General features: G+C 39.4%; 6 protein-coding genes across 20 annotated transcripts; 4 read left to right on the top strand and 2 right to left on the bottom strand.

The window, feature by feature from the left end:
- Window positions 1–13306: 13306 nt before the first annotated feature.
- Window positions 13307–35562, bottom strand: SH3GLB1 (SH3 domain containing GRB2 like, endophilin B1). 6 transcript variants are annotated; one of them, XM_053950577.1, is made up of 11 exons: window positions 35392–35562; window positions 32495–32636; window positions 29808–29936; window positions 28001–28134; window positions 27524–27616; window positions 25436–25522; window positions 24027–24050; window positions 20029–20118; window positions 19459–19559; window positions 14291–14522; window positions 13307–13777 (listed from the first exon to the last, which is right to left on the bottom strand). In XM_053950577.1, the coding sequence occupies exons 1-11, from the start codon at window positions 35461–35463 to the stop codon at window positions 13670–13672; spliced, it is 1212 nt and encodes a 403-aa protein (XP_053806552.1). In that variant the 5' UTR covers window positions 35464–35562; the 3' UTR covers window positions 13307–13669. The 6 variants fall into 6 exon arrangements, with proteins under 6 accessions (XP_053806552.1, XP_053806553.1, XP_053806557.1 ...); XM_053950578.1 differs by having other exon boundaries at window positions 25484–25522; XM_053950582.1 differs by lacking the exon at window positions 35392–35562 and adding an exon at window positions 34895–34973.
- Window positions 35563–43085: 7523 nt separating this feature from the next.
- ODF2L (outer dense fiber of sperm tails 2 like) lies at window positions 43086–62037 on the top strand. 10 transcript variants are annotated; one of them, XM_053951047.1, is made up of 17 exons: window positions 43086–43176; window positions 43667–43786; window positions 45055–45204; window positions 45988–46050; window positions 46282–46353; window positions 47037–47153; window positions 49933–50118; window positions 51423–51532; window positions 52951–53128; window positions 53676–53786; window positions 55927–56031; window positions 56644–56790; window positions 57313–57369; window positions 58720–58805; window positions 58890–59052; window positions 60028–60153; window positions 60811–62037. In XM_053951047.1, exons 2-17 carry the CDS (start codon window positions 43679–43681, stop codon window positions 60937–60939), a joined length of 1908 nt encoding a protein of 635 aa, XP_053807022.1. In that variant the 5' UTR covers window positions 43086–43176; window positions 43667–43678; the 3' UTR covers window positions 60940–62037. The 10 variants fall into 10 exon arrangements, with proteins under 10 accessions (XP_053807022.1, XP_053807024.1, XP_053807023.1 ...); XM_053951049.1 differs by having other exon boundaries at window positions 45055–45216; window positions 53002–53128; XM_053951048.1 differs by having other exon boundaries at window positions 45055–45216; window positions 52981–53128.
- Window positions 62038–95023: 32986 nt separating this feature from the next.
- Window positions 95024–214755, top strand: COL24A1 (collagen type XXIV alpha 1 chain). The gene is made up of 60 exons (XM_053950875.1): window positions 95024–95127; window positions 100704–100765; window positions 107069–108369; window positions 116296–116349; window positions 119634–119687; window positions 121641–121694; window positions 123733–123786; window positions 124125–124169; window positions 125364–125417; window positions 126604–126648; window positions 128850–128903; window positions 129583–129627; window positions 134405–134458; window positions 136925–136969; window positions 140798–140851; window positions 140944–140988; window positions 141381–141434; window positions 142056–142109; window positions 143723–143776; window positions 150619–150672; window positions 155056–155109; window positions 155842–155886; window positions 161373–161426; window positions 162469–162513; window positions 169415–169468; window positions 171199–171252; window positions 172698–172751; window positions 173494–173547; window positions 178972–179025; window positions 179351–179395; window positions 179511–179555; window positions 180632–180685; window positions 183546–183599; window positions 184579–184632; window positions 184850–184903; window positions 186147–186200; window positions 186771–186878; window positions 188390–188443; window positions 188903–189010; window positions 189955–190008; window positions 190784–190837; window positions 192126–192182; window positions 192605–192658; window positions 193666–193719; window positions 193826–193879; window positions 196035–196088; window positions 197734–197841; window positions 199600–199707; window positions 201190–201297; window positions 201385–201438; window positions 201734–201796; window positions 202913–202966; window positions 204517–204552; window positions 209393–209428; window positions 209524–209550; window positions 209719–209784; window positions 210525–210693; window positions 211380–211489; window positions 212596–212811; window positions 213305–214755. The coding sequence occupies exons 1-60, from the start codon at window positions 95072–95074 to the stop codon at window positions 213449–213451; spliced, it is 5073 nt and encodes a 1690-aa protein (XP_053806850.1). The 5' UTR covers window positions 95024–95071; the 3' UTR covers window positions 213452–214755.
- Window positions 214756–215687: 932 nt separating this feature from the next.
- Window positions 215688–248388, top strand: ZNHIT6 (zinc finger HIT-type containing 6). Its single transcript, XM_053950555.1, has 10 exons — window positions 215688–215757; window positions 216953–217018; window positions 217103–217209; window positions 217292–217377; window positions 218576–218679; window positions 226548–226616; window positions 227418–227498; window positions 228007–228087; window positions 242968–243092; window positions 247314–248388. The coding sequence occupies exons 1-10, from the start codon at window positions 215699–215701 to the stop codon at window positions 247397–247399; spliced, it is 864 nt and encodes a 287-aa protein (XP_053806530.1). The 5' UTR covers window positions 215688–215698; the 3' UTR covers window positions 247400–248388.
- Window positions 248389–257298: 8910 nt separating this feature from the next.
- CCN1 (cellular communication network factor 1) lies at window positions 257299–259827 on the bottom strand. Its single transcript, XM_053950349.1, has 5 exons — window positions 259700–259827; window positions 259377–259593; window positions 258691–259038; window positions 258348–258550; window positions 257299–258237 (listed from the first exon to the last, which is right to left on the bottom strand). Exons 1-5 carry the CDS (start codon window positions 259757–259759, stop codon window positions 257938–257940), a joined length of 1128 nt encoding a protein of 375 aa, XP_053806324.1. The 5' UTR covers window positions 259760–259827; the 3' UTR covers window positions 257299–257937.
- Window positions 259758–261012, top strand: LOC128792259 (translation initiation factor IF-2-like). Its single transcript, XM_053950520.1, has 3 exons — window positions 259758–259895; window positions 259937–260423; window positions 260718–261012. The coding sequence occupies exons 1-3, from the start codon at window positions 259758–259760 to the stop codon at window positions 260771–260773; spliced, it is 681 nt and encodes a 226-aa protein (XP_053806495.1). The 3' UTR covers window positions 260774–261012.
- The last annotated feature ends 9957 nt before the right edge of the window (window positions 261013–270969 follow it).

The following is a 270969-nucleotide window of genomic DNA, read 5'->3' as shown; positions in this document are numbered from 1 at the left end:
GTGTTTGCCAACAAGGGATTTCACTTTCTGTATTGATGACTTACCACATTGTTTTAACAGCATGTTTTTAATCTTGTTCTTTTCTCCAGCTTTAGGTACTCTTTACCATTCCTCAGTGAGATTGTTTGCTTCATTTGATATCTATCAAATACTTTTTTTGCTTTCCTCATTTCTTTCCGCTTCCTCCTTAACATGACAGCCAGTGGTTTTCTGACCTTCAGCCTCCCTTTTATTTCCATGTCTTCCTACTGTCCACCCAGTACTTCTACACCAGATCCTTCAGGGCTGCTCTTACTTGTCTTTCAGAGAAGCAAGGAACTCACTCTTGTACCAGGAGATGACCTTCCCAGATTGCAGAAGGATGACAGGCCAAAGAACTTCCCCTCTAGCATAACTGACTTTTACAACAGAGTCCCAGTGCTGTTTCTGACCTTTTCCAGTACTGGTTCTCGAGTATTTCTATTAAGGACACTGGAGATAAGCCTTTCTCCCAGTTTCCTCCTAGGTTCCTGATTTGCTGATTCCTATTCCACAGACTAATCTGGCCTTGGATTCATATTCTCATAGTCTAAAAGCATGCACAAGGTACATTCCTGTAATTCCTGTAATATTTAGGGACATGTTCAGAATTCTCCCTGATTCTGTTACTGGGCTGCTGAGCCCTGATCCTACTCAGTCTGCAGCTTTTAGCAAAAGCTAATTACCTACACTTCCTGACCTGTTGGCTGTGCTGCACTAACGTGTGGAATTCATACTGTCCTGCCTTTATTCTTTCTCATTCTGTCCTTTAGATGATATTCCGGTTCTTGGCTCTACAGACCTGTTAGGAACATTTAACATTCTGGCATAAATGAGCTGGGCTTTGTGCTAAAAGAGGCAATTAGAATGGGGAATAATTTCTTTTGGAAATTCTTAAGTTTCTATTTATTGGTGAGAGGTTTTTTCCTCCAGTCTGCAGCTGTGAAAATTCATAGAGCTCAAAAGGTTATTTTGGTTTGTGGCAATTAACCACACAGAATACAAGGTTGAAAGCTCCAGTTTAAAAAGGAAGTGATTCATTTTTACTTATAGCCATGATAAGCACCCAGTACTTCATGAAAGGCATTCACTCAGACTTATGTAAGAATTATTTAATCTTATATAATGCTCTTGTTGTGCCAAATCTTCAGCGTTAATGAAAGGACAAATAAAAGCAGCAAGCATGCATGACTGATTTGGAACATGAACTGTCCATCTACTACTTCTAAGAAGGAAAAAAAGCAGTCTTCTTGCAGGAGAGAATATCTGTGCTTTTAAGAAAAAAGTGTGTTGTATACTCAATTTTACCCATATATATATATATATATATGTAGAGGAGCTTGAAGCATAGTGTACAAGCCACTTGGAAGGGTTTCCTGGGTACTTGCTTAGTCATAGATTCCTGTAATGTGAACCTGAATAACATGATTGTAGCAAGCAAAAATCTGTTTCAGAGCTAAGAGAAACCTTCCAGCAGACATTAAAATCATGGGAAGAAAGCAAGTATTCCACTCTGTGCTTGTTTTATTGTTTCAGACACATGCTCAGCTGTGTCTCCAGAGTGGAGTCTTGCTAATGCTTTATTCAATTATCTGTATCAGTCACACTGTATCAAGTTTTATGACCTGTCATTTCTGAACTCCAGGGCCCCCTGTGCCACACGCCTCCCTGGGAGCCTGGCCAGGCTTTCCTCACACAGGACACTTGGCCTCCCTGTGGAGGGGCACCACACACAGCAAGACCCAAGGGCATTGACCAAGTGCCACTTTCGACCTTTGCAAAAGGTTGCTGAAGGGACTATGACGAAAAAGATCCACACCCCGATTTTCCTGGTTGCATGGAGTAGTCAGAGGTGTGTCACTGACCATGTGATAGTCCCCTCATGACCCCTCAGCTCAGCCTGGACCTCTGACCCCAGAGCAGCATTTCCCTCTGGAGCTGGCACTAGTTCCTCATTCCTGTCACATCAGAGGCGACAGCCCACCAGAACAGCAAATGCAGAGAAGCTAAACCAAAACAGAGCTTTTACTTCCTAATCCTGGTGGCAACGATTCAGGTTTCCTGAAGAAAAGCATGGCAGCTGTCACCAGCCCTCAAAACAGATTTGTCAGACCAAGAAATAGGCCTCACAGATCACTTGTGCCTCACTGTAACAAAAGGCAGATCCTGCCACAGGCAATGCACTTAGTGCTGTCAAACAAACAGGGGACATGTGACACCCACCCGAGGAGCTGTGTGTAGGTGTGAAGGGAGAGCACAGCTGTTCATGCTCTGCTGCCCAGACATCCTGGCTGCCTCCACTCCTGCCTCAGCACTGACCTCTGCAGAGGGACCAATCTCCACTGCAGAGGGTGGGCACCAGTGTCAGGATTGCACTGAACTGTTTTCCTAAAGGATCTGAGATGCAATCATGTCAGGAAGCAGGTGTAAGAGTGGGCTTTTCTTACTTTGTATCTTTTGAATAAAATAAGGTGAGTTTCCTATGTTCACACCTGTGCACAGGTCCAGCTCTATCCAGCTGTAGTCTCCCTGGCTCACCCTTTTCCTAGTTTGCTGACAGATTCTTCACCATAAAACTATTTGATTGCCATTTATCATTGTAATAGCTAGGAATTGCCATAAATTATTTTTGTGTAAGTGAAACACAGCTCTGGGCCTAACATGAGCTGCTGTTTGCCATTCATGCAGGTATAAGGCCTGGAAGGTCACAGAATTTAGTAATACCAAGAGCATTTGTTACCCTATTTCTCAGCTTTTCTGGGGCTTTGCCCCAGCCATGTCCTGCTCAGGATGGGAATGTGGTGACAAGGACCAACTCTGCTCTCAGCAGAACGTGGGCTGCCAGCTGCTGCTTGTCTCACACTGGTAGTGCCGGGGCTCTGCTCTCACAGACTCTCTGAACCTGAGTGTGTTTGGTTTTAAGTTAAGATACACGTAGTCTTATCTCCCTCTAGGTGCACAGTTTGTGGTAATTGAGAATGGGCTACAGCTGTGAGAAGCAGGTGAGCAGCACTGACAGCAATGAGCCATGGAGTGCCCAGGTGCACTGACCAACCACCAAAGGGAACAGAGGGCACACGGGTGCAGTACATGAACATGAGGGGTATAAAAGGTTGGGACAAAGAACAAGAAGGGCAGACACTTGCAGCCTTCTGAAGTGATGTGGTGTTACTCTGTATATCATGGCTGTCTCAACTGTGACATGCCCCTTTTTTAACATATTTATTCATTTAAATTGCAAGGAATTCAACAAGCAGTACCACTTACACACTGTAAATCCATATTCAGTGAGAAATTCTACCCATTTTATTTTGCATCTTTGGTTACAAAATCAGAGGGACAGCATCACTTCATCAATTCACCCCACGCTGAGCACTAAGTTGAAACCTGGACTAGAGAAAAGAGTCATGTGAACCATGATCACACGTGTGTGACAGATACCATGTCTGCCCCACAGCAGCACCATTACAGACAATTTCCATGGGTTACTGTGATGGCAGTGTTGGTGTATAAACTGCATTGAAACAGACCCTGAAAATCTCTGGATGAACTTCTGTGGCAGAGTAAAGAAATTTCATCACCCAGGTAAGAATTGCTGTCATTAGCAGATAGATTCCACATGTAGAAAGGCCCTGCAGAGAAGTGTCTGAGTGACAAGTGAATGGTAAGTGAGTGACAAGTTCCCTATTACCAATCTCCTCTTGCTCGGGCACTGAGCAACATCCAGAAGTCCCACCCTAATGGGCAAGGCTCCATGTGGCATTGGAGCACAGTGTGAAGATGCTGGCATTTTAAGTGGGTTTCCAGTGCATTAGTTATGATAATAGTCTTTGAGAAGAAGGGAGGCTCTTTGCCTATGTGCTGAAAGCCAAAGCTTGTGAGACAAGCAGAAGTTGTGATTTTTCTTAAAGCAGCATCATTACAAGAATGACTTAAAAACTCAGGTAAAAACCTTCAGCTAAGCTCAGAATGCTGTGAGACTTTCTGAAGAGTTTTCATTGCTTTGGTGTCTCTGACCTCCAGTCTACACAAGTGTGGCACAGAGGGAGAGGTGTACAGAGCAAAAGAGCTGGTGCTGAAAATCCAACATTATAGGATAGCACATTCCTGATGTTTTCTTAGGAAACATTTCCCACTTTCATGTCACAATAAAGGAATCTGGACTGCCTACTAAGAACACAGTGACACAAACCAATGCACACTGAGCAAGGACAGTGTGAGGTTCACATCAAAAGCACACAAAACACTAATGCAGGCACTCAAACTCCCAACTGCACAGCTGCTGCAAGGCAGCTAGCATTTAATTCCACCTTACAAATATACATAATCTGGAGGTACAACTATCCCACTCACAAAGGCACATTTAAAAGGTCTGCTGGCTCAGACTGGTAATGCTGTCCCTTGCAAGTGCAAAGAAGAGATATCAGTATTTTTAACTAGAGAAAATAAAGGTTAGCTTCAAAATGTACAGGATTTTGCATAAGCTGAGAGCAGTTCAGTGGAGTGCAGACACTAATGCCACTGCTCCAGTCCTCTGCAGCCAGAGAAGCAATAGGGCTAGAAAAGGGCTGTTGGGCCAGAAAGTGTCTGGCAGTGTGCAGTCTAGGGAGAGCTGCTGTCTAGGCAAGTCTCCTACACAGCGATCAAAGTCACTGTGAGAATTAAATGAAGCTTCCTGCACACCTGCTCAAAAGTCATTTGGCACCAAACCTTAAATAGCTCTCCAGCCAACTGTCCAATGTTTTAAAGACAGTGAGCTTCCAATCTAGCCCATCACACTTATCCAAGAACTCACACACAAAGCCTTCCCTCATCTCCAAACAGTCTCCTTATTTATTATGCCAAATTTAGCTGAACACTATTTATCCTTAAATATAATTTAAAAAATGAGAGAAAAAATATGTGTGATCTACACTTTTTTACAGGATTTACATAATCATTGAAAAGCTTTAGCTCCTTCCCTTGTTACCAACGATTTCTCCAAACCTCTCAGCATATTGGTGAACACATGCTACCTAATGGCCCCAGCTGGGATTGCAACTGGAACCACAGGGTTTCTGCAGCACCCTGACAGCTGGGGATTTTGGTTTTTTAATCAGTAATTTCCCACTACATATAGCCCTACAACCTCTTATTTTCTTGCTCATGAATACTGGCAGGGTTTGACAGGGTTCTTTCCAGCCTGTCAGGAAAAAAGGTGTCCTGTGGCACATGTGGGGCAGGGAAACTTCAGGCTGTGGTCATGAGCAGTGTAGCAGCTCTGGAGGCAGGACTGGCCTGAGGTCAGCCAAGGTGACCTGCAAAAGCCTTAGGGAAGCCTTGGTAACTTCACCTGATGCACTACAGTCACTGTATGCTGCTTTGGAGTGAAATACTCTTGCCTCCCTAAGTATCTTAATATTAAAATCTAAAGATCTTTAAAAAGCTAGAAAGCTTTGAATTGTCAAGGAAAAGAAAATCCTTATTGACACCAGCAGTGATTCTATTAGCACAGAGCAAAAATATGTCTGACCTGATCCTGGTTGGACTCTGTCTATTTCTATATTCCCTTGAGTAGCTGCCAGACCTTCTCACAACTGGTGCTAAATAAAACAATAGAGCAAAATGAAAGTTTGGGAAAATTATAAAGTAATATTAGGGTCTCTTTTCATTCCAACAAGTGAGAAAGAATTCTATCTAAAGTAATTTTTTCTTCTTGCTATTAATAGAAAAGGTGAGCAGAGCCCTTGAGAGTTCATGTCCAAGCCAGCCTTTACAGGAGGATATGATTAAGGCACAAGCCATCAGGAAAACAGCAGCCTCAATCACCAGATCACTAGGATGCTGTGGATGAATCATCCCCCATTTCTGTGCTGCACACTCTCCCAGGTAAAAAATGACACTCACCTTTGTGAGGGAAGTTTATGACCAGCAATATGGAGGCATTAAAGTGAAAATAATGAACAGTTTCCCTGCACAAGGAACAGGATTAAAGACCTAGAAATTCTTCTAGATGCTCAATACTCCCAATGGAGAAAAACATTGCTTTTCCCATTGGAAGGCGTATAAAAGTTGATGTGGGGAAACATGAATTTAAGCCTCAGTGACATGTGCCCTTCCCTTTTCCAAAGACAGGTAAAACATAACTACTCAATATCTCCCAAAAAGGGCATTTGAACATTTTCAAGACTTCTAACATACAAAACCTCCCTGGTTTTGTGAGACTCCCAATCTATACAAATATCACTGTTGAGCATCTAAAATTAAAAGCAATTTAATTCAGAAGTAAAACTGGAAGATTTCTTGTTTCAAATGTTTATCTGTACGAACAATTTCCTCCTTCATTACTCCACTTCCAGAACTTCTGCCTATAACTGTATAAAGACATTTTAAAGTTTTAATTAATTTTGCAGTTCCAAACAGCTTTTCTTAATTGCTCATGTCAAACATCTATTTCATGTATTTAAAAATTTATAAAACAATTCTGTGCTGTCAGGAGGACAAAGTTTAGATTATTAATTGCATGTAAGCTCCCCATGCTAATGTATTTCCTGTCGTTCACTTCTGGCAGGAAACTATTTTAAAAAGGCGTAACATTCACACAGTAGTTCAGTGTTTGCCTTCATGGTACATTTTCTTGCCATTCCCTCAGCTAAGGTACAGAATTCATCAAGTTACCCAGCTTGGAGGGGTTTCTCACCCCCAGATGCCACCCTGAATGCTCCATGTCACGGCTCAATGGTAAGGGCAGTAGCACAGAAGACAACTGAGGCTGTCTGTCAGCTTGACTGATGTTCTTTGCATCTTCACCAAACACAAATTTGCATGGCCAAACTAACAAGCTTGCAGTGTACTGCCTTGTACTTCCACTAATAGCTATGTGATTAATTGGTTACAGCCCATTATATTAGAACAAATACAGCCAGGAATTCTGCTTAAAGAAAATGAATCAGGATTGGGCTGGAGGCCAAGTTTAGCAAGGATTTTCATCAGTTCATAAATTCTTAAGGCGAATGACATGGAAGAAAAAAAAAACAGTTTCAAGGAGGTCTGAGATACAGGGATTCAACACCAGCCTCACAGGACTCAGTACTGTAGCCTAAGTAAATACATACCTTTGGCAATCCATGGAAAATAAGGCAGCCTAATCCTGCAGTCCTTGTTTAGACAGGACTTGCAGCCATAGTGCCAGAGAGGCAGTGACTAATTTCCCATCACCTCCTATAGAGTACAAACTCTCATAGGAGTTCTTGTTACACAGGATTCCAGAACTTTATTTATGGCTCATGGGGCTTCATAGCCCTATTCCCTTTCCCAGAAGTATTTCTTTCAGACCACATGACTACCTGACCCTCTGAAAGACCAGCTTTGAATTGGGATAGGGAAAGCCACAAAAATAACTACTGATAAGGCATTTAAACACTAAATCCTTTTGCTCAAAGTCTCATGTGGAGTTGCATGGTAAGGTAGAGAAACTCCACAAACTACAGAAGAGGGATTAAAAGGCAGCATGTTGCACTGCAGAATTTCACACAGCTTCACTACCTTCCATTGATCATTTCAGTCTACATTTTTGGGGAATTGAAAATGTATGCTCAAGTATTTTATACTGAATACATATGGGAATATTTATGTCTTTTCATTCTAGGAGGAAGCATAAAGATTACTTACAGGATTCCTGCCAGAAATTTGAGTCAGAGAAGTAATATGATGGTTTTTGAATAAAGAACATTTGCTTCATAAGCCTTTCATCTTTGTGGATTGTCACAAGTGCCTTTCTGACTACAACACTGAAATGGTGAATTCTTGGGCCTTCTAAAATGCAAGCAGGAAGAAGTAGCCTGTTGCTGTTCCCCTACAACTTCACAGGACGGCAGTACCTGGCTAAAGGCCAAACGAAAGATCCATTTCACAATGTCAGCTTTCAAGGTAGGATGAGGCACAGTTCAGCTATTCCAATCAATACTGATGATATTATGTGGACACCAGTACCAAAAATTTTTACAGTGAATAATACCTTTGATTCTGAAATCCCAGACAAGGTGTGTACACAGCACAGACACAGCCAGCAAAAGTCCCAACAAGTTTTACATCTGTTCTTCTGTTTTCTGAGTTGCAATATATTCTAGGTATGTTGTAACAATCAGAAAGCTCACGTCAGCTTCTTGCAAAATTTGAAGCATCCACATCTTTACCATACAAAATACAAGACAGGGCCAATCCTGCCCAGTTTGCTTTTTAAAGTCATCATGTATAAATCCCTGGCTATGATGTCACCTGCATGAGTAAAGAGAGACTATCAGTAGGCTACCAGGGCTGTTCAGCCCTCACCAAAGCTGATTGGGAGCCCTTTAACTTACAGCAAACTAAGCCTGAAATAAGTTTTTCCTCTATGTTTGACCTACAGACCTGTTTACATATAAGAGACTATATCCTGCACCAGTGGAGAATTTTGTACACACTGCAAGAAGAAATGTATCAGTCCCATATCTCTGACTGGTGTATGTGCCCTCTGTAAAAAATCTCCACCAGATTGTACTCGGGCTTTCTTCCAATGCTGGACTCTTTAGGAATCAGCAATTCCTGCCTTCTGAAGCGACTTATTTACTGCTAAATACTTGAGTTCATTTTTGGGGGGGAAGTATTCTGAAAGCCTTGATGGCCAGTTTCATAGCAAGAGTCAGCCTTGGGAATAAGCTAAAAAAGGAAAACAAAATATAAATTCAAGGCATCTCTATATTCAGTACCTCCAGATATAAAGAAAATCAGGAGATTTTTTTCAAATGAGATGGTGTGCTCAGACTAATTCCTAATAACTGAGGTGTTGGCCACCACTGATCTAAAAGCATGCCTCTCATTTAGTTCTGTTCAATATCTTGTATCTTAAATGTATCTTTCAGTGATTACTGGCATTATGCTATAAAGGTTATACACAAAGGAGAGTTCTTGTCGTATTAAACCTCAAATTTTAACATGGTATCTTAATACTGGAAAATATAATGACTCCTGAAGAAAACTAAACCCTCACAAAGCAACCCATATCCCCAGTGGGTTCTGCTGGGGTACCTTCATAGTGCTTTGTATTTGGTAGCACTGGTACTTGCTTGAGTCAGCACGAACTCTCAAATGCCTGTGCTTGAAAGGGAACATCATTATGCCTTTGTGGTATTGTCAAGCCAGACAGAGAGACTGCTGACAGCAGAAACTTGTTACAAAAACCAAGCAATAAACATCATGGTTTTCTGGCAAAATTAGCTACATATATTGTACTTCCTATGTTTATTTTGTGGCATGACTGATTGAGACAATAGCAAAAAGCATTGTCATGGAATGTTAAAATGATAATTGATCTTTAAAGTGGCTCTGTGTATGCACTGGTACAAGTATTAAGGATGAGCAAACACCATTTGTCAAACTCCCAGACTGAACTTTGATGAAGCTGCTTGGCAGAAAGCATGCTTTTAGGAGGAGACTGGAAAGCCTAGATATAATACATTAAACCCCACATTCTACACAGTTACACTCGAGTTGCCAGTAGTTCACTGAATTTTTGCATTGCTAGTTATTTTGAACCACTGTAGAAGCAAATTCATTTATTTTCTATATATTATCACACCAAGGCTCCTAGAATATACCTCAGGTAACTCTTGCACATTTTTTCAAGGACTGAGTTCACATCCAAGCACATTATTCAGTGCTGATAATCAAATATTTAATCTCATTTAATCTAACAATTTACAATTAATTCAGAGACTAAACTCTAAATGTGTTGATATCGGAACCAAACAGTTTTAATGTTACCTTTTTCCCTGGGCAGATTTAAAAGTGAAACTGTCATGTGTGTTTCTTTTACTGAGAACAACACAGCAAAATGCAAATATGAAGATGCCATTTGTGGCCAAATTTAGGACTCAATTGTACAGCTACCTGAATGAAAAGGAAAAAAAAAAAATCAAGCTACAACTACCAGATGTAAAAATTTAATCTAGATCACTCTTATCATTTACTCTGCCAATGTTTTGTTCCAGAATACACCTATACATTTTCAGCAGTTACATGCTGTAAGCCCCATGCTAAGCATATACATCAATTCCAATTATTTGCATGGTTTTGTCAAAATATCTTTAAGTTTCACATTTGGGCATTTCCCACTTTGTTTCTCTTCCAAAAACATCAGAACCATCTTTTGGTAGCTTTTGTTGGACATGAACTTGCTGGTCATTGCCTAAACAGTTTGTAAGCAATTCTCTCAAGTTCATCTTAGAAGAGCACCTATAGCTGTTAAACTTCATATTTTTCAATCTTCATATGCCTGCTTTAGTCTACTGCTACAGCATCTGCATTGTAACAAGAAAGTCACTCTCCTAAAGTGTTCCTTGAGGATATGGGATATCCTCACAACTAGAATATAAGGGCTTAATTCTATCCCTTCCTACAACTTCTGTAACATTCAGTAAACTGGTACCTGCACTGGTGACACTGTGGCAGCAGAGTAATTCCTGCACTATGAGATCCAGAGATGCCAGCTCCAATCCCAGCAACAGAACTGTACTAACACACTGCTATTTGTGGGCTAATCATGCTTGTATATCAGAAAACTAATTAGTTTGGGCACAGCTCTATGCTAAGTTCAATATCTTTGCACAGTCACACACTCACAGGTATTTCTTTCCACCTTCCCACACATATTTGTCTCAATTAGACACTACATACTGATGGGTTTACCTGTGGCCAAAATTTCCAGAGACTTTTTCTCCAAGATACACTACTACTCTAGGAAGAAACAGAAGTAACAAAAAGTTATTTGCAAGAGGTCTAAATCAGAATTTCTGTTCAGAATCAGTAACAGTTAATTTTCAAGCTTGGCCTAGCTAGGAAAGCATTGAAACCAGCAGTTATGGCAGAAACTATATAAAACTAGTATGTAGTTTTCTAAAAGTATTAATTTACTGGCACTAATGATGTTGTATATTATCCCATCTGCTATAAAAACTGATAAGTTGTGATGAAGACTCACTCAGGGTTCTTACAGAATATAAATGTGATGACTATTCTACTTGAAACTGTTCAAAATTTTAGCATTAATTAGAATGAAGTAAAATGCCAGTGGATACAGGAAAAAAATGCATATATTGAACAGCCATGGAAGTACTTATCCCCTGCCTGCACATATCCTTGGGTATCAATTCTGAATGCACTTATCTTGCCAAACCAGTTATTAAATGTAAGGTTATACATATTCTATATATTTTTCTGTGTTTGAAATCTGATTTCATAAATGTCTACAACTTTCACATTGGATTTTTCTGGTCTGGTTTACCTTTCCTCCCCTTTCTTTCAACCAATAAAGCTTGTTCTAAGAAAACAGGAAATTAACCAAAGAAATATGAGACCCAAAGCCAAAATCATTTACTTTCATATTTGTTGCAAAATCATTGAGTCAGCAAACAAAACCAAAAACTTTCAGTTGATTTCTGCTTGAAAGTTGCCAACAAAGTGACATGCAAAGGTTAGTTTTGGGACTACCTGCAGTAAAGTTATATTCAGTGCAATACAAGTGCAAACAAGCACTGTTCTGCCAGCTCCCCTTTTCAGGGGTACAACAGGGAATCTCACAATAGGTCAGTTTAAGAAAACAGTAACAAGTTTCTTTTACTTAAATTAAACAAAACCAGGGAGAACTGAAAATACAGTTTTTCAGATGGAGGGTCAACTTCAATTTCTCTCACACACAGCTTAAGCTGTTCACACATAACAAAAAATTTGACTGCTGCTAAATTTGCCTTCACATAGGTGTACTACTCAGATTTGACTAAATCTCCACCATCACTTAACATGCTGTTCTGTAACATTTTATTGCACTTAAATACAAATAGTCCAGTACAGCAGAATATTTTTTAATTATATTGAATATTCTAAAAATTAAGTCAAATGAACAATATTGATTTGAATTTAAACACATTTGATTGCAGTTCACATTAGAGAGGACTGCAGATCATCACTGTGGTGAAATGGCTCAGTCTTTTTACTTCTAAACTGTAGAGTCTTATCTTCCTATGAATTTTATTTAATACATCATGAATGATTCATGGTTATTTCTACTTCATCAGTAACTATTATTATTGTTCTCTCTAATATTTGCATTTAATAGAATAAATTTAGGATTTTCTTGGTAGTTACCCCAAGAGATGAACCAATGTGATATATTTTTTTCCTTCTGCACTCTAAAAATGAAAGAGTAGTTCTGGAAGTGAAATTCAAAATAAAAATTATCACTTTTTAATTAAATAGCCATAACACCTAAATTAATATAATTTTATCTATCCCACTCAAGTAATTTTTATTGCTGAATGTTTCATCACTACACGCTCACAATGACAATGTTAAAAATTTTTTAAGGAAATGTCCTTGCAAATAAAGTTGCTGATCAGAAGCAGTTTGCTCTGCACTGGTACCAGTGTTCCCTGAGAGCTAAAGTGGACTTCTGGTCATGTTGCATTATCTGCAAGGAGAAGAATTTCCTCCTTGATGGACGGAGTTTCCTTCTACAAGTCCAACCCAATTAACTAACTATACTGAAACTAAAAGTAAGAAAGAAAGGAAGATTCCCCTCAACTACACTCTTTAAATTTTTTTACAGCCTTAAAAATCTGCTACTTATGAAACGTTAAATGGTGCAGTGTTTAGGAAAATGTTATTTTATTTACAAATAATACTACCTTTCAGAAAGCCATTTTTAGATTCAAAACATTTTTTCCTTCCTGCATTGAAAGGAGATTCGCTTGCAAAGCAAATTGCCAAACACTAACTGAATCCAATTAGAACTTGACAAACTGTTGCATAAGAATTGGGGATGCAGAATTTCATTACAACCTATAATCTGAACAATTGTACACTCATCTCTACAACTACTTAAATGTAGGGAGACAGTGCATATTTGGTTAGCAAAATGCAGTGCTTAATTTAACATAAAGGCTGATTTGCAGTTGAAAGAATTTTTATAATTACTAATCAAACTGAATTAAGTCTCTTTTCTAGAAAGCAATTAAAGGAAAAAAATACAAGGCCAGGTTAAAAACAAGTCAGAATATATGTCCCTACTTTGTGTCAATCCACCTAGGTTCAGCTTAAAATCTCAGCATACTGGGAACTTGCCTTAAGTTTTCAGAGGTGACTAAATGCACAAGACATTCAGCAGAAGCCATGTGTGCCTCGGCACATCTGAGCTCCACAAGCGTTGGAACAGAAACACATGGTTTATGTTTCATGTTTGGTTTTGGTTATTCAAATAATGTGCATTACACATGCATCAGTTCACAGTAAGTTTATTTTATGTGAAGAAAAGCTTTGCCATTAATGAAAAATTTCAGTAGAAAACAGTACCTCTGCTTTCAATCTAGATTACTCAAAAGTAGAAGCTTGTATTAGTGAAAACTTCAGTAGAAACAAATCTGTAGGAAACGTTCTTGGCACATGAAGTAAAAGCTTTAAACACATTAAGTTTGAATAGAGTATTGACCGTGCAACCATGCTGGCAGAAAAGCCAGTTTTTAATGGCTGGTATTTGTCCCTCAGACAATAACATGGAAGACACATAAACCTGCTTACATAACGTTAATTGTATATAAATATGGTGTTGCCATAATCGACAGTCTCTATTCAGGCCAGCCATTTAGTTTAGCAGTTCTAAATATGTAATAGGCACTTTGCCTTTCTGACTTCCCCTTTCACCCATCAGCCAGTCTGAATCCATGCCAGGGATACTGTACACTGTTATCACCTACAAAAAGAGAAACACATCATTATAAACTTCATTTGCAGGGAAGAGTTACAGTCTATCTTCATCTGATTCCCAGTGTCTTGGAATTGAGATTAAACAGGTTAAACAGAGCATTTAATATGAGCATCCATGGAACATAATCTAATGCTCATAAAAATTATTTCACTGGTCCATGGAAAAGAATAGACACAGTATCATATATTAAAGTACCCTTTTTCTGTTGAAATTCTATTCATTACTGTTTACTTTCTATTATGTTTTATCTTTAACTTGTGTGTGCACCCTCAGCCTTAACAGGCAGCCTAAAAGAAACTTCTGTAGACTACATGATGGAAAGACAGATGGTGTTGATGTGCTACATCTTCACAGAAAATCCAAGCCCACAGCTTCTATCTAAGTCACTCTCTACATAAGAAAAAAGTCAAAAATATTGAAATAATGCAATCTTAACTGGCTACTCAAAAACATTGCCATTTTACTTTCAAATAAATAAGGTATATAGAAAACTCTTACCTCATCTGCAAGTAGAGACAATTCACTGCTGTTTGCAGCATCATAATCATAGAGAACTCTTGCTTTTCTGCTGCCACTTGATGACTTCAGTTCACTGAGGCCTGAAGTAACCATTGAATTGCTTACTGAAGGCAGTGAAGCAGAGGCTGAGGCCAAGACTGAGGGAGAAGAAACACTCTGCACAGGAGTTGTGGAAGACTGATTGTTGTTAGAGAGGAAAGTAGATGGAAAGCTGTGAGAGGGGAAAAAAAAAATACTTCTGAGTGAATCTGTTTTACACAGGGCATTATACATGCTCCCATGCCTAAATTAGCTTCTTATTTTTATCAGCAATAAACACCAGTAGATAGCAGTAAGAGAACAGTACTGAGAGTTGTATAACATAAATATACTTGTTCCTGATAAGTAGCATAAATCAAATCAATATAATTTAAAAGGAATACTGCCACCTTAAAAAACCCTGGATATTTGTCTCTTAAAAAAAGGCAAAACCAAGAAAGCACTGTTGGTCAAACTTAATTCAGACTGTACTTTGATAAACATTTCTTTTGACAGCTCTGCCAGGAAAAGCAGCCTCCACCTCCTCCTGCTCATTCCTCAATTATGTGGTTACACAAAAGATTGTGCTGATGAACCAGATCAGGGAAATATAATACAACTTAAAACCACAACCTCCCTCTGAAAGCAAGAAAAACCACACAACTATTTTTGTAATCTAAATCAGTTCATTGATCCAGCTAACTTCATGCTGTAAAACAAAAAAACATTTTTTACACTAAAAATGAACTTATATCAACTTAAGCTCCTCATTTCTAGGTCAGGTTGCTACTTGCTCAGTGCCAGCCATAGTGCTTGCCAGACCCTCCCATGAAGTTAATTAAATTCATTAACCTGACTGAAAAAGAGGGAAAAAAGTGTATAATATCCTACTTAGTTAATGAGCTCAGTCACAAAAAAACTGTTATGAGTGACAGAGCAGATACAAGGGAAAGCACAGAATATATGACTGAAAAATGGAAGGAGCAAAAAGGAGAGCAAAGCAGCTAGAGATTTTGGGGCAGTGGAGTAGGAAGAATGGACCAGCAATGATGAGCTCTGAGAACATCTCATGTCCCTCTGCCCTACATTCTGGGATGCAGTCCTGTGGCAGACTGAACTCAGTTATTTAGCAGCTGATGTAACAATTTCTTGTCCCTTTGCTGCCTTACTTGGTTCTAACACCCATCTGGGTCTACCTTAAGAGTAGGTCAATAGAGGTTTTAAAAAGTGACAGAGCTGATGCAGTAAAAAAGGGCCAGCAACTAGGAGTTAGACTGAGTCATGATGACCTGGAACTGTAGTTGCATTTCCTTCCATTCTTTGGACCACTGAATTCCCACACATAACTCCCCTCTTCAGTCCTTCTACGTGGATGCCTCTTCATTAACATCTGGGATATGGGCATATTACCTCCCCCCTCCTTTCGTGTGCCCACTCTTCTGACATAAGGAAGATCTATCCACACCACCAGCATATGAACCCACCAGAAAAACAGCCTCATCTCATCCTGCCCACCTCTGCTCCCCTGTCAGATGCTTCTGAAGGTGCAGTTCAGTGGCAACTGCACCCATGTAAATCCAGATCAGTATATTCCCAAAACCATATCTGCAGCATTATTGGTGCTCATATAAGAGGAGCTGGTTTAGGGAGCTGATGCAGGTAAAAACTAAACCCATCAATGCAGCAACTAATTTTTGGTTCATGTGACAATAAATAGTGGAACTAATGCAGCTCATATCTGTAACAGCTGCAGCAGTCCTGCATACAAGGTTCCAGGTTCACACTATACTTAACCTGGTAAATGCACAATGCCACCAAACAGGGTAGACCCACTCCTATGCCCCGTTTTTGCACAGATGTTCATTCTCTATCATTTGAGTCAGATCTAGCAATCTGCTGCTTTTGATTCAACAACCTGAACTAACCAAGAATCAGGAAGTTAACTAACTTTCCATGAGAATAGCTTATTAAACACATTCATCTTGCAGTCACAATTGTATCTGACTTAAAGAAAAGAGCAGCAGTATAATATGGAGGCCAGCACTACAGTCAGACCAAATTGCATGTAAAAACTGGGAAGACTTTCAGGAAACTGTTCTGAATTTAGGCAGCAGCTTACTACTGTGCAAAGGAGGAAGTCCCACATCCCCCTGAGGCTTACCTTGACCCCACTTGATCATAAAGAGCTGGTTCAACTCACCAAGAAGAGAAGATAACTCCACCAATTTTTTTTTTCATTTGCTAGATTAGTTTTTCAAACTAGTTCATCATGTTCCCTGAACAAATCCAACAAGCAGAATAAAGGGAGCCAAAACCAGACCCCACATTTCTGTAGGTATAACTCAGCTGTGCCTCATGATGTATTTATTACATGATTAGCTGGAATTCACCCAGAGGGATTTAATTGTAAATGACAATCAGCTGTTTCTCAATATTCTTAAATGACTCTTCAATATACTGCTAAACCTGTTCCCAGTTAACACAGTAATTACCTGTAAATCATTCTGCTCAGTTCAAAGGGTCACTGGTTTGTACAGTCAGTGGAACAGAAAGCCAAAACTTTATAACCATTCTGTCAATCAGTGGAGCATTAGGTCTCACTCCTTTTTGCAAAGCCATATGTAAGGCATTTTACTGGAAGGCTTCAGCTATACAGAGGTTGTCTGGTTCAGTGTTTTTATTTTGAATGTTTGAATAACCGGAGTTTCACAGCTTGTAGAGTAAGATATTAGTAATAGATAATCTGAAAAAATTATGCCACAGCTTACATTTGTTTGTAAGGGAAGCTGAGAAACTTCAGAGCAAAAGCAGTTGTCAGGAAGAAAAAAAAGCAGCCAGAGTACCAGAATATTTGAAATAGATTAGTTTAGTTCATTCTGAGGAACTGAAAATAAGAAAAAAAGGGAGATTTGATTTAAAGAATCAATCCAGCCTCACAGGAGGGGAAGGCAGTACAGAGATAAGCAGCTGGTGCTGCCTTGAAAAGAAACATCCATAAAAATATGTCTATTTATATAAAGAGAACTGGTCCAAGTTTTTCCCCCACCTTCCTTACAGTTGCCTCTGGAGAGTACATCAGGAAGATCAGTTCTCAGCTTTGGAAGCAGGAGGGGTGTATGCCCTAGGTTCTGACCCAGGGAAAATATCATCTGCATCTCCTCTGAGAACCAGATTTCTGTTTCAAGTAACAAACTGATCTCACTTAGAGGCTGAATGCCTCTGGTCCATTAGCAACCTCAAAACGAAACTCAGTGCTTCACAGTTCTTGGCTTTTATGTGAGAACATTGCACAATACCATTCTTAGATGTGTGAAAAGCTGTGTAACTCAGCACAATGTGTTAACCAACACAGCACTGGCAGACCTAACCAACATCTAGCTGAGCTGCCCAAGTTGTTTATTTGGTCTCTATGTGCCCACAACCTCAGGAGCACAGAACACAAACCCCACTCATCTACTTATTTATTGCAAGGGCTACACACCACATCCCTATAAATGGAAGCAAGGAGCACAACCTGAGACCTGTCCCAGTGCTCTGCTATACTTCAAGTGGGATTTCCTTGCACAAGGAAGGAAAGACACACCCAAGATTTAATACCATAACTATTTTAATCTACATAGGCAGAGAAACTTCATTTTACTGTTAGAGGCATTTAGAATTTTGCAAAGCTTCCATGCTTCTGGTTCTCTACCAGTCATAGTAATTTTATTAAAAATACTAATCAGATCACAGCCACATAAAGATACATCCTTCTGTTTTCCTAAAGAAACTATTTTCTTCAAATACACTTTTTTATATGTGGTATAAATTTTCAACAAAAACAGCAGTTCTGGGACAAGCTATACATCCTAAAGCAGAAATTAAGAGGAATTTATTCTTCCTTAGAATAAGGGTATTATGTTTAAGGCCTTCTGTTTGATAAATACACTAGGATACGAGTACACATTTTTAAAAATCCTCTCAAAATAGTTGTGTAAATATATTTCACTTAATTTCTAATTTAAAAGTTGCTTTTCCTTAATACTGTAAATGTTTGTTTTCAAGCTTTCAATTCCATCATTTGTATTTATGTGCTACCACATTTTATAGTTGAATATCTGGACTGTATTAGATTGGAATGTAACTTTAAAGATGTAGCTTTTTTGGATGGAAATTTTAAATACTTTAAACTACAATTTAGCAGTTTAGTGTTTTTCAAGACTAAAAAAAAAATCTTTAAGCTACACAATTTAAACAAACTGAGGAAATCAAATGCCACAGGAAGTTGCAAGTCAGGAAAAGGGTAAGACTCAAAACCACTTTTGTTTTTACTTCCTTGTCAGGGAAAACATAAACAGAGATACCTCAGAGACAGCTACCTAGAACAGACACCACAACAAACTTCTAAGTACAGACAATTCTTCAGTGCATACACTCACGTAATTAACATGATCTGTGTAACTCTAAGAAAGGGTGATTTGTGAGGAATTAGAATAGAGAAACTTTATGAAGTGTAAGTATGTAGATCTCTCTACATTCCCACCCATCACACAAAAAGGATTAAGAGCACAAATCAATGTCAGCTTCTTCTCTTACTTTAAAAATGCTAAACTCATGAAACAAGACAAACTTGTTCGTGTGCTCTGGATAATAGACAGGATGAAATAGATTTCTCCCTATACAGTATCTATGCTGGCAACTCAGTTAAAAGTGGAGAACAGCGTTTCATCAGATCAGATAATGACCTGTACTGAATTAAGGGGCAACAGGAATTTATAGGAAGTGTTTAAACTTTTCCCACATTGCACACTGGTTTAGTAGCATGAAGCATAAGACAACTGAAATACTGAGACTACAACTGAGACTAGAAATAAATCTCTAGAAATTTCTTTTTGTCACATTAAATGAGGTGACCAAGAGCTCACCTTCCTCAATTACAGAATATATAAAATCTCAGTAGATAACTCTCAAAAAGCTTTAGCGCTGTGTGTAGGCTTAGGGAAGTAGTTGCACCAGGTAATTACATATTAATTGCCTGAGTCCAGCATGCCTGTGTGTCCACCACTGTTCTATCAGTGTACATTTTCCTACCATTCAAAAGCATTTATTAAAACCTGAGCCTTTTCCTGAAGTTTATACAGTATTACTACCTTCCAAGTTGTTTCTGGAGATCCAACATATATTGGTAACATTGTGCATAATAGGTCATCTGAGCTTCCACAAAGTCATTGAGACAGCGGAGATGATGTGCCTGTAACGCAGCAAAGAATTCCAGAGTTTAGTCTACAAGGGCACCAAGCTGTATTAGAAAGAGCAGGCACCAAGTCAGGTGCTAATGCCAATACTGGCACTTAGGGATAAACACCAGACAGGCAGAGTGCCTGCATTTACCAGGCAAACAGGATAAAATGTCACAAAAATTCACATACTTGAGTAAACATTTTTGTGGTTTCAACACTCAATTGACCTGATTTAACGGGAAGCTGGATATAAAGAATGAAAATGACAGTTCCTGCATTCTGCAGGTTAATGGGAAAGTAAAGTTAAATTCAGTAGCTATTAAATTAGAATTAAAAAAAAAAAAATAACCCTTGTGGTTTGATGCTTTAATGCACTGAAGTGAAACCTCATAGACCAGAGTTCCCAAGTGGTTTACTGCAGCTATCTTTAGAAGGCACCCTGATAGTGACTTTCTTCCTCAACACCTTTTGGGTACTCACATGTGTGCTACTGATTCCTTCCAGCAGCAGTCTGGTAATCTCTGCTTGACGGTCAAATTCACTCTGAGTAATTCGCACCTCCTGTTCAGACTAAAAGCAAGAATGCACATCAGGTACAGGTACAGTGCTCTGTGCTACACCTGCCCACTGCAGCAGTCCCACTTGATGCAGAACTGCTCATACAAATGCATGAATCACAAGCTCAGCTGGTTGAAATGGGCTTTTTCTTTGCAGATCTCTACTTGGCAAAAACAGTAGTTGCATTCTGGGTTCAGAAATGTTGAGGCCCTGTGTACACAGCAAGCAGCTTCCTATCAGACACCTACTACATATGCAAAAGAAAGGCATTTCTTTGCCAGCAGTATTACCCCACCTCTCCCCATAACAAACCAAGTGTTCACTGGCACAACCACGTCTGCACCAGGGGTTTTGTCAGCATACCAATGGCAGCCAAGAATAATGTAATTTTTTTCTATACATCAACTTAACAGATCTCTGATGAAATAATTCAAGGCAAATCTCACGTTATTTTTGCCACATAACTGCACAACAATCAGCTGTACATAAATCTTTGATGTGAAGTTTTACCAGGATGTCTCATAATTTAATGTCTTATACTGGCCACCAAACTACTACAACTGTTTCTGGAGCTTGTAATCAAGGAGTCTTTGAAATAAATAAACCTGAACTATACAAAATGTTCTAAACTTGGTGCTACAATTAGAGTAAAATTTCTATTAAAATGATGTAACACAAGTTTCATATTTCAATAATTCAAATTTATTCCCTGTTAAATATAGTTCTCAATGATTTTTAAGTTTTAAATTACTTCAATCTAGGACAGCTAAAATTACTTTAGAGTACTTTTTTTCGGGGGTGAAGAAAAAAAATTACACTAAACACACATATACAGAATATGTCCTCTAAGATCCATTGCTCCAAGACAGAATGTCCCCAGCCTGGAATCTGGATTACCTCGCCTCAGTGCTTATATTAATTTAGTGCCTTGTTTCTAAAAATAAACCCAAGGGCAAAAATCTACATTAGGTCCAAGATGCAGCAATTACTATTCTCAGAAAGGAGAAATATATTTTCAGGAAAATTAATGAGGTGATACCAGTAAAACTCTGGTTTCAAAAGCATTTTATGTGTTTGCAACCATTCTGCTCTTGCATTCAGCTAATGTTAATCAGTATGAAGAGTCACATGGAACCTCAGAAAAGAGCACAGAAGAATGACACAATTACCTAAGAACCGTTTTCCATCTGAAGTCACTGCAGCTGGAAGGGCTTACACAGTAATTAAACACTGAAGAAGTACCTAAAGAGAACCGTGTGCCTTTTACTCAAAACTGAGATAGCAGTGTTTGTATCAAGTTTCAAATTAATTAGGTCTTCAAAGTTTCTTGAGGAAAGAATCTTTGCTTGGAATTTTCTGATTAAATTTGAATTAGTATCAGTGAAATTCATCTGTCAGTCTTTGAGAGAAATATAAGAACAAACAGATGAAAAAAGCTAATCTGATAGCCAAGAGGGGAAGAAAAGCAACAACTTAATTTTCTTTTAAAAATCCATCAAAGCAATAAGTAAATCATTTATCTGGAGAGAAATAGTTTTGTCTCTTGCTTCTCTGAAGTGAGCAGTTGCTAATGTGTTTCTATCTCCCTGTTAGGTAAGTAAATACAGAAGAACAGGAACTTACAAGAAGGGGACATTTCCATCAGAATAATTGTATTTGTTTCAACAACCTTCTAGCAAATCAACTACTTTCCATAAGAAAAGGAAAAGTAGGCAATGTGGTAACATATATTAACTTAGTCAGTACAGAGTGACTTAAAATATTTTTTAAAAAGCCCAATGTAGTGGTTTCATAGAGATTTCCATTAACTGAATTACGTGATGATGTCTTTAATGAGTTTTGCCCATCCCTATTTTCAGTATTGCTAAGTGAACAGTAGTAGGACAGCGTATCTATTCTACACCTTGGGGTAAAGGTGAAAACCAGCTGACTTTTAAGCTGGGAAGTTTATGGCCTGATCACCTTTATTTCTGAACAGAGTGAAGAGCTCAAAAATACAAGACTAAACTTCCCAGCTGCAGTTGTATTGTGTTTTTAGGATCATTAAAAGGCCTCACTAGGTATGTCTCATGAAGATTCCTCAAAATGGTACTTGCTCTGCAACTATAGAATATGACCCCAGGTTTTGAATCTGAGTATTCAAATGTAAATAATCTCCCCAGATTTCACACTGGAGTACAGGACCTCTTAGAAATACTGTGCAATCCTGCAGTGAAGGGACAACACATAAATGCATATGAAATAAAATCACCTTGCTAATGTTGTTTTACTAGACACACTTTTAGTAAAACACTGGTAGTGGATATACAGCTGTGCCTAGTATTTAATATTCCTTCTGAAATGCAGAGTTTGAGGAAGCTAAACTGAAGGAAGTTTGTCATATTGCCACCATGCACATCTTTTATTCTAACTCAAAAAAACCCCAAAACTGTAATTAAGCCAGTGATGACTGGATGGTCTGAATTCTTTGCTGGGAAGCTTATATTTAAATTGAAAACATTCATCAATCTCCTCCTCCAACTCTCAAACACAGGAGGACAGACTGCCTTTAGAAATGTGGATGGATTACTGCTCCCTTGGCTGTACATAATCTTGAAGTTTCTTCTCAATAGTCTCTGCTATTTATATACTAAATAAAAAGGGGACCTAAATTACATAATTTATTACAAGAGCTGAAGTTTTTTGTCTTCTTTATGCTATAGTTAAGCACTTTGTAGTATTTCTTCTTTCTGAGACTTAATCTGTTAAATTTCACTACCCTAAAAATTGCTTGTCCTTGTCTCTGAAAAGGAAATAGCTTCAAGATTCGTTTTCAATACAGCAGTATTCTTTCCCTGCTATTTTGTCCCCAATATAGGACCAGCAGACAGGTTTCCTGCTTCGAAATGTTACTTTACTTAATCCATTAAATAATTCTCAAACTTTGGGATCACAGTTGACCTCATCCTCCTTTTACAGTTAACCCTCCTTTTACTTTAAATGCCTCCTTCCCTCTGAACTCACACTCATCCTCACCTGTGGCACCATAACTCACAGAAAGCTGGAAGAGCAACTCCCACAACTCCCAAGATTTCACTTGAAGCTGCATATCCCAGCTTCTCCCTACACCTCCCAAAGCTGCCTAGCTAGTTGCCCATTAAAAACTGTACTCCAAAGCCCCTGCTCTCCTTCTATTGACATAATTTTAATTACCCCTCCTCTACAGAAATCCACGAAGAAATCCCTCCTTCCCTGTTAGCATACCCCCTCACAGCCTGTTGCCAATGCTGGTTTGTCAGAGCCAGTGAGCCTAAGAACAGCCCTTCTCAAGGCACTGCAGCAGCCACTGCCAAACAGCCCATTAGCTCCTCCGAGTTTGTCCCTGGGCAAGGGACAGCATGACAGAGCAAGCTGCAACCCATCCCAAGGCTAATGCTAAGCTTATGAACTAGCTTTCAGGGCAGGTGCAGTTTTCAGATGTGCCTACTCCCTAACTTAAGCTGCAGAAGAGCTAGTGACACTGGGGTGAAAGGTGAGGTGTCCCATGTTCTGGGTAAAACTTGAAGATTAGTGTTTTCAGGAGAGTCTAGATTACTAAACTCCAGTATTTCTGAAAATTTTCAAAAAAGCTTGTTCTTATGAGACTATCATACCAGTAAATTTTGAGAGAAGTCCTGTAGTTGTCTGTTGTATCTTGTCCCATGAGAATCAGATGGTACTGGTACTAAGTGACAGCCAGAAACAGTTTACTATAAAACAAGCCCCAGGCATTGTTTTGCTACTGAAACCTGAAAGGCCCAGGAGGGGCCCAGTGTATTCTGATGTAATGCATCAGGCTGCCAGCATCAGACTGAAATCAACAACATGTAATGTCCCTTATTACAGTAGACCAGCACAAGTTATAATTTCAGAATTCTGCAATTTTAAAAGTGTTTACTTACTTTTGTCACTTCCTCAGCCCATATCTAGTCAGCATTAAGAGTGGGGGAGGAGAAAATAAAAACATACAAACTTAGACACTGGTGGTACTCTATTACAGTATATAATCACACTTTGGCTTTTAAGTACTTTCCTGTCCTCAGAACTTCACAGGGATTTGAGGAGTGCTACAAGTCAGTTGCCCAAAACCCTTCGTACACAATTAATCTATTATGGATATGGATAGCATAACATCTATGAAGTAAGATACTGAAGAGAGTGTGACTTGTAGAACTCATGTATTACAAGAATCTACTTAAAACAAGCTATTACAACACAAGACATAACTACTTTAAAAAATGACATGAATCAGACAAACCAAATTACCTTAGGAGGAACTTAAGTTACTTTAATGTGTTATAATAATGGAAAACTATGGAAAGCTATTCTCATTTTTACACTGAAAGATAGGAATGCTTTCTCTTGCTAATTTCATTACCAGTTTTCTATTTCACAAGCACTTTGACTGAAACCTAAATTTAATTGAAACTGCTACAGATGTATCTCACATTGAGTATTAGAGTAGTAGCAAGCACAGCAAAATCACAGAACTGCAAGAGATTTAGTCTAAAAGTTAATTACTTCAGCTTGCTCTTTCAATTCCCTCTTGCAATGTGGTTATTTTCATCTTCCTCCATTGTAAGATGATGACACAATCAGGAGTAGGAAGAAATGTGTAAAAAGGTTGCAGAAGCAAACTATAACAAACAAGTTTATTTGCTCATTTTTTTATCTGGTCACAGCTGAGAAATCTGGAACAATAAATTGAGATGAAACCAAATATGCCATGCAGATCCAAACCCCAACCAGAACAGGCTGGACAGCACAGTCTATGCTGTACATAACTAATTCATCCCTTTCTCTTCCATTTTCACAACTATAGTGCTAAAACCAGCTGTGCTAGAGAGTCCTTGCAACAAGCTTAGGATACATTGTACTCTAAGTTAAGCCACTAACTTCTGTGACATTATTCAGTTGCAGTTCTTTGTAACACACTGCTTGAAGGGAGTAATTTCTGCATATTCCTGGCTGTTTCATATAATTCACTTTTACTCATATTAAAAAGATAGGAAAACTAAATCATTCCTTTCCTCTAATAGGTGAAAATAATTTCAGAAGTGAAAAATTAACCCCTTTGTATCCTAAGTTTACATTAATAAAATCACAGAATTTATAATATAATACTGTATCTTTCAAATTCTCAGAAATAATCTGCTAAAATAACATCCAATGCTGTACTGACATAAGTGTATTTAGTGCATTACACCAATCTATTTTAGAATGGAAAACATCTGAAACAAGACCAAAATGAGCTGGATAGCAAGAGGAAACATTTGACAGGAAAATGAATGAACACAGGAGGCCAACAAACCTTTAGCCATTTTACATGCAGCAAGTTGAGCATGTAAGAGACATTTACCATAATGTTATTCTCTTCAGGCTGAGAGATGTTTAGTTGCTTAAGTGTATAGATAAAAAACAAAAGCAAGTTATAAAACTGCAAATATAGCAGGTAAAGAGATTATTAGCACAAAGCACTGCAAGCTTATGCAAAACAAGACTGTGAAGTGAATATAGATAAATAAAACAGTTTGGATTTTGATTTTAAATACTGAACTAAGCTGTTTCAGTTGTACAGTAAGCAATTTTCAAATTATTTTTCCCAGGTATAAAAATATGTAATCACATGTAGATAAAATTTAGCGCTTTAACCTGTCACAGAAAATAGTAAAGCATAAAAACTTGTGTCATAGCTCAATACACTTCACTAACCTATCAGTCCAGCCCTGTTTATCAGGTTTCTTCCTTTATAAATAAGGGAGCCAGGAGACTATAACCCATTTGCATCACACCTACATCCAGGTTAGTTCTCACTTCTATATTGCAGAAGATAAGGAAGAGGTGCAATTTTGTTATTTCTGCTGGCATTCTACAACCTGATACTTCTTACACATGCACATTAATTTTAATTACATTTTGACAGCAAAGTATATGCAAAATAGTGAAGAGGTTTAGAGTTTCATGCTCTTCCAGCACTAACTTATGTGCATAAAACTGCATACTTGCTGTATGAATACTTAGGATCAAGTAGTAGCAGCAGCAATTGGCACCAAGCTCTGAATGATTGCACTGGTGATGGAATTAAAACTTCAGTATAATATATATATAATTTTAATACCAGGCTCAAGGGGAACAATTCCTTATGGTCTTTTCATTGCTTTAGAAAGTAAGGTACATACTTGCTACCACACCACAAAGGAAGATAAAAACACTCTTTTTTTAAACTTAACTCTGAACAAAGTCAAGCAAAGGAATAGTTTACTATCCAATGCTCCTCTACCCATTGCTTCAAAATTGCACTACATGCTAATCAAAACCTTCTCTGTTCTCCGTAGTTAGTCTTACAAATTAAGAAAGCTTGACAAATAGAGAAGTGACTCTTTTTGCAAAGAATTTACACATGGGAAAATGCATGCATAGACTTAAAAATAAAGCTAGTTTAAATACAGAGGGACAGTGTGCATGACATGGACTGACACAGAAGAGCAGAACTGTCAGGTAGAGTATGTCAGTTTTTAGATGGATCATGATCACGAAGATGCAACACACTTCAAAGCTCAAGATAATGTCTCTCAGATCTTTCAGGACAAACATGCATTCTGAAAAGCCAGTAAAATCTGTCAGTCCTTCTTCTGCCTCTCCATCATGTACCCTGTCCCTGTGTATTTAAATTGACTGGATTTCTTTATTTGCATGACCCTTACAGGAGAAAACATTTCACTGTCCATCATTAACAGCTGAACATTTAGGGATTAAGTCAAAAAATAGCTATGAAAATACTGTAAATATATCCTGATGAAACTACATACAGTCAACAGTCCATTCCTTCACTTAAGAGCATTTTAAGAGTTTAAAAAGCAGTAGCCTTTTTTTTTTTTCAATTTAATCTCCTTGAATAAGCATTTTTTGAGGGAATCAGAATGGTTAAGTCATGTGGGCTGAAGCACCACACCTCTGTTTGGAGGTGTAAAATAGTAAGCAATACATAAAGAGAAACCACAAATATTTTTGACATAGAGAAATATAGATAGGTTCATCAGTTGAAAGCAATTATACACACACTTCAGCATTTACAGAGATTCAAGTACTTCTATTTACACCCATATTGGCAGGTTGTATCAATTAATTTTTGACAGTATAGACTCATTGACTATAAAACAAGAAGAGAGTAAGTAAGTCTAACTTGATGGAATATTTAAAAGACTAACACCTTGATCAGTAACTCACTTCTGTTTCCTTGTGTTCCACTAAGGCATTTCTTACAAAAGTACCTAGAAAAACAACCAGGGTAAGAAGCTAGGACTGGAAACATAACCGAGCAGTCAAGTTGAAAAATATGTATCAATAAGTCTGAAAGTTATGGACCAACTTTAAAAAAAAAAAAAAACCCTCTACTTACTGCAGCTCTGGCTTCTGCAACTTTTGCCTTCTTCAGTCTGGTTTTTGCAGCATCCAAATCCAGTCTTTTATTTTGTAACAGTTTACGTTCTTTCTGAAAGTGAGTTAGGTTAGTTTGTGAGAATGGGTACACATACAAGCAAAAGACTGTCTACTTGGAAATGCTTTTAATGAAGTATCATGTAAAAAAAAGTTCTTCAGTTCAAGACAGAGGCAGAATTAGATCCCAATTATTCCCATACAGTTTATGCTCAATATGCATACTTCTCATAGAACAACAGTTACCAAACAAACGTTTTCATCATTATTTTGCTTTTACCTCAGCAAAAAACCAGAAAATACTCCAAAGGCACAAATTTCACTTGATTTTTTCTACATTACCTGGAGGAAAAAGAATGCACTATTATCTACTACTACATTTTGACGACTGACAGTTACAATTGGAGTGAAATTCTGAAAAATGTACAATTCAACTTACAGTAATAGTTTTGTAGTCTCCTTCAATGAAGTTTCTTAGTGGAGTGAGAAAGTTTATAGCAGAAGTTTGAATGAGTTCTCTGTCTGCTGCCCCAATTCGCTTTTGTGTTTCTCCACATTTAATGAGTGCATTTCCTGCAAAGGAAAAAATATGTTAATTATATTGTTCAGGCAGGAGGTTCACAAAACAGGTTGCTACTGTCAGGAAAGTTTAGGCCAGTAGTTTGAAAAACAATCAAATGCCATGAAAAGGGCCTTCAAAAGAAAGAAAATAATGTGCAAAAAAAAAAAAAAACCTCAACCCCCCCACCAAAAACCACTCCAAACCCCAACATAAAAACAAACAAAATACTCACACCAAAATAAATAATCACACAAACAAGCCAAATCATTTTTATTATGAACAATCACAGGTCAAGGCAAGATTTCAATGAGACCACATATCATGGCAACTCCATAGTGAGCACCTATTTCAGAACTGGATATCATACCTACTTATTTTCATCCAACAACTTCCTCTCCTATACAACATTCTTAACACAGGAGAAGTTGGTAGCAAGGCAAAAGCTTATTAAAATATTGGAAAATAATGTGCTTTTCCTCATCCTTATCTACTCAAACTTCTAAATATGCATTTGCACTTTAACTGAGCAATACTTTGAAATTTAGTTGCAAGCTAAGTATTAAAAGTGCAGTTAATGTATCAAAAGGAATTTCAACAGCCTGATACTGCTTAGTTAGAATGGACACTAAGTGTTCAGAGAAGACTTTATGACACCACATGAAACCCTAACAGTCTATTTATATGCTAACATTTTATGTTATTTGCCTGAATTCACAAACTTCTGCAACTTGTGGGACAGTGTGCCTGTAAGTACAATTCTGTTTGATGTTAAAAAGCAAGACTTGAGACTGATCATCAGAAGGAAAGCCACAGATACATAAAATCATGTGGAAGTAAGAGGAACAAAGCTTGCCATTATTGATTTTAGCATAAGAATTCTATAAAATATTTTCTTTTATTTAATTGGGGTTTCCTTTTTTGAAAAAGAACATCATTATTTACAGATATAAGGAACTCTTCACAGAACAAAAGTTCTCCCTCCCACAGTAATTTTGAACAAAGACTTGAAGAGAGGAAACTGTCTGAGTTTGCATACTATACTATATACAGACACCTGCATTTTTCAGTTGTTTAAATTAAATTAACAGCAGAATTTGTATCAGCAACTTAAAGAGTTTTAGAGAACATTAGAATTAGACATTTAAATTAACAGCAGTGTAAAAATATTAGAGGTAATACCCCAACCATCTTGTCATAAGTATGTAAATTTACTAGAGAAGGAATAAAATTTAGACCGTGTTCCACACTACTGTCCTTATCAAAATATTATATATTAAGAAAAGCAAAAATACTGTATACTTAAGAAAGGTTTCTTAATACAGAAGTCAATTTCAGGTAACATTTTCACTCCAAACAACAAATAAAATCAATAAGTACTGTCAAATGTGCAGATGTTGCACATTTTAACAAGGAAACTAAACTCCAAATGTAGTTGTTCTGGTAAGATAATTATCCATCCATGAAGATGGATACCATTCCAACCACAAGTTTTGTTTCTAGATTTGGAGAGAAACCTCATCACTGATCTCCAAATGCTCAGTTATACAGCAAGTCAACTCAAACTGATACAAATGTCATTAAACAGTTTTATTTAGTGGAAGACAAGTAATATAATTTTTAATATATATAAAATATAAATATAAATATTAAAAAGCCTATATCTATGGGTTTCTTTACTTCTTACCATAGGCTGTTCCTGGACCAAATTCATTCCCAGCATCAATCATATACTGGCCTAGTAACTCTGGGTTATTCATGCGACTTGGTGCTTTGCGGTCCAGCTTCTCGTAGACAAATTCTTCTATTCTGGCATCTAAAAATGTTTATTTGAAATAATTACTGTCATTTAAAGAACAACTTAGAAAAGTGAAACAAACAAACTAACAAGAAAAAGGAAAACAAAAAAAGAATTTCAAAATCCAGCCATTAAACTCAACATTAAGTGAACAATGTTAAGCTGGAGATCCCGTTCTTGAAAACAGGAAACTGACCATGTTCCATGTTTGCCATGCCACCTTCAAGTGTTTCCTAGAGCCATCTGGGAAAGTGAAAATTTATACTTTTCTTCTCCACTAGCACAGTTATACAGCTTTTCAGAACTTTGATCAGAAGCCTCCACAGTAAGAGCAATAACAGAACACTTCTCCTTAAAAAGAAAAGTCTTTTGTTCCCCCTCCAGAAAAAAGACCAAAATTGTTCACTACAATTAGCAGTAGGAATTAAGTTCAACAACTACTCTAAGTTCCCTATTAAGATATTCTGAAAGTTCAGTAGCCCCAGAAATTATATCCTCCTTCCTATGCCCCTTGCTCCCTTGAAACACTCTGAAAGAAACCATTAAAAGTTATTAGAAAATGTTTCATTTTGCATTCTCATATTTTCTTAGTCTGAGCAATAAAATTATCAGAAAACCTTGTCAAGACTATGTGAGCATTACTACCCATCTATCATAATACTAAGCCACAGGAAGCTTCTTAGGTGGAAAGACCTCACACACCTAAACAAGGACTCTGTAACTGAAAAAGCAAACTCCTCAGATACAATATCCAATTTCTCTGACCAACTGCTTTCATTTCTCACCTAGCTGGCTTTATTTATACAGTCACTAAAAACTAATTTCAGCCTACAATAGTACAGACAACCACAAAGCTTTCCAGTGAACAAACCGGCCACTTTAATACTATTTGTTAACTAGACAACTTTCAACAGCAATGGATTAAATAACTACTCTCTCATGAAGGTCACAAAAATTAATCTAAGACAGACAATTATGGGTACCAGCACATTCCCTGGCAGCAAGAGTGAACCAGAAATTATCAAAAGTGATTTGTTTTCTTTACTCAAGCCATAATATTTATTTTTTATTAAATCACAAAAGAACTGGAAAGTAATCTAAAATTATTGGACTATTACATGGGTCTGATCTATAGGTACAATTATAAATGAGACTGAAAATGATTTTTCCTCCCCCAGACAGGGTCACTCCATTAACCACCACCAAAAGCAGCTCTCTGCAGCATGTGATCCTTCTCCCCAGTAGGCCAGCAAACAGCTGAAGTTACATTCACAAAGATCACTGCTCAATGCTGAGTATTTTTAGCCATCAGAAAATGGACTGGAGAGCAGAACGGAGACACTACTATACATCATCCTTCTACTGAAACTTCTTCATGCACTTCCACTAGCCTCCAGTCAGTGCTTCAATATTTGAAGCTTACAAGTTTCTGAAAAAGGCCAAGAGATACTACAAATACTGAATTGAATGAAAAAGACAACTATTTCCTTTGGCCTAGACAAAAGTACAAATTTGAGCTAGAATATTCTGCAAGTTCTACTGCATTCTTCCCACATGATTAGTTGGTTTATTTTTAAAATACTGTTTTTCTGGAACTAAAAGATGCAAGACATTTCCAAAGTAATACTTCAAACATCTCTGTAATAAAGAATTAATCTAGTTGGCATTAGAGAAGTGTCTGATTTACCTTTACTAATAAATCCTAGCTCAGAATGTCATTACAAGGAGAATACTTGTTTTCAGCGCAGAGGTAGTAGCAGTTTTATGAAATTATCATTTGAGCAAACCCAAAGGAGGTTTAGATTTTTTCAGTAGTTCACCCACTGACTAGACACCACGTCTTGACTTAAAATCTAGATCTATACACTTAGCAAATTCCTATAGCTCTAAACTCTAGAACAACCGTAGGATGACTCTGAAACTGATGTCCTCAACGTTACTACTCATAGCAGCAATTTCAGAAACAGATAAAACACACCATAAAACTTCATTTTTTCCTACCCATGTTTTTTCTGTTACAGTAAGAGACTCAACAGAGATGAAATCACATTTGACACTTTCTTGTATTGTTTAAGTAGGGTGCTAATTCTTCAGTAATGGAATTATTAAAGACAGGTATTTTAGTTCATCTTGCCTGCTTCAAGTGGATTTGTGTTGTGCAGAGAGTTTAAATAATGAAATAGTAATGAATTTTCTTGAGCCACTGTATTTACCCCATGAAGAACTTCAGAGTTCTTACAGCTACCCAAGATATCTGGAATTAGAATGGGAAATTCAATTAAACAGTAAACAATTCTAAAAACCAATCAATCTGAGACTGAGTATAGAACCAATACAACAGTTTTAAAAGCTCTGTATAAAGTTTTCCCCATTTGAAAGGTTCAGGAAGTACCAGCAATTGGCAGTGTCTCCAATTCTTACCAGCTCTTCAAAATGTGCTTTCCATAACTGCAGCCTTCAAATTTTAAAACTGCTGTATTTAGTCATTGCTTATGCAATAGCTATTGCAGTAAATATTTACATTGGCATATCTATTAATTCAAAAGTTGAAAACAGAAATCTGAAGGGCTCCTTACTTGGATTTGGCTGCAATAATACTTCTGTTTGCTTCATTATTTTTTCTGTCCATAATTTAGTGCATTCTGCTTTGCTGAGAAGGTTCTCCAGATGAGCATCCAGTTCAGTCTTCTCTGCCTGTCCAAGCTTTTCTTCTGTGAACTGCAAGATAGTCAGATTAAAAATATTCAATTCATAAAAATAATTTTCCAGGACAAATTTAAAACAGTCACTTATATTAGTTTGAAGATGATGTTTTAAAAGATATAACCATTCCCCAGCCATCAGTAAAAATCTAAGGACAAATTTGAAAGCTATTAAATTCACCAACACATCCATACTATCAGGTAAAAAAAGGGGCAGACAAAGATGCAACAGGTAATTTATAACATTATGAAGAAATCCTCTGCTAAACTTGGTACTGAGAATTCTCACGTGAAGCAGTTTGTCACAGTGTTCTTTAAAACATTAACTGAAATGAAAGTCCAGAGGTAATAAAGAAAATTAAAAGATTGCTTCAATCTTGTATATTTTGTAATTGTTTGTCAATTATCCTCATGTAAAACCTGAAGGCAAAACAGATTCCAATCGCAGCTACCTTGAATATATTGAAAAAAAAATGTCCTATCCAGAGGAAACAGGACAAAAATAGGGAGTTTAAACTTCAGTAAGAAGATTTAAATTATAATTAGACATTAAGGAAATCTTCTAAAGACAAGGATTAAAAGCTAAAACAAACTTTCTTGGGAAGTAGTGAAATATGTATCTTTGGGGGTGGGGAGTATGTTGCTTTTTAGAATAGGACAAACCAGTGTTTGATAAACTCTTTAGATGTCCTGTTATGCCTTACAGAAACAACAGGATCACCTCTGCTGTTCTTTGTCCAAGCTGTGATTTCAGTGACCATGAAGCACAATATAACTTCATTTAGCTAAATAAATCCATCAGACAATTCATTTCGCTTGATACAAAATCCACAAGCAGTTTGTTTTTCAATCCCAGACAGGGAGAAGCTACACATTTCACATCAGGGAAGCAAGCAAAGCCAGAAGTGAGGGCTTTGCCTGCGCCCTTCAGAGCAGTAGTTCCTCAGAAGGATCATCCTATCCCTTGACAGCCCGCTGTTCAAAGTCAGGCATTCCCAGGAGAATCTGGCTTATGATTAAGTTGCTAACAAATTTACCAATTAGGAACTAAACAGGACTGGAAGCATTCTCACTGTCCAATTTCATTCTTAACAAGTTCTTTGGTGGCCAGTAGGAAACAGAATACAGTAGAAGTACATTGCATTGTCCAAGTTTGTTTTCATTTCTGTCACATGTAGATTAACCAAGTTTGATAGCACGCACATCTTGATCAACGCTTCTGGCATTTGCACTTCTACACAAAAGCAAACTGCAGTAATGGGGAAGTTCAGCTGCCATACAGGGAAAAAGGGAATTTATTTATGGATGTACTACTACTGTTTAAAGGCTTTTTAAACTATGCCAGGTGGTCTCAAAAACTTTGTACATATTCTTTACAATACAGTAAAATAGGTCTGGGATTGTTTTTTATTAATTACAGATAAGAGTATTTTTATTAAAAATTAATATTTCCTATTAATATTTCCATAAATCCTCTCAGCAGTGTGAAGATTGCTAAGTTAAGACCACAATATTAGATTTCGCATATACACTTAAATGAAATCACAAGGTCCCATCACAAGATCTTACAACAAAGGGTAAAACTGCATCTCCTTTTTTCCCCCTTTTCCGACAAGAAAAGAGAAAGTGAAGGCAGGAAAAGAAGTCGATCAGGGAAGCAGGTAGATGTGGAAGAAGCCAGGAGTAGTGGGGGAAGCATGGAAATACCTCCAACACAAAGAGAAGCAATAATGACTACTTTAACTTCATTTCAATTTGAACAATATTTTTTGACGAGTTTGCATTTTCAGAGCTCTGCTGTGCTGCTAAGTCATTGGCTCTGCTTGAATATTGAGATCTAGGGTAACACATCAGACTGACCAGACAACAACGCTTAGCACATTCCAAACCTGACTGTGACCCAGTGAGAACTCGTAAGAAAACAAAGTGGATTATTAGATACTGCTTGGATGCCCATCTCCATACAGCAAATCTGTTCAAGTTTGATTATATAAGGAAAGAGGATTACGGCTCAAGACAAGCGCTAAGGAACAAAAGACAGTCACAGTGTGAAACCTTCTACTGCGAAGAAAGGGGAAGACCAAATCGGAAACAATGGACTATCAAACAAGCTTAAAACCCATACTAAAGGTAAAACAAATCAAACAGTCTAAGCAGACACGTACTGGACTTTCATGTGTCGCATCCGAGCTCGACTTTTACCGATCAGGTAGCGATATGAACACGTTTCTAGCAGACAGTAAACCCCAGGTGTTTATTTCAGGCGAGACACACCTTTGTCCTTTGCAAGCCCAAAGTCCGGCCGTATCTCCCGGCAGTTGATGCCTGTGCATCTCGTGCTCCCAGTGCTGGCGCCTTCTCCCCTCTTTGCCCGTCTGACCTTGGCCTGTCTCACCCCCGCCAGCCCCCGAGGCTGCTGTCGTGCAGCCTGCCTGGCGAACGCCCAGCCCGCGGCCGAAGGGGCCGGCTGGAGGAGACTTCTCGCAGCAGCCCATGGCCGCCCGACCCGGCCAATGCTCCGGCCTCGTCCCCGCCAGCACAGCCGGGCCTGGCGCTCCGTCCGAGCTGGGAGCCCGCGGCGGGCCCGGCCCCTCCCGGCCCCCGGGGCGGGGCCGAGAGCGCCCCGGCCAGCGCCCCGCACCAGGCCCAGCGGCGGCGGCGGCCCAGCGGAGCCACCCGCGGCCTCGACCCCGGCTGGAGCGTCGCGGCGCGGAGCCGCCCCGGCAGACGCCCGTCCCGGCGAGGGCCCGGCAGGGGAGGGCGGTTCGTACCTGCACGGCGCGGCTCAGGAAGGTGCCCGCGTCAGCCGCCAGCTTCTTCACATTGAAATCCATGATGTTCATCTTGGGCGGGGGCGCTGACTCAGCCCGGACACCCGCGGCGGCGGCGGCGGCCGCTCCGGCCCGTCCCTGTGGGAGCCGCCGGGGGCGGTGCCGGGCCCGGCCCGGCCGCAGCGGATTGGCGGGGCCGTGGCGTCAGCCCAGGGCCCGGATCGGCCGGGTGAGCGGCGCCGGCGGCCGCCCCGCCCTGGCCCCACACTGCCCTGGCCCCGCTCCGCCTCGGCCGCCTTCCTGCACAGCTCCGCCCCGGCCCCGCTCCGCCCCGGCCACCTCCCTCCCCAGCCCCGCTCCGCCCCGCCCCAGCCCCAGCCCGCCCCATGCTGGCGTGAGGGTACGGTGGGCAGGGCTGGCCGTGGTACCCCGGCAGAATTTTCATGCCGGCTAGCCCCGAGCGTTATCGGCGACCCCAAGGCTGCTGCTGCTTCGGGGCCGGGCCAGCCTGCCCGCCAGGCCTGGGCGAAGGAGACTCTGGGAGCCGGCCGCGGCCTTTGCCGTGTCGCTGGCAAGGCGGGCGGGCGGCGCAGGCTGAGTCCCTCGGGCGGGCGGAGGTGACCCCCCGGGCCCGCCTGGCCCCAAGCGTGGGAATCCCGCCGCTCGCAGGCCTGTCCCGGGGGCTGGACCCCTCCGACCCGGCTCTGGGAGGACAAGTCTCGCCCCCGCTCCCTTTCCTTGTGTCCTGAGTTTAGTAAGTCAAACCTTGTCTTCACGAGAAACAGTTTTCGGATAAACTGTCAAAATGTAAGCTGAGAATGAATTTTTAAGTCGTTCAGAAAGAGAGTGTTTATTAAAAGATGTTTGGATAAACACCTACTGAAATGCAACTAGGCATTAGCACCAAAACATCACAAGGAGAGGTTTTGAAAACCTTGAGTACAGTAGCAAAACTCAGTAGCAGTAATCAAGCAAATCAGGAGAAAATAGTCTCTACATTTAGTAATTCCCATTATTTTAACATCTCTCATCATGATGATTGAATGTTCTAGAAGAAAAGAAAGGACCTTCGAGATGGCCAGGAGTAAGAAAACATTTACATTGCGGCATCATTGGCAGCAACTTAATATACCCAGCTTGAAAGTTATCCTGGTTGTTCGGTTAAGTAATTTATTACATAATCCAAATAGTAAGTAATGTGTGGCTGAATTTGATAAAGTCAGAGGAAATCCTATGGCATTGTGACAAGAGGTGAATTCCAGAGGAGGGAAATAACTAACAATCAAAGCAATCTTGCTTACATGCTGGTCAGATTCCAGGAATTAAAACCAAAACAAAACCCAGGCTGTGTAAAGTTCCTATTGTACCAGGAATTGTATTATTCCAGGATAAAAGTATCCTGCTAAGAACAGGGCCTGAAAGCTATTGTGTGTATGTGTTTTCTTTTATTGAATCATTTTACCTTTTTCAGCTTGTATTGCCTTGCTTATACATGGGTATAAATGTTTGCATATAAAAGCTATATGACAAGTTTGTTTCCATTTCCTAAAATTAATGTTGCTGGCATATAGAAGTTCCAGGATTCTCTCTTTCAAGGCCCAGTACTATATGACCTGATGAAAGCTGATTACAGTCATGTAAGTGCTGGTTACAATTCATTGTGATATCAATTTAGCGTATGTTAAAAGACATCAACATCAAAAATTTTAAATTTGGATCTACAGATGCAATTATTTCACTTCATAACTTCCATTGGCACTAAGTTTCAGCAGTTCACATTGATGGATTTCTACAAAAAAGAGATGCCCAAAGCAGTGGTGCCTGAGCTTGTAGCAGAAGCACCAGCTCAGCTGCAATGTACCCCAGTAATGCCCTGGCTGTTGGTATTTTCAGACTGGAATGAACAGCCATCAAGTTGGTCTAACTCTTCCCAAATCAGCACACTACTAGTTCTTCACTGAAGCTTGCAGCCTCGCCTGCCAGAGAGGAAAGTGCTGCTTTCTGTTGCGTTGTCTGATGTCCTTGGTATTGCTTTTCCTTCAGAAAATGCCTGGCTGGAAGAGGAACAAAACTCCCATCCTTTAAGCCCCCATAGGTTAGACTGATCTTGTAGGTTTTGGAAAACCTACTTTTAGTTGCTGCTTTCCTGAGGTGCCCCAAACAGAGTGGTACTACTTCTTAGGAAAATGTCTTAAGTAGCAAGTATTTCCACCACTAGCAGATGGGTTGTTTGGCACTGGATCTGGTGTTTCAGTTCTCACTTTTAACATCCTTCCCCTTTTTATGAATGTTAAGCACTCAGAATGTGAGAGGGAAAAAATAAATCTTCAGCTAGTGATTACTACACTTATTCAAGAGGAAGATCTGTTATACTGCATGATTATATATTTCATATAAAACTCTAGTTCAGATATTTTTTCCCATTTTGTATTTAATGTATAAATAAATTCATTTAATGGATCACAACCTGGAACTCCATGCTTTTGAAACTCCACAGTATTGTACTATTATTAAAACACTACTGTGTTTCTCCCTTTCTTGTAATTCTCTTTCTTTTCATGTTGTAGGCCTATTACATACTGTTCAGGACAAACTCTGGAAAAATTTTTGGCATCCTAGAAGGTGTTAACAGCCTTATTTTGGAGATTGCTGTTGTCATTTTGAGAAATTACCACATGCAGGCCATCTGCCCTGTTCTTACTGGAAGCTTCAATACCTGGTTCTAGTAGGAAATCAGGTCCCTCTCTACAGGTGCTCTTCAGACCCAAAAGCACTGTCAGGGATTTGGGTTTGGGATAAACTGATATATCTGGCTCAGGTAAGGAAAGCCATACCTTAGCACACAAGCTTAGTTACAAGCCAGATACTGACACAGGGAGTGCTGAAGGTGAATTCAAAGCGTGCACAGTGTGTAGAGATATACACCAATGCATTCTGAGAAAATCAGTTGCAAGGCCTGAGGAGCTGTGCTGGAGGAACAATATCAAACAGTAGCTCCCAAGTGTGGGGTAGACAGCAGGGAAGGTCACTTGTAAAAGTGCTGGGGCCATAAGATTGTCAGGCTGAAGAATTGTCTCAGGCTGAAAAAGAAATTAAAACCTGCCATGTGCACAATCTCTGAGAATTAAGAGGTGGGTGACCAGTGTACCAGAAGGTATGGTGAACAACGTAACTTTGCCCACTGTCTGATCTTCAGCCTTTCATGTAACATACCCCAAAAGAAGAAATAACCTTTCACAGCATTTTACTGCTGGATATAAATGGACCCTGAAACATCCCTTCCTATGAGTAGAAATAGAATTCATACAGAAAACCCAAACCAAGCAACCAACTAAGCAACCAAAATTATGTTAATATAAAGGCTTATAGTATAATTAAAATATTTTGATGTAAAGAATAATAACTTATAACTGAAATTATTCTCAGATGACTTCCAGTACTGCTGACAGTATGGGAAGGTAGTGTTTACACCAAAGACTTTGGAGTCAAAGATTTGAAAAATAAAATCCCAGAAATGCCTTTATAAGTCAGTTTATATCCTGTGAAAACACTGTAAATGAAATGAACACACTCTCATAGCACATCTAATCCCAGTAATGTAGTGGCCGTGTTGGAATTCATACCTATTTAATTCTGTAATACACTGAGGGTCATGTCTTGTGTCACTGTGTGTATATACACCACTTCTCTTCCCACTCATGATTATGTAACTGAAACATATATTTACATAATACATTTTTATTAATACTTAACATATTTATGTAATCATTGGGAAATTAAAAGGTCTGACAAAGTCACAACTGGCACCAGCCACAACCTTGCAGAACTCCAGCTAATACTTTGAAGAATAGTAGCAATCCTGGAACCAGATTTTCCAGATAAATGTGTGTAAATTTGATTTACCATTTATTGATGTATTGAAAAGACACATAAAAATAAAAGGAGCAGACTCTCTATTTAATAATCAAAACTTGTTTTACTAAAATAGGTAAGGGCATTTGTTTGTGTGTGAGTCTATAGATTCTTTGTCAACATTAACAACTGTAAACTTAGCTTGATAATAACCAGGCAAAGATTATAAAATCAGTAATGCCAGCTGCCTGGCCTGTGTACAATCAGGCTTTCATGAAAAATGTGGGGACTGGATTTGACAGAGCCAGAAAGCAGCTGTTCTCAACAGCACACTTCCGCTCAGAAGCTGCAGCGATCTGAGGCAGAATTAATGCTCCTTTTCACATTAGTGCACCCTTGCAGTGGTCCTTGTGGCAGCTGTTGCTCTGCTTCCCCTAAACACTCGAACTGGAGTTGTACTAGGATTGCATGAAGCAACTGGCAAAACATTCAGTAGCCAAAAGTCCTGATATTTCAGGGAACTGGACTAGGTATAGCATATGTTGTTTTCATAGTCTTTGTCCTTTCCTGGAGCAGGAAGGATAATAATTTAGTCCCACCCCAGCTGTCTATCTTAGAAGAAGTTGGTTATCTTATACTTGGAGGAAATGGCCCCTATGGAAATAGAAATAAAATTTTCAGGCTTCTTCCTTTTACTATGTAATGATAGTTTTATAACTGGAGGTATATTTGCAGCTTTACCACTTTCCCAATAGTGACTGTGAGAAAGTTGTTTCATCACATGGTACTACAGTTTCTCCACATGTGGCATAGGAATAATTAAACTTACCTCCTTAATGGAACATCATGAAGTCCATCTAGGAAGCTGGAAGCTGAAATTATTTTAAGAGCATTGGGAAGACCATATTAAGAACACAGTTTTATGGTTTGACATAAATTACCACATATTTTCTTGCTAGCTTGAGCTGGCATATGGCAGTTGTGTTGGCAACTGGGACTGCAGCCCAGATAGCTTTTGAACATACATATATATATATATATATATATATATATACATGTGTATACACATACATATATATATATACATATAAACATAATAATGGAATTCAAAAGCCTTACCCTGTCATTTCACTCCTGCTTGTCAGAAAGCATGACAGAGCAATTTTTTTTCTGTCTTTTGCAGAGGTGTTTGGGGAAGTGCTCGATCCTGCATTACTTGAACTGACTTCTTCAGAGCTTTTACTATGGATAGAGCTCAGTGAACATGAGCTGCTAATTAAAACAAATCTTCCTCTTGCTACTACAGTAAGTCAGCCTTAATTAATAAATTCAACCTCCAACTATTCATATTTGATTGTACTTTTAAATATGCATTAATATCAAGGTCACAGCATCTCAAAAAGAGATGCTGTGACAGATTTTTTGGAACATTTGGAAAAACTGGAAATGTAGTTGAAGCCCACTAGGTGTCAGTGCCTCCGTACAGTAGAATACTGCAGCTCTGCTTGCTAGGCAGATAGGACTGGGTGTCCCAGAGTAGCGAGTACTTTTTTCTCCAAAGGAGTCTTTCTACTCAAAAATGTGACAGCTATTCTGGCTTTGATATGAACTGAAACTACAACATTGATTATTGCTTGGGAAAGTGAAATTTTAGATCTGAACACACAGTACTCTGTCTCTGCTGGATGTCCACTTCTATGTGAGGCAGCGAGTGTCTAAGGATTGCTGGAGAAATCAAATCTGGTCAGCACTGCACCAAGCAGGGCATACAAGGATGGGGAAGGAACAGTGTATTAAAAGGGTCACAGCAAATCTGCAGCTTTTGCAATAGCAGACTATTGCCAAAATTAACCAAAGAACAAGGAAACACACTGAAGTAATGAATTTCTGTCACGGAAACGAAAGGTTCAATTATACCTTTAGAGCAGATGAAGTCATGAGCTGTGACAAACACCCAGCAGTGTTCCTGTGGTATCTAAAGAAGCTTCTCTCAAGCACATCTCTTTTAATAAGGCCTGTAATTATGTCATTGTGGAGCTGTGTGTCCTATTTCCTTTAATTATTTTCTACTCTGTGGATTGTTCCACTATCATTAAAATGTGGTTTTGAGGACTGAAAGTTGTAATTCATTGTTTGTTTAGGAGGTACAGAGTGCAATGCTAATTATCATGCTAATTAGCCCTCACTGCTGGATAATGCTTGTGGTATTCTATAAACTATGACCAGATTTTTAGAAAATTGTAAAAACTTATTGCTTTCTTCTTAAAATAAGCCAATCTTATAGCAAGTCCTGGGCAGCTAAAATTAAGGATTTTGTGTGAGGTACTGGCTATGGGGTACCAAAGCCACAGCTCATAACAGTGGTGCTGAAGCAAAGGTCTGTCAGAGATGGTGAATTCTCAGTTCTAGGCTGTGGGTCCTATAGAGAACAAAGCCTTTGGTCCTTTGCACATGCAAAGATAAAATCTCCTTTGGAATTCAGGTACAATTGGGCACTCACTCCAGAATGGATAATGAAGTGATTTCATGTCTACGTGAATTTAAAAGGTTGAAATTTAGCATTTAATTTTTATTACCAAGCACACATGGCTAGGTGATATTTTCCAAAGGAAATATGAAGTGAGTAGCTGCTTTCTGAAATTCCATTGCCAGCAATAGAAGAAAATATACATTGGCATGTTTACAAAGGATGCCAAAGGACATGTTTGATTTTTATTTTGATTATTTCTGTCAAGCTTATTTTAACATAAGTTGCTGATACTGCTATTACTTAGAATATTAAAAAGTAACATTTCTATCAGAATGATTTTTTAAACAAAATGTACAAATTATAATTATGTATGAGTATGTGTGTCTATGTTCATATCTGCCTTTGCACCTCTACAAATGATCGTGTTTGTATCACATGATCACTCAGTTTTGCACAATTTATGATTTGAAAGTGATCTTTCCATAAGTCTGTGGCAGTGTCTCTGATATTTTATGAATTGCCACCTCATCTGAATATGGTTATTTGAAAATATGTGGCTTCTCTACAGTGTTTGACAATGTATTGCCGAAACAGCATCACATAAGGTCAGGTTACTTCGTGTTTAACCTCAGTAAAAAAGAGTTAAAATTAATGGAAACACCCAGAAAGCAATCATCTGGAGGATCTAAAGCTCCCCAGAGGTCTACAGGTCCCTCGTCCATCTGGGTCTGACGGAAACCTCCTGGGTGCTCCTGGCACGTCCCGGCCGAGTAAGGGGCACAGCCGCCTCTTGAGCCGCCTTGGCATCCCCCTCGTTCTCCCGGGCCCGCGGGCGGGGGCAGTGGGTACTCGCGGGGAGCCTCGGGCAAGGCCGGCCCGGGCTCCCCCCGCCGCGAGAGGGGCCGGCACGGCACCGGCACCGGCAGCGGCAGAGACACCGGCAACTGCAACGGCACCGGCACCGGCAGCGGCAGAGACACCGGCAACTGCAACGGCACCGGCATCGGCAGCGGCAGAGACACCGGCAGAGACACCGGCAACTGCAACGGCACCGGCACCGGCAGCGGCAGAGACACCGGCAACTGCAACGGCACCGGCACCGGCAGCGGCAGAGACACCGGCAACTGCAACGGCACCGGCACCGGCAGCGGCAGAGACACCGGCAGAGACACCGGCAACTGCAACGGCACCGGCACCGGCAGCGGCAGAGACACCGGCAGAGACACCGGCAACTGCAACGGCACCGGCACCGGCAGCGGCAGAGACACCGGCAACTGCAACGGCACCGGCACCGGCAGCGGCAACCGCAACGGCGGCGGCGCCGGCAGCGCCAGCGGCGCGTTGCTTCGGCAACGGCTCCCGGCGGCGAGGAGCGGCGGGCGCAGGTGCGGCCCCGCGGGAGGAACGCGGAGCGGCACTGCCCCGCTGGAGCGGCGCTGAGGGGCCAGCGCTCCGCAGGACAGGTGCTGAGGGGACACTGCCCCGTAGGACCGGTGCTGGGGGGGCGGCTCGCGGGACACCCACGGGCGGGAGCCGCCGGCAGCGGGCGCGGGGTTCTTTGGTGAGGTGAGAGCCCGAGTGGGCCCGGGGCGAGGGCTGGCGTTGAGTGACCTGTGCCCCGAGCCTGCCCCTCTGTGCTGGGGAGCGTGGAAGTGGGAAATAGCAGTTGTGAGCTTTACTTTGTCCTTCGAGTGCATTCACTTTTCTGCTGCGGAAGGATTTGCTTTCTGCGCACCGTGTTTGTGAATTCAGTGCTGAGCAATTGCAAATTGTGAATTCTTGTGGAAGATTTCAGGTGCATTAGCTGTGTTACATCTCTGCTGTGACCGGGGTTTACTTGGTCCAGTCCAGTAGTCCCACTGTAGTGGGAACAACCTGGCCATGCCAGTAATGTTTCAGTTACTGATTCATGGAACTCCAATATATGTTAACATATATTGTCTTGTTATACAGCATTAAATCAAAATGTCATCATCATCAAAAGCATCCTTGTCTTTACCTGTACATGACTGTACTGCTCCTTCCTTGGACTTTGATCTTCAGGAAAAGTTTATTCTTCTTCTCATTGTTGAGGCAAGTTCATTCTGTTCTTGTTAGGCTTGATATTTTAAATTGTATTTGTTTTGTTAACAAGGTTAAAAGTATACTTTCTAATAATAGATGTGAAGTAGGTGATATTTCAAAAAATGGCTAAGTGACAGTGCTGGACATGGCAACAGTATACTGAAACTATGGCAAAATTCTTTGTCCTTTTCTGCTTGCATTAATTGGCTATGATAAATGAAGCATGATGTTTAATCTCCCAAGGTGCTGTTTTCACTGGAAGTAATTAAATTCAAGAACTATGTTTTGCTTATATCCAGGAAAAAGCTACAGAGAGTTGCACTGTATTACACAAGGTGAGGTCTGCCAGGAAATTTAATCCTGTAATGAAAAAAGACATACACATATACATATATAAAATAAAAAAACTTAGATGTTTGATTGTACTTATTTGCCTTAAGACAACGATTGGAAACAAAGCAGTCTGCATTCCAATTCTGTGAGGAAGTGATTATTTAAGATGAGAACTTCCCAGATTTGTTACTCATTTTCTTAATTGTATGAAGGGCAATATGGATATAAGGACTGAAACTCTTAGTCTGACATATCCTTTTGATGGAGATGCACCTTGCACAGGCTGAGCATGGGAGAAATGGGTCCTGGTGGGTGGAAAAGGCAACACAATCCATGTCTGAAAAAATAATGAGTAGTCAGTGGAGCACTGAATGGAGCAACTTTGTGCTTGGTGAAGGCATCAATCATTCTGGAGTGCTAGGGCAGAGGCAGGAGAGAGGTGTTTAGAGAAAGGGTGAGGGTGATGACAGGTTGCTGGTGCCTGATAAGGAAGTGGGGGGAATGGAAGTTTTAGGTCTGATATGGCTCTGGACTTGCTATGGCATGGGCAGCATCATTTTCATGAGCAGCCAAGCCTGGTGAGAAGCTTTTCCAAGTTGGGAAAAGAGGAAAGCTGTTGCTGCCTCCAAATTGGAAGTCTCCTGTGAAAAACAGCAACACTGGAATCTGAGCAGGTCTTGGCCTTCACCTTCACTGGAGGTAGTCTGCCTTTGCCTTGTGGATTAGGTGTGTTCTGTGAGCAAACTGTTTGAGGGTACATCCTGTGATATGACAGGCTTTTATCCTTGTTGAAAGTCCTAAATGATTCTTTGATCTTTAAACTTTCTCTTAAAGGATTCTCTGGAGGAGTTGACCTGTTTTATGTTGATATCCTTGAATTAGCAATATCAATGACCTGACTGTGAGTGAAACTAAATGTTACATAATTATGAATGCTATTTCAGGGAAAAACACATGTGCCACCCGGAGAAACAGGAAAACTGTGTTCACTGATTCAGCCAGATAAAAAGGATTGTCACAGAACTACAAAAGCCATCCAAGATGGGAAGTATTTTACTGATCTGAGCAAAGAATCTGACAGTCTAGAGCACCAAGTAAGAAAACATGTAAGGCATAAACATAGAATCAATGGAAATGTACATTTCTTACACTAGTCTGAAAGAAACATGTAGTCATATAATCTTCTTTATTAGACACATTGTGGGAAGATTTTTTTTTTTTGTTATGTCCTGTTTGTGGGTTTATCTTCTCATTAGTGAAACTAAAATGTTTTGGATTTACAGTCTGAAAGCCACACAAGTCTACTTTTTAAAAATAGGAAGTTATGCACGCACACACACAATAGGATATTTTAAAATAGATGTTTAGTTGACATTATCGTGGGCACATAAATTCTACAAAGAGTTAACCCAAATTGATTTTTGTGATCTTCCACCTTATGCTTTCCGGCTCAGTCTTCAAATTCTCCTAACTAACTAAGACTCCTGAAAGGCTTTAGCATTTAACAGTAGTCTTTGAAATATTGTGAATTCTACAAATGCTTTTATCCTTTAACTACATGCTTAAATAACACTTATCTATTTAGAGGGTAAGTGTAAGTGTAAGTAAGGGTATTAAGAGCCCTTATAGATAAAATAAAGAAATAAATAGATATATGGAATAACCCTGGTTCGTTTCTTCAGGTACAAAGTTCCATGCACAAAATAAATTGAATCTTTAGGTTTTAACCACCAAGTAGCTTGTGAATATGTGAGCTTTTCTAGTCATATTTACCAGGTTTAAAACTGTAGCAAACTATATGTAACCAATTTAAAACCATTGAAAAATACAAAATCAGTTATAATCAGAAGAAATGTTTAATATTTCCTGTGTTGCAGTTAAACAGTAAAAACATTGACACTTGGACGCAGGAGCTAAGTGAAAGTGAAATTCAGAATACTGTAAGTAAATTAAAATTTGATTCTCTCTGTTCTATGCTGAATATCTGAAACTGGCTAGCTTAGAGTCATATAAGTTCCAGTAAGAGTGGCAAAGTGGGAGTATTTGTGATTTACCATCACAAAATGGAATCTTAGTTTTACATCTGAAATGTTCATCACTGTGCATTTCTGATGATTTGTTGCATACAGACATTAAAATAATTTCTTTTTTGTTTTTTTTTTCCCATGAAGAATCTCAGGAAAAAAATACTTGAAAGGGAGAAACAGATTAAAGAACTTTCATCCATGCTCCAGTGTGAAAAAGTGAGTGACCAGTTCCATTAGAATGAATATTTTCTTCCAACATACTGGATTCCCAATTAAAAATATATAAATTTTGAGTAAAACAATATCTCTTGCAGTCTATACTGATAATATAATACTTATCTACCTTATTACTTCTTACTTAGAATGAGCCAAAGGAATCAAATTGAAAGAAATTTCATAGAATCATCTGACCTGAGTGCTGGTGACATAAGTTTCCTCTTCCCTAATGATTTACACTTCCCCCAGAATTGGAGTTTGAATTAAATGTATCCATAGTTCTAATAGGAGATGGTGGTCTTTGGAATTTAATGAAGGGCAGTTCAGGTCTCATTAGTCAGAGCACAGCTCATCAGTGTGGCTTAGTGTTAGTCATCCTGCTAGCTGCATGCCTTTCCTTAACCTGGATGTCTGACTTCATGCTTCCAGGCCTTATTCCTGCTACTAAAACTCAGATTAAATATTATATGTAAAATTATGCGTAAATTGTTTCAAGTTGGTGATTTCTGTTGAACATTAATACAGTTAGTAGCAAGTTGCTTGTGAATATACTTGTAGAGCATGTTTTATCTTTTCCAGGTTTTGAGGACATTCAAATGTCAGTTAGAAACTATGGCATAGTAGAAAAAATACAGGGAGCATCATACAACATAGTCCAATAAATTTGTGTTTATCTTTCCTAGATCAAGATACAGAAAGGGGATCACCTGTCAAGATCAGTAAAGGAAGTACAAGCTCACCTGCAGAGTCAGATTGAAAGAAAAGAAGCAGAAAATGATGAATTAAAAGTGAAAATACAGGTCAAAATATTTTTACTCATGTTTCATTTTATTGGGAAAAAAAAAAAAAAAACAACAAAGCCTTGCTGTGACCTGTTTTGAAATTAAATTATTTGTAGAAGAAAAATCCCAAACAGTTAAAATCATAAGTGTTTATGTTTTGCAAGAGCTGCCTGAACACACTATTTGAATTGCAAGGTTGTTTCTTGTTTATTTTTTCTTCTTTTCTCAACTTATGCACACTTGTACAGTTCTGGTGGAGCAAAGTGAAACATGCATAGATGTGTTTGCACTCACTTAACTGCGCTGTCTAGAAGAAAGTCTCCATATGGTCAAGAGATAAGCGAGCCCTTACAGGTGATTTCCTGTTCTAGGAGAACAGTGACAGCCACACCCCGGTTCTTCTTATTGTCTGTGAAGAATCGAGAAGTCTCTTAATACTGACTGAAAGTGAAACACTTAAGACTAATCCCTAATCTCACTTTGTTTAAAGTAGGTTAAATTACTTCCATTTTCTTTTCTAAAAAGCACAAGTTTAATTTGGGTGTTTGAATCAGTTACTGGCTTTAGAAAAAGGCAAGGAGGAGGTCATGTGTGAAAGGCTGGAGCTGTATGTGGCCTCAAAATACAGTATATGAAACTTGTCAAGAGCACAGGCATGAGTGAGAAAATATTGGCTAAAAACAATGTATTTCTAATTTCTAATTTTTACTTGCATACATCCCCTGCTACTTGAATCATTTGAGATTGTTACCCAACCTATATCAAGGCAATTTCAAATCACATGTCTATGTCTGCATAAATGCCTCATGTTTTCTTCTAAATAAAAATTGATTTCTTGTTCTACCTAGTACAATTATAGAATTATAGAACAACATTTTCATTAGATAAAATAATGATATGCAGCTGTATTGTCATTCAATCTCTATTTAAAAGTTTTGTTCACTTTCAGAAATTGCTGAAGTCGTTTGCTAGCTTAAATCCTGGAGATGATTTTGTTAATAGCTGGACAAAAGCTTGCAAAAGCTTAGCATTACCACTATGAAATTAGTTCTCAATTCGAATTTACCTCAGCCACTCATGCCCGAAGCATTTATTCTTAGTGTGATTCTGACCTCCTGTGGTTATAATGGGGCATAGCAGTGTTTACTTATACTGACAGTTAAAGAAATCCACACATAGACTGAAATTTTCTGTTTGCAGTGTTTATTGAAGGTGTTTATCCACCACCTCAAGTCACATCTTTGTTTATTAGGTGCCCTGTAAGCATTTATATAGGAAAATAACTTTTTAAATATTTGGGTCTTTTTTGTAATTTCCTTTTTTTTTTTTTTTTTGAAGTAGTACTTCTGCTTTTTGGTGAATCCCAATACCTGAGACCATCTTTCACTTGGAAAACCACATACATTTTGCTTTAATTCTGTAAAAGTTTTGGGGCCATTAGCAGGACCTGTACTGAGAGATAGCCACTCATGCATAATATGCATATTTTATAGCAATTGTCAATGAGTATCTTGAATAAGGTTGGCACATTCACAGATTCAGTAGTTAGCTAGTAGTACATAATGTAGTGTCAGACCTAGGCTAAAAGGAAAGAAACAAATGCATTAATAATTCCTACAATTAGGATGTTTATCACTGAACTGAGAAAGTTGACACTGCTGGCTTACCTGCATTGCTAGAGTTTGGTGGAAGAATAGTAAGAGATATGAACAGGATTTACACTCATCTTTATGAAATTAATTGTCTATTGGTAGCTTGGTCATTTTTGGTAAGTGGATCTGAGATTCTCCTTGAAACAGTCTGGTATTGTTCTTAATGCATATCATCATGTAGTGTTTTAATGTCTGTAGTTGTTTTCCATTCATATTTATGTGGTATATAGATGAAAAAAACAAAAGGCGTGAAGTTAGAGAGATCAGCTTCCTGCATGGAATGGGATCAGTCTTTATCAGAGTTATTCAGAAATAACAACAGCAATAGAAAAGATAATATAATGGCCATCATAGAGCCCAGTTCCCATCTTGGCTGCTTTGTACATGTTTCATATTATTAAATGCATTAAAATGCATTTTTGCTTCATTGTATATAAAAAATACTTTCTTCACTAAACAAATGTGTGCCATTAATAAAGTAGGGCCATTTTATGCACAGAAAAAAAAAATCAGAGATCTTGCAAGAAAATAGTATATTGTCATCTAATCACAGACCATATTATAATACATACACTAAAGAAAAACTTCAACCTTTCCTGGCTTCCTGACTTTAAAAAACCACAAATCCAAGATATTAACTTTCATAATAAAATTTCATATACAGTCACACAACCTATCTCCAGACCCAGTAGTGTGCGTGTCACTAAATTCAGAGCACATATTCTAATACATCAGTGCATATCACTGGTAGCATCATTAAGGTGATACTCTTTGCAGAAATAGTCTGATGAAACCATTTTATTTTCCTCCTCATAAATGGCTTTAACATCTATACCATGGCTTCTGCGTGGAAATTCTGCATTCATTTGCAAGAGCATACAGACGTGGTTAGATTGCTCTTTTCCCCTACTCCTGCCTGCTCCTGCACCTTTCAGCCTCTTTTCATCTTTGTAATGACTTTCTCTCTGTATTTTTCTTGTTGACTGTTGTACTTAGCTAGCTCCTTCTATCAACCACAAGATCTGAGATACCAAGATTATATGGAAACAGATGTTATAAATGTAACAGCTTTTCCTAATTATTTTTTAGCACAAAATTATCTGTAAGGCTTGGAATTTGAAGAGTTGATTTTAATTATGCTGCAGACTCTAGAAAATAAAATAGCAGAGTGGAAACATCAAATTGGTGAATACAAGGGCCAGAAGTTAGCCTTAAAGGAAACAAGTGAGCAAAAGAAGATAGCTCTGGAAAAAGCAATAAGGTTCCAGAAACAAAGAGCTCAATGCTTAGAAGAAGCTGTGAAAGATGTAACCTCTAAAATAAAAGAACATGTGAGTGACTATGCTGTGAGCAATGTTGTGTTGTATTGTTTGAAATTGAACAACTGAGACTTTTAGAAAATAGAAAAATTTGTTTGATTATGCTGTGCTTGTATGTCTTTTGTTTTGTTGCTCATTTGTTAAGGAAAAGGTTGCTATAGGTGTCCTGAAAGCCATTACTATTAACTGCTTTTGTTTTGTTAAAATTTAGTGGTTGTCTTAAGTCAAGAGGTTGAACATTTTAAGCTGTAGGAAGTAAGAGGAGTGTCATCAGTTTATGGTTAAACCTCTCCTGGTCTTCCTGTTAATCCTCTATGGATAAGCACTGACTAACTCAGAAATACAGTGTACTGAGAATCCGACTGAGGTTTGAAGTGTTAGTTTTCTTTATTCATTAATATGTGATGTCTCATGTGGTCACTTAGCTTTTAGTTTCTAAGCTGCTTTCTTTGAACCTTTTCAAAATTCAAGCATAAAACTTCTTTAATCCAAGTTGTTCCTTGGAATCTTGCTTTGCCTATCAATAGTTTGTAATTGTTTAAAAAGGCCAGGTGCATCAGAACTGTGCTTATTGCCCTATTTGGATTTCCTAAGAAGAGTATGTTTTCATACTCTTAGACATGTTGTAATCATTTTGGATATATCAGTATTAAAGGTATGTTTTTCCATGTAGTGTACCAGGAGATGATTAATAATAGTTTTTGTATTCTTGGATCCTCGTGAGAAGACAGTAGTGAGTCTTTAACTAAAATTAGCAGTACAGAGGGACAGCAACTACCTCCTGAACTTCTGACTTTTTGTAGTCACACTTGTTTTCTTCCTCATTGAAATCTTGGTAGATATCATGTGTTGGATAATTATCCACATTCGTTTAAGGGATTTTACCTAATGTTTCATTTCTTACCTAGCTAGCGGTTTTTGTACTTAAAATATTTTGGCACAATTTTATTCATTTATTAATTGATATAATTTATATGTAGTTGAGATGTATTGAAGACAATTTTTTGGTAAGAAAAGATCGTCATCTTAAATCTTGAAATGTTGTATTCTACAGTTGATATACAGTACCAGTATATCTGGTACTATGTCTCTGCCTTGAATATAAGTCTGTTCTTAGACTTTGATTTTTAAAAAAATGTGGGTAATTTTGTTGATTTTATTTTGAGATGAGAGAAAATTTATATTGGTTTGTACAAGGGAGATCTAATAAAACCATCTTATATTAAATATCTGTATATCTAAAAACTTGTAGAATTAAATGGCATTCTTTAGTGGCATTCTTTTGTTACACAATTTATAATTTCTGCATTTTCTAGGAAGTCAAACTGCATGAGATACTGTCAGCCTCTGATGTCTGGAAAAAACAGCATGATAGAATAGTTGAAGAAAAGACAATGTTAGAAGTTCAAATTGAAGCTCTTGAGAAGTAAGTTGGACTGTTGGTCTTTTTTGTTTATTTATTTCTGTGGTCACAGGGTGTTGATAGTTAGTAGTGCAATACTCATTGTTGACAATGTCAATGAGTTTATTAATGTTTTAAAATTCTGAGCAGAATTTGGAATTTGGAAATTAGAATAAATTTAAGATTTTTACCCTCCTCGCTGTTGCATTTCACTTCTTTTGAAGCTTTATTCCCCTTTACCAGTAAGGAACATATTCCTTTTCCTGCATACTTCTGATCAGCCTGAACTTGCTGGCTGCTCCTATGAGGCCTCCACATAACCACCTATTTAATAACTGATTCAACAGCTTGAGTGTTAACCCTTATGTTTACAGAATAGAAGAAGGTTCTTTGTCTTCTAGGTCCTACTTCAGACTAGAGATGGCCAAATTATTTCAGTTCCACTAACGTCTCAATTCAGTAGAGGATAGAGAAGGGTTCCTCTCAGATGCCATTCAAACAGTTCATTCATGTAAGGAAGAGCAGAACAAAATTATCCAACCTTTTTCAAATTACACAGTCAAATCTTAATGTACATGAAGGATAAGTTATTTTTGGGCAGACAATGACAAATATACTTTTACCATTTCTGTTGTTAGAAATATGGACGATAATTTAAACCAGCAAAAGAAACTGTTAGATGCCTTTATTCTAGGTCCAAGGCAAAGTTTATTTCACAAAGAACTTGCTTCATGCTCAAGTATCTAACAGCTCACATTAAAATTACTTAAATATTTTGGTTTTGTCCCAGAAAATCTGGCATTTCTGAAAATACTTGCAGTAGATTTTAAAATTTTACCAGAAGGCAGGTAGATGACATCAGTCCAGAAATCTGTCTAGCCCACATTGGTCCAGTGTATATAGGAAGGCAGCTAAGAAAGAACAAATACTCATTTTGCCTCCAGCTGGTTTTTGCTGTTTTCATTTCAGCTGAAAATGCAAGTCTTTGCTTGAAATGTGCCATTCTTACAAGACTTGTTCTACTAAGCAGTGTGTGGCTGACTAAACAGCAAAACAAATTTTGTGAACTTTATTAACCAAAAAAAAGGCAAAAAATGAGGCATAGCATAATTTGCTGCTTTTAATAATGGAAAGTAACATTCCTAAAGTAGCTAAGGAGTGTTCTTAGTAGGACATTATGTGATATACCCTATAAATTCAATATAATTACATTTTGTACAGTGTACATATGCATAGTTCTCAAATGATACTTGGAAGTATCATTTGGTGTTCTATAATTGTGCTAAGACATCTTACTTGGAGTAGGAACTCTCCTCTTTCAGAGAGTTTATTTCAGAATATAAGTAGACAATCTTTTCTTTGGATGCATAAATACATTCCTCCTTTTATATATATATATACTATGAAGGAGAATGCGTTAAGGTTCAATTTAATTTTCATAGTGAGAGTTTTGGAAGCATTGTGTATTATAGAGAACTTGCCTGTCTAACAAGTCAGATCAGAGGCCTGATGGAAGACATGGAAAGAAGGGAGGAGTGGAAAAGAAACTCAGAAGAGGAAATTCTTGGAAAGCTTAACTCTGAAAAGGAAAAGATTTACCTTGAAAACAAAAAATTAAAGGTGAGATTATTAAATTGTTGAATGGCTCTACATTTCTCATACATTAATGTAGTAACCACATTCATTCTCTTTGACCTTCTGTTGAGAGACTCCAGACCTGCAGAATAAGGTTTGCCATCCATTAATAATAGTAAGAGCAAATGAAATCTGAAAATTTTCCAGTGGAAATTTATGGCAAAGCTAGGAACAGGGCTGTGTGATGATATATCTGCTTAATCAGGATGCTGTTTATCTTACTGTCAATAACTGCACAATTGCTTAAAATAGAAATTCTTTTATGTTTGTTAAACTCTCTTTCAAATTAAAAATCTGAGTTTACCTCAATTATTAATCTCAATTTTGAAAGAGTTTGCAGATTTTTATCATCTGATATAAGTGTTCTGATGAGCTGACAAATGAACTATAGACTATCATTTTTGTTTGACAACAAAAATAATTACATCAGTCTTCCTGGTGCCAGCAAGTCACTTGCTGGTAATATTATATTGTAGAATGCATTATTTTAGTAACACTCTTAACATTTTTATATTTTCTATTTTTGATCAAGGCTTCCCTTGCTATGTTGGAGGAAAGTACAGTGTCTGTTGAATATGAGTTGCTACATATGCAAGAAAAAGCAAAGCTGCAGGAAAACCTTGTAGAACAGCATAAAAATGAGGTGACTTACCATGTTTGAAATCCTCAAGTATGTTTTTTTAAAATTTGTAAGCCATTTTGAGGAAATGATAAAGGTTTTGTTTGCAATAAACCCATTTTGTTGTCATGGGGACTGTAATATTTTTGTAATATTGAGTTTGAAAGAAGAAAGTGCTACTACAGACCATATGGAAGAGTAGTCTCCACACAGCTACAAGTACACATGGTCTGTATTGAATTGTGTGATGCCTACTTGAACCTCATTGAAGAGTCTCAAGACAAAAGTTTCAGACGAGCTTGCTAAAAAGTGGGTTAGTGACCCAGTAAACTAGATATTCAAAAAGTTTGAGTCTGATGTTTTCAGTGGATATACTGATGTTATTTTACCTCTACTTGGCCGTATTTTATCTTCATGTTCTTAAGAGCGTATCAGTATTTAAGTAAGTTCAAGAAATCCAAGTTCATTCAAGAAATATATGTTAGGGTTAGGGTTATGAGTATAGGGTTATATCACAGAATCACATAGAATCACAGAATAATGAGGTTGGAAGAGACCTCTAAGATCATCAAGTCCAACCTATGCCCTAACACCTCAACTAGACTATAGCACCAAGTGCCATGTCCAGTCTTTTTTTAAACACATCCAGAGATGGTGATTCTACCACATCCCTGGGAAGACAATTCCAGTACTTTATTATTCTTTCGGTGAAAATTTTTTTCCTAATATCCAACCTGTACCTTCCCTGACATAGCTTGAGACTGTGTCCCCTTGTTCTGTCAGTTGCTGCCCGGTGGAAGAGACCGACCCCGACCTGTCTACAACCTCCCTTCAGGAAGTTGTAGAGAGCAATAAGGTCACCTCTAAGCCTCCTGTTCTCCAGGCTAAACAACCCCAGCTCCTTCAAACATTGCTCATAGGGCTTGTGTTCGAAGCTCCTCACCAGCCTTGTTGCCCTCCTCTGGACGTGCTCAAGCATCTCAGTGTCCTTCCTAAACTGGGGGGCCCAGAACTGGACACAGTTCTCAAGATGTGGTCTCACCAGCGCCGAGTACAGGGGAAGAATGCTCCTGCTGGTCACACAATTCCTAATGCAGGCCAGGATGCCATTGGCTTTTTTGGCCACCAAGGCACACTGCTGGCTCATATCCAACTGGCTGTCGACCAGCACCCCCAGGTCCCTTTCCGCCTGAACACTGTTCAGCCACAGTCCCCAGCCTGTAACGCTGTAGGGGATTTTTGTGGCCAAAATGTAGAACTCGGCACTTAGACTTATTGAACTTCTTGCTGTTGTCCAACAACATGCTGTTGGACTCTGCCCATCCATCCCACCTATCTAAGTCTCTCTGCAGAGCCCTCCTTCCTTCCAACAGATCAACACAAGCTCCCAGCTTAGTGTCATCTGCAAATTTACTAATGAAGGACTCGATGCCCTCATCCATGTCGTCTATATATGAGTTGTTTTATTTCAGTGGGTAAATCCACATAGAAATACCAGTGAAACAAATAAACCAAAGTTATAATGGGCTTTTTATCAATTCATTTTTTGTGTTTGGCTATATTCACACAGAAATTTTAGAACATTGATTCAAATATGTATCTATTTATGCTATAATGTAGACACAATTTCACTGACATTCTTTACTTACTTTTTTTTAATCATGACAAGAGAAAAGAAGGACATGATAAAAAATCTAGAGTAGAGCCAGAGAGCCTTGTCTTTGGAATGCATCATCATAAATAAAGTTGCTGCCAGCTTTAAGATGGTAGGTGCAGTTCCAGGTAACAGCCAGCCTTAAGCAGTGAGTGGAGTGTAATTCCCTAGCTCAGGGCTGTAGTGACTCCAGATGGGAAGTGTCAGTGACAGTTGCTATGTGGGGACAGAGGTGCTAGTCACGCTGGCTGCTTCTACAGCACAGCTGTAGCTCATTCTCCATTGTTGATAACACACTGCTGATATGACAGTGCTCTTTACCTGGTAACCCTTTTGTACTTACTGTGACAAGTAGGATAATGAAAATAAATAACTTCAAATAATGACAAACTTTGAGATATTATTTAGAAGTCAGAGGTTTTCCTTTATGCTTCATACTAATGATTCTATCTTTTCTATATTTAAATGAAGGACCTTGCATATGTATGTGAAAAATGTATGTTGTCCTAGGTACAAAAAAACCAAATTGCAGTGGAAGAATTGAAATCCAGATATAAAACAGTCTTAAATGAAAACAAAAAAATAACAGAAAACAAATACTTAGAAGCAGATAAGGTAAGTTTTGCAGTGGTAAAGAATGTTTACAAACAATTCTGTAGGACACAGATACTTTCTACATTTTTGTGATCTTGTTAGAAGTCACAAGGTACTATCTCTTGGTTTTAAATTTCTGAGCCTTTTACTGACTGCTATCTAAAGCTGGTGTTTTTTGGATACTACACAATTGCAAACAATTGAGCAATGATTCCTAGTGCAATTACTAAGTAGTTTGGCTACTATTTTAGAATTTCAGAATTCCTTTATCACTTTCAAAAGTGTGACTTTATTGTTGGTGATTTTGAAACGATCTTCTTGACAGAACAGTTGTGAAAGCTGTACATGGAAGCAAGCCTATTATAAGTCCTTTTCTTTTTAACACTTAAGATTGAGACTCCACACAGAGATGAGTTATACATTTTTCAGCAGATGGAGCTGAACACTGGAAGACAGCACATTCTTAAACATCAGAAATGAACTTGTATCTTTGTCAATATTTTATAAAATAGGTGATATGTAACTTGTATAGAATTTTAGCTCTATTACCTCCATGAAAATCCATTAAGTATTACAATTAATTTATGGTTTTATTTTACATTTACATTTTTCTCCTGTGATGCTACTATGTAGGTGAGGCACAAAATGGAGGCTGAGTTAAAGGAGTTAGAACATGTTTGGGACTCGCTGAAAGCAGCTGAGGAAAACCAGCAAAAGCTTCTGGCCTGGGAAAGGATCCGTGCACAGAAATACAAAACCCTCAGGGAGCAGGAGCTTCAGGTGGTTAGAACATGCTGATTTCTCAAGATAAATGAGAAAATTATGTGGAAAAAAGTCACTGGGGCATTTTTTACTATTGGCATGTGTGACAGTGGTGAGGTTTCCTTTGTTATTTTCTTCATAAATCAAAAACTTCTGTGGAAATTAGACAATGAAAATAAAACTGTTGCCAACTGTATTTATGTGAATTCATTATGTGGCAAGACTTGTAACTTTTAGAATGAGTATATTTTTGACCTATTTGAATACTTATGTCCTGAGATGTGTTGCAGAACTCTTCCCTGGAAATATATGCAAGTCTAGATATTTTTTGTATCTAGTAGAATAATTTAATTATACATTAGTTTTGTTTTTAATGACAGATTTATAAACCGTACAGTATTTAATCAGATAAATTATATTCTTGATGCTGTATAACATTTTAAAATGTTTTAGCTGAGCAAGTGCTTTTAAAATATGCTTTAATAGGATAATTGCAATATTTAGCTGTATTTAACACTAATGCTTGTATTTTCTCTAAAGCCTGAAAATGAATTTTCCTGGACTCTTTTTTTCTCTGACATCAATTTCTATGGCAGGGTAGGTTTGGGGTTTTTTTTGTTATTGTTTTCTGTCTTTATTTTAATGTGCTTTTAAGTTAGAAGAGCACAAATGACAAAGTTTTTTAAGTTAGTAGGTTGGGAAAAAGGCCTAATCATCCTTCTATGTCAGTAGGAAAACTACAGCTGAAGTACTGTGAGTCTCTGTCGTCCTATAGACTTTATAAGAAACATTGCTCTTGATTTTTGATTATTTCAGGAATGTTCATAAACTCTTAAATCTTAAAGTATTTAAGCAATAATTGATTTTGAGGTGCAAAATTTATACAGCATATAAAATGATGTATGTCATTTTAATCTAACTACGTGTTTACTTGAAAAAGTGCAGAAGAACCTCTTAAGTATAGCAAAATAATTGGGAATATAATCACTAGTCTGGTGGAACAGTAGTTAAATTTCAGCATTAAGTCTTGTTGATTGATGTACTTTACCCTTGACTCTATGACCAGAATTTAGGAAAATTAATTTTGGAGCAATTGCTCCCTCTGCAGAAAACCTCTCTGAGGTTCAGCTGGACTAATTTCTGCTACTACCAGTCTGCTGCTACCTGAACAGCCTGTAATTCTGATAAACACAATCAGGCAGATGAGCTCAAATTGCTGCATGAGACTGCCTGAGGTAGTCCAAAGCATGGTGGTGGTCACCCCTGTAAATGATGGCACCCACAGGCTGTTGATGTGCCTGTTTATTGCTAACATGCTGTTGATGGGTGGAAGAAGGAGCAATAATCTCATTGCTACTGAGATTTGAAAGAAAACATGTAGAAGTTTAGCACTCTGGGTGCTGGGCAGGAGAAGACTGTCTTCTTGCTTCCTTCAGCTTTTGCTGCTGATGTATCTCTTTTCATGAATTGATTGTCTTTTTTGATCTTCTCTTCTTTCTGAAATTCTTTGCCAGTGCTGCACTGTTCTCCTGTGATAACCATATGTATATGCAGTGTTATTTTTATGCTTCCTGTGACTGTAGTGTGAGGGAGCTTTTTCTGCTGGTCAGGTAGACCTGACCATCTCCTAATACACAAGGCTGCATGAGCAGCACATGGAGTTTTTCAGGACTTTGTTACATAGCAGGTTTTCAGCCTTAAAGTGTTCACACAAAATTTTAGTCCCAAACTTTAGCTGTATTTTACCAATTTAAGATAATGTTACAAGGTACCATAATACAAGATAACATTTACTTGATTATAATATAGCATTTGTCTGAATGAACATATCATTGATCTGAAATTACAGTTAAATTTTTAATGGGTTTTAATAAACAGGCTTACTTTACTCCAGTTAGATCCTGTATACAGGTCTCTTCAACTAGAAACAAATTGTCATTTTCACAGGATAACCATAGTGTAACTTCTATGGGCAATCTTTGCTTAGAGGAAGAGATCTGTAACATTCAGAAGAAATATGAAGATCTTCAAAGGTAACTTGAAGAATCTGATTAAAATTAATTCCTACACTTTTCTGCTATAGACAATTATAATGCACTGATCTGTTTTGTGTAAAGGCAATTAGGACAGATGGAATATCAGAATAAAGAACTTGCTCACCAGCTCACAAAAGAAGATGAGAGTCTTCGGAGTAGTAAATTGCAGCTTGAAGAGAAAATTGCAGAATATAATGCATTAACCAGACAACTTGAATCTGCTTTGGAAGAAGGGAGAAAAATGGTATTGGTGTTTTAATACATCTCTCAATCTTGTTTGCTACTTTTTATTTAAAAATAGCATTAAAAATGAGCTTGATAAAAAATTATGGGACAAGGCTATTTTGCATGTAGGGAGAAATACTAAACAGTTACTGTGATTTTCTGCATGTTTTAAATCTGGATGGAACAATTCAGTTTCTTTGTCACGTTTGGATACAATGGAAATAAATACCAAGATTCAATTTACCAACATTTTATTATAATTTTTTTTAATTGACAAATCAAAATTCTTTAACCAACTTATATTAAATCCCACACATATGGCAAAAAGTTTCTGTACAAAAGCTTAATCTTACCTTTTATTTTCTTTCTTATAAAAGCCCACAAGAACGTTTGTGTTGAAATCCTTCTCTTTTTAGAGGAAGAGTTTGCATTCATTCTGTATTAAGCAGAATTTTACAATTTGTAGAAATTATGCAAACAGTTAATCAAATTCAAGAGGAAATGTAGGAATTTAGATTGTAGTGAATTAAATTAGTTTAATCGGAAAAAATGTACGAAGTTGCAATTTCAGATTAAAAATGTTGAAAAAACCATGTGATTTTTTTCACTGCTGAGGATATTTCTTTGGTTTTGAGAAAACTAAAATTTTGGCTTAACTTGCAAATAAGCTAATAAGTGTTTCCCTCCCACTGTATTACATTTTTTTCCCAAATTGAAACAGCTTTCAAATTTAGCCAGAATATTTCTCAGGTTTGTTTAAGTCCTGGGCATGGGAAATAAGTTAAGTATTCAATTAGAGAATAAGAAATAGAGCTATTAATGTTAAGAGATAAGAAAATAATTTGATTTGGGCTTTAAGAGTAAATGTATATGTAATATATATATATATTTATAAATATGTTGTATCACATATAATTAATTCTATAATGTAATTTACAAATATATTGTATATATACATAACATATATATCCTTTCTCTCTCATTACTTTTATAGGTAGATGAAGAATGGGAAAAAATGTCATACAAAGAACAAGCCTTTCAGACAAAACTGCTACTTCTTGAAGCTGAAGTGAGAAAGAGGCAAGAAGAAAAAAACCAACTCCTCTGCTTATTTCACCATGTGAGTAAATAATGCTGTTTGTGATTTAAGAAATCACTTACCACATCACCATTTACAAAAACAAGTTCCTTTTACTGAAAACACACTGCTAATACAGTGATACACACTTTTCAGAACAGTAAATTAATTCAACTTGACAATATACTTTGTACATTTGACAGTTCCCATCAACCTAACAGATGTCCAGTCTAACTAAATCACTTGAATAATATTGTGTTTACAGCTCTTACTCAGTCAAGTTTTCCCAGCAAGACAAAAAACCAAAAGTATAAAGTTGTAATTTCCTTCAGATCAATCGTGTTCAGTAAGCATATCTACATTTGATTAGATGCATAACAATCCCATAATAATGTAGTGATAGCTTCTTTTTCTTTCCTGAGTTAATGACAGTATTCTGAATTTACAATTTTTATAAATTACTGTAGGCCTTTTTTTGATTTTAAGTCTATCCAAACATGTTCAGTTTGGTCCTGACTGAACATAAATAAAAGCTTCAATCTTTTGAAGCCTTTTTTAGCACCTTTGCTTTTGTGGAGCCTCTGAAAATTTTGCAGGTAAATAAAGCTATAAAAATTAGGTACTTTGTGTCTTAGATTATTATTTTGATTGATTGATATTTTTTTTCTAAGTTTCTATGCATTCTTCTTTTTTCATTAGAATGAAAAGCACTATGAAGTACGTTTGAAAGAGCTGGAGAACAGCCTACAGAAGTCAGTGATCAAGAACCAGATCATCCAGAATTATGTGCAGTTTTTGAAAGATGCATATGTAACAATGTTTGGCTGAATTCTTTAATCAATTTTATAGTAAAGAAACTTGTCAAGGTTGGGCTCCCAGCCTTGTTGGAGGCAAAGCCATTGAGGCCTTACATTATTTTGACAGATTAAATTTTATAATGTTAATTCTTCCCTAGGAAAACATCTGTTGTGGGTGGGAGAAACAGGTCAGCCATTGCTGTTATCTATTGGCTGGTCCCACGTGGGGAATGGAGCTGATGTTCCTGGTAGAAACCATTGTGTTATCCATGGCACAGCAGTGCAAAGGCCAAGTGCATGACAGCAGCAGCAGGTGTGCACGTGGGGGGTATGCACACCAAATTGGTCTGTGAATGTGCTGGGCTGTAAAATCTTACCTGAGTCCTTTTAGTCCATGGTAAATGTAGGTGATCACAGATTATCTTTCAATTCAGTGATATATAACCCATTAAAACAGGCAAAAATTGAAATCATTAGGTTTCTTCCCTTTTTTCCCCTGCAGTTTAGCCCCTGTGTAGCCCTACACTACATGGGAGAGTTGCCACCACAAGGCTGTCCCATCCAGCCATTTTCCTCTACATCTCATCATTATGCTTAGTAGTATCATAGTATTTTATAAATATGAATAGGAAATTTTTTTAGATACAGGTATAGTTTAAGCTCTGAATGTGCTGATATACCCTGGTGACAGAGCTACAGTGAGATATTTAAATATTAGTCTGAGCTCAAGAGCTGCTGTTCAACAAGATTGACTTGTGCCTCAAGTAAAGCACATATAAATATTCAGCTGATACAGGATTAATACAAGAAACAATTCTTGATCTAATTTCAGTTCTAAATTCTAATTAGTTTTGTAGATATATGCTATGATGTGTTTTTTAAAAATAGTACGTTCAGTTAAATATATGTGATTTACAATGTGTACTTAAATAATATATATTTTTTGACCAAAACCTTAAGTTTGTTTATGCATAGACAATACCCATTCTATTTCATTGTTAGTTATTAGTAATGTGTTGAATATGGATCTCTTTTTTTGCAAATGCTTGTCCATCTTAACAAATACTGACGTGTGCTAATGATCTGCTTCTGTGCACTTTTCAAAAATAAAATTGTCATTTATTCTATACGACATGTTAGTAGCAAATATTTATTTTAAATTTGGGGGGTTTCCATTACGCACACACAAATATTTGGATTCATTTAGTTCTGATTGTGCTACTTATAAAATATCAAAACCTTTTTGAAAGTCATCATGTATGAAAGAAATAGTTCAGAAATAAATTGTTCAATCCAGTGCATGAGTGGTTTTCCAAAGCTCATACTGAAAAACTGTACACCTTTCATTAGATTTTGGTTTTTTCCTTTTTAGTTTGTTTTGTTTCTTTTTAGGGTTCTCTGTTGCCTTTTTGTTTGTGTGGGAGTTTTTTTGCATGGTAGAAATAGGGCTGATAGTCACAAGGATCATTTGGTTTTACTCAGCTCCTTTTTGAACTGGTGTTAGCTTATCCTGTCTTTTGCATTTTAAAAATTAATTTAGGACAAGTTATTGTGGATTATTTCTTTCTAATAAAGAAAATAATAAAATTTTGTCTAACTACTGAGGGATCTAGCATTTACTTGAGATTGCTGCTTGTATTTTTAGTAACTGTGTAATGTATAGCTAAAGTAGTTACTGCCGTGTTCATTTTGCACTATGGAAATCTGTATGCTGTGCCACAAAGTTCTTGAATACAGCTGTACTGATTTGACTGCATTTTGGGATTCTACTATTTTTCTTTAACGCAATTTATTTTTACCATCTGCATCACATAGCAAAGTGACATAGTTTTATAGTAAGAAATGGACTAATTATGCTTGCTTTTGGGGGTGTTGTCTTCTCTAACAATTTTAGAAGCCTTTGGTAAGATGGTGTTGCCACTGTCTTACCTCTTAGCCTTTTTTTTCCAATTTGATTTTAATTTGTCATTTCCCCCTCCCAAAAAAAAAATCTGAATATGCTGTCACCGTTTTCAAATACAGTCAGATTAAACATCTTATTGCTGTAAGTATGGACAGAAAAAGTATGAAACCCAAAGTTCCTGGTCCACACTGTGCTCGCTTTTGTGATTATATCTTTAGTCAGATACTATTCTTTCACAGACCCCTTAGCAGGAATGTTTCACTTCTGCTGTGTAGAAAGTCCTTGCCCAGAGATCCTGTATAAAAGTTTGACCATGCTTTTAGTGATGAGCTTTTCCAATAGAAAGAGATTTTAGCTGGTTAAGAACAGAGCGGAGAAAGAAAAAAGGATTCAAACACTATATTCTGTATCCCAGTTTATTTAGATTTCCTAGTAAGAAGCAATTTTTAGGCTTACTAAGGTACACAGTCAAATGTACATTGTGTGTGTTGTAGAATTTTTTGATTTTGAAAGGATTTTGTAGTAATTTTTTGCAGAAGCTGGCTCAGTATGATCCAAGATATGTAAGAGAACCCATGGCTGAACTGATGCCAAGTGTTCTTGTAAATCAAATCAAAGTCACCTGCAGTGTTACAATATCCCCCCCTATATCTGTATATTGCTTTATTTGCTACCCATATTAATTTTTTTTTTTTCCTGTGGGGTTTTCCAGGAACAACTTCAATATAATTGCTATGGATCTGCTTTTAAATCAGTTTGTTGAGACTCTGTCAGCAGAATATGCACAGTTTAAAAGGATACTTAAGTTCTTGAGTGGTCTGCACACACAGAAGGTAGCCAGGAGTTAAGGAGCTGTTAGGGTGAGGGGGAGTGTGCTCAAACCCCCTCATGAGCAGTGTGCTATTGCTGGCCAGGCAGACATCAGCTGGGCAGGAAGAAACAGGCTCTAGGAAGCAAACCTGACTGTTGCTAGTAGCTTTCAAAACCACATTTTAAAATGTGGCTCTGAGATGACACCACATTTGTATCTGTAGAGTGCCCCTTTGTCAGCATGGGATACACTGCTGCACATGTTTCATAATGGGACAGGATTTCAGAGTTACAATAAATGAAGTGATTTGAGGTTGTGACAGATTCACTTTCTAGCCAGTACATTTCCATATTCAATTATAATTTCATGGCTTTAATTAGGTTAAATTGTAAGCATGTAGAGTCCTGAAACTGGCAGATCTTAAAGAGCTGACCTGGATTCCCTACTCTCTACTGCAATCTTATGTGCTTTAGATTTGTTAGTGCATGGGAACACAGAGTTTAAACCAAAGGGCATAAGTCTTAGGGCTGCTTGGGACACTACCTCTTTAATCCTGTCTGCCAAGAGGTTATTAGTGGCTTCAGTTTGATAAAAGATATTTTTTTGTTTCCTGTCTGTTACAAAAGCTGCTATAAATTCTCCTGTCAGATGAAGTCTTTCCAGTAAGAGCAGAAATACTCAATTATTTTGTACCAGACACATGGCTTCCTAAGGGATACCTTTATAGAAGATACACAGCGATCACTGAGCTCCGTATGGATGAGCCCTCTGTGGAATGTGATAAGTTATTAGCCCAGCAATCCTTTTGAGAAATTATTTTGTCTATTTAATAGTTAATTAAATCAATATTTGGGTATCTGGGAAAGTTTAGGGAGGGACTGCAGCTCAAAGTGGTTTCTGCTAGAAATGTGTTCCATATTCTGACTCAGAACTAACAGCCAGATTAGACTTTTTGTGACAAAATCACTTTGTTGGTGATCTTCCTACAGGAGAAGTGACCTGGTTTCCTCCACTGATGAGCTGTTTAGCAGTGTAACATCTGCGTGCAGCTCTTTCTGCTCTGGGGGGCCTAGAGCTGGCCAGCACAAACAGGGATCAAAGCAGGGCCCCATAGGAAAGGGTTGTGCAGCATGTGAAGTAGACACAATGATTTCATACAGATTTTTTTTTTTTTTTCCAGTGAAAATTTCCTGTGGATCACTTTAAGGTTGACATAGCTCAAACTTGTATCTTAAGGCCAGAAAATGGAGAGCACTGTGTTGATGTCCATCAACTGAGAATTTAAGCAGTCAAAAACATGAAATTATTGCAGTCATGCAGGTCATGCATTTGGGTTCAGAATATTTTCCTGTCTGCTTCTGGATGAGCAGCAATCATACAGCAACTGTCACTCAGCAGTAAAGCTTCCAAAAGTTGAAGGTGGCATGTTTTATATTGTCATTCATATCTATCTGCACCCTTCACTCAGGATTTCTGATATAATGCTCTTGGCTTTCAACCTTTAAATAAGGCTGTTACAACTACTAAGAATCCAAAGGCAAATCATCCTAGTGATAAGTAAATAATCCCCCCTCAGAGAAATCTTGTGTCATTAAAAAGCTGGGTTTATTTGGAACATTACATAGTTTCCAGGAAGTAACTGACTTTTTTTCTTTGAGTGTTTGACAGACCATATCAAATACCTGATTAACATATGGTAATGCTTTCTTGGCACATTAATCTACTTAATTTGAAAGCAATAGGGAAAAAGTAGTGATTTTTATGCATAGAGACTGCTGCAATCCTGCCTCCCTCTTGCAGCAGAATAAACATAGCATTTTGTTGGCTATAAAACTGTACCTTCCAATTTATTGACAACACAAATATTTCGTGTGCCACTCTGCCTTTCGGTAGTGCTACTTAAAATTGAAACCAGGTCTTTCTGGTTAAGTTTGTCGTGCTTTTCATCCAGTTCAATCTTTCAAACAGATCTTTGATAACATCTAATTTCTAGAGCAGCTGTTAAAGATCCAACAGCCATCTCCCAGTCTCCCATCAACGTTTCAGGCATGCAGAGCCCTTGTTCATTATCATCGTGACCACATTCCTATTCTTAGCAAAGCTTCTCCTTTGCAGAGCAGCAGCCTACTCTGCTGTGGCAACAGTCCACTTACTAATTTACAACTCCACCCACTAAATGCCAGTGTGAATTATAAACTACTGAAGTAAACCATATATTTTTAACAGCCTCAATTTTACCATCATGGCTGTTTATAAAAGTCAAAGACGTTTTTGAAGTGCAAAAATGCTAAGTTGGCATTTCAGGTTGTTCTCAGGACATTTGCTGTTCCTCCACAGTAAGGTTTCCCCTTCTTCTCTCTCCTTGAGAAAATCAGTATATTAATATGCTGCAAAACACAAACTGGTTTATATCAACATTTCACTCTCTTTTCTAGAGGAAAAAATCTGGAGAAATCTGAAGAAAGAGCCAAACTTAGGATCTTTCAAGTATTTCTGCAAATTCTTTGCAAGAGTGGAAAAAATATCCAGTTTCTTTCCATTTCAAATAACTTTCCTTCTTTTATTAAGTCTTGTTTTATTAAGACTGTGCTTCAGGAGAGATTTCTCATGGATATTTATGAATAGACAAAAATGGAGTTCAAGTTCTGTGAGTGTTCAAATATTGTTCTGCCATTTACTGTTGTCATTCCAATCCTTTGTAACTCAATGCAGTTACAGTCAAGCACCAACATATTGTGAAGCATGTGTGATGCAGGAATAGACATTTATATATTTCTTTGCATACTTGTATTTAATGGGAGATTTCCCCAGATATGAGCATTCAGAGGTGGCAGCCCTGTGGATTTCTCTTTCAGTGTGCACTTGAAATAATGGAGGGGAAATCTTGTCTTCTAGTGACATATTTCTAATAGACACATCATTCTAAGATCTAAACCAAAAAGAAGCTCAACAGAATGAGCAGCAGAAACAAAAACTCCATGCTGCTGTGTAGTGCAAGATAATCTTTGAATCCTCCTAGGTACTGTTTGTGGATAGCATTCTTGGCATGAACTCAGTGTGTTTAAGCACTACTCCCATCTGCTAGGGATACTGGGGACAGTGGTACTGCAGTTCCTAATTTTCATAAAATACTGCTTGCTAGGTTTTAGCTCTTCTGGCTTCAGTTAACCCAAGTTAATGTCTGGAAAAGGGCAAATTTTATAAAATAAGCCTCATTTCTTTCTAGCAGCCTAATAATTTCTCAGTTCTTAGTGTTATATCTGGCTTTAAGTGGTGAATATAAAATCTTTAATTTCTCTTTGTCTTGTCAATGTATTTAATGAACTACAATTTTGTGTTAAAATAGGAACCTTTTGGCAAACTCACATTTCTTGGTCTAATTACTCTCCACAGTTTTTAAAGGACATGTTGGTGATGTGGTTGTGCTTTCTTTGAACAACGTGGAAATTCTTGAAGTAGCTTCCTTCCTTTTAAATTTTTTTCCAGGCAGAAAAAAACCAGTTTGAAATAATTCTCTAAAACCTATTTTGGAAGCCAGATCAGGGTTACATTGGAGTCACCTTTACACACATTAGAGTCTAATGCCTGAATATGCTAGTCCAAGTGAAGATGTAATGCAGCCCCAAGACTTGTTGCTCAATTCCTTTTTGTCTTTGCTTTACATCTTGCTATTTCCATCAGCTGTGGAAGTTTTAGAAACTCTAGATGATGTACTTCACAGGCGTTATATGACTCTACAGTGAAGAGTTTATTTCAAACAACCATTTCATTTTTCTCAAAAATGGCACATTTCAGTGACAGCTGTAATTTGGCCAATCAAGTATCAGAAACAAGCAAATCATGCCAAAAATTCATCAGGGTGAACTCATTCATTATTCTCTGTTGATAATTTTCCTCTTTACCTCAACACAAGTAGTCCAGATCTTACATGTAGACTACAACAGCAACTGCCCCTGCACAATGTATTCTTTACCAATTTCCTTACTTATTCAGGATCATCCTAAACTTTCAGGGTTTTCCTGATTTTTTTTCAAAACCTTATGGTTTAAAATCTTATTAGTCTCACAATATCATTTATTTAAATGAGGGAGAAGTGTACTTTAATGCAACTATTACCTCCTGGATAAATATTGGTTTACAGTAGTGAACCTCATGCTTCATTGTGCATATCAGACTTCACTTCTGCAAAATATGAAAAGATGCATCTAGGAACTGTACACTAAACATGGATAAATTATTTAGAGTTATGTCCAAGGTTACCAGGTTTGATTCCAGATTTTAATGATTTGACATCTACTTTGATCTAGAGTGATATAAATTGAGTATTTCCCACCAGAGATCAAAATGAAGACCTACATACACTTGCAAAGTCTTGTGAAAGAACATGTGGATTACAGAAGTCCTTCTGAGGTGAATATCCAAACAGAATGCTTTGAATGGATGGCTAGATGTGGATAGTTTTAGGTGCAGTGTCTGACTGTGCTGTCAAGTTGCCTCAAGAATAAGATTTTTTTTTTTTTATGATAGATGAGCTTCTGGTGGGGCATGTGAGATGTGATCAGACTTCCTGCATTATCTTACCATTTTATGTATTTAATTAGCCATGCAGAAGCTTAAGTTCTTGAATCTAAAAATCTGGAATTAATTATCCTTGCTTAACATTTATCACACTGGAACAGATCAATCATCCTTTGAACTAGATTTTTTCCATACCAGTACATTACTCAAGATTAACTTGGCCTTATCAAAATTTTATTAAATTAAAAATCATAGGCCAGTACTAGAGGTTTCTGGGTCACTACCTGTCCCAGGCATTTCCTTCAAAGCAATCCAGTGCTATCAGTAAACTGCTGTGTTTATTCTGAATCTGCAATGGCTTTTGATGGTGTTGCTCATGGAAGGTGCTCCCAGCCACTACGACTGGAGAGTGTTCCAGTGCTTAGAGGTGGAAGCACACATGGTGGTGATTTCCAGCCCCACACTTGTACAAGAATTGTGCTGCATCAGAAATGTGCAGACATGTAATGAATTCCAGGCATGGACAGAAACTTTAAATAAAAAGGAGTCTGTGAGCAAAGTGAGAGTGTGGATGTTTGTGGTTGCAGCTATTGTGCCCTCATGTCAAAATACACTCCTTTTGTCTGGCATGCCCACTATTCCTGGCTAAATGAAATAATACTCTCATACAGAAATAGCTTAGAATGTTCGGTTTCATTCCTCAACTTACCCTCCCTTCCTTCTTCAAAAATTATGTTTTTGCACTATTTCATGAGAGAAGAAACTCAATGGGGACTTCAGTATCTTTACTTGGACGTTCTACGCAATTTCTTCCACACATCCTCAGACATTATTGTTGATTAAGCAGAAACAAAGACAAAAGTAAGTTTTAATTCTCACAATGCATTATATTAAATGAGGCAACTCCTATGCTCTGTCTCTATCTAAAACATTTTTTGATATTATAATAGTTACTTTTAGAGTCAGTGGATAGGGGTTTATTAAAACTCTATAGGGATTTTACCAGTGACATCAACATGACCAGACATGTATCAGATACTTTTCTACTTGCTATTTTTGCATGCAAAATAAAAAAGCTGTTTTCTGAAGCTGAGACTCTGCTTTATTCAGAACTGTAGACAACTGTGGATTTATTCAACCCAAACATATACAGGGTGTCACACTTTTTACTCAGTGACCCTGTTCAGGGATCCTCAGCTTGCCCCTTTCAAAATGTCTGTATTAAGTTCTCACTGAGCCCATGGGACAAAAATATCCATGCATTAAGCCACTTAAATCTATCCAGCATGAGAAATACCCTGCATAACTCAATGTCGGAATTTGGCAATTTTGGTGACGTATTGCACCACAACTCATATTTCTTAAATATGTCTTGAATAATGGGAAAATAACCAGGCACCTGGTAACCATCTGACAGTGTCAAGGCATTTGATATTAATTTTAGAGCTCTTACTGTTTCACTGTGTAAAATTTAGTGTTGCCATCTTCATATTTAATTTGTATATGTGCTGGCACATATAAAATTTATATTTGGACTGCACACCTGTCTGTGGGTGACAATTGACTGTGGCTGTATTTTTAAAATTATGAACAAGAGACTGAGTGTTCATCTGAAAGCCACTCAGGAGAACATATTGCTGACAGCTGTTTTATTCTCTAGGTACTAAAACATTAAAAGAGACTATATTTGGATTCCTTTAAACAAAAAATCAGGGAGGTTGTAGTTCTTAACACAATCTTAAACTCTGTGAAACCAAATGATGAGTTGGGGTTGACTCATTGGAGCATCTGCTCAAGAAAAAGGATGTTGAATAGTCTTTCAATTATGTTGAACTCATTAGCTGAAACCCTTCTTATTGACTATATTGATCTTATAAAGGAGAGGAGGTAATGATTTGAGCTAGTAAAAGTATATGAAAATTTTACTCACATTGAACAGTAAAACTTTATATAAGGCGCACTGAAAATCCCAGACTCACAACCAATACACTGGAAGAAATTACTTCCTTATTATTCCACTTTATTTTTCTTAAATACTCACTATACATCAGACTTTATTCTTTTGCCCCTATTTGCTTTGAGACCATGTTTCATTCATCAGTCAAAGAACTCTTGTAAAGCTGTGCTTGCACTGAACAGACCCTAATTTTAGTGAAATTGCATCTAATGCAGCTTTCAGTGTTAGAAGCTCAAGCACATCTATCTCCTGTGTCTTTCTACCAGGGCACCAAATTGAACAAAAGGAATGACAGTGATGCAAAAAGACCATAAAATTGTGTCCAGGAAAAGTGCTGGAGAGACATGAACACCCATTTCCCTGATGAACACTGTTTCACCCTTGAGAAAGTGTCCAAGGACATGCTCTGTGCCCCAGGCACAGCCAGCTGTGGTAAGCAAAATACCCAAGCTTTTCTTCCTGCCTTGAGGATCAAAAAAAGTTGGAAGCGTTTGAGCAGCCTTTTGCTCTTCCTTGGCACAGGATATTCTGTTCCTTGCATCATCAGTGGTGGTTGGGAAGTTTTTCTCAAGGAAATTCAGTTTGCTTGAATCTGAAAAGCTTCTTTGCCATCCTCACAATTTCAAATAGCCTTTCAGGGCTGGAGGGCTTGTGAACCAGAGAAAACCACACAAAGTGGAAATATCTCTGTGCTCTTTTTCAGTCACAAAGAGTTCATTGCAGTCAGTAAAGTCAATAATCAGTCCTCAAAAATAAATACTGAGCACCTGGCTAAACTTAGAACCTTGGTTTCTTCCCTCCCATTCCCAAGCAAACCAAAATTTTGAGGAATTTTTGCATTTTCTAATCATAGGCATGTGTTAGGTGTTCAGTGGACATGCAGTGCACATACACAAGATTCAGTTTATACCTTGGAAAATGTTGGTATAACTTTTCTTTAAAAAAGAAGTTGTCATTCAATACAAGCTTGGGAAAAGTTTCTATGCTCTCTTCAGCTGTATGCTTGTTTCAGTAGCTCTCTCCAAAATGCACCTCTAGTCATCCAAAACCAGAAATACAACAGAGTAGGAATGAAACTAAGTGCCTATAGCTGCTTGTTTGTGAGTCTCATGCCTCTAAGTCTTGTTAGTCATGATTTGCTCATTAAAGCTACTATCCATTCTAGACAGTCCTACAGTCTGCCTTGTCCACAGTCGTCTCTCTTACAGAAATACTTGCACAAGCAGAATTATTTTAAGGGTGTTGATAGCCTGTATTCACAGCAGGGATAATGAAAGCAACCAACTTTACCATAGAAGTACAGCAGCAAAATACCTTCAAGGGGAACTCGTTTGATTCAATTTCAGGAAAGCATTTATTATGTCTTTGACTTGCATACTTCTCATTTTTCTGCACAATAAGGTTTTACATCATGATGATATGGTGGCTTAGGCAGGAATATTCTTGGAGGTATTGTTTTATCTGATTTAACTCTCAAAGGGGTTGTTTCTGTTCAAATTTCTAAGCCACCATTGCTGTCCTATGGGTATCACAATTAAACTCTCCAGACTGCTGTATCACAGCATCCAATCAAATTAATTTTTGTTCCATATTGTTAATTACTTGTGATAACAGTGGTTGCAAAAATGGCCATGACAAGTCTTGCCTTTGAAAAGTTTGGAAGCTGTTATATCCATGCAAAGGTGTCAAGAGGAATGGAAAAACCCTGGTTATTCTCCATTCTGCATTACACTATATATCAATACCTTTCCTACAGTAAGTAAAAGCTTATTCAGGCTATATGTGATTTGTGTCATATCCATTTATACCAGATGTTAATTTTTAAAAATGGCATGCTTAACATCAGTGGCTGGTTCCTATACATTTCCTTTAACCATCATATGGAGTTACACATATTTTATATATATATATATATATATATATATATATATATATATATATATATATATTCAGAGCTCAATCACATTTTTCCCTACATAAAACAAAGAAGGTATTGATGTGAAAAAAAATCCTCCCAAAAAGTCCAGAGAATACAACTATATCAATGAATTGCTGAAGAAGTAGGGTCTCCATTTAGGATTAGTATTCAAAGGAGCACTCACATAAGTGAGAGCTTTTGCAAATTTCCTGCTACAAAACTGGCAGGCATTTTCAGCAGCACCCAGTTTTTAAAGATGTATATGAGCAATGAAGAATATATTTTTACGTCAAATAAAATATAGTCCTAGCTAATTCCTTGTTATTTACTCATTTCTCTCAGGTCTCAGAGTTTGAGCAGTGGCAGCAGGACCCAGGCCATGGACAGTTTCTGCACTTGAAGCAAGGGACCCCATCCCATCAGGTTCTGTGCAGGTGCTTTGCTTTGCTCCTGAGTCCCCAGCTCCTCTCTGCAGGCAGCTGTTGCAGCCTGTTTGGCTGGAAATACAGTCAGGTTTTTTGCTACCTCCCACTAAGTAGGGGCACATCCTTGGCCTTTTGGCAATCAGCTGGGCACAGCTGTATATTAAATGAAACTTGCATCTTTTCAAATGTTCCCAACATTATATTTATTTTGTTTCTGGCATTGCACAGTAAAATGCTGAATTTTGTTTCCACTAGTAGTGATGGTGCTCCAAGGAAAGTCTAAACATTTTTGTGACTGTGCATGATTACCATATTTGCTGTTTTCATTCACTCTTGTACTCTTGTGGAATTATCATAAGTACTAACTATATTTTATTGAATAGTTGATATTTAATCCAGTAAGGACAACCAATTTCTGTGTCATGTTAGCTGTCAACTTCTATCATTTTTTGAAACATAATGAATCATTTGTGATCTCATTCTGGTGGGGAAAATCTCCAGATCAAAAGAACTCTTTTGTGTTTCTTTCATTTTACTATTGGCAGTTTTAATTCTATAGGCTGTGACCCACTGGATGAAGATGTTAATTAACAGTTAGTAATCTGCTTTGATTTCAGTGAAATCATTAAACAAGTTACTTCAAAGATGCCAGATCCATTATGTTTACAGCCAAATTAACACCCTTGATCTATTTTTAGTGAAGCCCCTCAAAAAAATATATGTAGACATTCAAGAGGGTGTTAAGAACAGGCTAAAAATTAAAATGAACAACAGTCATCAAGTTTGCTGCTGAACTGTGCTTTGAGCCAAGCACTGCTGACTCCATTTTACCAGAGGGTAAAGGAGCTCTTTATTGCATACTGATTATGGTCAGTGATACCTGAAATAAAGCAAAACCATTCCAAACAGTCTCCCACTTCTTTCTGGTGGAGAAGGGTGTGGATGAAGCAGGTTCTGCACAAAGACATGATGCATAAACAGCAATGGCAGGTTCAGCAAAAGTGTAAGCAGAAATATCAAGTGGAACACTGTAAATCTGGCCTCTGCAAGGACCACTTCTTTACTCGCTGGATGACAAAGAATCATCAGGTCCAATAGCAAGACAATAGAAGCTGTGTAGAAACTTTTGCCATTAAGCGGCATCAATCCAATGATCAACACTCCCCATGGAGGTAGTCTGAAAACCACGTTAGAAAAAATAGCAAAATATTTCCATGTTTGTTTGTTTTTTCTGAATTGTATGCCTAATTTATTCACTCTGACTTTTCAAATCTAATTGCTGCCCTGTTATGCCCCCCAGTGAACCAAAAGCTCAGCTTCTGTATTCACCTATGATTTTGAAAATACTCTACAAGATTATTATTAAAACTTATGCTGGTGTAAAAACCATCAGTTCCCCATTATTTTTCCGACATGGATATCTCTTGATAATGTATTAACTAATAGAAAGGACCAGCAGAAATATACCTCTGTCAGTACAGGAAAAGCCTTTCTTCAGACACAATAAGGATTTTTATGTACTTGCTGTATTGTGGGAGTGAAATCTCACTCAGAAATGGCAGAAAAGCAGTTCCTTGGTCAATCTGACATTATTTCATTTCACATATTTTTTCCCTGGGCCTTTGTGGCTTACTCCCTGATTTTCCACTGTATGCCAAAGCATCAACACCCAGTCCCTTCAAGAAAGCTCAGAAGAATGTAAAAGCCTTCCATGGTGACTGACAGTTTCTGCCTTTCACCTCAGAGTGATCCTGACAGGTTATGCTCATTCATGCACTACTGCTGCTGCAACTTCAGTAGAATTAATAACATAGGGCATGCTGCTTTTTACTGAAGGGCTCACTCCAGACTGTCCCAGGCTATCTGCTGGAAGCAGTTTCCAAAGGAGGTTTTCTCCCAGGATGAATACAGACTGTCATTAAAAAACCAATTATGTTCCATGTTCCATGCAAGCTCCATTCTATCAGATCAGGTTTCAGTAGTTCAGGCTCATCAGTTGCAACTTTTCTCTACTGCCAGAGACCCGATAAAAAATTCAAGGTACCGATAAAAATTCTTGGTTACAGATTGCCCTGGAAGGATGATGCTACTGTAATGAAGTGGGAAGATGTGTAAGTTCCTTGTGCTCTACATCTAATAAAAATGTTTTGCAGGAAAAACTTAAGGAAGAGAACATATGGCACTAATTGTACCAAATCTTAAACTGTAAACATCCTCTTGGCTTAGAGCTATTTAGCAAATTTCTGCTGTCTCTAGGATAAGCCAATGGCTCCAGTAAATGTTATTTTACTAAGAGTTTGTTTTGTTTAGAAGTTTTATGTAAGAAAAGTGACTCGGCTGCTGTGAGGGGTTCCTTGGCAGTGGCACTTCTTGCATGTCCTCATGTGCAGGAGGAGCAGCCTCAGTCCTGACAGGCTTCAAGCAAATGGGTGGTTGTGTGACAGCTGAAGATACCTCAGCTCCAGCTCTGCTGGAAATAGTCATCAGGAGCTCATCTTCAAGATGGAGCTGCATCTGTGAGTCAAAAATTATTTTCTGTGGACATGGATTATGTTCTCCTGTGCAGAAGAGCCTTTCTCAAATCTTCTAAGCTTTTGCCAATTAACTGCAAATCTTATTCCTAACATATGTGGAGCTCCCAGCTGGACTCTGTCAAATAAAGGCACTCTAAGAGTGTTTCTGGAGTGCTTTTGTTTGATTAAGTGTATCCTATGGTAAAGCAGAACCATTACCTGCACTGGGCATTACATTTAAATATATTCCATTTTCAGCAAAATTATCATTAAAATTTACTATGCTTAGGGAATATTTTTCTGTGGAATCTTTCCCAACCATTTGGTATTAGTAACATCTCTCTAATAAACAACATAAATGAGCTCCTGTTGATGCTCTTACTGGTTTGAAAGATTTAATTTTAAGTCTGTAGCACTTTTTTCAGTTTTTAGCTATTATATATTGTGAAAAAAATCTAGTTCCTGGCAATATATCTGTATATAATGTCCTGGAAATAAAAGACACATGTTCCCTTGACAAAAGAAAAATCTTTACAGCAGAAGGAATTCCTTAAGAATTTTGTACCCTGTGAAGAGAGAGAAAAATCTATGAAGTAGAGAAAAAGAAGAGTTTTAAAAACATTATCAAAATCTCTTCATACGATTCGTTACTAATTACTGAGAGCAGAATGGTGCATGAAATTGCCATGTGAGTCTTGTCAAGGCAAGACTGTGATGTCTTCTTCCCTTGGGCTAAAAGATTCATGTGACTTCCATCTTCGGTATTTGACTTTTTAAATTTACTGGCCCGTTAAATCCAGTAGGCTGAATCCCAAAGGGCTATGCAGTGAAATGCACCTTTGGGGTACCATATTTAGGAAGGATGCTCTCCGGTCCTTGGTGGTGAAATGTGAAGAGGGTGGTCAGCCTTTGGCCATGTCCAGACACTGAGCTGCTCCCGCAGTAGTACCACGAGTGGAGCTACCAGCTGGTACCAGCCCGTGCAAAAGCATCCTCAGAAACAGCTGCAGAGGTAAAGACAGGCTCTGATGCAGCTTTTTGCTGTCTGACTGGAGTTCATCCCCTCTCACGAACATCTGGAATGGATTTATGTGCTCTAGAATGTGGAGAAATAAAAGCTGAACGTATGGACTTAACCCATTTCACCTAAAGAGGTGAAAAGTGGGTGTTTAGATATTATCAAGTCTGTAGCTGGAAGCCATACACACGCTGTGTAAAGCTCAGAGGCAGCTGGCTGGAAAGGCATCCCCCGAGGGCAGCCAGCAGACACAGCAGATGCCAGACCCCGAGGGTGGGCAGCACAGGGAAGAGGATTTGCACAGTTATGTTTCACAACATGTCTGGTGAAGTTGGTTACATCCCAGCATGGAACAATCTCGTGTTCTTTCAGCTCACAAGTGCAAAAAGATCCAGGAAAAAATCTTGGGAACAGCTTCTTTTGTACAGTGTGTTCTAGGCTTTTCTGGGCACTACGCAGTGTCAGTTCAGAAATATTCTCAGTGAATTAAGTTTTGAGTAACAATGTCCCTTCTAGTGAGACAAACCTGGGTTATCAACCAATTGTCCTATTTTGGCCCCAGACCTGCTTTAGCTATGCAAACCCAGGACTGGAGGATGTTGCAAGACCTTTTTTCTCTGTCATTTAGCACAGTCAAGTGTACTACATTTAAGAGAGGCATTTTGATTTTTGCAGGTCACAGAACCAAACAGTGTCACATATCATTTTGGAAGATAAATGATGGTGCTCACTACTGGGTATAGTTCTGAACCTACTTTGGAAGGTGCCATTTACAATGACCCATGTTCACCATTGGTACAGGGCTTCTCTGTGGTGTGGACAGACACTGAGCTGCATCTGCTTACACCAGTGGATTTATCAATCTCTCTAAATAGCTGGTTTACTATCAGTGGTTGAGTCTACTTCAAAAGATGCTTACAGGCAAATGGTTTTACCACATAAATCACTGCAGCATAAAGGTGGATGTGCTTTACACAGAGGTAGAGCTCATGCCTTCTTTTCATGCTTACTCATATTAACAGGAATGTGCATGCAAATTTCCTATCCCCAGCATTTACAGTAAATTGCTCTTGGGCACTTGAACTCCTTCCAGCTTGATTTAGAAGTTCAAAAGAAATGTCAATATATCTATTCTCCCCGCTCCAAAAAAAAAAAAAAAAACAACAAAAAAACAACCAGCTGGGGAAAGGGAAGCTGACTGGGTAAAAGCTTTAACTCCATATTAGCAATTTTTGAAGGTGATGTGATGTGATTTTGATGACATAGAGTTGTGCTCCCTCACCCTTTTGTATGTGAGTTGCTGTTTAATAAGCCAGAAAAACATAAATGACATAGATATGGAAAACATAAAACACAGACTGATGATTAAATACATGATGATACATGTACATGATACATGATGGACTTCCATATGAGGCTCCAGCTGAGATGTATTTTCTCCAATTTCTGCAATGATCCTCCCCAAACAATCACCTGGTGTCCCTGTACATCCTCTAGGCCCAAGCAGCCCTCCTTTTTATTGAGGGTGCCTAATGAGATGTTTTCTTGCAGAACTGCAGCTCTTTGGATGGGTGAATGCTGGTTCTGGGGAGCTGTTTTGGTGTCTCTAAGGAGGGATGGGTAAGCAAGGCTGTTATGTGTTGTGGCTGGAGTGTCCTGCTTAGTATGGACAGTATGTTGGAACAAAGTTGATTCAATGTAGAATGATGTTGGGGTTGTTTCTGTCTTTTTGGGGGAAAATGGATGTGCTTCATCCTGCAGTTTTTAGTGGCTGGTTGAATGCGGCTGCTATTGCACATGAATGGGGCTTTGAACCTTATTTGGTTCCACTCTACTCTTTCCTTTCTATGATGCTTATATATAAATATGATAATATTATTCTGTGATACTTATATATGGATAGCTCAAAGCATCTTTATTCTATGCACAAGTTCTGGGCATGGGCAGCTCTACACCCGGAGCTTCCACCACTGAAATCACTTGTGCTGCATGACACACACTTGCAATTCTGTATTATAAATAAATCCTGTCAGTCTATCTTGAAACTCATCTCTGATGGGAGGAATCAAGATGTGTCTGTCTCAAGCACAGACTTAATGTTGTGAAGGGCTTTTACAGGTTCAGAGCCCAAATTCTCTCTAAAGCTCAAAATTTGGACTGCTTCCTACTGATAGCCTCAATTTTCACATCTAAAATGCTTTTGCCTCAACCTGCATCATCAAGGGAATTAGTTTAAAAGCATTAAATATTTCTTCAAATACACATCCTCAACAATATTTTTGGATGCTGAACAGTTCAGGTTGGTGGGAGTTGAGAGCATTCTGTTACATTGAGGACTTTCTTTGCCATATTAAAAGTATGGAATATGTTTGAGTGAATACAGCAATCCGTGAACTCTGCAGTAGCAGCATTGTTATTTCCACCCCTTGCTGCTGCAGGGAGCAAAACAAGGCTGGATTTACCTCATTCACCTTTAAATTCATTGCTCAGCAAGCAACACTATTATAGGAAAGTATTTCCACTGTTTTGGCATGGCTGCTAGATTACTTGTTTGTTCTGGGAGTATCATTTTGGGGACATAAGAAAGGACTGTGGTCGTTGGAGGAAGAACTCTGAGGGAAGGGGAGTGAGCCTTTCAGGAAGAGGTAAAGCATAGAAGAGAGCAGAAGGTTTGAAGTGAAATTCAACTGCGTGCTTCCATCTCTATTTTTCCACCCTGCTTTTTCACATCTAACCAGTTTAGAAATGCATTGGAAGACAAATATCCCCATGTTCCTGGTGCTGCTGGTGGATGTGGGTGGGCTCTTCCAAAAGTTTTGGTGTACTGAAATCATGGTGATGTGGAGCTGCCTGGTGTATCACTTATTGTTCACTGCTGGTTTTAGATTCACTCCTGGAACAGGGGCAAAGCCAGGTTTTGCAACAGACTGGTAAATTGCACAGAGCTCCTCTTCCATCCAAACTATTTCTGTCAAACATGGCAAACTACATGTTTGAGAGCTGCATAGTACAGGCTTTTATGTAAAAGAAGAAAACTTTCTCAACTCTGATGCTCTTACTGGCCTTGTCAGCCTACACCTGAAAAAGGAGGAAAATGATAAATATCCAGGATTTCTACTTCCTTACTGAGTCAGCCTTGCTTGGTCTGTAAGTATCAAAAGGGCTGCACACATGGTTTCTTTGTAGCTTCATTTAGCAACTGCTCTGCAATGGAGTTTCACTTAGAAGTGGTGATGTAGGGAGGGTGTTTGGAGTCTGGCAGATGCGTGGGTGCTGACAGGACTGTGCTGCAGGTCACTGCACCACTGCTGCTCCCACAACTGCACACTGAGGAGCTGCACTGGGGGGAACTGCTACTTTACAAATTCCTATTCTGCCATGAAACAGCAGGTAATTTGACAATAATTTTTATTGCAGTGAAAGTTTTCAGGCCAATGATTCCCCTTTTCCCACTCAAACTCCGGAATGAACTCAGGGAAGCCTTGTACACTTCAGCCTAGAAGCCACCTGGGATGTCCTCACTGTAAGCTGCTGGGAAGCTGTGAAAATTACATTTCTGCCATACAGAAGCCCCTGACCACACGATCTAAATTCAGAAGGTGTTTCTTCCTGTCCCTCAAGCCTTGCCAAGGGCACCTGGGTGAAGACATGCTCCAGGCAAAAAATATGGTGATGCTTGGAGGGAGAGAATGTGTCACTTGTGTAATGGGGGCATTGCAGGTGCAAGGCTGCTTCATGATCTCTGGGCACACATGTTCCTCCTTCCTTCTCTAAATGGTTTCCTCCTTGATTAGTGGTCTGTCTTACTGCTTCTGCTTCGAGGCCTAATTTAGAGCAGGGCTACAAATTTGCATCCCTACAGCCAGCTCAATGTCCTTAATTATATGTGTCTTTTTATGTCTAAGGAAAATTTCAGGTTTGAAAATGGATGGAGAGAGAAAAGGTTTCTATCTTTGTAGTGCTATGCATTCTTTCCCATGTACTATTTCCTGTAAAGACATCTGGGGCTGATTCCTGTTTATGGTAAAGCTGCTTTACATGCATGCAAAAGGGAACTTGAAGCCTGAGTGATGGTGTTTTCTACCAAAGCAATGCTGGGGAACTGGCAGAAAGGAAAACCCTTCAGAGTACTGATGTCTGAATGCAATGGCCCTGTTCTGAGGTATAGTCCCTGGAGCCATCTCCATCCTTGCCATCTGGGATGCTTCTCATGGAAGTCATGTTTTTAACAGTGAAGGACACACACAGTTTATCCTGGTTTTGAGAGGGATAAAAGGGGAAAGCCTCCTCAAAAGCACAAACCAGTAGAAATTAATTAAAGGGTTTATCCATTTTTCAATTACAATGTTTACTATTACAAACTTCCTATTGTATCTGGCCCTTTGAGCAGTCTTTTACCATCAAAGGTCACCAGCCAAAACCTGTTAATTTTCAGAATATTTGTAACACTTGCCCATTCTGATAAGCTTTCTACAAAAACGAGTTCAACCTTGCCCAGAGTTAAGAGGAAACATGACAAAGCTGACACAGCTTTCCCCTTGTTTTTAATGCATCAACCACAGTCTCTTCCATTTCCTCTTGTAAAACAAGGCTGGGAAAGTCATCAAGGAGATGCATTCATTCATTTCAAAAAGGTTGTTGAATCAGGATGGAAAATGAGATGGAAAATGAATTAATGCTGGTTTTTACTATGCAGCATCTTGGGAGATGGCTCCTTTGCTTTGTCACCAGTTCAGTTCTGTCCCTATCCCAAGCCAGACATCAGTATTTAATATGCTTTGTAGATATCAACTGTTTTTGTTGGATCATTTAATGCCATTATCTTATGGACATAATTTCCTAGAAAATTATGAGAAGTACCTGCTGTTAAATGAGAATTCCAGATGTAAAGAATTTTTCTTCATTTACAAAGGTTTGTGAAGAGCAGCAATACTTCCTTCAATTATTCTTGTTACTGTCAGTTGTTGGCTGAAGAAGTGTTACTGAATAAGTCTGTCACATGTCTTGTTATTAGATGAGCTGAAAAAAGCCAAAACCAAAATGAAGACAATTTTCAGGGAATTTAGCAGGTCTGGTTTATTCTTCTCAGTAGTGTAAGTCTAGGATAACATAATGAAAATTGGCACAGTTAGTGGAAAACAAATTTAAGTGAGGACAGAATTGATTGATTGTACATGAGAAATATAAGCAGCTGACCTGAGCAGTGAGTGCATCTTCAATTATATTTGCCTTTGACACTGCTGTCCAAAGGGAACACTGTCCACTGAACCAGCCCTGCACACCTGTCTGCAGTCTCTGAAGTGCCTCTGCCATCAGGACTGATGCTGCTGTAGAGCCTGTGTGCCAACTCCATTGCAGTGAGGTTTGAAACTAGCAGTAAAAATAGGCTTCAGCACAGTTTCTTGGTGCTTGCATTGGTCAGATCACATGAAGAATGTGTTGGGGAAGATAAAGTGGCCCTTCAGGTGGGACTTGTGCCACTGAATTTACAGAACTGCTGTCCTGGTGGTGGTGTTGGACTCCCTGCCAGTGCTGACCTGAGCATGTTACCTGTTACCCTGAGCATGACAGGATTCGACTGAGACTGGCCTTGGAAACCCCCATCAAATCTCTCTCACCCCCATTAACCCATGGCACAGCCAGGTATGACAGCTTGACACCTCAAGCTTTCTCATTCCCACTATTTTTTCAGCCTGAAACACTTCTAGATCTTTAAAGACTCAGTTATTTTGAGTTTAGTGGAGTTTTCTTTATGCTTTTTTCTTATGCAAGCAACTTTAATGTTCAGTGAAGGGTAGGTCCTGGTTCTGTGAGATGTTCCCAAAGAAGCTTTTTAAGCAGTGTCTTTGTACTATTTTCCCCCCATCGTTTCTTTGGGTTTTTTTTTTTTCCTATTCCTGTCACAGGCACACAAATATCTCACTAAAATTATCTGTGACTCTTCTTGCCAAGAAATGTGTTCTACTTTAGATGGTGTTGTGTGGTAGTGTGGATGTTGATAACATATTGGCATCTATTGCTTCAATCATGATGGCACAAAGGAAAGCAGTTGCCTACTTGATTTTATTGAGGCTGAATCCAAAACACAAGTGGAAAACACTGAACCTTCACTCTCCTCATGGGCCTTTGCTGCTTATTGTAAATATTTTACTTGAAACTGATAGAGTTGAGGTGTGTCCCTGTCAGATGTCTCTGGAAAACAAGTTAATCTGCCTCTTTGAGAAGAATATCATAGACTGCAACATCTTCCTTATATATTTGTATATTTAAAAAAACATAGGTTGCTTTTTGCAAGTAGCAATTCTATAGAAAAGAGGATGGACTTGCTCAGCTTGATCAAACTTCAAGTAAAACAGGGTAAAGAATTTCAGGCTTGGTGTTTACAAGGAACTGGAGCAATAGCTTGCAGCATTTTGCTGTCAGTCAAGGATGCTGAAATACTGTATGCAGTATGAAACAAGGACTCATGAATACATCATTTTTAGGCAAAAAATGAAGGTTTCTTAGCCACTCTTCTTGAAGATAAGATATGCAACATATAGCTCATATATATGAGTTATTCTTCTGAATATCATTGCAGAGCATGGCTTCACTTGCTCTACTGAGACACTAAAATGAATCTCCTGCAATGTATTTATTTGTAAGTACTTCTTTTACTCCTTTACATATGAACCAGTATCCAACTTGTCTGGTGGAAAATTTCTAAATGATTTGCTATTCCTCTTACTGTGAATTCCTACTGTAGCACATATAGGAATCCACAATTGCAAGGTAAATTAAGACTGAAAATTTGACAAAGGGAAGCAGACCAAAACAAAGCCCTGGTGTGAGATGTCATTACCTGCTGTTAGGCAAGCAATTCAGAACTTCCATACAGTTGTTGATAACATTTCCTGAGGTCAATTACACTGTCAGCAAACAATACAGAAGTAATTTAAGAAATGTCAGAATATCTTGGAAAAAAGATAAAGACCACAACACGCAAGTACAAGGGCAGAATAAAGCTCTTTTATCATCTGTCATGAGAATCAGCAATGGAGAGAGCTGCTTCTAACAATTTGAAAGCAGTTTGTACAGCTATAATCCAGCTTGCTGAATGGCTCTAAATATGCTCAGTGGGGGAAGGGTAAGATTTTTTTCCCCCAATAAGATGGGTGAAGAAAAAGTTTTTAAAATTATGTCATAGTTCCCTTTGAGTTAGCTGTGGCATGCTTTGACCTCTGAATGACAATGTTTAATAAATTTTCATAGAATTATATTGCCAAAAAATTATTTTTACTGTCTATTCTAAATCCCTATATGTAGTGCTATAGCCCAATATTTATTGATGAGACCTTATGACAGATGGGTATGCAACAGAGGGAGAGGGGAAAAATCAGCATGGAAAATTAGTCCATGCTTATATACAGCCAAGAGATAAAATACTGGTTTGATTTGCCAAGGAAACCTTTGCTGATTATGTGAAATATTCTGTGAGAGGTTATCAAAATGCTTCAGTAAGGCTATTGCCTAAGGAACACAAAAGTTACAAACAAAGCCACATACAAGACACAGCTCTATGGCTCACTGTTGGGAGTTGCAGCATTGTTTGGCTCCCTAATTACCTCTGTGTGTTCTTCCCCACACAGGGAGGCTCAGCTGTCAATGAAAGCAGAACACCAAACAGGGTACCAAACACTCTGACTGCAGCTTCACAGGGTACAAACAGAGAGGAAAAGAGCAGGAAAAGGGACAAGGCACATGCAGAAGTGAAATACAGAAGAATGGCGTTCTTGGGATGTGGTCAGGAGGTGCAGCTCAATAAAACAGGAAAACAAAATACCTTCCTATTAGTAGGCTGTTCCTGGTTTTGTTTTAAAATTGAGCAGGAATATCAGAATGTAGTATCCTGCTGTTTGCCAAGCTTTTGGATGTGTGAGCTCAGGTAGACAATAGCAAGCCTGTGCTGTGGGCTCTAGTGTGGTGTTGGAAATGTCAATCCAAATAACTGACAACTATAAAAGTCACTAATACAGTTGGTATTGTTTGGGAGGATAATATTTTCAGATTTTACATTCTTACAGGACAAAAAAAAAAAAATGACAGGACAATGCAATTTGAAGTGCCACCATCCATTGAGCTTCTTGAATTTACAGTACTTGGAATTATACAACAGACTGGAAAGGAAGCAGTCTAGTGTTAAGAAACTTCATGCTACTGTGCTAGAGATAGTAAAGGCTGCCAAGGGCCAGACTGCTGTGGTACATTTATCTGATATTATTACTGGGGAGAATGGTTCCTGCAGGAGAGGAAGCCACTGCATGAGATAAAACAAATCTTGCATCCCATTGAGAACACGATGTTACTGACAGTGCCTGACTGAAGTGAGCAGCGCGGGGGAGAGACTGGCAGCACAGCCTGCAGCGATCTCCAGCTGCCAGAGCTGCTTCAAGCTCTGAGTGTGCCTCTGCAAAAGGGACATTCCTCAGAGCAATAAGGGATCTTAATGGCCCAAGAAGCCATTCAGTTTGAGGTGATCACCATACATTATGGCAACCAACGGCACCTGTTATGCTTTGCATGCATTTAATACTCTGTTTAGGAATTAGCAAGTGGTGCTGGAGGATAACAGGATGATGTACTCCCCTGACCTGGGTTTGCTTCCTTCTTTATCCAGCTCCTCAGCCTGTGGCTAGAAAGTGCTGCAGGCTCCTCTTAGTATCACACATTGAGACCCTTAGTAAAACAAAATGGTTTAAATTATTCCACTGAGGGTTTGTTCTGTATTATATTAATCTGGGAAACTTGAGGTGAGAAGATTAGTTAATATTTTAGGCTATAGGAGGTAAATCAAGGAGATGTGTGTGTATGGAGTGTGTAAGTCCAGGGTTGCTGCTGTTTAATGGACTGCAGTCACATATCACACCATGAGTACATGGAATTGTCTCCCAAACTGGAAACTGAATCCTTAAAGGTTCCCTTGTTACACATTACTTCTCCAAACAAGCTACAGCAATGCAATGTGGTACTACCAAAGCAGATGATTCATTCTGATATGCTACTTAAAATATGCCAAGGACATCAGCTACAGCTCAGCCAAAAGCCCCCTGTCTGAAATAAACATTGATCTGATGGAGTCCTGCATTAATTTTTAAAACATAACAGCAGGGGGCAAGGAGGAACAGGGTTTTTCACTGAGACCTAGCTGCTTACACAATAGAAGTGAGGTATACATGTTTCAATGCTTACTATTCTTTTTTTTCTAAATAATTCTCCCCAGAAGCTGTGATTGCAACGGCAAAGTTCTGAAGAATACTAAGGCTTTTAAAGCTCTTATTTCAGAATAATTCAGTTTTCAGTAAATAGTCTGGAAAATGCATCCTGCATTGCACATTGTGGATAAGATTGCAGAAATGTATTTTTAGGGTCATGAGCTAAATTAACATCTGGCTCAATGGATATTTCAGATGTATTACATGCATTTGGTCTAAATGCAGCTCATTGCTTACTTTCTTCCCCTCAGATTATGCAGTGCCATTTATCCTATGTGCTTATAGCACACAACCTATCCCTAACATCTGAATAAACGTTGGATTTTCAATTATCTGGCATACCTGTGAATTCTCCACACTTTTTATTACTTTGCTTACAGCTAATTATTCTGGATACAGCACAGCCTATTTATATGCTTTGTAAACACTCCTTCTTCCAAATGCCTTGTGGTATCATTTTCTTCAGTGTCCTGATGGAAGACTGTTAAATGAGGGCAGCAGCTGAACTGGAGAGGCATAGGAAAAGAATGGAAAACAAATCTCCTAATAGCAACAAGGAAGCAACAAGGAAGTCAGTCCTACCAATTATTTCCCTGATAACTATTCTGTTAAATTTATTCACAGACCTGGAGTAATATGTTACCTGCTGCTATGCAAAATGATGATTAGATTTTTTTTTCCTGTCAGACTTCTAGTGAAATAATGCTTCCAGAGATGGTGACCCCCATCACCTCCTTGGGCAGTTTATTCCAACGCCTAGCAACTCTCAGTGAAACAACTTTATTCTAATATCCAATTTGAACTTCTACCAGTGCAGCTTAAGGGTATTTCCCCTTATCCTTTCACCTGGGACATGGTAGAAGACCATGAGCACCTCGTGACATCTTCCTTCCAGGCAGTTGTAGAGAGCCATGAGGCTCCCCCTGAGCTTCCTTTTATCCAGTTTAAACACCCCCAGCTTCCTCAGCTGCCTCTCATGATACCTGGGCTTCAGGCCCTTCCCCAGCTCCACTGCTCTTCTCTGAAAGACTCCAGCCCCTCGATGTCTGTCTTGAAGTGAGGGGCCCAAAACTGGACACTTTGGTGCCACTTGGATTCTTCTTGATGATGGTCTGACAGCAGGGATCAGACTTCCAGTGCTTCTGCTGGCACCAGCAATACCTCAAAAGTATCATGAGGATAATAAAATGATCTTCTTAATGCATGTTTTCATTTCTTTGGATTAACACATCATCTCCAGTTCTGTGTAGGACAAGAATGTGTTTGCCTGGCAGTAACTAGTACATGTCATTTCTTCCAGCAATCCATATGAAGCCTGAAAGTAAGTCTTACTCCTGAACTTGTTAAACCAAAGGTGTTCAGAATCTTTTCCATCCTCCAAAGAGAAGAGATGAGACAAAGAGCTGGTGCTGGCTGTCAGAGGCACTTGTGAAATGCTCTCCTTCCAAGTCACAACATAAAGCCCCTGCGTGGATTTGATAGTTACTGGCGTTTTGCTTGGACATGATATTTCTGAAAATGAAAGTCATGTTCATATAAAGAAGAGTCACTGAAATATCCAGATGGATTTAATAGAGGATTTGATTAATTTATTGTTATTTTTGTTTAAAAAATTTAACACCTTTTGATTGCCATTCTTTGTTCAGGAGTCTGGTTTAACAAACATGGTTGTTTAGGCTCTATGAACACTCCAAATGAAATGGCCTAAATATAACAGTAAATGACAAAAACCCCAAACAAAAACAAACAAGCAAAAACATTGTAAAAATATTATTGATTAGAAAATTAATTCCTTAAGCCTGGGATCACTACAAGAATGGTGTAAATATCGTAAAAACATTTAGTGATATTTGCCCAGCTTAATGTGTCTTTAAACTATACAAATAATTTCTGAGATGCAAAAATATTAGTTTTGTTGTGAATTTTTATTAAAATCCCTTTTTTCCAGCAGGTAAATAAAAATGCCGTTACGTTTGCATGCATAACATTCAATCATTGCAAGTGTGCTATTAAGAGAGAATATTTATCTTTGGAAAAGGGCAGTCAGCTTACATGTGTTGGCTGACCACTTTAAAGCTGAACATCTGATAACCACACATGCTATTTTTCATATGCACATTCTATTGCCATAAGTACTCAAGATAAAAAGGCAACCCCCAGACAATATAATAGAAAAATAATAAGCTGTAGAATTTTAATTTTTTTCCCTTACTGATTTTAGAGATGTCTGCATTTTGATATGCGTGAATGGCTGTCTAGGCTGGATAGTTCAGAACACTTTAAGCAGCCTCAGTAGTTTCTGAAGAGATGTAAAGAGTATACTGTGCCTGTGGTTGAAAATGGAGGCTCAGGTAAGGTTTGGCATCTCCAGCTTTGAAGAAAACAGCTGAAGCCTGGTGGTGCAGCAGATGGTTGTGCCAGCCCGATGTCTCTTGCTTTGCCATTACAACCCCCACAGGCTGGGAGCCTTTCAAAGAGCAGCAGCTCAACTGCATCCAGGAGAGATGCTGCAGGTTTCCCCCCTACACTTCCTGGAGGTCCTAAGGTGCAACACCCATCTGGAGCACTGGAGCACCAGAAGAAGGTTGGCAGCCTGTGAAAAGTAATCCAGGACCCTGTAAGGACTGCAGTGTGCAATGTGAAATTGCAAACAGAAATTAATGCTGTTTTTTTGACAAGCTCTGAAATTCTCAGCTTTGAAGAAGTTAATTCATTAAACTGTTGCATGTGTGTTTGGGTCAACATGGTGCAGTTACTCATCTGTTGTTCAACTTTTGACTATGTCTAAGCCAACACTGGATAACTAAGCAACCATGAGGTTTTTATGGCTCTCTGTAATAAGAATAATCCAGGCACATCTGGCTTAATGAACTTCTTTGATCCCAGCAGAAAAAATAAGTCTCATCTCTCAGATGTATTAGTATTTTTCTCTAATTTTTCATTTTTAAGTGAGTGTTTATAGGAGGATTTTATTCAGTTTCTTACATGACATGAGTGGGGAGGAGCAGGGGAAAGATTTATCTGAAATAATTCTGTACCTGGTGAAAGACTTAGTCCTTTACTTTCCTGCAACAGCAGTTCTTCCTCACATATCAATTTTAAAAGACTGAGGAACATAATCAAAATCTCATCTCTAAAAATAAAGTGATGCTATATTGGTGGTACAGCTGTAAGGGATTTACGAAAATTAATTATATAACTATGGTAAAAATATCAGCATTGAAGTTAGTGCCAATGTATTTTGGTCTTGGACTCCATATTTTCTGTCTGGTATTTTCGGAAAAAGCAATCAACCTGAAATCTTTCTCTATAGATTTTTTTTCCCTGCCATTATACATGCCTGATGTAAAATTCTTGATTTGAAAGTTAGATGTTCCTCATACAAAAATACCATGTTCTTATTGACATTTTGTATTTTTGGCTTTCTTAAATTCAGCGATTCCAAGAAACCAGACAACAATAAGTTGCATTTTTTTCCTTTATTGGGAGTTAAAGAGTACTGAAGATGTCCGGTGATGACTTACTCATGTGAGAGACAACAGAAGTGGGAAGTACTACAATCTCTGTTTTCATTGATAATCTTAATACCTGCCTGGAAATAGCCTGGGAACCCCTGTTTTGTTGAATATTATCAACAATGCTTGTCAGCCTTAAATTACTCCATTGTTCCACATGATTTAAGTAGACTGTGTCTTAAGACTCAGGATATTTAAAAACCACTGAGAGAATTGGTGGGAAGCTGGAGGAAACTTTCTGATACATCAGAGCAATAATCTATTGTTAATGGTTGAGCCAACTAGGTGAAATTGGTCAAATTATTTATGTCTTGCAATTAAATTTCTTACTTCCAAAAGATGGAGTTCAAACTGTTCATGATATGATGGTATTCTGCAGTTTCAAAGTTTGAGCAAGGGAAATGGACTTGTAGCTGTCTCAAGCAATTATATTTTGTATCATTCTGAAGGTCATAAACAGAGGTCTCATGGAATTTTCTGCTTTTATAATTGGTGAGTAAATTCTGATAAGATTTCTAATGTGAGAACAAGCCTTCTTATTCCAAGGCAGAGATTTAACATGGTGTTAGCCACCAAGCATCAGTATCTCACCTCTCATCAGGTAAGAAAAACACCCCTTGCAGTTGCCAGAAGCTAATTTTGCAGAAGCAAGCTAACACTGTACTTTCAATTATTGCAGAAGGAACACATATCACGCTGCAGAACAGCAGCGTGAGAATCCATGCAGCCACAGGTCTGGAAGCAGAGATGATCAGGAAAGACTTTTCTAGGACTGATGAACTGCAGAATGAAGCATCTCCCACAGTTGCTGACAAAAGGAAGGGAATGTCTTCAAAAAGCACTGGCCTAATGCAGGGCTCTCTGTGGCTTGGGAATGAAATAATTCTCAGATGACTGTGCTGCTTCTTCCAGATGTGTGAGCAATTTTTAGTGCTGATGAGATTTTGCTAGCCAGCTAAGAGCATATGAGTGTGGCTGGTTTCACTTCAAATGGGCTCTGTTTTTGTATTGCAGAGAATGATTTTCAGGAAATACCTGTAGATTTTAGCCTGCAGAGAGATGTCCTATAATATGTCTCAAAGGGTTTTTTGACCCACCCTTCCAGTGTGAAAGGGTGCTATAAGACCACTACCAAGGAGCTTAAGTGTCCTTGGGTGCTATAAGCTTGTGGGTTTTTTACAGATTTTATTCTCTTGCAAATGTAGTATTTACTTCCTTTTAGTGATGGATACAGCAAGATTTATACCATGACCAAGAAAACCAGGACCCTTTGGGGAAGGCTTCTGCTATGGACAGGAGGCATTAGGGAGATGCTTAGGAAACCTTGATGCAGGGGCCCCGTCATGGTTCGTGAATGCCCGTGTCAGGAGGTTACAGCCACCACAGTGGTGGGGAACGCTCCTTTAACACACCCACTGAAGCCCATCTTGCTCTGTGTGTCTCTGAGCACAACCCAGCAGTGATGGTAGGAATCAGACTCTTAGTTGTGTTTATGGACTTTGCCTACAAGGAGTTTTCCAGTTCAATGAGTATCCCAGAAAATACCTCATGTCTCGTACATCTTAGTGCCTGTAGGAGTGGGTGTCTCCACTTCCTGCCTGGATGGCAAAACACTCCATTGATGATGGGATAAAGATTAACCAAAAATGACACTCACTGGGTCTTCTCTAACTCCTCCTGGTTTTAATCTCACTGGTTGTTCTTAGGCTCCAGAGACCCTCTTTAACATAGAAATTTCCTGTGCTTCTCTCTTGGCAGTTTGGCCTATTTGGTAATTAGAGTCTTCTCATTTGGTGAGTTGTTCCCATGCTCCCCTACTTACACTCGTTCTTGCTCTTGTACTTCGTGTTCTCTTATTACTTTCCTAATAACTGCTCCTGAGGCTCCTCTCTTCCTTCAGTGTTTCTTGTGTGTTTGGCTAGGCTTCTCTGCATTCTTGGTATGGCACACTGTGTGCCATCACTGGAGCAAGACGTCACAGCTTTTCAGAGGCTGTGTGTGGGGTTATTCCTCTAGCAGGCTTTGTTTCAGTTGCCTGTTTGTGCTCTCTCCACATGAGTTTTTATTCTGCTTCATAGTGGATTTCTGCTATAGCGGTGACTTTCCAAAATGGATAATACCTGGACTTGTAAACAATTGCAAGTATCTTGGCTGAAGTGAGACACCTTTCAGTTGGAGCTGCTGGAGTCTTGTGGTCTGGAGTCTCTACCCTGTCTTGTGGTTCACTAAGACTCTCTTCTATTTCTTGCTTCTGGCTGAATATATTCCCTTGTTTGCTTTAACTAAGTATCTTAAGGAATCTCACTAGTCTATATAGTTATTTGTGGCTTGGCATTTTTTGTCAGTCCTGACTCTACTATGCATTTTTCTTGCTCTGTGAGCAAGGACCTCTGGTCCTCTGTACCCACAGTATCTCTCCTTTCCTCTCTCAGCTCCTTCCCAATCACCGGTTTTTGTGTGTTGGTCTTGTAAGGCAGGAAAATCCTCTCCACTCCAAATTCTTCAGAATGTAAATTAATGTTAATTTTCTCTTTAGTTTCTTGGTAGGAAATTAGAAGGGATAGGATTAATCCAAATAGTCATCAACTATGCTCTTTAAAGGCATTTCCAGATTTTTGGCATATTTAAAACTCTCAGAAGGCATAACTGGAGAGAGAAGACAAATGCTCGTCGTAACAATTTTTTTTCATTTTCTACAAAGAATAGGCAAGTCTAATGGTTTCAGACTTGGAGTCCTCCTTTCTTCAACTTTAGGCAATTGTCAAAGACATGCTGTAATCCTTTTCATTTCTTGTATTTCTTAATCACATTTGATAACTTAGTAACTTTCTTTAACCAGAGCAATGTGTTAAACTTTTTTTGGCTGCCACAGAGTATTCTAAACAGTTTTGCTGAACTAGGTTCCAGCAGTTTTGGTATGTAGCCTAACACCATATATTGTGGTGTGCAGAGAAAATCAGTTCTCCAAAAGGAACTCAATAGCAGCATGGACCTTTTGCCAAAAATTCCTAATTTTGGGATAGTACCAGGAAACTTGTGTGGGTCCCATTTTGCTTCTACTCAATTCAAAGTCAAAGCTCCTCCCAATTGCAGAGGGATAAAGTTCAGGCTCCAACACTCAGTCCTCACATTCCCATTTCACACATTTTCCTTCAAATTATTTTTTTTCCTTTATTTTTAGGCTCTGGCAAAACCCTTGCACTCTCCTGTACATTTTCTGGAAGGCAAATCACAGATAGGAACCCTTTCCCTCATCTCTCACACGGCTTAAGAGTAGCTCCTGTTTTGTGCCCCAAAGCACGGCTGGAACTCAGCAGCTGTAATCTGGAGTGACAGATGAGCAAGTCAGATCATGAAAGGAGGAAAAAGCTGCTGGAAAAGGAGCAAAAAGCCAGAAGGAAATCTTATAATCGTATCAGAAAGGCAAGGAGTGATATCTCGAAAGAATTAATTTTGTATTTCAGTAATCCCTGAGTTTACTTGGAAAGATGATAAATTGGGGATAGGCTGTGGACAAGCAGGAGATAGCAGATGTGGAAAGATGGGATCTTGGGACATTTGCCATAGAAATGAAACTTCCAGCATCACTGTGTTGCAATAAGTGCTAATAGGTTTGGAGCTTGACCATGTCTTAGGTGTGTGTAAGTATACAGACTGCTAAATATAGCTCTGGAAATAAACACATGTAATCTGATAGCTTTAAACATAGTTGGTTTTCTTATTAGACTGTAAGAACACTTGGAAGAAGCAAGTATAATAATAGAACTAATACTGATTTTTGCCATGAAGCTTAGAAGAGAAGCAGCTCTGCAGGGTCCTATTATGGAAGTAAAGCCACTGAGGTGCAGAATAGCATCAGCCACTTCTCAAAAAACAAGAGTGCAAGATCTTCCAGGCAGAGGGACACAGGGAAGGGGAGGAGGAGCATGCCTGCCACATTCATGACCCATTTGTGGATACATGATTCAGAGATGTGTGAGCTGTGTGCAGTGAGACAATGGAAGGGCACAGGTAGCCTTTCTCCTGGCCTGTGCCGCCCCATGGCCAAAGGACTTGTCCAAGCAGGCTGTGTTCAACTCCAGCAGGGGCTGTAACAAGGACACAAGGAGCAAAGAGCCAGCAAGAAGTCAAGAGTCCTACTTTGTGGAATTAGTTGGGTAGTTTTGAATATAGAAAACTGAAAAATGCTAGTTTTTAAACTTTATACTACCTTAAGTAACTGGCAAGAATCTCGAGTTGTGCCTTCCTCAGTGCAAATGCTGCTAGAAAGGGAGATCTCTGCACAAAATGTCCCCAGCCCATCTCACCATGTGCTGCAGGATGGCTCCTGTACTTGTCGATGTGCATTGCAACAAGGGCAGGATTTATCCAGGGTCACTTTCAGGGAAGAATTTTCTCCATAATATCCTTAGTGCTGATGCTAAAAAGTTAAGAAAACAACTATTTGTCTACTTCATACAAGACATGTTATGTAAGCGATTCATAGATTTCAGGCAAGAGCACCAAACCAAATCTGTAATGTTCGTATGGTAGTTCACTGTAATGCTGATAAACAAAACCTAATAAAACACAATACTTCTGTTGCTGAAAGCCATTAAAGTGTGATTTAAAACAGAAAAGTTGACAAATACTTTATTGCTGAAGTGTCCAATATCTGCCTGGGCAGGCACCATGTTCTCTCCAGTGAAAATACACATTTTCATATTTTGCTGTCAGTATGGCCAGCGTAAGGTACATAGACAAGAAAGTAAAATGCTGTCAGCTTCTACCTTTGGCTTTCAAAAACTGAAGTAAAGAGGAAATCCCATCGTAGTCTATGAGAGTATACGAGTTCTGAATGATTTAAGTTATTGAAAATTAATTTGAATTTGAAATCAAACACTCTGCTGTATTGCCTGAAAATAACTTTCCCACCTCTAACTTTGGGTTCTTACCCCCAGTAAAATTCAGCACTTTAGGTTTGCTCTTGGTTCCCTCAAAATTCCCTCCCCCTGCCATCTTTTTGCCAGTTGCCAGCTACCTGGATCACCTAGAGAAGTCCTTTTCAGCAAAGGTGGGGCACCCTCAGTGACAACAATATACAAATTTTATATTTTACAGCCTTTCTTTTTGTTTTACTGCTTCCTTTATGTTCTGCTGTTTGGGAATATCTTTGGTTTTATTTCATTACATCTTTCTTAAACTTATCTACAACTGGAAGGTATTTGCTGTGTGTCATGAAGGTATTTGCATGATGTGAAATCTTCACTCTTGTAGCACCCAGAAAGAAATAAGTACCATAACCCTAACTCGCATCAAATTTCTTCTGAAGTCCATGGAAGTTTTGCCTAAGTAAGGCTGCAGGACGCGACCACGTGTTTGCTGCACAGTGTGTACTGCAACGTCTGGTATTGTTTAACTCCACCGTGTTTGTTTTTAGTGACAGTTTGCATAAAGATGTCTTATGAGATAAAGTTACAAATAGGCTTTGTTGTGGGACAAGGTAAGAAAACTGGAAATTAAAGCTAAAAAGACCTTTGTCTCTCGAGGAAGACAGTGAAGGGTGTCATATTTCTTTGGCATTGTAATGCTACTAAATTACATCTGCTTCTGAAACATTTTTCAGAGGGAGGATTTCGAGACCCAACTCCATTTATACTGGAGATACAAAACGTCCGGCGCACTCAGCTTTTTGTGTTTAGATCATTTCATCAACTCTCCCCGCCCGTCCCCAGATTTTAATTTAACTTGCATCTTCCTGCCGAGTCTCCCCAGCTGGAGCCCAGCGGCGGCCGAAGGCTCTTCTCGCCCTCCGGCTGCACCGAGGGCATCACCTGTCCCGGCGCTGCCGCCGCACCTGGGCCGGGCTCGGCACTGCGCGCCGGCGGCTGCGGGCGCGGGCCGGCTCCCCCCGGCTCCCCCCGGCTCCGGGCCGGCTCCGGGTGCGGGTCGGCGCCCGGGGCAGCGGCGCGGGGCAGCGCGCACCATGCGGGGCCGCGGCCCGGCCCGCCCCGGGGGCCGCGTGTGCTGATGTAATCGCCAGGCAGCCAGCGCTGAAATTCAACACCGCGGCGGGCGGGAGCTCCGCCGGTGCCGGGGCAGGCGGTGCAGCGCCGCTCCGCCGCCGGACTCCGCGGGCAGCCGCGGGGCGCCCCCGCCGCCCGGCCCCCGGCGCCCCCCCCCACCCGCCGCGCCCGCCCCCGCGGGCTGTACGCGGGCCGGGCCGCCCTCGGGCTTGCGCGGAGCTCGGCGGAGACCTCGGGGCCGGCGGGCTTTCATGGACAGGAGCTGACCCTGCGGCGGCGCGGCGCTCGGCTTTCCCTCGGATCTCCGCTGCCAGGGCAAATGCATACAAATGCATTTGGGAGCCGAGAGGACAAGGCGAGGACGCATCTCTCCCGCGGCACAAACGTAAGCGGGAGCCGGCGAGACGGGGCGCACCGCACCGGCACCCCGCCGCGGGGCCGGGCAAGGGATGGGGCTGCGGCTCGGCTCCCACCTCGGGCAGGGGACGACGAGCCCGGCGGGCAGTGTCCCCAGCTCTACCTTCCGAACCCCAGCCGTAACCCCGCGGGGTCCCCGGTGCCCCCGGCGGACCGACGGGGTGCGGGCTGCTCGGACGGCGGCCGCCTGTATCGCTGGCTGCTCCTGTCCCTCTCCTCCGCACCCCTGGTGTCCTTCTGGAGGTGCCCTATCCCGTCCATCACCCTCGTGTCGTCCTGCCCGAGCCCGCTCCGGGCAGCCTGGCTCTGGTATCCCCGGGCAGCGGGGACAGCCCGTGCCCCCTGATGCCCGAGGGGGAACGAGGATCCCGGGGCCCAGCGTCCCGCAGTGCCCGCAGTAACCTGGGGCAGCTCCTGCGCCCCTTTGGTACCTAGCTAGTAAAACCCGGCAAACAAGCATACTCAAAAGATTGTAGAATTTACGCTAAAGAGCTAAGACTACTCTCTTAATACCAGAGATAGCCAGATGAGCTGCTCTGTATTCACATGTTTTTGCAATTGGCAGAGGTATTTCTGATGCATCCTCACCTGTGATGCAAAGGTAGAGAGCTCTGTTCTCTACAGTTTACCAAAAAGCAGCCTCGATAAAATGACTGAATTTATAGTTGTAATGATATTAGACAGGTTACTTGTATATGTCTCTCTGTAAAGGGCTGGTTTTGTTCTGGCTGTGTCTTAAGTTTACTGAGCGTTCTGAGCAGGACAGAGGAATTTGTTTAGTGTTGTAGTGAGGATTATGCTGCTAAAGTGTGCCTGATATATAATCTGGGTGTACTTGAATGCTTGTGAGTAGTTAAAAGACTTCCTGAAGGTGGCCTTCCTAGGAGATCTGTTTTTAATGGTTGTGTCTTTGGGACTCCTTCAGGAATTGTCTGAGTGCAATTTCAAAGAATGGTTTTATTTTAAATCTGTAAAGGGGTATTGCTGATGGAGAAACATAGATTGCATTACAGGAAAGAGGTACAGTAGCAGAGATGCAGTTTACTCAAGCTCAAAATATGAGATAGCTTCAGAATATATCTATATGCTTCTATAATATTTACCTCATTTACTTCTGTAGAGAGTGAGCAACCTGGTCACTTGCCTGTATTAAGAAACCAGAATTGCTTGCAAAAGGATCAGGTTTCCTTAGCATATGTCAAACCAGTAAATCCCTTGCAACTTCAACCACTTTTTCCTTGAAATACCTTTAGGTCAGGCCTGTATAGGGGTGTCTCTGCAGGTTAAATAAATAAAACAACTGCATGACTTCTAAATTTCTTGCCCCATTTATTGACAGAATATTTAAAGTATGAGCAGCCTTTTATCACCCTTGTTTCTTGCAAGCACCAAGTTGTAGTATGTTTGAAGGATGATCTACAAAATATACAGAGAAAAACTCTGTATAAGAAGAGTATTTCACATGAGTAGGAATTCAAGTTGTATACTTTTTCCTTCATACAGAAAAAAAATGGTGTATGCTATCTGGAGAAGTAGTGTAAGCAATCAGAGATTTACTTTAAAACTGTTCTAAAATCATGTCTTTTCAATTTTTTTTTTCTTTTAGAAATACTAGCAGAGTTGACTGTTCTTCTGGATGTGGTAGTTACTCATTTTAAGCCAGATACTGGCCAAAGAATGGGCCACCAGGCAGGGAGTTTCCTTTCTCTGAACCCCAGTCCTGTTGTAGAACTCTTCTTAGGGCAATGCTCCTCTACCTCATCTCCTATTTCTCCCATTTCTTCAAATTGTGAAATTTGGCAAAGGATTCAGGAGCTTCCCCCCAGCTGATTGCATGGTGCCACCTGTGACCAAAGGGGATGTGTCACACCAGAGAGGTTTTGCAGGCTGTTGTGTCCCCTCAAACTGTGTTGCAAGTAGGTCTTTTAAAATTTGGGAAGCAGCACTGGACCTGCTGGCTAATTTAATTACAGCAGCAAAGAAAGTTATATTTCTTTTCATATCTTGAAAGATAAGTTTTATAAAATCTTGGGGTCTTTGAGACTTCCAGGGCATCTCTGTCCACAAGGTGCTGTGACTTTTCTGAAGCCTTTGTCAAGCTTGATGGACCCAAACTGTGCCATTCTCCTCAGCAGTCCCCAGACAGTTCCAGTGAAGGAACGTGTGTGGGGCAGGTGCTGGTGTTTAAACCATCATCCCTGAGGAGTGCAGGACTGAATGCACCTGTGGAAGTCACACTGCAGACAGGTTTACTTGTCTTTCCTAGCAGCCAACTAGTGGTATTTCTTCCTTTAAGCTTGAGATTTATGAAACTAGGCTGGAATGAAGAGGATACTGCTGTGCACGGACCAAACCTGAGCTCTTTATGCTTCTGAGTAGTCTTCAGAGGGTGGAATTTTTCATTGTAGCTTGCCACAACTTGCTTTGAAGTTTATCAGTTTTCTCATCCATCCATCACCTCTAATACAAAAAAAAACCATGGATAGTTGCTGTCCACTCTGGAGGAAGAGGCAAATGGCCACAACATGTCAAAGATTATCAGAAAGATGAAGTTAGTTTTTAGTGGTACAACAGCTCAATCACATTTGGTAGTACCTTCCTCCAAAATGATTCAATAGTGGCCCTCAGCATATATTTGCATGTACAATAGAGCAGATGAAAAGGTAGGAGAAGAGGAGGAAGTTTGAGAGACCCCTTGGCTATGCCCTAAAGCCTAGGTATTGGAACAGCTTCAGGTGTGATGTTAAATGGGGAAAAAAATAGCCAGCATTTGGGTCAGCTGAAGTCATCCACACCACATGATTCTACATTTTTCTGTTGGTATGTCCCAACATCTCCAAGAGCTGTGTACTCAGCTGAGACAGGGAGCCAAGCTTCCTGCAGCTATGGCAGATGATGGGTCAAGCCACATACACATTATGCCTGGTGTCTTAGTGGCTGTGCTGGTGTGAGAGTGAAGACTGAGAACTGACTGTTCTGCAAATGTACAGAGTGGTGATCTCAACCAAGAGGGAGGGTTTGCATGGATTAGGTTGCACATGGTTTCATTTACAAAAAATTTTACTTGTGAAAAAAGATAGAAGGAAGTCTCACTTTTCTCACGCATTAGAGGACCCCCAGCACTATGGTTCTCTGGTCCCTGTTTTTTCTCTTAGTTGGTAACTCATCTGTTCTTGACATTACTTGGAGAGCACTGGGTAAGCCAGATGTTTGTCTTTACTTCTCACTAAATGTTTCTGTCTATTCAGTTACATCTGTGTAATTTACAGCCCTGGGAACATTTTGAAATTTCTCGCTTTCCTACAATGTTTGCTGGGAAGTGACAGAGGCAGGTACCTGACAGACACAGCTTAGTACCTGGCTGGTGTAGTAGAAGAGGCTGTTGTAGTTATTAGAGAAGTCATCTTTGAATTCTGGGCTCTGGGGTTCTTTGAGCATCCTTATTTTGTAGCTAGATAAGATGTTTTATGTGATTTTTAATGGCAAATCCATTTTGCACCTTTGAAAATAATAAGGGTTAAATAAAGGGTTGTCCTGAGTTTTAGCTGATACAGTGCAATGCATGGACTTTGTTTCTGGCACAGCTGTCTCCTGTCACTGAGTTTCTCATCTGATCAAAAGATGATGCATTGTGTGATGCAGAAACTTTGAACTTGAATTCTGGGCTTTAGAACTCTGAAAAGATGGAGCTGAGTGTCCTGTAGTGGATGAGCTGTTTGGACAACAGTTTGTGTTAGGTCTTTTTCAGGAGTTGCAGAACTGCTCCAGTAGACATTTCATGCTGTAGCAGGAGAAAGCTTGAAGGGAGGAATAGCTAGGGACTGCAGTGGTTGTTAATTAAAGAACATGCCCCTACAAGCATGTTGGGATGTGTGAGGCATAGTTTCCACTTTTCTCTCCCTCTGTGATCAGAGCTGAAGCACTGATGCATATTTTTGAATTTCCTATACGTTCTGTGCATTTTCTTCTGAAAGACATGATGTATCTACCATTTCACAGCGACAATGATGACTATCATGCTTTATTGTTCCTTAAATTATTAATTTGTTCTGTTTGCCAAAATTTAAGCTCTCACAATATACAAATCCACTTGATAAAACCAGGCTATTGCTCTGTGGTTTTCATGCACTTGGATGTTTCTGAAATGTTTGAATTCCAAACCCTTTAAAGAATTAGTAAGACTTTTCACTAATTACCATTGTATGTGTGTGTATGCACATGTACTCATCTTTTCTTTCTGTTTAAACCATATGTTCCTGTATAAAGAGTGGTAGTGTTTTCTTCCTACCTTTTTTTTTTAATGTGAAAAACTGACTAATGAGCTGGCAAAATTAGGGGACATGAAGTTGTATATGTTTAGTTGCAACTATGTTACTTTCAAATACACTCGAATCCAGATATTCAAGTGCTCTCTGACCTGGTCTAGGAAACATTTTTAGTCACTCTAGCATTCCATATTATGAAAAATCTCTGAGGTTATACACATTAACGAGTAAAGGGCTTGAGTGTTATTTGATTAGTTAGTATCAGAACTATTTTTCTGACATTTTTGAAATATTTCTTCTTAGGACTGAGTAGATAGAGGCTACTATAATTGTTACATGCATCTGTTCCTGGTTGTCCAACATTAACAGAGAATATATTTCTCATTCATTAAAAGATTCAGTCACTGATAAGAGAGTGATTAGATGTTAACCTGGCTACAACGATAATTAAGAAACAGCAGACAATCTGTTCTTAATCACAGTAAAAATGTAGTCTGTACTACATTGGACACTTCTAAAGTGTCTTTTGAGCATGTAGTCTAGATCAATCTTATGTATGTTTGCTGGAAAAACTGGAACAGCAGTGTGCTATCAACATTATTTTCATACTAAATCCAAACCACAGCACTCAACCAGCTTCTAAGAAGAAAATTATCTCCCTGGCTGAAACCAGGGCAGAGAGCCTGTGATAGCTATCACTATGACACTTTTCTACCTGAGCATGGACTTATAAGCTGAAATGTGATGGGATTTTTTTTTTTTTAACTTTGTGAAGAACGTGACTTGCTTGTAACATGATAAACTTTTGTATTATAAAATTTTGACACAGCATTTTTACTTATGGGAAGATGATGTGATCTAGTGAGAAGACTGATAGGAGGTAAAAAGTATCTCAATTATCTAATGATCTCTACAGGAATTAGTTTGTCATTTTTCTTTTTTTATGGTGACATTTTTTTCTTTCCAGGAAGAAATTTACTACATAGCAGCATTTATATTTGAAAGCTGCTGCAAGAAAATATAAAGCAGATGCAGTCATTTTATTAATAAAAACCTAAAATATATGTGCTATGTCTGAGGGCATACACAACCTCAATCTTTGTGTAAATCACCTTCTCAGTATCAGTGGAAAGTTGTACAGTGTGATGGCTTTGATTCAGGACTTGTTGAAGTCAGTGGTATTCTGCCATTTGGATCTTGAATCGGGTTTCTAATTTCTTGGAGTTCTGAAACTGTAGATGTTTTCTCACATGTTTTTTCTCCTTTCTTTCTCTTTTAGGAAAGCTCTCCTTTTCATTGCAACATGTATAGCTGTGGGTGTTGCACAAGTACCCAAACAAGGTGAGAATGCTTTGTTTATAACAGAACATTTGTGTAATATGTTAGTAGATGAGAAGAGTAAATGGCTGTTGTTACTTGTGACCTTAGGTTCAGTTCATTAATTCATGTGACTTAAAGAAAATACCAATTACAGCATAATGAGAGCAAAAGTTCAAAGCACCAGTTTGGAAAAGATGACCTTTTGAAAATTGCTCAGATTTTCTGTCTATGAAATTGCTTACATATTTAAGCAAGCTCTTCATAAAAAAGAAGCCTTGTACAGTGAAAAGGCTTTGATTGTGTCTTCACTGCAAGTGGGTGTCCTTGGGGGTGGCAAGCTATGACTGAGTTACCTTTGCACTTAAGGCAGGCAAACCATGGCGCACAATACAGGCTGGCATCGCTAAACAAAATGTGAAATTTGGCATTCATTTGGCTTTGCATTCAGATGCAGATGTTGTGAGGAAATAGGGTTGTCTTGTTTTTAGTTTCTTTTTTAATCTGCCAGCTGTTATAACAGCACCAGATGTGCAGCTTGCTCTGGAGGCTGCTGTGGGAATGATAGCGTCCCGAAGTGGTGGAGGCCAAAGTGCCATTTAGTCACTTCTTATTAGCCATGAGAGTGGCAGCATCAGTTCTTCACCATGGTCCTCTGCTGTACAGGTGAAGCATGAAGTAGGTCATCTTTAGCTGGTGAGTGTGTAACTGCAAATACTCATCTGAATGCAAACAGATGGGTTGCATGGTTAAGAGAAGACTCATTCCTGATAATGTTTTGCTAGAGCCCTTTGGGATATTTCAGCAGCCTCCCACCATTATTCTCACCAATGCATTTTTACTGCTTGTCATTCCCAGAGATTGGCAAAGCTTGGTTTTTCCTTCAGTCGTGGATTTTTTTGTTTTGCTTCCCCCTGTTGCCTTTGTAGTTTTGCCCTCCAGTGTTGCCCATTGCTTGCCTGGTAAGATTGGTTGTTGATTTTTCACATCCAGCTCAATGGGGGCCATATGCTTTTGTGATGATGGGATTATCCCGGATTTTTATAATAGCTGAGCCAAGTTCTCACTGGAGGAGGGGCAGCACTGTTAGATGTGTGTGGCCTGCCCTGCTCCAGGCCTGCAGGGATGGAAAGGGAAGAGGCAGTTTTAGGGAGGCAGTTTACAGTTTCCCAGTGTAGCGGGAGCAGGTGACAGATGCCAGAGACAGCTGTGTGGTGACAATTTGAGTGTCTTCATCCCTCTAGCCCACCCTCCTCCTCTACAAAGAAATAAGCCTTTTCTCTCACTCCTCGTGTCCCTCAGCTCAAGAATTGCTTTTCACTGACCCTTCAGGTGGGGACTGTGAAAGCTGCAGGGCTGGGGGTGCAGCAACACAGGGGAGTGGGTGGAGACTGAGTCTTACCTGCATCTTGACTGAGGATGCCTCCATGCACAGAGCTTTGCAGAAATGGGGTAAAGCCTCCGGTCTCAACATGATTTTATTGAATTATTTTGTTACCAGCAGATGAAGGAATTTCCTTTTTTTCTATTATTTTGTTGGTATTGTTATTACTATTATTCAACAGCATTTCTAGATAGCCATATGAGAAGTAGTGAATGGAAACTCCTCTCCATCTTTGATGCACAAGTGCCATACGTGACTTTATTTTCTTTAAATGCTTGCTTGGGATCAAAATGATGCATTGAACCTTGATGCAACTTTTTTCCCATGAGTGAATTTGGTTCCTCTTTGGTGCACTTTATTTGCACAGAAAATCAGTTCAGAGAAGGAAACTTCCTCAGAAAAAAAAAGAGCATTTCAAATATATCCTTCAATTTCAGTATATAAGTTGCAGAGCTGCATTATTGCATTTGTGGTGCTTAGTGTTTGTCCAGGAACAGGATTGGGTGCCCATTAGGAACATGTTAATGCCTTGGTTCTTAAACTTCCTTGGCAGTTGTATTTTGAAAAACATTGTGCTGAACATGAAGATGCTACCTAATTAATGTCTTCTCTCCTGAGTTGAGGAGACAGCCTCTGCATGCTTTACCTGAGAAGCCTCTGCATGCTTTACCTGAGAAGCCTCTGCATGCTTTACCTGAGAAGCCTCTGCATGCTTTACCTGAGAAGCCTCTGCATGCTTTACCTGAGAAGCCTCTGCATGCTTTACCTGAGAAGGTACCTGTTGTTCAGTTTTATGCTGCTGTGAATCATGTCCAGTAAAGTGCATTTAAAGACACAGTATCAGACTTTAGGAATAATACTTTGAGTGGGGCTCAAGGACACACAGGATTGATGTGTCTTGCTGGCTTTCCTCTGCCAGTAACCTGATCTGGCATCCAGGAGAGCATTTGTTGCAGCCAGGTATCTTAGTGTACCCAGTTGCAGATGCATCATCACCTGGGAAATGGGCAGTCTGATGAGTAATTACTCTTGGTTCTGGTGGAGCTGACTGATGAATGGCCCTTTTCTTTTCCCTTACCCACACTGGAAAAGGGAAAGGGAGAGATGTGTGTACTAAGGTTGCTGAAACAGGGACAACATCTCAGAGATCCTGCTTTCAGAGTAGCCATGAGTATGGAGCAATGTGGGAAATGAGCAAGAGAGACTGGATGGAGTATGCGTGTGAAACAATCCTGTAGTCAAATCCCTTCATCCCTCCCCAGTTCCTTTGTGGGGTTATTTTTGTGCCATGTGAGGGCCAGAAGGCTTTTTGTCAAAGCTGGTATAAGGTTTTGCCTTACCTCATGCTGCAGTAAGGTTGTGAATTTTTAAAGATCTCCTTGAAGGTGAAAGGAAAGCACTTGACACCAAAAACCCAAAACAACATTTCCTTCAAGAAGTTGAGCTGTTACAGTTTGGGGGACTAATGGGCTGAATAAGCAGTAAGTGAAGACAGATGTTTTGCAGACATGAGTAAACAAAGAAAACTGACAACTGATAGGTAAAGCAAATAGTGGTTGTCATGCTGGGAGGAAGAATGAGAGGGTTGCCTGCTCCCAAAATCCAGTGTGCTGCCAAGAGCTTCTGAAAGCCTTAAAATAAAATAAATATGCATGTTGGACCAGAAGTGAAATGACTGGCCAAAAAAGTTTGGAACAGCCTTTTGGCTTGACAGTGGGTTAACATGCAGCAAGTCAGCAAGGAGTAATTCCTTTATACTTACTTTTTTTGATGTCATTTTTCACACAATATTTATTTGTGTTTAGCTCTCTCAAGACCTGTCATTGTTTGCAGAAATCTATTTGCAGGATAGAAAAAAAAATCTTATTCATCATCATGCTGATGATTTTCTTTCATAACTTTTAAACTATGAGCTCTTTTCAAATCAGAACTGCCAAAAATTTAGCCATTTTGCTTGCAGTTTGCCATTTATTAGTGATAGGCTTGAATGTAATTTTTAAGCTGACTATTTTAAACCAGTTTACGCTTTTTATTTTACACTTGAATTTATAATATTTTTGATAGATCACATGCATTACTATTTTTAAATAAAAATATGTAATTAAATTTTTTTTAAAAATACAACTACTTGCCCAGTATTTCAGGTTAGGATGTGATATTTGGACACAACTTTAGGTTAGGCTAGCAGCTGTTCTCCTTGTGCAGTCAGCTGGCCCTGCCAGTGCACAGAAGTAGTGGAGCAGTGTATTCTGCCTTTGGGGACTATTTGTATGTATAAGACTGCATTTCCCAGAGCTCAGGATCTGTGTTTCTTCCCAGCTCCCCTCCACAAGGGCAGTGCAAGCACAGCTTTCTGCTCCAGAGCTACAGGCAGGCCAGGGTCCTGGCAAAGAGTGGTGGTTCATTAGCAGAGGCACTGTGCTTCAGAGCTCTGCTAGAACCTGACCTCTGTTATCAGCCTGACAGATAAAAATACAGCCATGGTGAATTAATTGCTCTGAGGCAAAACATCTTGAGATGTTGGCATACACAGGACTTTCTGCAGAAATACTTTTTCTCCATACCTCTGTCTGCTCTGGCTACTCGCCAGGATAGTCTTGGCCCGTCCATGGATCTCAAATGTGACTAGAAACACTACAAGGTGAGTAATTAATTTTCAAGATGTACGGTGTGTTCAGGTTGATGCTTTTGGCTCCAACTTATAAATCACTCTCAAGGAAATCTCAGGCACTTCTCATAATTTAGCACTGAAACTAAGCCAACATCTGTCTATTCTTAAAGTTTGCTATGAACACATTCAGTAAACAGAGAAAGGGAAACTGGGAAAGGAGACCTTTTTTCTGCTTAGAGCATAAATATCCATTTGTTTCAGTGGCTCTTTTCCTTTAATATTGCCGCAATTCCTTAACTTTTCTTCTTTACTCTAAATTTTTGTTGTGCCTTATAACAGTTTTATTTACTTAGTATAAGCATGTCCATAACAAAAGTAGCCTCAGCAAAATACTATAGTAAGTGCCTGTGTCTGCCCAGTCAGGCTTATTTGATTAGTGCAACTATTAGATACTACAAGTAATTTTTAATATAGGTGTTTCACTGAAGTTGTTCCAGTGAGAGGTGGAAACAGATGATATCATATGCTGCTGTACAACGCTCTTTATGAAAACTAGTCTTCAATTTCCCTTTGTGGAAAAAAAAATCCTAAAATATAGGTTATGGGGATCTTGAACTCATCTGGTCTTAACTCCTGCTGGGGTCAGAATCAACGTTGAAGTCACTTCAGGTTGTTGGGTTCTGTCCACTTGGTCTTTGAAAATCTCCAAGAATTGAGATTTTCCCATGTCTCTGCCCCCAGGTCCAGCACTTGGCCACTTTTGTGGTGGGAATGCTTTTTCTTTGTATGGAGCTGAAATTTCTTGTGTTGCAGCTTGTGACTGTTACTCATCAGCTTTTCTCTCTTCTCCCTACGGCCTCAATTCAGATAATGGACAATTTTATTTAGATTCCCCCAAACCTTCCTGTCTCTAGGCCAAGCAAATGTTGTTTCTTCAGCCTTTTCCCAGGTCGTATGTTTTAGCTCCTAATCTTCTTGTTCCATATTTGCTGGACTGCATTTTGATTCAACATCTGCAATATTTCTGCACCTTTTACAAACACTCAGGCAGGCAATTTTTACCAATCAATCTATCAATGCCATAAATGCTATCTTATTTTGAGCTCCTACAGAAAGGCTCCTGGGGGTATGTGGTTAAGCCTTTGCAGTGTTTCAGCTGCGTCATAAGGGATGTAACAGTGTCTTTATATTCATTCTGGAGGAAGGTGTCTATGCCCACCAACTCCAACTTGCCCAAATCTGATTTAGGCAATAAGAAATTAATTGGGTCACCTTCAACTGTTGATTTACCCAAAGGCGGCTTTGATTTCATATCTCAGAACAGAAATGATTTCAGTTTATCAGGATGATAGATAATTGTGTTTCTACCCATTAGGTGAAGATATTTAGCCAGGTAAAAGATGGAGACACTGTATGGCATAGACTAAGGAAAGGCTTAAAGGACAGCTCACATTGAATGAGAAACTAGGGACTCTAACAGTGAACAAACCACTGCCCATACTTCCCTGTAGGAAGACCTATCCAGATTTCTATATGCAAAGCCAAATCCTACAGAACATCAATCAGTAGGACAGCTGGCTGCTCTGTCTCCTTATTGTCTCCTGCTGTGGAGTGCATTCTTAATTCAATGCCTTGTCATGGTGGCTGCAGCCTTGTGCACTTCAGGGGGAGAGATGAGCCAGAACACAGGAGCACTACCCCTTGGGTCCTGACAATTCTCCTCTTTCCTTGCTCCTCACCACTTGCACTGCTCCAGAGTTCACCTTATCCATGGCTCGAACAAGTAAACTGTGTGGAGGGGAAGGAGGCGTTACTGTGCTGTAAATAGCTTGTCCTTTCTTATAAACAAAGCAACCCTTCCCTCAAATGCTTAGATTTGAACTTTTTAGATAAAGAGCAACAGCATGGATTTACTGCAGAAGTTTTTTTGTAAAGGAAAACTTTTCTAAAAAAAGAGTAATTCTCTGTTCAAAGAGTAGGCGGGATTAGCTAAATAGATAAGGAACTAACCAAAGTGTATTCACTGATCACTGGAAAGTTTGAAGAGAGCAAATGAAGATTTTTCACTTTCATAAGTGAATTAACCTAAAATGGGCATTTGATGGACCTTTGTTTGTTTGTTTTGTTTGGTTGGGTTTTTTTAAGATGGAAATTTTGTTCTGGCTTTAATTATTTGATTTATGTGAAAGATCAGTGCCTTCCAGGACCTTACTCTGTGTAAGCTCTGAGAGGTACAGATTTATTAAAATGTTGTGTATACATTTGTTTATATGAATCTCAATGTATGAGCTTGTAAATGAAATCAACAGTGTGCCTTTATTTCTTTTTACAGCAATAGATGTTCTTCATCAACTAGGCCTTGTGAAAGATGTCCAAGAGCCTTCAGAGACAACAGTGCCCTCAACATCCTCTCTGTTACCTCAGGGTGTTCGTCTAACTGCATCAGGAGCGGTGCTAAGCAATGATGCACATATTGAGTCCCGTGTCACTCAAGTCATACCGTCGAATCTAGGGCATCAGTTCACCTTATTGGTTGGGTTGTACTCTTACAGAGCCAGTGATGCTTTTCTTTTCAGTGTTAGGAACAAAAGCGGACTGCAGTTTGGTGTCCAGCTGCTACCGAGAAAGGTAGTGGTGTACACCGGAGGGAAGCAGCCCGTGTACTTTGATTATTGTGTTCATAATGAACAATGGCATTCATTTGCCATTGGCATTGGGGACAAGACTGTCTCGCTATTTGCTGAGTGTGGAAACAAGTACTACAGCAGTGAAGTACTTTCTGAAGTGGGGACATTTGATTTGGAGGGTGTATTTACCCTGGGAAGGATGAACTCTCACTCTGTCAGCTTTGAAGGAGTTATATGTCAGCTCGATATTATTCCCTCTGCAGAAGCCTCTGCAAACTACTGTAAATATGTGAAACAGCAGTGTCGCCAGGCTGAAACCTATCGATCTCTGCGTGGGGCTCCGCCTCTGTCAGATGGGCTGGATGCTTTTTCAAAGATGATTATTGATGAGGAAAACCAGGAAGATATATCAGCTTATAGATGGAAAGAAGTATCAAACATGCCTGTTACCAACGTTGCTCAGATTCACTTTTTACCAGACCACTTCGAGTTAAGAAATGCCTCTGTATGGGAGTTTGCAGAGACCAAACCTCTGTTGCTGGAAGCTTGGCCTCAAACAGAACTCCAGGAGAACATCGCTCTGTCTCTTCAGCAGCAGGAGATGAGCAGAAAAAGAAACATCACTAAAACCCCTGCAGGATCATATCCAAATAGTTCAGCTAATACCACAGGAGATGCAGGCAGACATAGTGAGCCTTCTCTGATCTCCCCTGTAAAACAGAGTAAAACTAAAAGCAAGGGAATGGAAAAAGCGAAACAGCATTCAGAGGAACCAAACAAAAAGCAGCAAATCTTCAACACAACCCTGTACAGTTTGCCTGCTGAGCTCCCTCTGGATAATCAACTCCATCTGGGGCAGGAAGGTGCATTTGATGCTGATGAGACTTATCATACAGAAAGCAATTATGAAAATGGTATTGATAATTATGCTTATGACTATGAAGATCTTGGCAAAATGTTTGAAAGGGGAAGTGTCAGAGGTCCAAAGGGGGAAACTGGACCTCCTGTAAGTTATCTTTATTACTCTTTTTACTGTATTGCAGCAGCATACATTTAACAAAGGCTTTGAAAGAAGCCTTTCCAAGCATGCCAAAGCTGTGACTGCAATTTCTCCCAGCTGTATTGTACAAATGCTTGTCTGCCTTAAATATGTCTTTTTCTCACATGTAATTTCAATGTAAGTGTCATATACTTTTACTTACTGGAAGAATATCAAGACATCCAAGATATTCACGCGCTGGTGAAGTGGTAGGCAACCCAGACTTCTTTAAAATTTGGAATGCAGCTGGAGGTTTGTAGCTACTAATTACAGAGACTGCTCACATAATAAAATTGCAGGCTAATTTAATGCAGTTCACAAATATGGGTGCTGGTCCATAAAAAGAACAACCAGGCTGCTTGGAAGACTGACACTGTTGTCTTAGTTGAGCAATGCTGTCAAAATTTATAGTTGTAGAAATAGACCAGCTGCAGAATCTAGTCTTCAATCATTCATAACCCAAGGTTATGGGGTTAAGCAAGCCTGCATGGAAAATGGTTTTTAGAACAGTCTTACAAGATTTTGAGGTGTTTTTTCAGTTCACAGGGTAAGTGATTTTTGAGACAATTGCAAATGCACAGTAGTGTTTTTAATAGAAACTCATTTCTCCTTTCTTATTGTGCGCACAAGGCTCATAAACTTTTTAGTACATAAAAATGTGCCCATATATATGAAGCTACAGACCAGAAAGAACATCAGTTCCTGCTTAGCCTGGGAAATATGATAGATCATGCTTTGTGCTTGTGTGAGATTTTGGTTAAAAATTTTAAACCATTGCATGAAGTAAATAATTTCACTTGCTTTTTTTGTTTGTTTGGTTTTGGTTTTCTAAGAGTTCATCTGTGTGATTATTACTGGAAAGCAATCTGATATGTGTTAAGCAGCTCCTAATATATATTTAAATATGGCCATAAATTTATTGTGTCTATTCTTTCAGCACTGAAATATTTTTTCCTTGAACTAGTTAACAACTAAGAACCTATTCAGAAGTTCACTTTTTACTCTAAACAGGATACAGGCTCAAAGTAATTGTTACACAATTGAAAAATGTGTTAACAAGTAATTCACGCTACTCCAGAAGTGCTCTTGCTTAATCTTTTTTGATTGTGAAGTCAGTCTTTTTTTCTGTCTTTGTCCCTTATGATAGCATTCATAGTGACATGTCACTAAGTATGTAGCTGTCATCAGCATGAGGTTAATTTCAGTTTTTGGACATTAGGATGTTTAGTAACTACTAATGGAAGGTTTTAATTTTAGCCTGTATCTTGTTTGTGGTGATTTCAGTCAGCTCTTTTTCACGTGTTACAGAAATGACTGCTGATAATGTTAATTGAAACTCCAAGCAAATGCTCTGGGTTGTTTTTCTAGACACTACACAGAGACACTACACATACAATGGCAAAGATGACAGCTAACTTGAAGGGTTCTGAGGTGTCAGTTGCCATCTTCAATGCTGTCTTATGGACTGGGGCTGGACAAGTTTGTCTTGCTTAGGAATGCAGGCTGCACTCTGTAGGGAATATGGTGCATTTGTACTGAGGTATTTTGCTGGGTCAGGATTTAGATAACATGCCCAAGGTCTTAAAGATTTGTGGTAGGGCTTTGTGGGCCTCAGGTTGACTGAAGGGACCAGCAGCACCTGCTGGAACAGAAGCAAAGCTAAAACTCTGCTCTGCCAGAGAGGCTGACACCAAAGGGAGAGGAGAGCTCTGCATGAAACTAATTGTGCTCTATGGAGACTGTGTGGCTCAGTATCTGCTACTGCTGTTGGTCTCAGACTTGAAGAGATGATCTTGGTTTGCTTTCTCAGTCTAGTCCTCCCATGCAGAGAAGATGAGAATGCAGCTCTTATATGTGTGGCTCCAACACTTAATACATAAATACTCATGGAGTCTGCAATGAGGAGCTTAAAAAGCAGCACTGAAGAACTTGAAAACTTCCCTTGCAGCAAAAAGTCCTGATGAGGCATGAAAGCCCCTCTTTTTACTTCTTTTACTATGTTGTAGTTGGTTTGAATCTTCTTTCAAGATTTGAACATAGAAGTTAATGTCCATTCTATTGGAACTGACAGGCAAGAACTAGCTTTTGTGGTTCTTAAACTACTCAGCTTCTTGTAGCTTTTAATCATCTACCAGAACTGATTCTTGCCTTGTATAATTAGGCCTCTTATATTCCATGATCCCACAGCTGTGGAATTCGCCCACCGCTGCAAAGCAGGACTCCAGAACTCAGGCTTTCATTTATGGATAGTGTATAAAAAGGGAACAGCTATTTATTCAAAACTATTAAGACCCTGATTAAAATTCTAGCAGCTGCAATGGCCAACCCCCCCTAGAAAAATATCAAGTGAGTTTAAACTGGGGTAGTAAGATTTCCTGAATTACTACTTTCAAGGGAATGCTGCTGTGTTCATCTGATGAGCCACTCCTTTTTGGGATGCAGAAGGATGTTGGCAATGTGCAAAGATTACAAAAATAAATGTGGTGTGTATTTTTAACTGTTTAACTTTCAAGCTGATATTTTTCATTGCACAATCCTAAAGTAGTCTGCAATAACGTGGTGCATAGTCCCACACTGGTAGAAGGAGAGGCTGATGTGAGCTAAAGGGCTGATTTCTGTTACTTGGTAGTAGGTAATTGCATCTTCAGGCCTATCTGCACAGGATGTGGCCTTCCAAGAGAAATGAGCTAGGAATTAGTTTCCTCTATTGGAAAAGTTTTTCTAGATTTTCAGGGTACTCTGCCAGAAGGAGGAATGGTAGAAGACCAAATGGTGATGTTCCTTCTAGCTGGTAAAGAGAAGCAGTCTGGAATTGTAGCCAGGAGGAAGGGGAAATGGCAAGCCCTGCAATGAGCAGAATTGAGTCCTGGATGAGATGTCCTATTGCAATTGAGAGATGTGAGAGTAAGAACCCTGGGAGAGCAGTGCAGAGATCCTAAATGCAGTGCTAAATGAACAGCAGTAACTTCCCTTTCACACTTAGCTTATTTCACTTATTTTACCCACAGCTGACCTTTCACACTTCTGCTGATTGCACTCTTTGCTAATTTCTCAGTTGAATAAAATTGCTTCTTGAGGCTCCCCATGACCACAGGGGATATATTGGTCACTTAATCTCTTTCATGCATTTCCCTGCCCAGGCTGAGAAATCTTAGTACCTGATGATTCAGACAAAAAGTTTAGATTCTTGCAAGTTTATTTTTAGTAGCAAATAGTAATGTTATTGTTAAAAATTCAAACATTTAATTGAATTCCCCTAAAACTGCTGCAGTTTATCTTCTACACAACAATATTGAAAAACTTTAATCCATAACCCAAAGCCATATATATATATATATATATATATTCCTCTGAGGTTGATGAGATTGCTTTGACCATTGTAGGAATTTTTGACAGAGAAAGGGAGACTTCCACAACTGTAAAGAAAGGAGGTTAATAATACAGAGGTGGCTGTCTTCTCTAGGGCATTTGGAAAGAGAAGTGTGCAGATTTTATTGTTTCCAGTGAAATGCAAATGAAACAAGAATTAAAACAATAGGTGTACATTCAAATTTGGCAGGATCCTTGTTGCTCAATAGTTAAATTAATATCTGTATTAAGTGTTTAAAGAAGGTAAACAAAGCAGCTAGGGGCACAAAGAAAAATTCTGAGTGACAAGATTGGAATTCCAAATGGTCTAAAACCGGTGGGAATAAACTTAGTGCAATAATACAGAAATTAAAAGTATGAATAGATTATGGGGGAGTGACTGCTTTGAGAGTCATGAGGATCATAGATTGGTATCATACTGCAGCAGAGAATAAATACATCTTTCTGCTGTGATGTTTGATACATGAGGAGGAGTGGTGAGTATCAGAGACAGGCTACTTTTTCTCCTGGTTTGGGTATGATGAGGTTGCAGTTTGGAGAAGTGTCCTCAACTTTAGATGAGGAGCTTTAAAAAGGATATGGACAGATGGAAAGGATTGAGATGATTGCAATAATACAGGTAGAGTTGTAGAAAATATGATTCTGAGCAAAGTTTAAAGCAGAAGTGTGTTTAGTAAGGAAAGTTAGGAATGAATATAGTTATAGTTTTGTAAAGGGCTAGTTAATAAAGATTCTTTTTTGCCTCTTCACATAAAGTGTGGCAAGACAGAGAAGGAAATTTTAGGTGGGATAAAAAGAAAACATAGGTTATCAGAGTGATGCCTGAACAATAGAACAAATTATATTAGCAGTGTTAGAAGTGAAATTTCCTCATGGGGTGGTTTTAGAATAGTTTTGGAGCTTGATGATTCTGTTTACTTCACTGCTGCACTACAGGTATTTTGGTGATGATGTGCAGAAAGTTTCATGGGTGTTTTGTTCTGCTGAAGGACTACCTGCCTTCATATTTGATGAATCAGGTGTTAAACTTGTATGTTTCTTTAACTTAGTCTTTTTTAAAAGAATAGTTTGAGGTGAACTGGGTTTGAGTGGCTGAGATACAGTCAAGAGCCTTTTAAAGAGAAACTTCATAGTTGCTTCACAAGAGAAAGTTCAGTGTGTAGGATTTAGATGTTGAATGGCATGAGGATCAACATGTGCCTGTGCAGAAGTTTTAACTACTTAATGCAGAATTTATTGCCATGCATCTGAAATCTTAGACTTGCTGTATGTAAATGAAATGTTTCCTGTTACCTCTGGGTAATAGGTCAAGTTTAAAACACATGTAACACAAGTAACACAGGGCTTCAGTACCTAGGAAAATAATTTATTTCATGTCTAGGAAAGTTCCTTACATTTATTCCAGTGACCATTGGAAAGGCTGTGAAAATTTCTGGAAGAGTAGCATCTACTTTTATTATTTCAGGATTATGCAATGATTAATTGGAACTTGAGTTTCTTTGCTCAGTAGCTAAATGAAGCTTTTACAATTCCTAAAGACAGTAAGTTGTAGTATCATTCTTAAGGTACAAATGATCTGTTTTGAGCAAACTGATTTGGTTAAATAATTTTAAGTTAGCATCTGTAATATTTATATAAAGTAACTTTTCGTTTTGTTTGATAGTGGTGGTCAAAGTGTCAAATGCTAAAAATCACATTAACATCTCTAATTGCTTCGGATTTGTTTAATTACTGTTTCCAGTAGTTGGAAGAAAAGCTATTCAAACGAATGACTTATTCCTTGGTTTAAGAGAGATTGGCTTACTCTCAGATGTTGATTTCTGTGGTTTACATGGATGCCTGAGAGGCTTAAGTAGCTTCCTAGCAAGTATAAAAATAGTCATACTGATTTGAAGTTGTAGTTGCTTTCCCAGATTGTAGAAATACATAGGACAGAATAACGTGGAACTGCTGGTTGGGAAAGCATGTCCAGGAAGACTTAGGTGTGCTCTACTGAGCTCTGCTCTCAGCAGAGATGTTGCCTGAGTTGCAGGGAGCAATCTGTACTGGAGGCTAAAGAGTAACAGCCTCTGGTTAAGGAGAGTCCTTTAATATTTTAATCAAACACCTGGATGGTCGGGGCTAGCTGCTTATTATTGTGAACCAGAGACTTCATCTACAACAGCTGACTTTGTTTTAAAGTGCCCTGGGAAAGTGTTATTAATCTCTGTCTGCCTAGTTCAAAATTTTTCTGCCTCTTTTAGGGGTTTTTGAGGGCTTGGTTGTGATTAGGTTTTCCTTTATTTGTGCTTTTCTTTTTGTAATAAAAGAGATAGTGATGTTTGAATTAGAGTAGTCAAAGTACGGGTGGAATGGATTTGGGTGTTTGTTTATTTGTTTTCTGTTGCAAAGGAAGCAGATAGTGTTTAAAAAAATTTAGAAGCCACATAGGGAAAAATATTCTCACTGCCCTCATTCAATAAATCGGCAACAAAGATCAGGGATCTTAATATTCAGTAAGATTCTTTTAGGAAAACGGTGGGGTTTAGCTATTCATGTATTTTTAAGGAAATGTCTGAAACAGGGGTAGAGAAGAACACAAATCACAAAAGAATGCACACTAGTTGCAACTATTTCACTTAACAAAAATATGTTTTCATTTGTAGTCCCAGGATAACTATCTAATCAAAAGGCATCTCTTAACTTACATTTTGAGAGGAGATATTAAAAACACACTGCTTCAGCAGGGTAGGGTGGGAGCTCTCTGTGCCCTTTCAAGTGCATTTTTGAACCTGGACAAGAATGCCAGGTCAAGAGTTTTCCATGTATGTCCCTGTTACATTTCTTGTGCTATTAAACATTTTTTGGTCTTCTTCAGAAAAATGAGGATGTTAATGAGCATTTATGCAATCATAATGAATAGAGAACACTCTCTGCTAAAAGCATGACATGCTATGGTTTGATCTAAAGACCAGGGGAAGTGCAGGTATGGGTTTTAGCATGACTTAATGTAGCATGTAGGGACATGCAGATATTCCCAACTACATTTAAACTCCTATGTTTATTATGATTAATTGGAGAGGAAATAATTAATATTTTTAGTTCTTCAGAACAACAGTGGTTCTCCCAGCACTGTGCATAAGTGATCTGTATTTTGGCCAAAGTAATGTAATTAGCTTGACGATGCCTAAATTCCATAATCAGTACTGTCTTCTCTGCAGTGACATTACCTTTTCAAGAAAAAAAAGTATCACACAAACTGGAGGTTTTCAAGAATTCAACTTCTGTCTTAATGAAATATTGCTTGCTAATAAAACCCTTAAGGCTATTTGTCTTTTTTTCCTTCCTCAGTTCCCCTTTTTATCTCTTTCCTGTTTAACAAAACCTTCATGTTGGTGATTTCAGCCACCATAATGGCCCTTCTGGTTTTCCTGGTATTCCTTTCAGCCAGTTTTCAGCACTGTTGTTTGCTGGTGGGCAGTGTGGTACTCGGTGTTTTGCCTGGTGTCTCAGCTGAGAGGATGTCATACATACAGGGCAAGGGAGTGTGAGGAAGCCTGGCTGAAAGAGCAGGTTGAACCCCTAACTGCTCTCATCCACTGACCTCCCTCAGGTGTGACTTTCCTGATGCCCATATGCCCTTGCAGGAAGTACATGGTTCCTGTTACAGCTGGGGCTTGCTGTGCAGGCACGTGGATGGGGGTGAACTCGCCCTTAAGAACAGCCCATCCCTCTGTAGGACTCCAATTTGATAGGGGAAATATAATATAAGGTAGTGCAGATTTTAGTTTAGAGCACTCATTTGTGTTTGAGTACAGTGAAGTAGATCCTGGGGTTTTGAGTCTGAACAGCAGTCATTATATAGAAAAGGAAAGGTTTCTATGTTCAAAACAACCAGATATGCAGGGGCTGTTACCCTGTCTAATAGGGTGACTAATAATCTAATTCATTTGCAAAAGATACATTTGATCATATATTAGCATCTTAAAAAGTCTGCATTATCATTAAAGAGAATGATATTCATTATATAGAAGGGCAAATGGGCTGCCAGTTATTCTTAGTAGAAGCTTTTAATAGGAAACTGAACAGTAATCTGTCCACATTTATTTTCTAGATTTCATATTTGTAATTTCTGTGAGGTGGTATCTTATTTTTTCACAGTTACTCCAACCTTTCTGAAATGTTTGGCATGCCAGCAAGCTTATTGAAGAGACTTAATTATTCTCTATGCTTTGTTTAACAATACATTGCACTTGCTTTCTTCATCAAATATTTTCTTCCTTTAGTACCAATACACTTGACTAAAAGTTACTATCCAGATTGTTAGTTCCAATTTCTCTGACATAAGATACCTTCTAAACAGAAATCTAATTTGCAGGCAAATTAAAAACAAGCTTTCTTGTATTTTCGGAATTGGTTTTTAAATTGAGGAGGTCAGCACGAGCACAGGGTTGTTGTCAGTTAGCAAAACTGGTCTAATCTAGAGTTGTGATACTGTCCTTGTGTCAAGTTTTAGCCTCAACTGCTTTGATTTTCTATCACCAGGGTCCTCCAGGTCCTCCAGGTTTACCTGGTCCTTCAGGGAAGAGAGGTCCTCGGGTGAGTAAAACAACTATGTTCTTCTACACCTCTAGGCAGGTCACCAATAATCAGACTGGAATTTGTAGAATTTTATTTTTCTCAACTTTATGCATATACATCTTTATTTATTTATTTATTTATATGCATGCAATCACATTTTGTGATTATGAAAGTGTATGATTCTGAACATTTGGCAGATAGGTTAAAGCAAGACAAACAAACTGTTTCTCCTGCTGTGAGCTTCCAGCATGGTTAATTCCATGTTTGGGTGCATACACTGAGCATTGTTATATTTGTACCTGGCTTTTGCTGCTCCCAGAATTAACTTCTAGTTTTTCCATGCTGCTCCCATCTGCTGCAATCTAAAGCCACATTCATTTGTTTTGGAGTGAGGGGGAGTGAGCAATGCAGCCTCAGAGGAGCAGGCACAGATACAAAATTAACCACTGCAAGACAGAGAGGGGGCGGGGAAAAGTAATCCCAAAAATCTCTTTTAGTCTCTTGAGCTTCAGCAGCTTGATCCTAGGTTACTGTCAGGGCACTTTGCTAAAGAAATGAGCAGTAGGAAGTGGTCTATTTTGTGTGAGTGGGTGCAGCCCAGCAGGAGCAGGGACAGCAGCCTTGTCCTGTGCCTGGGGACAGAGCACGGGCTTTGCCACTGTGCCCCCACTGCCATGAACGGGGGAGAAGCCTGTGCTGTGCCACTCTACACATCATTAGTTAAAGGGGCCAAAGAGGGTGAATCTCTGTGCTATTGTGACTAAAACCATTTGCTTGAGCAGTCCCTGAGGTCATGGTTCATCGGGATGGGTTTTAGGGGAAGGGCAGCTGGAGAGAGCAGGTGAAGGTTTGGTGTGGGGATGAGAAGGCCATGGTAGCTGGGATATGGATGGTTGTGGCTGGAGTCAGCAAGGCAGATGGAAAGTGGGAGAAAAGGGAGTAGTTTATATGAGGGCTCAGCAGATGTGTGGGAGGAGTTTTGGTTCTGCCTTTGAGGAAGGTTTAAACAAGATCCTGCTCCTGTTGAAAGCCAGCACAGCACAGGATGTTCTACATTTGGCCTGAAGAGCACTGCTCAAAGAGACCAAAAGCCAAACTGATGTTCCAGAGCATTTTGGAGGCAAGGGAGTAGAAGACACACATTTAAAAGTATAAAATGAAAAACATTCATGATCAAATTCATCTCTTCATGACTTCTTGGATCCTTCTGTGTAAGAGCTGACAATTCTTACAAATCAGCTTTTTTATGTTGCACACTGCCTGTGGCAAGGATATGTCTGGCATCAGAGGCAGGATCTCACATATCCGAGTAGATCCTCACAACTGGGAAGTTTTCTTTGTTTTAGAGGAGGCTGTCCATATGTTTAAAGCCAAGCCTGTTGGTGAGATTGCCCTTGCCCAGCTGCAATTTTTTGGGGATTTTTTTTCTGAAGGTCTTGTTACAGGTATAGAGTACTTAAAAGCACAGTGCTCTACTGTGTGAGTTCTCTGGATTAATTATTGTGTAGGACACACTTTCCAATGTGAAGGGACAGCTTACAGTAAGGTGCCTGGAAAAGTATGAAAATGGCTGAGATGAGTATTTACTAATAATTCTGAGTTTAAAATAGATTTATACAGGCCAAGCAAGTCTATAAAACTATTTGATAAAAAATAAATGGTTTTGAAATGTCAGTGTTCTTTAGTTTGTGCAATACTGATAAATTCAGGCAGGTGCAGCTAGTGATGGTGTATGACAGGAGTTTTGTGAGCCAAAATGTCTGTGAAAACTTTACTGACTCAAAATTCAGCTCCTCATCTAGTAGCCTGCCCTGTGACTTCTGTTTTCCTTCACATGAGTTGCCATTTGTGATCCTGAAACGTGACTCAAGGTGTCAAAGGGAAAGAGCAGAGTGCAGAGCGGCATTGCCTGGGCCTTCATCAGAGTGTGTGTCCAAACCTGATCCTGACAGAGATCCACATGGCTGGGGCAATTGGGGCATGTATGATTAATGGTTAGAGATTTCCACTGAAAACTGATCTTGATCCCTGCAATTCTATGGTTAAGAAGTTCACATATGACAGTGTTTCCTAAGTGTCTTGCCTTGTTCCAGGTTTCTTGATAATGAAATTTCAGCGGTTTCAGAATTAGTGATGACATGAAACTCCTCTGATGCCTCATTCCATGAGAATCCTTTTGCACTTCTCTATTCCAGTACTGTGCCCCAAGACAGCAACATGCTGCAGGCAGTGAAAGCAGGAGCCACTGCAGCACTGCAGCTATGCTGGCACTTTCTATTTGTTTCCTTTCTCCTAAATCCCTGAGAGTGCCTCCAGAGTTGCCAGTGTGCAAATTAATCTCTCAAACAGCATGTGGGATTAGCATTTCTGTGGGGTTATGTCAACATTGTCATTAGTGAGAGGGAGCACTTAAAAGATGCAGTTTTCAGTGTTACTGCAAGGTGTAATTGGTAAAGGAGGAAAGACAAACACTGAGTTTATCTGTTGTTAGACCACTGAATATACAAGAAAGTTCAAAAATATTCTTATTATATTTGGTATTTGGATTTTGGAAGAATTTTGGCCTTAGAATTCAACAGAAGCTTTGTTGCCAGTTTATCAGGGACAGATTTTCGCCAGTTTGGTCCTTTGGTACTTGGAAGAGGAATAGCTGCTGACAACCATTGCAACAAATATTTTCCCTAATGTGCAATTTTTCAAGGAGTGAAGATTGCTGAATGTGTTGCAGGAACAGACACTTATACTGGGAGGCGTAGATAGTCTTGATAGCTTATTCTGTTCCTGGAGCAGTTTAAGTTGAATTATTTTAGTAACAAGTCCATTTTCTACACTGGCTGCCGGAGAATCAGGAGAATCTGATTTTTTTTTTTTTTAAAGAAGGTGGGATACATTGCTTTGAGACATCTTTTAAGTCACTAGGAACTCATCCACTTCCTTCCCTTTGCAGTGTATAGCAAAGGCTATCTCAGAATGTGGTTTTACTGATTTTTATTCCATGCCTTCAAGTGTTGTAGCTGGAGAGCAACATTGCAGTGACTATGCCAAACCTGTTAAGAATTACCTGGGAAGACAATAGAAACTGAGATTTGTAATAAAAAAAAGGGGTCCTCACCCTCATTTTTAATTTTTAGGAAGAGTGTATATTTTATTTCTTGTGAATCCTTTGAAAATCCTAACCAGTGATTCTAAAAGCAGGAAAGATGCAGTAAAATTATTCTCTGCAATCCATTCACATTTGTTCAGGGGTTTACTGAGTAATCCCAGTCGTTCTTCTCCTTCATTTGTTTGGGTTCTTTTAATAGGGTATTCCAGGACCACACGGTAAACCAGGTTTGCCAGGATTGCCAGGTCCCAAGGTGAGTTTATTTATTCATGGTGATATGTAAATACATGAACTTTTTAATACTTTTTGGAAGCCCCAGAACTGTTTCCTATAATAGAAGTAGTTGACCTTCTTTCATTTACAGGTGGAGACTGCTACTATAAACATATTTTAATTAAATGTAATCAATCAAATTGAACTTCAGATCAAAACAAAATAGCAGATTCTTCAGTGGAAAGGAAATCACCTGTGTGTGCAGAATGATGACTTGGAAATGGTTATCTTTGCATGTAATCTGTACTTCCCAAGAGAGTTCCTATAAATCAGCTCAGCCTCTGATAAATTGAGGTTTAAATGCTTAACTGCTGTAAACTTTTGCTTTGCTTTAAAAAAAAGGAAAAATGTAGACTGTTAATACCTATAAATTACTATTTTATTGTCCATGTCCAAGCATTGATATTGAAATATGCTAATACCTGCAGCATTATTATTTATTAATATGCTAGAGTAATTTTCTGAAGATTTATGGAAGTGATATTTAAAGTCAAAGACAAAATACTGGACTTAAATCTCAAATAACATCTTCAATCTTGTGTAACATAGACCCTTTAAATAGATTTGACAGATTTGTGCAGTTGCAGAATGCCTTCAACTCATATTTAGTTTGAACAATTTGATAGATCTGTTAGGAAAAAGGCAGCACCATGATTTGTTTAGTATGATTCCTAATTGCAGGAATCTGACATGTCATGACAGGTGCTAAAATCTGCTTGAGGACATAAAAAGAAATTGAATAAAGCTTTCAGTGCCAATGGCTGTAAAACCAAGTGATTCTGGTTTTTGTGTGTGTTTTTGTTTTTATCTAGTTCTATAGGGACAGTTAAAGATTCATAATTAATTTTTACTATATTTATGCTGGCTATGTAATAGAATACATTTCTAGGAAAATAATTAATTGTAACCAATTACTCCTAGGCTTTGTTTTATAATTTATTTTCTCCCTCCACTGGATGATAATTTTGATAGTTTTGTAGCTCTGTCCATTAGTTTAAGAACAGAAGGAATTGTACCTATGTGTATGTACCTATATATATTTTATGTTATGTTTTTTTATTATCCTTTTGATACAAGCATATTCTGAAGTGGTTTTCTCTAAATAAAAAAATTAACCAGATGCTCCTGAAGTTTTATCTATGGAGATCCAGTTGATCACACAGAAACAAACTCTTGTTTGATATTAAAACGTGGCAGATGAGTTGCAAGAATTTTCTAGCAGTAAATGAGGGCAGAGTTGTATTCTGCCTTTAAGATGCATGAATGTTTCCCTCCTGTGCTGAAGGATCCTTTATGCAGGTGCTTCTGAAACATGGCACAACATTAATGTCCTTGCAGCAACGTGTCCAGCCCTGAGTGAGGGCCAGCAGTTCCTACCAAGAGCCAATCCCTCAGCATTTAATTCCTGATAAACAACTGGGGGTATTTTTCAAGTAATGTAAGGGTATCCAGGAGGTTTGGCTTTATTCTTGGCTCTTTGGAAAATAGATTAGTTAATTTTGTGGATTCTGGCACTGTGGGAAAGCTGAGCCTGAGGAAACCTGTACAAGGTTATGGCTCATGCAGTAATACAGCTTGATAATCCTGCACTTGGTTGGAGGAACAACTGGTGCCCTGAAGTGATGGACACAGGGGCAGAGCAATTTGGCTGGAGCATCTGCTCTAATCCTGCTTGGATTTACCAACAATTCTGCTTTTTAAAATTTTGTGACTTTACAAAATTTGGAAAATGTAAATCTCATTGTGAACCTGCACTATTTGTTTTTTTTTTCCTAGTTCTTTACTGAAAAAGTTATGAGAAAAATATCTATAATAGGAAGCACATTTACATTTTTTTCTGCTCTTGCTGGAACAGTTGAGAATACTTGTTTTATCATACATTATTAGAAATCCTCTCCTGATAGCATTATTGAGCTTAATTTCTCTGCAACAGGGCCCTAAAGGAGACCCAGGATTCTCTCCAGGACGGGCAAAATGTGGAGAAAAGGTATTTTCTTAATTATAGAAGACTGTTTTGTCTGTCCCATCCTTCTGTCAAGTCTCATTTAATATTCAGATAAATTGTAACAGCAAAATGCTTTGTATTTACTTTAACACTGCTGTATTTTAGCAGTTAATTATGTTAGACTGACTGCTGTAGACACAGGTGACATAATGAATCCAAGGAAAATTTTAAAAATATATTAAAAGTTGAAACTTAAATTATGTATTTGATTTAATTTATAAAAATATAATTAAGGACTTTAGAACAATGAAATCGGATTAGATTCACACTGATATAACAAAGTACAGATTCCAGTTTTCCTTAGTACCTTGCATTATTCCAGAAAGTTGTGTAAAACAGAATTTGGTGATGACAAGTACACATATTACTGTGCATTGTATTTAACTGCTTTTTTAAATGGAGTCGATTCTAAAATTTGTCCTTTCACTTCAGAGGCTTTTCCTGCTACTGCCTCCTGAGCAACTTTAGCCAAACTAGTTGTTGCCTTCTCTGCCCAAAGTATTTGAGTATGAATACTAAAATATTCCATTCTTCATAGAAATTTAGGCTTGAAAGCTTGTGACTATTTCATTTTGACACTAAAGTTCCATACACAGCAATGTGATAACACTTAAAATGCAACTGGCTCTTTGCATTCTAATATGTTAACCTATGCTGTGTGTTTAAGAATATCTTGCCTTTATGCTAAGTTCTATTATGAGCATTTACTAATAGATCAGTTGTGGAATATTTGTGCCAAGTAGGAAGCACTGTAAGAGTTGAGGTCTACTCTCTGTTATGAAAAAACATTAGGAAATAACTATGGTTTACTAGCTGCTGGTGTGTACATAACTTATTTTTTAGTGCATCCATGCTGTCAAACCCTAAAATTCACAAATATATGTTGTTAACATTTAAGGGCTGCTGAGAAAAAAATCAGAAATATCTGTTGATGCACTGATGAGAAATTGAAGTGAAGCTTCTATAGAAATATTTTAATTTAGCCAGCTTTTTGGCAATCAGATCATAGTGTGGTGAGCTGTACATGGCTGCCTGAAACTCAAGCTGTGTTCTTTGGCATGAACCCCAGCAGCCACAGAACAGTCTAAAGCCCGTATTTGTATGACTATCCTTAAATACGTGTAGTCTGCATCTATAATGCAAAATTATGGGATTGATATGCATTTTTATAGTTCTCATTATTTTGCATTCTTAATTTTTTCCCCTCAAATCAAATTTGCTCGCTCTAATTAATGGATTTAAATTTACTTGGACAATAACCAGGATACACTCCTTGACTTGCTGGGTTTGAATTCAGGCACTAATCATGAAAGAGTGAATCTCTTCACTGTCAGTCCTGAGCAAGAAGAAGAAGAGCTGAAAAAACCTTCCCTCCTTCCCCATCTGCAACAACCATGAAAATTTGTGTCTTTTTCCATCTCCCCAGCATTTGAGATGCTCTGATTCTTATTGCTATATGCCATCATGTGGTTGTGAAGTTTAAAGACCCTGAAGAGAACAGCAGTGTTCCCCCAAAGCCTCTTTGTCTATATGCACCTCTCAAGTTGTTCTTAGATCAGGTTTATGCTGTGATTTGCACAGCAAACACCATAATGGTGCCCTGCTCTTGGCTGCCAATTGTTGGCATAACATTAAAACAAACAATACAAAGTAGTGGTTATATATATTTATAGATTTTAGGTGAAACCACTTGTTTCTGAAGAAAGTGTTACCTCAAGAGCTGTATGGCTTCTTCACTCCTATTAATGTTGGCTAAAAGTAAATGTTGTGAGGTTGTGAATTAGGTCTGCTCCAGGCATGATTTGGCCATGTTGCAGACATGTTGCATCCAATGGTTGCAATTGGAGAACTGTTGCCTTTTCCATTTTCTTCCTCTAAAAAAGTAATAAAAATCAGACAACATTAGCTAGTTCTCCATACCAAATGTCCGAGAGTGCAGAGAAGATATTAAGTGCTACATGCTTATAACCCTGGGTGGTGTTCCTGTGAAACATTGATTCTGGATATTTTTGTTGTATAGGGTGATCCAGGCCCCATGGGCTTTCCAGGCCCACCTGGGATCAAAGGCCAGAAGGTAAGGTTCTGCTTCCATTTCCATGTAACTCATCCTGGCTCAAATCAGTGCCCACCAGGTGGGTGTCTGATGGTCAAGAGGTGATAGAAGAACTTTAGGCTTGCTGTTGGCACTGTGTCTACTGTGCAAAACCTCCCCTTACAACTAAATTGAGTGAAATCAGCAGAGCAGGATGTAAATCACAGCTGTTTAGGTTGGTGCTCTCCAAAAGGCATGGTGTGCCCCTGTTCCCTGTTCAGAGAGAAGTGCTACTAGGTAAGGTAGGCTTAGCTGTGAAATGAAACCGTTTTTTAATTTGTTTATTTGTATTTATCACAGATATCTTTCTCTACCTGCAGGGTCTTAAGGGTTACCCAGGACTGCAAGGGCCACGGGGTGAGCAGGTAAGGGACACAAACACAGCGCTCTGTACTCTGCAGATGGACCATTAGGATAGGAGAATGTATAATCCATTGTAAGTGTTCAACATAAGCAAGCTGTGTAAACTGCTTAAGGAAGTATTGGACAAGTATTGAGCAAGAATTCAGTTTGTGTTGAGATCAGTGTGGTAAAAATGTAGTCTAAATGAAATGGAAAAGCTTATCCAGCTTGTTTTTTTAACTACCACACCAACTGGAAGGATGTTGATGTAAAATTCTTATAAGAGGCACATTTCAAATCTGTACTGATTTAATGCATTTTACATCTCCTAGCATGTAGGAAATGAAGCAGTTATTCAGCACTTTTTTAAACTTCTATGTCAGTTCAGGAAGAAATCTGAATGTAATTTCAAAGACATCCAATTGCTAATGTCTCTTAGCATTTATGATCCTCCTAATGGCAGAGCAGATGGAAGGAATCTCCTTTTGGATCACACTAAAAAGGAAATGGTGATGATAACTGATGGGAAATACCTGAAAGGAGGTGAAAACTCAAGAACATAATTCATGACTTTCCTGAGTTTTATGCCCAACCCTTAACTGAATGAGTGGTGATTTTTCTTACAGTCTCACAGGAGGTTTTCTGTGATGACTGTAATCTATCAGTGAGATAGAGATAACTAGTGAGGAAAAAGAATTGATTCTTAACATCAAAAGAAGGTGGAGAGAATTGTGTGCATTCATGATTTATCAGTACTATATTGACCTGATTCAAGAAGAAACAAAACAAAAATTGGCTTTGTAAGGACACAAGGATTCTTTAATGGCAAATTTAATGTATTTGTTTCAAATACATCTAAGACCAGTGTAATTACCTCATTTTAGGGACCTGCCTCCTATAGCCCTCCTGAATTATTTTTACATATGGAAATAACACATCCACTGTTGGATTTCACAAAATCTTGCACACTTTTTAAAGGATATGTGACTGAAATTGACAGAGTTAGTTATGTATGATGAGCCAGTTTTTGGGTGTTCTGTGTAGCTTGCTTAAAGAGTAATTTTCCATGTGCTTTCCATGTACTTTTAACACCCACCCATATGACACAGATGTCATACGAGTAGATGTTAAAAGAGAAATGATGAAACAGACTCCAAACCATGACATTAAACATGTTTGTTGTTTATTTTCCTTTTCTTTCTTCCTTTTCCCCTTAGGGACTTCCAGGAATGGCTGGCAGTATTGGGGCAGTTGGTTACCCTGGCAGGCAGGTGCAGTAACTATACAAATGTCATTGCATTTTATTTTTTTGTTTTTCTCATTTATTCTTTTCAAAACTAACATAGCTAACTCTTTTGAAACTAGTAATTGTAAAAATTAAATCCTGTCTTTTCTTTGAAACAAACATTTTTCTCTGGTAGTGGCTTGGAGGGAATGTTGAGTCTCATGGCTTTTAAACTTGGATGTGTTAGATGCAGTAATACTGTTCCTTCCTGGACTATATAAATGGCATTACCAAGGAACTGAATGTCTGAATACTTTACACTCCATTTATAAAACTCATGAGATTCTGTGTATCTTCTTTGTGTATCTATCTATCTCTGGACTTTCAAATCCAGAGGCAGTAGGAGACTCCCTGTTCCTCCTGATTTTTCACCAGTGTGTTTATTTCACTGCTAAACTATTTCTTCAGCCCCTTAGGGAAGGGGAACATTAAAAGTTTGGTGGTTTTTTTCCCTTTGTGGTATTTTAGGAGAACCAACAAAGCCAGAAAGCAGCTTTCTTTAAACAGAAGTACTTATATAAATATTTATTTATGTATAAAGTAAGATACCTCAGTGCAGTAATACAAATAAGATAAAAAGTAGAAATGCTCAGCATTCCTCATGTCAAGGTATATGAGCCAGATGGCAACAACTGATTTTTGTGGTTTTGCATCTGCTTAAAGGGTGAATTCATGAATTCACCAATACTTCAGTGTTTTGTTGGATTAAGTTTGTAGTGGCTATATAGTTCCATTACAATATTTTATAGAGTAATGGATGATAACATTTTTTGTGTTGAATCATGTAAAATTTTTAGAGCATTTGGACCACATATGCAATGCTGACACTAGCTTGAACATAATTGAAATATGTCCAAATACAAAAGCTCATAAAAAATCCTGCGAAATTACGTCACTGTAATGCCTGATCACTGTCTCTGGAAAAAATATTCTCCCAGAAGAAATAATTTTAATGTAATGGAAGTTTCAGTCATGATCTGTGTTTCAGCCATGCACTAATGGGAGACCTTTCTGAACATGGTCCCAGGAAACTACTTGATGACACCTTCTTCAATCTTAAAAATTTCAAGAATGTGTTGCCAGTTTACATTAACAAGTGCTGTTGCAGTTCTTTCACATAGAGCATATCTGGTTGTTTAAAATTAATTGCAACTCCTGTCTTTTTGTTACAGGGCCTAGCTGGACCAGAAGGTAACCCAGGTCCTAAAGGAGTAAGAGTAAGTAAGCATCTTAAGCATTTTGATATCCATGTCTATTTTTACCCATACAGTAGGTAAGAAAGGGGGTGAGGAATTTAATTTAGCTGAGTCAGTTGAACTATGCCTGCAGAACCACTCTGCCTTTATAGAACTACAAATGAGAAAATTCAGAGTTTCTTTCAAAATATGTGCAAGAGTTTATTTTTTTCCCATGGTGAGCAGCATAGAGCAGTTTTCCATCGTTGCCCTTCCTCTCACTTGCATGCAGGAGAGAAAAGAAAGCAATGCTGGGTGTGTGAGGGCTGAGTGGATGTTTCTCAGGCCTGTAGCATTATTTCCATCATGGAGGTTGTCAAGAAGGAAGACAGATCTGACATTTGCAATCTGTAACAGCTACAGAAGTAGATTAAGGGAAAGAGTCTTGTCACATAAAAAAACCATGAAAGGGATCTTGAGATTTTAGAATGATTCAGACATAGTTATATGTATCCCAGGCACTGAAGGTTCTTAATGCTCCACGTATTCAAAATTTGGTTTTGGTTATTCTTGGAAGCAAAATAGATTAGTTTTTATTCCTGGCTGGTTTGGGGGTTTCTGTGTGTTTTATCATGCTCTTTCTCTGTTTCTCGGTGGTTTGGGGTTTTCTTGAGGGTTGTGGGTTTGTTGGTTTTTGTTTTGGTTTGATTTTCTTGGGTGGGTGCTGTGTAATGTAGTTTTCTTTAAATAGAGACATGAGCATGCCTATGCATGCTTGTACATGGATAAGTATTTCTTCAGACTGACTCTCACCATCAAGAAGGCACAGGTTTCCAGAAACCTGTATGTTGCTGGTTGCATCTAGGATTGGAAGGAGGCTTTTGGTGGGTGTTTTCAGGCCCTCAGCTCATGTACACATTGCTCAGCAGTGTATTGTGTTCTCAAGTATCAATTAATACAATCTTATTGTGTTGCAAGAGTTGCTTTTGTCTTGTTTTTTTTTTTTTAGTGTAATTACTAGGAGCCTTTACCTGCAGCAGCTTATCAAACATATGTCTGGGGGTTTTGGAATGTTTTTGTTTTTTTTTTTTTTAATGCCACTTTTGATTACAGTGATCAGTACAGGGAAAAATTAGTTTGGCAGGATCAAGTGCCAACAGATATTGCATTCTCAGAGATTGTTTCTTTTATTTTTCTTCATTTCGTTTCTGTTCAGATTCTCATCTCCATTTTGACTTGCTCTCCCTTCAATGAACAAGACATAAAAGATCCCAGTCACTTTCCTATAAGTTACTGCTTCTCTGTTTACACAAAGCTAAAAATGGCCAATGTGTGAGTAATTTTAGGGGAAAAGACCTTGAGGCTAAATCTTGTGTATGAATTCTAAAAGTAACTTCCAATAAAAATGATGACACAGCCCTCTTGACACATACTCTTGTGCCATGGAGGTATATAGCAATGTGATATGAAGTATCTTTAGAGCTTTACATTTAAAATATTCCTGTAATCAAACTGTGCTCTGCTTCTCAGCTGCTTTAAGTAACTGTAGAAAGTAGATGTGCCTTTATTTTCCTTTACTCTCCTTAGGTCTGGATGACAAGATAGGCACCATCTTCCATAATCAAAAAAAAAAAAAAAAAAAAAAAAAAAAAAAAAATCATTGCAACTGGATGATATATGAAAGCAAAGAATTCTATTCTAGTAACTAATTTAATATTTTTATTCCAATCTCAGTTTGAGTCTGGTAGAGCAGAATCTGTTTCTCCATACAGCTGAGGGATGGTGGGAGATAAGTGCATTGTGACTAACTATAAGAAAAACATTCTGCTTACATCAAGATAAAGTTTTTTTGTAAGAACTCATATATATAGCAGTGATCACACAATATTATTAAAGATGAGAGCTTCTTTTCTGATGGAGTTCATGAATAAGGCTAAGTTCAGAAAAAAGCTGCTGATTTCATCCACTCTAATAAATAATACATCTGATGCAACCTTGTCTTACTAGAATACTTTCTTAATTCTTCTTTTATTAACTGATTCTGTATCCTTAAAACAGAAAATTGTTTTTGATGTTGGTTGGAGAGTAAATCCTAGTCACATTTACATTTCTAGAGCTTTACCAGTAGTTTCAAATGAGCTTGAATTTAATCCCTGTGTCTTGATCCCTATCTGGCCAGTACTGAGGGACAAGCAGCCTTGAAATCAAGCATTTCTTACATTTTAGGGTTCTTACATTTTTAGGGTTTCATTGGACCTCCAGGTGCGGCAGGACAACCAGGACCTGAAGGAGAAAGGGTAGGCCTAATGGAACATTAATGAAATGTTGATGTTTGTGTGGTAATGCAATATATGTTAGAATGGAGGAAAATGTGCAACGTTTGGGGTTTTTTTCCCTTGGTTAAAAGCAAAACTGATTTCAAGAAAATAACATGAATAGGATGTACCCAACTAGTCTAATCAATGAAATGCCTTGGTGCTAAAGTAAAATGGGGAGCAGCTGTAAGGTATTATTTTGCTTTAATCTCCAGCTGCAAGGATTAGGGTTATTTTTTCCTTCAGCAAAGTGTGAATGAATATTTTTCATTTAAGCAGTTTCTTTGTGACAATAATTAATATTCGTCTCTTGTTGGATGATCTTTGCAGTAGAACCTGCCATGGAAGTGTTAATCTTGATCACTCTGCTTGAGCCTTTTCTTTTTGCACTTAAGCAAAAAGGCTGTCTGGACATGTACTGTGATGGAAGCAGGACAAGGCCCTTTTTCACAATTGTTCTGGTACTGCCACAGGAAAGACAAGCAAAGTTTGTCTTTCTGCTCCAGGACATTGGCACTATGATACTTTGTTTAAATTATTTTTAATTTTTTTTAAATGGTGCTCCTCACACTGTTTTTTCCAATCAAATGCAGGTTTAATTGCTTGAATTTAAGTATTAAAGAAAAGAAAATCTATTTATAATGGGTTATTTCTTTCTTAGGGTATCCCAGGCCTCCGTGGAAAAAGAGGTCCTAAAGGGAGACAGGTAAAGATTCTAATAGTTACTTAATTCTAATACTGTTACAATTCCTGCTGCCAGTCTAAATCCACCTGGAATTAACTCCGTAGCTTTAGTCAGCTGAAAAATACTAGTTTTATTTTTGTCCATAAATTACTTTCTATAGCTTTCAATTAGCACTTTTCAGAACTGCAGATCCTGTGCAGGTGCTAAGTACTAAAGTGTGGAAGACTTATCACTGTGAGCTCTGTGGCAGGTTACTGATATCAGTTATGAGGAGGGTTAGAAGGTGACAGAAACACACAAATATGTTCTGTAAAATTGGTGTTAGCACAAGGTGCAGATATGATGCAAGCTTCATAAGTCTGGTGTTGGTTTGGATGAAAATCACTTTCTTCTAATGTCTGATTTTTCTAGACTGTAGTAAATTAAAGCTGTCCTCTACTTAACATATATTTCTACAGCTGAGAATAAACACAAATCTGCCAAGTACACATTATCAAGGTTTACATATTTCCTGTGCTATGTCTTCAATGCCAAATGTTTTGTTTTCTGTTGCAACCATATTATTGTAGGTCTTTGAAGCTATCCAGGAGTTTCCAGTTTTAACTTTCTTGTGGTTTGAGATTGAAAAACACCATAGGGTTCTCCAGCTGTGCAGTCAGTAGTGCTCAGCAGTTCAGAGGATTTTCATCTACCATGTTGAACAAATTTGTCCAGCAGTAGTATGATTATCATCATTTGGTCCTTGATCTATGCTATGGAAGTTGTAGAGGCTTCTGTTCAATAGTTTTGCTTTCTGTGTGATCTAACACCAGCCAAAATAGTCACTGCCTACAAGAATGGCTTTGATATAAAGAAAGGCAAGCAAAATTGCATTAAGTTTATAGACTGCTCTTTCTGAAGCTGCCATGAGACCATATTGTAGTTTGCATATAATCTGGATGAAATGCTACTTTTTGCACTGAGTGCTGGGGGAGAAGGGCCCTGTGCTGTCAATCCCTTGCAGAAGCTGGCAGTGTCTTGTGCCCCTGAGTCACATGCAGCATTTAAAGGGGAGAAGGACCTGGATGGGAATCAAAGGCTCGTGTTCAGTGTGAAATAGGAAGTGGAGGTGACAGCAGAGGACACTGAAACACGTATTGCCTTCCACCATCAGTCTCTGTGGTGGGTTTCAGTGAGGCTCCTGCCTGCCAGTGCAGTGGTGTAGGATTTGTCCCAGTCCATAGGAGTCTGTTGCTGCTGTGGTAAGCAGTTATTTTCCATTTACAGTAAGAGCAGAGCTTCTGTCAGTGCCAGACTATGTTCTGTAAGGGCTTTTGTTTGTATAAATCTCTACAGAGAGGATTCACATAGGTGGCAGAGCACCAAGAGCACCTCTGCAGGATGTCTGTGATTACCTTCATTCAGTACTGATTTCTTTGTAATGTGGTAATTTCCTCAATCCCGAGGTTCATTCCAATTCCTTTCTATGATCTACAAAGTACTTATTTGACTAAAGGCTACTAATGTGGAGACCAGTCAGGACAGCAATCACATGGGAACCTGGCTTGGTACTTTGCTGGATCACAAGCTCAGAGAGGACGTGTTATTTTAACCCCCAAAACAATGATAGCTGTAATGACAAAGTTTTTTGGCACAGTGCCCTGGAGTTAACAATGCTTTGGGGCAGGGCACTGTCACTAAAAGAAATTTGGCATGAGAATTCAAAAGTGCCTGAAGTCAGGGTCCTCACCTTTTGTTCTAGGGTGAAACTTATTATTTTGGACAAAACTGTCCCTAATTAATACTTGAGAAAATAAAAACTCTATCTGACTGGCAGAGATCTTTTTGAAAGAAGTGAGATCCAAAGTATAATCTCATTTTTGGAAAGTAATTTTAAAGTATAGAAGAAGTGGATCATACGAGGAATTGTAAACATTTATAATTGACAAAACGCTGCTACTTAGTAGATTTATTGAACAGTTGTTCATATTTGTAACATTTCTGGCATATTTGAAATGGAACAAAATATTCAGTTGCCTGAATCTATAGAGTGAGGATTTGTTTTAATTTTATATTTGTTTTACATACGATATCATTTTAAGAAAATATTTTGTGGTAGAAGTATATGTGTTCAATTTCTTTCTGTTGTATCATCATAATATGAAATTTGGCTAGATCTGCCATATTTCTAATGCATTTTCTGTCCTGTTAGCATGATGCATTTTGCTTTTATCTGAGGGAAGATTTTTACATAGTTTTCTTCTATCTGTGATTAGTTAAAACCAGTTGTCAACATGTCAGAACAGACCTTGTAAATTTTACCAAGAATTCAGTAATCAAGTTCATTGTAGCTGTAAAAACAGTTCAGGTTCTGTTTTATATTAAACTTAAGAATAATCATCCTTTGTATGCTTAATAATAATGTTAAATTATAATATTGATTTAATAAAGCAGTTGTTGCACAGTAGTTTTATTATATTACTTCCAGTTTTATACTTTTGTGACAGTTCATTTTTCTTTCATTTTTCTACTTCCTAAGATAGATTTTTTCAGCATCAGTTCAAAGACACATGCTGTTGAGAATGTGATTATAATGACTGTGGGTGATCTGTCAATTTGTAACTCTTGCTATGGGATTGAGATTGTGCTGTATCATTTGTGATTCTGTGTGGTTGGTAAAACTGTCCCTTTCATTTCCCCTTTGAGGCCTCATTTGTAGTTTCAAAAAAATATATGACAATTCTGCCTCTTCCAGCACCTACCAATGGTAGGCAGTACAACCCAAATATGCTGTTTAGGAAAGGGTCATAAATTAAAATTCAAGGACCTGTATTGGCAGATCTTACAGCTAGAGATTCTTATTTGTGAGTTCTGTGGTTAGAAATTGAGCAAAAAATTCATTGTTGTGAGAGGAATTCCTGTGTCTAGCTTTTCTGAATTAACAGGAAAAAGCAGAAAAAATCTCCACCTAAAATCAACCCAAAAGATGCTACAGAATGTTGTCTCAGATTACTTCACATTATCATGCATAATGATGAGAATTAACAGCTATTCAGTTGTTTCAACATATTTTAGCAGTGTGCATGCATGTATATAAATGCATAAAATGTTGCCTTCCTTTTTGTAAAAGTTTGGCTTGTTACTAAAGCCAAGTATGGCTTAGGCAGTGCTTAAATTACTTTGATTTACGGTATGATTTTTCCATCTCCTTGACACAGTTTTATATTGTCTTCCTGACTACTGTTGGAATACTATTGTATGGTGATGTAGATCCCCCAATCCATTGAGGAAAGACACTGCTGCAGCAAGTCCTGGGCTGGGCAGCTGTGTGGATGTTCTCTGAGTAAAGCAGCTTTAAAAGGCCAAATGAGTTGTACCTTGGAGCTGCAGCAGGTTTGAACACAGTCTTACTGAAGGGAAAGGTCAATGCCTCCAAGTACTGTTCCTGGTACACATGGAGGGGTAAAAAGATATTGAAACACTGAAAAGACAAAGAGCATTTCACATAAAATTATTGTAAGGATGGGATTTGCTCCTTTTTTTCCATGGAGATAGATTAGTAATGCTCACATTTTTTGTGGCTGATTTCTTGAGGTCCATTATCTCAGTACTCTAATAATACTGTGTGACATTTTTCAATTCCAAGAAAAGTCTCTTTGGTTTGAATGCTGTAGCTTGGATTTTTCCAGGTAGAATCCCTTTCCAGCTTAGTATTTTGCAAATTTTCTGGTAAACTCTTATATAGACCTTACACTGTGGTCAAAAAATTATTTTGACTTCTCAGTAGATCTGCACTGAGATCCTTTCTCCTAATTTCATATAGTGAATATATAGCAATCATGAAATATTTCATGGTACTGCTTCAAACTAATAGCATGAGTTTCTAATTAGCTACATGTGGCTCTTCTAGTAAGATAGTGAGATCTGCCTAGCAATACAAAACTGATAAAAATTAATTTAAAAACCCCTCACACTACCCTCCCACCCCCATCCCTCCTAAAAAGAAACCAAACAAAAAGTCAAATCACCTTTCCCCAGCAACTTATGTGCTTCTGTAGTGGGCAACATCTGAAAGAAGTACAGCAATTTTCAAAACCCTAACAGGAAGGAAGGAAGTTTAGAGGCAGTAAAGTGGTGGCATTCCATTCCATTTACTTTCTGAAGCAAGAAATGGAAATTCTGTTTTAAGCTTCAATGCTTGACTTGGCAAATTAGATTTCTTTCCTGTTCTGATAATCTAGTCTCTGAAGTCAAAACTCTCATAAAAGAAATGAGGCTTTACTATGTCTTGATTTATTATTTCAGTGTCTAGATGCAGACTAAGGCAAGTGTTCGCATCAGTTAGAAAGATGAGAATTCTGATTTCTGAGGAATATGAAATCTCATTCTGAGATGCCAACCATTAATATCTGGGGATGAGTTAAGGAAAGAAGGACAGATATTTTAGTGACTATTGAAGCTAACAGGAAAAAAAAAAAAAGAGTTAAAAATAAGAAATAGGAAAACAGGCTCCAAGATAACAATTCAAGTAATACTTGTTTAATATTGCTCTGAAAGTAATTCAATTGTCTGTTTTTTCTTAAGTCTCCATTGTGTATAATTGTATCATTTTGGGTTTATGACTTTAGGAGGCAAACGAATATCACTATTCTGTTCATTTGAACTGTGTAGGTGAAACTTTCTGGTTTTCCCATTCCTCCATCACACTCCCTGAATCTATTTATGATGTCTCAATTCCCCAAGTTTATAGGGATTTAGTGTTCAGACAACCTTTCATGTCTTGAATAATGAAGAACAGGTATTTTCTGTTCTGCTTTAGGGTTTTCCAGGTGACTTTGGAAATAGAGGCCCCCCTGGTCCAGATGGAAGTCCTGTAAGTACTGAATTGTGTGTTGATTAACATGATAAAATTTGTAAAACTCAATGTGAACTCCCCTCCAAAATTAAAGGAGACTTTTGCCTCAAAATAAATGTCTTGAAATCCACAGGCAAATTTTGGACTGTTAACTTTCCCATGGAAATTGCTAGGAAGCTGCTATAATAAGATAAAAAAGAGGAAGAAAATATTCAGAATGCTGCCGAGAACACATTTTCCACTGTAGCATGTGCTGACTACCTTGAGAATCAGATCTCTTGCTGTCCTCATTGCATTAGTGATGAATGTTCTGTCTTCCACAGTTCTTGCATTAGCTATGACTTTGTGTTGTTTATTTAAGCCGTTATTCTAAGATCACCTTAACAAAACAGGATTTGGCCTGCATGTAAAACCCCAGCTTTTGTGTGCTTGTGCATTTGATAGTTGATTTCATCCTTTGAACTGGTACTGAGCACAATTATGCTAGCATGTCATTTAGTGCATTGTAATCAGTGTGATAACAGCTTTGTCCTTGGCAGTGTGTACCCTTGCAGTGTGGTGTCCAGCCTGTGGCACAGTCACGTCACTTCACAGGCTGCCCTCAAAGGAGCTTTGCTGTCTTGCTCTATTTGTAGGGAAACTCTGGCTTCAGACTCCAAACTCAGGTTTCCTTTGGTGTCAGAAACCAGTGAAAGGCTTTGGGCAAGAGAAGAGAACAGCAATAAGTGCTGGGTGAAAGAGCAGCTGATTTACATCATCTTGTATTGTTGGATTCTCCTTTGGAAACTGCTGTCGGTTTGCATCTAAAGATTTTTCTGATGTGGAACAGAGTCATCAACTAGACAGAGTTTCTCTATTTTTTGAAGGTCTGCCTTGACACCCATCTTAGAAACTTATTTTAGAAAGCTTACATTAATTTTGCTGGTGGGTTATCAATGTATGGTGTCAACATTTTGGAACACAGGAAAAAATTTCTTACACATTTCTGGTCCCTAAGGCAAAGCTCCCCTTGTTGGAATGTCAGGTGATGTCATCATGGTTTTCATCTTGAAAACCCACTGAGGGCTTGAGTGTCACCAACTGCTTTGCAAATGGTATTAAAAGGTGAGTTCTTCCTTCCCCTCCTTGTACTCCCAAGTCTCCCTTCATTCCTGATAAAGCAGATATTGTCTTTCCACCAGATCTGCAGAACAGTGCTTTAACAGAAACAAGCTCAGAAAGCCTGGATCTGAAATTACAGACTTGCACGTTACAAAGAAGCCCGTTTTACAGCAAGCATTTGCAAACAAGTTCCATCTAATCTGCCAAGACAGCTGCTGATCTTACTGCCTTCTTTGACAGGCAGCAACCCCTCTCCCCTCCTCCCCCAAAGCTCACCCTGCAGGGCTTGTTCAGGCAAGGGGCCAGTGCTGCAGCTGCAGGGGTCTGCAGTGCTAATGGCATATTTACAGAGCCTCTCTGTGAGCTGGCACTGGACACCAGGGGCTGCCTGGGAGGCCTGTGGCAGCAGGAACTCGAAGGGAAGACATTTCTTCCCATGTGCTGACTTAACACTAATGGCATTTGTCTCCATGCCTAATTTCTTCTGCTTAACTGACTAATGCCATCCCTCATTTCCACAACACCCTCTCAATTTTGAGGATGTCAGCCTGCCTTGGAGGATGTTGCTGGAGCATTCAGCTTCCCCTGTGGATAGTTTAGAGCAGGCTGGGGAAAGAGTGAAGGCAGCGAGGAGGGAGGAGAGCACAAAGGTGTCCTCTGTGCCATGTCCAGCAGCCATGCCCTGTTGGACACTTTCAGAATGGGTTTAGATTTGCTTGCATAAAACTTCCCCTTCCCCGTGGCTGCCAGCAGGGCCCTGTGAATGTTATCCACTGAGTAGCAGGTCCCAGGTGTTGGGACAGCTTGCATGAGACACGGTGACCTGGAGGACTGCAATATCTGTTTCATGTAGGGCAAAAAGACTTAGCAACTGTTTTCAGCAGTGTTTTAGCCTCTTCTGAGTTAAACTGTGCCAGAGGCAGTAGTGGAGTACTACTGAATATTTAAGTTCTGCATGAAGTACAAATGCTATAGTTTAGTAATTTCTCATAAAGAGAGTGTAGCCTTTAATTTGCAGAGGTCTTTCTATAAACTGAAAGAATGTTCTTATTTATTTTTCTAGGGAATCTTAATTAATTTATTTTTCACCTTCAAAAAATTGTTTTTCTTCTTTCCACTTCAAGTGTCATGGTAAAAAAAAAAAAAATCTCATATTCCTACATTAACAGCAGAAATGTTCCCATGATGCAAATATCTGGTGATCTAATTCCACAATTCGGGAATTTTACTAAGCATATTTTTCTAGACAGTGATAAGCTGTCACTCTTTGGAAACACTGTAAAAATCAAAACTGACTTGCTTTGTAGATTGCTTTTAGCTTATCACTGGGATTTCTTTTTAAATGGAAAATTTCAGATAATCTAAGACTGACTTTCTTTAAAGGGAATTGTTGGTGGTGTTGGTCCTCCTGGATTTCCAGGACTAAGAGTGAGTATACTTTTATTACTTACTTTGATATGGCTGCATTAGTCTTGTGTGTTTGTAAAATTAAAAAAAAAAAGAAAATTTAAGGATTTAAACAGGTTTTGTTTTAGCTAGCCATGATTTTACATAGTATCACTCTACAAAACTGCTGTCATGTTGGCAGCATGGAGCACTTCTATACTTGGTGTGGATTTGTATGCTTGTTTCTGATCCAGTGTGTTTGGGTCTTTTATTTGAAATGACCAAGTTTGCTAGTTTATGGCACTAAAGCCAGTGTGAAGGGTGCAATGGTCTCAAATATTTTAACAACAGCAGTCCTTATTGGTTCCTGAATATGGGTACCAAATCCAAAGCAGAATTAATTTCTAAGAAAAATTATCATGTTTACAATATCATATTAATTCTTAAAAATATGTGTAGAATAAGGCTGTGATGCTCACTGTGGAGTTGCACACAGTAGTTGTATCTATCAAGAAGCTCTGAGTCCTACAGAAGGTGGGAAAGACTTTCATTCTGAGTAGTCTCACTCCCTTGGTTTTTTTAATTCATGTATTTACTCATAGAGAACCTCTGATTCTTGATGTTGTCTCAGTCATGTCTGGCTACACGGCCACATTCTTAACAAGGGAGAAATAACAAGTGTTTACACTTGAATTAAGAAAGCCATGATTGTCTCCAGTGTTTGCTTTATGGATTTTTTTGGTATCTGCAGATGTGAAAGATTTGAAATACAAACTTGATAAGTTTATATTTACACTGATGGTCATCTTTTCCTTTGAAGCACAGTTGTTACTCTTCTTAATTACATGTTCATAACAAAAAAAAAATTCCTGTAAGTCATCCCTTGCTGTCTGATTAGGATTGTTATGGCATTGCTATAGTGAAAACAAAAGCTTGGTCAAGAAAGCTCTGTAGCTTCCAGCCTTCATCATACAAACATGATTTTCTGTGGTCTTCAGGCCAATTGACACACTCATGAGACTGGAGCTTGCATTCTTGAGAATTTGCTTAGAACTATGGTTTGCTTTTCTCTCTTACATGACTGTCTTTGGAATTTAATCTCAAAGACTTTGATAATTGTACAAATGTACCTGAGGTTTTTTAAAAAAATGTCACTTCCCAAAAAGATACTCTTACTGATTATTTTGACTAAAACTTAGGAGTTTAGCCCTACCTAGAGTTCATGAGCATAAATGTTTGCAGGATCAAAGCTGCATGTACCTTCTGAGTTGCAGTCACTTACAGAGATTGAGTGTCAATAATTTTTTGTGAAATAGAGAAATAATTTTCTATAACCAGTCCAAATCTTTTGCCACTTGTACATGGATGGAATATAACCATAATGAGAGCTATTTAATGGGGGTGGGAAATAAGTTGGTGGCATGTTTAGATTTTGAGCTGCACAAAATTAACAATTGTTTAGAGTGTGAGCACCGTTTGAGTGGCCTTCTTGTGTTTATATGTGGGACTCTTTCTCATGGTTCCAGTATATGGGTTAGCCTGGTTTCCTCTTTCACAGTCAGATAATTGGAAGAGCTGTGCTTTGTTCCAGAATTTCTTTACAAGAGACCATTGCACTCTTTAATGTGTAGCAGAATGTCACCAAGACCCTGGGGGAGTTTCATGTGACCCCAGCATCCCCAGGTACAGCCTGTGTGGTGCAGCCCTGTTCCTCAGCCACACCTCCTCTCCAAAGCTCTGCTCCCTGGCCTCAGCTTTCTTTTGTCCAGGCAGTTGCTAATGGTCATCCAAAACTGAGTAAAGAGCTACAGCCCTCAGTGTTTGCTTTAAAATACTTAGTCAATAATAATACACTATTCTTCTACAACATGTAATATTGTACGTGGGATTAAATATATTTTTCTGGCAGAAACCAAGAGCATTAATTCAAGTAGCTTGTCCAGCCCAGCTGGTCAATGTCAAGAGTTAGTTGTATTTTTGTCTTTGTTCATGAGAACAATGGCAAAATGAGAGCATCAGCAAGCTGAGTCCAGTAATTCCATCTATTATTTTTTTCAATACACAAATCTCTTGCCAAGTTCAGAGTTTTGGCTGGCTGAATAGTCAGTCTTTCAAGACTTAGCAAGGCCACGAGTTTTACTAAGATAGAGTTGCAGAAAATTTACTGCTAGATACCTGAATTAGTTTTTAATTTTTTTTGCCTTTTAAAAAATCCACTTAATACTAAGAAACCATTAGTTTTGCTTTTCTGGTATTTTATCTTTTTGCCTGGAAAAAGCAATTTAGTTTTAGTTTCACTTGTCACATAGAAATGTTGGAAAAGGTACTGTTTATGTAGCTGCAGGTTTTATTGATCAGCAAGTTTTATCCGAAGTGATAAGCATATCTTAACATATAGCAAGGCTGTTTTAGGTGAAGAATGATTTAAAAACCTGACAGACTAACTAATTCAACACTTTTGCAATTTTGTTGCAGTTCCAGTTCTTTGCTGTTAATTAAGTCACTCAATGTATCTGCAGACTGTGATAGGTGTTTAATGAACCTGAATGTTGTAAAGCTGTTTTGGAAATTCTTCTTGTTGCTGTTGTAAGCTAAATTTCCCAGTTCAGTATCCCTCTGTGATTTTCCAATCAATGCTGTTGTTACCATAAATGTGTTTTTCAGCATTCAGTATCAAGAATGCATAAATGCCTTGCTGAACTAGAATATGTAGCACAGCTCAGAGACAGCAACATAAACAACTGACCTGATCAGCTAGCATGAGAGAATATACCATTTAAGCAGTCATGGAAAGCCAAAGCAATGTGGAGTGGTAATTTCCTTGGGGTTCTACCAAGCACCATTAAGACACTAAGAGATTGGTCTTGCTTTTTCTTCACTCAGCCATAAGTCTGATGGTGGCTGCAGAAGAATGTGGTTGCTAACATTGCTGAAAGAGTCTCCAGAGAATAATGAATGTGTGCTCAACTGGAAATGCACAGATGTCCATCTCATCTTTTCCATATCACTTTCAGCAAGTGGCAAATGATTGCTTTATTCATTTGTATTGTTAAATTATTACATAGCCATAGAGATATAACATTATTTGGGTTTTTTTTCTGCCTGAGGTTGAAAAGGCAGAAAGTAGATAGACTTCTTTCTTTGTAATATAGTCTTAACTATTCTGAGTCAGGTCTTATGTTTAGCTTTTTCATTAATATTATTGCTGTTGTTGTGCTGATCTTTAAAGACACTTTGTGTGATTCACTTTTTTTTCCTGTCATAAAGCTGCCTAAATAAATCCCAGAAATAAGAGCTGTAGTGAGGGCTCTGAAGGTACATTAGAAAAGGTTAGCATGCCCACTGGAACATAAATTTGATTCTTCACATGTGGTATTTACAGTCACATCTCTTTTTTTTCTTTTTTTCTTTTAACTCATAGAAGTCACTGATAGATGGGAAATTGAGTAAAAGGACTGTTTAAAAAGCCATTTTTTATGGCCCTACTCATCATAGAATAATTTCTTTAAGCCAAATTTGATGCCTATAGAGAAGTGCTGTTATGTAACCCTAAGGACAGGAGTGATGGTCTCTGAATGTGCAGCTGCAGTACAAAAGAAAGCTTCTTTAATTGGCATTGCCTAATACACTGTGATCTTCTCTTGAATTTACAGGAGAAGAGGCAAGTTTTGTTTCTTGTTTCTGCTGATAATGTTGGGAACTGTAAACATGGAGGGCTTATGATACTAATGCATTGTTTTTCCCTAAGAAATAAATCTAAAAAATATTGTGGTTTCTCTCTGTGGTGCAGAAAAAAATGCCACATTCTGTTAGGAGCCTTTAAGTTACTGTATTTCACCAAATGCAGTCACCTTTCTTGCTGTTTGATAGGGAGACATTGGGCCAGCAGGACCGAGTGGACCATCAGGAATTCCAGGGCCCACGGTATGGTACTTAATCATCCCACAGCAGGTGCTCATGCTGCTTTCCAAATTATAGTCAAGCATTGGATTTATGTTTACTCTTTACTTTAACAGGGTTTCCCAGGGAGTGTGGGACAGCCTGGAATGAAAGGTGATAAGGTGATTTAAATATTTTCATTATCTTGGAGATACACAGTTCTTTCAGGCTCCCTTCATTAAAACTTGAGCATAATGTACTTGGCAAACCCTTCCCTTTATCCTTTTGATTTCTTTTGTCTTCTGACTCTTATTTTTTAAATTTATGTCAGACTCATGGTCTGGTAGCTTAGACAAGATTTTTTCTGAATGGAACACTAACTACTGACCATAATAATATCCAGATGTGTGCCTTTAGACTTTCCTTGAAGAGGTATTTCAGTGCAACACCTTGCATTGTCAAAGATCTGTGTTAATTTTAAATAGTGAATATTGAATTAATCTTTCTCTATTTCTGAAAACTACCCCATTTTAAGCCACACACATATGTCTGTATAAAATTATATATCGTTTAGGGTGAAAATGGCCTGGCAGGAGATCCAGGAGATATGGGGTACCCAGGAGACAAGGTAAGTTATAACTGCGTTGTTTTACAAAATTATCCAATTTCAGCAACTTCATCAGGCTTCTGAGTCTCTTAAAATGCAGCAGGTTGGTTGCACAAAGCTAGAATGCAGTAGTAATACTTCCTGGATATCACTGTATTAACATATTTTTAAGAAATTCTGTGCTAATTAAAACTCAGTTATGGAAAGTGTGCACAAAGACAAGTAAAGGGCACAGCAGAACTCTGGCAGCTGTGTGTATAGCATCAAACAAGGATTATGGTGTGATCTCAGTCTCTCTAAGGAACTGTTGTAAGAGGTATTTTTCCCTTGACCCTTGAGGTTCATCTGCAGCTCACCTGGACCTACTGTGGTTAGCAGCAGCACACGGTCTGGCATGCTCCTTCACATCATCAAACTGAGATAAATAAGGATCTTCTTTCCTGTTTGGCTAGTACATCAGAAGTCATTGAAATAGCACATCCTGTGAGAACTCTTTTGATGAAAGTTGAATGTTAGAAGATAGTTTTCAACCTGAAGAATTCTTTTGAAGCCTGTTTCAGGTGCCAAAATAGAGCAATTTATTGCTTCCAACATAACACAACAATTAATTTTCATGTGTATTTATTATCTTTCTTTTTTCAGGGTGCTCTTGGTTTACCAGGACCCCCAGGGATCAGAGGAAAACCAGGACCCCCAGTAAGTTTACACATCAAATTTTGCTCTCAGTATATCACTGTATGTTGTTGATACTTGATATTTTTTACTACTGTTGATATTTGACACTTCTGTGTGATTGTTATGCTCACAGTGCATGTAATCCCCTAGAAGTGACCTAATTCAAAATGCACAAAGAATAAGGTCTAAGCTGCTTTTATTTCTAGTGACTGCTGTTAATGAGTGAGTCAGATCCTAAAATGTGAGACTTGGTTACCAAAATCAGTATACATGTCAAATTTTAATAGAGTGCTTAGGATATTAGATATTCTGTGACAATGGGGAATGGACATGTAGGCAATATTTGAAACAAATCCACTGAGAGCTTTGGGAACTTCCAGATGACCATTTGGACTAGCTGGATTTGGAGGGAATGTGTGAGATCTCATTACTAACAGCCAGTCACTTCTCACAGGGATGGGAGCACTCACGAATTCCTGTATTTACTGATTTTTAGCAGCTTTAAAGGCATCTGTGCACTGCTGCTGGGTTTTTAGATGTTGAGGCAGAAAAGGCATATTGCACTGGGTTACCTGGCACTTCCTCACCTGTTTTAGTGCTAATATCTGTCTCTTTTCAATATAAAATTAAAAGCTGCCAAGACTCACTCCAGTGTAAATTTTCTCATGTAAACCAAGCCAATTACTGGTAAGCCTACTTAGACCTCATGAATGTCATGGGCCCTTATATTCAATACCGCTTTCCTTGTCCTATAGAATTTATAGTATGAACACTAATCCTGCAATAAACTTATGCAAATTTGCATAAGCATAGATGAGAAAAATCATATTTTTTGCTTTTAAAGGTACAAGAATTTTCATTTTAAGATAAGCATGTGAATCAACCTGTTCCTGAAAGAGTTGTGGATTTTAAACAGAAGCTGAATGTGACCAACCTCATGACTTATGTTAAATTAAGCTATGAGACCTCAGTCCTGCAGTAATAGAAATTTATCTTTGTAGAATAAATTTACAATGAAGTCATTGATGTGAAAAATTATAGAAATGTTTCCCAGGTCAGACCTTAATTTTGCTCAAGTGACATCTACTTATGGTGGCAGAAAGATTGTGAAAATGTGGAAGAAGAGATATAACTTAGAGAAATTGGCCCATTTTTAGATGAGTTGGAATTTGTATGTAAAGAAGCTACCGTTACATATGGATAGTTGTAATTATAATTTTGTTGTCATTAATCACAAAACTGCCAATTTTTTGGCTATGATTGGATACTTAAAATTTATAAGTGTGTAAACCAATATCTGTAACAGTTACTTTCTGGATGTTTAAATAATATGTAGTTCTTATTGTGAAAACAGCTATATATTTAATGGGGTTTTTGTATGGTTCCTCCCAAAACTCCCAATTTTCTCTGTCCTAAACTAAATGAATTTTTTTGTTGCGACTTCAAAGAGATATGAAGAACTAGTTTTAATAGTGTCTGAAGAGAGGCAGATATAAAATTTCCTATGTAGTGAAAAAGTAATCTCAACGTTTCTATGGCCTTTTTGTTAATAAATGTTTTTAAAATCTTCATAATCCTCTATTGTTAAAAATAAATTATCATCAGAAACATGATCTGTTTGGATTTTTTTTAAGGGGAAAATTGGAGAACCTGGACCCCGTGGACCATTGGGTCCTCAGGGACCTGAGGTAAGAAATTGCTTGATAGTGGTAAATTGAATGTTGGTTCTAAATTATGAAAATAAGAGCTTAATGAGTTTGCTTCATAAAAGACTGAATTAGGGAAATCTTAATTGAATTAGGGAAATCTTTTTATTCAGTCATATTTGATGAATTAATTCTCCTGCATAAAGTACAAAATATTCCAGCTCATAACTTTTTTCTGCAAAATATTAATGTACAGAATCTTTGAATACAAAGTAGTTCTTCATTTGCTTGTGTGTTTAGGATTTGCTGTCTCCTGAATCCTGCTACTATGGGGTACACCTGGAATGAGACTCATGTGATTTCTCAGGCACACTTCCATTTGTAAATACTAAAACATGTTTACAAATGGGATTTTCCATTTTCCAGGCCTGGTTGCATATTTATCACTTACAAGAAACACAAAGGATAAACCTCAGTCACATGGGAAGTGTTGCCAAGCAGTTGAATCTAGAAGTGAAGTTTCCTAAGAACTCTTTAGTGCTATGGAAGTCTACGCAGAAACTCAGTCTCCAAAATGTCCCATTTTGGTGGTTTTTTGCATTTATACCACAGGTTTTAAGGACAAATGCTGTGGTCTGTACCAGAACGACATGTTTATACACAGACACATGTATTTGCTAGAGAGATGAAAGCGGAAATTGTGGATTGTTCTTTCTAATCAGCTTCCTGCAATGAATGTATTTTGGGTTTCACTTGGTTTGTGGTGGGGTTTCTTTGTTTGTTTGTGGGTTTTCCTTTTTTTAAAAAAAAATGAATGGAAGACATATATTAGCAATGATCTTTTTTCTGCCTTTACATGAGCATATCTCCTCAAACCAAGGCTCTATGTTCCTACCTTTTTTATTAGGCAAAAGCCCTCATGAGAGAAAACTCACTGGAAGGTGCATTGTAGCAACACAAGGTGATCTTGTGAGAGTAAGTCTCTCTCACTTGGTCAAAAGGTGTGCAGAAGACACAAAGCCTGTGCATGTTGTCCACAGCTGCCACCCTCTGTGGATCAGGATTTCAGATTTTTCGAGCCTCTTCATTGTTAACAAAAGAGGCCCTTGCATGATTTCTTTGCATAGCTTCCAGCAAGGGAGACTTGAGGCAGGTTAATCCCAAATTGTTGGTCTTGAGGCCTGTGTCCTGCTGCCTCTGCTGGTAGTCCTTCATGGTTCCTTATTCCAACAGACAAGCTACTCCTTTGTGTCTGGGGAAAAGATCATCCTGGGCTGGTTACCCTCAGGGCAGATATGGATGGGAATCTTTCTCTCTGAAAAGCTCAGCATTTCCCCTCGCTCAGGAGTGCAGAATTGCTTCATCATTAGAAGGCAAATAAGGTCCATGATGCTAGATAATTAAAGCTTGGGTGTTCAGGTACTTTTTTTAAAATAATTGTCTGCAAAATGGTCGGTTTAAAACTGCAAAGCAATGTTTCTCTTAGCTTCAGTCACGCAAGACAGTTCCAAATAAACTAAGAGGTTTTTCCGCCTTTTACTTCATAAAAATATGGTCACCATATGGCAAAATAGAAACAGAAGGGATGCAGGATAGCAGCATACTGGGATTTTGGACAAATTGAAGGTACTAGAAGTTATAGAATGAAAGGAATTTAAAATAAGAAGCATAAAACTGAAGAGTGTATGTGTCCCTCCTGTTACATTGTCTTATAAAAATAAGCTGCTTGTTGTTGCCAGAAGTTATTTAAACACAACCAAATATATGAAGTATGAGCAAATAATGTAGATTTTTCCACAAGAAAAGCTTACTGTTGTATGTCTGATCATGTCTCTTCTTCCAAAACCAGACAACAAGCAGGTCAGACAGAGCTATTTTCCTTGTTCCTGTTTCATTATCTGAATGCTCAGACTTCCTGTGACCCCATGTAGAAAACATGCATTATATCATATACTAAATGTTCCCTTGATGTTTCTGGAAATAGAAGAATGTGATCAATTAGTGTCTTTCAAGGAGAGTACTTTGAATTTAGTATAAATGTGACAGTCCATACCATATGCCTTCTATGAAAGATTCTATTTTTAAAAAACCCCAAAACCTATATTGGGATTTGTTGGACTTGGGTGTGAGCAGGAGGAGCAGAACCTCTCAGATTCTACTTCCAGCTATTCCTCTCTCCTTTTGTCCAACATTAAGACAGTGGGATTTATAAATGTGTTCTGTCCCCATTTGTTTTGGGTATATGTGTAATAAGAAACTGGGGATCCTTTGATCTTTCCAGTTACACATTTGAGTGTTTCATTCCCATTCATAAGTAGTCCTGTCCCTGATTTTCTTCCCATGTAAACTGCAGTAACTCTGGCACTCCAGCAGCTGAAATGTGTAACGATCTCTGCACACAGCAGTGGGAGCAGGGCAGGCAGACTCTGATCATCCTCACAGGGTTTTGTGGTTTGAAATACAGATCACCAGTGAGTCGCTTCCTAAATCTTTCCTCTGCAGCTGTGCAGCCAAGGTCCACCAGGTCAGAGTTGAAATAAGTCACCCACCTCTAGCCAGGGTCCATTTGGGACCTGCAGTGCTGATGGCAGGAGGGCAGAGGGAGGGACAGAGGTCTGGCTCTCACTCTCTGGGTGGCCGGACAAGGGTTGGCTGCCAGGTGACTCTTTCGGTGCAGGAGTGCTGCAGTGTCAGGCCAAATCCTCTTCTGGGTGTGTTTCTGCAGAGCCAGGGTCTGTCTCGTGCCTGAATGCCTGCTGCTCACCAGCCACTGGGTATACTCAGTGCACACTCTGTGGGGTGTGCCTTCATCAGCTGACACATTGTGCTGCTTTGTCATGCACCTGAAAATGAACCACCAAAATATGACATTTCTGTAGAGCTTTGTTTTATTGGCATGACAACTGGAAAGTGCTGGTTTGACTGTTCTAACCCACAATGTCTCTGTTCACTGTGTACAGTGAAGTATGCAGTGCTTATTGTTAATGTGAATGAAATTAGACAAGCCTTTAACAGGCTTCCACATGTATTCAGAATATTTTGTAGTTAAATTTTGCTCTAGGAATTGCATTTAATTATCCCCCAAAATGAGAGTGATAGTTCCCTTCAGATGTGCCTTCGAAGTGTTATAAATAGGTTTCATCTGAAGCAGAGAAAATGATTCATTGTCTTCAATAGAACTTTTTTCATCTGTGCAGTATTTGGATCTGAAGTCATTAGCTTACTCCTTCAGGAAGGTACTTGTGTGGGACTGGTGTGTTCCATGCTCAAAGCAGCAGCCTTACAAAAGAAAAGGATACATTCAAGTAACAGTAAAGAGTCAAAAAGGCACACATTTTGTAAGTGAATCAGTGGCTGCTTTGAGGTGTTTTTTTAAAGTTTAAAAAAGTTTACTTTTAGTGCATGTTTCACATGCATTATCACATGATTTTTGGGTTTTTGCAAACAATGGCAGGTGCGCAGTGATAACAGCTCTCGGTTTCAATATTGCATCAAATAACTTGCATGCAAATGATTTGTAGGAAATATAGAAATAAAGATAATTTAAAGGCTGAATTAATTGTTTTCTGGCATATATCTGAGGAACTACTCTTGTTGTAAAATTGCTTATACTCTGTACTTGCCTTTGCACAGAACCTTCATCTGGTCCTGTCCCAAAGTTCTATGTCTGCATAACACATCCATTCAGAAGAATAATAAACACTTATTGGAGAATTGTAGTTTTTTGCAGAAACCTTCTTTTGGTGATTTGATTATAATAATTAGTAATGAATCTCTAATAAGATATCTTGTTGAAGTAGCTACATCCAGTCAGTCTTGCTTCTGAAAATTTATTCTAAATTCTCATTGAAATTAATTGCAGTCTGTGATTGAATGAACTCTTATTGGAGCAGGGAAACTGAAGGGGCTGCTGCACTTCCTGGAGACGTTTTCCCTCCACGGTGCCCCTCCACCCGTGCTTGTCCTGATCCTCTTGAGGGCAGTCAAGGGCATGAAGATGGGTGGCCAGCGATGCTGGCAAATGTCATGTGAGAACAGCTGGAAGTGGGATTCTGTAAATGTGAGAGAATTCCCCATGGAAATGGAGTGTAATGGCACAATATTTATGATATTCTGCTTCCATATTAGCAGCCACCCAGAAGAACAAAAGAAAAACAAAAGCTTTGGCAGAGTGCTCATCGCTGGGGCACTGAGATATGCCCTAACATAGTAACAACTTGGCCATCTCTGCATTTTTTTAAATTAAACATTATATTGATAAATGAGAGCACTAAATATGTTAATTTTATATTTAAGTGTTCAGTACAAAAAGCAACACTCCCACAGCAAGGTTAAAGCACATTTGTGTTAAGATAGTTCGCACTTCAGGTTTTCCTGATGCCACATTTCTTTTCATTAAATGAAGTGGATTCTAAAGTGCTTTGCTGGCAAAAGACCACATCTGTAGCAAGATTTTGAAAATAATTTGTATCCTACCAGCTGCCTGATGGGCTTCTGGCAGATGGAAATTAAGACTCTGCATTTCCTCAGAAGTCATAATACTGAGAGCTGTTTCGTTTTGAATAGTCTCTGCTGCAAACTACATTGCAGCTGGAAACTATATATTAATCTCCTGGCCTTTCACTTATGGAAGAATAATGAACTTTTAATCTGGAGTAACTTCCCAGGGAGCTGGCTGCTGAATAACTCATGGCAAATTTAGGTATTGCTAGAGATGTATCCCACTACACTATGAGGAATCTGTCAGGCAAGTGCCATTGCTGAGGTATTTCAAGAGCTCCTTCCTGGTTCATTCTTTTTCTGGAATTGTCTGAAGTGGCTGTTTGTGTCCTGGATTATTACACTTATTTCATGGATTATTAATGTGAGAACATCTTAGAAACAGTGTACTAATACTGCCATAGCATCCACCTTTTCTTTCATGGTTGTGCTCAAGAAAAAAAGTCTTAATCCCTCTTCACAGAAAAGATAAAATTTATGAGGATTTTAAATTTCTAAATGCATTGTTTAGTGTTGATGTTCTCAGGCCAGTAACTCTCTTGTATCCTAAGACTTTGCCTGAAATGAAAAGATTTCAAAATACCATGTTTGTTTTACCTGTAATAGTACTTGTCCACACCTACATCTCATGGTCCTTACTGAATTCCCTCTAGAAAAATTTAAATAAATAAATAAAGTAGATCTATTCATTTATGAAAGCATTAGAATCTCTCTAAATTAACATTTTTCTAGGCAGATTGTTTTCTGGAATGTTTATTGCCAAGAGGAAATTGTCTGTGTTAGCATTTAGCACTTGCTCACACATTAGAAACATTAAGATTTACAGATATAGGAAACAACTCACCCCTTGGTAACTATTTAAGGTCTATAAATAAGTAAATTTAAAATTAAGAAAGGACAAGCAAAAAAATTCCAAGGAATTGGCCTAACTCTTCAATGTATTTCAGTAGACAGCAGTGGCCAGGATTTAAAAAAAAAACACCTCTTCTTTTGAACTATATAGAAATCAAGGGTGATGCAAGGGAGTGTTCCAGGTGTGAGTCTCAGGGCCGTGGTCACAGGTAAATAATATGTTCTGTGCCACCTAGAGGCATGTTGGAATTGTTGCACAGCTCTGCTTTAATTGCTGATTTATGGCAAAAGAAAGGGAAACCACTGTGATGTATTGAGAAATGTTGAGTGTTAGAGTTGTTGCCCATCTTCTGAAAACTCAGACCATTTTTACTCTTTAGTGGTTTTCTCTTAGACTCATTAGCATCCAAGTGCTAAACCTGATTTTTAAAACATTGTTCTGTGTATGTGGTTTTTGTTTCAATTATTGGAAAAAGTATGTATATATTTTAATTTGTAATGGTTTTCTCTTAATGAAGAAGGAAACTTGTTTTTCCTAGTGTTAGACCATGGGTTTGCTTAAATGTAGTAATAAATATTTTGCTCAGAGGAAGTGGCAGTCTTCAGATGGTCAAAATTTAATGAAATGTGGAAGATTATTAAAAAAGCAAAATCTTGGCAGGGGACTGAATGAGCAGGTCAATTACCAATGCTTTATTTTATCCTACAAATGTAAGATCATGTATCCTCTCTGGATATTTATGAAATTTAACTCACTACTGTATTGCATAAGGGTCAGTGGCACCATTTTTTTCCTTAAAATATTCTCCTTTCTTCTAAATCAATCTAGCTGTAGCTGAATTCCTCTGATACAGAGGCCTCCTTATGGTCTCCCAAGTCAATGCCTACTGGCCAGGTGGTTCACAGTGATAATTTTAGTTGATTCTTTTCCTGTGCACATTAACTTTTTCTTTGCTAACAGCTTGACCTGCACTAGAGTGTATTTCACAAAGGCCTGTTCTGAATAATGCTACACGCTGATGACCTTCAGTTCCTGCCAGACCTCGATTATCACCTGCAGATTTGGAGGAAAAGCTTCTTCCCTTTTTCTTAATCTTGCACTGATCTTGTCCTTAACACGTGGCCGTGGATTAAAGGGCTTCAGCTGCTCTCTCAACTTGATGAAAAGAATACTTGAATTCATAAATGCAGGACCTGGTGCAGGCTGTTCTGTGGTGATTTTTTGTACATCCAAACCAGTGCAATGGTTTAATTTCAAACATTGCTTAGCGGATGAAAAGTCTTATCGTAAGAGAAATTAAATCCGTGCTGACATCTGCTAAATTGAGTTTAACAAAAGCTGCCTAAAATTTGTCACTTATCCAAGTCCTTTCAAGGAAACATAATGGATTTTGACATTTTTTTGGGGATGGTAGAACAAATTTATTTCTTGTTTCTGTGACTCAGGTTTATTAAATGAATGAACAGAATCAAAACAAGTACATTGAAAACATTCCTACTCGGCAAATCATTTGTCTGTATGATTTCTTTAGGGTTTTCCAGGAGATATTGGTGTACCTGGATTAAATGGCCCTGAAGGTCCTAAGGTAAGATTACATGAAAACCTATTAAAAATAACAGTAAATAGTGTTAATCTCTGAGAGATGGACACTGGCATTATGAGAAGATAATCCCACTGTCAGAATGCAGGTAATTTGCCTCAGGTATTTATATGAGGAAGTTATTTGAACGTTTAATGCTGTCCACACAGTTCTGAGAGTAATTACTGTGTTAGGTGGAAGCATGTAATGGCAAAATTAGTTTGAGAAAATGCTATGTAGCTAGAAAGTAGCATATGTTTCACCTGTATTTAAATAGAATGCATGTCAAATGTATGCAGATCTTTGTATTACTCAGGTTACATGTGTCCTAAAAATTGTTTTTAACAATTTTTAAAAGAAATAGTAGTTGAAGGTATGGAAATGTGTAAAATTCACGCACCAGATTAAATTATAGATAAAATAATTGATATAACAAGGAAAAATTTATCTACAAAACTGTGCCAGAATAATTTAGCTTCTGCTCTTTAATAGACTAAGATTTTAGACCCAACTTAGGCAATAATTCACATGGATAGATTTTTCAATGAAACTTAGAATAAAAGTAGATATAGGAATTTTTTTGTTGAATTGGAAATGGTAGAGGCTAATACAAAAAGTGCAGGTGGTTCAGAAACTAACCCAGAGGAAAATGATTGAATGATTTCTAAAGATTGACTACTTGTTGAAAAGCAAATACCAATGAAGTTCCTCACTCATCAGCCTTGGGACTATTTTTACATTGTATTTTCTGTGGTGAATAGGCACAAGTATGGCAGAATGAAATCTGTATATGAAACCAAGTTGGGCATCTTTAGATTATCTAAAAAAAATGCACTTTTTGCTAATTCATTCCACTTCAGTTATTTCAGACTGATTTATGCAAGGACTAAAACAATAAATCCCATTATAAACTTTGACCAAAGGCAGTGCCAGATCTCTTTGAAATGAAAGCACAATAATGCAGTTAGAAATTAAGTGAAATTATAGAACATATGGGGCGAGATGTCTCATTAATGCCACTGCTCAAAGCATGAGAGGGCTTTATCTCTGTGGTACATCACTGGGCATTTTTATTCCAGAAGGACTCAGTCAAGTGAGACTAGATGCAGAAATAATACTTGAATGGCTTTATTCTGAGACAAGTTTTTTTTTAGACCAAAATTAAGGCCTTTTTTGACCTTGAAGTAAACCAGAGGGCAGAAACTGGTGAGGCAAAAGAACTGTGCAAGACCAACATTATCATTTGTCCAAGGACAAATCATACAGATTGTCTATTAATAAACAGACATGGAAATTACAACATTTTCTATCAACAGAGTTGTGAAATTCTGTAGCAGATTACTCAAGAAAACATAGGATGGGAAGCAGTAAATAGTTTAAGGATATGGTCTTATTTGTACCTGGAAGACTGTAACAATACCTCCATGCCAAAGGTGATCATTCTTAAGAACCTCTCAAATAATCCAGTTGCTGAAGCCATAGCTGATATTTTCTGTATCTCTTCTCTTTCAACTGTGGCAAGAGCCTTTTACCAAAACAGACATGAATTGACTAGGAAGGCTGAGAGCTAGTTATTTGAGGGGGCAAATTGAGGATAAGTTAAAATGTGTTTCTAGAGGGTGTCCATCTTCAATTCTGATTTATTTATTTTCTAACTTGTTTATTTGCATGTATGCCTAATGTAAGCAGCCTTATGTGAATGAGTTTGTCTGACCATGGCAGTGATAGTTGTTCTTGTGTTTCTGAGTTACCAGGGTGTTTACAAAAAAAAAAGAAAAAAAAAAAAAAAAACCAACCCTGTGGTGATGAAACACTCTGTCTAGGGAAAATACTAGAAGAGAAATACAACAGTTCTTGAGCTGCAGTTCTGATTTAATTGTCCAAGATTATACATGAATGGCATAACAGAACTAATCCCTGCTGCTCAGTTTCTTCAGTGAGATCGAATTGTTGCACATTATATCCAAGGAGTTTCTGTTAGAATTCTGTTGATGTTTAAAACAGATATTACAGATTTGTTGCCCTTTCACAGATTCCAGAGGGAAAAAGTTACTAAGAGGTGAACTATAAAGTTTGAGACTCCATGTTGCTTTGATACAGAAATTACACAGCTGAACCAGATTCAGTGCTCTCCAGCACATTTGGTGTTAGAAACAAGAAGCTTAGACAGCCTGCCCTAGTCAGGGAGAACTGATGGCTTACATTTGAAAAGAAGAATTACCAAACTGGAAAAACTCTTATACTGCTCCCAGTACTGAGGGAGAAGGGCTGCATCATTTTGGAAATGTTTGGCTTTTGGGATTCCCAGCTGCCTTGAGTTGACTAAAATTTTCCTCCAGCTTTTATTTTTAGAAAACTGTTCTCACTATGCTGCTATTTTCCTCATGTTTTTGTTTACGCTTCCTCAGAAGCAGTACCTATTTTAAAAGCCAAGAAAGCAGGGTAAGCTTTATTTTTTAGCAGTTGGTGTGGGATAAATTCAACTTCTTCGACATTTAAGCTCTATTAAGTGTGATCAGCTGTCTCTAAATGCCAGTAGAAGTTCTGGATTGTAAATTTTCCCCAAATTAGTGAAATAATCAGCAAATCTGATCTTTCTAAATCAATGTTCAAAGGATTTATTATGTAATTTTGTCTACAGAACATTACTCAGCTTGGAAACAATATTTTAGAAGGTGTTTGATCTTGATCCACACTTATTAAAAAATAGCAAAATGCACATTTTTTTTAAAAAAGGGAATAAGAATGTTTTTAAGAAGTTCTGAAATAACTTTGTTTGTTCCCTATGTTATTCTTTGCAAGTATTTATGTTCTCTAACCAAGAAAAGTGAGAGGAAAACATGGTCAGAACATGCTGACTACCACTGTAGCTTTTCCAGCAGTGTGTGTTGTACCATGGGAGAAGCTAAGAGCTTCCTCCCCTGTTAACTTAGGTTTGTTTGTATAACACATTTTAATAAAGTGATTATTAAGAGTTTCACCTCTTCTGGCAGGGATGGTCAACTGGGAAGTTATGGATGTGAAATACAGGGTACCCTATTTGCTGACTCACGTTTTTTTCCAGACACTTTGGCACATGGGTATTGACTACCTTCATTTTCTGTTTTTGCCTGAAACCCCAAGGAGGAGATGGAAATGTCATTTAGTATTAATATTCAGTTTACAATCTGGAACTTTTTTCCGGATTCAGTTCAGTGCAGTGGAAGAGTGTGTAGAGTAGCAGGGCTGCTGCCATTTCCACTGTGCAGTTACACTGCACTGAAATCCTTATCTCCTAAGGGGCTTTGCTGTTAGAATAAAGCAACAGTTATGCCAAGGAGAAAATGTCATTACTAACCATAGGAGAATATTACTTATCTAGTAATGTTTTAATTACTGCTGAAAACCCACCTGTCACTTCTGTGGTGATATGTCAACCAGCACTCCACCCCAGTCCTTCCCAGACTGATGGGCTCTTCGATGACACTCACTACCTTGAGATGGCCTGTTCCATTTTTCTCTTCTGTTTTACTTTGCCTGCTGAGTAAATTGTTACTGGAGCAATGCCTGGACCAATGTCTAGATTTCAGCTTCATTAGTAGACAGTTAATAAGGCTTACACTTTCCACCATTGCTTTCCTCAGAGGATAATCATATCTCTCCTAAAGGCCAACTTCTTTGTTCTTGTTGCTTTATCTGATATTGTTAAGCTTAGGTTTCCCAGAACATTAATATGTTTACACTTTTTTTTTGCTGTACTATGGCAAGTCAAGTGTTTTTCCCAATTATCCCATTGTAATTGGGATGCCCAAAGTTTTTGATAGACTGCTAGCTGCAAAGTCTTTTCAACAAAGTTTTGAAAACCCTGGTGTGAGAAGTCATGAAAACTCCTGGCAGAGGTTAATGTGCTTTATCTCTGCATAGCTGATTATAATCCTAATAGAAAGTAAGGGCTGAAAACCACAAGTAGTTTTGGACAAGCTAGTGGTCTAAATTCACTTTGTAGTTTCTTTCCATTGCAATGTTGTCTACACATGCTATTCTAAAGACTGCCCTAATACAAGGTCTGCTCATTGATGATGCTTTAATCTTACTATGGTAGTGTGCTTTACCTCTTCCAAAAGAGAGAAGTTGTTCTATCATGTTCAAATATTTTCTTATTTCCTTCTCACAACATAAAAAGAATAATGCTTCAGCAAAATCTATGTAGAAGTTCTTATGACGCTTGGTTTTCATCATCTTTGCCTGGCTTTCTATGGGAAATACTATGAACAATGGTAAGAGATTAGGTCTGCTACCTCAGTTTTGGGTTTTAGTCCAGGTTTGTAAGAGGAGAGAAACTAGACCGAATAATTGTTGATGTAATAATCAGTTGATGTAAGCTCTCCCTGTGTTTGTTTGGATGTCTAGGGAGCTCTGGGTGACCGAGGGCCTCCAGGGCCACAAGGCCCCAAAGGAGCTGAGGTAAGATGAAAAAAAGATCCAATTAAGAGATTATGTTTCAAAGCTGTGAGGGGTTAAGAGGGTTAGACAACAATGGTTAGATGTGTATGGTGTTGTCAAGCAAAATTTGAAGCTTCTTTTGCATTTTGGCAAGTGTTTTGAAAATTTTTTAGCAGCCTTATGGGGATGTGCATCCATTATGTGGTTTATTTTAATTTCAGTGGAATCTCAGATAATATATGTCCAGAGCTGTATGTGCTTATTTTAGTTAAACTGGGGACATGGGAGGGAAGGGGGTTAGCTGTATGGAGATAGAAAGCATATACCAATTTAATTACAGTGTCCTAGATACTCTTAAGTAAACACTTAGACCCTTATTAACTGAAAGGGGAGAAAGGCAGTTCCTCATCTTATAGCTTCATCAAGTATTCTTAATTCATCATCATAAAAACTAAAGCTTATATCTTGTAGGCTAAAAATAATTATCATTGAAAATAATTTAGTTGGTGATTCTGAAGATAGATCTCTAAACTTCTAAGTAGCTAAAGGATGGGCTTCTATGACAGATATTGAGTGAGTGGAAGCTAACAGTGGCTAAATGGTCTGTTTCCAGGTGTTTCTATCAGACTTGGACTCAGATAAACACACATGAAATTTAGGATGATGTAATAAATAGAAACAGTTATCTGCAGACTTTCTTTTTTTTTAAAGTAGATTTGTCATCAAGATCATTGAAGTCCTGATTTCTTTTAGGGAGAAGTAGGACCAGCTGGACCTATTGGAGGAGTCGGCCCAAGAGTAAGTATAAATAATTTTGGTGGGGCAGGCTGTTTTTCAGTAGGAATACCGCTTTGAAATGTAAGTTTGCTGTGAGAAGTGACTGTGATAAAATGGCATCTCCTGACTGAATGTGTGTTTTTCCTCAGAACATGCTCAAAACAGAGCTGGGAGGGGAAATGATTTTCCATACGAAGGGTTTGAAAGGAAATCACTGCTACAGTGCACAAAATATAGTGCTCCTCTGAGACAGATGAAACTGCCATGCACCTCCTAGGGACTGAACCAGCTGATATGTCAAAATATTTCAACTGGGGAAGAACCTACTCAGCTCACAGGGAGAGAAATATAAAGGGTGTATGCTTTAAGAAATCTGCCAGAAACCTGGCAGATAGTTACTGAAAACAATAAAGCTGGAAAGTCACAATGCTGTCTATGCTGACACATTTTAAAAGATAGCAGTTTAAAACTGTCATCCAATTCTTTTGTTAGTTATAAAAATATACTATTGTCTAAGAGTATTTCAGTGAACTTGAAGCTTATTTTTAGAAAATTTCTAGGCTAAAATGGATACTAACCTGCTCTAGGGATTACAGGAGTGTCTCTAAGTTTATTGAATGCAATTTGATTGTCTGCCTTTACGTGATTTGATTATGTGTGGTAATCACTGACTTGGCTTTCATTCTGGATGACTTCCCAATTCTTGCATGAGTTTAAGAGTCTTTTCCACTGTTTTCTGCTTTTAGAATGGATATATGCCTGCGTCATTTTTCCTGTTCAGTAGCTAGTCAAAGCTGGGAATTTGCTTTCTGTTAAAAATTATGTTAAAATATTTATTTGCCACATAGATTAGGTGTTAAGACAAACAAACCCATACCAAAACAAAAAAAAGGCAAAACACCAAACACAAATCTTTCCACAAAAGTCTCTTTGTTTTTCAACTGAGGAAAACATGCAAAAAATTAAACAGAATTTCAAAACATTCTGTAACTTAGTTCAATATTGAGTTTAATCTGTTTGAGCTTCTGCCGAAAGCCTCATGGAAATTCTTATTTTGGCTGCATCATCCTTTGAGTCTCCTCCTTGGGCAGGGCTTCGTGGCTGGACAGCAGCTCCCATGTTGTGCTGTGGCAATTGGAAAAGAAGAAGCTGCAGTGGGTGACTCATGGGCAACGAGACACCAACTTCCCCATCCTCCACGTCACCAGGCACGCACAGGCCACCATCAGCTGCTGTCAGAGTGACCCAAGAGGAAAACTTCTTGTGTAACCTAGCAAACCGAAATATTTTTAACCTTTTTTGGGTCAATTTGACCTAAATTATTTAGGTTTTTATTCCTCTCAGTGGGAAATGTGCACACCATTGGCATGTCTTATGGCTCTCTGGTTTTTCTCTCACAACAAGTTGTTGAGAGCAGAGTATGTGCATCTGAAGTGAGCCCCAGGGTTGCTGCCTCTAGCCATTATTTAGCAGCTCGCTGGCTAACATCCCCTCCTGAAATGAGAGACAGGGGAAAAGGAAACTTTGCTTGATGGGCAGCTCTGCCTGTTTTTCCTTCTTGTCCAGGGGCCCAGAGGCTCTTGCCTGGATTCTATGGCTTCTCTTGACTCCAGCTGTTCTACAGCTCCAGGCCAGCTTGTTTGTGCTGCTGCTCTGCACTCTGCTTCCACCTCTGCTCGCCCTTGGTGCTTCCCTCCCACGTGTGACACACACTGTGATTGTGTGGGTGAGAGTCACAACCAGGACTGAAATCTCAGTAGTGGAGCAGGACTGAGTCAGTAAGCTCCTGAACACATCTGTCTTTTTAAATTATTCTTCCTTGACTGCAATTTGATGTTCATTTGATTTACATAGGGGTTTTTTTCCATTTTCCATGGAAGGAGTTTTAAGTGGATGTTACATCTGAAAGGAAACACTATCCCAACTGTGTTGTCACTGCAGTAATTAAATAGCCATGGTGGCAGAGGGGGGACCTGAAGAAGTGGTCTGGCCACACATAGCCCCAAGGCACCATCAGCTGTCAGCTCTGTCTTTAGCTGACAGATGTGTTTAACTTGTGTTTTGCAGCCTCCAGGAGTGGGAATTCTTCATTCTCCTCATCAATCTGCTTCAGTTGTTTGCCTGGTTCACAGTCCTTTTTTTCTAATGCCTAGCTGTTCTAGCTGAAAGCCTTGTGTGTGTTTTTCTCACAACAGCCTTGCTTCCTTCCCCACAGACTTTTTTTTTGTGGACATGGTTGAATAGGTTAGTCCTCTTTTCAGCCACTGTTACCTTAATTTTCTGGGGCTTGTCTGAAGTAGGTAAAGTATCCTTGTAAGTGATTATTGTAAACCTTTCATTATTCTTATGAAACAATAATAGAGCAGATTTCTAGTGCTTCTGGAGTCCTCATCCCTTTTACAATTTCAGGTCAAAATATCCAATCCCTAGTTCAGGTTTAGGCATGTAGCAAGCTGGCAGCCATAAATTTCACCTCATTTTTCTTCCTCCACCCTCACCTGCCCTTGTTTCTACCATGTGCTTTTAAAAACATGAAAGAGACCATTAACCCCTGGGACCCACCTGACAAATGCTGCCATCAAAATAGATCATCTTCTGCTGGAACAGAAGTGAATATGAGCCTGCACAGGGGTTCTCAGTCCCAGCTCAAAAAGGAATTTCCAGGTGTCTAAAGCAACTAGAGACAAAACTGAGGATGTTCCCCTGTTTATTCAGGATATATCTCAGTTCCAAAGACCTCAGTCTGTCTCAGCTTTGGGAGAGGTGTTTGAGCTGAATCCTGAATCTGATTGCATCATTTGATGTTTCATTAATTCATTTCCAAACCTTCCCACCCATTCTATTCCAAAGTCAAATACTTACATTCTCTTAAATTAACCCTTCTGCATTAAAAAAAACCCGTTTTTTTTTTGGTGCTTGCTTATTTGTCCTGTGAAAATACAGGAGTTGCCATACTAAAGATGTGGCTGTTTATTCAATGTCCACCCAATTAACCCTCTTTCTCAATGGCTATCAAATATTAACACTGTAGCTGTCAGTGTAGCTCAGCTCACTCAGTGTAAGCATTGGCTCTTTTTTTTTTTTTTTTTAAATCTTCATTGCTGGAGAAGAAAATGCCTTTAAAAGAGTGGAGATTGTTTTAAACCAGAAAGTAAAAAGGAACTGTTGCAAGTTGATTCCTTTATGAGCGGTATGTGTTCAATAGAAGCTGGAATTTATGTAGTCACAAGATTAGCACTTTCTCCTGATGGTAGTGGAAAATGTTCTCAAATCTGCCCCACACCCCCAGTGCAGTATTTTTTTGGAAGTGCCTCCCTGTGGGCTGAAGGCATGTAGGAAGCCTATGGAGGGATTGAAATAGAGTGATAGTGAGAGATATTTATATTAATATGTACACACCTGTACCTACCAGTTGTGAGGTGAAAGGAAGCTCAGTTGGTTGCTGTTTCCTGAAAGAGAAGGGTAGAACTTTCAGTTAATATTTTAGGAAACAGATATTTCCTTTGGGATTACCCTGACCTGGAAGAATAATTTTCTCAGGGGTTTGCAAGTAGAAAAGCAGCCATCCCTACTTTAACCTTCTGTCAGTGGCTTTTCCTCCATGTGTAAATGTATTGTATTTCTGTTTAAAGCCAAATCCATGTGTTTCAGATTGCTTTACCAGTTAAATCCACTTGTTCCATTTTCTGATCAACTTCCATCTGTTCTATGTCCTTTGCAGCTAGTACATAGGTGAGGAATGACAGCCAAGAAACCTTTACAAGCTGTAACTCCAGTTCAGCTCTCATAAGGCTTAAACTTATCAAGGTAGTTAATAGGGGCCTCTAGTTTCTTTTGATGAATTTCACTTAAAACATTTTTATGTTACAGTCTTGCTGTATAGCAAGACCTTAAATTTCTTTGCAACAAAGTAGTCAAACAGCATGTAGTGACCTGCAGAAGCCCATCACTTGTTCTTTGTTAAGCCTTGTGGCTTAAGATGACTTGCTTTATCTGGTTCTCTCAGAACTTCTCTTCATGGTCTTTTCTCCCTGCATTCTTGGCTTTACCATATATTAGTCCATTGGCAAAAACAAAAGAATGTTCCTCAAGTGATTTTATTTGTTGGAGCTTGTTGGGCAGAATGAAATCACTCAGGTAGGCCAAGAGAATGAGAGTAATAGAAAGGGATTAATACGAGCAGTCATGGAACCTGCTAAGACAATTTAATACAATTTTAAGCCATATAAAGAATTTCTCAGATGCTCAGAAACTAACATACACATACTCTGAAAGACAGGAACAGAGCAGCTGAAGCAAAAGAGCCAAATGAAAAATTGCCATCTCTTTTTAAGAAATGTTTTTTTTATCTGTTGCTTTAGTTGCTCTTTTCTCAGCTTAAGTGGAATGGAAAACTCTTATTATGGACTCTGGCGATTCCAGTTATTCCGTTTGCTGGAACAGCGGCTGAAAATTTCTTTTTAGGACAAATCTTCATGGCTTTGGTACTGAATCATTAAAATGTTGAATTAATTTTCTTTCTCCAGTTGTCAGCCTCCAGCAATCTCATCAGCAACTTGCTCAAGAGCCAGGTCCAGTCCCCTGGACCTCTGCTTGCTGGACCAGGGCCTTTTCCTCAGAGCAGATGGGGAAAGTTTGTCTAGGCAGGGCTGTGCTGTCCAGATAGACAAATGGATAGGCCATGTTTTATGTTGTAGAGGAAGTAAAGTATACTGGGAGGGAAAGCAATTTCTTAAAAGGGAGACATAATTACATTATAAATATCTAATTGAAAATTAAGGGGGAAAGCTTTCTGGTTTGTGTGCCTTTGTGAGTCTGTGTGAGTGACGACAGGGGGAGGGATGCATGTTGTAAAGTGCTTCAAAGATCCTGTCCCTTTGTGGCCTCCTGCTCTGACTGATGTTGCTGTATTTCTTCTGGCTACCAGTGTTATTACCACAGTATCATAGCAACAAGATCTGTCAGCAGCAAAATGCTAGTGGAGAGAAATGGGGCTCAAAATCATCAATTTTCTGAATAAGGAGGAGAGGGTGTTTGAGCTGATCTTGTCTGGTTGAGGAAGAACAGTTATGACAGCAGTCCCTGAAGTCTAAGCATCAAAATTTATTAATGTTGAGTCCCTATTCTGCTGGAATTAACCAGGAGAGAGCACTGCCTTTTTTTTTTTTTTTTTTTTTTTTTTTTTTTTTTTTTTTTTGTCTCCCTAATATGTTTTTTGCAAAGTGAAATTGAAACGTGTTTCAATCTTGGATTGTGACAGTTTTTCCTCAGTGTGAACTGCTATAGGACTTATTACAAATTTTGCTTACTGTTCCAGTATTTCATGAAATATTCAACAGTGTATCTTCAGATACAGATTTCTAAATACACTTGCTTAAATTTTTTGTATTAAATATTGCTAAACTGTACATTTTTAGTGCATGTATTTTGATAAATAGATAAACTGGGATGAAATTAACTTTTTGAAATAAAATATTTACAATATTTTATTCTAACCCTTATTTTAGGGAAAGCCAGGACAGAAAGGTTATGTAGGTGATCCTGGACCAGAAGGTTTAAAGGTAAGTGATGGTTTTATTATGAAATAGAATGTATTTGGGATAGAGTTATACACAGCTATTTACAGTGATATAAGAGTGAAAGCATATGAGCACACATGCTTCCAAAGAATATAAATGTGTATCATACTGATGATTCTGCTTTCTTGCAAGATCCCATTTTGAAAAAGGAGAAAATTGTGCAGCTCTAAGAGACAGGGATGTGTGAGCAAAGACTGCACCTGCTAAAATGAAATCAAACAGTCTGGGAATGTGAGGGTGCCTGGACCAGGGGGCAACGAGGGGCTCAGAGCACTTCCTACATTGGCAGGATTTTGGAAGTGTGACTGGGGATGAGATGAAGTGCTGCAGCTCAAAAGAGGAGCTCCTGGCAGCAGAATTTCCCAGTGCTGATCTGTAATCTGTGTCAACAGTACACAAATAACTGTTCATCAGTTATTAGTAACTGAGATTATTGTCCCAGCCAGATAATCAAAGCTTATACACCCAGCTTCCACCTGTGAAACACACAGCAAAATGTTCCACCTATGTAACAGTGTTATTTTGGAGAACAGACTTAATTAATACTTAATGATGGTTTCAAGATTTTGGGGGAAGGGGAATAAGTTTGTTAAAATGTCATTCAAATGTCAATTTTCCTAATATTTCATAACAAAATTACAGTAATCAATAAAGTGCACAAGCAATATCTACCTTTGAAGCAGTAGTGAAATAGTGAAGGTAATTTGCTGAAAGAAAGATTTAAATAAAAATAGAATAATAAATTTATAGTGTTTGCTGACCTAATGTGTTTCATGAGCACTTAATTGCTAGTTTTTATTTTTGCAGGCAAATCCTGACTACATTAGGACATCATTTTACCAAGTCAAAATTAGCCACTGACAAAATTTGTTTTGGTTACTTAATTTTAGCTTTTAAAGTTTTAATTGGCACATGTAATTTAGAAAAGAAAGAGGCTCCTAGGAAAACAGAGGACTTTAATATACACATATGAAAGAAATTACTTTTCTAGTGAAGTAGATAATCTGTTTTCTACATTTAACAGGGAGAACAAGGAGACCAAGGAAACCTTGGAAAAACTGGTGAAGCAGTAAGCTTGAATTCTCTTTCTGGTTTAACTTTTAATTCAGTTTTATTTGAGTGTGAATGAATAATTGGTTGCAGACATTGTCTGATGAAGTTTGCCTGTATTTGAAGCTGTAGTATGTCAGTTATATCTTTGAAATCTTTAAGATTCGTACCATTTAAAGAAATTTCCCATTTTAAGCATTTTCCAAAATTAATTCTGCTTTTCTCCCAATATGTTGTGTGAATATTGCAGGTGGTTGTAGGGATTTTCCAAGGCACATTCATGTAAGTGAATAAGTGATCCTTTTCCAGTACATCATTTGAGAGGCTGCATTTAGCCTGAGATGTATTTTGCAGGCTTGTTCTGTCTATGCTCCATAAAATCACAGAGCTCAAGGTGACCTTGTGGTGACACGTAGTCCATCCTCTTCTGTCTAGGCAGGATCTGTTATCTTTGCATAATTTCTGACAAATATTTGTCTAACCAGTTATTAAAAAGTTCCAAGACCAGGGCTTCTCTATTTTTTAAAAAGTTCTTTCACTTGTGTAACCTGATTCCTTTCTGCTGGAAACAGCATTTTACATATGGTGGTTGTTATTCTGTGCCTCTTTCATTCTTTCTTTTCAGGCTTAACAGTCCCAATTCAATTAGCCTGTTATGTTTTTGAGATAATTTAAGTCACATTCTAACTCCCCTGTAGTCTGTTTCCAATTCATCCAGACATCTATGACTCCAGCCCAAACTGCTAAGAATACTGAGAATAGAAGCATTGCCTCTTACAAGCCTACTTCTTGCATAGATGGGCTCCCTTTTACAGTAGTAAAATCCTATCCTATCCTTCATTTTTTAAAGACCTGATTCCTCTCAGTTCTTCCACTGCAGGTGTTTTTTTAGTTGATAGTTGTCCCTGAAGCATACAACTTTGGAATTCTCTCTACTTAACTTCATCCCCTGCCCTTTTGTATTTTTAACTTTTGTCTGGGATTTATGAGCAGATGTGAGCATGTTGGTCCATGCTTGAGTTACCCAAATATGGTGTAGAACACAATTAAATTGATTTTATTTCTGGAATTAACCTATGCTGATGAGAGATACCACACCCTGGTTTGGGCTTAGTGCTGTACTACTCACATAAACTCTGTTCCCCTTAGCTGGGAGTCAGAGTTAGCTCCCCATTGTCTGCAAAATACCGAGCAGATGTACCTGAGGCACCTCATCAAATGGTTGGTTACTGCAGAAATGTTACAAACTGCTTCTTGGTCAAGTCCAGCTCCACTGTGCACTCTGGAGGTTTTGCTCTGGGGAAGGAGACTGAGAAGTTGCAACCTCAGTCTGTTAAAAGTATTTGCTTACACAGGAACCAACAGTGCCATGACATGCCAGAAGGTCCCTTGAAAGTCATCCCGTGTATCTGTAACAGTGGCTTTTATTACATGTGAATTCTGTTTTTCAGCCTGTAACATGTTAGGGAAAACTGATAGCATTTACTATGTTGCACAGTGCCACATGCACCAAAAACCTCAACAAAAGACAAATATAGGCTCAATCTTAAATCATTACAACAATACTGTACATGAAACAGTCACAGAAGCTAGTTACTGAAGCTAAACTTTCTGGATTTGACATAGAATTTTTTTTTGCTCCACAATGATCTTGAATTCACTGAACAAATTTTCCACAACTCAAATACAGCTCTGTCAATAGGCTAGAAGCCACAGCATCCAACATTTCTTAGGTCACATGAAGCTGCTGATTCTTCAGAGTACATTTCTGCCAAAATATTTCTGGATGCTTGTCCACTGTGGAAACAGAGTAGACTAAATTTATAAAATGTTCGCTGTGCTCGTAAGCATAAATGACACACATTTAAGAGTAGATCAGGACTGTGCTTAAAGTCAGACTTCAGACACTATTCCTTAACCAACTCCTACATCAAAAATTGTTTTTCTGGCTACAGCATATGTTGTGTTTGTTTAAAGAGGAAGGGAGGCAGATTGAAGTGGGGCTGCTTGCTTCAGCAGAGCCCTGAGCTGTGGTAGAATCCAGCAGCTGTTCCTCGCTGCAGGATATTTGGTTAACTGCAGGACCAACAGGTCCAATTGAAGAGGGATTGGTAAAGATAGTGAGAAGCAAGGGAACAGCAGACAGAGCAAATGTACACTGCTGATGAGACAAAATCTTTTGGAAGCCATGCCAAAAGAAACAACCCCTTCAGCTACTGAGAAAATTCCCCTTATATTTTGGGGGAGGAAAATCTGACTTTGCTAACATGTGCAACTGGATTTTTTTATGTTTAGATAAGATGCTGTTCAGTTATGGAGAGTAAATATTTGAAACTAACTTCAAGCATCTCATACAACTGATCTATTTGTTAAAATGTCAGGGATGACTTAAGAAAATAATTTATTGAATTATTCAGAACTCATCTGTGTTTGAAACAGTTGTTTTCCAGGATTATTTCAGTTTGATAATGCTAGTCTTTACCCAGGCTGCGCCACTCTGAATGACTAAGTGCAAGTTAATTCCTATTTTTCCTTGCCAACTCTGTTAAAGAAATTCAACCTGTACACTTCTAAATTAGAAATGCTTGACGTTTATACACACATTGAGACAGTAGAAAGGTAGAACTGTCAGATGTAGTATGTGCAACTGGTGTCAAAAGGCAGAGTTCATGAACACAAATCCTGGAAAAATAATCTTCAGAAATTACATGTCAGCAAATTTCTCTGGTTGCACATAGTTTTTGAAACAACAGAAAGAAACCAAGCTGAAATAAAAAGTGCTTTGCCATGAAAAAAACCCTTACAATGCAGCAAAGGAAAACCAGTGATGTTTAGGCTGTCGATGGCAGCTCCAGAGCAGGCTGAGAATGGTCAGTCTGCAGGAGTCTGTGAATGGCAATAAAATACTGCAGGCAGGCCATGTGCCTTGTAGCTGAGTTGTCTTTGGGAAGAATTACCATAAAGCAATTACCACATTTTTCAGAGAGGTAAAAATTAGCTGGATTAGGCACCAGGGATGCATCATTCAGGGAGAGTGGAAACTGCAATTCCTTTTGCTTGGAGAAAAGATTAAGTGAACTTTAACTGATGTGTTCAGGATGCTCAACAGAAGAAGTTGTTTGAATTATCCTGAAAAGTCTGGGCTTTAGGGATATACAAAAGAGAATTTTAAACCATAGGTCAAAAGATAAGTCAATTGAGGAAAGCCTTTTTTTTTTTTTTTCAAAGTTTGGTGAATGCATGGGACATTGCCAAGGGCTTCCAAAGAAGGAACTGCTTCAGCTGCTTTCAGAAAGCAGTTGGATAGAGATTATTGTGGGTTCTCTGAAGTACTTAACAGTGAATGGTAATAAAGGTACTTCTGTGTCTTAGGCTGTACTTCTTGTTTCTACCCTACATGACCTGATATGCTATAGTTCCTGCTGAGACCAGTGGAGAAGGAGGTTACAGTAGCTAGAAGTTAGTTTATCAAGATGTTGCTCATTTTTCTTGAAGGATTTTTTTGCTAGTGGTTTTCTTTATAATTTGGTTTCAACTGTTTTCAGGGTTCTGCAGTTTAGCTTCCAAGGTTTTGTCAGTGAGCACATCCTCCCCCCACTTGGTCAGGCAGCTTCCCTTGAATGCAAGCCTTCCTCTGCAAGTGCTATCAAACAAACCCTGCTTTACATTGCAAGCAAAATTTAATCCATTTATTTATTTCTTAAAACTGCTGTTGAGTAGGTGATTGGTGCCGGTACATTTTGCCTTTCAAAAGGCAAATCACATTGGCCATAGCAAATCACAGATTTTCACTCAGACTATCAACAGACAGAAAATTAATAGAAAAATGTTATTGTGACAAGATAGTATTTTAAATGTATTATGCCATCTCATTAAATGAATGTTGAATAAAAACGTATGAGAACACTGAACTGTAAATGAACTAGCACTGCATTGGAAAATTTTCAATTATCACAGAAGAACACATGAAAGTACAACCTGGCAGGTAACTGCTGCCATGGGAATGTTTGGAACTAGCTGGATATTCATTTCTCACTACCAGGTTTTTCAATGGATTACTCCATACTTGGGTTTGCATTAAGTGTACAATGTGTTTCCAATTATTCAACTACGGTCCAGTTTCTAACACGGAGCATATGCCCTGGCAAGATGTTTTTGCCTTTCTCAGGCATGTGTTAGTTGTGAGGTCTCTGATTCATTTTCTACAAAATACTCCTGTCAAGAAGGTTTCTAAAATGCTGTTATTATGCTGCTGTTGTCACTGGAGACTTTTATACAAGTCCTTGTAAATGAAAGTTGATGACTATTTTTTAAATAAGTTGCTGATTTCTTTTTTTAATCACTTCAGGATTTTTGCTTCACTTTTTTGTTTTCTAATACATTCAGTTTTATATTTGGAATCCACCACTGCTCCCCAGAGGATTGAAGGGATGCTGGAAGACATTGATTCAACAGATCTGCTTTGGACTGTATTCATTTTCTTACATAAGATGGAGAGAGAGTTGAAACCTCAATCCACTCCTAGTTGCTGGTCTTTATTACAAGCCAGTCCAAATCTGGGATTTTAAGAGACATGTGACCTTACAGAAAGCCTGTCAGGAATGATGTAGGGGAAACATCACTTTATGGCTAATATGTTGACAGAACAAGATGTTTTGCCCTATATTTTCTTTTCACTGAATGTTACTAATTGTGTAAAAATTCAAGATTCTATCCTTAAGTTTTTTGGCTCTCTTGCTGGTGTGCATACCAGCCCTAGCATTTTCTCAGTCTCAGATACTTGACCTCTGCTTTGAATAGAGGGGTGGAAGAGCTTTTAGTTAACCTGTAATGAATTTCTTTCCCCTTCATACCCTCTGAAGTCCCTGTTGCTTTTAGCATTTCACTGGCTTCACTTCTAGTCATCTTGACTATTGTTTTGCTTTCCATAGATATCCAATTCCAGGTATGCCAAGTTTCTTTTGCATCTTTTTATAAGCCTTAGTGCTTTTGCTGTAAATTTTCTTAATTACTTTTGAGGAATAGCCAATGTATAAGAAATTTTCTATTTAATGGCCAGCTTCTGTCCTCTCTCTGGAGGGTGCCAAGGCTTGCCCTAATGTGCCAGGGAATACAGCAGCACATTCACAGTCACTGCTTCCTAGTCATTCCTGCTCTTTCAGCCCAGAGCAACCAAACTGGGAAGACAGTACATCTGAATTGAAAAGAGAACTTGATCAGAGGCTGTATATTAAATGATTCACTGCTGGGGCAAGGCACAGCTCTCCATCTTTCTGATCAGCATCTTCAGTCCTGTAAACAGCATGGCATTGGGTGGGAGATCAGGAGTGTCTCTCTGGAAAAAGAATAGGTCTGAGTTTCACCTTGGCTCCAATTATGTCTTCTGTTCTTTCTGGAATAAGGGAATCAAAGTGATTAATCTTTAGCATTTTGAAACTGTAGCTCCACACCTCTTACCTTGATAAGCAAGAGTACAGGGTAATTCTTTGTCTCACAGATTTCTGCCTGCTACTGAGGCCTTCTGTTGGCTCTGACTGGGAGCTCTCACTCTCAGAATTCATCACAAAAGTCCCTCATTGCTGCAGTGACGTCTGGGCCATAGCCTCAGTGCCAGTATCACCAGGACCCATCTTTGGCTGCTGCCAAGGCAAGAGACATCTCAGTTCTGACATATAATACACAAGTTCCCACACATAATATATCAGTCCAGCGGCCACAGAGGTGCCTGCTTATCTCTTCAGTTCCTTCCATAAAGTAATTTGTGCCAGTATTGTCAGCCTCAAAAGTAGCTGTATCACTGGCTCATTGCCATATGTTTAAACTGTGGGATTTCCAGCATAGCTAGCAGTCCAAGAGAACAAGTAATCATAAAATCTCTACTTACTTTGCACCTGTTCTGTTAAAGGACTTGAGGCTGAACTGTATTCAGATTATACAGATAAAGACTGCATTTTAATTTTTTAAAGTAATGTCTTTTTTTTTTTAATTGCACTTCAATGCCAGTGTAGAGCTACTAATGCTAATTCCTTCCTACACACATAAAGATGGCAATGCCAATGTGTGAATTGATGTAACTTTCTTTTTTTCCCTTTTTAAAGTGTATACAGATATAGTGTGCTATGTTATATCACTACTGGGAGCTTCCACGTTTCTGCCATGTTCCAAGGGCAGTCATGCAATGTACTCTGGGCACTTAGTGCTTTTTCTTCAAGCTCATTGTGTCATATTTTTCTCAATTAGAACCTTGAGCTATAATTTCTTTTTCTTTTAGCTTTCATAATAAAGTAAGCAGTGGGAATAAGGTTTTTTAAAATATTTCCTCTCCTGTTTCCCATCCCATATGTTTGTACTTGTTCCATCCAGTGGAAATTTGTGAGAGAGCCTCAGGAGAGAATTATTTCATTTTTGAATGCCTGAAAGGCTCTGATCCTCTGACTTCAAAGGCATTTGGGGCTACTACTCTTGAAGGGAAAATTCTGACAACACCTGATCCAATATAATGTTTGTTTTGACTGCATTTTACTTTGTTCCACTGAATTTATTCCCTTTGAAATTTGTGGTCAGATTGAAGCACTAGCAGAACAATTATCACCTTTATTTGTATGTTTGTAAGTCTTTTAGCGGTGCAAGGTTGAGCGGAGTGGCAGATCTACGTTGGTAGGGTAGTACTGTGATGAAATGGGTGTAGTTTCCCTTCTGGCAGTAGCTGTTTGCAGTTGGTATGCTGAGTTGCAGGGCTCCTTCTGCCTGCCCTGTGAGCCAGGGTACCTTGTGCAGCCCTGGCTGTCCCCCAGGTGCGCTCAGGCACACATGGGGCTCTTTGTGGGGAAAAATTGGGCCCTGCTCTGGTGCTGGAGAGCTGCTGACCATCAACTAGTATAGACATCATGCAAGTAAAAGTCTGCTTTGTTTTTATGCAGGGATCAGCTGGCTTACCTGGAGAAGCTGGGCCATCTGGAAACCTTGGTGAAAAGGTATAATAATGTATCTGACTGCTCAGCAGCTTTGAAAACCATTGGGGTGATAAAGTACTGGTGAGAGATCATTTACTGACCACTGCCAGAGCTAATATTCCTGTAGCTCTTTCAGAGCATAGGGATGTAAAAACTGATAATCCAAATGATCTTATTTGAGGTATGTATCTGATATCCTTGATTTTACTTCACAGTTAATTCAGGGTTGATAGATTTGATGCCTTTCACTTTACTATACTGCTATTGTTTCAGAGCAACTGGCATGAATTATACTTGTTTTATACAGCACTCACTGGTTTTGCACTACTACATAATGCAGACAAAAGTAGAAAGGTCCAACTTGGCTGTATGCATTAACTGAATAAAAAAGACAACTGAGTTTTGTCTGCTGTGCAATAACAGTTGTGTTTGTGAAAGCAAAGTCTGGCAGACTCAATGTGACTAGAACAGTATAAATAGCTTAAGTGTATTTGACGTGATTTTATTTAGGTAAAGTATTTTAAAATGGAAAAACAGGAAACTATTACTGGACTGCATGTCAGCTTCAATTATGATAAAAACATAATTGTTTGTCAGAATGATGCAGCACCATTTGTATTTCTTTCCTGCAGGGCTGAATTATTTCACCTAGACTGGTGTCTGTTATTTAGATATTTTATTGAGGAAGTCTTAATCTACTATTAGGAATTCCATTAAAATCTGATTATAATTTATATAATCTGTGAAGGGAAATACATCAGTGGAAAGCCTGCTTTAGATTTAGAAAAATCTCATATGGTTTTAGTGATAATATCATCTTAGAATTTCATGTCAAAGAATTATTATTCTTCAAAATTACTCTTGGCCCAAAAAGAGTACTTTGTGATACTGCTGCTAGTTTAGCTAGGAGGGGAAAGGCAGTAAAAGACTAATTAATTTATCATCAGCAAATGGAAGGAAGCTTCTTCATGGTGCAATAATTGTCACTGCTATGCTGTTTCTGTAGAATTTATTGTCTTTCTCCCTTATGGATTAAGTAGTTCAAGGTAACACATGCTATGTGGATTTAAATGATGAATGTATTTCCAGCATAATTGCAGTATGCAATATAAAATGTAGTGTTATTACTATCTCATGTGCACTATTTGTAATAAAAGTGTAATCTTCTGAGGATAATCTACAGCTAAGTCTGAATTTTGGGCTGGGTGTGACATGAATGAAAAGTGAAAAGGTGTGGAAGACCAGAAAAACGCCCTTCCTGCTTCCCCTACTCAAGTTGCTTCAGCAGCTGTTGAAGGGCTGGCTTTCCTTTTAGAGCTGTGCTTTCCTTACACATACTGAAGAAACGAGGAAGAGAGAAAAAAAAATTGCCTTTTTTCTTTGTTTGCTGTCTTGAATTTTATGGATTAAGGAACATGCTATTAATATGATGCACCCAACAGAGAGAAAGCATCTTCTAACAGCAATTCTCAGAGACTGATGTAGTCAAACCTCTTGTTCAGTCTTCTAGGAAAAAAGAAGACAGAAATTCAGTTTTAACATTCTTTTCAAAAGATGGGTAGGCTTGTAGGAGGAAGGAATGCAGAAATTTAAAAAAAAAGAAAAGTTAAAAAAGGTCTCTGCACTGTTTCTGAAGGGCAGTCTCTCAACCAATAGTGTGATGCACTGACAGGTGTGCTCAGTGGACATGGAAAAAGGGGATGAATATTCAATCTTCTCTTTCTTTTTTTTCTCTTTCTTTGTTGTTAAAGGGAGAGCGAGGCAGTCCAGGACCTGTAGGTCCTCCTGGAGAAAAAGGTGCCATGGTAAGTTACAAGTAATGTGAAATCCACAATTATGTTACTTATAAAGGCACTTTAGTCTCCAAAACAGTAATAATTTCTCACCCTCCTAGCTGTGCAGACCTTATGGAGGAGTAGTCTTTACAATGCATAGTTCCTGCAAAGTTTCATTTTATAGCTTTATCCCCTCTGTAGCAGTGATATTGCAAAGTGATCTGCTGAATGAAACTGCATTTTTGAAAAATGTTTCTAAGTAGGGAAAATTAAAAGCAGGGAAAGTAAAATAACCATTTCCTGTGTAAACCAGGGTAACTCAGGTTATTCTAGTAAATATCATCACCTCTAATTCCACTGCCCAGCACTTCCCAAACAGCTCCTGGGTGCCACTCTTGTGGGAGCACTGCCTTCCTGCCTTGTCCTGAAGCAGGACACAGCACTCCATGCAGCCCAGAGGTGATGCCATGGAAGTGTTGGTGTGCAGAAGTGACCATGGCCATGTCCTTGTTGGAGTTCTCTGCAAAACGTGCTGCAGGCTTGGCTGTGGGTTTGTTGTGAGCACTATGAGAGCTCCAGAGGGGGTAGAGAGCACTTAACAGTTTAACTGCAAGCAGATGGAGAGTCAATGTGCAACGTGGTAGGTGTTGCATCCTGTTCCCTCTGACACTGCTGTGGTTGGCAGGGCTGGAATCTCCATGGCCTGACACAAACTGCAGATGTGGGCCCCAGCTTGGTGCAGTGGGTGGGGTTCTTGCCATGGAAAATTCTCTGTTTGCAGTAATTACTGTTTTGGCATCCATTAGCAGGGAAGAGATCAAGTCCCCTGAGAATGCAGACCAACTAAATGACCCAGGCAGAGCCAATGATTTTTGAAGCTTTCTGTCCTTCATTAAATCCCTCTAATCTAGATTTACCCTCAACTAGCTGCTTTTGATCCATGAAAAAAAATCCTATTAGGGAGATTAATAAACAAGGATTTGTTACTATAGTATCCAGTCTTATCAACTACATTTCTTGGATGTTATTAATGCTTATTGCCACAGGTAAATCCAGTGTAGCCGTAGCAGAGAGAACCTTTCCCAGCAGTAAGTCATTGCAGTCCTCAGACAAGATTTGTTCTTGGCATTTGGTCTTGGCCAGGTCTGCCCACACCAGGATGTGTCCACTTGCTGTTCCCACTGTCACAGCCTTCTCAAGAGGAGATTGAAATTCATTTAGAACTCAGCATCTTTTGTTTCAGTACATCTCTGCCAGCTAGTGCCTGTGTGGGAAAGCTTCCTAGGCTGCTTTTATGGTTATATCCAATTAAGCATTTCGGTTTTAAACAAAATTTTGGGAACAAATTTTGTAAAATTAAATATTTTATTCACTTACCTCCAATTATTGAGGTAAGTAACTGGATTTATTACTGTTGCTACAATAACAATTTAGATAAAACTGTTCTGTCTTTTCTATATTTATTTTAATTCTAGGGCTATCCAGGACCTCCAGGAGGCCCTGGACCTGTGGGGCCAGAAGGATTACCTGTAGGTATAGGGGGTGCTTTGGTTTGACATAAAATAAACTATTTTCAAATTGTCTTTTTTACTTTGGTGAAGCTAAGAATAGTTTCTAGTTTGTACTGCAATCCATAAAACTGTCAAGAAAATGTACCCATCTGGACAGAATCTGTTCACTTGCTCTTTGCCAGGATGATCTATGAGAGAGGAAAAAGTAATTATATGATTTACTCATCCATTTAAAAATCATTCTGTTGAGACAAGTAGGGAAATGGAATTTTGCAAAGATGCTTAATAATTGCATAATATTTTAAAAATTCATTGGTGCCTGATACAGTCTAAATAGATTCATTATGTGTTTAGTTTCATTGTTAATAAAGAATAAATTATATTCTAATCTGCTCTGTATAATTGTTATAATTTGTCTACCATGGGTCTTCAATACAGATAAAACCTGAACATTTTATCAGAAAATATTTGTGTTTTTTAACATAATGTTGCTGAAGTACAAGTATCTTCTAAAAATTTTGGGATACTAGAAGTAGTCTATTCAACAGTCACATCAGTGTTTTGTAAAAATAATGTTACATAGAAGATTCATTAGATTTTCTACATAAATTGTACAAACATGATTAATTGAATTTGAACCATGAGTGAAAGTGATTGATTTGCTTTTCTTGCATTGATTGCTGCTCAAGGTGCCTAAGCTTGTAATTTTCAGGATTCTTTGTTTAGAAGACAATGAATAATAAGTTTGTTTGACATGTAGGGACCTTCAGGGGCACGAGGACCATCAGGCCCACAGGGACCTAAGGGAAGAAGAGTAAGTACTAATGCTTCTTCATGTTACTCAGAGCAGAGAGTAGTGTATTGCAAATATAAATCTGAAATATAACCCATTTACAGCTGCTCCCTTTGTCCTCTGGACTGAACTCGTTTGTACTGAAATCAGATAGATTATACTTGTATTTCCATGTAGGAAACAATATGAATCTTCATTTCTCCTCGCAGTGAAATGGGCTTTGCCATTGGTTTCAGCTGAGAACAAAACTAGAACCAAGATGACCACTTGACTCTTTTCTGTCCACATACGCATGCAAAAGTTGTCATTTAAAACTACCACTGGGCTATTTCAATGCTTTAAGGACAATTTTCTTTACCTGCATTTAGTCGTTTGGAAATACAATCAAAATTTCTCAAACACAGTTTTGAGGGAGGAGGGAGTGTAATCAGAAGATGCTGTGTGCTAGAACCTTGAACCTGCACTTGTTCGATTGTCATTTCCATTTCACTTTTATCAGAGAAATGGAAACCAGTTTTTCACTTTATACAAAACACTGATCCAAAGCCCACATTAGTGAAGTGTCTCTCACCTTACCCACCAGTTTGACAGCATATCCATGATTCCTAAGAGACTTGTACAGCTCATACCAGTGGCTGGACCAGTGTGTCTTCACAGCTCCATTTATTCCTGATAACTATGTCTCTATGATTTTGGCAACACATAATGGAGTCCAATGCTTATAATTAAAGATCACTCAAAATAAATCCCAGATATCCCAAGCTCTGTGGAAGTCCAGTTTTGGAATTGTGGTTTTTGCCTTTGCCTCTACCTAGCATGACTGCTGGGAATGTCTCATGAAAGAGGGTCTCAGAACAGACCCCGGTCCTCAGACTCTGAGAACAAACTCCCATTGGGGCACTGAGAATTATATCTCAAAATATATATGAAAATATCAGACCAAAAGTGGAATCTCACATAAGGAAAATATCTGAGGTGCCCTGAAACCTGGGGTTTGTCATCTCTGGATTCAGAAAGAGAAGTGTCAGAGCCCAGAGCTCTGTGTGGAAGGTCTCAGAAAATGCATACCACAGTCAGATACAGAAGTTAAATGGAAGCATATGGAAATCTGCCTTCATTGTGTATGGAAACAAGAATGTATCCTGTCTTCACAGCTGGAATCTGTGAGAAGCCTTAGAAGCTGTCCCTCTACTTGTGCACTGTCACAGAATAGAATTCCTTCTCTTCATAAATTCTAGACCTTTCAGCAATGGTTTTGCATCCAGATTTCCCAGCAGCTTACTTCTGTCTGAGAGTCTCCAGCTGTTCACTCTCCAGTACACCCAGGAGCTCTGGCCAGCTGAAGGCAGGCTGTCTGGAAGCCTGTGGAGCATCTCACCCCTGGGGGATTTCAGGGAATATGCCACTGAGCACAGCACTAGCACAGAGCTTCCTCAGCTCATGCTTGGGACTTGATGCACTTGGCTAGAATCATGTGGAAGGTTTATTACACTTTATTTTTTAGTGTTAATCTCATGAAAGCACAGAGGGAGAGCACTATTTTGTAGATACTTCAATGGCAGAATGACACTGAGGGTGAGAGTATCAACATGTAGGAGAAAGAATTTCTTTCCATGACCAAAGGGAAGAAATGCATTCATCTGGAAGCCTGGCAGTGTAAGCAGCCATGAAGTCATTGTTGCATGATCTTTCATTGTCTTTGTTTGCTAATGTGTGAAGTAAACTACAAGGTCACTTCATACCATAATCTTGGGCTAATACAACTGTAGCTCCTAGTTTGAAAGGAAGAGATTCTGTATCATTAGATTCATTTCATAAGTGAGACCTAAGCAAAATTCCCAAGAGGTGCTAAAATTCTTGGCATTTAGTATTCTTCAGATTGGCATTTGGTATTTTAAAGCTCAAAAGAAGTAATTTTTCTGCTCTTACTTTCCTGGAATGCAGATCATGAAATTTTGACTTGAAAATGCAGATAAATGACAGAGTGAACTGCTGTAAATTTAGGGTCAGGCAGCAGCAACTCATGTCTCTAGCAGCCAGTAGGGTTCTCCCTGGTTTAGTGGTATCTGTACTGGCATGAAGAACCTCAGCTGCCTGAGGACATCTGTGCTTTATTTTAATGAGTGAGATCTTTCATATTTCTCACAGCAGGGAATATGGAACTCAGCAAATTGTGGGCACTTGTGAAACAAGTGTCCAGCGTGCTTGGTGGTACATTGATAGCTGAATGTTTATCTCTCTTAATTGTTTGAAGGAAGTAAAAGCAAATTGATGTAGTTTCTAATATTCTTCCATATCAGCCACCAAGAAAGTTTCTGTTTCTGTTGTTTCTGCTCTTTTGGTATTTGAGAGACAGGACAAGAAAGAATAAAAATAGTCAATTTATGCTTTTTACCTTCTTAGATGAACTTTTTCTCAGATTATCATCCTAGAGTTTTCAGTGTAAAATGTTCCATTTTAGAAACAGAGCTGAACCCATGCCAAAGAAAAAAGCAGTAGCAATCATTTGGCAGCCTCACTCCCCAGCTCTCTTGCAACCTAATTTAAATAACAGCAGGCAAATCAAGTATATCTCTCATTCTGTACTAGCTATAGTAAGAAATTGTACAATCCAATTCATCTGTGCCAATAAGGAGTCACACCATACTATTTATAGGAATGTTATTGTGTGCTTTTGTCAGGATATTAAATTGCCTTTCCCTTGGATTCCTGCCCTTTGTTCTGTGGCTGGCTAGAGGAAAGCATGGCCCAGAGGATCATGTTGCTTTCTGTTACTTTGCTTTCAATTCAAAGTTATATAGTAGAAGGTTGGTGTTTGAAATGGTAGATTTTTTTGCTTAACTATTAGTGATCAGATCAGTTGTCATGGGCTGCCAAGGTGAACTCCATTGAAATGGAGATCTGTGTGAGTGCCAGAAAGGTTTTGGTGTGTTAAGCGCATAACATGGACTAAGAATCTTGTGCAGTCCTGTTTCTCAAACTGCAAGCTATGATCCTCTTTATGATTAAAATTATGTCAGAAGTGTTGAAAGAATTTATCTGGTAATTCTTAATGATATAAGATAAAACCTAGAAGGCAATTCCTTATTACACCAATCTGTAAAATGGAAAGATGTCCTTTTTCTTCCTTGAATATTTAATCTTGAAATTCTATCCTCTGGTCAGTCCTGTGGAGAATGCACAAAGAGAAATGACAGGTCACATATCTAAAAAGTCTGAGAAAATATAAAACTGCTGCAATTGCTTAACTTTACACTCTCAATTTCCCCCTTCCTTGTGTTACTGTAGGTGGTTCCTCCACAGGTCTTGAGCTTCTCTCCTTTCTACTCCCACAGCTGAATGACCTGTCCTCACTCCATCTCAGTTTCTTCTTGTCCCTTCTCCTCCTGTTCTTTGAGACATTTCAGATCAGGGAACAATAAATCTGCTAAATCTGCCTTGAATTTTCATCACTACTGGTATCTGTGTTACAGATAGCAGGTACAGAAAAAAGTGAAGAGCAGTAACCTGAAATTAATTTGATCAAGACATTTAGCTTTCTTTTGAATTATGCTTTATAGTAATTCAACAATTGAGTTACCCAACTGCATAATCTTAACATGAGTCCCAATGTAAATGTTTTTATAAAAGCCTCCTTCACCTTTGAAACCACTAGTATTTTGTTTCTAATCTCTCAGGGCACTGAAGTCACAGATTTTTTCTGTAGACTTCAGTATTGTTTGGTTTGGGACCTTTCACATTGAGTGCCATGTGGCAGTTCAGTGTTGTCTTCTGTAGCCTCTTTTCCTCTCTAGCCCAAAAAAAAATGCCTGTAATTGCTCAGTCCTGGCTTACACCAAAACAAAAAAGGTGGCCAGACTAGCCCAGGGATTGCCTCACAAAAGCTGTGTCCCACACTACGAAGTATTTTATACAGCTCTCCCTGCCTGCCCTTTTTCCTTTTCCTATGGTTTCTGTGCTCCTTTGTGCTGGCCAGAAGTAGCAGTGCTGAAATGATGACAGATGAGTTCTCATGGGATATTTCTGGCTTTGACAGGGGTTGTAGTTATATATCAGCTCACAGGAAAGGCCTGTTCCTGAGAGGTTTTCATTTCAGGAGAAAGGCCTAAATTATTCTGGATACACGCTCTTCCTGAGTTACCAGTCAGCCTTTTTCACTTTCGCTCCAGAGAAAAGTGGATGGGCTCTCACCACATGTTCCAAGAGAGGTTTTGATATTGATCAGTCAGAGAGAATAAATTCTGGTATGTTTTTTCTCAAAATATTCAAGAGAGATATGGAAGTCACAGATATTTTTGGAAGGAAAGTAAACTAAATTAACTAAGATGTGCTTCCAACAATGTCATTTTACAAGCCCCTATTATTATCATTTAGAACAGTCTTATGATTGAAGATCAGCCATGATTGGATGCCCTTCACTATAAACCATGACCCAAGATGTAAGGTTTCTACAACTCAGAAATTCACCATAGAAATGGAGATTGTTTTCCTCTAGGCACTGCCACAGTAGTGTACTAACTCTTTCTCATGCCAGCCCAGCCCAAATGCCACCAGGAAAGCTGTTATGTCTCATCCTCCCAATGTACACTGCTGTAAAGAGCCTGTCTTGATACTTATCTAGCTCTTCTTTTGAAGTGGTCATTAGTTTTAAGTTCTCATTAACTGGTTTTAATTTAACGTTCCATACCTAAACAGTCATGGTTTTTAGAGTTATGGAAATAACTTCCTAAGTCAGCATGGATAAAATATTTTTTTCCATTTTGCTCATGACATATTTAAGGATTTTTCATTTACATGTAAGCTAATGGATTTAGATTATCACTCTTAAATAATAAAACTCTGAATGTTTTGGCAATGGGTATTTGCTATATTATGCTACAATAATATAACAGGTTATCTTTGTTCATCTATTGCTTATAAAGATTAATTTACAAAGACATTTTAGTCTAACAAGAGAGCACAATAGTTCACAATTATAAATTTCTTCTAATCTTGCCTCAAACTGATTTACTAGTGGAAGAATTTTATCTGCTTTTTTTAGAGCCTTACTAGCAAGATTAATTTTCCATATACATCTTATAATGTGCTCAAAAGTGCTCTGTCTATACAGTGATCATCTAAATCCATCTAAGTTCATGTCTGTTGCATGAGTACGAGGTGGATGAAAAAAAGAACAGAAAATATCAGTCTGCCATCTGCCTCCAACTGAGACACTGAATGTTTTGTTTACATACTTTTTTAAAAAAACTTTCTTCTTAGGTTCATTATTCAACAAACCAGAGACTTATTTTATTCTTTGAAGCTTTACTTCACATTTGACACACAATGAAAATTGGTTTTCTTGCTAACAAAATGTTCCCCCTCTCCTAAAGCTTATGTAATATCTCCTTAATGACAAGCAAAAATAATGCATAATTAGTATTATTATTATTGTTCAATATTCAGGGGCCAAGAGGTCTTGATGGTCTTCCAGGAGAACTGGGAACAGAAGGTATTAAGGTGAGTGTTTCCATTGCTCAATACTATATAAAACACTGAGGTAGAAGGTAGACCATAACAGACAAAAGTAAACAAAAAAACCAAAACAAAACAAAAACAAAACAACAACAACAAAAAACCAAAAACAAACAAACAAAACCCACCTCCAGCCCATTGTGGCTGAAGCCAGAGAGTTCCATTTAATCCAACAGATTTCCAAATTTCTGCCTCTTCCAGGTACTTTGAGGCATTTTCTGTAGTTACAAAGCATTTAAACTCACAGTAACTGTATGCAGCTTATCAAGCAAATATCTGTAGAATTTACACATTGTTTGTTATTTATCAGGGAGAGAGAGGTGATCCAGGAAAGAAAGGAGTTCCTGGGCTCATTGTAAGTATTGGAGCCAGTCTTTGTAGTAAACATTAACACAGTAACTCTGATTTCTGAGCTGTGTTTGGAAATTACTTGAAGACAGCAATGTCTTTTGATATTTCTCTTTAACCAGGGTAAAGCTGGAAATCCAGGAGAAAGAGGAGAACAGGGTGCACTTGTGAGTATGAAATTCACTAGTACTTCTACCAAAAAACATCCAGAAAATCCCATACTTTGTTTGACACTTGGGTATAAGGAAGTTTATCTATTTCAGAGCAGCTGGAAAACTCTGACAGTTTGCATTTATTCATACAAAGAACCAGGACAGAAGTGTAGTTTGAAGGATGAAAGTCTTTGTGACATAGAACAATAATTATTTGATAGAATTTGGGGTAGGTGTGTGTTATCAGTGTAGGAATAAATGTAGAAATGTATTAAATGAATATAATGTATAGGAGAAAATTCCTTCTTTTAGAGCTTTTTTGTATAGAAATCTAATGTGTTCTATTTAAGGCTTTTTTTACAAAGCAGGTTATCAGTCATTCGAAATTGCACTGGATTTTCAACAAAGAAGCAGAAAAACAAAAACAAAGCAGTAATGGTGGTGATTTTGTTCTGCAGTTGAAACTCAAAATGTTGATTATCACAATACTTCTCTTGCCTTTTCTGCTCAGATTTAGGAGCTTGTTGCCTCTCACGTTTGACAGAAGGGGTTTTCATTTCCTCTTCATTCACTAGAACTTTTAGATGTATTTATATACACAGAAATGAATGAAACAAAAACCTCATTAGGCTGAAATGATGTGTAATAGCACATTTATTGCAAAGTACAGGATACTGATCTATCTCCTACAGCCACAATTTCTAGAAGACAGTGTGAGATAGAAATGCTATGAGAAAGGTTGAGCAGGGAGAAAAGTGTGCTGTGAACCTTCCTGATTATCTAAAATACAGCCCCTAGGCAGTTTGGACATACAAGAAGCACATGGATTACAATGAACTGGTAAATGGTGGTTCAGCTAAGATTCATTTGTAAGTAAAAGAAACTGAGGCAGGACTTATTCAGGACTCCTTCACTTGACACAGAAGCTGGTGATATGTCAGTGCATGTCAACCAGAAAAAAAGGCTGCACATACTTCATGGGTGTTTCTGTGTTAGTTACTCTGTGAACGAAAACAAGAGAGGAATTAGCTGTGCTCAGAATATGAAGGAGCTTCTTTCCAGTGATTTTTTATTTTATTTTAATCTTCCAGGGTTTGCTTGGGCCTCCAGGAGCCACAGGAGACAGAGGACCAGTGGGAGAGCCAGTAAGTTGATCCTTATGCCTGTTCAAAGTTTTTCCATGTATTATACAAGCTCCCTGACAATTCAAGCTCCATTTTACTAAGATCCAGTATTGCCAGCTGTGGTTAGGTAGGAATTGTGGGGCAATTGCTCCAAAACTGCAGAGCTGGAGTCTGCCTCCCTTACTTAGTGTAACTTGCTCATAGAGACCTGCTAATTTTGTTGGGAAGTTCTGTAGTAAGGGGTGCACAACATAAGAGAGCATAACAGAACATAGACCACAATATAATGTGGCTTTACACCACACTGAGGTAGGTATCTGTGTTATGTATTATGTAAATGTATGTGGCAATACTTTAGTAGTGTTTTTTTAGGCAAATATTAGGATTGTTGTTCAGGAACACAGGGACCACATCTATTTGGCAGGTTAAATTTTCAAGAAGAGACTGCTATAATAAACCTCAGACATTCATCTGCTGGATGGATTCTTGTTACTGTGTCCAAGCCATGCTCACTTTCATGTGGCTAATATTGTTACTGAAGATCAGGCAGAACCTGCAGCAAATACATGCACTGAACTGCAAGATAAAGCCATGACAGGAATAGCATTGCAGCACCATCTCTGGGGGTAGATCAGATTATGTCAATACAGTAAAAGAATATATGCTGTCTAAGTAGAATTTGGGAGAAGGCTCCCATTTTCTGGTGCAGAAATCTAATAGAATTGTCAAAACTTGTGTGTTTACGTTGCTTCTGGAAAGTAATTTTGCACAGTAAATTCATATAGTTAATTTAAATCTCAAAAGTGAAGTGTTGACAAAAATTATATTAATTTTAGTGTTATTAGTATTTAGTATTTTTATAATATTATTTCTACTAATCCATGCTTATAGAAAGTAATTGCACATTTTGAGGGCTAGAAAAACACCAACAAAATTTCTTTAGAATAGACTTGCATACTTAACTTGGGCTCCCAACCTGTAGGAATGGCAAAATAATTCACAGAAAATGTGGTTTTCCAATAGTTATCACTGGATTCCTGTTACTTCAGCTCTTTCATTTATTATATCTTATCTTCATGTTGCAACATCTGAGAGGCTTACAATGAAAGGTTTATATGTCAAATTCCTGCCATTTTCTGTCCAAGTCTGAATTTTCACATCAATAGCATGCCTGTCTGCTTTACCTAATCTAAGTGTTCTACTCTTGAGCAGCCTACTTTTCTCTTGTGCTCATCATCATATAAACTACATGTTCACTGTCAGAAGAAAAGCTTATCTATCTTTTCTATCAAGTGCTGAAAGAGTAAAATGTCTTCAGAAGATGGTCTGCAGAGCTAGAAAGAAGTGATAAAATGACAGAAGATGTTGCACAACAAAACGAGTGGCCCTTTTTTTTAGCTGCCTATCCAAGCAGCTTGATTTCATCCTCTGTCAGCTGGTCACTATGTGAAAGCCAGCTGCTGAGGTTTTCTGGCCCTGTCACTAGTTCTGCACAGAGCAGAAAAGCCCTAATTGTTGGTGGAGGAGCAGAGAAATATGAGCAATTAGAACTATTTGTATTAATGGGATGATCCCAATTGCACTCAAACTTTATCTACTTGTCAGACATGTCAGTAAAATCCTTTGCAAGTTACCTGATGTTAATGGTTAAAAGGAGTCCCCACACTGCTATAAAATTTTGGCTTCTGAAAGTCTCGGGAGAAAGATGCATTACCAATCCAGCAGCCTTATCTCCATGGCAATATGAAGAAATACTTGGTTTGTGAAGCAAACTGAAGCTTTGTGACACTTGCCTAGTGGAATTTCATGGAGTTTCTGCAAATGAGAATCAATTCACTTAATTTAGGGCGAAGTGAATTGTCAAAGGGAAGTAACTGCAGTTTTAGTTGTTCATATTTAAATGAAGATAAAAGGTAAAATATATGCACCTGCCAGAAGTCTGTCAGTAATATACAATTGATGTTGTTTTTACAAGGGAAGAGGATATTTGCAGGTCATCAGGAGGAGCAAAACCACATGCAGAGACTGTAAGAGGAAGTGAAAAAAAAATAGAGTAAATATTTGTTTAAAAGTCTTCTGTCATAAATACAAGCAGCACCTTTCTTCTACATGAGAATTGTAGATTAAGAAAATGTTTTGAATTTAGAATGTGTTTAGACACAGATGAGTCCCAAAGGGATAAAGAGATCTGAACTTCCTTGAAGTTCAAAGATTGGTTATATGCAGAGAGCTGATTTGTATGGACATACATTGATGGTGGCTGTAGAATCAGCTGTAAGCTGTTACAGGCAGCTTCTGCTCCCCAGCACACAGATCCTGCTCTGTGATCTCAGATCTTACATGTGCAGAGAATTTGAACATGCCACTTTGGGAAATGATCCCTGGGTGTTACAGCAGTAAATTTACTACTTACGTGTAAGGCTTATCATAAAATGCTTAAGGTATAGTTATTAACATTACTAAGAAGACTCCAGCCTTTAGCCTGTTATGCATCAGTGACTGTTCTGTCCATGGTGAAGTAGTTGGTTATAGCTAATTCCATACCAGACTATAGGCTTTTCCACAAAGCAAACCAGACAGTCTAACAAACCTTAATTAAACAAAGTCTCAGCTAGTCAAGAGAAGAGCTTAGTTCAGATAATAATTTATTTTTGATCTAAAAAGACATCTGTGCTATTATTTGAGATCTGTTATTTCAGTGCATCAAGGTTGGTACTGTATGCCATCATGGGACTTGGGTACACTGTTGGATTCAGGAGGAAAGACAATGAAATACATTTCTCTATTCCAGTTGGAAGAGTTGTGAAGAGACAAACTGAACACTCCACAATGTAATTTAATGCTAATTGAATGATGCATCCAAAATTTTGTCTCATGCCAGGGTCCAAGAGGACAACCAGGGGATGCTGGTCCTATTGGAGAAATTGGTTTTGAGGTGAGATTTTAATACTTACATAGCAATTACAAATACTCAAAAACTGACTAAGTCTGGACAATACGTTTATAAAAAAAAAATTATTGCCTGCAGCTGACTTAAATATCATAAGCTACTGAAAGACTCTTACTTAAAGCTGTTACCAAAAAATGTCTAAAATAAGTAGCTTGTTCTGTTGTAAGCATTGTCTTTGAGCATACAGTCATGACATATGCCACAGAAGGTGAATGTTTAATTGAGCAAACAATTTTTTTGAAAGCACTGTTCTCTTTGCAGTTAGCAGTAAAACACCATTAATCATATGTTCTTTCAATTTGTAGATATAGGAAAGCGGCTGTAGATAGCCTTCTTGCTTACTTCTGCTTCTGCTTTCTGCTTTATTTTTAATATTTCATTGAGAGAAATGTGACAGAATGTATTAGCCACATTTGCAATGAAGTACCTGAAGGATGAGCTCACTTAGAGCAGTAGGGATTTGGCTTATTCAAAGAAATGCTCTTCCTCAGTCACCCAAAATCCAGACTTCTGACTAACTACTAAGAAAATATTTATGTGTAAACTTTACAAAAAGCAGTCTGATATCATCAACTCATTAAGGGCTGAGGCCTTCAAAAAGTGTTTAGTTCTCCAAAGGCTGTGTCTACTTGACTCCAAGCCTAAACAGAGCTGAAGTTGTCAGTCAGATTTACAGAATATAGATGCTTGCTCAGCAGTGATTTATGGTGAAAGGTACAGGCTTAGGGGTACTGCTGAGTCTTCAATACGTTCCTGAGCCACACTGTGTTTCCTGAACTCTTTCTATACCCTCCTTTTTTTCTGTTCAGATCTAGAAAAAACTATGTTGTCTAGATTTGATTTTTCAGACCTTCTTCTTTCCCAATGTCTCAGGCCATTCTTTTGCTTCAGTTTTGGGTGTTTTATTTATTTGTTGCAAAATTATTACTAGTGATCATGTAACAGTAGCTCTTGTACCATGCAGGGACCTCCTGGCCCTGAAGGAGAACCTGGTCTGCAGGGGGAACCAGGCACAAAGGTAAGTGTTGAAATTATTCTCTTAAGATGTTTATATTTTCAAATTCTCATAAAAGCAAACCAGAGAGATCTGAATCGTTGGCCAAGTAGACAGTGATACAGGAAACAGACCATTAAGAAATACTGTTATTGTCATGATGACTCCATCAGCTGTAAACCCTGTCATTGTTATGAATATTGTCCTTTAAAATCCAATGATTTTCCTTGTGATATCCCAGGGAGACATTGGACCTGCTGGGAAGGCTGGAGAACCAGGTGACCAAGGTTTGAGGGTAAGCTATGGATGCAAATCTTCTTTCACAACAGAAAAGTTATGAATGAAGTACGGGTTGAGAAATCTTGATTTAGCAGAAGAATTCAATAAGAAGCTATTTTCTGATAGCCTGGTTTTTAAAAGAAGAAAAAAAAAAGAACAGTGTAATATTGTAGCAAGGTAAAAAGAGTATTGACTGGGGAAGGGTGGCTTGAGAGCTGCTCAGTAGAAAGGGACTTGGAGGTGCTGGTCAACACCATCTGAACATGAACCAGCTGTGCCCAGGTGGCCAAGAAGGCCAATGGCATCCTGGTCTGTGTCAGAAATAGTGTGGCCAGCAGGAGCAAGGCAGTGATTTTTTTCCCTCTTCTTGGCACTGGTGAAGGTGCACCTTGAGCTTTGTGCCCAGTTCTGGGTCTCATTTCAAAATTGAGGTGCTGAAGCATGTCCAGAGAAGGGCAACAGAGCTGCTGAAGCACAGATTTTGAGAAGCAGTTGAGAGAGCAGGGATTGTTTAACCTGAGGAAAAGGAGGCTCCTTTCTCTCTACAACAACCTGAAAGGAGGCTGTAGTGAAGTGGGGGTCAGTCTCTTCTGCCAGCTAACAAATGATAGAATGGATGGCCTTAAGTTGTACCAGGAGAGGTTCAGATTGGAACCTTCAGATTAGAAGTAAAATTTTCACTGAAAGAGTGGTTAGGCATTGGAATAAGTTGCCCTGGGAGGTGGTGGAGTCACAGCCTCTTGAAGCGTTTGAGAGGCATCTGGGTGTGGCACTTGGGAACGTGATTATGGTGGTGCTGGGCTGATGGTTGGACTAGATGGACTTGAAGCTTTCTTTCAACCTTGATGATTCTGTGTGATTCTGTGATTATAATGTTGAAATATTTCTAATGGTAAATGGCCCTACAGTAAGTCTGTAAACATACCAATATAGTAGTTATCCACATAAACATGGAAGTTTCAGGACAGAGCAGGTGTATGTTTGAGGTTACTGTAATTGCATGTTATAGACTCTGAATCCAAACAAAATCTCAGTGCCAATGTCTAAATCTCCAGGGTTATATGGGCATAGTATTGCCTTATTTTTCTAATACTGATCATCTTCTATGTTTTCTTGCATTGGATATTCATGGGCTGTGACACTGAAGATAAATAAACTGTAACAGCAACATAAAAGTTGTCCAAAAGATAATAAACATGTATAAAACTAGTATGAGTCAGGAAATATAGGCAATGACTTCAACTGTTTCTTTCTATAAGGGTGAACCAGGGCCGCCAGGAGAAGACGGTGTTCAAGGAAAAGATGGCCCAAAGGTATGTTAAATTTTTGTAGCAGGTAAAGTACTCTAATTAGCCTAAGGACCCAAATCTCCTTTTTTATACTAGGTCAGCATGAGATCAACTGAGCCCAGTTGAGTGCACTCAGCATCAGAGGTTGTGTAAAGTATAGGCTTTTCTGTATCTTTCAGGTACATATCTAGCTTGCAAGGGCTGCAAAGCTGAATGGTTGACAAAGAAAAGCAAGCTTTACCTGAGTACAGCTTTTGTCTGTGGTGACTAAAGTGCTGGAGAAAGCAAGCCCAAGGCTGCTCTGCTCCCTAAATTAGATCAGTGCTGTGGCAGGTGCCAGGACAGTAGATGTCATAGAGAACAACCTCAGATATTTGGTGGTGGATGAGGCAAAATGTGGCTGTAGGAGTGTAGGAATGGGATAGAAAGGGCTTTACCCTAACTTAGAGCCTAACTGGTAAGATTCACATTAGTTTTAGAGTGCTTTTTTTAAAACTCAGAGATTCAGAATTCCCTTTTCTTATGAACAAGTAATTCTGTAGCAGCAGGTTGACTAAGGGATTTTTGTTTGTTTGTTTTTTTACTGTGTTTTAGGGAGACCCTGGAGACCAGGGACTTGTTGGAGAAGGTGGTGAAAAAGGAGAGATGGGATTACCAGGAATTGCTGGGCCCCCTGGTGAACCCGGCCTAATGGGAATTTCTGTAAGTGTTTTCTGGTTGAAATGGACTTCTTGCTAGTTTGCTTTTTTTTAAAATTTTTCTTTCTTCCTTTATTTTTGATTTTCTGGTTTTCTATGTAATTAGAGATGACCATATTTAAATAAGCTTGCAACGTGGTTCAGGATTGGTAGAGAGAGGAGACAAATGCTTTTCCTATCTTAAATATGGAACCTCTTGGCAAATAGTGATTCCTCACCACCTGTCATCCAGACACATGTACCACATAGCCTGCAGCCTCTCACTTTAGATCTGTCCTCTCCAAACAATATGGCATCAAGCATACACTTATCAAATAGTAGACTATAGATAGTATTAGAATTCACAGGCAACATTGTTAGGTCAGTTTGCCTATTTGTTCTGGTATCACTCCTAGCAACTAAAATCCATCTGTGAAATTGTATGCAACTTCTTCATGAGAACTAATTTTGGAGCACAGTTTTCCAAAGCAAGTATTGTAGCATTAAATCAGACCAGCTTCCTGTACCAAAAATCATCATGTTCTCATTTGCAGTCCTCTGGCTGCCTTCTGTGTAGCTCTTGTGTGATGGTGGGGTCTGACAAAACATTGGCTGGAACTCCAGCACTGTCCACTCTGTCCTCTGAGCATCAGTGCTACATTCTGCTGTCTTTAGTCCTGGGTTCTTCACTGTGAACTACTTTTCTAGGGAAAGAAGAAAGTGTTCTTTTGGTTGTTGGCACCCTTAGTGTGCTGCAGAACAAGTTTTGTTTCTTTGACTCTCTATTTTCAATTGGTAGTTTTGGAGAACATTGAAAGTATCATATGTTGAAATTATTGTAAAACAGCTCAACCCTGGCATATCTACACTTTATGTAATTATACTTATGCAAAATAATCAACATCAGCAGTGCTTCTGTGCCTCAGTGAGGCAGGCAGGTCTGGCAATTCGATTTTTGGAGGATGTGGTTAGGGAGGGATTTTTCACGTTTTTGTTCTACATGTTCCAAAGGCAGCTGTAGAGCTGCTGCCTTCTCTACTCATCCTCTCTGGCATCTGGGAGTGTACACATCACAGTTTTGGTTTGACCTCATTCTAGGGATGCAGATAGATCATAATATCCTAGTCTAAACATGAAAATCATTTTCCTATAGCCCATTGTCTGAGTGTTTCATTGGAGGTGAGAGTAATATTACATTTTCCTGAAACAGTAGCTTACAAAGCAACAAATAAGCTTCACAAATCTGTAAAGTAATAATTTCTGTGTGGACAAGATTTGATGTTTTTTTCCTCCCTTATTTGCAGTGCATTTCCACTACTTTGATAAATAATCCCTGAAACTTTCCCACTTGTTTATGCTATAACTTGAGACAGCCCTACTAACTTGCTTAAAGACACGGTTAATGACATTTTTCCTCCCACCTCTCTGTTTTACCAAAGCCTACTTAGTTATGCACTTTGGAGCAGAGGTTAAGCATGTTTCCAAGCCCTTCTCAATCATTGCTTATTGCTTTTTCTCTCCCTAATAAATCTATAGGGCCCTGAAGGAGCACCAGGAAATCCAGGTCAGAGGGGCCGTTTAGGAAAGAAGGTAGTATTTTTCATCTTCCCCAGTTCCCTTCCTTTTATCTGAAACTCAAATTTACATTACAGAATTCTATTGAACCAAAACTATTCCTGTTTTGTGTCATGCTTCAAGCCAATTTTTTATTTGTTAGCCATAGCAATTAGAATTGTCATCATTCTGCAATCAATAACATTCAAGGTCTTAGGAAATTTAAATTTGTATCAAGATGTGGTTTTGCAAGTCAGACCAGTTTCTGCTTTAAGCTTTGGCTAAAAGAAAACAAAAACAGAATTGTAAGGCTTTAGCAGAGACTCTTTTATACTGCAGAGTGCTGGGCTCAGACATTCTAATAACTACAGTAAATAACATACAGTAAATGTCATACCTATTAAATAATGCTGTTATGCATTTTGATTAAGCATCAACTGCATTTTGAAACTTAGTGTCAATCTCTTACTATTTTTAATACAATAATACCAACAGGGGGAAAAGGGGCAGCTTGGCCCTCCAGGAGAAACTGGACCTACTGGTGATTCTGGCCAACCTGGGAAAACTGGTCCTAAAGGTGCAAGAGGAACTCGAGGTGCCACGGTTAGTACAAAACATGCTTACTTACAGAGGTCTTTCAGCATCAGAACGAGACCTGTTCACCTTTCCAGACAGAAACCTGGGACATGGATCTGGAAGGAGCCACCTCAAACTTTTGGTCATCTGACAATTAGGGGAGTGGGATGGCAGAGCATACCATGGAACACTCATGTCTCACACTCCACATATAACCTCGCTACTATGGGTGTTTATTTTTTTCTAATTACTTCTGAACCTCTTTTTTTGTATAAAGGTTTATATCTTTCCAGTTCCAAGAACAAAAATCAAGGGGTTTGCTATCACATACCATCAGCCTTAGCCATGGCTGAAACAAAGCACTTCAGATGAAGGCTACTACTCCTATCAAATAGGAATCTGGTCTAAAGTTAAGTGAATTAAGTCTATTCCATTAACTTTTAGCTCCTTTCACAGTAAGCTCTCAAGCTTCCCCATACTGGGTGACAGATGCACAGAAGCATCCAGGCTCCACACTAGAGAGGCAACGTGCCTGTCTCAGTCCAGTCCTGTGGCCACTGAATGCAGCAGTGGGATCCTGAGCACATGAAGTACTGAAGCAAAGTTTACTATCTAATGGCCAATATTTTCAAGGGAAGGAGTCAATTTTCTGAGGTGATGACCACCCCCTGCTTCCCTTGGCATACTAGCACTTATAGAGTTCTTCCTCACCTCTCAAAGCTCAGATCTTTTTTATTTAATTATGCACAAAGACTATAAGGTTAGGACTCAAAATATTGACCATTTTTTCCACAGAAGAATGAAAAACCCAGTATTCTTTAATAAATTAAGTATGACCTACAAGAAAGTTGTCCACGATCAAATGTCAATATTTCAAGATTTTTCCAAGTGCTTTGCTTTATATAGTAGGCATTGTTGTAGCACTTTACAAAGGAGCTTGTTTCTCTCTCACTGATTACTGCATTTAACAGGGACATCTAGGAGGAATGGGACCTGAAGGAGAGCCAGGAATTCCAGGTTACGGGGTATGTTTTTTACTGAATTCACATATGCATACATCCCAAAGTAAGTCTGTGGTACTCTAATTTCAAATATCTTAGAAATCTGTATCTAGACTACACAAATATTTTCAGGACAGCCAGATACTCATGCATGTTTATATGGTGTGTTTAGCTACTCAGAAATGTTAGCTTAAGCAAAGATGCCCGGTTTTTGTTAGTTTGCTCACAAGCGGGTTTTACCATGAACTTTAATCTGTTATTTATCAATGTATCTCACCCCTTCTGAATAAAGTTCCTCTAAAACTACTACAGCTATTTATTATAAAGAGAGTTCAGCAAACACCACCACCTCTGCTTGTGGTCTGACCATGTAGTTTCCATTAAAGTAGCAGAAACTGATTGAATGAGGTTGGTTGAAGGGCATAAAGATACTGTGGCTTTCACTGAAAAATAGCTGTGAAAATCATCATAGATTGATTGAGTCATCATCTTACAGAGAAGACTGTCCAGTCTCTCTTCCAAACAAAAACACCCATCACTGACCCTAACCTTGAAGCAAGAACCAGCCCAGCTCCCATCACCTGCATTAATCCCTATCAGAACATGTCGTTTCCCAATGTGCACAGAGCTTTTCCTGCACACAGCCCATTTTCTGCCATAGATTTTGTTGTCATAACATGATTTAGAATAATTTTCAAGCAGAAAAAGAAATGTAGCAAGTAGCTAAAAGAAATTTTGGAATTGGCTATTTCTTTAATTATGTGTTTTAAAATAATTTGTGTATGGTTTGCTTCTTTAGGGTCACCAGGGTCCACCAGGGCCCTCAGGGCCCCCAGGCCCCAAAGGAGAAAAGGTACGAACATGGGTTTTACTGATCTGTTTTGTGAAATTATAAAGGGAGGAAATGTTACTGCACACCCACTGTTTTACACAGCAAGCAGCAAAAGCCACCATTTGCAGTATTTGTTAGTATTGTCAAGGACTAGGAAAAGAAATGCAAAGTGAGGAAATGGGTCATTCAGAGATGGAGCCCAAAATTATACTGTTAAAATGTTTGAGGTTTTAAAGCACAAGGTACCCATTGTACAGAATATAGTCTATTGTATCAGACAGCACCACTGCCCTTAGTGAGCACTGCTGACAAAAATAATCAGTGCAGAACCAGCTAAATATTTACTTAACTCTGAGCCTGTGAGTACACCCACAGATTTGCCTGAAAGTCCAGCTACGATGGACAAATGTCTGTGGTTAAAATAAAATGTTAGGGACAGGATGTGGCCTCATACTGCTATTTTAGTGTCAAATTTATTGTTTTTCTCTCAAGTCTCAAATCCTGCAAACAGATTTGTATGCTCACTGAAACCCATGTGACCCCAAGAAGGCAGGTACATGGATTCACTTCATGAAGATTGGAGTTGTCCTTGACACAGAGCTACAACCTGGAGCCAGTTTTCCAATAGATATTGTGAATAGGCATTTAGAGGTCAATGTTATAAATAGGTTTTGATATGATTTAAGAAACAATAACTGAAAACTGATTTGTTGACAGCTAGGTGTTTAGATTGCTGGGTCACTTCTGAAAAAACACTTTGATGCAAAGTAGAAGTCCTTAATCATACTTAAAATGTGATTCTCTTTGCATTACTATTGCTAGGTATCATCTGGAATAGATAATCTTTTGTTTATTAACTTGGATGGCAGTTATTTGATATTTAAATTTTAATTGGCTTCAGACTTAATGATGGAGTCTTCTGTACTTGTTTTTCTTTCTATTAAGTGTATTTCTCAAAAGAGTGGAAGAAATTTTCTTTTTTCCCCTTGTCAAATATCCTGTTTATCCTCTTTTTCATTAAATAAAGACACAATGACATGAATATCGTTTAGTTAATTTTTTTTTCTTATAGCTGCCTTTGATAATAAAGCAAATATTTAGGTTTTTTTGAGTCCTTAATGTCTTTGGGACATTTAGGTGAATGTTAAAATTGAGTTTCCATATCCATTATATTAAACCATAAGCATCATATTAACTTTTAGATCTATACAATGTCTTCTCTGCTTTTTATTAGCATTTGAACTTATGTGCATGATAGATGAGGTTGAACTTCCAAGTTAACATTTTTTAATACTTCTCTTCTGTTTAGGGTTACCCAGGTGAAGACAATACAGTCCCTGGACTACCTGGGCCCATAGGTGAACCAGTAGGTCTTTCTTTCTCAAAAAAATTATACTAGTGCATCTCAAGACAAGAGTAAATGCATTTATTTCTGAAGCTTTATATCAGTGTCTCAGGAATCAGTACTATATATATATATATAAAAAAGTATAAATCTGGAGAAGTTCCACTGAGGTCAATCCTCCCTCCTGTCTCATTAAGCACCATGTAATATTACTCTTTCAGCTTCTAGTCTTCAGTTACAAAAAATTGTACTGTCTGACTGCAATGCATTCTGTTTAGAAAAAAATCATGTTTATTCCTTTAGCCAAGCTACCCTTTATGTTTGTATTCCTCAGTTCCCTCTCAGGGGTTAATCAAAGAGAAATTCCAGCTTTCTGTTCATGTTTCACTGCAGCATTATATTCAGTTCAGCTGTTACATTTTGCTCCTTGGTTTGCTCTCTAGGGTCAAAGTGGTGAACGTGGAGATAGAGGAGAACCTGGTGATGAGGGCTACAAGGTAATACTTTTTGGGTTTTAGTCTTTTTATTTGAGCATGGCATGCTATGCAGACATGTGGAGTAATGCAGCAGCAGTGTCATCCTCCCTCACAAGCGTGCAGAGATGCCCTTGCTGGTCCCTCACTGCACTGATGCGCTCCTGGAATGCGTTGGAGCATCTCTCCTACGGGGACATGGGAGCTGCAGCTCCTCAGCTGGAGAAGACTCCAGTGACCTTAGTGTGTATAAATACCTGATGGGAGGAAATTAAGATGAAGTAAACAGACTTGTCTCTATAGTGTCCAGTGACAGGACAGGAGGCAAAGGGAAAAAACTGAAACACGTGAAATTCCTTTTGAAATGGCTTTTTTTTTTTTTTTTTGCTGTGAGGATGACTGAGCACAAGAACACGCTGCTCAGAGAGGTTGTGAGGTCTCTATCTGTGGAAATACTGGAAACTTGACTAGACACGGTCCTGGACAATCATTTCTACCTGGCCTTGCTTGAGGAAGAGGGTTCCATAAATGATCTCAAAATGTTACTTTTAACCTAAATGTTCTAGTTAACATTTTTCTCTGAAATTTATGCACTACTTATTTTAAATCTAATCCTAAAAATTATTCATTAATTATATTCAGTCTTTCAGCACATAAAAACTGGGTGGTAACTCATGCTTATCATTGATGCAGTTCACTGAAATACGAGACAGTCCTTGACACACAATATCCAAGTTACACAGTAATACAGATATAGAAATTAATGAATGAATCAAATCTATGCTTACAGAAGTGCAGAAATGCTTAAATAATATGTAATTCCCACTTGCAGCTTGGAGTAGAGGAAGTAAAGAATAAAAGCTCTGTAGAGTTTGATCTTGGAGATCTGACCATACTTTATCTAGGTCATGTCAATGAACCTGGGTCCACCTGACACCTCCCAGGATGGGCTTTACAAGGAAGTCTGCAGCTCACTGAGCACGGCAGCCTGAGTTACTCTATTGCAATATGTTATATTTTCTCCTTGCCAGGGTCATACAGGTCTTCCAGGGCATAGAGGACCTATTGGACAGCAAGGGCCTCCAGTAAGTATTTCAAACAAGGGAGGTTTCTCTATTGACTGTTGAAAATATGTTTTCATTTGCATTCAAATGATTCCTTGCATTTATTTAATGTATGTTCTTTTCAAAGGGAGAGACAGGTGAATTGGGAGAGCAAGGACTAAAAGGAGAAAGAGGTTCAGAAGTAAGTAGAAAATTAAACCAAAACTGCACTTACCTGGAATTTGTAGGGTTTTGTTGTTCACTGGTTATCCTTGGAAAACTATTCCATAAGGCTAAAATTGAGTGTTTGGGTTTCCTTTTCATACCTGCAGGGACCAAAAAAAAAAAAAAAAAAAAAAAAGTGGAAAATTGCATAATGATCTTGGTTAGTGAATAGGTGTTATTTGATATTTGATATTTGATAGCTAAGTAATTTTACTTTGGAGTGATATCAAGCATTATGAGAAGCTCTTTTGGAAACATTTGAGTGTTATTTAATTATCCCCTAAAGTAGAGTTTCTTGTGTTAAAGTAGCTCTGGAGGCCAGCTGGGATTTTTCTTCTCTGATCTGTAAATGAAGCCTCCTGCTACTGCACTGCACTGAGTTTTCAGAGACCTGGGAATAAGGAATTTGCTACAGAATACTAGAGCAATTATGACAGAACTAGTCATGACAAAGATCAAAGACCAGATCTTTCTCTTTAGAAATATTAGCTCATCTTGGTGATATGTTGAAAATTGCCAAAAGTGTTTATGTTCTCCCACGGACTGACTGTCATTGGCTTTTGAGATTTCAAAAGCTTTAGGCTACAAGATTTCTTAAAATACCAATTACCATTGCAATTTAAATGAGAAATTTTGTCTGAGAAGTTCCATGAAGCAGCTCTGTTAGGGTTTCAAAATTTTGTAGGTAACTACAAGAATCTGTGGTAGACTGGAACTGGGGAGCAACAGCAAGGAAATATGATGTGGAGATATTGTGAACATGTACTCCAGCTATGAATTTGGATACATTGCTTTTGACAAACTACACACATCCCAGGACAAAATCAGCAGTTCTTCTTGAAGAAATGGGTTTTTTGGTCTTGCAAATGCCCCTCAGATCAATACTGCCACTTACAAATGTGGAAACAATATCTGGCATGGAGCTGCCCTTAAGAGCTTAAAGATTTCCACAGAAGTGTTGGTAGTGAGAAGAGTGACAGTCTTAACTCCAGTGCCACTGCTGGTACTGCTATAGCAAGCCTTGCAAAGCTAATCCCACAAACTGCAACCCTGAATCAGCAGGGTTTACTTTACATGCATCCAGAAATCTTAATGAAAACAATATTCAGTTATTTGAATATGCACATTCCAGTTGTGACTGGTGGACTTCTTTATGCCATTCTTAACAGAAAAGGTGTTAAATTGAGCAATAGAACAACATTTTGCTGGTTTTGTTGTATTTCAATAATTATAAAGCATTTACACTTAAAATAACCCATGCTTTTTCACTTTATTGCATAACGTGTCATATTGCAGCATGGTAGTGATAGCATAACTTTTGCTTTAAGAAGTGTTTTTGAAATAGCTAGTCTGGAAAATCTTGGAAAACTTTTTCTAGTTGTTCTATGTTAACAAGTGTTATTCTTGTCTCTGTTCTTCAGTGGTTGCATCTTTTAGAGATAGGATAAAATTGATGCTATAAATCTTTATATTCTGTGCAGACTGTCCTATCAGAGAACAAAGCTCTCTGAGAATCTTTTGACCATTCTGAGCTTTTCTGCCTTGGTGCATGACCTCCTGTGTCACTAAACCACTTACAAGAATGTTACTTGCTCAATATCTCTCAGTTTTCTAAAACTACCAATTTCTAGATCAGTCAAGATGAAAAAAAATTCTAGTTTTAAGCAAATTCTATCTTTTGTGTAGATCTTAGATAAAAACAAATGTTCACATCTGGGATATGTGACACTATTGTTTTCTAGTATTCTCTTCCATAGACATTCAGTGCATTTACATTTCCTACTTTTCATGACTTCCCTTTGGAAGAGTACAGGAAATGCTGTAACGTGTACTTCCTCACAGAGGGGGGACTGATACAGGGGAAATTGCCAGATTCATGATGAAAAACATTTTATGCTTATTGTTGGAAAAGTTTTAAAAACTCGTTCGCAACAGGGGAAAAAACATCCACAATTCTGCCAAAAAGGTATTTGCTTTTATTTGAAAAACTTTCTGCTGTCTCCTGAAATGTGAATAATCTGGTCCAAAGCCAGGCAATGTGGACATGAATATTAGAGGGGAACAATCCTCAGCTCTTCTTAGGGGATTGAATTTAAGACATTTGTCAGTTCACAAATATTTGTAACTTCTAGGGACCCACAGGGAAGAAAGGAGCAACAGGTCAAGCAGGCAAAGCTGGAGTTCCTGTAAGTAACAAGATTCTACAGCCTATTTTCAAATTATAAAACAAAGAAAATACTAAGTAATAAAACCAAAATTGAATCAGGGTTACCAGAAGGTCTTGTGTTCACTCTAAAGAACCTTCTCATTATCCAGGAAGTGTAAAGGAACATTTGTAATTTTTGAATATTATTAATTTTTGAATTTTTTTAAAATTGTACTGAATTATGTTCAGTTACTCAGCATATGGAAATGATGTGCAAGTAACAATAAGGTCCTTACCACTTGTGAAATTATTTAATTATCTCATTTGTGGAGTCCATTTGGAAGTTATCACATTATATTGCACAGAACTGTACTTGTGTTCACTTCTGACCCCATTGGTTCTTTGATCAGCTGCAGCCTACAGAAGCTTAGATCCATATGTCCATGATGGATACATGTGGTAAATGCCTTGAGGTTTATTTGTTTCTCTTGCTTGCCCTGAGCTGAAATTTTTAATGTTTTTTTCTTGAGTTACTGCAGAGGAGCTGACTTGCATGCCCTTCTCCCTGAGGGAGAAGACAGAGCAGGAAGCAGTAGGTGTTCTGTAAATATAATGAAGAACAAAATGCATCAAGGTTATTTTGGTCCCCTAATAAATAATGCCACACAAGCACACATTGTAAATAACTTTTACTACCTCACATCAAAACATTGTCAGTAACTGGAGAAAAGCAGCTGTTGCACAGAGCTTGTACCTGCTGGGCAGAGTGCAAGAGGAGCCTTTTGAAGACAAGGAGCTGTGTGTCCTTTGTAAATACTCAGCATTTTCTTTTGGAGGACTGCAGGGATCATTCAGCAGGCAAAGGAGAAGAAGGAAAGCGGGACATAGGCAGAAATGAGGAGAGGGCAGTAAAACTAGAACTTGAGGAAGTTTCAAAGCACATCCCAAATGAAGATACTTAAGCAACAGAAGTTAGAAATAAGATTAGGATGGCACACTTCTTATATTCCATATGGCTGCTGTTACCAATACTTTTTCAGACGACATGTGTTGTAGTTACAACATTTTAGATTTCTGAGAAATAGCATTTATAGAGAGATTAGTGGAGCACTCCAAGCTTTTTAAGACTGTATGTCACTCTAAAGGGAAATAATTGTAAGGAAATAAATCAATGTTCCTTTGTTGGAGGTGATATGAGGCCTTTTTTGTGCAAGTACAGCAACAGTTACCACAAACTTGCCATATTATTAATTTGTATTTTTGATATGTTCAAATTTGAACAGCATAAATTTGTGGCAGTTCAGTACTGAGCATTTACTAAAATAAAGGCTGAAAAGGTATATGGTTGGGTTTTTTCCAGGGATAAATAGATGACTTTACCAGGATTCCTCACTTCAGTTTAAGAATTGACACTCTCAGGCATCTTCCAGGCCTGGTACACACAGGGGTCAGTCCCATGATTTCAGCTGAAGTTGCTCAGATCTCATGGCAGGGCAAGTCTAAGGTTAAACAAGTAGAATTCTAAACCAAACATCCTAACTCAGAGCTGCCTCTGCAACTATTCAGTCATATCACTGGGTCTTTTGTTATGTAGGGTTTAGGAAATACTGTGACTGAAATCCAGTGATGGGAGAGTGAAGATGAAGACAGCAAACACTGCTATATTTGATTTGAATTTTTTCTAGGGAAAACCAGGGCCACCAGGGCAGAAAGGAATAGTTGGGTACCCTGGACCAGAAGGCATTCCTGGGAACCCTGGAAAGACTGGGCTGTCAGGGAAGCCTGGCACTAAGGTAAGTTGCTTCCCACATTTCCTCTATGTCATTTTGCATTACAGATCTTCCAGGGTAAAGGTATTTAAAAGGAAGAGACCATTCTCAGTTCCCTGAATATCTTGAAAATTAGACCAATTCTTTTATTTTCCTCCTCTTTTGCTCCTGATATTCCAGCCAAGATACAAAGTCAGCACAAGGGAACTGTGCTGGGAGAACAGTTTCATTGGTACATGACAGTACTAACTACAGCTAAGTGAAAGTCATTTCTTAAAGAGGCTGCACAATTCTGGTCCTGAAAATTAGCCTGAAACTATTTCCTCTTAGGGTCTGAGATAATCCCCCATTTTCCTTATTGACTTTGTATTTGTAACCTATGTCTCTCTACCTAAATAATTATGAAGCTTTGTTCAAAACCAGTGAAATAGAGCATTAGGTATGTGAGGTATCTAAAAGCATTCTTGGAAATGGGTTTTTTGTCTGATTGTTCTTTGCTGTGGGCCAAAGGTGGTGACCTGCTGCCACTGGGAGCAGTGTCACAGCTCTTCAATTAGTCCCTCCAGAGAGGGGAGAAGATTCCTTGAGTAGTTCTCATCATTGAAAGTCTGATTACTTTGATTTCCAGTATGAATTTCTCAGCAGTTCCACCCAGACAGAGCAGTCATTGTTATAAAAGATGAACAAGTTAGATTTGGTGTTAGGAATTAGCCAAGGTGCTGGATGAGGCACTGTTGTTTCAGGTATAAATTTCCTATCTGGTTGAGCAAAGAGAAAATTAAACAAGTTACCCGTAGGGGGCAGGTGCACCCTACTCAAGCCTCTCCAGTCTCAGGTCATGAACCTCATCCAAGTTCTTCAAATTCTTTGGAGCTTGATTCAGGAGAATCAGCCCAAAGAATTTTTACATTTTTGCCTTTCCACTGAAAATGTCATACAATCATAGTAAAGACAACTCCATTACCCCATTACAGTTTGTAATAAAGGGAGGCTTATAACTGATTTTTGCCACAATGAATAAAAAGAGCAGAACTTTTGTTATGTAAGTTTATCAGTCCATTAATCTATAAGCCACATCACCATATTCAAAAGCCCAGAAAATTACATTTAATACAAAAATAATGTTTTCTACAACCCTTTTATTTCCATGAGTGCTTAACTGAATGTCATAGGAAATAAGGAATATTTATATATGCTTATATTTCTATTAAATTACATCACAGAAATATTAATTTACATGGTAACAAATTTCCATTTTGTAGTATGTCAAAAGTGGCTTAACCCCATGTACTCACTAATATGTTTTTTCATTTAAAATAGTTGCTTTTTTTGGTAGGTTGATGTTCTCATACATTTTCATAACAAATGTTCTGATCTTTCTTCATCTGGTAATGTTATTGTGTGTGAATCTTTACAGAGTGTACACAGCCATAGTAGTATTACCAGTATGCCTGATCCTTAGAAATAAACACGCTGAATTTTGAATATTTCTTTGGGAAGGTAGTCTCATTCTGTTTCATGTGGAGTTACTTTTTCTTGAAAGATGAATACTGTGAAGTTCAAACAATTTTCAGCCTTTTACTTTTGGACTATTAGCAGAAATCCCCGATACTGCTGATCATTGTCTTTCTATATAATTTGATGTTCTATCATTATGTGTCCATATATACAGACAGCATTAAATGGTTTTGGCTGATTTTATGTTATTTGCCTGTTTCAACATACAATGAAAAAGCTTGCTTGGCTGTTCTACTTATAAACCATTATTTTCAATTTGTTAAGGGCAATAAAGGAAACCCAGGCTTACCAGGTCTAGCAGGTTATCCTGGAGCTCGAGGTCCCAAGGGACTGCCAGGCATGCCAGGGCCCATGGGAGCACCTGGACTAAAGGTAGGTACATACATGGGACCTGGTTGTTTAAGTACAGTTTTGCTGATACTGCTTTTTCTTCATGCTGCATATGGTGGCTGTGGAACCACCATACTACTTTTATGTGAGTAAAAGACATCAAGTCTTATTGGAAGGGTAAGATTACAAGTTGTGTTTACCACATTTCTATAAACTGTAATTTGAAAATAGAAATCTCCTCCATCTGAATGCTATTCCCAACTCCAGAAGCCATCAAAACACTTTGTATTTATTGAGTCCAGCTTTAGGGTCAGATGTTTCCTGACTTATTTCTAAACTTCTGTAGCTACTAGAACAGTCAGGATGATTTAAACATCTAAGCAATCTAATATAAATAATTATCAGAACTTCAAGCCTAAGTTGCAGGTTTGGGGGCTAATAAGTATATCATTTATCACAAGACTTATGTTGTTTTTGTTTAGCCCTTTCAGAAAGAAAGAAATCTGAGTATGCTCCATTTTCCAGGCAGCTCCAGGTACCTGATATCAGCATATCCTCATATAAATTAGACTCATTTCAATTTTAAAACAAGAAAACAAGTAAGAATTACAGATAATTTTCTTCATTTTGAATAGAATTTTCTTTATTTAGAATAGATTTTTAAAATCTATTTTTTAAATCTAAACTCATTTTCTTTGTGAGATTTTATTGGTAAGCTGTTCTTTAAAAGCTTAAGTTACTTGGAAACTGGAAATAATGTCTTTGTTATAATTTTATTTAGTATAAGCTGTATTCATTATTTGCAGTGTTTATTGCCAGTGCCTCCAGTCTGAATTTTACTTCTTTGCCTATACAATGAGCTATAGGATGTAGCTCCTGCTCAGAAGTGCCTGCAATCTGAGAAAGGCAAGGAATAGATGAGTTGAGGGGAAACTGTTGCCCCATAGACTACAGACTAAACATTAATAATGCACACACTGACTCAAGGCAAATAACACAAAGGTAAAACCTGGGAAAGAGCATAAACACAAAGCATGAAACCTGTATATTTACAGCCTTTATTGCACCTCAATAACCTCCTGAGCTAGACATGTCTTCTGTGTATTTGATAGTCCTCAGAGGATTTCTCTTGCAGGGACTTTCCACTTGAATCAATGTGGATTTTTAGTCAAACAGCAGGGAGTTCAACGAGTACATTGTGTATTGCTCGGAGGATTATTTTCAAAATTTACTTTTAACCCGTCTGTTCTGTATTTCATTTTGTGAATTTTACTGCTTACACTGAGAGATACCATACTAGAATTGATCCAACATGTATGGTTTCTATGTTTCCAATTCAAGGAGCAGTCAAGTCACATTTGCATTTCAGTGTATGTTTCGTTATTTTCCTGCGGGAAATAAAATGAATAGAATAAGCCTATTTCTTAAGGAGAAAGCAAGTTCCATGCTTCTGACAGAAAACCTATATTTGCATCTGTAACTTCCATAATTGTATTAAAAGATGTATTTTCTTCTTATTGACAGGGTGAGAAAGGGCTTCTAGGTCATCCAGGAAAGCGAGGCAAAAGAGGCCTTCCAGGCTCACCAGGTGACCAAGGACCAGCAGGAGGCACTGGACTGAAAGGACAGATTGTATGTAATCACAGGGGTTGATGCAAAACAAGTAGTCCAAGAGTTAGCAACGTGAACTAACGATAAGGATGCCTGCTCCTATTACAGGGAGAAGATGGAGATCAAGGTTTAAGGGGGTTTCAAGGATTCCCAGGTCCAAAAGTATGTGCTCGTTCTTTTCTCTTAGATTGTAAGCTGTTTACAGAGTGAGAACATTATGAAAGCATAGAATTAATCGGCTTTAACACTGATTTGTTCAAAATATCTCTGAATTGTTGGAGCATGGTAGGCAGAACTGTGTACCCCCTGCCTGAGGACAAACATTCTGGGTCAGTGCACTTGTTATTTTCACTCTTACTGCTCTTAGAAATTATCTTACTTTCCCTGATTACAAGAGTTTGAAACAGGTGGATAGCTAATATCCATGTTTGATTAAATTGTTCCTTTGCATTTTCAGGGTCCTGCAGGGGACATTGGCTTAGTTGGAATTCTGGGCCCGAAAGGTCCAACAGGCCAAGTTGTAAGTGTTTCACTACATGAAATAGATTGTTAGGATGGTTTGAAAATGGCACATATTAACATAGAAAATAATCTTTTTTCTTATTAACAAGGCCAGAAGCCTCTACCCAAACCTTTCTGTCTGAGTCTAGATGCAGCACTGCTCTGGTTACATCATGCATACAGACACACAAACAGAGCTGGGCCCTTAATCTTCAAAGAAAAAAGCAAGCTCTGCTAAGTGTGGATCCCTAGTGTAATTTTATGACTTTATATTTCTTTGTCTATTGGAGCTGAACATTCTTCTAACTGGCAAAACTGCTGATTGTGTAACTGTGTTCTACAGCAAAAGAAAATAGGACTCAAACTTTGCCTGCAGTAAGACACAGTGGTGCTCAGGCATTATTGATGAATAGGTAGTCTTTTTTAAATGAAGATTTTATTTTTATCTAAAATGTTCCTAACCTTCATTAGCTCATTCTTCATGACATTCTGCTTTGCTGCTCACCAAAAAATGTGGAAACATCATTAGCATTTTTTGCATCCAGTATGGTATCAGGTGTGAAAGGGTGAAGCATGGGAGGTCTTACTACAACGTTCTCTCACTGCCGCCTTTGCCATCACAGAACTGCATTTGTTCAGTTAACCAGATGCAGAGCAGCAGCTCTAGGGGACTGTTCTAATAGCTACTTTATTTTCCTAAGCATTCCTATATGAGATAAACACTGGACACAAGCAGTTTGCTCTAAGTGAAATGGAACTGAAAAGTGGCATTTTAACAGCACTTACTGGCAACTTTACAAGAGTCCCTGTGGGCAGTAATATAGCTCAAGATAGTTGGTTGTAGCTCAATAAATATGTGGTCTTTTGTAATCAGAGTACTTAAGTTTCCACTGTTTTTAGTGCTTTTCACATTAAAGAATGTCTGGGGGCTTTCCAAGCACAAGTATTACAAATTACTAAAATACTCACCTTACTCATTTTGTTGTAACGTGCACTTGATATTTAGAGAGTATGACCATGATCTTTTTATATTTGACAGGTCTGTGTGCTGAGCAGCTTTAAATCAAGACATATCATGAGGATTTTCTTCGTTTTGGAAACACGATGAACTAATAAATTCTTTGCTTGTTTACAGGGATATATTGGCCCTGTTGGTCAAGAAGGCATAGCAGGCCCAACTGGCAGGCCTGTAAGTTTCCCTTCACTTTTGCATAATTTGTTTATTTCATTACCCTTTGGTTTAATCATCTTGTTTTTCAACTAGCAACCTTCTTATTTTTCTGTCTGCAAATAACCACTAACAGGATCTTCCTTGTTATACCATGCTGGTAAGTTAATGTATGTGACTCCAGCATCTGTAGTACAAAAAAAAAAAAAACCAAAACCAGTGACAAGAAAGTAATTGCAATGGCCTTCTGCCTAAGTACTGCATGCAGAGAGCATGGGTACAGGGCCTTGGGCAAGCCAAGGTGTAAAACAGCACACAGTAATTACCACCTGGATATTCTTTCTCAGCCTTTGGTCTGAGATATATCTACAGAGTATGCACACTCAGTATCAATATAGTTTATTTTTTATTTCTTGTGGGCTGAACTGTCCAGAGTGCCCCTCTAGATGCTCTGGGAGTGCCTGTGAGCCCTTCTAAGGCCGTTCCAGGTGCTGATGAGGTCCCTGTTACAACTCAAACATCATTGTGGCCTCTCTGACAACTTCCAATGCACCCCAAGCTCCCTGCACTGGGGGAGCTCTGCCCTCATCCCTGTTTCCATCTCTTGTCACACTCATGGCAACAGAACCAGATTTGTTTTACAAGAGAACCCCATGGCTCATATCTCCAGACCACCCAACCATGTAAGGTAGTTTCAGAAGCTATTTGTACCATGAAGGTTCCTCTGCCTGATCAAGTAGATTTAGACTAAATGAGAATGTCTAAAAATCAAAATAATCATAAAAATAGTAAATATACAATAAAAGTAATAAATGCAAATATTTACAAGTGCAATAGAAAGAAGGGGAATGTCCCTTCTATAATTCTTCCCACTTGTTGGAAAAATCAGTGCTTTGTGTTGCTCCATTCTTTTCAATTGCACTGAGGAGAAAAACTTTACAGCTGTGTGCACTTGTATGAAGGCTTTTAATAGACTTCATATTGAATGTAAAAGTTCACCATTATCTTCAAGAAAGCATTTTAGTTGAAGATTATTTCTACATGTTATGAAACGCAGCCATTAAGATGAAAAGTTTTTCCAGAGAAGTATTTTAAGATTGTTGGTAACACAATTCAAGTGCAAAACCAGACAAAAATGGGGACAAAAAAGTAGTGTCTAATATGGTTATGAGAGTAGAACTAATAACATAATAAAAACATATATCTGGTGAATGGATTTTTTCAGTGATGTAGAGCATTGAATTTTGTTCTCTAAAGATGATGAAGCACTGATGTGTTGAATGTGGATGAAATTGTGGAGAACGCAGCTGATCGACAGTTAAAATTACTGAGAGAAAACATACTCACAAGCTGAAGAGCACAGCTTTCCACATACAGGAATCACAAGACGTTTTCAACTAATTTCATTTTCTAGTAGTACAGGAAAATTAAACCCCCAGAGCTGTAAATACTTCCACAGATGAGACTGGACTTTTCATGTGAGCAGTATAATTCTCATGGATATTAATCTGCTTATTTCAGTCCTAGGCAGCTAGAAAGCATATCAGATTAACAGCTGCCCTCTCTTACAGGGACCAAGAGGTGAAAAGGGCACGAGGGGTGAAATGGTAAGATGAAACAACTTTTGGGCTTTCATTCTTTTGGCTGTGTAAAATCTATTCCTGTGTCAGGCTGGATGTGCTCATGTGTGCTCTGCATGCCAGGCAGTCGTGTTGTGCTCCTGGAGAGCAGTGCCCAAGAAAGCTGGTAGCCTGGGTCAGAAGCCTGACCTTCTTGTTCAAGCTGACTTAAGCAGATATGGCCAGTGGGTGTGAGCTGCTGGGCCGTGGTCATCCAGCAGTTTGGAGCATACTACAAATCTGTCCACGTTCAGATCTAAAAGGAAAATCTTATGTCACATTTGTTGTCAAAGGTCTAGTGCCTCACAGCATGCACATGTTCATAGATCTGGATCTTCTTGTCTAGAACGGGAGAAGCTCAGGAGAAGCGCAGCCCTGCGGGTGGGTGTCCATGCAATGCATTCCCACTGCAGGAGCTATGGGCAGCACTGATGGGTTATGAATTTGCTGTCTTCCATTTTTCAGCAAGAGTCATCGTACATTCGTGAATGTTGGATTTAATATTACATTTGTCTTCGAGCCAGTTAAGTCTTCAATTAATTATGGCTATGTGAAAAGTCATTAAGTTGTCATATTTACAGCAAATTTACAAACACAAAGTTGATAACTATGATATTGCCTTCTGTGACAGTTGTATAATTAGTTCATTTTCCAGTAACTAGCAGATGTGATCTTGTTCCTGTTTCCCTTACCGTGCCTTTCACCCCATCTCACTTAAAATTAGTTTCACTTATTGTATGTTGCTTTTAGCAGCCACCTCCAAAAATTCAATCAAACTGCCTTATAAAAGTTTTGAAAAATAAATTTGAAATATTCAAAACATTTTAAAGAGCTAAAGCTTGGGAATGAAGTTTCTTTTCTGTGTCTTGGAGAACTCTCCTCTTTGATTCTAATGCTCTTGAGGCAATTGCTATCTCAGAATAAGAGAAAAACTCGTTTCTCAATTTGCTGTTATCCATCTTAGCTGTCTTTTTCTACTGTTTGTTCATAACAATTGTTATGACAGCATAGAGCTAAAAATGCTGACTTTAAAAAAAAAATTCCAAAAATAATCCTTAAAAAAACCACCCAGAATGGTGAACAAGAAACATCTGTTTCCATTATTGGTGCTGGTGTTTAAGAAGTTATTTCCTAAATAAGTTCTTGAATTAATGATGAGTTAATCTAGTAAGGCTGTTTTCAGAAGAAGGATGTTTAGTTTTAAGTCATATACAGTGGCATTACTTTCCCCCAAGAAAGGGATTTATTTCCAACTGCATTCACATACAAAGGAGACCAAATATTTTTTCATCCAACTGTGTATTCTGAGCTTTAATTTATACCTTTAAAATTTATATTGGCATTCTTCCTAGAATCACATAGATTTTAACCTTTTTGTAGCATATTTAGTTATATTTTTCAGTCTGTCAGGGTTACAGAGTTCATTTGTAGGAAGAAATGTCCTTTTATCCCCAGAAAGACATGGAATGCAAAATCATGTCTTCTTGTTGAGGCCAGTAGTAAAGCACACATTCTTTGTTAAAAATACTCTCCCCAAGAATTTAAAAATTCTTAGAAAATATGAATGTCCTTGGGATTGTTCATGCTTTCATACTTAAGTGTATGTGCTATTGTATGTAAAATCAGGGCCTCTCAGCATTAGTAAAAGATTGGGATTTTGGCCTTTGAACTTCTGTTTAATCAAATGGAGTGATTAAAGAATTAAGGACACGCTGAAACTAACTGGTTTAGTCTCTGCTTTTGTTTTCATGAACTGGAATTACACTTTTCTCACTAAAATTCTAATGCGACCAAAGGTTAAGTTAAGTGGATTTCTAACAGTAATCCGGTACATTCCAGTAAAACATTTAGCAATTAACTTAGTTCATGAAAAGTGTAATTTAGCCTCATTTTTCTGCTCTGCAGCTCAAAGAAAGGACATTGGTAAAATCCCTACTCTGTGCAGTATCATTATATTTTAAAGGTTTGTAAAGATATCTGATATCTATAGCTCTCTGAAGTTTTAATGCATTTAAGAAATGTGATATTCCACAAAGTAGCTTATAAATAGCATTCACTGTTTACCTCTTTTTTTTTCCCATGGGTTTTACTGGCAAGGAGACAGTGGATCAAGACAAATGACATTCCTCTTTTGCAAAATACCTTAAACTCATTGGAACAGTGCAGGTTTTTATTTTTAAAACATTCAGTTCTATCTCAGAAACCACTATAAATTTGAACTGCTCTTGTCCCAAGGCTTCTTGAGTCTTAAAATGGTGACATATGCCAAGAACATAGAACATTAACTGAAGCATTCAGTCATCTGAAAAAGATACTGGAATGTCTAAATCTCAGCATTCAGAACAAGGACATCTATTCATCCGAGAGCACTGGTTACTTAGGGACAAACTGTTGAAGACTTTGTACCTTTCCTTGATTTGGTATTTGCATAATCAAGTCCTGAACCAAGATAAACAAATATATCCTTACAATGTCAAATTTGTTTCTCAAGATTCTTTTTCACACTTTCTCTTTCATTTTATACTAAACATACTTGGCAAAGCATGATCAGACAGGCCAGTAATATATTCACATAAGACTGAAGGTGTCCTGGAGTAGTCTAACAGCACCTGAACACCTGACCTGATTAATTAAATGTGGAGTCAGCCTTCCCAGCTGGCATAAAACAGTATAGCTCTGTGAAACCCAATTGATTTGCAACAGCTGAGAAACTATGCCAAAATAGTGAATGTAACCTGTGTAAACTTGGATCAGTTTTCCAATAATGAATAAGAACAATATTTTATGCATATTTAATAGTAATAGGATTTCAAAGACAATTTCAAGCTGGGCAATAACCAAACTCAGAAAAGTAATGACAGCTAGTTACTTCACAAAGAACCCATAGGAATATCCATACTATTAGTACTACATATGCTAAAATTACTTGTTCTTCTATTTCCTTTTGCCAACATTAATGAGTAACATCTTTCATAAAGATGTTAATTGTTAAATATCTACCTAAAAGATGGCTTCCAGTCCCTTCTATAGGTGTAAGGGGATGAAACATAAATAAATAGGGTCAAGATGTATCAGTTGAAAAGCTCACGATATTTACAATCTATACCTTATTAAGGTCTTCTTGGTTAAGTATCAGAAAATCATCTACCTAAACATCCAGAAATTGCTTCAGTTTTGAATTTCCTCTATTCTCCAAAGAACACATACAAGACATGGATCTTCCCTCAAAGCCATTTGCAGTCCATCAGCATAGCCTTGCATAGAGCTGGTACTTGGAATAATATGATGCCCCCAATTTCCACATCCTTCCTAATCCAGCACCGGAGCCCCTCAGCATGGCCAGGGCAGGTATGTGCAGACATACTTCAGTTGTGCAGCTGTCACTGTGACCCCCAGCAGATGCATTCCCTGGCACTACCACATGCTCTGCCTTAGGACCTAAATTAATACATTTGCAGCCTCAGTTACTTAGGTACATTGCTCCTATCTGGTTTGAGATCCCTTTTTTTAAATATACATGAATTAGTATTAGATTGAATCTGGTCTTTCTTTAACCATTTCCAGCTGCCTTTGCTTTTGGCAGCATGAACACAACCTGAATTCAGCAGTTGTAGCATGAAGTGACACTCACACAGATCTTGCTTGTGAAATCTCACAGCAGAAACACTTGTTATTACTATATCAAGTGATTTACAGCTTAATTCCTATTTGACTAGATCAGTTTCACGGCATTTGTCAGCGTGACCACGTCGCATCAGATTATTTCTCTTTTGGCAGAGATTTTGTACTAGCGTGACTATACTGACGTATGAGGGCTTTTGTTGGAACAGCTTATTGTGCTCAAGTAATTGGTACAAGCAGCACTGACAAAAGAATGTTCTGCTTAAATTGACTTAGCTGTGTTGAAAGTGATCTAGCAGATCTAGCCCATGCCTTTCATTCCTTCTCTTTTTCTCTTCTTAAGGCACTGCCACTTATTCTTTTCCTTGCGATCATTTGTGCCATTGCTTGTTACAATAGCTCCTAGAAGCTTTGAGTATATAGAGCTTGAAGATAAGAATCTAACAGAGACACAAGTGTCACTGCATATTAATAAATGTCCACAACCATTCCAGCTTAGTGTGAATCATTGAATAAGGAAAGAATTATTCAGATGGGTTTATTGTATTGGAAAGGTCCATGTTCAATCCTAAGGCAGCCCAAAACACAGATTTACATGCATTGTAGGCACTGTAAGCTAGGGAAAAGCAGTTCCTTCTCCTCCTCTCCTCTGCAATGATCCTACACACTAAAACGAGGGCATAACTTCTTGAATAAAGAGGAAATCTGCTCTATCACTGTAAAACAAAGAACATAACACGTTCTGGCTGAAAACTGACACTGCTGATAAATTCAACTGATAAAAGCCTGGCACATACTCATGGATTAAAGTGGATCAGTTAGTTTTTTGGAGTTACTGATAACATTATTTACACTGTTTTTGTGATTATTTACCCCTTCTAGTACTTATCAGCATAAATGTAACACTGGCACAAAGTATAGCACATTATATATTAATACTTTCTGTGACTTTTAAAGTTCCTTTCATATCAGAAGTAATTGGAGAAACAAGGAACCGGACAACACAGGAATTCCAACATGAATATTCATATGTAAATGGAGCTGTGTGCTTTAACAATAATAACTAATAATCCACAACGTTTCCACAGCTGCTAGCACACCTTCTTCCTTATACCCACTGGGACATGTTTGTGATTAAATAAATACGTAAATGTAAAAACAGAGATTTTAATGTGTAACCATTGCATTCTATCTCCATTTCTTCTAGGGGCCTCAGGGCCAGCCGGGCCAGCCTGGGCCACCTGTAAGTGCATAAAAAACTGTGCCTGTATTTTTCCATTTTGATTGTACTATATAAAGATGTGAAACACCTAATATCTGTTTTTTCCCATTTTCCAGGGACCACCTGGACCACCAGGATCAAGGGTAAATTCTGTAACAACCCTAACCTACCCTAACCAGTGCTTTATTGAAAGGGACAATAACAGGATCCTCTTCAAATGTACTCCTTGTTCCACGGTTCAAAGATTTCACCACCTGCACTTTTGTATATTCGTGTTCATCTTTTTATATTCTGAAATACCTGTTTTTTAGAAACAAGTGGATCTCAATGCTGCTGTTCAAGCTTTGTTTGAGTCAAATGCTGCCTTGCAGATGGAGGTATACATTTAAATGTATTTACATTATCATACAGGGAATGCAATTATAATTATATTTTTTTGAGGACATAATAGGGTTTCTTTTCAAAGACTTAGTTTAAATTAATAGTGGATAGCAAGTAATTATAGAATGTAATGAAACATGCTAGGATTTACAGGATAGAGTTGAAATGAAATTAAGAGAAGCAGCGAGACTTCTACATTTTGTGATGATTGGTAGTAGTGAAAATTTACTGACTATCACACATAGTGGACTGTATCTGTTCAGACATAGATAACAATAGCAGCATTTAGGGTTTGATTTTAAAAAATATCAACATATAGGTATCTGGCTGCATTGGTTGCATGAAATCCCTTATGTGGGTGAAGTCAAATAAATTTATATCTATTTTTTAGATTAAGCCTAAGAGTAAATTTCACTATTTCAAATCTGAAACCTCTAAGTTTACTTTAAAAATGCACCAATTTTTCCTTTTTTTTTCCTTGTATCCATATTTTTATGTCAATAGATGATAATGACAAATTTGCATGACCTAAACCTGCCTTAACGACAATTTTAATAAAATGTCCTGATTGGTTTACTGGGATACCTTACGTTGTTCTACACAGCTGATTGCATTCATTTAAACACTTTGATTCTGTCTGGCTATTCAATGGCCATTTGACATTTGACTCTTAACTGCATATACTGTTGTTGTGACACTTCTTTGTGGTAACACATTTGCTAATGGCCCTTGGCAGAAATACCAGAATACTGAAGTAACTTTACTAGATCACAGTACAGAGATATTCAAAACGCTCCACTACCTTAGCAATTTACTGCACAGCATCAAGAACCCCCTTGGCACACGGGATAACCCAGCACGCATCTGCAGGGATTTGCTTCATTGTGAACGTAAAGTGTCAGATGGTAAGTGCCCACTTTCACACAAGTACCTTCAAAGGTGCTGCTTCCAAATGTTGCTTTCTACATTAAAACTCTGATCTGATCGATTTAATGTCTTTATTCTTTTTTAGTGTATTCTCTTGCAGTGTGCCTGTCACTAATATATTTATTTCATCTTTAAGATAAAATTTCTGAGTTTTAAAAGTGGAAGTATGTGGTTATCTAATATAGAAATATTAGACAGAAAATATCTATCAGTAAACAGATTTATCCAGAAAATTTGAAACTGAATGCAATTTTGTGATTCAATTTTTTCCAAATATTTGTAGCTAATCTTGCAATGAATTTTGTGTGGATCAGATTCTAGATTCCTAATGAGAAAATTGCATACCATACATTACCACTGTCAGATACACTAACAGTTACTGTATCTCAGAAATTCCTGAATCAATATTTCAAATAAAAACCCCCTCCTATTTAAAGCTGTCAGTGTAATTGTAGTCAGAAGTGGTTTATTGTGGTAATTTTTCTCAGTATCTGTTATCAGTATAATTTTAATAGTGAAAACATTTTCATGTTCCTTTCATTTCCTTGTGAAGGTATAGTGATAATATATGTAATGTTTGCCAAGAAGTATGAATATTTTAGCAAATTGCTTAGTAGTAATTATATTTTGGTTTTATTTTCTGTCTGGAATTATATACTGATAGGAAAATACTGGATTGACCCAAATATTGGATGTCCTTCTGATGCCATTGAAGTTTTCTGCAACTTCACTGCAGGTGGTCAGACATGTTTAACACCACTGTCTGTGACCAAGGTATGCATTGCTTCTAGAGACACTGTCTGTGCTTGAACTCTAAATAAATGCATGCTTATTTACATAACTCATTAAAAAGAGTTAGATTTCAGGGGGGCATTATTGTGCATCTTTGTGGAAGGACATTATATACTCTGATACAGAAGTTACAGATATTCTGGAGACTATATATGTTAGTAATTCTCACTGTGTGAGACTCTATCTATGCTGATAGAATTATTTTGTTTTGCTTTATACTTTCTTATACAAGGCATAAAAATAAGCCTGAAATACTTCTAAGCTACATTAGTAGCTTAGAAGTATTTTCCAGGACACCTAAGCCTAGAGATGCTGAGGTTGTTACACTAAAAGAATGAAAATTACTACTGCTTTCCAACTCTTAGGAACTTTTAAATGCCATTAGGGAGGGACTAGTTTTCTGTACATCATTAGTTCATGCTACTCGTTACATGTAGTTCTTGAACTCTTGGGAATAGAAATTTTATGTTTGTGAAGTTCTGTATTTACACTGGAGTCATTGAAGAGCTTCAGAAATACTGTGAAGGTCACATATGCATTCCTACATTTGGAAGATCCCTGAATATGACATAGTCCTGGAGAAATTCTTCTTGTAAAATGATTTACTATATTTTCTGTGTAAAATCAAAATATACTGATGAACTTTTGCATTTGTAATGGACTATCAGTATTGCCAAAACCTGTAGTCTAAGAAGACTAAACAGCAGAGTGATGTGGCTTCAGTTAAAACACTGCTGCTGATAATATCTTTGAATCACACAAGCATTTGTTTCAGTTTCCTTATTTAAAAATACTGATTTCTGACCAGCTGTGCTTCAGCAGTGTTGTAAGCATCAGCAAATGTTTATATTTAAGCTTTGAAAATGTCCTACGAAAGCTTCTGTTTATAGCAATGACTGTAATAGGACCTAGCATCTCCCTGAGGAATGCAAATCGTGCTCTTTGGCATTGACCCCAGCTTATATAAACATGTATACATGCTCCTGTGCCTGAGCAGCACACTGACATGTCCATGGCACTTTGTGTTGCTGGGGCCATTCAGCACAGTCCAGCTGTAAGTCTAACAATGCTTTTCTCTCGGAATTCAGCTGGAGTTCGGTGTTGGAAAAGTGCAGATGAACTTCCTTCATTTACTGAGCTCAGAAGCAACCCACAGCATCACAGTCCATTGTCTAAACACACCGACGTGGGGATTAACTAAAGCAGGTGGCCGGAAGACATCAGTTACCTTTAAAGGGTGGAACGGTCAAATATTTAAAGCAAATACACTACTGGAACCTAAAGTGCTTCTGGATGAATGCATGGTAAATACCTTTTAGCATCACATTATTCAAGTGATGGCAGAGGTACTGTTTAGACATTACTAACCTTCTGCAAATAAGTAACAATCATTTAGATTCACATCCCTTAAAGCTTCTTTACATAGCTCTGCATATGCCAGCCTTTAGGTACTGAATTCATCATCTCTTCAAGGGTAAAAGCAATTGCAGTGATACAGGGTATCTATACTTGCTGTTTGCATTGTTTCTCGTGTATTATGAGACTGTATGGAGACACTGCAGACACATCAGCACAGAAATAGGGAGGTCCTCCAGGAAAATTTAGAAACAGTTACCCTCAAAATGAAAATTCAGGCTTCAGAAATGGCATTTGTTAAATTACACCGTTTCTTTAGGAACTGCTGAGAGAATAAATGTTTCTGTGTGCTACTTCTTTCACTCTGTGACCACAATTTTCATTTGTGTTTCGAAGCTCATCTTCTATATGACTCTAAGATGCTTCTCCTGTGTGTTTCAGATTGAAGATGGCAGCTGGCATAAGACACAGTTTTTTTTTCACACTCAGGACACGAATCAGCTTCCAGTTGTTCAAGTTAATGCACTTCCTCACCTCAAACCAGGACAGCAGCACTTCATAGAAAGTGGCTCCGTATGCTTCCTTTAAGATTTCTGTCCTAGGTTTCTTGTTGCATCAACATGGAGTTGCTGCACAGATTGAATACAAAAGTAATGATCCATTGCAGACAAAATGACTAGGAAACTGAAGAATCATTTCAAGTGTTGTTGGTTAAAGAACCTCAGGAAGAGAGAGACTTCCTCCAAAGGAGAAATGACATTGAAAAAATCTAAGAAAGAAAATACTTAAGCAATTTTCTTAAAGTATTTAAATTTCTTGGTGCTTTCTTGCATAATTTTCTGGAATAGAGTATCTGAACATGGAGTTTTTCAGGACATCAAGTGTTCTTAGCAATCTTTTTAACAGCACTGCACAAAAACCATCCTGAGGAAAAAGCTGGAGATGTATGATACTGAGGAGCAATACCTGCTAATGCTCCTAAATGTGCAATAGCTTTTATATGAAAAGTGAACATGCCACAGTACAATAAGTCTTCTTCTCTTACCCATTGCTTTATTCCAGTCCTTTGTGGACACACACATCTGAACAGATGGCACACTACCTCTTTGTGTTTCCTGCCCATGTTACCTTGGTGCTCTTCATAACACAGGGTGCTTGTGGCCTTAGCAGAGATTGAGTCCCTTTTTATCTTTCAGACTGTATGTGCTGGTTACATCAGGATACGTTTCTGTTGTAAAGGTTCTTATTGTAAACCGTTGGTCACATACTTCACATAATTGAAAATATTATTTATGTGGATTTCTTGTTTAAAATATTTTTGTGTACTATTTTGGAAATGGTGTATAAGACAGCATATTGTATATGATGCGTATAGTCAGAACAGTTTCCGTTACAGCCGTTGTGAAAATCGTTGTAAGAACTACCTAAAGTAGTTTTGACTTTTAAATTCTGTATTTCAGTTAACATTGCTAATGCCAAAGCCATCTTAAGATGATATATTCTGTATATATTTTGTAACTTCTGAAAAAAATCTACTATAGCGTGTCTTCTGTATGGCTGCTGTTAAATTATAATCAGCATTTCATCGTCTTAGAAATTCCATTTTTTTGCAAAATTTATTAGATAATTTTGGGTTTTTAAAATTAAGCCTAAAATGTTCAGTGAAGTTTTGGGGGTTTTTTTAGTAAAAAAGAACAGTTTTACCATTAGGAAAAGCACTCTTTATATTGATACACCTCTATCCATTATCAATTCAAAGTATGCTCAGCAGTACACAGCAAGGTGATACTGGACTGTATTTGAGGGAGCCTGGGAGTGTTCAAACAATCCTGTCTGTCTTCATCTGCAGTAAGCCACACCACCAAAGTATAATAAAATAAGTTTCCAAGCTATCTCTTTGTCTTTTACTATTGTGTTTCATATAGTATAGGTAATTCTTAGAAATGATGAAAATCCTCTAGAAGGGCACTTTTCTTAGGTGGCAGTGTTTCTCTTCCCGAGCGGAAATGCATCTGCTCTGTGCCATGGAATACTGCCAGAGGGACATTTGCTTTTTGCAAAGTAATGTACGTGCCCATCCCATCTTACATTTTGTATCAAAACATCATTTTTGACCACTTTGAGAAAAATATGATAAAACTAAAAACAAAGCAAGATTACAGAAGAAATGTACAGAGAAAATGTCTCACTTTTTGTATTTTCAAGATCAATACACTGACATCATTATTCAACATTTGCTCTGAGTTTGGCTTTGGAGGTGATGTTTTGGCAAATGCTGGGTGTATTTTCTAAGATTATGAATTTTTAGAAAATGTCTGCTTCATGTATATTTTTGTTCATCTCATTGCCCCATTTTTGGGAGTTCTTAATTTCAGAAAATATCTATTTAAAAAAGCAAGGCGCTTCAAGTCTTATAAGGCTGCTCGGATGTGCATTTCCGTAGCTGAGGCAAAAATGCACATCCCACGCAGAGAGCAGGGACGGCGGCCGGTGCAGCGGGACGCGGACAGGTGAGGAGCGCAGCCCGGTGTCACCTGCCGGGGAGTGTCGCGACGAGGGGCGGCAGCGCGCTGCTGTGCGCGGCTTGGGAAGCCTCCTCTGCGCTCTGGAAAGCCTCCCTGGCTGGAACCCGTCCCGAATTCCCGCAGCTCCCGAATTCCCGCAGCTCCCGGATCCCCGCAGGTTCCGAATTCCCGCAGCTCCCGGATCCCGCAGCTCCCGGATCCCCGCAGGTCCGGGCGCGCCCCGCGCGGCTGCGCTGTCGCTCGCGGCCGCCAGGCGGCGCCGCCGCGCAGCAGAGGCCGCGCGTGCCCCGTGAGGCCCCGCGGCGCGGCCATGGCGGAGCGGGACGGGCCCCGGCGGGCGGCGGGCGGCGGGAAGATGTCCCTGCACAGGTACGGCAAGGCGGCGGCAGCGGCCGCACGGGCTTCGGGAACGCCTTCCCCGGGGCTCGGCGGGTGACCCTGTGCCCTGCAGCTCCCGCATGGGGGAGGCCCGACCGAGCGAGGGGCTGCGCGCTGCCTTCGCCCGGGGCTGAGCCTCCCTGGAGCGGTGATGAGCAGCGGGCACTGCGGAGATCCTGTGGAGCAGGGGAAGGGAATCCCTGTTGAGAAGAGCTCCCCGTTTCTGGTTTGCAATGTTTGAAACGCTTTTTTCCGGTTCTTAGAGTGGCTTTGTGCTGCTAAGTCACAGAGCTCTTCCGGCGATGGTATCGCTGGGCTTGTCCTTCAGGCCCCCACGAGCAGCAAACAGCGAGCACGTGGTGGGGAGAGGAAGACAAATGGGTTAGGGCTGGCGTTTATCCCCGAGGAGCTGGAAATGGTGCGTTTGTACTACTCTCGAAAACTTTGCTGATGTGGGGAAACTGTTATTCCTCTTTTCTGTTTGTCAGGTTTAAAATAAGAGTGGTGATTATTTCAGTTGACATATAGAGACCTTTTTCTCAAGTGTGGGAGAAACAGCAGTTTTGATAGCCTAGTTAAAAACATGGTCATATTTGTAGAGGAATATAATTTTGCACTGTTATTTTTTAGTTAAATTGATAAGTCTTACACATTGTGCCTGAAAGGTTCCCTGACTTTGCAGTTTGCCCTGTTGACAGCCAGAAGTTGTTTGGCTGACCATGTTGTCATGCTCTTATTGTTCCAGTGAAAAAAATGGGATGTATTGTTCAGGGTTTGGTGTGAATCCATGAAAGTTATTTTCCATCTGCCTAAAGCTGGGAGCATTATAAACCAGCAGTGCACAGTACAGGTGGTCAAAAGGCACAGGCCACAAAGCATAAGCTGATAAAGGCTTGCTGTATTTCCAGCTCTTCAGTTAGCGTGTGGGTTTTTTTTTCTTTCAAGCATTTACAGTGTTTTAATACTTGTGTGTTTGAAGATACTCCCCATAGCATGTGTTGTTTTGTCTGCCACCTTTCCTAATCCAGGATATTTGTATTTTCTCTTTCTCCTTTCGAGGTGCACTTGAAATAGCTTCTCCTGAAAATACTGGTGGCCTAGTGCCTGGTTTTTGAGCAGGCACTTTCACAGGTCAGTCAGGTGCAAAAATGCTGCCTTGTTGAGAAGTGTTTTTTACTTCTTTCAGATGTGAAACCTGTGGCAAAGAAGAAGCTAAGTACAGATGTCCACGATGCATGAAATATTCGTGCAGGTATCTGTTATCTGAACTAAATAGTTTTGATTATTTTCCCCATTCATGTGCTGAACATGTTAATTCCTTTTTTTGTCATTTCAGCCTGTTGTGTGTAAAGAAACATAAGCTTGTACTGAGCTGTAATGGAGTCAGGGATAAAACAGCGTTTGTCTCTGTCAGTGAATTTACTGACTTGAACCTTCTGAGTGGTAAGAACAAACCATGTGTGTTCTGAAACTCCCTGGTTTTACTATGCTGGCACTACATTTTTCTTTTCTATTTAACCTTCAGATTATCGTTTCCTGGAAGATGTAGCAAGGACAGCTGATGCTGCTGCTCGACATTGCATTGTGCATAGTCCAGCAACAAAAAGGCTTGTAAGTTTTTGATTCTCCTTTTGCTCTGTTGGAATTAGGGTTGGCTACCTTTGAATTCCCACTGAGGTAGTCCCAGTCCATACCTTATGAAGCTATGAATGACCCTGAAATTTAGAGCCAGAAATCAACAGAAGTCTCTAGGTTATGCAGCAATAGTATTGGTGGCTACATCCAGTTGCTTGGAAGAAAAGATCACTAACATTTCTTAAAATTTATGTATGACCACTGTTGCTGTTGGATGATAGATTTGTGTTAAGAAAGTCTGAATGTTTGTTTCCTTACGCCTCCACAACTTTTGAATTTTTAAGTACAGCTTCCCAGGTAAACAGTGGATTTATCAATCTCCTAAAAATTGTTATGTGGTTCCCTAAGTACCAAATGAAGACAGCTAGAGCTCTTCAAAGACTAAATCTAAGCAAGAATGACATAAAAGATAGCCTTCTAAAGGAGAAGAGGTTTTTGCTGAAGCTCTTTCAGCAACCAAACACACTCCCCATACTAAGAACAATGAACGAACAAACAAAACCCAAAAAAGCCCAACCAACTCTACTCCAAAATATTTTGATTTATTGATAAATCACAAAAAGGTATCGAGACCAGTTTGTTTTCTAGTCTTGTGAAGATATCTTGAAATATAGCCCTAAACTCTGCACTCACATTGATGACAGAATAAATTCCAAAGACTCCAACTTCCTCTCTTGCTGGAGTCATATTCCATATGTGTGTATTTAGCACCGTGATGTCCTGAAAACTTGTGCTGGAGATAGTGAGATGCTGCATGGGTGCCAGTTTTAGGGGTGTGGTACTGGGCATGTTAATGGCATGATGCCCTTAGTGCTACTTTCAGAACAGAATTTGGCAGTGGCTGGGATGGTGCTTGTGTGTATCCTTGTGGTGGTATTACACCCACAATGGTGACACTGTGACTTTCATGGTATGTTAAAGAGCTTTTTCTATGAGGAGATCATTGGCATGTTCTTTTTTAATAGTAAAAAAACTTATGAAAATGTTTCAGAGAGTTTCAAGGCTTAGTTAATTTTTTTCATTCAGGATGGTTTTTTAAAAATTTAGAGTATTTCATTAAATATGGCCTTTTCTATATTATTCTCATAATTCCTGTCAGCCTTTTATTGTTTAATTTTCGGGGGGTTTATATATTCAGATTTTTTTAAAAATGTTTTTATTATATTTTTGCCAGTTATACTGCTTGAGGAACAAAGCTCGAGGGTGTAATATTGAGCTAAAAACACTGCCTATTGGATTTACAAAAAGAAGAGAAAATTCTACCACCTTCAATTCCATGTGAGTCTTCAGTTGGTTATAGTCAGCAATATTTTGAGCATATAATGATGAGAATTTGAGTTCATAACAATATGCTTGCTTTAAAATCTGTTAGACACTTTTTTTTGCAAAAGCTTTTTAATATTTCATGCTTTCATGTTTTCATTTTGTTTAGGTTCTTTGAGCTCGGTTTAACAGCTTACATAATTCATGCTTTATTTTGAAAAATGCTAACACTGGGTAATGGAACAAAGAATCAGTGCTGTTGTGGTCTTTTCTTTTAATTAACACTTAGGTTTTTTTACTGGAAAAAGAAAATGCTTCTTTGAAGGTTTTATGATAGAGGATTGATTGATGTAGAAAGCTTGCACAAATCCCTGTCTCTGAAAAGGCTGACTTCAAACCTGAAGAAGTGCTTCAGTACCCAAGTTGTGTTCTGTGGTGGGAGTTGCTGTGCTGGAGGACAGGAATGTTTGATACTGCACAGCTTAGAGAGACAAGTGCAGACAGATAGATAGAAATTCAGGAAGGAGGCTAAGGAAAATTTAAATATTTCTTCCTTTATCCACTCTGTGGTTTTTCTCTGATATCCAGAGATTGTATTTTAAAGTATTTTCACAGTGAAAATGAAAGAAATTACGAAGTATTTCATTGTGACAAGAATCAGGTCAGTTCTGGGGTCAAATATAAATGCCTTCTGAGTGTCTCACAGCAGTGACATCCCTGATGGCTCATGTCCCTGTGATGGCTCCTTTACTTGTTTTGTTCATGGTCTCAGTTTTGGTGGCAGTTTGTGTTTTCAGGATGCATTTTCCCTCTGTTCTGGGAGCTGTGCTTTCCACGGTGTCGGTCTCTGGCTGGCCACCAGAGGTCTGTCTCTGACAGAGCAATAACCCACCTGGAAACTGCTCAGCACACCCACCTGGATCGTTGAGGCTGCTCTAGGGAAAAACACAGGCAGGTTTGGTTTTGAACATAGAGTAGATTTTAGCAGAACTTTAGGCATCAAATAGATGTAGAAGTGTAACCTTTTAAAGTTACATATTTTACCAGGTCTGTCAGAGAAAACCCAGACTGAACCAATGGAAAGAAAGGATATCTGAGGTGTTTTCTCCTCCCTCTGCCCCAGATTTATAGGTCTCCTCTCAGAACAGGCCAAGCCTGTCCCAGACTTTGCAGAGGTTGTCTTCCTCTGCACTGACTTCCCTGTCTTTGGCAGCGTGCTCTACCTTATACAGATCCTTTTTACTAGTCTCATGCTGGAAGAAGGCTTAGAGCTGAGCTTCATTTTAATGGGGAATTTCCTCAGTGTTACAGATAAAGCAACATAAACACACTTCACAAGTACAGGGTAAGGAGCAGCCCTCAAGAGCAAGTGCAGGAAGCCCAGGAATGCTGGGGTCAGTAGTAAGAGGACAGAAGGGGCACAGACACAGGCAGGCTTGACACTGTTGGGAAGATCCTGGCCATGGTACAGTGCTCTACTGACAGACATTTGGCTTCATGTACAGTTTCCTTTTTCCTCTAGAAAGCTTTTTTGGATACACACTGAAGTGTAGCTTGTGTTGAGGACAAATTAAGAATGGGGCGAGGAAGGTGACTTCTTTGCAAATAGGCATGGAAATATTTCACAGGCTTTCTGGTAAAATGCCTTACTGGTTTGTGTCATTCATAAAGTCCTGAGGAACTTTTGTTGTTGCTGTGGAATGGTAGCTTTTCTGAAAATTTTACGTCCCACCAGAAAGGACTTGATGGCATTATCTGTCCTGAAGACGTAGGAAATCACTGTCCTTCTCTTGCAAATGCTGTCCAAGGGTATGGGATATGCTCAGTGACTATTACACAAAGGATGCATTTCCTCTCTATTGCTGGTACCGTTATTCACACAACAATGGACTGTTTGAATTCAGTGATGCAGATTAAAAATCAACACCAGGTTTTAGGGATTATTTTTTGGTTTTTTTGGTTTGTTTTTTTGGTTTTTTTTTGGGTTTTTTTTTTTTTGTGTTTTTTTTGTTTTGTTTTGTTTTTTGATTGTTTGGTTTTTTTTTTTTTTAATTGGTATGTTCTGCCTACTCAGTTTAAATGCATTCTAAGGAATCAAGTTTGGTCAAACCAGTGATTTTCAGGCATTTAGCTACCTGTGTCATAGGACTTCATGACACTCATAACATTTTGTTGACTATCACATTGAAATGAGGTAAAGCTGTGCAAATAGTCATATATCCTTTATATGGGCTTAGCACCTGACAGCATCAGGGTCTGGTGTGTCCCTCTCCTGTAGATGTGAGCCCCTTCTCATGCTGTTTGTCAGTCAGATCTGTAGACAGATTGCTCCAGGGGGTGGAGGCTGGAAGCTGCTCAACATCTGTGTGTGGAAAACTGAGAACAGGCTTCTCCCATGTCCTCTTGACACTCTCCCTGCGAGCCAAGCTGTTGGGCAGTACAAGGCAGGAATGAGAGTAGTCCAAAACGAGGAGGTACAAGATGTATTCTTGTGTCATCCCCTGCCTGTGCCAGCGCTGGAGGACACATCAGTGTTGTTTCGATGTGTTAGCCAGACTCTTCATTTCCTGGATTCCATGAGTTTGTTTGCTAAATCCGATGTTGTGAAAGCATACGTGCCAATGCTGGGCAACACATGGATTAGACTAATGTGTAATATTGAATATCTAGGTAATGGAGGGTCATTAGAAAGTAGTGTCTGAGTCCAGAGTGTGAACTCATGGTGTGTCTGACTTCTCGTTCATAAATTATTTTTGAAGTGCTGCTTCACCCTACATTTCCTGTGGTGCCCTTATTTTCAATACAGCTGAGAGTTTTCCACTGGATACATTCTTCCATGGAATTGATGGGGTGAATTGCTGGGATAGAAATCCTCTGGGAAAGGGATGAAGGGGGAGGCCAGGCTGAAACTGAGGGCAGGAGCACCAAGTGGGAAGCTCCAGCCAGCAGGTCAAATGGGAAGAGAGGAATGAGCTTGCAAGTCCTTGGCTCCTGTTCCCTGGCAGGAGATGATGTAATGAGACACTGAAATGGAGCAGTGCAGTTCCCTGAGCTCTGCAGCTTGTGCTGCTCTACTCCAGCCCTCCCTGCTGCTTGCATTGTCATAGACATCTCCAGCCAGCTTCCTCCACAATCTGTTCACAGCATATCTCCCAGACAAAATCCTTTTTACCTCTCCTCCCCACCAAGAGGGGCCAGAGGTCTGCAAACCTCTCTTGTAGCAGGCATGCTTGCATCTGGGAGCATTTGGTCAGAGGGATTATGTGGGAGGAGGAAGTTTTACATTACCTCACCTCTTTGATGTAATTGTGAGAAAAAAATACAGTGTGGAGATTTGGCATTAGGATAATCTCTTTTAGGAGATCATTATTGTTACACTTTGAAGTACACCTGCAAGTTCTAAAGTGTCAGCTCTAATCCTTAGCTAGGAAGAGATAATTACAATTATTGTTTGAAGTGTTGATTTTGATAATATTGCAAGGAGTTTTCTGAGCTGGGTTTTGACTTAATATAACACCACTGGAGTTGTTAAACTTGAATTTAGTTGTTACTTAGTACATAGATTTGCTTGCTTTCTTGGACCCATGAAGAAGAAATTTAAGTTGCTAAAGGAAGTCGAGGAAGTCAATATTATCCAAAACTATATGAGCTGAATGCCCAGTACTTCAATTAAACTTCATTGCATTCTGAGACAGTACTGGGTATTGTCAGATGAAAATAACTGGTCTGACATTAAACTTATGTCCTTTTAATCACTTCTATGAATTCAAAATGAAAGAGACAGGAAATACTACAGTATTTGCACTTTTGACGTAAGATATCCTGTATACTAATATTTTAAGAATACTAGTTGCTAAAGTGAAACGGAATCATCAGTGAATCACTATCTTTGACAGGTTGCCAGTGAAATACTTCTGTAGAGCCAGAACTGCAGTTGATATCTTAAGATGTGATGAATTTGGAATTTTTGTCAATATTTTGCATATATATATATATATACATTTAAAAACACCTAAACATGTTTAAAACAGTTCTACTGCATTCTAGACAAAACTGAGAGGAAATGCTCAGAGGAAGCCTAGGTAAGAATATTAAGCTTCATGAGATATTTCATATATTCTTGAAGAAATATGTAAACATTAGACACTTCTAGAAATCTGCCAAGGCACTTAACAGGTATCTCCAAGTCCAGAATCCTTTGTAGATCAGTCCTTTAATTCCCAGCAGCTGTACTGTCTACAATCACAGTTTTTTGAGCATCTTCTTAGGTACTGCTGTAACTGTAAAAGTAGTGAAAACTATTGCAGTTGTTCTGAGAGCCAGCTGGAGGAGACAGCCACTTTGTATATACTGCTGCTGTCTTTGTAACATCAGAAGTAAAAATGTTTCCATTGTTGCTGTGAAAAATTTTTAAATCGTCTACATGTAGTTCTGGGGCAGCTACAGTTGATGACAAAGGAAATTTTTGGAAGTTTTAGGAGAAATGAAAGCTAGATAGTCACTTTTTGTAGAACTGTAGTTGTGAAACAGCCTGTGCAGTTCTGAATGTATCTTGCATCTACATCTCATGCAAGGAGAGGGGTGCTTGGTTCCCCTTTTCCCTCTGATCCATTGCCATGCTTCTGAAGTAGCCCGAATAGGAAATGAAACCAAGCAGTGCAGGGATGGGCTATGATGCTGCTTTTACTGACATCACTGATGTGCTTGTGCTTCGCCCAGATCTCTGCTGTTGGGTAGTTTTATAGTCAGTGCCTTGGTATCCAAAAAACCAGGGCACTGTTGGAGGGGCATTCCATGGCAGCAGAGTGGCATGGAGTGAGCTGTTACTCCAATGCAGATGACTTATTCAATTAGGCATTTTCATTTAGAAAATTAAAATACTACATGTCCATTGCATTTGAAGGAAATACTACCCCAGTGAGCCATAATGGAAAATTAAGTCAGTGAGATCTGGAGCCAGGATATCTGACTTTGATCAGAACTCGTTGTGAAGCAGCCTTGATAGCATCTACAGCTGACATCAAGTTCTCTGGGCACACATCAGTGGTGGTGAGGGAGGCTTCACTTCAATAACAGGCACCCAGCAGGTTGTTTTTCAAGACTTCATTATAGTGAAGAGTATGAGGCTATTTCTGTTCCAAGCTTCTTTTTTTCTTACCTACATCTATCCTGTTCTTAAAATGTCTTGCCTCTTTCTGCTTGCCATTTACTTTCAGACAAAAGTACTTTGAAGAGAGATGAAGTTATTAATTGCTAGTTACGGTATTAGTTTGCTAAGAAAAAAAAAAATCAACATTTCTGTTTTTTCAAAGTGGAACTTTTTGATGAGAAATGAGCTTTTTAACTTCAGCTTCCCTGATTCACTTTCTGTGCACTATTCCATAGACTAGATTGTGCCTGGAAGGGGCAGGGAGGGCGGAAGTCTGAGAACAATCCTCTAAGCTGATTTTACAGCTGCAGTGATGAGCTGAGTCTGCCTCAGTGAGCCCACAGGGAATCAGTCTTGCATGTGAAATGAGGATGTGCTGTGTGACAGCCGTTTACAGATACATGTAGAGTGTTCCTAGCAGACAGCTAGATGTTCTTTTTGGAGCATTTCTTTTTCAAGTGCCTGTGTTAGAGACAGTCCTGTGGGCCACATACATGTTTCTGTGAGCTGTGTCATGGTTTGTCTCTCTCATGCTTTGGCTGCCTTGATTTAAACATCGAAGTGTCACAGAAAGGGTCACTCAGAATAGATGAACAGGCCTGTTTGAAAAAATTGTGGAAGGTGGTGACTTAAATGAAAACATGCTACCAAGCCTCTTGTTAGTTAATAACAGAGAACAAACCCCTCATCTGAACAGTCCTTATAAACATTTTAATAAATGTGCCCATCATAAGCATTTCCTTCAGCTAATGTTGGTGACCCTATTTCTGTGTCTAAAGCTTACTAACTTTTACTGGTCTCCCTGGGAAAGTGCTTTGAAATAACACCATTCCATGTTAAATGGCAGATATTAACGTGTCTGAGAGTAATCACAAGCTTGTTAATCACAAGGGAACTGAACTGGTTGCATAATCTTATTGATATTCCAGTTTGCTCTGTGTGTATGGTAGTCTTGGTGCTTCCTTCAGCTGTCAAGATAAGAATTGCAAAACCTTGTTTTACTTACCTTGCAAAAAACTCCCAAAATTCCACTCAATGGTTTTGAGTTATTTCAAAACATTTTGCAGTTTGGTAATTAAAGACTGTCATACCAATATGCAAAAGAGCATAAAATTCATGGGCCCAAATACTGTGGTTATTTTGGTTATATATATGCTATATGATTAATAATATTTTCTGTGTTACCCTCTAGCTCTGGCCATACAATCTTCTTACCTCTTCCAGACCTGATGTTCTCTAATTCCACATTCTCATTCTCTACTTTAACAAATATGAGCACAAAGAAGGGAGGAATCACAAGGCACGCTGCACAACTCTGCTGAGGCACACATTGCTTTGGGGACCGTGGACTTCATTAATTTGTTTTATTGTAATTATTACTGTCTCGGAGCTGGGAGTTCCTGCTTGCTCTTTTTTTGATGAATACTAATACATCTGATTTTACTTATACTCCAGAAAGTATAGTTCAGCTGTAAAACTCACTTTTCTCCTAGGAGCAACTAGGTAAGGGAATTATTGTTTAATAAGCTCACTTTATAAAAAGTGTTTGCATTTAAAAATTGATATCAGAGTCAATTGATCTTAGCAGCTAAGTTTACTATTTTGCTAGTGGATGCACGTACACTCCACTCTGCAGCCAGCTAGAACCTGCTGGATAATGTTTCATTTGCCTGATAAACAAATTAAACAACATGTTGGAACAACACTGTGTTTACTTTTTATTGTAGACCAGAATCTTTGCATAACTGAGGATGATTCTCCTGGATGCAATGATTCATCTTAATAATGTTTTAAAAAGTAGTTAAAAAAAAAGACACCATTAGATGTCCCCGTGCTTCACAGGTGTTTAAGCTCTTATTTTTAAATCTTTGCTGTTTTTCATGAGTGTGAATTTCTGAACCAGAGCAAAAGGACAGGAACGTACCTTTTAGATTGTGCTTTCTCTTAGGGAATTCTTTTAGAAAAGCTTCTGCAGATTTTCTGCAAATGAGCAAAAAGGTAAATAGAGACTGCCTTCTCTAGAAATACTGCCTAAGATGATGCTGTTCTCAAGCTATGCTTCAGTAGCTTCTGTTCTCAGGTATTACTTATGCTAGCACTAAAGGGGAGGTGGGTCTTAAAAATAAGAATATATAGAAGAAAGGAATGTGACATCACTTGGTCTCTACCAGAAGTTTTACAATCTTTCTGTAAAATGTTTGTTCTTTCTAACTTCTCTTATCCATGCTATGTCAGAAGGCAGCTTCCTTCCCTGGCCATGACACATTTTCTATTGAGGCTACCATTGCTGGAAAAGGTTGGGTCCCCTGTGTTCTGTAGGACCCAGCCTCACCTGGGGCTCTGTTTATTATTATTGTAGAGGTTTGGTAATCTGTCCTGGGTGATATGCTAAAAAGCAGTTTCCTTTTCTGAAATTAAAGGGCAGCTGGAATATACTCACTTGTAAAATGTGAAATACTGTTGATTGGTTAATTGGTGATATTTTACTATATTTGTAAGGAACAGATTTTCATTCCATGAAGATTTGAAATTTAGTAGGATGTGGGAGCATTACATCTTTCAAAGGACATCTCAGCTTCTCTGCATGCCCCTTTTACTCTTTGAAGCCATTCAAAATCTTAACCATGTATTTTCTTCTGCACCTATGCTGTAGGTTACCAAGCTTTATCACAGAAAAAAAAATGGTAGTTGTTACTAACTAAGACTAAGAATATGCATTTCTTTTTGTTTCCAGGGAGAACAAGTTCTACTGGCATTTGAAGCTCATATTTCCTCACTGTCATGCTGAATACACTTTAAAAGGGTATAGAACTTTAAAAAATATTTTTATAAAGTTTAAATTAATCTGCTGAAGTTGAACTGCAAAATATTTTGATCAGTTCTTGCCAAGTTCTGTTATACAAGTTTATAAACTCAGGTATTAATTTTAGTCTTAAATAAAAGACTATTTTTAAAGACTGGGCATTTCAATTTAAAATATATTGAATATTGTATAGTGCCTTTCTCTCTGAAAGCTAGCAGACTTTCCAAATCAGGCCTAATGTATGTTAGTTCTTTTCTCTGTGTAAATAGAGAGTTTGTATATTCATAATAGTAGTACCCCTATACCTGACATACTCTCTTCTCATGGAGCAGATGTTCAGCACAATTTGCAACCCCTCCTCACCTGCACTCTGGAGCTGACCTTCATACAGGGTGAAACATTTGCTTTGTAGGAAAGTCCACAAACACATTTTGAAAAGGCAAAAAAAAAAGCTTTTATTGACAAATGTTTCTCCTTTTTTCCTAGCCTGAAGGGAGATGAGAATTATGTGCTTGTCTGCTCCTAGGGCTGCAGGAACAGCATGTTTCTTTCACAGGGTTAGAAACTAGAGATATGCATCTGTTTACTCCTCATACGTGCCTGTGAAATCCCAGTGCTGAAACTGAGATAAAGCTACCTATATCTGTGCAGTATTGATACACATTTATGATCCTCCCATAAACTACTCAGCTTTGCCACTGTAGCATGCTAATATCCAACTTCCTCCAGGTGACTCACAATAGATATTGGTGTACATGATGAAGGATGTCTCACATGCTTGATTTTTATCTTTGCTGAAAGGGTGCCTGATGATAAAACACTTGCTGATATCCTCAAGCCATACATTGATCCAGTGGAGTCAGATCCAGTAGTTTGTCAAAGGTGTGTATTGAATAACTTTCCTGCCTAGTTGATCTAATGCACTAATAAAAGGGAATGGTTCTGAATACATGGCTTAAATTAGCTGCACTATCAGCTTGCAGAGCTGTGTTCCCAGTCAGCAGTACATCTTTAATTCCTGTGACGAAAACCATCCTAACATTCACCAACCAACTAACCCTGGCGTCCAGACACGAAATTTAAAGCAGCAAAAATTTAAGAAACTGACTCACGGCATAAAGACCGAATAAAGAAACTGTAATTCTGAAAAATGTAACCACAATTAACGTCAGTGGAGGTGACAGTAAACCTTCAGAATAATTAGAAAAATATGCTAATAATTACAACCCTCATTTATAGAAAACACCTAATATGTGACAAATTATTGTTTTAATGAAAAAAATATATTATTTTGGCTGTTGACATGCATAAGAGATCAGTCTCTTATGGATCACAGGAAGAAAAGTTACTGTACACTTCTGCATCTTTACTACTTTTTTTTTTTTTTTAGATTAAAAATCTATACAGCATCTCCTCAGTCAGATGTACGAATTTTAATGAAAATAGAAAACAGGAACCGAAACTCTATCAGGTAAGGTAGTTCTTCAGTTTATGTGCTTACTAATTAAAAGTAACAAGAAGATTTAATACATTTCTTAGTCCTTAATATTACAATTGGAGATTACATAATCTCATGGATTAAACTTCAGTGAGTAATTACAAATGTATATAAAAATGATTTGGCAAAAATGCTGAGTCTTTGTCTTTTAATATGTCAGCATTGACATTTCAGTGCAATTATTGAGTGAGTGTGCTTGTACCTAAACTGCTTCAGCAGCAGTCCATGCCAATGTAACACAGCACAGGTTTGTGTTAAAATGCTAAATAACTGTCTTGACCCACAGAACTGCATACATCCATTTCTTTCTGGAAGTTCTGCTGTGAATATGTTAACCTCCCAGAGGGAGTTGAAGTGATCGTCAAGAAAAGTTTTCTTTTTAAATTAGTGCAGCAAAAATTATGTGTTTATCACAATCCAGTCACTGCATTTGAAATGACACATTTTTTCTCAAAGTTACTTGCTCATCAGTCTTCATGTTACCATATTTCTGGGTGTGGGCTTCTATGTCTTCAGAATTCAGACTTGTGCAGAATTGTTTTTTTTGTTTTCAGAACAGACAATAATCTTGAACTTCAAAATTGAGCTTCAAAGAAATATTTTTTGCTAGTATAAATACAATTCTGAACACTCCACCCTGTTGTCATTGTTACTGAAAAGGATATGTATCAGCTTAGTAGCACAATTTACTATGGTTCACCAGTGATTCCTAGTTAGGCATCTGAAATTACATTCTTGTCTTCAAATGTAACAAATGTAAATAATATGCTTCCTTAAAATATGATACATTATTTCTAAGGGGGAAATAAGGATATATTGTAAGAATTGTAGCTGTAATTTAGCTTCCAGTTTATACTGGGGATTTTTCCCAGTAATACTAAAAATGTGTAATATACTTTTCAATTCAAATTCAAGTGCAAATTCTTAATGATTTTGATTGATTTTTTTTCTCGTTGCAATCATTATTTGATATATGGTTGTAACATTTGCCATCAGAATTGCCAGCTAGAAACCTGTTGTTTTTAAGTGAATTTGAAGATACAGAGCCCTGGTTCTTATATGCAGGGAGAAAATATGAAAGGCTTTGGCCAGTACCCTGTGTCTGAGTGTTGTAAGTGTGGGAATAGTGAGTTCTCATTTGTGGACACTGAAATTGTAAGCGACCAGCTGTTTCAGCTGAATATTCAGAAGTCCATGAATCCTGATGGATTTCATCCCAGAGTACTGAAAGAGGTATTGGATGTTATGGCAAGACCCCTCTTGGTCATGTATTAAAAGCCTTGGGGTCTGAGGAGGTCCCTGTTGACTGGGTGTCATGTTTTAACCTAGCTAAACACAACTCAGGTACTCACACAACACCCCACATCCCCAGAAAGGGATGGGGAAGCGATTGAGAAAGAAAATATTAAAATTCTTGTATTGAGATAAAGATAGTTTAATAGGACAAAAAAGGAAAGGATGAGAATGATAAAAGAATTCGAATATTCAAAACAAGTGATGCCCAGTGAAGTTGCTTGCCCTCCACCGACCACTGTCCAGCCAGTTCCCAAGCAGCAGTCCCCAGCCAGCTTTTCCTTTAATTTAATTTATTTGCCTTTAATATTGACTATGTGTGATACAGTATTAAATATCCCTTTGGCCGGTTGGGATCAGCTGTCCTTGCTGTGTCTTTTCCCAGCTTCTTGTGCTTTCCAGCCTACTTGCTGGTAGGATGGTGTGAGGAGCTGAAAAGACCATGACAGTATAACCAGTGGTATTTCACACTTTCTTTTTTAACAAAGAAGGAAAAGTTGTTTATTTAACAGCTGTGTAGAAGGTTTGGAAAAGAAACCAGTTTAACACAGAAGTAGACTGTCTCATGTGCTCATTACTTTTTCATTACTTAACCATTTGCCTCTTCTGAAGTATCTATAGTGTTTCCTTATGTCACAGATTTGAGCAGGAATTCTTTTTCACTAAATTAAATTAATATAAATATTCTCAAGTCTGAGACTCATCTGTATTCCCAAAATCAGCCTGTGTTGGTTGATAATGAGTTTGGAGTAATTGGTATTTATCCCACTTAGTGGATGTAAAGTCTAATGTACAGGAAAACCAGTAGAAAGATAAAATAGAAGTGTATCTTGACTTGAGAACTGCAGTTCCTCACTTGGAAATTATGTGAAAATCTCTTCATATAAGTTGGTGGAGCAGGCCGAGCTGGGGTGGTGCAGACAAGTCAAGGAAATGGCTTACTGGAAAAAAAATTCCTCCTCTGAAGGGAAAGAACAAAGTTTGTTTGAAATGGTGGGACAGCTATGTCAGCATAAAGTCACTTCTGTCAACATAAGCTGTGTCTGTGGCAGCAGGCGCTCAGAGCAGTTGTGACAAAGGCTCTGTGAGGGAATTCAGATTTTTACTCTAGTTGCATTACAGATAAGAAAGAGAGAATTGGTTTTGATTTTTTGTCCTTTTGGTTCCATGTCCCTAAGTTAATTGGAGAGTATTGGCTCATACGCTGTGAATCAAGAGCTGGAATTGCAGTGGAAGCACTTGTGATTGAAACATGACCAGCTTGCTGCTTAGTGGTCTTCCCTATGGATCAAAAACTGAGTGGAGACAGAGCTCTCTCACCTTTCTTTATCTATGTTTCTTTAACAGTGGGAAGCATTAGCTGCTGGTTAACTCCAGTGCCTCCTCATTCTGTGTGATTTTAGGCTGTATATTTCTGTATGGCAAAATGCTCTTCCATCACTTTGTGGGCAGACTGAAGGAGTAGGATTGGTGCAGACTACTGATATATGTAAGTCTACACTAATGTTTTGTTATCTACAACTCCTGTACCCACCAGAATAATTTCTTCTCCACAAGCACTAGATTATAGAAAAGTTGTAAACATATGTTCTTACGTCAGATGTTTGTTTTAGGCTTAGCAGAACCTTCTGGAAAAAAATCCTTTTCATAGTTACAATTTTGTGTTATTGAGGCAGTGCAGTGGTGTTTCACAGAGTATCTAAGCAGGATTATGAAATGTTAGTCTTCTAGTTTTAAGATAAGTATGTTACAGAAGGATTTTAGTATTTCCTGCAATTGTTTATGAAACAGGAGTTCGTGGTTTAGTTTTGGCTGTTTTCTGTGTTTCAAAGCAAATCATTTTTTTAGTTTGAAGGTCCTCTGCAGAATGCTTTAAATTTTTGGGGGTTTATTTTTTCTTTCTCCAGAAATATAAATTAGCCATGAAGTACTGATTTCTGCTTTCTCACAGGAGTTCTGTGGAACTTCAGAAAGCCACTGCTGTGTAGATATCATGGATAGCTGCCAAACACAGTCCTTGCTTTCTAGTTGCTATGTGTCTTTTACCATCAGTGGTGACAGTTCTTAGAGAACTTCATGATAAGTTCTTATTTTTGTCTTCTCTAAAACCAGCTTGTAAGAATTGCTTTCAGTGTGAATTGGTAGCACTCCACAGTTAATTGGGGTAACCTAAAGCATAATTTCTCCTCATGTCTTCTCAGCTTTACCTGTCATCTCATGCTCTGTAACTCTTAGTTGCACTTGGTTTATCTTCTTATTTGCTACACTTAATTCAGAGAAATCTTGCAAAGGAGGGTTTCAAAAAAACAAGCATTACATAACTCTCTGCTTCATTTAAAACCTCTTGGTTTTAAAACCAAACACCTTTTGGTTTTAAATGAAGTTTCAAAAAAATCTTTGACCCTTTGAATGGGTCAGAATAGTTTTCCATTTGGAACTGCTTGCTTCAATCACCTGTTATGCAATATTTAGTTAGTGTTGGTGTCCATTCTCTCCTCGGCTGTAACTATTCCAAGAAAGGTTTAATTTCTGCCACTTGGATGATTTTTATAGTCTACATTCTTTCATAAAGTAGTATTTTATTTCTTCAGGATAAATTAGTGTCCTGACTGTCTTCAGACCTTTATTTGGGATGCCTTCAAAGTGACTTCATATGGTAAGAGTATTGCTTTTTCCAGTAAGGAAAGGAAAGGTGCAACAGCCAAATTACACAGTGTGGTTTGGGAAATGCACCTTCTCATTTTCCTGAGAATAGCCTTATCAGGCTTTGGGTAACAAAAAAACTAAACCAAAACAGCAACCAGTCCTTCCAAAATCAAAAAGATCCTTGGTCTTTTTTATTAGTAAGTTAGTAGTCAGAGTTAGGTTCTTTTGTAACTGCAGATACTTAATGAGAAATTCATTTACTCAGCCTTATCATAAGAGAAATATATAAGAGTTATTATATATGTCATTTCTCTATAAGAGAAATCTAAATTCTATTCTCTAGAAGAGAAATAACTGCAACTTAAACTTAATTTGCAGTAGATACTTTCAGAGACAACTAAATAAATCTAAATGAGGTTGGATCACAAAAATTGAGTATTTCTTTTACTGGGTTCAGTAGCATCTTTCATTAATCTAGTTTAGATAGTTGACACTTTAATCACATGCACAGGATTTAATAGGATTGAAAAATAATGCTTTCTTAAACATCAGTGCTAGGTCTTCTATATAGTAATGTTCTTTTTTGGCCTATTCAGAGTAGCATGTGAGCATTGTTTCAGAATAAGTTGTTGCAGAAAATTTTGGGGAATTTGAAGGTTGGAGTATGCATTGGCAGAATATTTAGGTGCCTAGAAAATACAGTCTGGTTGGCTTTGAAAGCTTTGCAGAGGCCACTGCTTTCAGTAGACCAAATCCATGAAGGAGCTGGAGTACAGAAGTGTACCAGACTATATCCTGCCACTTTCCTGTTGTAAAACTGCCACATCATACAGGAATGGATACAGAATCAGTTGTAGAATTGTTTTCTGTATCAGTAGTACTGGTGTAGCTCATGCTTCAATTACTCAGAAAGAAAAAAATACCAAAAGAATTTTTGTGCCAGTTCCAACATCAAGAGGCTTCTTAACTGTCTGTGGTGGCACTGGCTGGGGCACATGAGAATAATGGCATGTTTGGCACTTAATTCTTGTGGACCACAGGGAAGAAAATCTGCTAAACAAGTATCAGAGGTTCTCCTCTACTAAATGCCATTGTTTTATGGTGGTGAACACTTCTTTTGCTTTAACTGATTTAATTCAGTTGCTTTCCAGAAGGCTGGATGATGTTAGTAATTTTGGATCACTTCCCTGTCTCAAGATCAGCTGGCAGAAATGAAAGTTATTTCCTTGGATGACTTAGCTCTGTGCTCAAAGAGAATTTTCTTTTGTAGTCTATTGTTTTTAAATAACTATGGGTTAGATCACATCAGTAGGTTGCAGTAGTCACAGTAATAGATATAGGAAGGTGAAGCTTTTTGTCTTGGAATGGGCAAATAAGCCAACAGACTTCTGGAAAATTATCCTGGAATGCATAAAGTAGTAGAAATGTAATGGAGCCACATTTTTTAATGTAGCATTTAAATTATTTCTTTCCTTATCTTTGAAAATGTCTATTAGATACTTATTTTGTCAGTTACTTTAAGATTATTTAAAAACCCTGTTATTGAAATACATTGACAGTAGCCTCAAGTATTGAGCTCTTGATGTTTTCCTAGTTTTTCATGCTCTCTTCTTGGACACTTCCTTCTCCATTATCATTTGTAAATAACTTCATGTAAAACCAAGAGAACTTACAGTCTTTGCTTTCTGCTTTTCACACAACTCAGTTTCTTTTAAAAAGAAGGTTCATCTTGCAGAACAAGTGTGTTAGAATTAGCACATTTCAGGCATTATTTCTTCTTTGCATTTTCTGCAAATATTGAAAAGTGGTGTGCTTTATTTATGATTCTCTAGTCTTACTTAGGAAGCAATTTCTTTTCACATTTGTGTAGTATGAGACAGGAATTAAGGATACAAATCCTTGGCTGAACTGCTGGCCTTGGCATGAGCTGGAACAGACCCCAAGCTGGCTTTAACCTATGCCAGAAGATTGACAGTAGAATTCATTACTTCTCTGTAGCTTGCAGCAGCTGGCACAAAAGCAGCTCTGCCAGCTTTACAAAAGCAAGGAGCCAGCTTACAATAGTCATTCTTCACATTCTGCACAACTGTAGTCAGGCACCGGTGACTTCGTGCTGTTCAAGGGGAAATAGAAGTTGGTCTGTAGTCTCTTTCTTAAACACAGCACTCCTGTGTATTTAAATTTGCTGCTGGATTTTGGTTTGTGGGATTTTTTGAATTAAAACTTCTTGCTTTTCCTGCTGAATACTTCCTTATGTTTTCCTGCAGGTCATTTCAGACTTCCTAGTTTGTTACTGCAGTCGTTTCAGTGTCATTTTTCACATGCTCCTTCTTTATCTGAACATCAGTCTCTCTGCTGACAAAAGCAATGCAGAGCAGCAGATGCCAGGTTACACAGCTTTTACTGTAAAAAACAGTCACTTTCCTTCCTAGCTACTTAAATTTTTCAGTGAAATCTCTGTTACACAACAGAGATGGTAAGCAAAAAACTACTCATTGCTGAGTATAGTAAGTGTGTATGGCCAGAATCCTTAGCATGCATAGTTAAATGTTTGTGATGTCTGACTACAATTACTTGACCTTTCAAAGATTTTTGGGATGATTTCAAAAAAACCCAGAATTTGTCCATCTTACTCTCTTGTGCAATCATTTTTTCTTGAAAGGGATTCCTCTATGAACCAGTAGACGCCTGTTTTTTTTTAAAGTAACAATCCAGTGTTTTGTAATCCATGCTGAATTCTTTTGGATGAACTGTTTTATAATTAATGGTATTGCATGAGGGTTTCTAGAGTGTCCCAGCTAGAGAGTTGCTGACTGAGACATTTATTGCACAAAGATTTATTTGAAATCATAACCACCACTCCAAAATTCTGCTGTCTATAGTACAGCAAGTTAAATCCAGACAACTTGCAGAGGAGGAATATGTAAGGAAAGAGGTAGAGGATGAGAGAACAGTAAAAGCATTACGGTTGGCTTCAGCTGTTGTTTGACCTGTCCAGCCATGTAGTGGTGTTCAGGTCTGCCTGTGGTGCTTATAGAAGAACCCAGACACTTCATGCTTGCAAAGCAGGTAGTCAGACCCCAAATTCTAAAACAGAAAAACTGTACACAGTATCCTCTTCTCTCATCGTGTCTGGGTTTAAAGCATAGGAGCAACCTACCCAGCACATGCACAGGCAGATTTTCTGTCCTCTCCTAGAATGTGCAGCTAGAGAAGACTGTTTCAAGAACAAATCTTGCAGTTTGCTCCAGCCTACCATTTCTACTAGAGAACAGAGGGGAACTCCCCCATTTGTATGTACATAGGTAACATGTATAGTATGGAAAAAGTCTTCATGCAAGTTCATCTGCTGTGTAGCATGCACTTATAAGGCAGACTTGAAGGCAGGAAAACAGGCTGTGAAATTCAAGAAAATACTATAGTTGGAAAAACCCTGTTGAATAATCGGTAGCTCCTTGGCTGAGGGAAGGAGCTGGTGAAAACGAGCTGTAGAGCCAAAGTGACATTCAAACTCTGCCCTATTCCACTGTAGAATAAGAGTTGTGAGATCTATTGAGGGGCTTAATTCAACTCTGTGGGTTGCTGTTAAAATATTCTTGTGAAGGAAAAAGAGGATTTGCTGCTGGTTTCTTGGAAGAAAAAAACAATGAGATGCTGACTTAAAGTTAGCATAGTTCCTAAATTTCAGGGACCAGGAGCATGGAAAGGCTGAAAAGGCTTCTCTACAAGCAAAGACACAAACTCTGCCCTGGACAGTTGAAGTGATAGGCTGAAATTGGAATCTCCAGCACTGTGAAAACATGGCAGCATAGCCATCAATGTTTTTAAAGAGACAGAGGAGAGGACAACTTCTTCATGTTCTTGTCAGGAAGGTGAAAACCTGTTATTTCCTCCTCATCCTGCCAAAAGGGAATCCCTCTTTTTCTCTCTCTTTTGACGGAAGTGAGCTAGGGCTGATTGTTTCAACATTGCCAAGTAGGGAATTGACCTTCCTGCTTGTTTCTCAAGAGAATAATTTGTTTTCTTTACTTCATTGCTTTTCCTTTTCATTGTAAAGCATTGGTAACCTGTTACCTTAATGGAATATTTATGATACTGTGATTCTTGTGAAAATAAGTATAAAATTTGTGAATATGTTTCCACCATTCAATACAGAGTGTTAAAGGTATTTAGACTCTCTCCATATAAGCTAAATTTGGAGGTTAATACTTGCTATTCAGGGATTCAAAATTAGAGAAGGATCAATTCTTCCTGAAGTGGAGGTTCATGAGATTAACCCAAGCATAATAACAAAAGTATTTCCAATTTACAGTGACTGATTTTTCATCAGTTTTGTATTTGTTTATTTTAGCAGTGTACTGCTTGCTTGCATTAATTTGTCAAATGAGATTTGATGTATTAGTTTTCTGAACTTGAAGTGTTTTTCATTTCATCTCTTGGTACTCCTTGTACCTCTAAAATTATTTACAGTTAGGTTTCATGGGGCTGTGTGTCAGTATGCTGTCATTAAAGTAGGTTTACCACATTGGCTTTTTCCCTGTGACCATACAGTATTGTATTAGTGATATAAGTTTCATATTTTGACTTCTCTGCATTTTTGGGGAACCATGCACAGCTTTTACTGGTACTAAATATGCCACTGATACCTTTTCAGTTTTTCAAACTTAAAGCATTAATCTGCAGTAGCCAACTCACTGTCTTATTAATCAGAACTTTTCCCTTGTGAAATTTCATATTCACAATAAGTTTTCTGGCTAGTGTTAACTCAGGCTGTTTTGTTTCTTTAACTAAGTCATACAGTGGCCTTACATGATTGTGGTTTACATTTTTTTCATATGTCAGCTCTATAATATTTAAAGAATTGTAAACCTTGAGCTTTTGGGCAATTTGTGAAGCTGCCTGGCCTCACAAAGTAAGTAAATTCCCATGTGTATAAAGAGCTATTGCTGTGATGCACTTGAATTATAACATCTTTACTTGCTGCTGGATTTTTGTTCTTTTTTTCATTATGTCTTATGAGATGGGGAAAGTATTTGCATTCTTGAAATTCAGTATCACTTTATTTCTGTATTCTTTGCAGCAAATTCTGCCAAATGCAAGAAACTGACATTTGCTGCTTTCACATTTTCCTTTTGTTTTATTGTACTTTGTTTTATAACTAAAAGATGCAGAATGTTCTGTACTTCAGTTAATCTTTATATCATTTTTGTGATCCTGAATCCTTTTACCACATCACTCTTAAAGCTCAGTCCACTAAATTGTTGAAGTAGTTGCCTTATCTGCTTAATGGGTTTTGCCTTCAATTGATATATTTTTCCATTACTGCCATTAAACAACTTTTACTGTGCTTTTTCTCCTTTGTGCAATTGCCTCATTCTCAGGAGGCTTAAACAAGGACAGCCTTTGTGCTTTTATGGTGACATACTTGTACTCTTACTTTGCTTCTCTCTCTATTAACTGTTTTGTATATTTTCTAGGATAGAAATGAACACACCAGTGAGTTTTTCTGGACATCTACTATTGTGTCAAATAATTTAGGTGACAAGTGTTGTTCCTGCTATCTTCACCTAGGTGTTACTTTTTTTCTTGCAGGATGTTTAAACTGCCTGAAATACGTTTGTCATAAAAGGGGGATTGTGAGTTCAGTTTTTATTTTCCCCATTTTACACTTGACTTTTCAACAGTTCTTAGATTTCTTAGGCCATGAAAGAGAGGAGACCTTGGATTGTTGCAGCTTGTCTTAATATAGTCATTGTTTGAGGATGAACTATGGTTGAAATATGACAAGGAAAAGGAACAGCTCCATAGTTGTCTCATTAATTGGCTGTGCCTTTATGTGCTCTGTGACTGTAGGTGTAGTTAGGAGATGGTGATCATGTCCAAGATGCTTTCCTGCTATGCTGGCAACTTTTCTTCCTGTACTTTTTCAGTTGGTTCCTAGCAAGGCTTTTGTCCAAATGGTTGATAAGAGAGCATTTCTTGTCCTAATTCTCTTTTTTTTTTTTTTTTTCAAAAAAAGCACATTTTTCATGGAAATGTTGCTTGAGATAGGGATTTGACTTGAAAAGGGTTTGGCCAGGCATCTGGTCTGTACTGATATTGATTAAGTTATGCAGGTATCAGTAGGATGGAGGAGAGGTTAATGAATATCTGTTGAGGCAAATTATGGAGGTCCTTGACCAGGAAAAGAAGTGTAACCAAGAGTGGGAGGAGAAGCTAGCAGGTTTTAAATACTTCTGTAAACTGTAGTATTTTTTTTCTTTTTCATATAAAAATATCAACTTGGACTAGGTTCCCATTCTCTTTCCTTAAAAGAATGTTCAGGGAGAGTATTCCTTCATATTGTTTTGCTTGCTGTTGGTAAGAGTTTGTTATAGAGGAAGTATTATGGCAAGTCTTGAGGGTTTTTAATATTTGATTGTTTCTAAGATCTCTGCTGTTTTGCACATTGAATTTTCTAATTTAGTCATGTATCTGGACTAATCAAATTCACTGGTTTAGGTTTTTTTAGAATGTCAGAATTCTAGTGACAAAGTTAAACATAAATACTGTGCATTATTTCAATACATTGTATTTGCTTTCTGCCATACAATTTTCCTTTCATACCTAATTCAAGACAGCATTTCCCTACTTCGATGTTCACCAAATCATAACCACACGAAGAGGTTATTCACCACTTAGGAATGAAAGTCCATCTGTTAGTTATTATCTTTGCAATACTGCAGCACTTCAGAATGAGTGCTTGGGAGAGACTTTAAATGCTGTACCCAGCCTTTGCCCCCTTCTAGACATATGCAGATACCTAGGAAATGCTACCCTCTTTAGTCTGGTGAAAAAAATCCTTTTTTCTTCCCATACGTTAGTGTAAGCTTGGTTGTGGATTTTTAGGACTAGGCCCAAAATAGTGTGATTTATTGTATCTGAGTTATGCCAAGTAAATACCTAGATGTTTCCACTCAGTTCTAGGAAGAAGAGTCATCTTTGTGTAAAATATGTGCAAGCAGTTTAGCTGATCACTCTCACAGGGAAATCATGAATGTCATTGCACAAATCCACATTTTGGTAATATTTACAATTATTTAGATGTCTAAAACTTGTTTGTTCTCTTTTCAGTGTATAGAAGACCAAACTAAAGAAATAACATGGCTACAATTTATCTTTTATTCCAGATTGCAGATTTTTTTATTATTATTATTATTAAATAATAAAAAATTCCTGTAGATGACATTCAGGAAAACCTGATCAGCAGGGAATTTCCTGCTGTCTGAATTCATGGAGACAAGTTACGCCACTGCTATTATAGCCACAGGCTCCATTTGAGGGGAACTTGTTGTGATGCAGTGACCTAATGTGGCATTCCTGCCTGTGGGAGACAGATTAGGAGACTGAATTGTTGAATTCCTGGAAGGTGGTGGAATAACTATAGATAGTGAAATGAGCCTTTGCAGAAACTCACAGATGCTATCAGAAGTGCAGAGACACGTTAATTTCAGTATTTTGTGAAAGGTAACAACTGTTCGTAGAGCAGATATAGCAGCTTGTATGGGAACTGATGTGGGATTGCTGAATCTTGCTAAATTTTCTCAATTGTCACAATTTTTGTAGGCTTTTAAACAGCCTGCTAGCAGGCAAATTCTACTTCATTTTGGTTCTTCAAAAAGCAGTTATTGTTATTTCATTCCAGCTAAAATCAAAAGCGGTTGTCTAAGATCATCTCTTTGTGGTCCTTATAAATGGAGACATTTCTTATTAACAAAAAATCCAGGCCTATTTATTGCTTTGCGACATGGGCATAAAGCTTTGCTCGGGGCAAGAAAATAATCAGCGAAGTGTATTATTAGATAGTGGGTGTTGTTCAGGGAGGCTGAGGGAACATAAGGAAGGGAAAGAGAAAATATGTGGAAAGTAAATACCAGGAAGGAAAGAAGATGGAGAGGGAACATGCAAAGAGAAGTCCTGCTGAATACAGGGATCAGGAAGCCATAGTGCAGACAATTTGCATGAATGGGAGAAAAGAGAAAGCAGAGTGAGAGTTTAAAAGAAACATGTGAAGATGGGTGTTAAGGCAATGGTTTTGTTGGCATGGTCAGTTAGTTTGGAGCCAGCCTTATCTCAAATCCGTCCTGGCATGAAGGGCTGAAGGAGCTCATTTAGGATGACATCCTCAGTTAAGTTGGTTCCTGCAGGTGGTCCTGGAGTATGGAAGAGTATGAAAGGATAGATTTACACTGGTTGTTCTTCATTTTACTGAGTTGTCAGTTGAAGTGCACAGTGAAGGATGGGTTTGAAGAAGGTTACAGCTCCTTATGGGTTCTTCTCATGCAGGCTATGCAATCCCAATGGTACAAAACTAGTGGGTAAAAATGGTGATAAAAGGATATCTGGTAATATCTGATTGTGATGTTCTCCTTCTTCTATCTCCTGCTTATGGTGAGACCAATTTGCCGCACATATGTGGAAGGGTCTACTATGCCAGTGTTGCTCTACATCCTCAGCTCATCCTGATGAATAATGACTACAGGAAATTTGTAAAAAGATTTGTAAAAGAGGCTATTTATTAGCCTTTTCTCTTTTATTTTTTATTTTATTTTTCTCTAAACAGGTCTAGCCTTTTCATAAGTAAAAATTAGAAGTGTGTATGTGGGTAGGCTTCTGGTTAAACCCTACAGGGCAGTCTTCTTTTGCCCACAGGTCTCTGTTGTTCACCCTCTGACCCTCTGATGTATGACTTTGTTCTAGTTCTGGGATGAAATTGGGAAGGTTTTTATCATGACCTTACCTTTCTGAAGTAGCCTGGAAAATCAATCTTGTTCAGGAACCATTCTTTAGTAGACTTCGGAATTGATGTGACGAGTAATAGTTTTGAGATCTTCCAAGAATGCACAGTCAAGGAAGAGTCTGACAGGTGGATTAGCAGAAAGCCTCAACTTGCACTTGTGTATGAAGTAGAAAATGTGGTAGACTTAGGTCTTTTGGATAATATATATAGTAACAGACAAGTTTAAATAAGAGAAGCTTTAAGCTCCTTTGCTACATTCTTCCTGAAGTTTACGGCCCACATTACGGACTGAAAATTTAGATGTTTTTCCTGTCACTGTCAACCAATAAAATTTACTTCAACAAAAAAAGATAAAGCTCTGACTCAGTGATCTAACACTTCAGTAATTTACTATCATAAAATAGTTTTAAGTACAAATGTTTTATCTTATGCCAAGCTGGACGCTAAAGATGTTTTGTCTAAAATATGAGATAATGGAAAGTGTATTGTGGCATGTGAATTACTTTAGCCTCTTGGTGGTAAATGTTTGCTTAACCAGAAAGGAATGTGTTGAGGTCCTTGCCAAAGGAAAGGTATTGCCATACTTTGCATTTAGATTACTGTAAATAAAGCAGTAAATATGTTTCTGCTCATGTGTGTTAATCCACAATTTATGAATGCATTCAATAAGACATGTAATGTACTGTTATCCCTTTTCAAGTGTTTCAGTAAAAAGAGGTCGTAATTACTTTGGCTTGAGAGAAACATGAAACCAAATATTTTCATGATGATTTGAAGTTGAATATGAAAGAATTTTTGCTCAAACTAAGTTTCCCTTAAATCCCAGGAACTCAATTCCTGGTTTACCTCCAATATTCTTCTTATGTGCTGACTCCCAGTGTACTGCTTTTAATCACACATTATTGTAAATCATGAAGTATATAATGTCCTTCACCTATCCCATGTTGGTTTTGGCAAAAGAAAACACAACTGTATAATATGTTAATGATCAGAGGAGGTCAAGCAGCTATGGGAAATACCCCACATACTGCCTGTAGTATATTTTTGAATATTTTTGTTTTGAACTTCATTTGCCCTTAGCTGATACATTAGCTTACTGATAATTTAATAATGCTGGATACAGAAAGTTGCATAACTCAGATTGTAGCGTAATAATATCAGAGCATCCTTTGGATGCCTCAGTTATGGTAAGTGAAGGCAACAAGGTCCCTCTTTCAGAAACCTTTGAAATACTTCCTTTCCACAAAATCCCATGTCCAGGTTTATAGTTAAAGAGCTGGGAGAGAACATTACAGTTTGAGAGAGTAATTGTGGAGAGGATGCTCAGTTTACTTTTCATTACTGTGGTATCATTTGTTATGTACCTGCTTTCACTCTCTGGGCTGAAGAGGAGCCCTTTTCTGGGAAGGGACTGCACATCCAGTCCTGTGCCTCTGGAGCACACACACACGTGGGGATTTGTGCAGGGAGCTTCTCACTGATGATGCTGTGAGCAGAGATTTGCTCTGGCATAGCAGCTATTGTACCATCTTTTAGAAATTATTGCTGTAATGCTCCTGTATCAGAACAAGGATATCTCTCCTACAAAAACAGAGCTCTAAGTGCTCCAGCATACCTGTGCTTTAGTAGTTGTTCAGATAAGCTTTTTATTTCATCTTCCTAGGGCTTCACTGGTAATTCATAAGCAAATGTGATAAATAAGGTACACTACTAATCGAGTAAATTAATCCTGTAGTGTTAAAGCCCATAACTAAAATATTAAATGTTGTTTTCAATTTAGAATCAGATTTTGATAAAGGTATCAAATTTGATAACCCTATGTCCTTATCTGATTTGCTAAAGATATTCATTAAGACATAATAAAACATATCAACCCTTAGGGAAATTTGACTTTCATTCTCCTTTTGTTCTTTATGCTTAGGTATTAGGAAGGTTTAAAAAATTGTGTAGTTGGAGAATAAGATTGGATATATAATTTCAGTTGTAAGGTAGTTCTTCTGGACATGGTATCACCTGAAAATCATGTGAAATGCCAGAAAGCCTTTTACTTTTTTTTTTTTTTCCCCACACAGCAAATGTACATTTATGTCCCTGCTAATATTAAAATCCAAAGTAAACTTCCTGTTATTTTTAAGGTACAATGAACTGGATGCCAGCAAAAGCCTTCTAGATAATCTGAAAGGCAAAGTAATAATTGAGTATCCAACATTATTTGTGGTCTTGAAAACACTGAAGAATGACATGGTGGTCCTTGGCCAAGGTGAGCATATATTTATTTCCTGTTATGTTATACTTGGATATTTTAGTTATATAAACAGTAGTTAAGGATATTGCCAGGAATGAGCAATATGTTTTATATTTCCTTCTGAAGCTTAAAGATTGCTATAGAAAAAGCTGTTATGAATGCTCTTGTCTTAAAATTGCTGCCTGATGGCATACATCCATGAGCTGTATTGGATATGTTTTTTCTTACTTTGTTTACTGGTGCTATACTGGGGTTTTTATATATTTTTAGCCACTAAGGTGAAACAACTATTCAGACTCTTGCTAATTTTTTTTATGTAGCAAATTTTGACAGAGTTGATTATTTCTGAAAAGTCAGGCTGTCTGGCGAAGATGAATTTTAAGTAAACCTAATAATCATGCAAAGGAATCATTCTCCATTATTTTCTAGCATAGCTTCTAACATTGAACATATAATTCTGAGTTGTGAGATAGTTATTAGAAATCATAATGGGAAAGTCACTTTTTGGGTGGCTTAAAAGCACGGTATTATATTTTAAAAATTACTTTGCCGAGGGAGAACTTTGATCATGGAGTTAATTTGGAAGAGAATCCACATCTAGCAGGAATTTGCTTTTAGTTTTTAAGTTAATTTCCATTTTTCTCGTCAGTATAAAGGTTTCATGTCCCAGCATCTGTTTCTGAAGCTACAAGATATTTCAGCTGTTGAAATAGGGAATCAGTTCTCATCTCCTGGTCCCCCACCTAGTCACTATAGTTATCATATCCCATAATTTTCAGTGATGGGCCAGTCTCTAATTCTTACAGATTTTTGCAGAAAATCTTTGAGATATATTTGCAGTTACTCTTTCGTTGCAGCAGCTCAGTCATGGCTCTATATGTGTATAATTTGAATGATGAAATACAGGACTGAGAATATTGTCAGTGCTACTGAACCTCCATGGAGCTTGGCTGTTCTGGCTAGATTACACTGAGAGCAATCTGCACCCAAAGATGTGGCATGCAAAAATTCCTTGTGCTATGCACTGCAGGGGCTTCTGAGGGGATAAGGCAGGGGTCAGGTCTCAGTAACTGGGCCCTGTGTTACTCACGCTGGGAGTGCACGTACAGACACTGCAGTACATGAAGCTGGCTGCTTTTGAGTTTATCCATTATTTCTTTGGGAAATAATAATGGATTTCTTTCTTTATCCATTATTTCAAGGTCTAGGAGCCTTGCTTTTCAGTACTCAGCTGTACCTCTATGATTTAGAGGTCAGGAGGGAATTACAATTGATTGACTCATGTACTTAATCTGTATAGGGTTGTCATTATCTCCTAAGTTAATAGGGAGGTTGTCCTTTTACGGGTATAGATTCAAGTGTTGATTGAACAACGGTATTTTGAGGTCATGCTGCTGCAGCAACTACCTGACTCTGTAAAAGGCAGAAGAGGAGGGGAAGAGAGAGCCAGTAATAGCTGGGAAGTGCCAGCAGCTCTGCCACAGGGCAGTGCAAGTGTCTGTCTTGAGGACAGTAACCTTCCTCTGCTGCAGGAATCATTTGATGAGTAATCATCCCTGCAGGGGTTCTGAGAACACTACTGGCCATTTCCAGTTTTGAGAACCTTTGATTTTTGTTGTTGTTTTAACTGTTTCTATAGATTCCATAAAAATGAATTTAATAGCCCCCAGTTAAGGTGTCTTGGGTATGACATAGCAAAAGTTACAGCTAATGGCAAAAATACCATGATTTTCACAACTTTTATCATAACATATGGTCATCTTCTTGGTTAAGATATTAATAATCAACTTCAGCCTTGAGTTAGATTGGGAAACTGTGTTCTTGGTATTTTTTCTGTTCAGAGTAGAAGCATGTGACAGTAATTGCAGATTCTTTGAGGAAAAGCATGTTCACAACATGAATATAAAAGTTGGAGGATTTTTTTGTTGCTATTACTCTTCCTGAAGACAAAATACCATTTTAGTTAGTGTGTCACGGTCATTGTGCTTTTCTTTTGTATGTCATCTTTACAGAATATAGGAGGGAAAAAACAGTTTTCAGTTTGATTTTGCAGTTGCATTCACAGATAATTGCTAAGAGTGCAAATATTATGTTAACCTCCAGACTGTCCAGGGAGAAGTCTGTTGTAATCAGAGAAGTATTTTAGCTCCTTCCCATCTCCCAAGAAGTGACCTTTCTACTACAGCATCTTCTGTGTCTGTTGCAGTTCAGTTTCTTTGCCATGTATGGCTTTCTGTATCAGTGGCCCTCTCCTCCCAGGCCATCCATCCTGCTGATCCTACTGCCACCAGTGCTGCCTTTCCTCCCTGCCTCCCTGTCCAGAGGGACACTTGTCCTGCTGGGAGCCTGGCGCTGACCTCCCTTTGCATTCCAGGCAAACAGCTGCCACACTCATAAGTGGACATGTGGCAGGGTGTCTGCTGAGCATGGGGACTCAGGCAGCCATAACCCTGCTGACCCTGTTTGCCAGGGACCCAGGCTAGAACAAGTAAAGTCTTGGGGGAATTTAATTGCTAAAATACTGTTTCCTTCCTGAGCAATCTCAGATCTGCCCCCTGCCCCAGGCAGAACAGAATCAAGTTTTCATGGCCACAGCAACAGGCACATGGTGGAGAAACATCACCATTCTCCCTGAGATTCAAGTAGTAACCCCCAATGATTGGGGGATAGCTAGAGCTGGACACCTTCAAAGAGAAGCTGCTAGGATTTAATGAGTATAAAGCCTATTTCTCCTATTCTTCTTTTCAGAAATGGCTGAAGTATTTTGGCTGAAACTTTCAACTACATAAGGAAAATAAAGATTGAGGAAGGAAACTGCCACTGAAATACTCAGAGTTTAAATTTTACATTAGAAGTAAACCGCAGACAGTTTACTTATGGTGACACGGATTGGGCAATCTTAATTTATAGGCAATGCTATCAGCACCATACAAGTATACTTTTTTTAAGTGAAGACAATCTGTAATTCCTGTTAAGTATTACTGTAACAGAAGTAAAATCTATCTGTTGAGCATTGCTGAGAGTCGGAAGATTGCCACATTCTTTTATGCGATGTTTTGCTGCTTGACTTGCCTAACAGCAAAAACTACAGGTGCTCTGATTTCAGCATACAAGGTCAGTCATGGCTGAAGATAGCAGGGGATTATGGAAGCTTTCACAGGCCTTACTTTTTGCATTACTCAGTACATATCTGACATATAAATGTTAATTGATTATACACTAGATTTAATATAGACAAAATGTGACCTCTGATGTTTCTGGGTGAAATGCTTCTATTTTCTTGAACAAATTCCTTGGAAACTGTACAGGTGCACACTGTGTCCTGTGTATTATCCATGTTTGCCAGCTGTAGAACTTATCTTGACCAGACAGTAGCTATACTGCATCAGCTCCCTTTTGGTAACATTCTCTTAATGAAACCTCTGATACTAAATGCTCAAAAAAATCTTTAAATTCATAGATCAAATACTGAAAATAACAATGAGAGCAGTGTGAATCATGGGCCTGCTTTGCTGTAGTTTATTTTTGTGCTGCTTGACTGTCACCAACCAAGTGGCATTTGATGACATCAGCGCAAGGTGACCAGGGTCAGGGCTTGTTAAAGAAGGATCTGTGGGGTGTGAGGCTGAAGACCAGTTTTGGAGATGAGAATTTTACTATATGATCTCAGCAGAGCAAATAGCTGTGCCCTAAAGCATAAGTTATTGTGTGCCTTGAACTTCACCAGCCTTAGCTTATGGACTTACATAGCTTATAACTACATTTGGGATGCTGGAACATGTGGAATTTTAATTTTCCATTTCCAGTTTCTCTGTAGTTCCACATCTTAACTGAAATGCTAAGAAAAGTGTAAATTATTTATAATTCATTACAGTTGTGATATATGTCTGTGACATCCCAGAAAACAACATTTAAACCAAGCCAAAAGAATAATTTTAAATCTCAGTAGATCTAGAGTTTTGTGGGGGATAAATACTCTGCTTTCTTACTTGACTGAAAGACCAAGATTTAAAAGGTAAAAGAAATTCTCAACATTGTCTTGCTTTCTCCCTCAACAATGAGGTCCTATCCAGGGCTTTATCCTATGTCGTGAAACTGGTAATGTTTTATGAAATAGCTGTCCTAAAGAAAAAAGTACTTAAGAGGAAAAGAAGATACAAAACTGCTTCTGTTTGATGAGCAAACAACATTGCTGAAACTAATTGCTTGTTTGTTTTTTGTGTTCTATATCCTCAGATGGCAGTGAGCCTACAGAGAACTCAGACAGTGAAAGCTCATCCCTTTCATCTGTGGAAGAAGGGGAAATTCGGGACAGTTCATGACAGTTCTTTGAGAGAACAGGATGGAATGAGCTTTTATTTTTTTTATTATTATTATTTAATTACATTTTTTGATACAACTAAGTTCCTAGAAGTTTGGCTTAACTTCCTTTACTAAAGGTAGCACTCTCAAAGTGCTTGACTATTTTTGGATTTAATAATGGATATTTAGAGATGTAAATAAAAAGATGGGGAATTGTGGTCCCAGAAAAACAAAAATATTCTAATTTAATTGCAGTCTTTAATTGCACCATTGTTTTTCCTTTTTCCCTAACCAGCTCAGTTCCAAATGTTTGGGTTTAAATATCTGATCACATATTTCTATTTATATGTTGATTTGAGTCTTAATGCTTAAATTTACTGGCAAAAAAGTACAGTTATTTCATTAGATCAGTTTCCTTTTAGAGTATTTCAGTGTAACACTGAACTACTGAAAATGGTCCTATGTCACTTTTGATCTTCTCTGGTGACATTTTGGGTGCTTGATGCAATACTTTTTTTTTTTTTTATTTATTCCTTATTTGGTTACATCTTTTTCCATCTGTTAATGGAGAGGTCAGACTGTGTTTTCAGGGTGTCATATTGCAAGTGTGTTTAGTCTTCTCTCCAGGTCTTCTAAATTAGCATGAGTTTTTAAATGCATAGAAATGGATGCATAGACTGGCACTAATGCAGATAACACTGGACTTCTAAAGAATGCCTGTGTTATGCATCTCATACTCCTAGTACCTACTGAAGTTAGTTATTGTAAATACTTACTGGTATATCAGCTAAATTTACCTATGTAAAAACAAATAAATCGTAAAGGAGAAAAAAAATCCTGTACTGTATTGTCTGCTGACAGTTGTTAACTTCTGAAAAGGTTCTTAGATCACAGACCACCTATCCTGTATCCAAGTCCCCTGTGCCTGTGGGGTCTGTTGGAGGATGAGAACAGAAATATCACAGGTGGTGCAAGCCAGGTGAGCCCCTCTCCCCACTGCACCAGTGCATTCTCAGGAATCAGCATCAGCCTTTGCCTTAGTTTTGCAAGGGTCTGGCCAAGCCAGCATTTGTCTTCAGGACATAATCACTCTGAACAGCTCTCTGAGGTTGCTGCTGCCTTAGTTCCCAGACTCTGTCTCCTGCTTGAGACAAGCACCTTTGTGTGTTGGTGGCCTGGGGTGTGTGCTAAATTGCCATGAAGGTGGTATTTCAGTCATAAGTCTTCTTCTGCCAGTGCTGGTGTTGTGGGTAGAAACACAAAACAAAGCAGTGAAGGAACTTCTGGAGGTAACAGGAAGCTGTGGGAGCAGTACAGGAGAGGGTTTGGGCTTCTGGACTCCCAGTCTGGGATTCAGGGCAGCAGGCTGCTGGGTCCTCACCAGTCATGCTGCATGGAGAGGATTTTTGAGATGTTCTAAGTTTTAGAAGGGTTTTTTTTCCCTTTTAAAGAAAATGGAGTTAATAGCTGTTTACCATGATAGCTCACTACTGAAGTTTGGCCAGAGTGTCAGACCTTTGTAGTCACATACTACTTTTTCTCCCAGTGGTATCATGTGTCCTTTCTCTTGTGTGTTTTGCAACCTCTGGTGAAACAGGAAAGTTTTTCTTCTCGCCTGGCAGTAACCACCTGTGCTCTATTTTCTTTCTTAGTCATTGTTGGTCCTCTGCCCACCTCTTGTTTCAACGTTTGTTTCTTTAACCCTTTTTAAAGGACCAAGATTCCTAGCTATAGATGCTGCTTTCTTATTTTTTCAGTGAAAGTGAAAGTGAATAAGCTTTTCCTAATCAGTGATTGCTGCACACTGACTTGGTAGCCACAAATTACTTTAGACCAGTCTTGAACTCATTCATAGTAATACCAATAAAAGAGCCAAATAGCAAAACTGCCACAGTTCATTTGCCAGAAAATGTTTCATCTGGAGTAAAAGCATGGCACTTCTGTTGGATTCAGAGCACAGTGAAAATGAGTGCTGCAAGTAGTAGTGTTGATCTGTGTGTGTGTGTGATCAGTCTTTGGCTGAGGAGCACAGATTTGTGATTTACATTACTTTCCTGTATTCTTGGGGGTTTTCATTAATTGTACTTTCGTACGCGGGGTTTGCCTGTGGGTTTTTTTTCTTATATAAATCTACCTTAAGCTTCCTTGTGAGTCACACACAACATAATTTATTTTTAAATGAAGATGCTGTTAAATCTGTCCTTCACATTTACCTTAAAGAAGGCTTTAAAACATTATTAAGGAGCATTCCTGTGGTGGTTACTAGAACCGAAATTTCCCAGACAAAGCTGGGAATAATCTTCCAGAGTTCAGTCAAACTAAGAGTAAAACGTAGCGTTTGCCATTCTTTCCTAGGTTCTACTTACCTATTTTTACAGTTACAATAGTTTGAACAGAGGTGATTGATCAAATACAAACCAAAATGCAATTCAAATATTTCATTCAGCTTTCCTAAGCTTTTTCAGTTTTTCTTTATAATAAGAAATCAAAATTCTTCATATTAGTCGTAATTCTTCATAATAATAAGGTTCTTGATATAATCAAAGTTTATGCACTGTTGTGCTAGGCATATGTTTTTCAGCACTTTCATAGGTAGTTAAGGAAAGTTCTTAATTTTTTTTTTTTTTTTAACCTGGAACAAGCACCTTGTAATAAACAGAAGAGAGAAAAAGCACCTTCTGTATTTTTTAAATTTCTGGTCAAGAATTAGAAATTTAAGACATGGGGCTGAGGCTTCCTAGAAGGCTTCCATTCTGTCCATTTTGAAAACATACTATTGTAGTCCTATTACACACAGATCCCTACAGGATTCTGCCTTGATTTAGAACAGATCATGTCTGTGAATGAGAACTGTGTGATGTTGTTTTAGTCTTCGTCATTCAACACCAGCTTGCATTGAGTGCTTGATTTTATGCCTACTATGCTTACTCATTTATTTTCCTCTATAAACTATTTGTCACAGAAGGAACAAGTTATTTCTGTGTAGGGCTGTTACAGCATTTCTTTTAATGTTTAGGCTTTTCAGCATGCTTGAGCTGAAGGACTATCAGCTTACAAAGAGTAAAGGCTCTTGTCCTGAATGAAAACACTGCTTAAAAAAATTTAAAGCTTAATGATGTCATCCCTTTCACAAATCTTAAAGGACAAAAATAGAGCATAGCTAAGCACACAGCAGTAGCTGGGAGGTAGGACTGAGTCAGCCATGGGAGAGAACTTGGTTCTTTTCCTTTTTTGTATAACTTCCTGGGGGTATGAGGCATAATTGAGTTGTCATGGGTAAACAGCGTTGTACCCCCTGTCAGTGTAACAGCTCCGTTTTGAATGAGCACATTCCAATTCTAAGTTTTGCTACATTTATCTTGGCATTAGGAATTGTTGATCCGTAGAGGAAAAGAGGGTCATGCCACAGAATGTGTGGCTGGCACTGGTCCTTGGAGGCATGCTGGACCAGTTTTTGTTACTCCAGTCAACAGTGCAGTTTTACTCTGCATTAGAGGAAAACTCAGTGTAGAACATGGACTCCAGTCTGAAGCAGTACATGGATTTCTAAGTTCATGGGAGTGCTGATAGCAAGTCCCAGCTACGTGTTGTGTGTCAGCATAGCTGGGATTCAGTCCTTGCCCTGCCAGATACGGCTGTTCTCTGTTGACATCTGTAGGAGCTGAGAATGTACAACACTGTGCAAGAGCAGGCTTTCCAAGTGTAAATATACAGCCATGATGATGTAACTTCAGGCCCTGTTTAGTCACAAACATTTCATTCTGCTTGAAGTTCCACACTCTTTTCCTGAAAACATTTATTCTTCTGCCCTCCAAAGGAAAAAATATCTTGGATTGATGTTTATGTTGTTGCTATGACATTCAGTTAAACTGTATGCAGATGCAGATTCTGTTAATAAGAGAAAAAGAAATGAACTGTGTACTTCAGTGAATAAAGATTACACTGTGTTTGTATTAAAATGTTGCTATGGTAGTGCATATGGTTTTATTTGCTGGAAATCTGTGGTGAAATGGAAAGAAGTCACATTATGCAGGACAAGAAATGGCAGCAAAAATAAAAGAAATACTGAAACTGAAAGGGAAATTACAGATGCCGCGTAAAGCCAGGTAAAAAGAGGGGTAGTTGTTCTGCTATCTGTCTGTGATTTGATAAGAGAAGTGTGTTCTCATTATGCCCCAGCAGGTCTCAGAAGCCCATAGTACAGTGACTTTGCTCTAGTCATGCTTTTATAGCGAGACCTTTCCCTCAATGGTCCTGTGCATTGTAGCTTTTTTGTTGTTGCTTTGGAAGTTCCCCATGTCTGGCCTGATTTCACGGCTGACAACTTTTCCTGCAGAAAAGCATTTTCAGGATATCTTACTATAGTAGGCTTTTTGGCAGGAAAAGTCAATAGGGTGATAAAATATGGAAAGCCACTAGAGCTCTGCCTACCTTTGGGGTAAGGGAAAGTCTTTGTGAACTCATGATAGAAATGGTGGAATTAATTCCTTTTTATTTTACTGGCACAGTAGTCCTTGTACTTATCTAATCTATTTGCATGAGACTTCTTTTTGCATCAGCTGCATCAGTACAGCTGTTCAAGTGGTTGCATGGCAAATCAGAATGAGGTCAAAATAATCTGCCAGAGAAGGAAGAATAGAAGTGAGAAGGGAGGGGGAGTCCTTTTTTAGAGAATAAATGACTACACTGGGAGCTAGCTGGTTCCTGCATCATTTCAGGATGGTGGAAAAGCAAAACTGTTTTTAAAATTGCATTGCCACTTTCTTCCCATCATCCATGTTCTGCCTCAAGGAGAAAGAAAGAAATTACTGTGAAAGCTGCTTTTGCCTTTTGATTCCTTGCTTCCACGTTCTCTGCTGGGGGTCTGTATTGTAGTTCCAGAACTTGTCAGTTTTGCCAAGAGTGTCAATAGGAAGTTGAGCTGTGCTAAAGTGAGGTAAACATTAAGTCAGTGGATGAGATGTAGATAGTAACAAAAAAGAATGGATGGGTGGCATTAGAAGCTTGCCAAGAAGTCCCCATCACTTTCACACAGCCAGCAGGGGCAACCATGTCCCGGGGACATCAGGCCCAGCATCCCCAGCCAGGCAAGGGAGGGGATTGTCCTGCTCTGCTCTGCACTGGGGCAGCCCCACCTCGAGTGCTGGGGGCAGTTTTGGGTGCCACAGTGTAAGAAAGACATTAAACTATTAGAGAGTATCCAGAGGAGGGCAAAGATGGTGAAGGGCCTTGAGGAGAAGCTGTGAGGAGCAGCTGAGGGCACTGGGTCTGTTCAGCCTGGAGGAGATGAGGGCAGACCTCAGTGCAGTCACAACTTCCTCGTGAGGGGAAGAGGAGCGGCAGGCACTGATCTCTGCTCAGTGAGCAGTGACAGGACCCAGGGAATGGCCTGGAGCTGAGGCACGGCAGGGTTAGGTCGGATATCAGAAGTCTTCACCCAGAGGGTGTTTGGGCACTGGAACAGCTCCCCAGAACAGTGGTCACTGCATCAGCCTGAGAGGTTCAAGATGTGTTTGGACAATGCTCTCAGGCACATGGTGTGACCCTTGGGGTTTCCTGTACAGGGCCCAGAGTTGGACTTGGTGATCCTATTGTGTCTCTTCCAGCTTAGCATTTCTGTGATTCTGTGATCTAAATTCTCAGTGGTATCTCTTTGTTGACCTTTTTTCCCAGCCTCTACTTTCAGCTGTGCTTGAGCATCGATATTGATTTTAGCAGCATTGTTCCACTACAGCACAAATACCTGTCTCTGTAGAGAAAAATGCATTTTCCTATTTCAGGTTCCTAACTCTGCTGGTTTTATGGCCATGACATCTTGAATGTCTGATTGTATCAAGTTAATAGACTAAGTAGGAGTTGTTCTCAAACCTTGTTGATTTGAGATGCTGAAGGAAATGAGTAGTTTCAGAGAAACTGGTGTCTTCGAGTTGGCTGGTATACTGGGCTTCTTTTGATCTGACATTCAGTAGTCTCAAAACACTGCTGGGCTACTGCTGATTGTTTCACTCACTTAACTTGAGTCCCTTCATTCTGATTGAAACTGCCGTTTGTCAGGAGGTGAAATAGTTAATGTGTATGTCCCAGCTGGATTCCCATCTGGGCAAATGTGTTCACCCCACTTTTGAATTTCTTCTGACTAAAAAATGAAAACTTACCAAAAAATGTGTAATGTTTTCATCCTGGATGGTTGTTACATTCCATCCCATAAGTGGTTGTACTTCAAGACAGATGAAGTTGCTTATGTGAATGGTGCCTTGGGGTCTTTCAGGATCTTCTCCAATATAAATTGTGTACATAGAAGTCATAGCTGTGTAGTTTTATGGGAGGAACCATAGCATAGTGGATGCTATCTATTCAGTTTCTTGGTGTTTGGTCTTTACAGCATGATAGAGAGATGCTTATTGTATCATTCTGTTGGTTGGAGGGGTTTTTTTTGCAGGATTTATATTTTCTAGACACCAAGTCTCACTGCAGTTTAATGCAGTTTAGTTGTCTGTGCATTGGAGTGCATTTCTTAGTAGCTCCAAAGCTAGTTTTATGTTACTGCTTTCACTCCGACACCTCCCTGTTTCTGTGTGCTGTTTTAATTGTGGCTATGTAATATGCAGGAAAAAACTGAAGGTAAAAACAGGGACACGTCTACATGAAAGGAACTGGTTTGAGGCAGAGCAGCTGGTAAAACTATACAGCGTTCCCTTGCTGTGTGCTGAGCACTTGGAGCCCTGCATCAAAATATTTTCACTGATTAAACGAGTGAGCTAAATTGTGCACATGCATTTCTGCAGGATCAGCTCAGAAGGGCAAGCATCTTCCAAGAGCAAGCCTCTGGTGTTACACATTTAACTGCTTCTGTGTAGGTAGGTAGGTTTGACTTCCAACCAGGAATGGCTTCCCACTGCAAACTTTTTTGTTTCAGCCCTCAATATGTGTGAGGGATTCATGCAGGTTCGGTGGACTGGAAATCCTCCTGCAGAAATCCCACTGGTCACAGGGTCACTGCCTGTTCCTGCATCGCCCAGTGGCTGCCCATGAGTAGCAGGGAGATGGGCCTGTTCCCAGACAGTGTCAGAGAGCCCAGGGGACTGATGTGCCATGGGCTCTGCAGTAATTGATGTGTGCATAAAGAGATTCTCACAGCCCCACGAGGGTTCAGTAGTAGCTCGGTTGTCCCACTGTCAGTACAGTATCAGCTTTTCCTCCACCTGCTGCTGCTTCACAGGAGCGAGCTGGCAGCATCCCACAAGGACTTTGTGTAGTCATGGAAGCCTGTCTGCGTGTTCCTGCTTTTGTTTTGTTTCCTGTCATGGGGCACTTATGGAAGCTGAAACTTTGTCTTCACTGTGTTGCCTTCAATAGTAGGGAAGATTTTATGTGTAACCTCGATATTATAGTGCTTACCACCATCAAGGAAATAAGTGCGTGGAACACAGGGCTAGGCGTTCCTTCGATCCTCAGCCTGTAGTGTGAGAAACGCTCCTTGTGGTGGCAGCAGCGGATTCGGCCGAATGCCCCGTGCCGGTGCGGCATGACCGGGCCAGCGGCTGGGAAGGGAGCAGCCGAAGGACCGGGACACACAGGAGAGGGGACAGGCAGAATGGCTGAGCAAGGCTGCTGTGGAGGGGACAGTGCCGCAACCTGCGCTGAAGGCTGAGGCAGTGCCGCTCCCTCCTGGCGTGTCTGGACTCCCCTGGCTCTGCCCAGCTCCAGGGAGCCCCACACGGTGCTGGTGGCTTTACTTTCAGGGTTTGAATCCGCTCCAGATGAGCAGCTTTTTGTTATGTACATTATTTATCATGTTCCTAACTCATCTCCTAGTATTCCTCTGGAAGCAGGATATCTTTGATAAGAAATACAATTATAGTTCTGCTCATTTCTTTACCTGTGATCCCTGCTGCTTCACTTAATGGAATCTGAGTTTATAATCCTTTATATATCCACAGCTACTACTTAGGTTTTTAGGTTTTTTTTTATTCTGCTGGAACAACAGTGGATATAAAGGTTTCAAAGCAAGTACAAAGATGACACTCAAAAAATGACAGTGATTCCCTTTATAGTGTTGTAAAATTAGTTTTGCCATGTAATTGTGAAATGCAAAACAGAAGAGAGGACTATATGGATGATGACCTGTTGGTGTGACAGCCCCACTTTGAAAGACTTGCAGGTTTTTTTAGTGGCATTAATTTTACTCCTTTTATGTCAGCATAACTTCACTTAGTATATTTTATGTCTATCTGACCTGCCTCCACAGCACGTTTCCAGAGAGCAGGATACAGAAGCACCCCTTAAGATGGAAAAAGCAAAGCGCAGGTTGTAAAGCCGGGGCCTGGCTAGAGCCACGCTCCCGGCAGGAGTCGGCAGGGCCGCTGTGTGTCCGTGACATGTGTGTCACAGCTGTGGGCTCTGTGTACATTACAGTTACACGTACATGTGATCTTCGGGGAGCTGTGACTTACGCTGGTGTGAAGATGGATGTCATTCAAGTGTGGGTGACGGTGGCGATGGCGAGGAATGCCCTGCAGCTGCTGGGTGTCTGGGAGCGCTGTAGCCTCTTCCTCGCCCGACAGTAACCCAGTGTGTAAACCTGATGGTTTCCCAGCGAGCAGCTGATGTTGTGAAGTGTCAGTGCTAGATCTACATAGAAGCCAAACAAAAGTGCTTCCTTGCGTTTTTACCCTTCTGCTGTCAACAAATACTGTACAGACACGTTTAGGTACAGCTGAGACTGGTGGCCAGGTGGTGAATTCCAAAACAGCTCAACTTTTGAACGCCTTCAGGGAGAAAACTTGACTGAGCAGAAAAGAGGGAAGGCTGTAATTTCTCAGACAAAGCATTAGCTGCCAGAGATAAGCTTCTCAGATATTTGGTTATTTCTTTTATTGAGATATTTATGTCTAATTAATAAAAAATTGACCCTTAACCAATTCTGCTTGTAACTAATGACACTGAATGACACCCCCTCGCAATTCCAAAACCTCAAAATCAGTCTGGTTTTTAGGAGCAGTATCTTTCTTACTAAAGATAGTGGGAGAATGTTTTGACAGAGAAATACCCACACAAGAAGAAAATAACCCTGTTGCAGGTTTCCTGTCACTCTTATCTGTAGCACAGCTTTAAGCTAACCAGAAGTGTACAATGTTGGATGCCTTCTCATATCCTGCTCTAGTTCATTTCTTTAAATGTTATTTTTTTACTGCATGCCAGCAAGCTCCCTTGCTTAGCCAAATGTCATCTGTGTCCCACAGTGCAAAGTGTAATTGCATATTTAAAAAGTGGGAAGGGGAAGTGAGGAAAAGAGTAGCTCCCTTGCTTTCTATTCTATGGGACTAGTACTTGAAATTCCTCACATTCTTCTCTTGTTAACAGTATGTTTACTTTTCATCACTGTGTTATTGGGATTAACAAAAGTCATTGCTTCAAGCTCATTTAATTTGAATTTAGTGAAAGCAAACTACCTCCTGCAGCCTGTAGGAAGCATTCCTCTGCCATAGAAATGTATTAATTTGCAAAAAGCAGCCACCAAAAAACGTGAGACCTAATGACCATTTTCACCCCAATGTTCAACATCACTGTGCATGCACTGCATTCTAATGAAGTGCCTTATGTAGCAAATTCCAGGACAGTTTGAATAATCTGACAGTCTAATTAACATTTCAGTCTATCAAAGATTTGCATTCAGTGCCAAGAAGCTCTTTCTATGTATACTTTCTAAAGCATGGGGTTGCAGACTGCAGACACCCCTTCAAAGCATCATTTATCCGAAGAATTAGACTTGGCTATTTAGTCCATTTCTGCATATGCAGTAGAACTTGCTTTAACTTTCAGAGAATCTAAACTTTTCAGAATTCAAAGTTTTCACAGAAACCTCTCGAATGGGCTGTGTTTAAGCCTGTTGCCTATCAGAATGCTCTACTAAGAGTAGTTAGGTAAATATTTCTTTATTAAATGATTAATTCCATAAATAAATTCTTTTAATTCATTGAATATAAAATTAAAATCATTTACAACTTATTCCAGTATTACAGGGGCTGGAAGGGGTAAAAAAACCTCAGAGGAAACAAACAAACAAAAAGCTACAGTTTGATAAATAAAATACTCAGCTTTAAAACAACTGATTTCTGTTTGCCATTAAACTACAGTTGGTACATAATAGCTGCCACTGTGAACACCCCACAGGTGCCCACCTCAGGAAGGAATGTAACTTCCAACTTAGTTGGGAAAGGGTGGGAGAAGATTGAAGGAAGGGGAAGAAGCATAGTGTTAAACTGAACAGGATAGAAAAGTTTTCATAACCGGAACAAAACATTAATCTGATCACTTACAAACAGAAAACAGTATATAATTAGATAAGGTGCTCCAAAAAGAAGCAGTAAAGTTGCTCCAGTATTATGAAGCTTTAAGTATGCTTAAATCTCTGTTGCATTAGTGTCCAGTTGCACAGTGCACTCCTGTAACATCTCGATGTTGCCCTCAGATGGGCAAGGCACCACTTCCATCGAAAGTCCTTTCTCCGTGGCTGGGTACTTCAAAATTCTGTTTTGCATCCCACCCCCAACACAAGTTAGTCCCTAAATTTATGAATGTCGTTGACTAGTCTGTAGTAGGGATAGGCTTCATTGGCATGCGGACAGTTGTAGTTGCATCGGCAGGACTGGATCATCATGACACTCTTGGTGAAGGTTTCCCCGTCATCGCAGTGGAACCTGACCTTGACAGTCCTGGTCTGCTGGGGTGTGCAGCACCTGCCATCCACGCAGGAGCCACAGTACTTGGGCCGGTACTTCTTCACACTGGAACATCCAGCATAAGTAAACTTCACCGGGGAGGGAGACTTTCTTGTCTTAGTACATTTCTTTCCCTTCTGCAAAGGAAAGGCAATAACATTATTAGCAGGAGATCCTTTTCCAGCCTTTACCCCCCTACCTGAAGCAGCTTAGAGAGAAGAGGAACACCAGAAGAGTCTGTATTTACCTTTAGGGAGGCATAGCTGGGCTGGCCACATGGCCTCACTTCACATATCCTGGTCTCTTTGATGAGCTTGCAGTCAGGATTGTCATTTGTCACCCTTGTGGAGATGCCAGTTCCACACGTCTTTGAGCACTGGGACCAAGAAGTTGTTTGCACGATGCATTTGGGATTCTCAAAAGTTCGGCTTTGTGGCTCGGATCCAAAAACTGGAAGAGAAAAGGAGGGGTTAGTCTAAATACATTCTCTCATTAGGTTTCTTTCTTTCCCTTGGGGTCTAAGGGGTCCAAGGTCTAGCCACCCTCCAGCCTCCTCCACTTAACTGTCACCCAGATAAACCCACACTCACCGGGTAGCATTTTCAGGCCTCCCTTCACAATGGCAATTAGCTCATTGTTCCTGGTTAATTCGCCTTCGGAATCATCCGGACCAAACTCTTCGCTGAAAAAGCCTTCCAGCTCCTCCAGTGCATCCTTGCTTTCGTCACAGACCCACTCCTCGCAGCACTGCCCGGGCACTTTGACCAGCCTGGGGCTGGAGCAGCCCAGGTTGGGAAGAGAGAGCTCCTGCGGGCAGAGCGGGATGCAGCCCACAGCTCCATCTATGCACGTACACTGGTGTTTACAGTTCGGCTGGAAGCTCTCGCCGTTCTGGTAGATTTTGGAGTTATATTCACATGGTCTTCCCTCGGACTGTGCTGCAGAGATCAACAAGAAGGGAAAGAAGGGGGTGAGCGGCGGGAATCGCTGGTTTAAGCACAGGTATTTGCTGGTCTGTTAATCTCAGTGTACGGCGGAGCTCCCTACAACCCCCCGGGGACGCGGGGCCAGAACAATAACTTAGTCAGGAATCACTTTTCCTTATGTGCGTTTAGCGGAGCCCAGACATACTGAATCGCATTCCAGACTGCTGAAGTCATGTGCCGTTCTGCCAAGCTACCGACAACAAAGCATAACCATACATGGGCTCGAAATTACCGAACCCCGGCACCGCGGGGCGCGGGGTCCGTCCCAGGGGAGCGGGGTCGCCGCTTACCTCTGCAGATGCCCTTCAGGGCGGCGGGGCTGGCCCCGAAGTTGCACTCCAGCCCCTTGGTGTGGTCGCAGGGCTGCGATCGGCTGCAGTCCTCGTTCAGTTGCTTGGCGCAGACCTTGCAGCAGCCGCAGCCGTCCGGCACCAGCCCCACGCCCGGGGCGCACTGCGGCGTGGCCGCCGGGCACTGGCACACGGCGGGGCAGGGCGAGCCCAGAGCCTGCGGAGCGGAGCGTCCGGTGAGCGCCGGGAGGCGAGCGGAGCCACTCGACCCGCCTCCTCTCCCTCCCTCTCTCCCGGACCGCGGGAAGACCCGCGGCACTTACCAGGCGAGCCAGGCAGAGGAGAGCGGCCGCCAGAGCGGGCCGGGTGCCCGCGGAGCCCATGTCCAGCGCCGGTGCAGCGGGAGCCCGTGTGAGCGCAGAGCGGGAGCGCGGCCGGCGCGGTCTGAGGCGGCGGCGGGCGCCACCGCCTTATATAGGGCGCGGGGCCGCCGCGTGCGCCGCGGCGCTGACGTCGCGCGTTCCGGGCCGCGGCCGCGTCCAGCGCTCGCGGCATCCCAGGAATGCGGCTGGCGCGCGCCCGGCCGCCCCGCCCCGCCCCGTCTCCCGGCTCCGCGGGCCCGGCGCTGCCGCGGGGCTCCCGCCCCGGCCGGGCCGCGCGGGGGGCGCCGAGGCCTCTCCCCGCTGCGCGGGGTCTGCGCCCCGTTCTCCGCACGGCAGATCGCGAGGGCGTCACCGGGAGGGGCCGTTCGCACCGGGGGCCGTGCCGGTGGCGCCCCGCGACCGGCCACCTGCGCGGGCAGCGGCGGGGGAGCTCCCCCGGGCCGCCGTGAGCGCCCCGCGGCTGCCCCGCGCTGTGACACGGCCCGCGGGGTCACCCGGCCGTGCCGGGGTTCGCTCCGCGCTGCTGCTGCGGTGCGAGCGAGCATCCGAGCGATTCCCGGCGCGGCGGAGCCCGGGAGCCGGGAGATGCCCGGCGGCGCCGATGAGCCCGGCTTCCAGGCCAGGAACGGGATGACCACGCAGCGAACGGCCCCCCTCAGCCTGTGTATCCCCGGGTTCTCTGTCCCCCACTCAAGTTGGGCGCCCTTGAATTGCATTGCCTCGTTGAAGTTTAATATTTGGGGATAGGGAGGAGAGTTTCGGCTTCTGTTGTGGCGTCTTTTCTTTTCCTGGCTGTAAGTACTTCCAGATGGGATTTAGACCCCAGACGTAACAATATTTCCATATTTGGTATAGCAGTAGCCCGCATTTTTCACATTTTTCTGCTCTGTTATCCAACCACAAAGCATTCTTGACAGCTTCAGATGTTGTTAAATATAGCCTTAACTTCTGTTCCCAGGGCAGGAAATTCTTTGGAATTCCTGTTTTTCACGCAATCTGTCTATCATGATTTAGGAGAACTCTGCTGGAGGAGCCAACTGGCGTTCTGCTGCAGCTCGCTTCTTTATTGAAATAGCCCAGCAGTTGGGTCTGCTGCCCAAAGGCGTTACAATGAGTCCCCATTCCAGGGATTTTTCTTTGCAAATTAGATTACTGTTCCCAACACAAGTTTGGGGTTTTTCTTGTCGCCTTCAAGGCTGGAAGGTAGAGAAGCTTATTCAAAAGAGAGGCAAAAGCTTGCAAAGACCCCTCCAAAGGCCATGAAAAGTGGAGGGGGAGAGGGCGAGTGGGACAGCGGGTGGGGGGGATGTGGAAAGGAGGGATGTGATTAACCTGGTTGCGGCATTCCCGTACAGCGGGACGGGCAGCCGGGGAGGGGAGGCAGCCGCAGCCCCGCCGCTCGGAGGAGCCAAGCCCGGTCGTCTCGTCGCCTGCCCGGTGCCACGGCCCAAAGGGTGACAGCAAGGACGGTGCGCAGGGCTCCGGTAAGTGCCGCTCCCGGGCCCGTGTGCTGTTCCCCGTGCATTCCCACACCAGGGGGAATGATGAGGCACCTTTGTGGGACCCTGCCGGGGCCGCAGGACGGGGGAGCCCGTCCGGGGCGGCGGGAGCGCTGCGGGTGCTCGGCGGCAGCGCTGGGTGGTCTCGCCTCGCCACCGCGCACCTGCCGCTGCCGTGAGGACAGCCCGGCTCTGCCTCGGCTCTGTCCCGGCTCTGTCCCGGCTCTGCCCCGGCTCTGTCCCGGCTCTGTCCCGGCTCTGTCCCCGGCTCTGTCCCCGGCTCTGTCCCGGCTCTGTCCCCGGCTCTGTCCCGGCTCTGTCCCGGCTCTGCCCCCGGCCCCGCAGCGGCTCCGCGGGCGGCGCGGGGCCGGACCGGACTGGATGGGGGCTAGGACGAGGCGGGGTGGGCGCTGTGCATGGGGCAGCCTCTCCCGCAGAGGGATGCCGTGACCCCGGGGACGGGGCGGTGCCATGGGTGTCCCGCAGGGGACAGGATGACGCTGCCTGCCGGGCTGCGGAGCCCGGCTCCTCCTGCTCCTCCTCCTCCTCAGGGATGTCCCCGCGGCCCGGGCCGTGCCCGGCAGAGGGGCTCCTGTCCTCAGCGCTGCGGACCCTCCTCCCGGCCGCGGCCAGGCCCCTGCCCGGGCCAGGCCTGATAGGGAGTTCCCGTTTTAGGGTTTTTCCCCTGCTCAATTTCTTGCCTTCAAGGTTTTCTTTTCATTCAAGTAATTTGACTTGACGTTTTACTTTGTGGTGGTTTGGGGAGTTGGGAAAGGTGTTAGGATGAAAGTTCCAGGAACACTTTGCCCAGAACTTGCGCTTCAGAAAGCGGTTCATTACTTGTATGCCTCAAAATTTGGCCAGAAAAAACAACAGCTGAGAGGGCAAACCAGTCCTTACTGATATGCAGCTCTCTGGAGACTGCCAATATGTACCACGATGTGCCATTTCTGATGACAGAAATTATTCTGTGTTTCTGTCAAGAACTGGAGAGAGACCACCAGCAAGCTTTGATGGCTGCCAGTTATGGTAGTAATGACTCTCCATCCCTACTGATTTAGCTGAGCCCCAGCTGGTGACAAGGAAGAGCAGGGCTCTAGACTTCAAGCTGTCCACTGTGCTGGTTTTCTCTTAGTTTTACAGCTGTATGAGTTTTTCTGTGGTACTTTAGTTTTAAAAATCCAAAGTGCTTTTTTAGATGGGAAATCTGACTGCTACTTTTTTCCCAGGATAACTCTTTACACGGCAGCATTATGATAAGGAGGAAAATGTTTGTGATTCACCACCTTGATTAATGAAAATTTTCAAAAAAATTAAAACATTTTGAAAAAGAAGAAGCTAACACACTATTGTGTGTGTAAATTGGCCAGTTTTGCTTTTCAGGGATTTATGCAAATACTTGTTTGTTTCATTACATTTAAGGACATGCACCGAGCATTTTTTTTTTATCTATAACTTTCACAACATTTAGCAAATGCCACAGGAAAAGTCAATGAATAGTGCCTTTTCTCACTTGGTTTCATGTCTTACCACACTTTCACACAACTTTGATGGGAAACTAACTGAACCTACATTTGCTCAAGAAAAGGTCACTTCAAAAGCTTTGAAGAACCTTCTAACAAACCTGTCCTGAATTTCAAGTAGTTGACAACACTTGAGATAGGTTGAGTTTGTTTGGAGTTCAGGTTAGACTGTGACCCTTTCCCTGCACACAATTGCCTGTCTCAAACCATGACCCAGCATTTGCACTCCAGGCTGTGCCTACATATCCTGGATGTACATCAGGAAACAGGAAGAAGTTTAGGGTATCTTCCTTTTTCAGATTTTGTTCAGTGTAACGTTCCAGAATTGTTTGCCTACTAGGAAATAGCCCCTGCTTCATGTCTTGAAGAGTACTGGTTTCTCACTTTTAGTGCTGTAGGGAATCACTGAGACCTTGGCTAATGCAAAGCAGGAATTTGATGCTGTTAGCTTACATAGCAGCTATTACAGATTTACTGAGTACATCCTGTCATTTTCACAGGCCTGTGTCTCTCCAGGGAAAGGACTTTCCAGAGAAACAAATCAAGAAAAAATAACTGGCTTAATTTCCCTCCACCCAGCAACAGTTCTTCATAGCTGTACATAGGGACCATGGAGCAGCAAGAAGGGTTGTGTGGGACAGAGGCTCCCTGGGTGCTCCCACTGGCAGAAAGTATCCAGCCCCAAACTGGAGCACACCAGAGGTTTACAACCATGTGGACTCTGGAGAAAAATCTTACTAAATCCAGCATCCAGCCCTTCTTCTGTACTGTGTTTAATTTCCTCTTTCTCTTTCTGTTTTGCCGATTCATTGCTGTGTGTTTCTTCCATCTCTCCTACCCTTTCTTCTCTTCTGTTCTAGTCTTTTCACCACATCCTTCCCTCTTCTGCTATGTCCTGATTTTGGCTGGGATAAAGTTAATTTTTTTCCTAGTAGCTGATACATTGCTGTGTTTTGGATTTAGGATGAGAGGACTGTTGATAGCACATTGTTTCAGTTGTTGCTGAGCAGTGCTTGGACTAAGTTGAGGACTTTTCAGCTCCTCACTCCACCAACGAGGCTGGGAAGCACAAGAAGCTGGGAGAAGACACAGCAGGGACAGCTGATCCCAACTGGCCAAAGGGATATTCTGTATCATATGGCACATGGTCAGTATGTAAATTAGGGGAAGCTGACCAGGGGCCACTGCTTGGGACCTGGCTGGACGCTGGTCAGGGGATGGTGGGAAATTGCATTGGGCATCACTTCTTTTGTATGTTCCTTTTTACTTTTGCTATTACTATTACTTTGCATCCTTTTCTGTTCTATTAAACTGTCTTTATCTAAACCCATGGACTGTACTGTTGTTCCCAATTCCCTCCCCCAGCCCGCTGCAGTCCACGAGCAGCTCTGTGGTGCTCAGCTGCCTGCCGGGTTAAACCACGACAGTGTTTACCTACCTTGGGCTGGGCCTCTCCTGCAGCCTCTGCCAGGCCACTGGTTCCTGCTGCACTAAATCAGTCCTCCCTGAGTCAATGGCTCCTCTCAGTCACTCACAGGAGGTGCAAATCCAGTGGGGCAAATTAAGCATAGCAATGCACAGGCAGAGCAGCCAAGTAGCCAGGAGGCTTCGGCAGCTAAAATTCAAGTGGGTTCAGAAGTTTTTCCTTGCTTTGATTTGCTCAGAGTTTATGCTGAATTCTTTTGAGTATGGCATTTCCTATTTGTTTTCTTCCTCTTCCCTACTGCCCTCCCTTCAGCTAAGCTCATGCCTGTCAGTTTTTGTACAGTCTGTGCTTTGCTTGTGGTTTCTAACATGTGGGGGGTTTGCTTTGCAGTATTTGTGTAGTGAATGCACTGTGCTTTGTAAGTGTGCTGCATTTTCCTCTGGCTGCTGTCAAGGTGTCATGGAGGTCCCCATTGTGTGGAAGTGCAAGGGGGACTTGTGAGCCTCCTCATCTAGCAGGGAAACAGAGAAGGAAAATCTGGTGTCGTATTCAGTTGTGCTTATTTCTGCTTTGGTGTATGAACTGCATGGCTGTACTTACATGGATACAAGGATACCTGCAACTTACATGGATAAGGGACACAGCAATGTGTCAGAGGCTGGAAGTATCCCTGCTGACAGGTTGGCATGTTCCTGTTGAACCCCTATTGGGCTCTGTGTCTATACTGCATGGCTTCCTCACACCAAGCTGGATGCAGAATCGTGCAGCAGTTACAGCCAGCTCCTGCTTAGTTCCTCCCCAGTCAGAGACTCAAAATGCCTTTGTCATGGTCACTCAAGGATCTGACTTTACTTCAGCACCAGTGACTACCATTACCTCAGTGAGATGAGTGAATTACTTACACATGTTCACCCACTCTCATGCAGGTATACTTCAACACTAGGCTACATCCAGAAAATGCAGTTTGCACCAAGCACCTCCCTATAGCTGAAGTTTGCAATGGTAAGGCTATTGTGGGCTGTGTCTCTCCATGCACAATATAAAAATCATCAGGTGGTCCTAGCTACACCTGGCTGCACATGTATTTCTTAGTTACGTCTATTTTCATCCCATGCAGTCATGAAGCTTGCAGAAAGTAGCAATATAGCCTGTAATCTCTTTATAAATTCCAGAAAAGAACTCACAGCTGCATCTCATGACTTACATGAAGGAGGCTGAAGTGTCAGGAGCGTACACATGTTCTTTCCCAGCACCTGCTGAGACAAAGGTCTCAGGCAGAGATCTCACTGCAGAGAATTCATCATCCCAAGTAACCTCAGTTGAAACATCTTAACTTTAAACTTTGGTCTTCAGAGTGCAGGATTTCCCAATGGAGCAATGCATGTGCACTGACATTTGCTAAGACAAATAACCAAGATAGTAACCAAGCTCAGAAGAAAGTTGCTCATGATCACAAGGAGTTACTAGAGCCAGCTGAACCTGAGATTGCAGTCAATTGGGCTGTGCCTGAGAAGTCCTTGATCAAAGCACACTTCCAGGTTGTGATCCGTAATGGTTGTCAGCTGCAGTCGGCCTTAGTCTACAGCCTAACTGCACCTTGGAGACAACCAGCTCCTGCTTGTATCTGCGTTGTGGGACTGTCTGCTCAGAACATGCACTCTTTGGTAGGTTCAGGTTTGTTTGTTTCCTTTTTCTACATTTGAAATATATTGCAAACTCTTTTTTTCTCGAAGGTGCTTTCTTTCATTATTAGTATTAATCGCAACTATATTTCCTTAAGGTTAGTCTGTGTTAAGGGTATGAGAACCCTTTGCCTTCCTGCTGATGCTTTCCCTCCTTCCCTCCCTGCTGTTTATGACCTGACAGAATAGTTTTCTCTCACTGATTTGTGGACATTCAAAAGAGTTGCCTAGCCTTTGATTTTATTAACAAGTTTTTGTAGCTGTTTTCTTGAAAAAATAAGAGTATTGATTAATTTTCTTTTCTTTGCATGCAAATGGGAGGAGAGGCCTGCTCTGGCAGGATGCTGAACATGCTCTGCCACACAGTGCTTTCTGTCACTTACTGGGCTTTCCAGGCTAGCTGCTGGAAATGTCACAGGATTAATTTCAGAATCCCCTAAGGTGCCTGTTGGCTTTGTCCAAAATCATTACTCATTCTCTGCTATGTACTCATTTTCTGTTCCTAAAACACAGTGAGGCCTTAGCTGTGTTTGCTGCATTACTGTTTATTTCTATTCTGCTCCATCTGGACTCCTACCCTTTTCCCCCCAGTATGCTATGTGAGCACCTTGCAGTGGCAGCTAGCTGTGTTCTTCTCTCAGGCATGCTTGTTTCATGAGCTAAGTGATGCAAGGAAGCCAGCCACCACCTCCTCCAGGGACACTCCACTGCTGCAAATTAGTTGCTTCTGCCTCTTGCTTCCAGTCTGTGATAGTGCAGTGGAAAAATCAATAGCAGACAAATAGGCACGATGTCATCCTTGCAGATAGGGAGGACTTGCAGGCAGACAGCAGATCATGTATGTGCCTTAAGAATGCTCCATCCTTAAGATGGAGTTATGATCCAAGAATGTGCAAATAGCTGCCCATCCCAGTGTTGTGTGCCTGTGATGGGGAAGAAGTGCTAAACCATCTCTACACTTGATTAGCATACAAACACAAGATTTGTCTTGTTATGGGGAGGTGGTTGGGGTGATTTTTCTAGGTGAGCAAAGAAGAAACTATATAAATGGAATCTTTCTTTTACCTTCTCTCTGCTGGGGGCTAATATAAAACTGGAGGGAGCGATCTGATGAGAGCTGATGGGCTGTTCTGAGGAAGGGTGCACACATGGGCTCCATCCAGCAGCTGTGTGCAGAGCCACAGGGAGAAGGACATCTCTGAACCAGCCAGGAAGCCTGTCTACTGCCCACTCCTTTCCCAGCAACCAGTGTTCTCAGGAAGTAAAAGGTTAGCAGAGGCTATCAGCAGACTACTTTGGTGCAGAGACTTTTTTATGACTGCATTAATGTTGCATCCTGGGATTGGGTTTTAGGGGTTCTTATTTGTGTTAGCTAGCCGAGTCCTGTGTACCCCTGCGCTTCCCCCGTGTCGTTTCCCCCCCGCAGTTTCTGGCCCCACGCTGCCTGCTGCCGGATCTTCCCCCTCTGCCGCTCCTGTAACCACTCCCCCGTCCGGCCCCGGGAAACCCCGTGCCTGCCACCCCAATCCACACGATCCCGCTCGGCCCGAGGCTCGGTGCCCGCCCCTGCGGGGTTCTCTGGTTGGTCGCTGTTGCTGGTGTCACCTCCACGGCAGCGGCCCCTATTGGCCGGCAGGCCATGGATCCTCTCGCCCTGCCCCTCCATAAAATCCTACCCCACCGGCACCCAGGCGCCATTTTCTCCCATGCGAGTGCCGGGAGCGGTCGCGTCATTCCATCGACCAATAAACCGTTCCAGCCAAGCACGAAGTAAATGGACAAATTCCTTACCTCTTTGCCGGACCCCCTAGCGCACGGTAACAGAGGCTGGCCGGCCCACGCGCCCGAGACACGGAGCCGTGTCCAGGAACCCGCGGCAGCAAACCCCGGCAGCACATGGAAGCTATGCCACAGCCGGGCTCCCAAGAGCCGCGTGCAGCCGGGGAGAGCGAAAACCCACGCTGCAATTGGCGCCCAACGTGGGGCCAAGGCCAGCGCTCAGCTCATCGCGTGGACGGAGGTTCACCGCGGAGCTCCAGGAACAGCGCCGGGAGCCGCCGCCACCAGCCTGGGGCCGCACGCTGCCAAGGGGGGAGCGCCGCCGCCAAGCCAGAGCGGGCAGCGGTCCGCGCCGGATCACAGCTTCGTGCCGGACGGAAACCGAGAGCAGGGGCTCTCCAAAGTACGTCAATGAAGTCTCCATCACCCACGGGGGACCAGACAGTGTGCCCTGCGTGGGACAGGAAGTGCAAGCTTTCGCAGCCAAGAGGGCGGCAGAAAGGACACTTCCCGGGACTCCCGGACCCTGGTGGCAGCTTTTCTTTGCAGAGACTTCAGTCTGGTAAGTATTAGTCATGGAAACGTGTCCAGCTAATACGGGGAGGGCTGGCCATGTTCCCGAGGTTGGGACGTGTGGTGCGCAGCACAAACGGCAGCCACTGGAGTCGCCTGCGTTTTTTTGCTTTTTTTTTCTTTTTTACTGCCCCAGGGGTGAGGTGGGTTGGGTGGAAGAAGCATGGGAACCGTGCTATCTGCCCAACAAAAGGAATTTTATTCCCAAGTTAAGGAAATCCTTTCGGTGAAGGGCCCCTACCCAAAAAAATTAGTGAAGAAATTTGTCAGGTGGTTGTTCTTTGCTTTCCCCCATCTGTCTACCGAGGACGCGCGCAAAACAGAATTTTGGGAGCAAGTGGGAAAAAGGCTAGCAGAGGGGATCGGTAGGGATCCCTCCATAGATGACTGCTTCCCTAAATTCCATTTGTTGATCTCAGATGTGGTAAAGTCAGACCCCGTGCAAAACTCGGTTGGGGAAAGGAAAGAACCATCCAGAAAATCTGTTACTCCCCCTGAATCCGTTTCCTCATCCCCTTCTCCTACCCCTTCTTCCCCTAACCCAGCTGGGCGGGGGGGGTACCCCGTCGATCTGTGGAGCAAAGCAGCTCCATAAATGTGGACCGTGCTCCTGGCTCCCCCAAGCTATCCCGGCGTCCCCGCCTTAGTGAGATCGGTTGATTCGCTGAGGCCACGACCCTAAACCCCTTTTCCAATCCCTTTTTCCCAGTTGAAAATCCCAGTTTCGGCGCTACCCCGTGCAGTTCTGTTTCTTTAAACCCCTTTCTTTGTTCCTCTGAGGAGGCCAAGGCCACGTGGTCGATCCCTTTGTCTTCCCAAGATGGAGGGCGGCCACACAGCAGGGGCTCTTCTTCCCACAACCCCTTTCTGTCCTTTGTTCCCGGTGTCCCCGCCTTTGACCCAACCCCAACCTGCCTCCCTGTGGGCGTGGGCGCCGCCCCCTCAGGAGGTCAGGTTACTCCCTCACCCGTTGTTCCCCCTTGTGTGGGCGTTCCCTCGAGTCCTTTGCATGTCCTCCCTGCTGACTCGTCGACCCTGCCCTCCCCCACCGGGGAGAGCTCTGCCGTCTCCATCCCACTGCCTGAGGGAGGCAGCCCCCATCCTGCTCCCTGCACCCTGTCCCCATCTTCCCATGGGTCCCGGAGATCCAGGCGGGAGGGAAGAGGAGAGGGGGGGACGGGAACACCTACTTCCAAGTTCCCATGGGCCCCAGACGTCTGGGCGGGAGGGAAAAGGAGGAGGGGGGGAATCGGAGCCCCTGCCTTACATTCCCATGGTTCCCGGAGACCCGGGAGGGAGGGAAGAGGAGGGAGGGGGGAACAAGAGCCCCCGACTGTGCAGTCCCATGGTTCCCGGAGACCCGGGAGGGAGGGAAGCAGGGGGAGGGAGAAACTGATGTGGGTCTCTGAGCATTTTCCAGATTCCGTGGAACAGGTCGAGCTGACAGCTGAGAGGCATGTGGAGGGCTCGGAGGTTCAGGACAAGTCTGTTCTGGAAGTGGCATCCATGAACACTGCTGCCTTGGATGCTGTGCCTCCGAAGAACGCTGGTCAAAAGCAGCCTCCAGCAAGACGCCAGTGCTTCCACTGTGATCAGAGAGGACATTTTGTTGTTCAATGTCCATTTCTGGGCAGGGCACCCCCAGGGACAGTGGGAGGGGGGAGAGGAGGGGAGGGAGACCCCATTCCCCCAAAAAACTGATAAAACAACGCGCACCTGCCTCGCGTGAAGATAAAAGTAAGGCAGGCCACAGCACCTTAAGGGGAGCTGTGATTTACCAAGTAATTGTGCAGGTGGTAGTTCAAAACATCAGGGTGCCTTTGAGTGCGGCAGATGACCCCACCAATCGGGGGGTTGCATCAAACCGCAGGCAACGCAAAAGGAAAAAGGACCCTACAATCTCCTTGAAAAATGTTTTTCCCCAAAGCACCAGGAAAACTTTCCAGCCACCCCAGTCTGCGTGTGCCCCAAATTCCCATGTTGGTAATAAAGTTGTCCCAGTACCCCTATCCCCAAGCACCCAGGGAAGAACCACCCCAGCATCATCGCAGCAGGCCCTCTCCATCTGCAAAGGGCAGCCATTGCAGCAGCTGAAACGCCAAGAGCAGAAGCTGAGTGAAGATCAAGCAGCCATTCTTCTTTTTTATATTTTAAAAAAGAGGGAATTGTTGCATCCTGGGATTGGGTTTTAGGGGTTCTTATTTGTGTTAGCTAGCCGAGTCCTGTGTACCCCCGCATTTCCCCCGTGTTGTTTCCCCCTGTGGTTTCTGGCCCCGCGCTGCCTGCTGCCGGATCTTCCCCCTCTGCCGCTCCTGTAACCACCCGCCTGTCCGGCCCCAGGAAACCCCGTGCTGGCCACCCCAATCCCCACGATCCTGCTCAGCCCGAGGCTCGGTGCCCGCCCCTGCGGGGTTCTCTGGTTGGTCGCTGTTGCTGGCGTCACCGCCATGGCAGCCACCCCTATTGGCCGGCAGGCTGTGGATCCTCTCGCCCCGCTCCTCCATAAAATCCTATCTCGCCGGCAGCCAGGCGCCATTTTCTCCCATGCGAGTGCCGGGAGCGGTCGCGTCTTTCCATCGAACCGCGCCACATGACCAATAAACCGTTCCTGCCAAGCACGGAGTAAATGGACAAATTCCTTACCTCTTTGCCGGACCCCCTAGCGCACGGTAACAGAGGCTGGCCGGCCCACGCGCCCGAGACACAGAGCCGTGTCCGGGAACCCGCG

Source organism: Vidua chalybeata, chromosome 9, assembly GCF_026979565.1.
Source record: "Vidua chalybeata isolate OUT-0048 chromosome 9, bVidCha1 merged haplotype, whole genome shotgun sequence".
NCBI lineage: Eukaryota > Metazoa > Chordata > Aves > Passeriformes > Viduidae > Vidua > Vidua chalybeata.
The sequence above is the reverse complement of the archived record's forward strand: the minus strand, read 5'-3'. Positions and strand labels throughout refer to the sequence as shown.

Coding starts and splice junctions, on each gene's coding strand:
- ZNHIT6 (XM_053950555.1), top strand. CDS start 215,699: ATGGCGGAGCGGGACGGGCCCCGGCGGGCGGCGGGCGGCGGGAAGATG. Junction 215,758..216,952: donor GGGAAGATGTCCCTGCACAG/GTACGGCAAGGC, acceptor TACTTCTTTCAG/ATGTGAAACCTGTGGCAAAG. Junction 226,617..227,417: donor GCTGAATACACTTTAAAAGG/GTATAGAACTTT, acceptor CTTTGCTGAAAG/GGTGCCTGATGATAAAACAC.
- CCN1 (XM_053950349.1), bottom strand. CDS start 259,759: ATGGGCTCCGCGGGCACCCGGCCCGCTCTGGCGGCCGCTCTCCTCTGC. Junction 259,039..259,376: donor CCTGAAGGGCATCTGCAGAG/GTAAGCGGCGAC, acceptor TGATCTCTGCAG/CACAGTCCGAGGGAAGACCA. Junction 258,551..258,690: donor AGGCCTGAAAATGCTACCCG/GTGAGTGTGGGT, acceptor TTTCTCTTCCAG/TTTTTGGATCCGAGCCACAA.
- SH3GLB1 (XM_053950577.1), bottom strand. CDS start 35,463: ATGAACATCATGGATTTCAATGTGAAGAAGCTGGCGGCTGACGCGGGC. Junction 29,937..32,494: donor ATTATTGCAGCCAAATCCAA/GTAAGGAGCCCT, acceptor AAACATTTTTAG/ATGCCAGAATAGAAGAATTT. Junction 28,135..29,807: donor TGGTCCAGGAACAGCCTATG/GTAAGAAGTAAA, acceptor TTTCCTTTGCAG/GAAATGCACTCATTAAATGT.
- COL24A1 (XM_053950875.1), top strand. CDS start 95,072: ATGCATTTGGGAGCCGAGAGGACAAGGCGAGGACGCATCTCTCCCGCG. Junction 169,469..171,198: donor CTGGAAACCTTGGTGAAAAG/GTATAATAATGT, acceptor TTGTTGTTAAAG/GGAGAGCGAGGCAGTCCAGG. Junction 190,838..192,125: donor CAGGCCCCAAAGGAGAAAAG/GTACGAACATGG, acceptor TCTTCTGTTTAG/GGTTACCCAGGTGAAGACAA.
- ODF2L (XM_053951044.1), top strand. CDS start 43,679: ATGTCATCATCATCAAAAGCATCCTTGTCTTTACCTGTACATGACTGT. Junction 46,051..46,281: donor AAAGTGAAATTCAGAATACT/GTAAGTAAATTA, acceptor TTTCCCATGAAG/AATCTCAGGAAAAAAATACT. Junction 58,806..58,889: donor AAATATGAAGATCTTCAAAG/GTAACTTGAAGA, acceptor TTTTGTGTAAAG/GCAATTAGGACAGATGGAAT.
- LOC128792259 (XM_053950520.1), top strand. CDS start 259,758: ATGTCCAGCGCCGGTGCAGCGGGAGCCCGTGTGAGCGCAGAGCGGGAG. Junction 259,896..259,936: donor CCGCGGCGCTGACGTCGCGC/GTTCCGGGCCGC, acceptor GCGGCATCCCAG/GAATGCGGCTGGCGCGCGCC. Junction 260,424..260,717: donor AACGGCCCCCCTCAGCCTGT/GTATCCCCGGGT, acceptor TTCTGTTCCCAG/GGCAGGAAATTCTTTGGAAT.